Here is a 243,793-nt window from a genome sequence, read left to right as displayed (position 1 = left end):
GAAAGTACTCATTAAATATGAATTAAATCTGCTGGCATGGTGGCTCATGCCTGTAATCCCAGCACTTTGGGAGGCAGAGGTGAGAAGATCACTCGAGGCCAGGAGTTCAAGACCAGCCTGTCCAACATGGTGAAACCCCATCTCTACTAAAAATACAAAAAATTTAGCCGGGTGTGTTGGTGGGCGCCTGTAATCCCAGCTACTCAGGAGGCTGAGGCAGGAGAATCACTTGAACCTGGGAGGCGGAGGTTTCAGTGAGCTGATATGGTGTCACTGTGCTCTACCTTGGGCCACAGAGCCAGACTCCATCTCAAATAATAATAATAATTAAATAAAATAGAATGTTAGAAATCTCAATTTTCTATCTTTTGATAATTTGGTTGTAGTAATTTGCTAAGGCTGCCATAACAAAGTACCACAGACTGGGTGGCTTAGACAACAGAAGTTTATTTTGTTACAGTTCTGGAAGCTGGACGTCCAAGATCAAGGTTGGTTTCTCCTGAGATCTCTCCTTGGTTTGTAGATGGCCACCTTCTCCCTGTGTCTTCGCAAGGTCTTCCCTCTGTGTGTGTCTGTGTCTAGATTTCCTCTTCTTATAAGGACACCAGTCCTATTGGATTAGGGATCATCCTAATGGACTCATTTTAACTTGGTCACTTCTTTAAAGACCCTATCTCCAAAGACAGTCACATTCTGAGGTACTGCAGGTTAGGACTTCAATATTTGAATTTTGTGGTAGGGGGACCCAATTCAGATCATAAGGGCCTTACGGAGGAGAGCTGAGGCACTCCAACCGGCAGCAGCACCAACGGCCAGACGTGTGCATTCAGTCATCATGCCCCTTCTAGCCCAGCCAATGCTATTATATGAACCAAGGTAAGTTCAGCAGAACTGTCCAGCCAATCCATAGAATTGTAAGAAGTAATAAATCACTCCTGTTTTAAGCCACTAGATTTTGAGGGATGTTTTGTTATGCAGCAATAGAGAACTGAAACAACACATCTCACATAAATAATAAACTAGGCCCAGGACCACTGCACTACTACAGTTAGTGATAGGCTACATGTTAAATGGATTGTTTAGTCAGCTATTTCATTACCTTTGAAAGGGAAATGAGTACTAATTTATTAATTTTAAATGAATAGATATTATTGCTACTGGTAACATTTATACAGCACTTGGCCAGTTGTTTGAAGTAGTCTCTTAATAATTTATAAGGTTTTAAGGTTTTTTAAATCAAAGAAATGTTGCATCATACACTCTTGGGGCTAAAAGGAACAAGAGGTCATTTAATCTGTCTCCCTACTTTCAAAGAGAATGACTAATTCGGTGCCAGCCACATAAAAATTTTCTAACTCCTCCTCCCCCTCATTATCTCATCCAAAAAGACTTTTACAGTGTCAATCTGTAAATGGAACTGTATTTGGCACTGTACAGGTCTTTAAAGATTTAATGCAACAAAGCAGAGACAAATCACATAAACAAAGTCCAAAGAACTGCATACATAAACCGTTTAAGAAAAATGCTGGCCAGGCAGCAGTGGCTCACACCTGTAATCCCAGCACTGTGGGAGGCTGAGGCGGGTGGATCACGAGGTGAGGAGTTCAAGACCAGCCTGGCCAAGATGGTGAAACCTTGTCTCTACTAAAAATACAAAAATTAGCAGGGTATGGTGGTGCATGCCTGTAATCCCAGCTACTCAGGAGGCTGAGGCAGAAGAATTGCTTGAACTTGGGAGGTGGAGGTTGCCGTGAGCCGAGATCATGCCACTGCACTACAGCCTGGGTGACAGAGCGAGACTCCATCTCAAAAAACAAAAAAAAAAAAAGAAAAAGAAAAATGTTATACATAAAATTGCAACAAAATTTTTTTCTCTCAGTTTATCTACATAAACATTTTCAGCCCAAGTAAATATAAATAGATAAACATAACTATATAAGCATATGCATATATTCAGGAAAATAAAAGATTTGGGGAAACATGATAGCTTTCAAATATGTGAAGGACTTCATGTGGAATGAAGATTAGATTTGTTCTGTGTAGCTACATGGTAGAATTAGAACTGGGGTGAAACAGGTGGAAGTTTCAGGGGAACATTTTTCAGTTTATCTTTAGGAAGAATGTTTTAATAATTAGAACCCTTTGAAAGAAATGGATACCCTCACTGGAATTACTGCAGAGAGGATTCCAGGAGATTAGCCTAGATGACCTCTAAGTTTCTTTCCAACTCTGACACTTGAGTCATGTGTCATAACAAAACATATCTGAGGGATATAGAGAAAGGTAAGTGAATTTTACAACAAAAGAATTGTTACCAACTGTGGTTGTTTAAGGCCTGTACTGAGTAGAGTCCAAGGAAACTGTTAGGTCTGTATTGATAAGTCTGAGGTTCTCTTATCAAGGAGGCAGGATCTGAATAGAATACTGAAGGGGACAGGAGAATCCTGTAAGGGAGTCACCCGAGACTTTTACTAGGGAGAATATAATTACTGCAAAAGTCATAGCTAAAAGGGATACATCTCAGAAATAGGCTAATTGGATAAAGCATGTATGCCTGCCATAGGAGGGGTGGAGGTTGGAGGAACAGGAGACGGAAGAACATTAGGCAATTATAATCCAGGTTATCCTGGAAAATAACTTCGAAACACTAGGTGAAATGTCTATTTTATTTGAAACAGAGACTCCCTCTGTCACCCAGGCTGGGGGGTGCAGTGTTGCAGTCTCCTCTCACTGCAACTTCTGCCTCCTGGGCTCAAGCAATTCTCCTGCCTCAGGCTCCGGAGTAGCTGGGATTATAGACGTGTGCCTCCAAGCTCAGCTAGTTTTTGCACCATGTTGGCCTGGCTGGTCTCAAACTCCTGACCTCAAGTGATCCGCCCACCTTGGTCTTCCAAAGTGCTGGGATTACAGACATGAGCCACTGTGCCCGACCTGTTAGGTGAAAATTTTAGACTTAGACTTTGTACATAATGAAGGAGAGGAAGAATGTGGTCAAAGCTACGAGAGAAGTAGTTTCTGTTGAGTGAGTTGCTTGGTGCTAAAGGTGAGGAATCTCTAGGAAGAAAGGGCTAGTAGCAGGAGAAACCAGCACAGCGATGACTTGAGCCTAAGCTAACACTGTGTCTTACATAATGCTGTTTATACAGATGAAGAGGTAGATATGAGAGACACTGTAAAACCGTAAAAAGTATGGCAATAGCCTAGAAACACAGACCGGTGAAGTCAGGGATTAGTGAGGCATTACAGCTCCTTCCTTCTGGAAAGAGTGGTATTGCTCCTGTAATAAGGATGATGAGGATGAAGAATATCTGTGTCTTCAGCACGCCTTGTTGCTGTTGGTGATGTGTCTGATCTTTTATGCTGGCCTCTGGCCATTGCTCACATAAGGCTGTCCCTGTGCTATGTGCACCATCCCTGCTACTTTCTTTCCCTGATTTTGGCCCCTGCCTGGAGCTCTCAGCTCTCTCAATTCAGTCTAAAACAGAATATTTGGGATTATTTTAGATGTTGAGTTGTCGTGGCAGTAACCGCTGCTTATGGTAATGAACCTTAGGTAATTCTCAGGCAAGTCACTTTGGCTTGCTTATACTGAGGTGAAATAGTTTCCTGTACCTAATTAACCAAGTCTCTCTAGTCTATTTCCCTACTCTCCCTATTCTGAAAGTTCTCTTCACTTTAAAAATGAAAGAGTAGAGCTGGGCACCATGGCTCACACCTATAATCCTAGCACTTTGGGAGGCTGAGGTGGGTGGATTGCCTGAGCTCAGGAGTTCGAGAACAGCCTGAGCAACAACAGTGAAACCCTGTCTCTACTAAAATACAAAAAAGTAGCCAGGCGTGGCGGCGTGTGCCTGTAGTCCCAGCTACTCGGGAGGCTGAGGCAGGAGAATTGCTTGAACCTGGGAGGCAGAGGTTGCAGTGAGCAGAGATGGCGCCACTGTACTCCAGCCTGAGACTCTGTTTCCAAAAAAAAAGAAAGAGTAGAAAACGCTGGCAAGATAATGGATGTAAACTAAGTCTCCACTTACATAGTTGCTTTAGTCTATATAGGATCTTAAGAATCAACGGTAGAGGAAATCTTCATATGTAAAACAAAGGTATTATGTAATACTTCACGTATACTTTGAAGGTGTTACCCAGGTAGGTATGACGAATAAAGGGATTATATGATTCTACAAGTTTTTATTGGTTGGCTGGTGTTTTTGTTTTTAGTTATATACAGGGTGGCAGGTAGAGGGGGCTCACCTGAATAAATACTTTATAATTTGTCCCATGATCTAAGTATATATACATATATATATATAATTTGAAAAAGTTAGGCTTGTAAAACCTAAAATCATTATGTTTTTTGTATTAATAGTATATGCATATATGACACTAGTTATATGCCAAATGTTGTTTTAAGTACTGTATATATCTATAGACTAATTTAATTTTCACAATATTCCTATAAGGTAGATACTGTTTGTTATCATCATCAGTTTACAGATAATGTACTGAGACACAAAAAGGTTATGTGCTTTGCCCAGATCAAATAGTTCATAAGTATCAGGGCCGAGTGATGAACCCAAGCAGTCTGGCTTCAGAGTCCCTGCCCTTAGCCACTGCACTCTACTACAGGCTGAGCATCCCTTATCAGAAATGTTCAGACCACAAGTGTTTTAGATTTACGAATATTTACCTACACATAATGAGATATCTTGGGGATGCGACCCAAGTCTAAACACAAAATTCATTTATGTTTCATATATACCTTTATAGACATAGCTTGAATGTAATTTAATACAATATTTAAAAAATTTTGTGCATGAAACAAAGTTAAGTACTTATGTGTGAAATGTTCCACCTATGGTGTCATATTGGTGCTCAAAAAATTTTGAATTTTGCAGCATTTTGGATTTTGGATTTTCAGATTTGAGATGGTGAACCCATATATTCACCTATTTTTATATAGTATGCATGAATTAGCAGAGAAACCAAACCATTACCCCCAAATTAAAATTTTCTCCCATGATGAAAATCAAACAGTGAACCAAATTCTGGCTCTGTGACATCTTTATCCCTTGTGAATGAATTTTTTTCAGTAGTTGCAAACACTGGGAATTAGAAGAAAAAAAAGGTATTTTAAACACAGGGAAATTTTAATCCAAATGGAAAATTCATATTTTATCCAGTGTTTACACATAGTGTTTCCGGAAGTTCCCATTTTGGAGGTAATTTCAGTTATTTCTGGCCACACCCTGGATGGCAATGGAATAATTTCATAGTGCTTTTATAACAGGCAATATCTACGTCAGTGGATGGTTCATCTAAGTTCAACCTGGTTCAGGAAAGATAGGCAAAGGAGAGCTTCATCCACCTCCTCTCCCAACCCTACCTTTCCAGTGGTTGTTTTGTTCCTTCTTTGCAGTGGCTCCCGTCCTGTCTAATTTAAGCAAAATTTCAGTTTTTTTTTTTTTTTTACCTCCATTAACTTATACTTTTCATAAAGCAAATTGGGAAGCCAAAAGAATAACAGGAGAATGATGGAGCTTTTTGAGAATTAAAAAATTTGAATTAACATTAAGATGCAAGTAAGCACCGTGGGAGAGGGGCATGGCGAGTCAATTGTATATAGTATACGTGTGTGTATAAAACACTTCTTTCCTGCCTCATTCACCCTCTTTAGACCGCATAAGCTAACATGAGTAAGTTCTGACTCAGAAACAGGGTCAAAGATGTATATTTTTTCTCCTTTGTCATCAAAAGAAGACCTGACCACGTGCACAGTGTATAAAGGATGCCAGTGGGAAGATTAACTTTACTGTCAGGCATTGTAAGGGAAACAGAAACTCACATGTGGTGAGATAGGAGTTCAAGAGGAATTCATGGTAATATAATATGAGGAATGGGGCTACAATTGCGTCCCCAATGAGACTATAGAAGGCACACAATCCAGGCGAGTGCGATTTAACATCATGAAATAATCTCCAAAAATTAAAATCAAATAAGGTAGCATTTTACTCTCTTCTTGTAAATTTTATACCATTTTAATTTTTACTGGAGGCCTGCTGCTGACAAGGGTATTTAAAGGGATCCCCCTGGGCATTTCAGAGATCCTCAACTGGATGGCAAGGACCAAATAAATGCCTTGTGCTTTTCTGCCCCACCTGTGCCTGCACCTGAGGGGCGCACGCGGGGGCACTCAGCCCTCGACTCACTGATTTGACAGGTGGAAGTGGGATGGGGAAGGCCGGAGACCGACCAACCCCAAAAGCAGTAGCGTGTGGAGCCGAACGTGGGAGGGGGTCGGCTGAGGCGGATTGAGGGGTGGGATGCCGAGGTGCGGCGACAGGACTCGGAGGACGAAAGACTGCAGCAGCGGTGGTCGCCAACTGAGGTGGGCACTGGGGGACCCACCCTGCGAGGAGGCGGGGGCGGGGGCGCGGCGCGGCAAGGCGGGGCGGCAGCCGGGAAGCCCTCCTTCCCAGCGGCGGAGGTGACTGGCGGGCGGGGGGCGGGAGACGCTCTGTCCCACGCTTTCCCAGCGCTCGGTGGTTTAAAGATGGCGGCGGCGGCAGCGGCGGCGTTTGGGGCGCGGAGCCGCGGGAGGAGGAGGGAAAAGCAGAATCTGTGAGTCGCCTGGAGGCAGTGCGGCGGCTGCCGTGAGGAGTCCGAGTGCGGAGCCGCCGGCGCCCCAGCCTCTCAGGTCCAGGGTCTGGGCTGGGAGGGAGAGGCCGGAGCAGCGCCAGGAGCCCGAGGCCGGAGTCGAGGAGGAATGTGACCAGGGGTCGGCGGGGGCGCGGGAGTACGCGAGAGCAGGGATGGGGCAGCAGGTGGGCCGCGTCGGGGAGGCTCCGGGGCTCCAGCAGCCTCAGCCCCGCGGGATCCGGGGCAGCAGTGCAGCCAGGCCCTCCGGCCGCAGGCGGGACCCGGCGGGGCGCACCACAGAGACCGGCTTCAATATCTTCACCCAGCATGGTGAGTGTGTCTGGGAGCCGGCGTGAGGGCGTGCGGGAGGCCGGGGGTGGGGTCGGGGCGGGGTGGGTGACGGACGGGCTGCCCGGGGGGTCGGGGGTGGAGGGTGCCTGAGAGTGGGGGCGGAATCTGCTGCCATCTGGTTCAGTCCTGGGAGGCGAGTCACACCCCTCCCCCCTCGCGTCTCCAGCTTGGGTGGCAGATCCCGGGGGCGGAGAAGGAAAGAGAAGTGGGCTTGGGGACCCTGCATGGTCTGTCCTCTACTCTGGGACGGGACTATGCGGCTGGAGAAAGAGAGTGAATGGCAGCTTCAGGAGAGGGAAGGATGAAGGGCAGTATGAGCTCAGTCCCAGAGGTGGGAGCATAAACCCGTCGTTAGTGAAGGGGAAATGGGTTGTGTCCTAAGGGACTGGGAAATAGGAACCGAATTTCAGGAGATTGTGGCGTAGAAGGTAATGTATTTACGTCAGGTGATGAGCAGTGTCACGATAGTGAACTGTGGAGTGCCCAGAAATGCCTTTCTGTAGGAAAGATGAAGGTAGCATCTCATCACTTTTGACATGCTTTTGTGGTTTGTTTTGTTTTGTATTTCGTTTTTACTAGAAGTGAAAGGCTTTGCCAAAGCCTCTGTACTATGCTTCAGAGTAGGACACACAATTCTGAGATTGCTGGCAAGGGTTAGAGGTTGGTGGGCATGGTTAGGACTTCAGTCAGTATTTTTCCCCTTCATAGTGTGTGTGTGTTCGCGTGCCCATATACATACATACATGTATGTGTGCTCCCTGTAGTCTGAAACCTATTATTTTGATCTCATTGTCAATGTATTTTTAGAATAGTTGTCTCCAAACTGTTGTTTTTTTTTTTTCTTTGAGACAGAGTCTCGCTTTAGTGCCCATTATGGAGTGCAATGGCGGGACCTCGGCTCACTGCAGTCTCCGCCTCCCGGATTCAAGTGATTCTCCTGCCTCCCGAGTAGCTGGGACTGCAGGTGCGCACCACCACGCCTGGCTAATTTTTGTATTTTTGGTAGAGACGGGGTTTTGTCATGTTGGCCAGGCTGGTCTCGAACTCCTGACCTCAGGTGATCCGCCTGCCTTGGCCTCCCAAAGTGCTGGGATTACGGGTGTGAGCCACCTTTCCTGGCCGCAACTCTTTTTTTTTTTTTTTTTTTTTTTGAGACAGAGTCTCATTCTGTCACCCAGGCTGGAGTGCAGTGGCACGATCTTGGCCCACTGCAACCTCCGCCTCCCAGGTTCAAGCGATTCTCCTGCCTCAGCCTCCTGAGTAGCTGGGATTACAGGCCCCCGCCACCATGCCTGGCTAATGTTTTGTATTTTTAGTAGAGATGGGGTTTCACTATGTTGGCTAGGCTGGTGTGGAACGCCTGACTCATGATCCACCCGCCTCAGTCTCCCAAAGTGCTGGGATTACAGGCATGAGCCACTGTGCCTGGCCACATGTCTCCTATTAAAGATGTGCTTGAGTGTCTCTTTCAGGTATATGAACACTTTGTGAAGGTGATATATGAGCTAATCTTTATTAAAATGACTTCCTAAAACATAGGATGGAAGAATGGATTAGTAGTTTACAGGGAAGAAATCATCCAAGTAAGCTTCACTTTGTGGGAAGTGTTACTATGCATTAAACTTGGCCTAGTAGGCAGTGATGATCCTCCTCCTCTACTATCTTATTCGGTATATAAGATTTTCCAAGAAAGAGGAAGTAGTGAAGAATGGAATAGGAAGACATTTTGAGGATTTGGATCCATGGAGAGGGAGAACAGGTTGGGCAGAAGAAACAACTTGAGCAAGAACATGGGAATAGATATAATTTGATGATAGGATAGTGAGGAGACATCTGTCAGGAATGAAGCATCATTATGAGTTGGAAGAAAAAGATCATAGAGCAAAAATTGGAAGAGTTCTGGTTCTGGCTCCACCTGGCTGGGTGATTTTAGTCACCATCTTTGGGTTTCTTTATCTGTAAAGTGAGGAGGTTGGACTGGATGATCTCTAAGATACTTTCTGATTTTAAGATTTTATGATTCTAATTAAGAAGCAGTAGAAAGAAAATTTTGATAGGCTGGATGGGACTGGGTTATGGAAAATCTGGCAGAGAAGTTTATATTCGTTTACCTGATTGGCTAGTCTTCACCTGAAAGACTGGCCTTGAGTGGTGGCAGTGGAAATAGGAGGAGTAATTTCAAGGGGCCTTTCATTCATTCAACAAACAAGGGGTTTTTTTGAGCACCTATTACATACTAGGTTGTGGGAATGTTGCTGTGAACATAACAGAGTCCCTGCCCTTTGGAACTTAAAGGACTTTATGATTTGATAGAGGATGAAAGAAGAGAGATCACTTTGGAGTATTTGTTAAGGGCATGAACTCTGGACCCATTTTTCCTGGATTTGAAACCTTGCTTGGCTGCTTATGAGCTTTGTGACCTGGGACAAGTTATTTAACTTTTTTGTGCCTTGGACTCTTCATTTGTAAAGTGGTGATAATAATAGTATCTAGTATTAAATGAATAGTGGCTGGGCACGTAGTATGAGCTAAATGTGTGTTAGCTGCTGCCATTACTAATACTACTGTTATTATTAAAAATAGGGATAATTCAGCTGGGTGCGATGGCTCATGCCTGTAATCCCAGCACTGTGGGAGGCCGATGTGGGTGGATCACGAGGTCGGGAGTTTGAGACCAGCCTGAGCAACATGGTGAAACCTTGTCTGTACTAAAAATACAAAAATTAGTTGGGCATGGTGACACGTGCCTGTAGTACTAGCCACTCAGGAGGCTGAGACAGGAGAATCACTTGAACCCGGGAGGCAGAGGTTGCAGTGAGCCAAGATCGTGCCACTGCACTCCAGCCTGGGCGACACAGCAAGACTCTGTCTCAAAAAAAAAAAAAAAAAAAAAATAGGGATAATTCAAAGATGACACCAGGATTCAGAACCTGGCTAACTGGAATGATGATGATTCTATTGACAAGTTTGGAAGTTAGAAGCTGATTGAAAAAATGGGAATAGGGCAAGTTTATTGCCAAAGACTAGTATGAAAAGAAAGGAATTAGCAAATAATATAGGAAACAAAGATGAAGTGAGTACTGTTTTTTAGACAGATGAGTTTTAAAACTTTTTTTCTGTAGATCATAGTTTCTTAACCTTGCCGGCATTGTTATTTTGGGTTGGCTAATTCTGTGTTGTGGGGGGCCGTCTTGTGCATTGTAGGATGTTTAGCAGCATCCCTGGACTCTACCCACTAGATGCCAGTAGCACCCTCTTTTTGCCCCTTACTTGTCACAAGTAAAAATGCCTACAGACATTGTTCAATCTCTTGGGGGGAGTGGAATTGCCCCTAGTTGAGGACAGCACTTAGAAATGTGATAGATTCTGAACTGAATGAATGAATGAACTAGATTCATAAGCTTCTCAGTGGATGTATCATTTGACATTAACATGGTAAATCTAGATGCTCGAATCTAGTGTACAAATTACTGTCTTGAGTTTGCAGTATTAAGGTATTTGCACATAATTTCATATATGAACGTTAGGTCTGTTAGACTCCTGAGGTTTTTTTTGTAGGTTTTAATGTAAGCCAAATAATACATTTAGTTAATCAGTAAAAAGGTACATGCATTATGGAAATGGTTTGTCAGAGTCCAGGACTTTTCTTTCTTTAGCTAAAATGGTCATTTTTCATTGTTAATAATATGTGGGTAAGCTGTGGTGATAATTGGCCTTGCCAAAAGTGATTTTTGTGAATATACTTTAGAAGGAACAAAATAGGGCCGTTTTTGGTATGAAAGGAGTGAGTGCTGTGTGACTTTTCTGAGCTCTGCTAATTTTTTTTTTTTGTAAACACTTACTTTTATTTATGTTTTATTTTAGAGAAAAGTCTTGCTCTGCCACCCAGGCTGGAGTGCTGTGCTGCGATCATAGATCACTGCAGCCTTAAACTCCTGGACTCAAGTAATCCTCCTGCCTCAGCCTCCCGAGGAGCTGAGACTACAGGCACATGCTACCACACCTGGGTAATTTTTTGTATTTTTTTTTTTTTTTTTGTAGAGACGGAGGTCTCACTATGTTGCTCAGCTGTTCTCAAACTCCTAGGCTCAAGTGATACTCTGCCTCAGCCTCCCAAAATACTGGGATTATAGGTGTGAGCCACCGCGAGAGGCAAGCTCTGCCATTAAACCTTTTTGGTGAGCTGATGTTTTGTGACTAATAATCTAGGGTTGAATACTTACTTGTCTGTATCACATATATCTTTTAACAGTTGAATGATTTTACTTCAGCTTCCGTCTCTCATTTTCTAAAAATTCTATTAAAATTTAACATTAGGCTGGGCACAGTGGCTGACACCTGTAATCCCAGCACTTTGGGAGGCTGATGTGGGTGGATCACCTGAGGTCAGGAGTTCGAGATCAGCCTGGCCAACATGGTGAAACCCCACCTCTACTAAAAAAATACAAAAATTAGCCAGGTGTGGTAGCGGGCACCTGTAATCCCAGCTACTTGGGAGGCTGAGGCAGGAGAACCCCCTGAACCCAGGAGGCAGGGTTTGCAGTGAGCCGAGATCGTGCCACTGCACTCCAGCCTGGGCGACAGAGCAAGACTCCCTCTCTAATAAACAAACAAACAAAAAACCTTAAATTATGAAGTTTGGAATAACAAAAATTTTTCCTTAAACTCATTATTTTAAGTGATCTGATTTATCTATTTATTTATTTTATTTTGGATCTGTGTTTTTTTTGTTTTTTTTTGTTTTTTTTTGTAGTGAGGTAGGGTCTCACTCTGTTGCCCAAGCTGGAGTGCATTGGCGAGATAATGGCTCACTGCAGCCTGGGACCTCCCAGGCTCAAGTGATCCTGTCACCTCTCAGCCTCCTGAATACCTGGGACTGTAGGTGTGTGCCACCATGCCTTTCTCTCTCTGTCTCTTTTTTTTTTTTTGGTAGAGAGAGTTTTGCCATGTTGCCCATGCTGGTTTTGAACTCCTGGGCTCAAGTGATCTGCCTGCCTTGCACTCCCAAAGTTCTGGGATTACAGGTGTGAGCCACCACACCCGGCCAGTAGTTCATGTGGAATGAAGGCTGTCAGCACCCCAGGTTGAAAATGATACTATGGAAAGGACAGAAAGGCTGTTGCAAGGGAATTTTAATTATGGTGACTTAATATAAGAACTAAACTTCATTTTTTATTTTTATTTATTTTTATTTTTTTCTTGAGCACCAATCCTGAAGACTAAACTTTTAAAAATAAGTCAGCTGTTAGATTTTTATTAACCTCCAAATCTGTGTAAGTTATAGATGTGTAGTGGGGGTCCGTATTTTTAGCAAAGTAGTAAGTTGTAATACAGATTCTGTTATCGTAGCCCAGTTGGCAGTAAAATTCCAAGTAAAGTGATGAAGTCTGAAGTTTCTCCGTAAGGGTCTTCAGCCTGCTTTATTCAATAGTTTATTTATTTACTTAGGTGGGTTTTTGTTTTTTTTTTTTTTTTTTTTGAGACAGGATCTTGCTCTGTTGCCCAGGCTGGAGTGCTGTGGTGTGATGATAGCTCACTGTAGCCTCAAACTCCTGGCTGAAGCCATTCCTGACTCAGCCTTCTGGGAAGTTGGGACTATAGGTGTGTGCCACCATGCCTGGCTAACTTTTAAATTTTTCTGTAGAGACGGGATTTTGCTGTACTGCCCAGGCTGGTCTTGAATTCCTAGGCTCAAATGATTCTCCCACCTTGGCCTCCCAAAGTGCTGGGATTACAGGCATGAGGCCCTGCATCTGGGGCCTCATTTCTTTTTTTTTTTTTTTTGAGAGGGAGCCTTGCTGTGTCTTCCAGCCTGGAGTGCAGTGGCGCGATCTTGGCTCACTGCAACCTCCACCTCCTGGATTCAAGCAATTCTCCTGCCTCAGCCTCCGGAGTAGCTGGGATTACAGGCAGCTACCACCACGCCCGGCTAATTTTTGTGTTTTATTAGAGATGGGGTTTCACCATGTTGGTCAGGCTTGTCTTGAACTCCTGGCCTCGAATGATCCACCCCCCTCAGCCTCTCAAAGTGTTGGGATTACAGGTGTAAGCCACTGTGCCTGGCCTTTTTTTTTGTTGTTATTGTTGTTTTAAAGGTATTTAATTCCTCTGAATATCATCTTTAAAGGACCTGACTTGATTTTTGTCAAAATAAATCATAAGATGTAACCAGTCTGTGGGTTCTTCATGAGTTTCAGGCCAGGCGCGGTGGCTCACACTGGTAATCCCAGTACTTTGGGAGGCTGAGGCGGGCGGATGACAAGGTCAGGAGATCAAGACCATTCTGGCCAACATGGTGAAACCCTGTCTCTACTAAAAATACAAAAATTAGCTGAACGTGGTGGCGTGCACCTGTAATCCCACCTATTCAGGAGGCTGAGAGGCAGGAGAATCACTTGAACCTGGGAGGCAGAGGTTGCAGTGAGCCGAGATCGTGTTACTGCACTCCACCCTGGGCAATGAGCAAAAATCCCGTCTCAAAAAAAAAGTTAGACAGGCATGGTGGCGGGCACCTGTAATCCCAGCTACTCGGGAGGCTGAGGCTGGAGAATCACTTGAACCCGGGGGGCAGAGGTTGCAGTGAGCTGAGATGACACCACTGCACTCCAGCCTGGGGGACAGGGCGAGACTCCATATCAAAAAAAAAAAAAGAGTTAAGTGTAAGGCAGTAAGTACACTGACCTCCCCATGAATTTTTCACGGCACAAACTTTAACACTTTCTGCAGAGTATCCTGTTCGTCTAGGCTTTTCATAGGATGTGAAGTTAATGGCATGTGATGTTACTTAGCGTAATCTGCTAAAAAGTGATCGTCTGCTTGGAAGAAAAGCTGTGGGCTGCAATCACACATCCAAATTGACAGACATCTGAATGGATTCTATATAAAAAGAAAAGATTTGTGTCTTCTGGAATATGAATGTCCACTTTTAATAAATTCAAACAGATCCTGACATAAACATCATGGATTTTACGTGACCCATGATTTCATGGATTCTTGGCACCAAATCTCTGGGCATTGTATAACCCAACCCACTGCAGTAGGGAGGAAACAGCTTGAAAGGACACTCCTGGTAGGAAATATGGGTTTTTTTTTTGGCGGGTAAAATCCTCTATGGGAATAATTATCAATTAGAGGATAACCTGTGAAAAACTTCTCTGAGTGGTTTAAGTTTAAAAGATTTTACACTGAATTGCCAGTATTGATGAAAACATAAGTGTCTGTCTTCATGATGTAGTTGACAATGGGGCAAAACTCAGTTACCCACCTGAATGCCATAATAGGTTGTTTTTGTGGTTTGTTTGAGACGGAGTCTTGCTCTGTCACCCAGGCTGGAGTGCAGTGGTGCGATCGCAGCTCACTGCAACCTGTCTCCTGGGTTCAAGCGATTCTCCGGCCTCCGCCACCCAAGTAGCTGGGATTACAGGCACATGTCATCACGCCTGGCTAATTTTTGTGTTTTCAGTACAGATGGATTTTCACCTTATTGGCCCGGCTGGTCTCAAACTCCTGGCCTCAAGTAATTCACCCTTCTTGACCTCCCAACGTGCTGGGACTACAGATGTGAGCCACTGTGCCCAGCCAGTCTTTAAGGTCAGGTTTTTGTATGTGTCTAAAAACTCTTGTTGGATTACGTCACCATAAAGAAGATGTTAATCCGCTGAGGACAGTGCTAACAGTTTGTCTTCTCTTTTAGCCTGTTGGCCTAATAAGAAAAATGTAAGAACCTCATATCCCCATCGAGACTTTTTTCACCCCAAGGAACTCTAATGGCCTGTCTGACTTTCACATCTGAGGGGTGGGAGGTCACTAGGATAACCAGAATTGGATTTTGATGAGAGCACTTTGAATGCTCTCAAAGTGTGAAGTAAAAGCCTCATCTGTGAAGTAAAAGGCTCATACTTGTAAAAGTACGTCCAGTCTACACATTCTGTCACATTGTAGTGGGGAAGACTGAGAGGTACCACATCAGGAGGAGAGTCAGGAGCGACAGTGGCAGGAGACCCCATGTGAGAGATCTCAGTGGGAAGGGCAGTCTGGAGAGCCAGGGCCATCCATAGCAGCTCGGAAGCTTGTGAACTGCAAGTTCTTCTTGACTGATTTCTTCTGAGTGAAAAGACCTTCAGTTTCACCAGTTGAACATTCAGCAGTATGTAGTTGTCAAAACTAATGCTACTAAAAACCAGACTTTCAGATTGGCTTAAACTTCTGCCATATACGGCTTATAAAACATACACCTGTAGAATTTCAGAAGAGATATAAAGCACAAGCTGAAGTTTGTTTTCTGCATTCCATGCTTTAGTCAAAACACTCAAGATTTGCTGTGAACTACTCCATAAATAGAAAAAAAGACATGGTTTGGTAATTTCTTCCTTGGTAGTAGATTTTCCTGACAAAGCAACCACCTCCTAAACAAGGCACTCTCCTGTGTAGCACACACCCAGCTCGCAAGTGGCAGGCAGCTGGTGCTCAACCTGCTTTAAACAGAAAACAAAAACCAAACCAGAAAAACCAGCATCCCCCCACCATTGTATGTTTTTATTCTTCTTTGCTTCAGTCTCTTTCAAAATAGGGAATGATGATAATATTTGTGTAGTTTTTAGAGCTTTTGAAGACCTTTATGTCTTTCATCTCTTTTGACCTTTACAAATACTCTGAAATAGGTGAAGCAAGTATTAATCTTCCCATTTTGTAGATGAAGAGGAGTTTAGAAAATTAAGTGACTTCTTGAGGTCACATAGCTGTTAAATGATAGAGCTGGGACTGATAGTTTTGTCTCCAAGTCTTGCCATAGTGTAGAGATTTAGAGAATGTGGGTTTTAAAATCAGTTATAATTGGATATAAATCCTGCTTTGTGTCTGACATTGGTACATGGTTTATCCCTCACAACAGGTTGTTGCAATAATTAAATGATAAAATTGTACGAGACTCTTAAGGAAGTGCCAGGTACTGTGGTGCTCAATAGATATCAGTTTTATTGTCATTATTTACCTCAAGATGATTGTGAAGATTATATGAGTTGTATGTGAAAATGTTTTGTAAACCTAAGCACTGCCATTGTTACTGCGATGGCATGCCAAAGCGTAGAATTGCCTTAGCATTTATATTTATTACTTTATTTTCTCTTCTTATTAAGTTACTCTTATTAGAGGATTTTCAGAAAGCAGTAAAAGGTAAGGGAATTTTGGGGATCTGAAATCACAGGAGAATCTGAAATCACTTTAGGTCTACCTTCCTTGTAAGGTAAGTCATACCTTCTCTAGACCATTTATTTGTCTTTGTCTTAGGGATTGGGTGTCAGTATATGTAGTGCATGGTTCTTACAGACATCTTTTTCTTCCATCAAATAACTTAAGCCAGAAACACTGGCAAATGCAAATTTAAAGTTGATAGAGACTTCATTCTAAGTTGGCCCATTTGTTTGCTGGTTAATAGTTAATGACTTTTTAAAATGACTTTGTTGTAACCTTCTTTATCTGACATCCTTTAAGACCTTTTTTTTTTCTTCTCTGTTTTCTTCTTTTGTTCTCTTCTTTTTTTCTTTTACCTCTGGATGTAAAGTTTCTTCTTAAAAGCTTGTTTAGGACAGGCATGGTAGCTCACGCCTGTAATCCCAGCATTTTGGGAGGCCGAAGCAGGTGAATTGCTTTAAGCTCAGGAGTTCAAGACCAGCCTGGGCAACATGGCGAAACCTTGTCTCTACAAAAAATACAAAACCTAGCCAGGTATGCTAGTGTACACCTGTAGTTCCAGCTACTGGGGAGGCTAAGGTGAGAGGATCACTTGAGGCCAGGAGGTTGAGGCTGCAGTGAACCATAATCATGTCACTGCACTCCAGCCTGGGTGACAGAATGAGAACCTGTCTCAAAAAGAAAAAAACTTGTTTAGTACGATTATCTTCTTGAAGTTGTGAGTCAAATGGGCTTTTTCTTAATATGGCACTGCATATATAGAGACTTCAAAATACTTCAGAACCTTTTCAATGTTAACAAATGTCTTCTGGACTAGGTAAATATGTAGCTACTTCAAATCATATAGAACAGTTCTGAAACTTGAGTGTGGAGAGCTTGTAAAAGCAGATTGCTGGGTCCCACCTCCAGGTTTTCTGATTTAGGGCTGAGGAGGAGCTCAATAATATGCATTTCTGGCAAATTTTCAGGTGTTATAGGTGCTGCTGGCTGGGGACCATGCTTTGAGAATCCCCTGGTCATGTGAGATTAAGAAGAGTACTTGGCCTGGCATGGTGGCTCACACCTGTAATCCCAGCACTTTGGGAGGCCAAGGCGGGCGGATCACAATGTCAGGAGATCAAGACCATCTTGGGCAACATGGTGAAACCCCATCTCTACTAAAAATACAAAAATTAACCGGGTGTGGCAGCATGTGCCTGTAGTCCCAGCTACTTGGGTGGTTGAGGCAGGAGAATTGCTTGAACCAGAGAGGCAGAGGCTGCAGTGGGCTGCAATCACACATACCACTACATACACTATGAGATCATACCACTACACTCCAGCCTGGGCAACAGAGCAAGACTCTGTCTTGAAAGAAAAAAAAGAAGAGTACTTGATCAGAGGTGATTCAATGACTGTCAGAAAACAGGATGTAATGTACTCTCTTCAAAACTAGTTCAGAAATTCATTTGTTCCTAGCCTGTTAGTGTCCACATGCAAGTCACCACAGTCTTACACCATTTTTTTGGTGGTTTATCTCTATAAGTTCATATATTAGAGGTCTCTTGAGAGACACATTTTTGAAAGAATCTGGAGTTACCAGGGAAAGGGGAAGTAGGAAACAGTTCTGCTGATTCATTCTTGAGCAGATTGGGCTTCAGTTCCTGGAAGAATTAGGTAATGAAATAATTGGCATTTATTGAGGGCTGTGTGCCAGTCATGTTCTAAGTACTCAATATCTGTTTTTTCTTTTAAAACTCGTAAAACCCTAGTTGCTCAAATTAAAAAATATTAGAGACCAAAGAAGATGGGATGTCTATTTGTGATTCTATAGTTTTGGTATATGATGGTACCTAGTTATCTTTTAGAATATGTGTGTTTGTAGTTATACATATGTATGTATACATACACAAAGATTTTTAGGCATTTTTTACCCCATCTGTCTTGACCAGTGATGAGGTTTTCAGACTGGTAGGCCAGGGTTAGATTGTATGTGGCTATGGATTGAGTCTTAGATATATATGATGGTCTAATGAAGGAGAGGTAGGCACTCACCGTACCATTTGGAATCTCGTGGTAATGTTGAACTACTGTCTTAATCTTTAGGCCTAGTGTTACTAATATTTTATTTTATTTTATTTTTGAGACGGAGTCTTGCTCTGTTGCCGAGGCTGGAGTGCAATGGCGTGATCGAGGCTCACTGCAACCTCCACCCCCCGGGTTCAAGCGATTCTCCTGCCTGAGCCTCCTGAGTAGCTGGGACCACAGGCGTGCGCCATCACACCTGGCTAATTTTTGTATTTTTAGTAGAGATAGGGTTTCACCATGTTGGCCAGGCTAGTCTCGAACTCCTGATCTCAGATGACTCATCCACCTTGGCATCCCAAAGTGCTGGGATTACAGATTACAAGTGTGAGCCACCGCACCCAGCTGAGCCACACGCCGAGCGGCCTTTTTTTTTTTTTTGAGACGGAGTCTGGCTCTGTCACCCAGGCTGGAGTGCAATGGTGCTATCTTGGCTCACTGCAATCTCGGCCTCTTGGGTTCAGCCTCGATCTCCTGAGTTCAAGCGATTTTCCTTCCTCAGCCTCCCACAGAGGTGGAATTACAGGTGCGTGCCACCATGCCTGGCTAATTTTTGTATTTTTAGTAGGGACAGGGTTTCACCCCATTGACCAGGCTGGTCTTGAGCTCCTGACCTCAAGTGAGCCACCCGCCTTGGCCTCCCAAAGTGTTGGCATTACAGGCGTGAGCCACCGCACCTGGCCTCCAATGATCTCATATTAGAATCTATGTAACTGGCCAGGCGAGGTGGCTCATGCCTGTAATCCCCAGCACTCTGGGATGCCGAGGCAGGTGGATCATGAGGTCAGGCCTTCAAGACCAGCCTGACCAATGTGGTGAAACCCCGTCTCTACTAAAAATACAAAAATTAGCTGGGTGTGGTGGCGCACGCCTGTAGTTGCAGCTAATCAGGAGGCTGAGGCAGAAGAATTGCTTGAACCTGGGAGGTGGAGGTTGCAGGCCCAGATCACGCCACTGCACTCCAGCCAAAAAAAGAAGAATCTATGTAACCACATAATATATTTAGCTTATTATTGCAATATGCAACTTATAAAGACCTTTTCCCCCAAGTAATATGGCAGGAGAATTTAAAAAAAATTTTAGCTTAACGCTCCAGAGCATTTTCTGTTTTTTTATTCATTTATTCTATACTAATTGCCTATGTTGATGGCTCTGAGAGAATTTTTAGATACAATTTAGACAGAACTGCTATCTAAAAGATTGTTGCTGATCAAATAGATGTTGATGAACATCCTTACGAAACAACTAAAAAGAGATTTGTGTGTCTGTGTTTGTGAGGATTTTTTGTGCAAAAACTCTTGGTTACCAATCATTGCCTTTTTGGATTGAGTGCATAATTTCAGTATGTAAATTTGTTGTCATTATACTAATTAAAACATTCTGTAAGTATTTTCATATGAAATTCACTCAAATAAATGCATGGATAAATACACATTAAATATATTACTATCCAAAGTTTAAACTTAGTTGCTTAAAAATATAAAAACAACACTGAGCCTTTTTCCCACTTTGCTTGTTGCTGTAAATGTGCTGATTCTGCTGTGATAGAACTGCCGGCTTCTCCATAGTGAACTCTGCCAGCATTGGCTTTTGATCCAGCAGAACACTAAAGCTGGGCAGGCCCAGGCCATTTGTATTCTCGGGTTTGCTTTCTAGGGAGAAGTGTTCAGAAACCTTTCACTTCATGCGGATAAGGTCAAAGAAGATGTTCTGGAGCTTAGTATAATATGTAATACGTACACATGCAATTTTGTTAACATGTTTCTCTCTGTGTGCTAATTCCAGCAAATTAAAATAACAATACTGAGTTAGGACTGAAGATTACCACTTAGCATTTTGTTTCTAGGTAATTACTAAGAAAACATTTAAAAAAAAACCTGACAATACTAAGAAGTACAATCTGTATCACTCATCTGTTCCTTATAGGAAAGAAAGGTTGATACACAAAAGTTTTTGTTACAGTAGCCTTCTTTTACTTATTTTGAAATTGGCATTTTTCTTTTCTTCTTCTTTTTTTTTTTTTTTTTTTTTTGACACAGAGTCTCACTCTGTTGCCTAGGCTGGAGTGCAGTGGCACAATCTCAGCTCACTACAACCTCTGCCTCTGAGTAGCTGGGATTATAGGCGTGCGCCACCACGCCCGGCTGATTTTTGTATTTTTAGTAAAGAAAGGGTTATGCCATATTGTCCAGGCTGGTTTCAGACTCCAGGCCTCAAGTGATCCACCTGCCTTCGCCTCCTAAAGTTCTGGGATTACAGGCATGAGCCACAGCGCCTGGCCATGCATTTTTCAATTACATAAAAATATACAAAGGTATCTCAAGGTTAAAAAAACAATAATTCAGAAGCATATAGACTAGACATGAAAGTACCCTTTGACATTCTTGGCCCAATACATATTCTCTTTTTAGAAGAAACTACTGTTTGTGGTTTGATAGGTGTTTTCCACACCCAGCCATTTCAGAACTTTCTATATATTTACATATATATGAGTATATATATTAATACTTCTCTTGCTGTTTCATAAATGGCATTATACTGTATGAATTTTCTCCCCAGTTTTTTTCTTTTTTTCTCGTAGACCGAGTCTTGTTCTGTCGCCCAGGCTGGAGTGCAGTGGTACGATCTCTGCTCGTTGCAACGTCCACCTCCTGGGTTCAAGCGATTCTCCTGCCTCAGCCTCCCGAGTAGCTGGGACTATAGACACGTGCCACCACACCTGGCTAATTTTTGTAATTTTAGTAGAGAAGGGATTTCACCATGTTAGCCAGGCTGGTCTCAAACACCTGATCTCAGGCAATCTGCCCACCGCGGTCTCCCCAAGTGCTGGGATTACGGGCATGAGCCACCATGCCGGACCCCCAGTTTTTGTGTGTGTGTTTGTCTGGAAGATCTTTCTATTCCAGTGTTTGTAGATTACTCATCCTTTTTGACAGCTTTATAGTGTCCCATCCTCTAGCCATATATTTAACCACTCTCTTACTGATGAATACTTGTTTATAAGATTATTTAAATCTTCTCCATCTTTCCTGTGTTTTTTCTTTATATTTGTAATTTGAATGCATCCGAAGGGTATATATATTTGAGCCTGGAACCAACTTAATGTTTTTCCATCGTATTAATTTATGCATAGGCCATCAGTTCTCCACTGATTTGAAAAGCCATATTTATCATATAATATATTCTCATATATATATAGGTTGTTTTAAAACTCTATTGTTCCATTGATCTTTGTCTCCTCCTGCACATTGTTAATATACTATTTTAATTATTGTAAGCTTGTATAGTGTATATGTATATCTGATTAGTTCCCCAATCATGTTGTTGTTCTTAAAATTTTATTTAGATGTTGCATCTTTTTTTTTTTTTTTTTTTGAGATGGAGTCTCGCTCTATCACCCAGGCTGGAGTGCAGTGGCGCCATGTCAGCTCACTGCAAGCTCCGCCTCCCAGGTTCATGCCATTCTCCTGCCTCAGCCTCCCAAGTAGCTGGGACTACAGGTGCCTGCCATGCCTGGCTAATTTTTTTGTATTTTCAGTAGAGATGGGGTTCACCGTGTTAGCCAGGATGGTGTCGATCTACTTACCTCGTGATCCACCCGCCTCGGCCTCCCAAAGTGCTGGGATTATAGGCGTGAGCCACCACACCTGGCTTAGATGTTGCATCGTATATCTTCCAAAGATCTTTAGGATTATGTTGTTAAGATTTAGGAGATTTTGATGGTCATTATGTCAAATTATAGGTTAATTTTTCATTATTGTGTTCTTATGGCCAAGAACATGACATCCCTTTGCCAGTCCAGGCAAATATTTTTTTGCCCCTCAGTAAAAGATTTTTCATTTTCTTCATCTTGTTTTTGGACATTACTTGGTAGGTTTATTAGTGGACATTTTATGATTTTTGTTTTAAGTGTAATCTTTCCTAATTGCTTATTGCTAACATATAGGAAGCCTTGATTTTGTATGTCCATCTTGAGTCTAGGTTTGGTTGCCTTACTTGTATTGCATCTAATAACTTTGTACTGACATTTTTATTTTCTTGAAACTGATATTTCTAGAGAGTTTTGTTTTGTTTTGTTTAAGAGATAGAGTCTTACTCTGTCACCCAGGCTGGAGTACAGTAGCATGATCATAGCTCCCTGCAGCCTCCTGGGCTCAAGCAATCCTCCTGCCTACAGCATGCCAAGGTACTGGGATTACAGGTGTGAGCCACCATGCCTGAACTCTTTTTAGTTATTTTTACCACAATAATACATGCAGGCAGTTTTAGAAGTCAAAGAAATATGACAAGGTTTAAAATGGAAAAAAAAATTAGCAGCACCTGTCCATTTCCTCCCTATGTTGGTACTGTCCAGGATGGCAGCTAGTAGCCACTGTGGCTCTTTGAGCACTTGAAATGTCCTTTGTCCTAACTGAGAAGTATTGGCCAGAAGTGGTGACTCATGCCTGTAATCCTAGCAGTTTGGAAGGCTGAGGTGGGAGGATCACCTGAGCCCAGGAGTTTGAGACCAGCCTGGGCAATATAGTGAGACCCTTTCTGTATTTAAAAATAAATAAATACAAATAAGCTAATTGAGAAGTACTGTAATAAAATACACATTGTGTTTCAAAAACTCAGTATGGAAAAAATGAATATAAAGTACTGCATTAATTTTTTTTTATTGATTACATGTTTTAAATAATATTTTAGATAACAGACTAATATATATTAAAATTAATTTTTTGAATTTAAATTTTTGATGTAGTTATTAGAAAAGGTAAAATGGCATTTGCAGCTTGCATTATATTTCTTTTTTTTTTTTGAGACGGAGTTTCACCTTGTTGCCCAGGCTGGATTGCGATAGTGTGATCTTGGCTCACCACAACCTCTGCCTCCCGGATTCAAGCGATTCTCCTGCCTCAGCCTCCCGAGTAGCTGGGATTACAGGCATGCACCACCACGCCTGGCTAATTTTGTATTTTTGGTAGAGACGGGGTTTCTCCATGTTGGTCAGGCTGGTCTTGAGCTCCGGACCTCAGGTGATCCTCTTGCCTCGGCCTCCCAAAGTGCTTGGATTACAGGCATGAGCCACCATGCCCTGCCCAACTTGCATTATATTTCTAATGAACAGTGCTGCTTTAGATGGTAAGCCCTGTGAGAACAGGAACTTGGTCTTGTTCACCCCTGTAGTCCCTGTACCTTTAATGGTGCCAGTCACTCAGTAGTATTTAAATGAATTGATATATTCAGCAAGTAGGATGATATGGTTTGGCTCTGTGTCCCCACCCAAATCTCACCTTGAATTGTAATAATCCCCACGTGTCAAGGGTGGGACCAGGTGGAGATAATTAAATCATGGAGGCAGTTTCTCCCATGCTGTTCTCCTGATGGTGAGTTCTCACCAGGTCTGATAGTTTTATAAGGGGCTTTCCTACTTCACTTGGCTATTGTCTCTCCTGCTGCCCTGTGAAGAGGTGCTGTCTGCCATGATTTTAAGTTTCTTGAGGCCTCCCCAGCCATGTAGAACTGGGAGTCAATTAAACCTCTTTCCTTTATAAATTATCCAGTCTCTGGTATTTCTTCATAGCAGCGTGAGAATGGACAAATACATAGGGAGAGAGTATTTTCTTCATTGTACACTCAGAGATATTGTACCTGGCATGTTACAATGCAGATTTTATTCCACGGAGGTGTTTGAACCAATCTGAATTTTCTTTGCAGTTATTGATTGGTAAACAGTTATTTTAATTTTAATTTTTTTTTTGAGAGGGAGTCTTGCTCTGTCACGCAGGCTGTGGTGCCATCTTGGCTCACTGCAACCTCCATCACCCAGGTTCACAGTGTTGAACCGGCTGGTCTCGAACTTCTGACCTCAATTGATCCACTCGCCTCGGCCTTCCAAAGTGCTAGGATTACAGGTGTGAGCCACCATACCTGGCCTAAATTTGGTTTTATTCTCCAGTATATATTTTTCCTTTGATTACTGTATTTTTAGTTTAATTGCACTTATAAACATTTTATTTTTATTTTTATTTTTTGAGACAGGATCTCACTCTGTTGCTAAGGCTGGGGTGCAGTGGTACAGGCTTACTGCAGCCTTGTTCTCCTAGGCTCAAGTGGTTCTCCCACTTCAGCCCCCTGAATAGCTGAGACTATAGGCACATACCACCCCACCTGGTTAAATTAAAAAAATATTTTTTTAGGGATTGCATCTCCTTTGTTGCCCAGGTATGTCTCAAACTCCTGGGCTCAAAGCAATTCTCCCACCTCAGCCTCCCAAAGTGCTGGGATAACAGATGTGAGCCACCAGGTCCAGCCTAATTGCACTTTTAAGTCTTAGACTGGAAACTTCTTGAAGTCCCATCTTTATCACTATATGTCTTGTTTTCTGTTTTATTTTGTTCTTTCATTAACCCTGCTATTTGGAAAAATTCTAATGCTTTTATAAGTTCTTTGGTCTAATTGTTTCAAGTCTTCTGTTTTCTGAAATTATTAACTATCTTTAAAGAGAAAAGTCATCTTGGCTATATGCTGTGGTTGTCAAGGTGGCGTCAGCTCTGAGCAAATATTTTTCCAAGCTTCCAAGCTTGAATATTCTTAAGTCTGAGGTCATGCTCATCTGTTTATATTTAAATATCTGGCAGTATATGGAATACTTTTATTTTTGTTTATTTATTTATTTTTTTTTGAGACAGTCTTGCTCTGTTGCCCAGGCTGGAGTGCAGTGGTATGATCTCGGCTTACTGCAGCCTCCACCTCCCAGGTTCGAGCAATTCTCCTGCCTTAGCCTCCCGAGTAGCTGGGATTACAGGTGCCCGCCACTACGCCTGGCTCATTTTTTTTGTATTTTGTTGTAGAGGTGGGGTTTCACTGCATTAGCCAGGATGGTCTCGATCTCCTGACCTCGTGATCCGCCTACCTTGGCCTCCCAAAGTGCTGGGATTACAGGCATGTGCCACCACACCTGGAGAAATATTTTTATCCTTTAAAACTTTTCCTCTTAAAGGTTTTTTTTTTTTTTTTTTCGGTGAGATAAAGTCTTGCTCTGTCACTGCTAGAGTGCAGGTGACACGATCTGAGCTCACTGCAACCTCCACCTCCCGTGTTCAAGCGATTCTCCTGCCTCAGCCTACCATGTAGCTAGGTTTATAGGTGTGTACCACCACGCCCAGCTAATTTTTGTATTTTTGGTAGAGACAGGCTTCACCATATTGGCCAGGCTGGTCTCGAACTCCTGACCTCAGGTGATCTGTCCACCTCAGCCTCTCAAAGTGCTGGGATTATAGGTGTGAGCCACCATGCCTGGCCGGTGTTGCTTTTTAAAATCATTTTGTTTCTCATTTCAAGTATTTGCTTTTAACATATTTCTGTCCTGGTACAGTGGCTCATGCCACTTTAGGAGGCTAAGGGGGAAGATCGCTTGAGGCAGGAGTTTGAGACCATCCTGGGCAACATAGCAAGACCCCTGTCTTTAAAGATAAAATTAAAAGTTAGCTGTGTGCCTGTAGTCCTAGCTACTAGGGAGGCCGAGGTGGGAGGATTGCTTGACCCCAAGAGTTTGAGGTTACAGTGAGGTATGATTGTGCCACTGCACTCCAGTCTGGGTGGCAGAGTGAGACCCTGTCTCTAAAAACAAAAATAAAAAAAATGTTTCTTATTACTTGAAATCTTTGGCTGCAGTTTAAGAGCTGGCCATTTTGGGTCATTTCTCTGAATCTCTGAATTTCTCTGAATCTCCTGCTGGTTTGGTTTTCTTTTTCCTGAGAGTGAGTATTTGTATGAGGGTGTTGGTTGTTTTTAAGATAAAATTTTTGATTTTGGTAGCTAGAGAGACATAGGTATGAAAATTTAGAACTAGAAGAGACTGTAGAAGTCATATATTCTAATACACTTGAATTACAGATGGGTCAATGATACTTGGGTAGTTGAAACAAGTTGATTATGGACCCATAGCTTAACAGTAAATGTATGAGGAGAAAAAGTAGTATCTTTTCCTCATCCATTGCTAGGTTCATGGCTGAGACCACTACGGCAAAGGACAGATTAATGAGAAGAACATACAGGTTTATTTAAGTTTTATGTGACATGGAGCCTTCAGAAATGAAGACCCAAATAAACAGGGAAACTTGTGTATTTTTATGGTTAGGTTTGATGGAGAGTGGACAGTGTGTAGAAGTCTGATCGGACAAAGGGAGAATGATCTAATGATAATAACCTAGGGGGAACTTAGCAAGGCTTGTTTGGTCAGATTGTTCTCAATGTCCCTGTGTCTTCAGAGAGAAGGACATTCCTTTCCTCTGAGTAAAGGGAGGGTACCTCTGGAATTGAGGGTCTTATAACCTGCTTCAGAGAAGATCAGGTAATTGTTGTATGGTCTGCTTCAGCGGAGAGGGGCTGGAGAAGGTCAGAGAGACCTCTTCGCTTCTGCTGGTTCCTCAAATGCCAAGGTGCTGTATTTTGGACTAGTGTGCCCTAAACCCAGTCTTAGAGCACAGAACGACTAGAATCTAACCCATTTTTCTAGATTTAGTTTCTAGTTATTTTTTGTTAGTGTCTATTTTTCGCTTTTGGTAGTATTATTACATTGTTTATTGAGCATTTATGTGCCAACATTTCTGTAAACTTTATCTCATTTAATTCTTAGCTGATAAATGATGAAAACAGTTTTTAGAACGAGGCATGTATAACTCCAGAAGTTACACTCTTAACCATTGTGCTTTAGTGGTAGAATGGTTTAGGGACTGGGTGCTTGTGTGTCAGACACTATCCTGCTATTTCATTTAATTCTCAGAACTGCTCTAAGAGCTGAACATACTCTCTGGCTTTACAGACAAGGACATTTGGCTAAGAGAGATTGTCTTCTGCCTTCAGGCCACACAGCTAGTAGGTTGCAGAGCTTGATTATAAGTTTTGTGGTTTCCCAATTCTCTGCTGCATCTAAGGGGAGATATCCCACATTGATATTCCAGTCCAAAGCCTTCATGATAATATGATAAGAGAAATCAAATATATACATGCAGCCATAAAAAAGAACAAAATAATGGCCTTTGCAGCAACATGGATGCAGCTGGAGGCCATTATCCTAAGTGAATTAATACAGGAACAGAAAACCAAATACCCCATGTTCTCACTACAAGTGGGAGCTGAGCATTGAGTACAAATGGACATAAAGATGGGAATAATAGACACTGGGAACTACTAGAGGGGAAAGAATGGGAGCAGCAAGGGTTGAAAAACCTGTTGGGCACTGTGCTTACTACTTGGGTGACAGGATTATTCGTACCCCAAACCTTAGTGATGCACAATTTACCCATGTGACAAATCTGCACATGTATACCCTGAACTTAAAAGTTGAAAAAATATATATAACATATACAATTCACTTTATTAAGGGTTAATATAACTGATTTATTTTGAGACTAGTCTTCGTGTACTATTTTTGTGCCTTTCTCAGATATTTTGTAGACATGAGTCTGAAGTAAATATTTATAAAGGCAAAGTAGGTAACTGCTATTACTAGAAAAATACTTATTCAAAAAAAAAAAGGATATTTAAGAGATTATTAGAATGATTTTCCTGACCTAGTTTTCTTACACTAATAATTCGTGAAGCATTTAAATTTTCTGATTGTTTTCAGTGACAACATTAGAGATGTAATCATTTATAAGCATGCTGTTAATAGCATGGACTCTGGTGACAGTCCATTTGGGTTTAGATCCTGTGTTAAATTTCTGATTTTGGTAGCTTGACATAGGTATAAAAAAATTTACAACCTGAAGAGACCTTAGAAATAATGTATTCCTGGGCAAGTTATTCATTCTCTATGTGTCTCTTTTCTCACCAGTAAAATAGGTATGCTAATAATACCTACCTCATAGAGTTGTGAGAATTAAGGAATTATTACATGTAAAATTATCAGGGAGTGCATGATGAATCTTAAGTGCTCAAAAAGTGATAGCCATTATTGCTTTTTAAACATTAATTTTTAACATTTTTATTGGTTGACATAGGTTTCAGACAATTGTAAATAAATTTAAAAACAATCTAAAAAATGTTGAGGCTGAGATAATTTTGAGACCTTAATACAGGGTAGTATATTGTGTCAGACTTGTTCTGTGCCTAGGGTTTATTAGCAGATTTCTGTGCTTCTGGACTTATAATGTATAGTTGTTTTTTGCTTTAATACTAACATTCTGATTGGGTATGTCCAGCACTTCACTTAGGTAAATCACAATCTTTCCTCTCTCACAAAGGACGCTTTGAAATGATCCTAAAATAGCTTCTTATTCAGATAGATAGAACAGCTAGTGGTAGAGGCCCTAAAAAGAAGAAGAAGAAGAAGAAAAAAAGGAATGGAGAATCAGAGGAGCTAACTTCAGAAGGTAATGGAAGGGACTGTTGTTATATGGGCATACTGGAGATCACGACACTTCATGGACAGGCATCATTGTACAGCTGTGCCTGATGGAAACTGGAGCTGGCAAGCTATTAGAAATTAAGACTGCATATTCTGTCTCTCTCAGGAACTGCAAGGTTTGGCATTTCTTTTTCGCTCTGTACATCTGTTCAGTTTTCCTTTCTTCCAGCTGGCTTTTTCAGTTTCAGCTTGTATGTGGAGTGTAATGGCTGCTCTGCTCCTTTATCAAGAGAATTCTCAATCTATTATTTCGGCATTTATCCCTGCTGCTAAATGGCTCAGTCTTTTTAAAAAAATTTAAATGATTTGTTTGTTTATTGAAGGGTCAGTACATTTATGTGGTCCAAAATTCAAAAGATGCAGTTTGAAGTCTTCCTTCCACTCCTTTTCCTCAGCCACCCAAATTTTGGCAATCCAAATCACCAGTTCCTTGTGTATACTTTCAGAGATATATTATGCATATGTACCTGTATCCATGTATATTCTCCCTATTCTTTTTTTTTCCCCTAGATCAATGGATGCTATTATATAGCTTATGTTGGAAATTCTTTCATGTCAGTAAATAAAAAACTTGCTTTTATTATTTTTTTTAATGGATGCATGGTGTTTCATTATGTGGATGAATTATATAATTATTTTGTTTTCAATTTTTGCTGTTGTAAACATTGTTCTAGTACAAACCCTGATATGTGTCATTTTAGACATGTGCTAGTATGGCTGTTGAATAGATGCTTTGAATTTGGAATTGCTTATGGAAAGAGGATGGGGATTTCAGAATAACTATGTATTGAATAAGCTTTTATCCACCTTTTTGTATGCTAAATCCTGTGTGCATTTGATTCTATTTCTGCACTTTATGTTCTCTTAATTTGCTTGTCAAATGTGCTGATATCACACTGTTTTAATTGTACTTTTATAATGTACATGTATACATTATAATGTATAATGGTAGTTAAGGGTATAGACTTGAACTAAACTGCCTAGCTTTGAGTCTTGTCTTTACCACTTTCTTAGCTGTGTGACCTTGGGCATGTTATTCAACATCCCTGTAATTCAATGTCCTTATTTGTAAAATAGAGATGATAATGATACCTATCTAATAGAGGGCTGATGCAAGGATTAAATGAGTTAAGCTATATAAAGTGCTTAGAAAAGTGCTTAGCATGTGGTTGGTGCTGTATAAGTATTAGGTCTTTATTTTTTTGCTGTTATCGGCAGGGCTAGTTCCTCTTCATTGCTATTTTTTTCAGAATATTCCTGGCTGTTGTTGTTTACTTATATTCTATTTTAACTTTAGAATCAGTTGGTCTGTGTAATCAGGATAGACTAGGTGGTAAGTTAGTACCCACAATAACAATCCCCCTTACCCGCCCTCCCTCATCTCAATGAATTAACATATCCAAAGTTCGTCACTTGTAATACATGTCCCATATGGATCAGGAGGTGGGTCTTACCCCCTCAGACCCCCCGAAGGAGGTGGGAGGTGGGCTATGCCCATTTTTTGTCACCCAGAGACCCAGGCTGACAAGAGTCTTCAACCATCTTTCTAGAAAGCTGGCAGTTACCATTGCAGAGAGAAACAGTGCTGAGTCAAGTACTGGTGGAAACTTTAAAAGCCAGAAGGGATGTATATCACTTCCTTTTATATCTCACTGGCCAAAGCAAGTCATATGGCCTCATGTAATGCCGGGGGTCATGGAGAAAGTGCAGTTTTGTTATGTGCCTGGGAGGGCAGCTGGAAATATTTGATGAAGAGTTGTAATGGGCCAGGCGCGGTGGTTTATGCCTGTAATCCCAGCACTTCGGGAGGCTAAGGTGGGCAGATCACGAGGTCGAAAGTTTGAGACCAGCCTGACCAACATGGTGAAACCCCTTCTGTACTAAAAATATTAAAAATTAGCTGGGCATGGTGGTACGCACTTGTAATCCCAGCTACTCAGGAGGCTGAGGCAGGAGAATCTCTCGAACCCAGGAGGTGGCGGTTGCAGTGAGCCAAGATTGCGCCACTGCACTCCAGCCTGGGTGACAGAGTGAGACTCAGTCTCAAAAAAAAAAAAAAGAGTTGTAAGGACTTTGCTCTGCTGGTTGCTAAATATTTGGGTCACCTGTTATGTTACATGCAGCACTCAGTCCCTTCCTTAGAGACACTACTCATGTTTCTATCTAGTAACTACATTTATCTGAAACTCTAGAATAAGTGATGTTCAGAGTCTATTAATCAGATTCAGAGGAGGTTTCTCTTGGTCCAGACAACTGTGAATGAGAGAAGTTATCAGTTGGTCTAAAAGAATCATCTTAGTTTTTTTGTTTGTTTGTTTTTTTGTTTTGTTTTGTTTTTTGAGACAGGGTCTTGCTCTGTCACCCAGATTGGAGTGCAGTGGCGCGATCTTGGCTCACTGCACTCTGCCTCTCAGGTTCAAGCGATTCTCAAGCCTTAGCCTCCCGAGTAGCTGGGATTGCAGGCATGCGCCACCACGTCCGGTTAATTTTTGTATTTTTTAGTAGAGGGGGGGTTTTGCCATTTTGGCCAGGCTGGTCTTGAACTCCTGGCCTCAAGTGATCTGCCCGCCTAGGCCTCCCAAAGTGCTAGGATTACAGGTGTGAGCCACCAGACCCAGCTCATCTTAGTATTTTTTTAGGTTCCTTGCTGGGTGGTAGGAGTAGAGATGCAGAGGGAACTTTCACTTTAACTCTACATATATCTGTGTTATTTGAATTTTTTTTTTGCAGTGAGCAGATAGTATGTAAAAGGAAATATTTTGCCGGGGGTGGTGGCTTATGCCTGTAATCCCAGCCCTTTGGGAGGCCGAGGCAGGTGGATCACCTGAGGTCAGGAGTTCGAGACCAGTCTGGCCAACATGACAAAACCCCATCTCTACTAAAAATACAAAAATTAGCTGGGCATGGTAATGCCCACCTGTAATCCCAGCTACTTGGGAGGCTGAGGTAGGAGAATTGCTTGAACCTGGGAGGTGGAGGTTGCAGTGAGCTGAGATCGGGCCCCTGTACTCTAGCCTGGGCGACAGAGCAAGACTCCATCTCTAAATAAATAAATTAAGTAAATAAATATATAAATGGAAATATTTTAAAAGCCTAAAATATTTAATCCTCAAATCAGCTCTTTCTATTAGATAGGTATCATTATCATCTCCATTTTACAAATAAGGACATTGAATTACTGGGATATTAAGTAACGTGTGCAAGGCCACACAGCCAAGGAAGTGGTAAAGACAAGAGTCAAAGCTAGGCAGTTTAGCTAAGGTGTACTCCCTTAACCACCATGCTATGCTGCCTGTTATAAAAATACAGTATTTAAAACAGTGTGATACTGGCACGTAGTTTGACAAAAGAATTCTCTTATCCCAACTCCATACTAAATGAAATAATGTATAGTATGTGGGGCCAGAGCTGGAACATGAGACCTGAGACCTAACTCTAACCTCTTGCCTACCAAGATGTCTTTCTTAATGCATGGGCTTCTGTGAATAGCTTGTAACAATAAAAATAGAGGGGTTTTTTTTTTTCTTATTTGCAATGAACATAGCAATAAAAAAAGACTGTTTACCTTGAGAAGAATGATCTTTGGGATAATAATACTTGAAAGTGAGGGATGATCCAGGAAAGTTACCTGGAGAGGATGACCTCAGTGAGAGGGAAGTCTGTACTGATAGGGAAGGTGATGGTACATACTAACTGGTTTCCAATTTGAAGATCTTTTCTGGAGTACTTAGTTGTATTTTATTTATTTTGATCACTGAGTTTTAAGGAAACAGCTTACAAAGGCAACAGAAGAGAGGAAAACATTTTTTGTGCAAGTATAAAATGTTTATTAAAACACAGATTTTGTTTTGTCTTTAGGAAAAAGAAAATATAAGCCATTTATTTACTACATTCTTTACTTCTCTGATAGGAAATGAAAAAAATAATTTTTTCTTTTTACAAATGCAGTATGTTTTGTTACGGGAAAAAAATAAGCAAAAACTGAAACAAACAAACCCCATATCCACTTTCCTACTGGGAGACAACAATCTAATAAAAGTTCTGGGGTGTGTATCCTTTTAAAGCCTCTTTCATGTGTATCATTTTGTATTGCTAACCAAAACATATACAAGGCAATTTTTTGTTGTCATTTTTCTGAATCTTCTGAACTGGAGATCTTAAATTGAAGGAGAAAGGGTTTTTGGTGGTTGGTTTTTGTTTTTATCTCTTTTTAGAACTTACTTCACATTTATTTCTTTTCACACTATTTAACATCCAGTACTTTTGCCTTACAGTTTTTATTGTTATTTGTTTCCTCTGTTAGATTCAGTTCCTTGAAGGCGTCTGTATTCTTCATTCTGTTGAGCTCATATTAAGTTTACATAAGGACAGGACATATATTAACAGAAGTGATTATAGGGGGAAAAGGCAGTTATTTCAGGGTACAGATCAATCACTAATTCACTTACAATCCAGTGCTACTTAATTTGCTGGTGTAACCAAAAACTAAGGAAGTACACATTTGTATACAGGTATTTAAGCTCCTTTCCTATTTTTAAGCTGAGATAAAGTATTCTTGTGATGTTTTTTCTGTGACCCGTTGAATAGAACATACTCAGTCTAAGGTACTGTTAACTATTGAAAACAAAAATGTGTAGGAGGACAGCAAGGTTAATTCCTTTTAAAATGTCGTGAGTTAATTTCTTTTAAGAAGAGGGAAGCGTGGGTTTCCTGTCTAGTTTTTAGGTGGTGATTTTTAAAAGAATGGCACTTCCATAGTGTTAGCAGCTAATCTGCAGATGTGCATATTAATTGGTAATAAGCAGAAGTAAGAGCCACGTTTTTCTTTTCTTTGCTAAAAAAGTATTAATAGTTACCGATTCTGTTACAGTATAGAAGACCAATAATGATATATATGTTAAATTGTATCAAATGATATTTATCCCAGTGTGCTAAGATTAATTTTTTTTTTTACCATCTTTAAATCTTAAAAGAATTTTTCTCATAGGTATTCTACTTAAGTATAGACAAATAATTTGACCATCCCATAGTGTATCCACCGTATTTGTGGCTTGTAAAAGTTTTAAAAGTTGGGCGTAAGTAGCTGATAAATTACAAAAAAGATACAAATTTCAGTAAGGTAATTTTAATTAAAATGACAGGAAATGGGGGTGCATTTTGAATAGAAAAACACAGAACTCCAAAAACAAGACAAAAAACCATGTTATTTCCAAAGAGAACATCTCAGTTGTGCAGAAAGAATTAACATAGCAGGCCTGATTGAGACTGATAATCCTTAGCGAGGTCTGCTTCCAAAGTTGACCCTTGGCTGGCATCTAGGAACTTGGATTTGGGGAGGTTTCCTACCATTTCCAGAACCAAAAAGAGTGGCCCGTTGTGCCTAAGCTGTTTGTATAAACAATGTGGTTTACACAGAACACCTTTCTGTCTGGGAGTCTGGAATTTTGCTGTGTAGTAGGCAGAGGGTGTTTATGTGATCAACCCCTAAGCAGAACCTTGGAGACAGCATTTTACACATGTTGTTATAACTCATTGCTGGAGGAAGTAAGTGTGTCTTGTGTGACTCCACTGGGAGAAGACTTTTGGGCACTTGGGCCTGGTTTTCTCTGGACATTGCCTCATGCACCTTTTTCCTTTGCTGATTTTGCTTTATATCCCTTTGCTATGATAAAGCACAGCCATGAGTACAACTATGTGCTGAGTTTTCTGAGTCCTAGTGAATCATCCAATCTGAGGGTGTTCTTGAAGACTCCCCACACAATAGTGGATCAGATAAGTTTATAATTGGAATCTACCATGTGCATGCAAAATCTCTACAAGGAAGCTCTCAATGGGTAGGTATCATTTTTTGGGTTTAAGTTGTGCCCAAATAGGGTAGGAGATAGAATATGTGAAACTAAAATTAAGTTTGGGATCTGAAGGAGAGAAAAAAAGGCTCTTAATTTGTGACTGACAAACTTCTGTTTAACTTCTGTTTAACTTTTATCTTTGTGAAACTATATCTTGGTGTCTAGCTATCTGATAAGGTTCTGTACTGTATAGAAATATATTATTCAGGAAGGAGAACTGAAAGTGAGACAACGTAAATGTAACTCAAGAAAGCATTGTGGGCCGGGCACTGTGGCCCATGCCTGTAATCACAGTACTTTGGGAGGCTGAGGTAGGTAGATCACCTGAGTTCAAGGTCAGGAGTTCAAGACCAGTCTGGCCAACATGGCAAAACCTCATGTCTACTAAAAATATAAAAATTATCCAGGTGGAGTGGTGTGCGCCTATAATCCTAACTACTTGGGAGGCTGAGGCACAATAATCTCTTGAACCTGGGAGAAGGAGGTTGCAGTGAGCCGAGATTGCCACCACTGCACTCCAGCCTGGGAGACAGAGGGAGACTCCGTCTAAAAAAAAAAAAAAAGAAAAAAAGGCATTGGGGGCCAGGTGCAGTGCACTGCTCATGCTTGTAATCCTAGCACTTTGGGAGGCTGAGGCAGGAGGATCGCTTGAGCCCAGGAGTTTGAGACCAGCTTAGGCAACACAGTGAGACCCTGACTCTACCAAAAATTAAATGTTGGCTGGCATGGAGGTACATGTCTGTAGTCCTAGCTACTCGGGAGGCTGAGGTGAGAGGATTGCTTGAGCCCAGAAGTTCAAGGCTGCAGTGAGCTGTGATCATTGCCACTGCACTCTAGCCTGGGTGACAGAGAGAGACCCTGTGTCCAAAAAAAAAAAAAAAAAAAGAAAGCATTGTGATGTAGAAAGTGCATGGATTTTGGAACTAGATAGGTTTGTGTTAAAATTATGGTATTAACTGTGTGATTGTTTGAACTAATTATTTCTTCATTTATAAAATGAGGATAATGCCTGTTGCATAGAGTGGTTTGAGAATTAAATTAGATAATGTATATAAAACTTCTACCACTACATCTTTCATATAATAACTCAAAATGTTAAGAGTACATTTTCTGTGAAGATGTAGAGAGATTGGAGAAGTTTAAAGGGGGAGAAAAAGAGAGAAGGTAAAGTTTGTGTTTCTCTTCTTCTGTTTGTTGTTTGATGTGAGGTTGCATAGGAAAATTAGTAGGAGAGAAGAAACATTAAGTTAGAGAATGGAATTTTAAATGGATCTCCACAGTCACCCACTGAGACTTTGTACAGTTTAAGAACTAGGAATATCATAAGTACAAAGTCATTAAGAGGATGGGAGAGGCATGGAAACTGTTTCCATACCTTTACAGTGAGGCTGTCATGAATTATTGACACCTGTGTGTTAGTAGGTTTCAGTAACTGATTTAAACACATCCAATCTCTATTCCCTCATCACGAATGCTTCCAGATAATAATGGGATAATTTGCCAGGCACGGTGGCTCATACCTGTAATCCCAGCACTTTGGGAGGCTGAGGCGGAAGGATCACCTGAGGTCAGGATTTCGAGACCAGCCTGGCATGGCGAAACCCCCATCTCTACTTATAATGCAAACATTAGCTGGGCATGGTGGTGCATGCCTGTAATCCCAGCTACTAGGGGGGCTGAGGCAGGAGAATTGCTTGGACCTGGGAGGTGGAGTTTGCAGTGAGCAGAGATTGTGCCACTGCACTCCAGCTTGGGCAACAAAGCAAGACTCCATCTTAAAAAAAAAAAAAAAAAGGATAATTTGGATAATTTTATAGACATGATACCCTATTACCATTCCTAGAGTTCATGTTGAGAAAAGATGGTGGCATCTTGAAACAGATTGTGTGATTCTGGCATATGTGGCCTTTTTTTTTTTTTTTTTGGAGACGGAATCTTGCTCTGTTGCCCAGGCTGGAGTACAGTGGCATGATCTTGGCTCACTGCAGCCTCTTACCCCGGGTTCCAGCGATTCTCTTGCCTCAGCCTCCTGGGTAGCTGGGATTACAGGCGCCTGACACCATGCCTGGCTAATTCTTGTATTTTTAGTTGAGACGGGGGTTTCACCATGTTGACCAGGCTGGTCTCAATCTCCTGACCTCAGGTGATCCGCCCACCTCGACCTCCCAAAGTGCTGGGATTACAGGCGTGAGCCACCGTGCCCGGCCTAGGTGGGTTTTTTAAAAATAACTTTTTAAATCTTGAAATAGTTTCAGGTTTACAGAAAAGTTGCAAGAGTAGCACAAACAAGTCTCATGTACTTTTTGCCTAGATTCCCTAATTGTCAACATTTTGTCTCATTTATTTTATCATATTCTCTCCCTTTTTACCTTTCCTTCCTTTTCCTTTTCTTTTAAACTAGGAGTATGTATCAAAATCACCTGGAAAACTTTTTTTTTGACGCAGGGTTTCACTCTGTCATCCAGGCTGGAGTGCAGTGGCGTGGCATAGCTCGTTGCAGCTTTGACCCCCTCAGGCTCAGGTGACCCTCCCATTTCAGCCTGTCAAGTAGCCGGGACTATAGGCGTATGCCACTGTGCCCAGCTAATTTTTGTATTTTTAGTAGAGACATGGTTTCACCATGTTTCCCAGGCTTGTCTCAAATTGCTGGGCTCAAGTGATCTGCCCACTTCAGCCTCCTAAAGTGCTAGGATTACAGGTGTGAGCCACTGTACCCAGCAGAAAACTTTTTTTTTTTTTTTTTTTTTTTTTGAGACAGTTTCGCTCTCGTCACCCAGGCTGGAATGCAATGGCGTGATCTTGGCTCACTGCAACCTCTACCTCCTGGGTTTAAACAATTCTTCTGTCTCAGCTTCCCAATTAGCTGGGACTACAGGCACACACCACCACGCCTGGCTAATTTTTGCATTTTTAGTAGAGAAGGGGTTTCGCCATATTGATCAAGGTAGTCTCAAACTCCTGACCTCAGGGGATCCACCCTCCCTGGACTCCCAAAGTGCTGGGATTACAAGTGTGAGCCACTTTGCCTGGCCTTTTTTGTTTTTTAAATGTGTGTTTTTTTTAACCAAGCAGGTGTATTCTGGAGGAAAACCAGACACCCTTCCTGCTTAAGAATTAGTTAACTATAATGTATTGGTGAGTTGAGTTTATAGTCTTTTGGTGGGGGTAAAAGGGCCCTCAAAATCATAGCAGGTTTAGTTGTACGGCCTTGAAGAGTATTTGATTTACTCTTTAGCTTTTTCAATATATATATATATTTTTATTATCCCTTGGGTGCCATTGTTGCTATTGAGAAACTGTTGGTATAATTGTCCTTACTGTAGACAATCTGTCATTTCTATCTGGTGGTTAAATTTTTTTTGTCTTTAGTGTCTTGCATTTTCACTGGAAAGTGACTAGGTATAGATTTCTTTTCCTACTAGCAATTCTTTGTGCTTCCAGAAACTATAGCAGTTTTTGGAAAAGTCTCAGCAATTATATCTTCAAATATTGCCTCTTTCTCATTTTTCTTTTCTTTCCCTCTTGAATGGTATTTAGATATGTTGGACATTCTATTCTGTCCTCATGTTGCATAACTTCTGTTTGATATATTCAATTTTTGTATCACCATGCTACATTTTGTGTATTCACAGTCCTCTTTAGCTGATCTAATCTGATATTCATCCATTGAACTAATTTCAATTATTGTGTCTTTTATTTCTGCAGGTTCTGTTTGATTCTCTGTAAAATCTGATCTTATTAAAAAATGGTGGTAAAATACATATAACATAAAATGTACCGTTTTAACCATTTGAAATTTTTTTTTTTTTTTTTGACTGAGTTTTGCTCTTGCTACCCAGGCTGGATTGCAGTGGTGCGATCTTGGCTCACTACAACCTCTACCTCCTGGGTTCAAGCGATTCTCCTGCCTCAGCCTCCCGAGTAGCTGGGATTATAGGCACCTGCTACCACACCCGGCTAATTTTTGTATTTCTATTAGAGATAGGGTTTCGTCATATTGGCCAGGCTGGTCTCAAACTCCTGGCCTCAAGTGATCCGCCCACCTCGGCTTCCTGAAGTGCTGGGATTACAAGTGTGAGCCATTGCTCTTTTCATATTGTTGTGTAACCATACATGACCACCGTCCATCTCCAGAACTCTTTTCTTCTTCCGCACTGAAGCTCTGCATCTGTTAAACTATAATTCACCGTTTGCCCTTTTCCTCCAGCCCTTGGCAACCACATTTTACTTTCTGCCTTTATGAGTCTGATTACTCTAGGTTCCTCATATAAATGGAATCATATAGTATTTGCCCTTTTGTCACTGGCTCATTTCATTTAACTTAATGTCTTCAAGGTACATCCGTGTTGTAATGTGTGTGAGAATTTCTTTTTTTTTTTTTTAAGGCTGAATGATATTTAATGGTGTGTACCTAGCCCATTTTCTTTATCCACTCATCTCTTTGTGGACTACTTTGGTTGCTTCCACCTTTTGGCTGTTGTGACTGATGCTGCAGTAAACATGGACATGCAAGTATCTCTGAGTTCCTGCTTTCAATTCTTTTGAATATATATACAGAAGTGGAATTGTTGGATCATACAGTAATTCTATGTTTAATTTTTCTGAGGAATCACTATACTGTCTTCCATAGTGGCTTTACCATTTTATATTCCCACCAATAATGCACAAGGGTTCCAGTTTCTCCATACCCTCACCAACATTTGTTATTTTCTTTGTTTTATAATGCCATATTCTTCTTACTATCATTGCCTTCTTTTTTTCTTTAGGCATATTAAACACAACATATTTGTTGCTGAGTAACCAGTTATCCCCAAATTTAGCAGCTTAAAACAAACAACATTTATTCTGAGTGTTAGAAATCTGAGAGTGTCTTAGCTGGGTGTTTCTAGCTCAGGGTTTCTCACAAGGTTCCAGTCATACTGCTAGCTGGAGCCCTTGTATTCTTCAGTGGATTTTAATTATTTGCAGAAATATGAAGTGTTTTGTGTGTTGAGTTTTAATTTGTGTGTAAATAGAATGTTGATACCTTAAAAATGGTTTTTTTATTCCATGTTAGCAGAAATTATATATGTAAAAAAAAAAATCATTTTCAAGCCTCCTGGCTTGAAACCCCTGGCTCTTTAGAAAGCACTCTGCTTAATGTTCGTGATTTGATTGTTGACATTTAGTTCAGTGAAGTAGTTTAATTTCCATAAAAACTTCCTTTGCCTTAAGTTATGTCATTAGGAAACTATTAAGGATGATTGGTTTTTCAATTACTAAATTCATGCTCATGTAACAAGATTCTTGAAAGAGGTTATTATATTTGAAACACTGGAAATGGTATTTGCCAAAAAAAATGTGTTTCTACCTTGCAGGACCTTCATTGTAGTCAAAATTATGAAATTTATAAAAACTAATGTTAACTCTGTTTTGACTATAGGAAAAAAGTTATTTAGGTGAGATTATAAAAAAGTGAATTTATTATGACAGAGTTTGATTTAGTAAGACAAGAAACTGTTCCTCACCAGTCCACTAGGGGATACTCCAGTACTTAGGAAGAAAATCCAGTTTCTGCTGTAACTTAAAAATTAGGCCAGGATCCAGACCATCCTGGCTAACAAGATGAAACCCCGTCTTTACTAAAAATCATACAAAAAATTAGCCAGGCCACGTGGTGGTGGGCATCTGTAGTCCCAGCTACTCGGGAGGCTGAGGCAGGAGAATGGCGTGAACCTGGGAGGTGGAGCTTGCAGTGAGTTGAGATTGCGCCACTGCACTCCAGTCTGGGCTACTGAGTGAGACTCCATCTAAAAACAAAAAACAAAAAACAACAACAAAAACAGGTCAGGCATGGTGGCTCACACCTGTAATCCCAGCACTTTGGGAGGCCAAGGCGGGCGGATCACTTGAGGTCAGGAGTTCGAGAGTAGCTTGGTGAACATGGTGAAACCCCGTCTCTACTAAAAATACAAAAAATTAGCCGGGCGTGGTGGCAGGCACCTGTAATCCCAGCTATTTGGGAGCCTGAGGCAGGATAATTGCTTGAACCCAGGAGATGGAGGTTGCCAGTGAGTCAAGATCGCGCCGTTACACTCCAGCCTGGGTGACAGAACGAGACTCTGTCTCAAAAAAGAAACAAATAAACAAAAAAATTAAATCTCACTTGCTTACCTGGAAAAAAAAAAAAAGCAGACATTTAGGGCTGGTTTGAGTTACTGATTTGACGATAATATTCACCTTTAGAAAGAGCCTACTACATTTTTTAAGTTTAGAAATTTTGTATGATTTCATTGGCCACTTTTTCTGGTAGTGTTGCCTCAAATTGACTTCTTTGAGTACTTTAGAAAAACTGATTATTATATTTTTTTCTTGATACATGAAAATTATGGTTCCCTTTTTTTTTTTTTTTTGCAAGATGTGCCCTTTTTTGGAAATTCAGAAAGGCTGATATTTGGTGCGAGTTTGTTATAATTTTCTCCATCATACCATGTATGCTGTTTAAATGTTTATCTAAGAAAAGTATGAAATATGATATGACCTTTAATATAGACAACAACACAGAAGATAATTCCTTCAGTTACCAAAAATATTTTAAGAGTTTAATGTTATCTTGATTTCTTTCTAGTAATTTAAGTAGTACTTCAAATAGACATAATGCAGTGTGACTTAACGCTTTAAAGAAAAATATGTAAAAAATTCTGTACTTGAAATAGCAAAATTTTAAGAAAATAATTCAGGCTCTTGTATTTATTAGGAAGAAGTTATCAGACTTAATGTTTCAGAACATACTTTGATTAACCAAAATTTATTGATTTACTTTTCCTAACCTAGTTTTAAAATTTTTTCTATGTGATATGATTGTACAATTTTTCTGCATGCCATGTGTTTCATTCTTTTATGTCTAGCACATAAGTAATTAAAGGTTAAGTGAATTGTCAGATTTAACTCAACCTGCTTGAGTTAATGTACTTGATTTTTCTGGTGCTTACAAGTACAACAAATGGGTGAAGTTGTGTGCTGTTATGACAACATGACTTGGAAAATGGAAATTCAGGCAGTGTGGGACAAGAACAGGGATATTTTATTTGTCCAGTGAAAATAAAAGTGGTCTAGGATTTATTGAGAGTTTGTTATAATTCGAGCTTGAGTGATAATTTTATAGGATGTTATGGAGATAACAGTGTTGGTGGAACGGTTGCATTTGACATTCTTTTTTTTTTTTTTTTTTTTTGGAAACGGAGGCTTGCTCTGTTGCCCAGACTGGAGTACAGTGGCACTATATCTCGGCTCACTGCATCCTCCGCCTCCCGGGTTCACCCCATTCTCCTGCCTCAGCCTCCTGAGGAGTTGGGACTACAGGCGTCTGCTACCACGCCTGGCTAATTTTTAAAATATTTTTAGTAGAGACGGGGTTTCACCATGTTAGCCAGGATTGTCTTGATGTCCTGACCTTGTGATCCATGCGCCTCGGCCTCCCAGAGTGCTGGGATTACAGGTGTGAGCCACCGCGCCTGGCCACATTTGACATTCTCTTATCATATTTTTTGGTTTGTCTCTGTCTCCCTAATGAAATGAAATAGGAAACAGCTAGAGAGTGGTGGGATATTAGTAGTTGTGCATTTGGATAGATTGACTAGCATGCTCAAGATGCCAGCTGTATCTACCTTTGGGAGAGTGAGAGCCAAGGTATTCCTGTGGATTGTTTTTCATAGCTAAATCTATAACTACTGAGTATAGGGATTGTTTTTCATAACTAAATCTATAACTACTGAGTATAGAGTCTCTGCTATATACAGTGACTAACCAAGGAGTGAAATATGATTGGTTCAAATATTTTGTTTTATTTTGACTATAGGGGAATGGTAAAATGTCACAAAGTATACTTTATACTTTATACTTTGTTTGCAATTAAATGTATTTTTCTTTTTTTCTTTTTTTCTTTTTTTTTTTTTTGAGACGGAGTCTCGCTCTGTCGCCCAGGCTGGAGTGCAGTGGCCGGACCTCAGCTCACTGCAAGCTCCGCCTCCCGGGTTCACACCATTCTCCTGCCTCAGCCTCCCGAGTAGCTGGGACTACAGGCGCCCGCCACCTCGCCTGGCTAGTTTTTTGTATTTTTTAGTAGAGATGGGGTTTCACCGGGTTAGCCAGGATGGGTATTTTTCTTAAAGAGAATATAAAAGCAAAAGAAAAACCATTTGTAATGCTTTTGCTTAGGTCCAACCTTAATTTGTATATGACAGTTTCCAGTTGATTGTCAGATTTTCTGTCTCATTTCAGTTGAGTTAGTAATTGCTCCATCTGTCATTTAATAGGACACAGACTGTTTCTTAGTAATTTTTTGAAAACTCTGTAGTGATTTTTAAAAATCTTAACAGAGTGTTGATTATTTAAATGATAGCAGAATATGTGTATGTAATAGTGATTTCAGAGGCTGGGCACGGTGGCTCGTGTCTGTAATCCCAGCACTTTGGGAGGCCGAGGTGGGTGGATATCACCTGAGATCAGGAGTTCGAGACCAGCCTGGACAACATGGTGAAACCCTGTCTCTACTAAAAATACAAAAAATTAGCCAGGCGTGGTGGCACATGCCTGTAATCCCACCTACTTGGCAGGATGAGGCAGGAGAATTGCTTGAACCCAGGAGACAGAGGTTGCAGTGAGCCTAGATTGCGCCTTTGCATTCCAGCCTGGGCGTTAAGAGCGAAACTCCATCTCAAACGAACAAAAAACGGATTTCATACAGAAAGGTTAAGGTTCTCATACTATCATAGAACATCTAATAATTTGGCCGGGCGCGGTGGCTCAAGCCTGTAATCCCAGCACTTTGGGAGGCCGAGACGGGCGGATCACGAGGTCGGGAGATCGAGACCATCCTGGCTAACACGGTGAAACCCCGTCTCTACTAAAAAAATACAAAAAACTAGCCGGGCGAGGTGGTGGGCGCCTGTAGTCCCAGCTACTCGGGAGGCTGAGGCAGGAGAATGGCGTGAACCCGGGAGGCGGAGCTTGCAGTGAGCTGAGATCCGGCCACTGCACTCCAGCCTGGGCGACAGAGCGAGACTCCGTCTCAAAAAAAAAAAAAAAAAAAAGAACATCTAATAATTTAATGCAGAAGAGTTGGAAAAGTATCCAGCCTTATTTGATTTTGAAAGTTAAGTGCAATCGTCTATTACCTTATAGCTGGCAGAAATCAGTGCTTATTCTTTCTAACTTTGGGTTTATAATCCTCATCCTTTGTGATATAGTAAGAATTATAAAGTACTGGGAAGACCATTAGTCTATTATTGGTCCATGAAGGATTTCATTACTGTCATCATTCTGGGTTTTCTTTTCTGAAAGTGACCTTCTTCCTGTGGCCTTGGCAGTTGAGAGGACCACTGTTTTCAAGAGAACTGGGAGTGGCTTCCTATCTAAATAGGGACTAGCTGTGGTTAGAAGGGGAAGTGAGAAGTGGCTGGATTGCTGCTTCTACTTTTTCCTACTCAACCCTTCTTCCGCCCAACTCTATTACCAGGCCTAGGACCTTAAATTCTGGATATAATGGACCATATCCTGGAATATTTTGTTATGGGAACTTTGGTGACAGAGTTTCTTATAACAGTGAAACTTTATGTGATATTGTGAAATATATATTTGGTCTTTATTCTGTTTCCTGGCCAAAAAAAAAAAACCTCCTAAAATTCTAGGACTCTCCCTAGTGATTAGAGCGTCTTTTGTATGCTAATGAGATGACTGGAGGCTGGGGACCCCTGGATAGCTTCAGGATGGGGACTGGTCATCTGAAAGACTGAGGAGAGGCTGATAGAAGGTCGGGACTTCAGCACTCCTCACCCCCCCATCCCACCCCCACCCCCACATCTCTGTGGAGGGGAGAGAGGCTGAAAGTTAACCTCATCAACAATGGCCAGTGATTTAATCAACTATGCCTATGTAATGAAGCCTTCACAAAACCTGAAAGTACTGGGTTCAGAGAGCTTTGGAAGAGCTGAACACATGGAAGTTACTGAAGGACTGCGCTCAGCCACTCTTCTCCCACACCTTGCTCTGTGTCTTTTTATTTGGCTGTTCATCTGTATCCTTTGTAATATCCTTTATAATAAATCAGTAAACGTATGTAAAGTGTTTCCCTGAGTTCTGTGAGCCACTCTTGCAAATTAATCTAACCAAGGAAGGGGTTGTGGAAACGCCAGTTTATTGCCAATCAATCAGAAATGGCATCTGAAGTCTAGGACAGTCATGTGGGCCTGAGCCCTGGACTTGTGGAATCTGACACTATCTCTAGGTAGATAGAATTAGAATTGAGTTAAATTGTAAGACACCCAGCTTGTGCGCTGCTTGCTTGGTGTGTGGAGGAAATAACCCCACACATCTGGTGTCAAATATTGTGCTGAGTGGTGAGAGTAGGCAAAAACACTTGGGGATTTTGTTTTTCCTATCCTCAGACTCCACTTACTGTTTGGTGGCTGTGTCACCCTTTATGAATGAACAGATGAATGTAGGTAAGGACTTCCTACTGACAAGGCGATTGCTAATTAAGATGTAATATGATACAAAAGTAGGGAACATTTAAGAAAGTAACATTTAACTTCTTGTGCTTTGAGAAATTCCCGGAGAGTCTTATTAAAATACCCTAGAACAGGGCTGGGCGTGGTGGCTCACGCCTGTAATCCCAGCACTTTGGGAGGCCAAGGTGGGCGGATCACCTGAAGTCAGGAGTTTGAGACCAGCTTGGCCAACATGGTGAAAACCCATCTCTATTAAAAATACAAAATTAGCTGGCTGTGGTGGTGCATACCTGTATTCCCAGCTACTCGGGAGGCTGAGACAGGAGAATCACTTGAACCTGGGAGACGAAGTTTGCAGTGAGCCCAGATCACACCATTGCACTCCAGCCTGGGCAACAAGAGTGAAACTCTGTGTCAAAACAACAACAACAACAACAACAAAAAGCACCAGAAAACAACATGAAGATTGTCATGTTTTGGCCATTAGTGTTCCATATCCTGAGAATGCAGAATTAAATTGGAAAGTTAACGTAATTCAGTCATTGTTATAACCTGTTAAATTAACATGTTGCATTTTGTTTAATTTTGAAAAATTAACTCATTAATATAGTTCAAGATTTAAGGGGTATACATTTAATCTCCCTGTATTTCTCTCCCTTTAGCCTCTTCTTTAGAGGCAATCAATATTCTCAGCTTAAATATGCTTCTAACATTTATTATTTAAAGGACTTCTTTGGTGGGTATGAAAAAGTAAAGTTGATAACATGGATTCTAGAGTCAGACATTTTAAATTTTCATCTGCTCAACAGTTATTGAGCACCTACGAGGTAGTTTTTTGGCACTGGAAATAACAGCACTGAACAAATCACAGCCTTCATGGAAATTACATTATAGTGGGTGGAAACAGGTGCTAACTAAATATTGATTTACTATATAATGAGATGATGAGTGGTAGGGAGGAAGATAGTACTGGGTAAAGGGAGAGAGAGTGATATAGAAGTGCTGTTTTATTTTTTATTTTATTTTATTTTTTTGAGAAAGAGTCTTCCTCTGTTGTCCAGGCTGGAGTGTGGTGGTGTGATCTCGGCTTACTGCAACCTCCACCTCCCGGGTTCAAACAATTCTCCTGCCTCAGCCCCCTGAATAGCTGGGATTACAGGCGTGTGCCACCACGCCCCACTATTTTTTTTTTTTGCATTTTTAGTAGAGATGGGGTTTTGCCATATTGGCCAGGCTGTTCTCCAACTCCTGCCCTTTGGTGATCCACCCATCTTGGCTTCCCACAGTGCTAGGATTACAGGCCTGTGTCACCATGCCCAGTGAATGTGCTGTTTTAGATTAGATGGCTGGGGAAAGCCTCTGATGGGGTAACATTGAGCAGATAATTACTGTCTGAAAGAGTCAAACTTGTGACTTTTGAGATAAAAACGTTTCAGGAAGAGGACCATCGAGGACAAAAGTCTGGAGACTGTATTTACAGTAGAGATGTATATCCTTCCAGAATGGCGGAAGAGGCTAGACTGGCTGGAGAGGAAAGCTGAAGGAGAAAGGTAGGGGATAATATATAAGAGAAAAAAGAAAGTAAAAGAATTGTGTGGGAGTAGTGTTGGGGATTGCTGATGACTGGTTATGTAGGGTTTGTATACCATAATAAGGAAGGAGGATTTTATTCTGAGTGGGATGGGAATCTTTTGGAGAGTTTAGATTTATAGGGTTCAGTCTAGCTGCTTTGTGGAGAGTAAACTCTGGGGGGCAAGGGTGAAAGCAGAGAGATTAGTTATGACTCTGAAATAGCCATAGAGTATACTAGCCAACACTATACTAGATACAGTGAGCTTTATCAAATTTAGTTAGTATTATTTTTCCCCTAGATTTGATTTTTACCTCTTGAGGAATGGAGGTAAGAAGTAAAAATGAATTCATAATGAACATTTATATTTGTAAATGATAACTTTAGGAATTATAGTTAAAACTCCGGAGGGATTCAAATTTGTACAGATCCCGTATTTCAAGAAATATGGTAAAATTCCCCAAAGAAACTCCAATACCTTTTATAGTTATATTATAGCATACAATAATTTTTTTTCTTAGGCCTTCCAAAAAAGGGCTGTGTTGCACAGTTTTGACAAATTAAATATTGGGTGCTATTTTTTCCTCTCCATTTTGACTAGATGACATTTTGAATTTGAAACTTCCTTGGTTTTTCCAATGTATATCAAAGTGCTAGAAAGTATTTAAAAGGCAAAATCCTTAGACTTTAAGCAACCTAGTTGCTAGTGATGAAAATAAATGGAATATAAAAATGTCAACTTGGAAAATTTAAACTGACAGAATAATATGTTTGAATTTGCTGGCAAACCTGCTACATCTGGTATTGCAGAAAGGAGGTGGAACATGGGAAATCTGAAATTTGAGGATCTCAGAACTCCTAATACCTACTGGGTGAATGAAGTCCCTTGAGTCAGAAATGAAATCAGATGTAAGAGAGACAGAGAGACCAGACATGGTAAAGATGTAGAAAATGGAAAACCAAAGTGGACACTGCAAAGTATGCTAAAATATAAATGGTAATGGGGCCAGGCATGGTGGCTCACGATGGTAATCCCAGCACTTTGTGGGGGCAGGCAGATCACTTGCAGTCAGGAGTTCGAGACCAGCCTGGCCAACATGGCATAGCCCAGTCTCTACTAAAAATACAAAAATTAGCCAGGCATGGTGGCATGCACCTGTGGTGCCAGCTGCTTGGGAGGCTGAGGCCCAATAATTGCTTGAACCTGGCAGGCGGAGGTTGCAGTGAGCCTAGGTTGCGCCACTGCACTCCAGTCTGGGTGACAGAATGAGACTCTGTAAATAAATAAATAAATAGTATTGGAAGCAGAAGAGAAATGGGAAATGAAAGTTAAAGGGAAAGCCCGCCATATTGACAATACTTTAAATAAATATTTGCTGGATCCAGTCAGGTTTAAGAAAGAAGTTGAGGCCAGGCGTGGTGGCTCACCCCTTTAATCCCAACACTTTGGGAGGCTGAGGCGGGTGGATCATCTGAGGTCAGGAATTTGAGACCAGCCTGAGCAACATGGTGAAACCCCGTCTCTACTAAAAATACAAAAAAAAATTAGCTAGGCATGGTGGTGGGCACCTGTAATCCCAGCTACTTGGGAGGCTGAGGCAGGAGAGTCGCTTGAACTCAGGAAGCGGAGATTTCAGTGAGCCAAGATCATGCCATTGCACTCCCACCTGGGCAACAAGAGTGAAACTCCGTCTCAAAAAAACAAAAAAACAAAAAAGAAGTTGAAATGGCTGGTAAACCCATGCACACATGCTCAAAAAGAATTGTGAAATAAGTTCCAAGGCTTGTATATATTATTCATTAAGTAGTTGTAGCCCAGAAGAGGGCATTGCTGATTTTTTTATTTTATTTTTTTTAAGACAGAGTCTCCCTCTGTCACCCAGGCTGGAGTGCAGTGGTGCGATCTCGCCTCACTGTAACTTCTGCCTCCCAGGTTCAAGCAATTCTCCTGCCTCAGCCTCCTGAGTAGCTGGGATTATAGACATGCCCCACCGTACCCAGCTAATTTTTTTGTATTTTTAGTAGAGACAGGGTTTCATCATGTTGTCCGGGCTGGTCTCAAACTCCTGGCCTTAAGTGATCTCCCCACCTGGGGCTCCCAAAGTACTGGGATTACAGGTGTGAGCTACTGCACCTGGCCCATTGCTAATTTTCTCTACTCTCAATTTCTATTAATTTGGTTTGCTTGTCTAGGCTTCCTAAAATAGGACTTATAAAAGTAGCTATTAAGTATTTCAAGTTAATGGTTTAGAAGGTAATTTTTTAAATTAAAAAAATAGTATTACAGAAGTAACTTTATCCAGGGAAAGCATTGTATATTCTTATTATTAAATTCTCATTATATCTCTTCATGAGTTTTTATTATTGCTAATAAAATAATGTATGTACAGCTACCTCTTTTAGTTAAAAACAATATAATGCTACCTTTAACTCAAACTTATGTACTTTTAATTTCTATTTAAAATAAGAAAATGTAATATGACATACCTCACTTTGGGTCATGGAATCATAAGATGTTTGAGCTGAAAAGTTTTTTCCATTGTGAACACATTTAGTTTTATAGCAAAGCAACTTATACAAAGCAACTTGTACACTTTTAACTTTTAAAACTGAGCATCATCTTTCCAGTGAAACAAGAAGAAAAATTTTTAAAATAAACAGGATGAAAATTACAATAGAGAATGTCAATTCCAAATAAGATACTACAGGTTTTGCTGATTCTTCCATTGAGTGGCAGGGCTCAAGTCATCATTAGGAGAGAATTTATTTTAAAAGTATTACCTTAAACTGCAAGGATGTGTGTCAGACATCTCAATTTAACATGCCAAAAGAGAAGCCATGTTGTCAAAATGCCCGCTTAACCCACCCAACCATCTCAAATCCACCCTTTGCTGACCTTCTCTAACCCCAGTTTTTAGAGTTTTCTTTCCCCTTTTTAAATAAGAGAAAGTAGACAGATGCATATTGGTAAATGCTAACTGTCCATATTCACATAGAGACACAGTGTACTCTCTGAGTCCAGTATACAGAAAAAGGAGGAAAGGAACTAGAATTCTGTGCACTACCACACAGGGGCCTAGCACCCTCCAGGTTCCAGAAGAGTGAAGGGAGCAGGTTTTTCTTTTTTCCAACAGAGCTCGGTGGTGGTGATTCCATACAGTTTTTGTTCAGACAGGAAGGGATAAAAATGAATTTGGAACAGAAAGGGGTAGAGACTCTTATCCCATAATATTCTGCTCAAAGTATTTACCCCCCAAATAAGTTGAGAACCATGGTGTAGAGAAAAGAGACCTCAAGAGCAGGGCAAGTGAGCCCCAAGAGGGGCAAAAAAATAAAGACTGCAACTTGCTCCCAGGGACTGGAGAAAATTTTAAAAAGGAAGGTTGAATCCATCAATGTTCTATTAGTCATCTTCTCCTTCATCCTACTATCATTCCTCCCCTTCATCATCATCATCATCTTCTTCCTCATCCCCTTCCTCAGTATCTTCTAATCCTCCTCCTCCTCCTCCTCCTTCTCCTCCTCTTCCTCTTCTCCTTCTCCTCTCCTCCTCCTCGTTCATCGTCCATATCGGGAACCAAGTAGTACTGTAGTGGGATGGGACAAATGTCATCTTTGATTACCTTTCCTAACTCATCAGCACCCACATCAGAATGGTCAGTAAACCAGGTGAAGAAGCTCTCTGGTGCCTCATGCTGCCTCTTCCTGCTGGCTTTATTCTGTGTTTGACTTGAATGTTTCATCACATCCTTTCCAGATTCCATTTGATTTCAGTGGACTTTGAAGATGGAATACCACTTCTCATTCAGAAGAAATTATTTCAGAAGAAATAAAGAGAACTTTATTTTCAAAGGAAGGATTTTCATCAAACTAAAAGTCTATTCTGTAACCTGACTTAGTATCTTCAAATTCTGTCACTTCAGCTTTGGTCAGATAATGCAGTCCCTCTTCGTCCTTCTCCCTAAGCAGCGCAGACACTTGAGGATGGTTGACAAACGTTATAACCCCAAAACTTGGAATTTTGGCGATAAATTCTCACCTCTTCTGAAAAAAATGGTTGACAGAGTTTATTTTCCGTTCTGCTTTCAAAATCTCCTCCCTCAGTTCATTAAGCCTGTTTATTTCATTTTGTACTTCATCAGTATGTTCAGTTGCTTCCTGCTGTTCTTTTTCTCTTCTTTGGCAAGTCTAGAGAGGCTGATGATGTCTCTTCCAGTCTCAGAACAGGAGATGGTCTTGGTTTCTTCTTTTGAGGCGGGAGTGGAGACTGGCATTTAGGGGCCATGCTGCTAGGAAAGTTCGAGAATCAGACCACAAGTCTCCTTGCTCGTCAGGAGGAAGCTCAGAAAACTCTGAAATAATTTTAGAGTGATCTTTTCCCCTGCTCCCTAATTTTACAGATGAAGAAATGGAAACACAGTAAAATTCCCATATCTAGTTATGGCAGAGAAAAGACCAGAACTTTGGTCTTCTGGCTTCTGGTTTAGTGCTCTACGTTTTAACTTACGTTTGTATTATACTTTTTTTTTTTTTTTTTTTTTTTTGAGACGGAGTCTTGCTCTGTCGTCCGGGCTGGAGTGCAGTGGCCGGATCTCAGCTCACTGCAAGCTCCGCCTCCCAGGTTTACGCCGTTCTCCTGCCTCAGCCTCCCGTGTAGCTGGGACTACAGGCGCCCGCCACCTCGCCCAGCTAGTTTTTTGTATTTTTTAGTAGAGACGGGGTTTCACCGTGTTAGCCAGGACGGTCTCGATCTCCTGACCTCGTGATCCGCCTGTCTCGGCCTCCCAAAGTGCTGGGATTACAGGCTTGAGCCACCGCGCCCGGCCTACTTTTTTTTTTTTTTTTTATCATTTCAGTTTTACATGAACAAAGACAGGAATTATCTTTTTTTGTTAGATTGTTGCTTTGTGATTAATTGACCTGAGGTGAGTGCTTTATGCATACATAGAAAGATGCACTCTTCTTGTTGAGAAGGTTAACAGCCTTGTGACTGTCTTCCTTTAAGTGAAAATCAACCTGTACTTTCTAGGGATACATATTTATTTAAACTTTCTAATGTTTTTGTGGTTGTTATAAATTTAAGTGGTACAAGTACAGTTTTGTTACGTCGTGGTGAAGTCTGGGCTTTTAGTGGGACCATCACCTGAATAATATAAGTCATACACATTAAGTAATTTCTCATCCCTCACCTCCCGCCCCACCCTCTGAGTCTCCAGTGTCCTATTCTACACGTTATGTCCATGTGTACACATTATTTAGCTTCCACTTGTGAGAACATGCAGTTCTCTATTTGGGAGGCTGAGTAGGAGATCATTTGAGCCCAGGAGATCGAGGCTGCAGTTAGTCGTGATCTTGCCACTGCACTCTGGCCTGGGTGACAGAGTGAGACACTGTCTCAAAAAAAAAAAAAAAAAAAACTTAGTTATTTGTTAAATCAAGAGCCCCAGTGATTCTTACCAGCAATACTATGACAGTCCACTTCCAGTTTTCTGTACCTCAAAAAAAAAAAAAAAAAACTGATATCCTAAAATATTCCTAATATCCTAATATATTCCATAAATCAGATATCCTACAAAGCCAAACTGGTGTTCTTGTTAAAATTAATAAGTCTATAAGCTGTTAACCAAAAAAGTTTCCACTAACACTGCATACTTAACTCTCCTAAATAAATTTAAATATGCAAAATGTTAAATCAAAATAATAAAACAATAAACACAACCATAAAGCAGGCAATTAAGATTAAAAGGTTTATGAATGTCTATCAAAGGATAAACGGATAAAGAAAATGTAATATCTGTATACAGTGGAATACTATTCAGCTATAAAAATGAATGAAATCACGTCTGTTTTGGCAACATGGGTGGAACTGGAAGCCATTATCTTAAGTGAAACAGCTCAGAAACAGAAAGTCAAATACCCTGGAAGATCCTCTCTGATTACTTTAATTTTCTAAGCCAGGTCATTGGCTTAGTAAGAAAGGAAGCTATTAGGAGTTTGAAAAGAGAGGAGAGCATATAATTGTCTAGAAAAGTGGGAAAGCGAATGGACTAGAGAAATATAGTATGATCACCAGGCAGTGTTAAGGGCTCATTTGAGGCTAAAGGTTCTGAGTTAAAAGTGAGGCCAGTCAGCTTGGTTTTGTGCTTTTTTTCTCCAGCCACCTTCACTTTAGGAGTAGGAGAATAGTTGAATTTACCTGGCTTGTGGTTCTGCAAAGTGAGTATGTCCAAGTGATAGAGGAGCAAGTGATTGTAATGATGGACCATGGAACTTAAGCTGGTAAGGAGAGGAGAGGACTTCACAGGATGAGGAACAGTGAAAAGATGGTTTGAAGATAGGCCAGGTGCGGTGGCTTACGCCTGTAATCACAGGACTTTGGGAGGCTGAGGCAGGCGGATCACAAGGTCAGGAGATCAAGACCATCCTGGTCAACATAGTGAAACCTCATCTCTACTAAAAATACAAAAGAATAAAAAAATAAAAAATAAAAATTAGCCGGGCATGGTGGCACATGCCTATAGTCCCAGCTACTTGGGAGGTTGAGGCAGGAGAATTGCTTGAACCCGGGAGGCAGAAGTTGCAGTGAGCCGAGATCACGCCGTTGCATTCCAACCCGGGCGACAGAGTGAGACTCTGTCTCAAAAATAAAAATAAAATAAAAATTAAGAAAAGATAGTTCAAAGATAGTGGTCAGTAGATGGGAGATCTGGTGGGGTCGCAAGATTATATTAATTTATGTATTAGAAAGGATGAGCTGGAAATATAAAACGGTATTCAAAAAGAGTTGCATGAAATTGAGATTATTGAGTGGGTGCATTAGAGTGTGCTGATTTAGGGTTACATTTGAGTGTGCTGATTTAGGGTTACATTTAGCTCTTTGCTTTTCACAGCAACACCATGATATAGATGGTGTAAGCATCATTAATCTTGTTTCATAGATGAGAAAACTGAAGCTCAGAGAGGTTGGGCAGTTTTCCCAAGGTCACAAAGCTGCTGATAGGTTAGCTATTTAGGACTCAGACCCCATTACTCTGATTCTCAGTGCTCACTCCTCTACCATACTGTATCAGTTTTCTGAAAGTTAGTAACTTATTTCCCTATCTTTACACCTAGATTGCAATCTCAAGTCAAAACTTTTGACAAATATACATTTCCAAAATTATTTTCCTCTTCAGAAATCTTCAGACTCTTAATCTTAGGGCAGTGTTGGAGGGGTTTACTGCCACTATTTTTACCTAGCTGATCTTATTGAAAACACACATGTATTAGAGGCTTAAATATGACAGTTTTGTTTAGACTGCCTTTCATAATGGGGCTTAAGATGGGTGGAGGATGGAACAAAGAGGAATGTACTGTTCTTTCAGCAGCATGCCTGGACAGACAGCTGTACTGTTAGAATGTGTCCAAATCCACGTGCATTCTTTTTGGTGGCAGTTTGCACCATTGCAAGTCTCAAGGATAGTTGGTTATTGGATGTTGTCCATTTGGGACATGATTCTCTTCTCTCCCCCAATGAAATAATTATCACACTTTTTGCATTTTTGCACATTTAGCTTTGTGGTAGGGGGCGGACTTGGAAGAATTCTTTAAATGTGAAGGAAGAATGGGGGAATTATTATTAAATATACTCTGAACTGATCTTTATCATTTAAATGACAGAATAGAAAAATGTTTCACCTAAATTTCAGACAGTTTTTTTCTTTTAAAAAATTATTTTAAATTGTGATAAAATACACACAACATAAAATTTACTTTGTTATCAGATGTTTTAATATCCTCTAGTATTATTTTGTTGGTATAATATTCTGTTTAAAGTATGAATAGTTCCCTGGTGGTGACCCTTATGCACCTTGACCACAGGAACTCTCTTTCTTCTCTGTTACTTTTCTGTTTCCTACCTACTACTGGTACTGGACCTTTTTATTCCACTAGTGAAGTCTGATGATAGAACATGGGGGTAGAGAGGTGGTAGGCCTTAGCAGCAGAGTCTCATGCAGTATCTGTGAAACATGGGGCATATCAGCTCCTTCCTCTCCTCTGGAGCCTTCATGGCAGCTCCTCAGAGGGAATGTATAAGAAAGCCTGAGTCAGGGAGTATACAACTCTGATCTTCTTGCTTCCTTGCTTACTAGCTTTTATTGATTTCTTACCATCTTTAGAGTGAGGTCCAAACTCCTTAACAGAGCATCCAAGGCTTTCATAATTTGATGCATTCCCAATCTCATACATGCTCCTGAGGCTGTAGCCATGCTAAAGTACAGGTGGGCCTGTAAATATGGCCTGTCTCTGGCATACAGTAGTTGGTCCAGAAGTATTTCCTTTTTTTTTTTTTTTTTTTTTTTTTTTTTGAGACAGGGTCTCGCTCTGTCACCCAGGCTGGAGTGCAGTACCCAGGCTGGAGTGCATGGCTCACTGCAGCCTCAACCTCCACCTCCGTAGGCTCAAGTGATCCTCCCACCTCAGCCTCCCAGGTAGCTGGGACTACAGGCGTGTGCCACCACACCTGGCTAATTTTTATTTTTATTTTTGTATCTTTAGGAGAGACAAGGTTTCACCATGTTGTGCAGGCTGGTCTTGAACCCCTGACCTCAAGCCATCCTCCTGCTTTGGCCTCCCAAAGTCCTGGGATTACAAGCATAAGCCACTATGCCCAGCCAAGAAATATTTCTTGAATGAATGAATATAGTATTAATACATATCACAGTTGTACTATTTTATATGCTAACCTGCTTTTATTCAATGGCTAGTTCTTGAGTTTCCTTTAAGACTCAGGCCAAGAATCCTCTTTCAAGAGGCCTTCTCTGCTTTTGTCTATACTAGTAGACACTCTTGCTATATGATACTAGAAACATTCAGGCCGTATCTCTGTATTATAATAGCTGATTTACTTTTTTGTTTTTCCCATATTAGTACATGAGGTTCTTGAGGGCCAGGGACCATGTCTTACTTATCTTAGTAACCCCTGATTCTGGGCCTGTTCTTCCTAGGTACTTTCTATTACAAAAAAATAGATAAGATAGCTGTTGCTCTTGGTTCCTAATATTTACATTATATAATGTTATATATTGAATATCCCTGGCTTTTAAATTTTATTTTCTTGCCTTTTCAAGGTCCAAATTGCTTAGACACTTGACTTGTGAAATAGTCAGTATTCCAATGAGTATAAATCATGATGGTCATAATTAGTATAATGTGATTGCCTATTATGGGATTGGGACGTTGGGTAGGAAGCTTAGAATTGCAGAGTTAATCCTCATGTGGAGGAATTATCTGAGCACTTTAAATAATTGGACAACATTATATAAGCCTTACCCTTCTAGGTCTGAGTTTTGCACATTTTAAACTGGTGACTCATTAAATTGTATTCCTACTTAGGATGTAACTATGGTTAATGTAGTCGTGTTTCCTAATTTCCACTGTTTTATCAATGCTCCTTTTCTTTTATACTCTGACGTCAAAAGTTATGTAATCTGGGTATTCCTCAGATTTAGTGATTTAGTCAGTGGGTATTAACATTATTTGTTCCTATAAGGCGGCTTTATTTTAGATATTCTTCTCTTTCTTGAGACAACATCTTGCTCTGTCACCCAGGCTGGAGTGCAGTGGCGTGATCGTGGCTCCTCAGCTCACTGCAACCTCCACCTCCCGGTTCAAGCAATTCTTCTACTTCAGCCTCCTGAGTAGCTGGGATTACAGGCACGTGCCGCCCCCGCCCCACCCCACCCACCACACCCAGCTAATGTTTGTATTTTTAGTAGAGACGGAGTTTTACCATGTTGGCCAGGCTTGTCTCGAAACTCCTGGCCTCAAGTGATCCACCTGCCTTGGCCTCCCAAAGTGCTGGGATTACAGGCAGGAGCCACCATGCCCGCCCTGTGTTCTTACTTTTTAAAGTCCAGATCTTTGTTTTGCCTTAAGTTTTTATTCTCTGTGTTCCTAATTTTAGTTATAAGGTCATTTAGTTGAAACAGTGAACAAGGACACTATAAGCTTACTAAAAATGCCTTGGATTTTTGGAGCATGAATGTGCGTACTCTAAAGATTTCTTACACAAACAATTTTTTTTTTTTTTGAGGCACAATCTTTCTCTGTCACCCAGTCTGAAATGCAGTGGCGGGATCTCGGCTCACTGCAACCTCCACCTCCCAGGTTGAAGCAAGGAATCCTCTTACCTTAGCCTCTCAAGTAGCTGAGACTGCAGGTGCATGCTACCACACCCAGCTAATTGTTGTATTTTTAGTACAGACAGGGTTTCACCGTGTTGGCCAGGCTGGTCTGGAACTCCTTATCTCAAGTGATCTACACGCCTCAGCCTCCCAAAGTGCTGGGATTACAGGCATGAGCTGCTGCATCTGGCCAGTACAAGCTTTAATATAGTTGTTACTTTCAGTAGAATTTTGGCATGTTGGAATTTGAACCTTTTATTACCAAAATTTGTGTATTCCATTTTATGTAATTATATCCCTGCAGAAATATTAGTGTAGGCATATTTACATAGCACCTTAAATACATAGCAGAATGTTTTACACATACAATGAGTAGGGAGACCAGAGTCTTGGATCCCATATTGTGGGTATTCTATTAGAAGTCTATCATGCCCAAATGGACCATAATTCATTAAGGAAAAGAAGTTTTAATAGCAGTTTTTCCCTTGATTACTGATGACTGAGGTATGAGAAAGTTCTTATTCTCCAACCAGAAAGCTACTTTTATACTGGTTTCATAACCTCTTAATACGTAGTCTCTCTAACTTTGCAGAAAAGGACTGTCCACTTTTTATTCTTAAGTATTTTAAAAGTTGATTTTGGCGCCTGTGGTTTCCCAGATAGTCCCTAAAATGCTAGATTTACAAAAGAGGTAACTGTTTTACCACCCCCAATTAAATGAATTAATTGCAGTTAAATCCCAGGTTCCTTAATCTACTGTTTCTTGAAGTTTTGTTGGATAAGGAAGGAAATAGTAGTAACAACTGACTGCCCTTCTGAATTCTGCTCTTAGTCCCAGGGCAAGATGCTCCCAGAAACAGTCTCCCTGAGGATGACTGTAGTTGAAGGGGGATGGTATGCCACGACTATTCTTGGAACTTGTCTTGGCTGTTTCTGTGCCTCTTTGGCAGAGGCCAGAAGGGCTGGGTTGAATCTCGGGGCATCTTTGGAATAATCAGGATGCTTAGTGTAGAAGCCTGGCTTGCAACTAGGGTTCAGTGGTCTGATAGTGTTTGTTGGCTTGTTTTTTGTTTATTTCTCATATTGTTTTTAATCCCTGTTCTCCTTGTCAGAAATAGGAACCTACAACTCACTTGCTCATCTCTCCTAGGCTAGGGTGTTAAATCTTCCTCTTCTATTGATTCATTCACTCTCTTAAGTATTAGACATCAAAAGCAAAGTTTTATTTCTTAAAAAGTATACCTGTTTATAGTTATCTTAGGATAAGAAAATGTAACGACTCTCATCTGTGCATGTTGGCTCACGCCTGTAATCCCAGCACTTTGGGAGGCCGAGGTGGGCGGATCACCTGAGGTCAGGAGTTCGAGACCAGCCAGACCAACATGGTGAAACCCCATCTCTACTAAAAATACAAAAATTAGCCAGGCATGGTGGCAAGCACCTGTAGTCCCAGCTACTTGGGAGGCTGAGGCAGGAGAATTGCTTGAACCTGGGAGGCGGAGGTTGCAGTGAGCCAAGATCACACCACTGTACTCCAGCCTGGGTGACAGAATGAGAATCTGTCTGAAGGAAAAGAAAAAAAAGAATATGTAACAGCAGTAAAAACAAATAGTGACTGCTGCTAATAAAAGCCTTATTATTTTTGTTTTCTTGAATAGCACTTGAATATGCCAGATATTTGCCTTCAGCTCCCAAGGTGAGATAATCTTAAATAGAACTTTATAACAACCTTTCATACATATATTTTAAAAGGAGTGATTGATTTTGATCAATTTCTTAGAAACTTTTTAAAAAAAATTTTTGTGGGTACATAATCGGTGTATATATTTATAGGGTATAGAGGATATTTTGATACAGGAATACAGTGTGTAATAGGGTATCCTATTAAACATTGGGAAAGTAGGGTATCTATCACCTCAGGCATTTATTCTTTGTGTCGCAAACAATCCAGTTATACTCTTTTAGTTATTTCAAAATATATGATTAAATTATTAACTAGAGTCACCCTGTTGTGCTATCAAATACTAGATCTTATTCTATTTTTCTGTACCCATTAACCATCCCCCCTGCCCCCCAACTAATGAACTTGTGACTGTAGAGACTGTGGCAAGAATGTGTCTACTTGGCCAGGTGTGGTGGCTCACACCTGTAATCCCAGCGCTTTGGGGGGCCAAGGCAGGCGGGTCACTTGAGGTCAGGAGTTGAGAGACTAGCCTGGCCAACATGGTGAAACCCTGTCTCTACTAAAAATACAAAAATTAGCTGGGCGTGTTGGCTCACACCTGTAATCCCAGTTACTTGGGAGGCTGAGGCAGGAGAATCGCTTGAGCCCAGGAGATAGAGGTTGTAGTGAGTCGAGATTGTGCCACTGCACTCCAGCCTTGGTGACAAAGTGAGACTCTGTCTCAAAAAAAAAAAAAAAAAAAAAGAATGTGTCTACTTGTCTAGCATGCAGTCTCCTTTGTTAATTTGCTTCATCATTCCCTTTCATCAGCCTTTAGACTCACCGCCTAGGGCATGAGCTCACATTCTCATTTATTAGACTTACAAGACAGTGGCATGCCAGACAGTAGTAAAACCTCCCTAGGATATCTGTCTGCTAAGAGACTAAAATTAAGAGCTAGATATTTTCTCCCTTAAGGACATCCATTTAAGGAGAGTGGTTCCCCCACTATCCTACCCCGAAAGTAGCTCATTTATTTCATTTAGGTAACTCAGACTTGTCTGTTGTAATATTCTAATTAAGCCTTCAGATGTTAACTAAGCTTTTATTATTGTGAAACATTCTTGGCAGTGGAAGTCTGGTCTCTGCTAGTTCCAAGTGACTGGTGGTGGCTTTTCTGTCCTGGGCAGGGCAGGGAACAGAGGACCCATTCAAGGGGACCAGGGAAAAGGGTAAAGTTGCTGGCTGAACAGCTATCAGCCTGGTCTAACATCTTGCCTCTCTTTATTTTCTCTCTCTGTCATTGACATCTTAGTGCTCTTGTGGCTATGTTTGGTACCTTACCTAGTTCTGCTAAAAACATAACTAACTCATATCTTTTCTCCTGTTTTTGAAATAAAAAGTGCTCTAAGAAATTTCAGCTGGACATGGTGGCTCATGCTTGTAATCCTAGTACTTTTGGGAGGGTGAAGCAAAAGGATTGCTTGAGGCCAGGAGTTCAGGATCAGCCTGGGCAACATAGCAAGACCTAGTCTGTATTTTAAAATATATTTTTTTAAAAATGAAAAACTCCATGGGGGAAAGGTACTAAAAGGTCAGGGGATAGGCACCCTTTTATATTTCTCTACTTTGTCCTTTTTGCTTAGAACCAATAGATTTTTTTTTTTTTTTTTTGAGACAGAGTCTCTACTCCGTCGCCCAGGCTGGAGTACAGTGGCACGATCTGGCCTCACTACAACCTCCACTTCCCAAGTTCAAGTGATTCTCCTGCCTCAACCTTCTGAGTACCTGGGATTACAGGTGTGCGCCACCACTTTGAGGTCTCAAACTCCTGACCTCAAGTGATCCACCCGCCTCAACCTCCCAAAGGGCTGGGATTATAGGCATAAGCCACTGTGCTCAGCCCCAATAGAAAATTTGAGGAGTATAAAAAAGTTGTAGAAGGTTTTAAGACTGTGCCAGGGCTGAAGTAATATGAAGTAATAGTCATTCATATGTATATACATATATATATACATATGTGTATACATGTGTGTATACACACACATATATATATTTCAAAGTATTAGGCTCCCACGTAGCTGGGATTACAGGCATGTGCCACCATGCCTGGCTAATTTTTTGTATTTTTAGTAGAGACGGGGTTTTTCCATGTTGGTCAGGCTAGTCTCGAACTCTGGATCTCAGGTGATCTGCCTGCCTCGGCCTCCCAAAGTGCTGGGATTACAGGCGTGAGCCACCGCGCCCCAGCCTTACCAATGTATTTGAAACCATTTTCTTTTCTTTTCTTTCTTTTTTCTTTTCTTTTTTTTCTTTTCTTTTTTTTTCTTTTTTTTTTTTGCTCTTTTGCCCAGGCTGGAGTGCAGTGACATGATCTCGGCTCATTGCAGCCTCTCACTCCTGGGTTCAAGTGATTCTCCTGACTCAGTCTCCTGAGTAGCTGGGACTACACGGGCCAGGATGGTCTCGATTTCCTGACCTCATGATCCTCCCACCTCGGCCTCCCGAAGTGCTGGGATTACAGGCGTGAGCCACTGCACCTGGCCAGAAGCCATTTTCTTTTTCTTGCAAGTGACAATATCATACTTCAGGGTTTTCTTGAGAGGGTAGGTGGCATTGTAATTATTCCTTTAAAAAATTTTTATGTTTTGTTTTCATATAGTCACATCCAGTCAGTGTTCAAATCTCATTCTTTTTTAGCTTTTTAAATTAATATCCAGGTAAGATCTATACATCACAATGATACATTTAATAATTGTTATAATACTTAATAATATGTCCAATGGAATTGATCCATTATCTTAATTCTCTTTTGGTCTGTAGATTCTCTGCCTAAAATAATTAGCTTGGTATTGTTTGGAGCAAAGTAAATTGTTACTCTAAAAAGCTATCAAAAGCCTTTCTGGCTGGGCATGTTGGCTCACGCCTGTAATCCCAGCACTTTGGGAGGCCAAGGTGGGCGGATCATGAGGTCAGGAGATCTAGACCATCGTGGCCAACACAGTGAAACCCCCTCTCTACCAAAAATACGAAAGTTAGCTGGGTGTGGTGGCGCATGCCTGTAATCCCAGCTACTGGAGAGGCTGAGGCAGGAGAATTGCTTGAGCCAGAGAGACGGAGGTTGCAGTTAGTGCACTCCAACCTGGTGACAGTGGAGTCTCAAAAAAATAAATAAATAAAATAAAATCACAGCCTTTCTAACTTTAATGTTTGTGACTAAGTTATTCTAATTGTATGAGCTATTTCCTAAAACATACTTTCAAAATACTTCTTGATAGTTTTGGAAGAATGTATGTGGAATGAAGACTTTTCTGTTAACTTACGGTTTTTGTTTTTGTTTTTGTTTTGAGGCCGAGTTTCACTCTTGTCGCCCCGGCTGGAGTGTAATGCCACGATCTCCGCTCACTACAACCTCTGCCTCCCAGGTTCCAGCGATTCTCCTGCCTCAGCCTCCCGAGTAGCTAGGACTACAGGCACCCGCCACCAAGCGCAGCTAATTTTTGTATTTTTAGTAAAGACAGTGTTTCGCCATGTTGGCCAGGCTAGTCTCGAACTCCTGGCCTCAAGTGATCCATCCGCCTCGGCCTCTCAAAGTGCTGGGATTACAAGCGTGAGCCACTGTGCCTGGCCGAACTTATGATTTTTAATAGTTTATACATATTCAGATAGGGCTTACTGAATCCATATTTTACAGTGCAAAGTACCACATAATATTCTGGGTGGACATTTGTCTAACCCTGTTAATTTAGTATCTTCAGAAGAGATTTGCCACTTTTAGACCATATGTATTTATAAGAGGGATAGAATAGGCTTTCTTGCATAATTTGAGGAATACCAGCAGTGTCTCTTTGCCTACTTGTTAATGCCTAAAATTCTCTTTTTTGGGGAAGTTGCTTTTATTTTTAACTCTGTATCCTATTAAGATATAAATATTTCTATGGTCAGGGAGATTAACAACCATTTTTTGTGCATTAACATCTTAGTACAAGTTATTTATCAGATTATCTTTAAATTCTAAAGCTCTAGAGTACAGACCTTGCCCTGGATGAATGAACACCCTCAACCTTTAGCTCCTATGTAGGTAAAATAAATTGAATTCATTCTCTTTCTCCTGTTACCACTCAGCAATCAAAGATAAAGTCACTTCAGTCTTTAGATTGAAAAAGATTTAGGACAATGTGCATACACATATACATTTGCGTATGTGTATATACAGAGAGTGGTAGAGGTATCATGAAGGGTTAATAGATAGTAGGACAAATTCAGCAAGAGATCAGTAAAGGAGGGTGCCTGCCAATCAAGGCCTACTTTATAATCTTCCCTAGGGCAAGACCTAATTAAGGAATTTCCTTTTCTTGAAGTGTAGCATATTACCAACTTTTAATTCTAGTCTTTGGTGTTTGAAAATGCTGATAATCTGTTATTTAAGATTTTTAAAGTAAATGTATTTGCTTTGTACTTTACGTGGAATTATTTTGGGCTCTAGCTCTGTGACTACCTTCAGTAAGGACAAATGTATTTATTTGTGGTATATATTGGGATTTTTTTCCCCTTTTGTTCTTGGGGAAATATTCTAATGAAGAAGAAACATCTTTGACCAGTGGTTAAATGGTGGTTAGGTTTGAGTTTTTTTCTCCCATCAATGATTTTATTCTTTTTCAAAAATGAAGAAATAAATTAGGCAAGAGTTTCCTGGATACATGAAAACATGGACATGAAAAGTCAGGCTAGTTGTGGTGGCTCATGTCTGTAATCCCAGCAGTGGAAGGCCAAGGCGGGAGATTGCTTAAGGCAAAGGGTTTGGACAACAGAGTGAGACCCCATCTCTACAAAAAAAACAAAATAATTAGCTGGGCATGGTGGCAAGTGCCTATAGTCCCAACTACTTGGGAGGCTGGGTTGGGAGGATTGCTCAAGCCTCGGAGTTTGAGGCTGCAGTAAGCCATGATCGTGCCACTGTACTCCAACCTGAGCTGTGATGGTGCTACTGCACTGAAGCCTGGGTGACAGTGAGACCCTGTCTCTTTAAAAGAAAGTCATTCTTTGAGGTTTCACAGAGTTCCTCACAGAATTTTATTTATATTTCTTTATACCTACATGTAGCATAATTACATACTATATTTCATAGCAGTGTAAAATCAACTTCTTCTAGCAAAATCTCTAATGCAGATATTAAGCTCCTTGAGAGTTGTCTCTGTATCTTTTGGTTTTGTATTCCGATTAGTATCTAGCTAACAGTAACATCCTGCTATAAGTGGGGTATAAAATGTGGCATATTGTTATTAATAGGTTAGGGAAATCATCAGTGTGATTTTGCACAGACGGCCAGTAGTTATAGAGACAATCACCAGTTGTATCAGAACTTCAGCCTCCTGGTTAGAATAGTTGCTCAGAGTTTTTTCAGTGAATGAGGATTTCTGTTTTTATTAATTATGCTAATACAAATTATTTAAGTTCCCACTTTTCACTTAATTGTTATTCTCATATACAACTATGTTGGGGATTATTATTTTTTTTTTTAAGAAAGGTATTATTGCCAGACAAGGTGGCTCACGCCTGTGATCCCAACACTTTGCTCAGGAGTTTGAGAGTAGCCTGGCCAACATGGTGAAACCCTGTCTCTACTGAAAATACAAAAATTAGGCCAGGTGCGGTGGCTCATGCCTGTAATCCCAGCATTTTGGGAGGCTGATGCGGGCAGATCGCCTGAGGTCAGGAGTTTGAGACCAGACTGGCCAACATGGTGAAACCCTCTCCTACTAAAAATACAAAAATTAGCTGGGCGTGGTGGTGGGCGCCTGTAATCCCAGCTACTCAGGAGGCTGAAGCAGGAGAATTGCTTGAACCCTGGAGATGGAGGTTGCAGTGACCTGAGATTGTGCCACTGCACTCCAGCGTGGGTGACAGAGTGAGACTCCATCTCTAAATAAGTAAATAAATACAAATACAAAAATTAGCCGGGCATGGTGATACGGGCCTGTAATCCGAGCTACTCGGGAGGCTGAGGCGGGAGAATCGCTTTAACACGGGAGGTGGAGGTTACAGTGAGCCTAGATTGTGCCACTGCACTCCAGCCTGGGTGACAGAGTAAGACTGTGACTAAAAAAAAAAAAGCATTCTTTAATGTTTGGTCACAATGACTAAACTAATCTTTCTTTGTTACCAGACTGCCATGGTTTGATTATGTCCCCCAAAGCTTGCGTGTTGGAAACTTAATTGCTATTGAAAAAGTAGTGGGAGGTGGGATCTTTAAGAGGTTATTAGGTCATGAGGGTGGAGCCCTCATGAATGGATTAATCTCGTTATGGGGGAGTGGGTTAGTTATTTTGGGAGTTGGCTCCAAATAAAAGTGTGAGTACTGTTGAGTATGCTTTCTTACCATAAGATGCCTCCTGCCATGGGTTGACCTTCACCAGATGTTGGTGCTATGCCCTTGGACTCCTAGTCTCTAGAACTGTGAGCCAAATAAGCGTGGGTTTTTTTTTTTTTTTTTTTGGTTATTTTTTGAGACAGAATCTCTCTGTCACCCAGGCTGGTGTGCAGTGTGGTGATGATAGCTCACTGCAGCCTTAAAATCCTGGACTCAATCTCCTCCCACCTCAGCCTCCTGAGTAGATGGGACTATAGGCACAGGTTACTGTGCCCAGCCAAATTTTTAATGTTTTGTAGAGATGAGATCTCACTTTTTTGTTGTTCAGGCTGGTCTTAAACTCCTGGCCTCAACTCAGCCTCCCAAAGTATTGGGATTACAAGCATGAGCCATTGTGTCAGCCCTATATTCTTTAAAAATTACCCAATCTGTGGCATGATGTTATTGCAGCGAAAATGGATAAAGACATAGGCTTTTCTGTAGAGTTGGATAGAGTTAAAATGTTGTTCTTAAATAATTCAACAAGAACTACCTCAGCTTATTTCCTGTATTTGACTTTCCCCACTTATGTTTCTCATACCTGTTTAATGTCTCCTAGTCTTAACTGTTACTGTTTCCCATAGTGGTGGTAAGCCTGGTGAAAGACTAGTAAAACCCCATTTTTGGGCAAAAGGGTTTACTCCTGTTTGTGTTACACTGACATTTCATTTCTATTTTATGATTTTCATTTCTAAATCTCAACTCTCTGAAAGAATTAGGCAAGCAGAAAATGGGAGAAAATTCTAAATCTGGGGTCTTTTTAATACTCTCCAATATTACTAACCATTTCTGTCTAAAGATGCAGGTAGTATCCAGATGAAATTAGACTATATCATTCTCTGTGAATATTGTGGAGAAATGCAAGTCTTGACTGCAAGGCACTGTGAGTTGCTTATCGAATATTTTTGGCATTATTGATATTACTAAATGAACTAGAATTTCATTGAAAATTTAAAGCCTTAGAAATTGGACTACGAAGTCACGCTAGTTAGTGTCATATAGTGGTGTTCTTCATACTTTTTTGTTCACATACTTCCTAAAAGAGCTTCTGAAAGCTATGTATGTGGGAAGAGGATGTGACTCTAAAGAGATAGCACGAGGGACATGTATCTACTCTGTGTCCTGTATAAGCAGGTGGTGAGTCCATAAATCTGTACACGTATTAAAATTCATAGAACAGTACACAAAAAGAAAGAAAATAGCTATCTTCTCTGTTGCACGTGCTTTGCAAGAGCATCTAAGAGCTTTGGGTGACATCTAAAACCTTTTTCACTACAACTTTTAAAAAGTGCTAATTCTATCATTTTTTGTGTGTTATAAATACAGTCAGTCCTTCACATGTCCAGGTTCTGCATCTTGGTTGGATTCAACCAAGCACAGATTGAGAATATTTGAGGGAAAAAAACAATAAAAAGTAAACAGGAAAAAAATAACAAATACAGTATAACAACTATTTATGTAGAATCTACATTGTATTAGATATTATCAGTAATCTAGAGATGATTAAAAGTATACCAGAAGATGTGCATAGGTTGTGTGCAAATACCATGCTATTTTATATAAAGAACTTAAAGATCTGTGGATTTTGGTATCTGCTAGGGGTCCCTGTGGAAACTGTGGTACAGTTGTAATGACATTTTAAAATGAAACTACTTCAGCATTATTTTAACTGTATCCAGGAACCTGATATTGCAGGAATTTGTTACTTACCATTATCCATTTAAAAATATACATGAACAAGCTCTTCTTTAACAGCTGAAAGTTGTAACTTATCCCTGTTTTCATTTGGATTTGTATTTCTCTTTTAATTTTGTTGTCGTTGTTGTTGTTGTTTGTTTGTTTGTTTTTGAGATGGAGTCTTGCTCTGTCACCCATGCTGGAGTGCAGTGGCACAATCTCGGCTCAATGCAACCTCTGCCTCCCGGGTTAAAGTTTCTCCTGCGTCAGTCTCCCGAGTAGCTGGAATTACAGGTGCCTGCCACCACACCCCTCAGAGTTTTGTATTTTTTGGTAGAGACTGAGTTTCGCCATGTTGGCCAGTCTGATCTCGAACTCCTGGCCTCAAGTGATCTGCCCATCTCGGTGCCCGGCCTGTATTTATTTCTGTTTTTAAAAAAATGTTTAATTGTTACATATTTTTACATTTCTTGGGTATATGTGATTATTACATGCATAGAATGAGTAATGATTAAATCAGAGTATTTGGGGTGTCCCTCACCTTAGGTATTTATCATTTCTATATGTTGGGAACATTTCATATCCTCTCTTTTAGCTACCTAGAAATGTGAAATATGTTGTTGGTAACTGTAGTCACTCCACTCTGTTATTGAACATTAGAACTTTTAACCTTCTTACAGTAAGTTTATACCCATTAACTAATCTGTCTTCATTCCCACCTCCCACTCTTTACAGCCATCTACAATTTTATATTCTCGCTCCGTGAGATCAACCCTCACATAAAAGTGAGAACATGTGGTATTTGTCTTTTTGTGCCTGGCTTATTTCACTTAACATAATGACCCTCAGTTCCATCCATGTTGCTGCAGATGACATGATTTCATTCTTTTTTTATGACCAAATAGATTTCCCTTGTACATATGTGGTATGTACACCATATTTTCTCTATCCATTCGTTGATTTATAGACACTTAGGTTAATTCCATATCTTTCCTGTTATGTATAATGCTGAAACAAACATGTGAATGCAGGTAGTCTTTTGATATACGAATTTCTTTTCCTTTGGATTAATACCTAGTAGTGGGATTGCAGGAACGTATGGTAGTTCTGTTTTTAATTTTTCGAGAAATCTCCAACTGTTTTTCGTAGTAGCTATACTAATTTACATTCCCGCCAACAGCATATGAGAGTTCCCTTTTCTCTACATTCTTACCAGCATCTGTTATTTTTTGTCTTTCTAATAGCAGCCATTCCAAGTGGGGTAATGTAATATTTCATTGTGGTTTTGATTTGCGTTTTCCTGATGGTTAGTGATATAGGACATTTTTTCTTTTTCTCTTTCTTCTTTTTTTTTTTGAGATGAAGTCTCATTCTGTCACCCAGGCTGGAGTGCAGTGGCTCGATTTTGGCTCACTGCAACCTCCACCTTCCAGGTTTAAGCGATTCTTCTGCCTCAGCCTCCAGAGTAGCTGGGATTACAGGCAGGCACCACGATGCCCGGCTCATTTTTGTATTTAGTAGAGACGGATTTCACCAAGTTAGTCAGGCTGGTCTCGAACTCCTGACCTCGTGATCCACCTGCTTTGGCCTCCCAAAGTGCTGGAATTACAGACGTGAGCCATCGCGCCCTGCCAAGAGCATTTTTTCGTATACCTGTTAGCTATTTGAGAAATGTCTATCCATGTCCTTTTTCACTTTTTTAATGAGTTTTTTGTTTTGTTTTGTTTTTGTTTTTAAGTATTGAGTTGAATTCTTTGTATATTTTGGGTATTAGTTCCTTGTAAGATGAATAGTTTGCAAATATTTTCTCCCATTCAACAGGTTGTCGCTTAACTCTGTTGATTGTTCCCTTTGCTGTGCAGAAGCTTTTTGGCTTAATGTAGCTCCATTTGTCTATTTTTGTTTTTGCTGTCTGTGTTTTTGAGGTCTTAGCTATAAAATCTTTGCCTAGATCAATGTCCTGAAGCATTTTTCCTATGTTTTCTTCTAGTAGTTTTCTAGTGTCAGGTCTTACGTTTAAAAGTCTTGAATCTGGGCCAGGTGTGCTGGCTCACGCCTGTAACCCCAGCACTTAGGGAGGCCGAGGTGGGCAGATCACCTGAGGTCAGGAGTTCAAGACTAATCTGGCCAACATGGTAAAACCCCGGCTCTACTATAAATACAAAAAATTAGCTGGGCATGGTAGCACGTGCCTGTAATCCCAGCTACTTGGGAGGCGGAGGCAGGAGAATCGCTTGAACCCAGGAGGCAGAGGTTGCAGTGAGTCGAGGTCACACCACTACACTCCAGCCTGTGCAACAAGAGCGAAACTCAGTCTGGGGGAAAAAAAAAAGTCTTGTATCCGGCTGGGATTATATACTGAGGTAGAAAATCATGATTTAGCTATTATCTCAATGATCTAGTGTGTATTGTGTGTGTTTTTGTATTTCCCTGGCATAACTGTCCCCTCCCCCATGATCCAGAAAAGTAAAAGTATGTATTTATCCAGAAGAAGCACTCTTGTAAATTGCTACTGTTATGTTAATGGCTTCTCATTGCCAACAAAATAAATCTGAACTTCGTAGTGTGACATTCAAGGCTGTCTGAGATCTGGTCCTTGCTTACCTCTCCTACTTTCATATTCTTAGCATATCATTTCATGTACACATACCCTCAGCACAAAAAACAAATGGAAAATCTGGGGCTGTACTAGTTTTTTCTTTAATTTCCAAAACGTATTATGGAGTTTTGTTGTCGTCAGTCACCCTTTACCTGGAATGCCTTCTTCCTCATTCACTTTACCTGCTTCAAATGGTTGATATAAAAATGACTTGCTGGTGCCTTTAAACTGGAGATGGTACATGGAGACACAGATCTTATCCTTCCAGTTTGCTGGTATATACCTGGTTCTTGTTACAGTAGTTGGCACACGGTGGATGTTCACTAAATATTTGAATAATTAATATATTGATAAATTATTATTGATAGTTACGCATTTATAACTTTTACATGCTGTGTCGTAATGTCTACACCTCATCTCATCATGTAGCTATTTTATCATCTCACATCATCACTGGAAGAAGGGTGAGTACAGTGCAAGATACATTCGAGACATAGATCACATTCACCTAACTTCTACAATATAAATGGTAATTATTATATTTATTCTATTTTATTGTTAATCTCTTGCCTTACCTAATTTATGAATTAAACTTTATCATAGGCTTATTTATGTAGGAAAAAAGCATAGTATATATAGGGTTTGGTCCTATCCAACGTTTCAGGAATCCACTGGGGATCTTGGAATGTATCTCATGAGAGCAGGGGGAGACTACTCTACACAGATACATTCGTATATATTTCATGCCCAGAAACTATAGTGTATGAGTAAGCAGTTGTTGCATGCTTCCATAGTCTCAGGGAAACAGCTGACTGCTTGGGTTACAAAGGATTGTATTGTAGATCTTTAGGAATGATCTAGTTTTATTTGCAAGTCCCTCCTCAGGAATGTCAGCTCTGAACTTGAAGTCACTGTACCAGGTGCTAGCAACATTGACTTTGGGAATTCCATTAGGGAAAGAGGATTGGCACATTCCTTTCATCCCTTAGATATTTCATTATCTTTTGCCTAAATAACATAGGCAATGGTGTTTTTCTGAAGATGTGAAGATCTTGGAATGCCGAATTCCACGTATTTTATGTGTTTAGGAAGGACCTTTCACCTAAACTTTTGTTACAATTCTGAACAGAAGGTAATTATATCTAAAATAAGTGTGGAAATTTAAAATTCAAGGGAAGCTGCAAAATTCTCATATGTAGTTATTATTGCAATTTAGTGTCCTGTGATAATGACATTCATGACATGACTTTATTATTTACATATAACTGGCATGAAAATGTGCTTCAACACATTTTCTGCTTTTTTTCTCTTAATGTAAAAAATAATCACACAGTAAAATGGATTTTGTTGGTTTATTGTATGGTTCTATGAATTTTAACACATGTAAAATTTGTATAACCCCACAAATAGCGGAACAGTTTCGTCACCCCAAAAGACTGTCTCACGCATTCCCTCTGTAGTCACATATTACCCCCCATTTAATCCTTGGCAGCCACCGATGTGTTCTCCATCACTGGAGTTTTGTCTTTCAGCAGTGTCATATAGCTCGAATCATATAGTATGAGACCTTTTGAGATTGGCTTCTGTGGGAGACTCAGCATAATGCCTTTGAGATTCATCCAACTTGTGTCTATCAATACTTCATTCCTTTGTATTGTTGAGTGGTATTCCATAGTATGGATGTACCACACTTTGTTTATCCCTTCATTCATTGAAGGGCATTTAAGTTGTTTCCAGTTTGGGATAATTTTCTTTTCTTTTTTTGTTTTTTGAGACAGAGTCTCACTTTGTCATCCAGACTGGAGTGCAGTGGCGCAATCACAGCTCACTGCAACCTCTGCCTCCTGGGTTCAAGCGATTCTCCTGCCTCAGCCTCTCAAGTCACTGGGATTACAGGTGCCTGCCACAATGCCCAGCTAATTTTTGTATTTTTAGTAGAGACAGGGTTTCACCATGTTGGCCAGGCTGGTCTCGAACTCCTGACCCCAAGTGATCCACCCGCCTCAGCCTCCCAGAGTGTTGGAGTTAACAGATGTTAGCCACTGCGCCTGGCCCAGTTTGAGACAATTTTCAATAGAGCTGCCATAAACATTTGTGTTCAGGTTTTTGTGTGAACTTAAGTTTCCATTTCTCCAGTGTAAATACTCAAAAATGGGTTTGCCAGGTCATATGGTAAGTGTTTGACTTTATAACAAACTGCCCAACTGCTTTCCAGGGTGGCTACACCATTTTGTATTCCCCTCAGCAACATATAAGAGTTCCAGTTGGTCTGCTTGCTTGTCAGCACTTGATGTCAGTATTTTCTGTCTTAGCCATTCCAATAGGCATATAGTGGTGTCTCATTGTAGTTTTAATTTGTATTTTCTTAATGGCTGTTGAACATCTTTTCATGTGCTTATTTGCTATTTGTATAAGCTTTTTGTTGAAATGTCTGTTCAAGTTCTCTTCTGGTTTTTTAATGGGTTGTTTTCTTAGAGCCTCAACTCATTTTTGCTTGGGCTTTGCACCAACAGTAATGTTTCTTGTTACCATTGCTTTTCTTATTTTCTTTCCTTTCCACCCCATCCCATAGGACTCTCTTTGATATTTTTTTCTTATTAAAAAGACAATATTGCAGGACTTCAGAGACAGACTGTTGGCTAGGTTTTAAATGCAGGTTCTGCTATAATTCACCTTGTGATCTCAGACAAGTTAATTACTTGATAGGATTATTATAAGAATTAGATAAACTTAAATGATGTATATGAAGCGCTTGACATATAGCTGTATTTAAACCTTTCTTTTTTCTCTCAGTTCTTATCTCAAGAGTCCATTCCCTATAATACTAGTTTTCTGAGATGCTTAGTGAAAAGAATATCTGTGAGAAAAGAAATCTGAGATATGTTACATGCTCTAGCTATCTTTTGGGTTTTTTTTTTAGACAGAGTCTCTCTCTGTTGCTCAGGCTGGAATGCAGTGGCATGATCTCGGCTCACTGCAACCTCTCCCTCCTGGGTTCAAGCAATTCTCCTGCCTCAGCCTCCCAGGTAGCTGCGATTACAGACATACATCACCATGCCCGGCTAATTTTTTTGTATTTTTAGTAGAGAAGGGATTTCACCATATTGGTCTGGCTGGTCTTGAGCTCCTGACCTCAGGTGATCTGCCTGCCTTGGCCTCCCAAAGTGCTAGGATTACAGGTGTGAGCCACCACGCCCTGCCTCTAGCTATCTTTTGGATGGTTTCTAGGAATGTGAATGTATTAATGGCTTTTATAAGTTAGCCATTTCTTTATTGTTGGACTTGTTACATTCAGCATTTTCCAATTAGTTATTTGACTGTGGAACACTTGTGACATCTATTTAGCCTACTTTTATGGAACACACTTTGGAAATACTGACTCATTCAGCATGTGTGTTAGTCTATTTTGTGTTGTTATAACAGAATACCTGAGACTGGGTAATTTATAATGAACAGAAGTTCATTTCTCAGAGTTCTGGAGGCTGGGAGGTCCAAGATCAAGGGGCTGGCATCTGTCTTGCTGCATCATGGCAGGAGACATCACCTGGTGGAAGGGCAAAGAGAGGGAGAAAGAGAGCACGAGGGGTAGAACTCTCAGCCTCAAGCTATTTTATACTGCCATTAATCCATTTATGAGGGTAGAACCCTCATGTCCTAAACACCTCCCATTAGGCCCCATCTCCCAACCCTGTTGCATTGAGGATGAAGTTTCTAACATATAAGCTTTGGGGAACATATTCAAACCACAGCAGCATGTTACCTCAGTATGGCACCTGATAAGTACTCGTTATTTCTTTATTGAGAGAGGGTCTCGCTCTGTCATACAGGCTGGAGTACATTAGCACAGTCTCAGCTAACTGCAGCCTTGACCTCCCAGGCTCAAGAAGTCCTCCTGCCTCAGCCTCTGAAGTAGTTTGGACCACAGGCACGCACCACCACGCCTAGCTAATTTTGTTCATTTTTTGTAGAGGTGAGGTCTCACTATGTTTCCCAGGCTGGTCATAAACTCCGGAGATTTTCCCCCCTTGGTCTCCCAAAGTGCCAGGATTACAGGTGTGAGCCACCACACCTGGCCAGGTACTCAGTATTTATCAAACATATTAATGCATGATATCATTTAGTTTTTAAATCTGTTTTTCCTTTTTTTTTTTTTTCTTTTCTTTTGAGGCAGGGTCTCACTGTTATCCAGGCTAGTCTTGAACTCCTGAGCTCAAGTGATCCTCCTGCCTGAGCCTCCCAAGGAGCTGAAATTACAGATGTGCACCATTGTGCCAGGCTTAAATCTTGTAAATAAACTTTCAAAAATACTGTAATTCATACCTTGAGATGGGTATGTAGCTTATCAAGCCTTTTGCTTTTTTTAAAGAAAAAAATGTTCTCTGTTAATGACCCTTTATCCCTATTTGTATAGGAAGTTCTAGGCATTTTGGTCCCTAGACTGCTAGCATCAGTATCACCTCTGAATGATATTAGAAATGCAGGCTGGAGGCCGGCGCGGTGGCTCAAGCCTGTAATCCCAGCACTTTGGGAGGCCGAGGCGGGCGGATCACAAGGTCAGGAGATCGAGACCACAGTGAAACCCCGTCTCTACTAAAAATACAAAAAATTAGCCGGGCGCGGTGGCGGGTTCCTGTAGTCCTAGCTACTCAGGAGGCTGAGGCAGGAGAATGGCGTGAACCCAGGAGGCGGAGCTTGCAGTGAGCCGAGATCACGCCACTGCACTCCAGCCTGGGCAACAGCGTGAGACTCCGTCTCAAAAAAAAAAAAAAGAAATGCAGGCTGGGCATGGTGGCTCACACCTGTAATCCCAGCACTTTGGGAGGCCGAGGTGGGAGTATTGCTTGAGGCCAGGTGTTTGAGACCAGCCTTTGCAACAGAGACCCTGTCTCTACAAAAAAATGAAAAAACTAGCCAGGTGTGGTGGCTTGTGCTTATAGTGATATCTCATTGTGGTTTTAATTTGTATTTTCTTTCTTTTTTTTTTTAAGACGGAGTCTCGCTCTGCCGCCCAGGCTGGAATGCAGTGGCCGGATCTCAGCTCACTGCAAGCTCTGCCTCCTGGGTTTACGCCATTCTCCTGCCTCAGCCTCCCAAGTAGCTGGGACTACAGGCGGCCGCCAGGTCGCCCGGCTAGTTTTTTGTATTTTTTAGTAGGGACGGGGTTTCACCGTGTTAGCCAGGATGGTCTCGATCTCCTGACCTCGTGATCCGCCCGTCTCGGCCTCCCAAAGTGCTGGGATTACAGGCTTGAGCCACCGCCCCGGCTGTATTTTCTTAATGGCTGTTGAGCATCTTTTTATGACCCCCCACCTCCCCCCTACCTCACCACACAGAATTATTTGGCTCCAAATGTCAATAGTGTTGTGATTGAAAAACTCTGGATTAAATGATTACATTTGGAAAATTGTAAATCATCGTATATGGTACATAATGTTTGTTTTATTATTAAGAATATAACTAAGATATTTTTAAAAGACTCATATCTCAGTATGTCAAACATGAATTTTTATCATAAAATATAGCATATAAGGAAGATGAAGGAAATTGGAGCAAATCTGTACAATCTTGGACAAGTTATTTACCTGATAGGATTATTATGAGAATTAGATAATTTAGATATGTATTAATTATATACATACTAATCTAATAATTATATACTTATATTTGTTCCAAAAGTTTGGAATTCCAACTTAAGTGGCATTTTGATATATAGGAATGATGTAGAAGTATATACTTTAAAAAAAGGTTTTATTTTTTATTTTAAAATGTATTTTATTTTTAGAGATGGGGGTCTCACTGTGTTGCCCAGGCTGGTCTTGAACTCCTGGCCTCGGGTGATCCTCCTACCTCAGCCTCCCAAATAATTGGGATTGCAGATGTAAGCCACCACCCCTGGCTGAAGTAGATACTTAATATTTATGAGTATTAATAGTTGTATGAATATTATGTAAGTTATATATAAGTATGGTATATAAGATATATATATAAAAATACAAGTTATATATGTTTTTGTTTTGGTTTTTGAGGTGGAGTCTCACTCTGTCACCCAGGCTGGAGTGCAGTGGTGCCATCTTGGCTCACTGTAACCTCCGCCTCCCGGGTTCAAGCAATTCTCCTGCCTCAGCCTCCCCTGTAGCTGGGTCTACAGGTGCATGCCATCACACCCTGCTAATTTTTGTATTTTTAGTAGAGACGGGGTTTCACCATGTTGGCCAGGCCAGTCTCGAACTCCTGACCTCGGTTCATACGCCTGCCTTGGCCTCCCAAAGTGCTAGGATTACAGGCATGAGGCCCCACACCCAGCCTATATGTGTTATATAGGTTATATATACAAGTTATACATGTAAGTATGCAAGTATTTTTATAAGACATTATTTTGTATTAATATAAGCAGTTTCAGAAAAGCGTGTACTTCATTACATCATTTAAACCCATATTATTTGAGAGATTAACAAAATTCTGTATTAATCTATATTGGTCAAGTATAAATCAGTGTAGCAGCCCATGGCTATTAATCAGAATTTTAGGAAGTCTTCAAGGTAATGATAGTTTCAAAAACAACCAAAAATGACACATTTTGAAGTGACAGGCTACCATATTTTCTAGCTCTTTCTTAAACAGATGTATCTCTTAAATTCATGGTCAGAAAATCAACAAATCAGCAGAACCAGAAATCCCATCATAAACAGCTGTTGCTGATAGTTTATGGAATGATGTCAGTATATTTGAGCCAGTATGCTGACTAGGAGTACTTACTCCTTCACCAGCAAGCTGTGATAATCTTCATGTGTTCTGTGACTATTTTACTATGTGTTACATTGCTTGTGGAGCAGTAGTGTAGACCCTCTTTATGAATTGGAAAACTGATTGACCTTAGACCACAGGTTCTAAGGATTACAGATTAAAGAGATTAACTGTACTTAGAGCATGTATTTTATTCACATTAAATTGAATCTAGGTTACATCCAAGTATCCAGTGCAGTCTTATAGTTAGAAAAGGCAGAAACTTCATTGTTAAGGTCTGAAGATAAGGTCTGGTATATACTCCTACCTAATCTTTTCATCTTCATCAATAAAATAAACCAACATTTATAGAGCCCTTGTTTTTATTTTGTTTTATGATCTTTAGTTGTAATTATGCCTTTAATTGTTATGTCATTTCTGTTAGAGTTAGTATTGTTATACTGTTCACTTTTAGATGAGGAAACTGAAGAAATGATCTTAACTTGATCACAGATGTAGTAAGTGGTAGAATTAGGATTCAGACCCAGGGAATCTGGCTCTAGCATCTGTGTTCTTAACTACCATGCTCTACTGCTGATTTATACTCATATAACAGCTGCCATGCAGCTATTATAATTAAATGAATTTCATATTGCCTCACACTTTACATGTGTTAGGTACTCAATAAATGGGAGATGATATTATTATATTCTCATTAAGCACAACTGGAAAGAGTTTTACAAGGCATGACTCTTAACCATCTCTTTAAAAACTAGAAATTACATATTCAAATCAGGACTGTATGCTTTAAATTTTTCCCCACATAATAAGAGTAGGGGCTATATTGAGATAATGATTTTTTTCTGTTAATATGCCATACTATATATCGATTTCCATATGTTGAACTAACCTTGCACTCTAGGGACAAATCATAGTTGGTATAGCAAATAATCTTATTAACCTGCTAGATTTGGTTTGCTAGTATTAAATAATTTATTGAGGACTTTTGCATCTGTATTCATAAGGAATATTGTTCTTTTTGTGTGTGTGTGTGCTACCCTTGTCTGGCTTTATCTTTTCTTAAATTCATTCTTCACTATCCACTCCCTCATCATGGAAAAGGCTGTTAGTCACTCATTTCTAGCCTTAGGTTGGAGGCCGTTTCACTGCATTAAGTGCAGAGAGACAATCAGGTGGTTGTGGGGGTCCCTTAAACTTTCTGGTTTTGATAGTCCAAGACAATTGATCTGTGAAACAGGAGGCAGAATTCCAAATCCTATTCCAGAATTGTATTTCTACACCTTACCACATGGTCTGTTCATCTGCAAAATGGGATAATATAACCTTTTTAGCAGAGTTAACATGAGGATTCATGGTAATATATGTAAAGCACCTGGTTTATATAACCAAGTTTTCAACACCTGTTATGTGTTATTTCTCTCCCATTCTGTATCTTCTAAATTGCTCTTGGATATGGTGGTGCTCAAAAGTCCAGAATTTAATTTTTCCTGTTGTGGAGTTAGTATCTCATTGCTTTTCTCTACCTTTTGCCTGTTCTTTCCTGTCCCCAATCCTAGTCCTCACAATCTGGCTAAGCGTTCAGGAAGAAATCTGATGTCTGATTTATATCCTTTCCTAGACTCTCCTGTAATCTCCTTTTATTTGTGAACACCATATTCCGCCCTTCTGCCATCAAGATAGAATCAGTGGAAATCTAGCAAAACTGAAAAAGAAAATTGAAATGAGCCATAGTTTTGAGATGGTTTAAATACACAAAGTCATTCCTCTTTTAGCCTGGGCCCAGCTATCCTGGTGAAGAAATGCTAGTAGCTCCTACGCTTAAAGAGTCTGTAATTTGGGCCAGGTGCAGTGCCTCATGCCTGTTATCCCAGCACTTTGGGAGACTGATGCAGGAAGATCGCTTGAGGCCAGGAGTTTGAGGCTGCAGTGAGCCTTGATTGCACCATTGCACTCCAGCCTGGACAACAGAGGCAGACTCTGTCTAAAAAAAAAAAAAAAAGATTGTCTTTTGGATAACTTTAAAGGGTCTTTCCTTCCTACCTGATCAATGGACTAGTGCACTGGAAAGACGTTACAGGTTAAGTATCCCTTATTTGAAATGCTTGGGACCAAAAATGTTTCGAATTTTGGATGTGTTTCAGATTTTGGAATATTTGCATGCCAGTTCAGTATCCCTATTTTTTTTTTTTTTTTTTTTTTGGAGACAGAGTCTTCCTCTGTCACCCAGCCTGGAGTGCAGTGACATGATGTTGGCTTACTGCAACCTCTGCCTCCTGGGTTCAAGTGATTTTTCCTGCCTCAGCCTCCCGAGTAGCTGAGATTACAGGCACACGCCATCATGCCCAGCTAAGTTTTTGTATTTTTAGTAGAGACTAGGGTTTCACCATGTTGGCCAGGCTGGTCTCAAACTCTTGACCTCACGTGATCTGCTTGCCTCAGCCTCCCGAAGTTCTGGGATTATAGGCGTGACCGTGCCCAGACAGTATCCCTAATTTGAATATCGAAAATCCTAAATGCTACAGTGAACATTTTCCTTGAGTGTCATGTTCACAGAAAGATTTTGGAGCATTTTAGGTTTTTGGATTAAGAATACTCAACCTGTATAGGTAGTGGTGGTGGAGTTAAAGCAGAGTTTTTGCTGCCTCATGATTTTTACCTCTTCATAAATTAAGCCAGTGATAACAGTGAATTTTATTATGCGTCATTCACTGTTTGATACTGACAGAGCCTATTTATTTATTTATTTAGAGACAGAATCTCACTCTGTTGCCCAAGCTGGAGTGCAGTGGTGCCATCTCGGCTCACTGCAGCCTCTGTTTCCCTGGTTCACGCAGTTCTCCTGTGTCAACTTTCCAAGTGACTTGGACTACAGGTGCCGCCACCATGCCCAGCTAATTTTTTTGTGTTTTTAATAGAGACAGGGTTTCGTCATTTTGACTAGGATGGTCTTTGAACTCCTAGCCTCAAGTGATCCATCCTCCTTGGCTCCCAAAGTGCTGGGATTACAGGTGTGAGCCACCGTGCCTGGCCTAGTAGAGTTTTATTAACTAAAATATGTAATGAAAATTTTCCAGTGCTTTTGTAACTTTTGTGATAGTCTTGCTTGAAGCTGGAGAAAAATGGTGTTCAGCAGTGAAAGCACAGGGACCGAATCCTGAGCATGCTTTTATAGATTATTTGAGCAACAACAAAACTATATTAGTGTGTCCTAAACCAAAATTTTGTAATTTGAAGTCTGGTTTTTTCCTTCTTACTTCTAACACTCATTCTGTATGGACGATCAGAATTCTATTGCTTTGGGTAGCCAGTAGCTGCTGAAATAAGAGTAGTGAATAGGTGCTTTGTTTCTCTTGGTTAAGGCAATTTGAATTCAGCCAGCAGGAGATGGCTTGCAGCCATTACCCAAATATATATAGGGAGTGTATATACATATAGACATACCTCTTCTTAAATATTGGAGAACTAGCTCTGCAGGTCTGAAACAAGAAGAACCTGTTTTGTGTTTGTTTTTGTTTTTGTTTTTAACATCATATGAAAAGCTTGTTACATTAGTACATTATCTACAGTGCGGCAACAGGTGTGTTGAAAGAATAAGGTTAGGGAAACTTTATAAGAAATATTTCCTAATGAATACCCACACATACATTGTCTTTTTTGGTGAGATGTTTGTGAGGTGAGCCATATATTGGGGAAGATATTTGTTCAGCTCATCCTTTTTTTGAGGAGAAACCAAAGGGAAGGACACTGTCTATTCAATTTTTGGTCCAAATAAGGTACTTCCAAGAAGGAAATTGTCCAGTCATACTAGAGAGAAAGTTAACATTTTTTTTGCATGGATTCTAAGTTCTGGCATGAGCTGTATAAATTTTTTTTTTTTTTTTTTTTTAATTGAGGTGGAGTCTCGCTCTGTCTCCCAGACTGGAGTGCAGTCAGTGGCCCGATCTTGGCTTATTGCAACCTCCTCCACCTGGGTTCAAGTGATTCTCATGCCTCAGCCTCCCGAGTAGCTGGGACTAAAGGCGCATGCCACCACGCCTGGCTAATTTTTTTGTATTTTTAATAGAGACAGGGTTTCGCCACATTGGCCAGGCTGGTCTCAAACTCCTGATCTCAGGTAATCTGCCTGCCTCGGCCTCCCAAAGTGCTGGGATTACAGGTGTGAGCCACCGCGCCCGGCCGAGCTGTATAAATTTTAAAAGCTGTTTTCTGAGTCATTGTGTATCCACTTTGGAAAAATTTGTGATTACTTTGTTGCTGGGAGTAAATGGCAGACATTTCCAGTTTCCTTTGATGAAATGGATTGTTTCGTAAGCACATGCACATCATTCCGATTAGTCTCTAAGGTTTAACTCTTAAATGTCATCACATGTATAGGCAGATGAATCAAGATCAGCCCACTTTGGGGCCTGGCTGTTTTCAAAGTCTTCACCAGAAGATAAGAAAAGGAGTTTTTCAGTTCTTTTTTGTACCACTCTCTATTGCACTAGAGAGGCAGCCTGGTATAGTGAAAAGAGCGTGGGCTTTGGAATTAGAAAAGACCTAGGGTTTCGAATCCTGGTTTCACCAACTAGCTCTGGGACTTAAACAAGTTAATTGACATTTCCAAGTATTTGTAAGTTATGATAATAATGCCTGTCTTTCAGGACAAGACTGTAGGTAATGATGTTATAAATTACGGTATATCAAAAGTACTTGGGGCTGCTATGTGCAAGGTACAGTGATTAAATACAGAGGAAAATCCGTGATTATACTGTCAAATGCTAACAGCTGTTTAAAGATGAGTCTTTCCCAAATTTGAATACTGTAATAATTTTCTGAGAACAACTATACCTTTAATAAGGCAAATAATAATCTAATAAATAATGAGAAGTGATGCTATTAAGGAGATGATATTAAGAGGTTCTTTTGGCCAGAACACAAGAATTCCTATGTTCTACCCTAGGTCAGTCCTTCAGCCAGTATTCTGTTTCAAGAATGAAATCTGCACATGGTACTAAGCAAGGCAGAATTACACTTTCTGTCATCATCATCAGCAGTAGGTTTGGCCTCAAGCCCCAGTGAAGAAACATAATTGGTTAGGACCGAATTGGAGATCTTACCTTTCTAGTTGCATGAAAGGGCCATACTTCTAATAAGAGGCAGGAGGAAAACACAGTAGACACAATATGTGGCTCAGTCAGTTTCCGAATATAATAAATTATAGCAAGTCCTCTATTTCCTTGAGGATAGAGTCGAAAGACAAGATCCTGATTGTTCCTTGTGAGAAGAATGAAGAGCTGGGTGAGGAGAGAGGAGATGTGGAACATCTCTTTCATAGAGACCAACACATAATTAAGTGTAACATTTAAAAACTAAAAACTCATTGGAATAAATTTCTGAAGTATTTAAACTTCGAAAACTTTGCTATTTGACTTGGGGAACTTGTGGGGATTATTTATACTTTTGGGCAGTTGCTTTTTGGCCATAATGTGATAGATGAATGTTGTAGCAGTTCAGGCAAGGAAATAATGAGCTGAATTAAGATAGTGGTACAAAATGAAGAGGAACGGATGGATTTGAGAGACATTTAAGAGGTATGATTCATAGGATATACTTATAGAGCGAATTAGGGAAGAAAGAGGACTCTAGAATGATCTTGATGTTTCTGGGTTGGATGCCTGGATATGCCATTAGCAACAAAACACACACATGTACATGTGCGTAAAACAGAAGAGAAACAAACCAGGAGTAGGATCAAAATGGATTTTTGTTGCCTTTAGGATATCCAAAAGTACCTACTTATCCATAGGCTATAGGAATCAAGCAATCTGTTAATCAGGAAAGTGTTCTGGGCTGGTGATATTTGGGAGCTATGGTAGGTTGAAAAGTATCCCCTCAAAAGATCCATGTCCTAATCCGTGGAACCTATGAATGTTACCTCTCATGGCAAAAATAAAGTTGGGGGTGGGGGAAATTTGTGGTCTTTACATGTGATAGGGAGCTTATCCTGGATTATTGAGTTGAACCCTAAATGCTGCCATCACGTATGACAGAGGGAGATTTCACACATGCATAGGAGAAGGCAATGTGAACCTGGAACAGCGAGAGATTTGAAGATCCTGGCCTTGACGATTGGAGGGATTACAAGCCAAAGAATATTGGCAGCCACTAGAAGCTGGAAGGGGCAAGAAATGGATTCTCCTTGGAGTCTCCCACTGACACCTTTATTTTGTCCCAGTGTTGCTCATTTCAGACTTCTGGCCTCCCAAACTATGAGAGAATGCATTTCTGTCGGGTTAAGCCATCTAGTATATGGTTATAGCAGCTGCAGAAAACTAATACAGGAACCAGTAGCCTAGAGTTTATAATTAAAAGAATTGGGTGTGAATGACTTCACCTAGGGAGGATGCATGAAATGAACAGGAAAGAGTAATGAGGTTAGAAATTTCTGTTATCCGGCACCATCCAGAAATGTATTCTTCTGGATTAGAAAGTATTTCAGAAGTTGAGTATAAAATCTTATAATTATTGCCACTCTTCTCATTGATAAAAATGTTTTTGAATGCTAATAACTTCTTTTGTTTTCTGTAAAATGTTGAGCGATGTTTAGTACTTCTGAATTTGTATCCTTAATGGAAATACCTCACTTACATTCTAGTCTTGTTCTTGCAACTCTTTCTTTGATATCTGGGTGTTACTTTATATTCATTTTGCTCCAAACCAGAGATTTAATATTTGTTTCCTTTCCTATATTCTTTATTTCCAGATAATTATCAAATCCCTTCTCCAAAAGATTTTTTGAATCTGTCTGTTCTCCATTCTGTGGCCAGGCCCTTATCATCACACTTTAGTTTTCTGCAGCAGATTTTTAGTTATTCTCTGCAACTTCAGGTGGTTTCTGAGAAGTCTTATAGATCAGTATTGTTTAAATAGCACATTGTGCTACTACTACTCACAAACCTAGAATGATTCCTTGTTGCTTACTGTGATAAGTCTGAATTCTTTGGTCTGAATGTCAAGAAAATGTCATTTGGCCCACATATATTTCACCTTATTTACTTACACACACACACGCACGTACGCACACAAACACATGCAGTCATCTCTAATCAGGCCAAATTCATCGTGCAAAAAACTCAGTGAGCTGGATTAAGGAATGTACCACCTGAGCTCCTCTTCAGGGAGCTGGTTTCTGAAGGTTCACAGGAAATGTAACAAGATGAAGAAATGATTTACTAAAAATACTCTCAGAGAAAGTATGTAGCTTTGGGAAATATTTTCATAAGCAGTTTGGGCTAGTGTGTGAGACCACCAAAGGACATGCCAAACTGACACTTGAGATCAGTAATTCTGATTAACTGCAGGGCTTTTAGCTGAGTCAAGACTCCAAGTTAGGGACAAAGGTGAATTCTTCAGAACCGGAGCAGAGGTATAATGTAAACTTGAGGCTTCTCCCTGAGTAAATGTTGAACACACATTGGTATTGGTTTGAAGAAGTATTAATTATTAGCCTACCCAGGTTTCCACATCTTGATCTGGCCTTGAATTTGGACTACCTTTCCCCACTATGTCTTTGTTTATATTGTTTTTTTCTGCTTAGAAAAATGTGCTCTTCCTTTATCTGTAATAGAAGACTTAGAATCCAGCAGGTTGATGTCTATGGTTATATAATCAGAAAAGGCTCCTACTCTAGCAGGAGGAAATGCATCCTGTTTGAACCTTAAAGTGTATGGTTTGGATAGGTATAGAGCATGCATTTTCAACGGGGGTGATAACAACTTAGATATTTACAATGGTTTGTGATACTCCAAAGCTCAATGCTACGCTAAAAAATTTTTATCGTGTCAGCATTTAATTTCTCTTGTTAGGGAGAAATTGAATTAAAATCAATGAATTATATTTACTTAAATTTAATTTTATTCCATGGAGTAATGGTTATGAAAAAAAAAAAGTTGAGAAACATTGATGTAGAAAAAGAGAAAAATGCTGTTATAGCTTTCACTTTTTGTGGCAAGAAGTCTCACGTACTGAAGTTTTAAAATGAGTTAATCCTTTTTTTGTCAATTATTAGCAAAGCACTTTGCTGACTTCATTGGAAGCATTCATTCTGTACCTATAGAAACTTGAGAAAAAAATACATAAAAACAGGGTGTATAAATTATAGTAAATATAGTATAGAGGATGTCCCATATTAGTATAACAATTGCTATTTTAGGCAATGGGTGCTTTGAGCTTAGGCAAAGGAGGAGATTACTTGATCTAAAATGACCAGAGGTCAGGTTCAAGGAGAATCTAGGAACTGAAACTATACCTTGAAAGAAATACAGGATTTGAATACACAGAGGGGGAGAATAAGCATAGTTGTGATTAAAACACCATCTTGATTTTTTGTGAATGTGAGTGTATGAGAGGTAGGGAACTATCCTCTTTAACTATAGTCATACCTTGGAGATATTGCAAGTTTGGTTTCACACCACTGCAGTGAAGTGAGTAGCACCATAAAATGAGTCAAACAATTTTTTTTTGTTTGTTTCCCAGTGCATATAAAAGTCGTGTTTGTGCTATACTGTGGTCTACCAAGTATGTAATTAGCATTATGTCTATTAAAAAAGGACATGCCTTAATTGAAAAATACTTTATTGCTAAAAAATGCTGATGATCATCTAAGACTTTAGCAAGTTGTTTTTTTGGTGGAAGGCCTGGCCCCAACATTGATGGCTGCTGAGATTGGGGTGGTGGTTGCTGAAAGTTGGGAAGTTGGGGTGGCTGTGGCAATTTCTTAAAATAAGACAACAATGAAGTTTACCAAATCCATTGACATTTTCTTTCATGAACGATTTCTCTGTAGAATGCAGTGCTTTTTGATAGCATTTTACCTACAGTAGAACTTCTTTGAAAATTAGAGTCAATCCTCTCAAATCCTGCTGCTGTGAACTAAGTTCATGTAATAGTCTAAATTCTTTGTCATAATTCAACAGTATTCCCAGCATCTTCACCAGGAGTAGATTCCATCTCACGAAACCACTTTCTCTGCCCACTCACAAGAAGCCACTCCTCATCCGTTCAGGTTTTGTCATGAGATTGCAACAATTGAGTCACATCTTCAGACTCCACTTGTAATTCTAGTTCTCTTGTCTTTTCTACCACATCTGCAATGACTTTCTCCCCTGGAGTCTTGAACTCCTCAAAGTTACGCATGAGGATTGGAATCAACTTATTCCAAACTCCCCTTAATGTTGCTATTTTGACCTCTTCCCATGAATGATGAATGCTCTTAATGGCATCTAGAATGGTAGATCCTTTCTAAAAGATTCTCAATTTATTTTAACAGATCCATCAGAGAACTCATTATGGCAGCTATTACTGTACAAAATGTTTTGTTTCATTTTTGAAATGGGGTCTTGCTTTGCTGCCCAGGCTGGAGTGCAGTGTACCATGGCTCACTGCAGTTTTGACCTCCTGGACTCAAGTGATCCTCCCACCTCAGCCTCCCTAATAGTTGGGACTACAGGTGTGCACCACCATGCCTGGATAATTTAAAAAAAAAAAAAAATTTTTTTTTTTTTTGGTGTAGATGGGGTCTCATTATGTTGCCCAAGCTGGTCTTGAACTCCTGGCCTAAAGCAGCCCTCCCACCCCAGCCTCCCAAAGTACTGGGATTGCAGGCATGAGACACCATGCCTGGCCCAAAATGTATTTCCTAAGTAATAAGACTTGAAAGTTGAAATTACTCCTTGATTTATGGACTGCAGAATGGATGTCATGTTCACAGGCATGAAAACAACGTTTCATTAATTGTACCGGGTGACCAAGTGCATTATCAATGAGCAGTAATATTTGGAAAGGAATCTTTTTTATTCTAAGCTGTAGGTCTCAACAGTGGGCTTAAAATATTCACTAAACCATGCTGTACATGGATGTGCTCTTATCCAGGCTTCGTTGTTCCATTTATAGAGCGTAAGTGGAGTAGATTTAGTGTAACTCTTAAAGGTCCTAAGATTTTCAAAATGGTAAATGAGCACTGACTTCAGTTTAAAGTCACCAGCAACATTCACCGCTAACCAGAGAATCAACCTGTCCTTTGAAGCTAGACATTCTCCTCTCTAGCTATGAAAGTCCTAGATGTCATCTTATTCCAATTGAAGGATGTTTCATCTACACTGAAAATCTGTAGTTTAGTGTGGCCACATTCATCAGTGATCTTAGCTGGATTTTCTTATTTGCTGCAGCTTCTAAATCAGCACTTGCTGCTTCACCTTGTACTTTTGTGTTAAGGAGATGGCTTCTTTTCCTCAAATCTCATGAAACAACCTCTGCTAGCTTCAAACTTTTCTTCTGCAGCTTCCTTACCTCTCAGCCTTCACAGAATTGAAGAGAGTTGGGGCCTTGCTTTGGATTAGGCTTTGGTTTAAGGCAATATTGTGGCTGGTTTGCAAACCACTCAGATTCTCCATTATCAGCAATAAGGCTGTTGTTTCACTTTCTTAACGTGTTTGGGTTTACTAGAGTAGCACTTTTAATTTTCTTCAGGAACTTTTCCTTTGCATTCACAACTTGGCTAACTTGTACGAGAGACATCGTTTTTTAGCCTATCTCAACTTTTGACATTCTTGCCCACTGAACTTATTCCTTTCTACTTTTTGGTTTAAAGTTAGAGACATGCAACTCTTCCTTTCACTGGAACACTTAGAGGCCATTATAAATTGGTCTAATTTCTTTTCTTTTTTACTTTTTTTTTTTTTCCCAAGACGGAGTCTTGCTCTGTTGCCTAGGTTGGAGCGCGGTGCAGTGATCTCAGCTCACTGCAACCTCTGCCTCCCAGATTCAAGCAATTCTACTGCCTCAGCCTCCTGAGTAGCTGGGATTACAGGTATGTGCCACCACGCCCAGCTCATTTTTGTATTTTCAGTAGAAATGGGGTTTCACCATGTTGGCCAGGCTGGTCTCGAACTCCTGACCTTGTGATCTGTCCACCTCAGCCTCCCAAAGTGCTGAGATTACAGGTGTGAGCCACTGCGCCCAGTTTTGGCCTAATTTTAATATTGTTGTGTCTCAGGGAGTAGGGAGGCTTGAGGAGAGGGAGTGAGACAGGGAAACAGCTGATCAGTGGAGTGGTCATGATTAATTTTACTGTCTCATATGGTGCAGTTTGTGGCACCCCAAAACAATGACAGTAGTCAAAGGTCACTGATCACAGATCACCATAATAAATATGATAACAATGAAAAAATTTGAAATATTGTGAGAATTACCACAAGGTGACACAGAAACATGAAGTGAGCACTTGATGGAAAAATGGTGCTGGCCAGGTGCGGTGGTTCACACCTGTAATACCAGCACTTTGGGAGGCCGAAGTGGGCAGATCGCTTTGAGCTAGGAGTTCGAGACCAGCCTGGTCTCGAATGTGGTGATGCCACTTCTCTACAAAAAAATACAAAAATTAGCCGGGGGTGGTGGCCCACGCATGTGGTCCCAGCTACTCAGGAGGCTAAGGCTGGAGGATTGCTTGAACCTGAGAGGTGGAGGTTGCAGTGAGCTGAGATCACACCACTGCACTCCAGCCTGGGCAATAGAGTGAGACTTTGTCTCAAAAAAAAAAAAAAAAAAAAAAAAAGAAAAAAGAAAAGAAAAATGGTGCTGATAGACTTGCTCAATGCAGGGTTGCCACAAACCTTCAATTTGTGAAAAAAACAGCATCTGCAAAGCACAGTAAAGCAAAGAATAATAAAACAACATGTACTTATACTATTATTGACTAACCTAAAGAGAGTTAGTCTTGCAAAAGTTGAGGCCCCTCTATTGCTTTTTTAAAAAAAGTTTATAGATTTGGAGGGTACAAGTGCAGTTCTTCCATGGGCATATTGTCTAGTGGTGAAGTCTGGGCTTCTAGTATAACCATCACCTGAATAGCATACATGACATGGGACCCAATAGGTAGTATTCCACCTTTTACAGTCTCCAAAATATATTATCCCATTCTGTAGGTCCATGTGTACCCATTGTTTAGCTCCCACTTACAATGAGAACATAGGGGTTTTGGCTTTCTGTTTTTGAGTCATTTCACTTAGGGTGATGACCTCTAGTTCCAACCGTGTTGCTGCAAAATACGTGATTTTATTCTTCTTTATGGCTAAGTAGTATTCTGTGGTATATCTGTACCATATTTTAAAAAATCCAGTCATCTATTGATGGGCACTTAGGTTAATTCCATGATTTTACTATTGTGAATAGTGCTGCAATAAATACATGGAGTGCAAGTGTCTTTTTGATAGAATGATTTCTTTTCCTTTGGGTAGATATCCAGTAGTGGGATTGCTGGAAATATAGTTCTACTTGTAGTTCTTTGAGAAATCTCTATATTTTCCATAGAGGTTGTGCTAACTTACATTTCCACCAGCAGTAAATAAGTGTTCCCTTTCCTCTGCATCCTTGCCAACATCTGTTGGTTTTTTGTTTTTGTTTTTTTTAAATAATGGCCATTTTGACTGGTGCAAAATTATATCTTACTGTGGTTTTAATTTGCATTTCTTTGATTAGTGATTTGACCATTTATTCGTATGTTTGTAAGCCACTTATATGTCGTCTTTTGGAAAATGTCTGTTCATGATCTTTGCCTACTTTTTTTACTTTTTTTTTTTTTTTTTTTTTTAAAGACAGGATCTGGCTCTGTCATGTGGGCTGGAGTGCAGTGGCGTGATCTTGGCTCATTACAGCCTCAACCTCCCAGGCTCAGGCCATCTCTGGGCTGATAAGAGTCTATAGTTGTCACCAGTAAAGGAGAATTTGTATCCTGTCTTTAGGTAGAAAAGCAAGAGGATATGGGGAGATTTTCCCCTATTCATTACTTTAGGCTCAAAAATAATTTTTATGTCAGAGACATATTTTGGGGTGATATATCTTTTTCCTTTCCTTTTTCCTCATGGCAGAAGGCAAAGGAGAAGCAGGCACCTTCCTCACAGGGTGGCAGGATTTAGTGAGTACAAGCAGAGGAAATGCCAGATGTTTATAAAAATCATCACATCTTGTGAGACTCACTATCACGAGAACAGCATGGGGGAAAATGCCCCCATGATCCGATTACCTCCGCCTGGTCCCGCCCTTGACACGTAGGGATTTATGGGGATTACAATTCAACATGAGATTTTGGGTAGGGACACAGCCAAACCATATCACTTGGGTCTCAAACCCAAGATATCTCATTATATATATGCAAATATTCCAAAATCTGAAAAAATTTAAAACCTGAAACACTTCAGGTCTCAAGCGTTTTGGATAAGGTATACTCAACCTGTACTACTGCTGCTTCTGAGTGAATTACATGGCCATCTACCCAGTTACAGTAAAGCCTAAAACCTGGCAGCCTTTGTTTATTTTCTCCTCCTCTCTTATGTTATATCCAAGTAATCTTTAAGCCCTATTGATTCCCTCTTCAAACCATATCGTTAAGTACTTCCACTTTTCTTTGTCTCCACTGCCACCATCCTGTTCTTAGCTGACATGATCCCATTGCTGAACTTCTGCATAGTTTTCTGCTTCTCATTTGGTTCTCAATGTAAGTCATTTTTTTTTTTTTTTTCATGTAATAATGGTCTTTTAAAAAATGGAAATCAGCAGCCTGGCCAACATGGCAAAACCCCGTCTCTACTAAAAATACAAAACTTAGCCAGGCATGGTGGTGCACACCTTGTAATCCCAGCTACTCAGGAGGCTGAGGCAGGATAATCACTTGAACCTGGGAGGTAGACGTGCAGTGAGCCAAGATCATGCCACTGTACTCCAGCCTGGGAGACAGAGCAAGACCCTGTCTGAAAAAAAAAAAAAAGATCAGACCATGTGGCCACCCTGCTTAAAACTGGTCACTGGATTTCCATTGTACTTGGAATAGAATCCTAAATCCTTAAGCACTTGATTTGGCCAGCCCCTGTCTACCTTACTTTGTTTCATGCTCATCTTCTGACTTCCTTAACAGTAGCCACACTTCTTATTTCCTGTACATACCAGGTTCTTTTCCTACCTCAGGGTTTTTGCATTGCACTTGCTGCATTCTCTACTCAGAATGCCCCTGCTCGTCCTCATCTTTGCTTAGATTCTTCTTTTGCTTCTGGCCTTAGTTTGTCATGTTCATTAAAGTAATGCACTTTCCTACCTCAACCTATTAGAGATTTGAAAAAACTCTTAATTCTTTTTTGAAAAGTACTTATTTTTAAGTAAAAATACGTTGTTAACGTAATGGGTTTATTGTTATTTTAGAATTAATATATATTCAAATTTCTCAGTAAAAATTTCAGGTTTAATTTCAAATGTGGTAAATACTGATAGCTATAACAAACAAAAGGCCTTTGGAAACCTTAATAATTTTAATTTTTAATTATGACAAAGTATCACAGAATTTACTATTTTAACTATTCCTAGATGTACAGTCCAGTAGGATTAAATATATTCATAATGTTACATAGCTACCCATTTGCAGAACTAGACTTCCAGAACTAGAAAAATTCTAAATATTTCATGTAAGTAGAATTATATAATATTTGCCTTGATATGTCTTGCTTATTTCACTTAGCATCATATTTTCAAGGCCCATGTACATTGTAACATATATCAAAATTTCATTCTTTTTATGGCTAAGTAATATTTCATTATATGTATAGGCCACCTTTTGTTTATCCATTTATCTCCTCTTTATTCCAAATTATGATATAAGTAATTGAAAATGTAACTACTAATTATTGGTAATTTAAATAGAAGATTTATTGATTAAATAGTAAATCATATAGTATAGAGTCTACATATGGATGTTGAAGGTCCTTTCCCATACATTTTTTTCTATAATCTGGAGAATGAGATATTCAATGTGGTATTTGAAATTCTTAGTCATAATTGTGGTTACCTTTAGTCATCTAACTCTTTATTTGTCCCTTGATGTTGAAAGTACTGGCTTTATAAAGGATAATTTTATTGAAAACATAAGCTTTGTTATTTTAAATAGTTAATAATTACCTACATTAAAGTTATTCTTTCTCTAATAAGGTTAAGTTACCATTTTATTTTTCAATTTTCTCTAAGGCTGTTTCAGTCCTGTCATCCTATTATCTTACCCTGTTACTTTTATTGACCTAGAACGGGCTGGTGCATATTAGGTGTTTAATAAATATTTATTGAGTGAATGAGTTCTCAGTTACACAATTAAACACTCTTTTTTTTTTGAGACAGAGTCTCACACTGTCGCCCAGGCTGGAGTGCAGTGGCGCGATCTCGACTCACTGCAAGCTCCACCTCCTGGGTTCACGCCATTCTCCTGCCTCAGCCTCCCAAGTAGCTGGGACTACAGGTGCCCACCACCATACCCGGCTGATTTTTTGTATTTTTAGTAGAGACAGGGTTTCACCGTGTTAGCCAGGATAGTTCATGATCCACATGCCTCCGCCTCCCAAAGTGCCGGGAGTACAGACGTGAGCCGCGGTGCCCGGCCTACACTCTTTAATGTTATTTATGTAGATCATACATTAAAGTCATCTATTATTTGTAGGTTTTGCTAGTTTAATTCTCTAGTACAAAGTACTATCATTTTTAGGTTTTTAAATTTTATTTAGCTTTGTTCCTGTTTATTAACAAAGATTGGACTTTTTACTTTAAAAACTTTTAACACTCAGGCTGGGCATGGTGGCTCACGCCTGTAATCCCAGCATTTTGGGGGGCCGAGGCAGGTGGATCACGAGGTCAGGAGTTTGAGACCAGCCTAGCCAACATAGTGAAACCCCGTCTCTTCTAAAAATACAAAAAACTGGGCGTGGTGGCGGGCACCTGTAATCCCAGCTACCTGGGAGGCTGAGGCAGGAGAATTACTTGAACCCGGGAGGTGGAGATTGCAGTGAGCCGAGATCACGCCACTGCACTCTAGCCTGGGCGACAGAGCGAGACTCTGTCTCAAAAAAAAAAAATAAATAAAAATAAATAAATAAACTTTTAACACTCAAAAGTTTTCAACACTGTATTGCTATGTTTTTAACCTTTATTACACTGTAGAGCCAAATTATTAGCAAAAGCAGTTATTTCTTGGCTTCTGTGCTCGTGAATCAGATCACAGCTATTTCTTTGACTTTGGCTTTGTGGTTTCTTGAACTATTTAAGTGATGTAAAGATGAGTCTTGTTAGGCGTTTCCTTTCTTTTAAAAGTGTATTTCGTGTTTTATTGTAAACAGGTTTTCTCCAAGGAAACTTTTCTCTATAATCTCACCTCATCATCTCCCTATAAAATAGAGATATATTAATTTCTACATTATTTTATTATTAGGCTGTTTGTTGTACATATGTATGTTGGTTTTTATTTTACTTCTATTTTAAAAGTATTCCCAGAGATTTTGAAGTAACTCCATTCTGACTCATTCTTTTGTGGATTACTGGAAATGTTCCTTTAGGTCACTCTCCACCCACTTTGGGAATTGTGAATGCTCTACCATTTTATTGGTTCCCTCTGGCCACTGAGTACATGAGTAAATGTCACATGCATGTGGTATTGCTTGTCAGAGAATGGAATTCTAAGACTTCCTCTTTACACAGAACAGTTTAACTTTTGTGCTTCTGGGCGGAGGTATGGTCCTTGGGACAGTTCTCCTTCCACCTAATAGTTATGGCAGAGATCAGGACACTTCACTTTGCTGCCTGTGCACTGAGGCCTCAGAGTCTACTCTACCCGACATGACAGGTATGGTTCAGAGTTGATAGTTTCGGGGAGGCTTGATAACCACATTAATCAAGTGTGAATGAAGATTTCAAAAAAATTCATCTTACCTACTACTGTTTTTTGTCTTCATTCTTGGTCAGTGAAAGTTTGTGTGGTTTCTTGGGGGAATATCTCATAGTAGGATCTCAATAAATACTTACTGAATGGAAGAATGTATGGATAATATGTAATATTTTGTAATAGTAAGATACAGATGGGAAGAACTTAAGCTATATTGAAAACTGTTGAATAATTTACCTTACATAATTTTTAAAAGAAGTTATTAAAACTTATTAGCTTCTTAGAGAATATACAGTCAGATAAAATAGAATTCTGACAAGATAAATGTTTATAAAATACTTGAAAATGCCTAAACTGAAAATTTTTAATATTAATTTCTCCAATTACTACCTGACAAATTTCTAATTAAACTGATAAAAGTTATTGAATGACTAATTGGTGAAAAGTGTTTTTAATACAATTAAACATTAAGCTTAGGAATTTTCTCAGTTTGAGTTTTATTATTTTGGGTTTTAACTTTTTTAATCATGATAATTTACTTTGTACAAGTGGCTATTCTGTTTTGCTTTATTTTTGTTGTAGCCTGCAAATGTAGCAATAGAAAAAAAAATGCCTTTTCTTAATTGTGATAATATATTTCTGTTACCTAGGTTCTTTACATGAGTGAAAATCAGTCTTCTCTTATCCCATCTTAAGTCTCTGATCTACCTCTATAGCAGTGAATAATGGAAGATTAGTTAACTTGATATCTAAGTTACCTAATTTATAGTAGTCATTTCATTTTGTTCAAAAATAAACCATTCCCAGCCCACACACTTGCATTTGGGTGTGTACAGTACATCTGAATCATCCAGGCATGTCTGTCTTAATCAATGAGGAAAGTGACATAGACTATAGCTACTGGGTAACACTGTGACACTTACTTGCTCTTCCCACAGGCTTTTGTTTTCTTTTGTTTTTGCCTTTATCCCTTGTTCCCCCTCATTTAGTTCCTTTACTCTTTATGATTCAAAATGTGTTCCTTCTTAGCTTCAGAAAAATGTTAGGATGTTTTTCTCTTTGGAAAAGTTTTCCTTTTGTTTGGTGCTAATGGGTAGAATGGTGTTTAAGTGGATATCCTGTGCAGACAGATTGTGCAGGAAATTGACCCTAAGTTTGAGAACAAAAGAGGAGTGGGAAGAAGGAAGAAGGGAAGGAAATAAGATCTTTTGACTCAACCCAAAAGACTGTAAAACCAGAGATGGGAAGAAGGGAAATGGGGAATAAAAAGGATTATTTTCTAAGTTGTGGTTCTTTTAGTACTTTGGCCTCAAAAATTACTTTTATCCTACAGTTATTACTTTGCATATTTCAGAAATATAATATTGTTTGGCCTGTATATGTCTTTTAAATTTACATAAAATTGTGCTGTAGGTCTCATTCTGTTTTCTCCTTTTGTCAGATAACACAACTTTCAGGAAGCTGACTTGTCTTTAAGAGTCCTCTTTTGGATTCAGAGTTCCCCCTTATTATAAACATGTCCTTGAGTATTGACAGTCTGTCACTCGACTGTCATCAGTGCAGAATTCCTATTAATCTAATTTTTTTTTTTTAAAGCAGGGTTTTGTTCCGTTGCCCAGATCAGAGTGCAATGGTGTGTTCTTGGCTCACTGCAGCCTCAACCTCCCAGGCTCAGGCAATCCTACCTCAGCCTCCTGGGTAGCTGGGACTACAGTTGTGTGCCAGTATGCCCAGCCAATATTTAATGGTTTTTTTTTTTTTTCCTTTTTTTGAGACTGAGTCTTGCTTTGTCACCCAAGTTGGACTGCAGCAGTCTGATCTCAGCTCGCTGCAGCCTCCGCCTCCCGGGTTCAAGCAATTCTCCTGCCTCAGCCTCCCGAGTAGTTGGCATTACAGGCTCCTGTCACCACGCCCAGTCAGGGTTTTGCCATGTTGGCCAGGCTGGTCTCGAACTCCTGACCTCAGGTGATCCACCTCGGCCTCCCAAAGTGCTGGGATTACAGGTGCGAGTCACCATACCCGGCCCAATTTTTAAATTTTTTATAGTGATGAAGTCTCATGATGTTGCCCAGGCTGGTCTTGAACTCAAGCGATCCTCCCACCTTGGCTTCTCAAAGTGCTGAGTTTATAGGCATGAGCTACTGTGCCTGGCCTGTGTTCATCCAGTTTAAATGTTTATCTAATTTTAAGTCTGAAACCTTGCCTGACTCTAGAGTTTTGTTTTATATTCTGTCCTTTCAGAGCGTCCTCTGTGAGTGAGTATGTTTACATAGTTCATTCATTCAGCAAATCTTTTTTGAGAGCCTGTTATATGTAGGCACTGTTCTGGAGTCACTGTTCAGTGAACAAAACAGACAAAAATCCTAGTCCTCATAAAACTTACATTTTAGCAGGGAGACTTAGATACATGAATATAATAATAAATAAGTAAATTACATGATATGTTTGGTGGTAGTAAGAGGTATGGAGGTAAAATAAATCAGGAAAGGAGTCAGTGGGGGATGTGAGAGTGTTATCAAGAATAGATGTACTTTAAAACAGAATAATCAGAGAATGTCATAACAAGAAGGTAACATTTGGTGAAATGTCATGGGGAAGAGTGTTTTAGGCAGAAGGAGAAGCCAGTGCAAAGGTCCTGAGGCAGAAGTGTGCCTGCTTTGTTCAAGCAGTAGCATTGATGTCAGTGGCCAGAATGAGGTGGAAGAATAGTAGCAGGAGATGCTGGGCAAGACCAGTTGTGAAGGACTTTGCAGGGCCTTTAAGGATTTTAGCTTTTACTATAAAATGGGGAGCCTTTGAATAGTCTTGAACGGAGGAGTAGCAATCTGACTTATGCTCTGACAGATGGCTGGTATGTTGAGAATAAACAGTAGGGAACAAGCATGGAAGCATGGAAATCAGGAGTCTAGTGAAATAATCTCCTCAGTGGTTCCAACCTTTTTGGCACCAGGGACCAGTTTCATGGAAGTCAGTTTTTTCACAGACCGGGGTGGGGAGCAGTGGTTTCACATGAAACTGTTCCACCTCAGATCATCAGGCATTAGATTATCCTAAGGAGCATTCAACCTAGATGCCTTGCATGAGCAGTTCACAGTAGGTTTCGGCTCCTGTGAGAATCAAATGCCTCCACTAATCTGCCGGGAGGTGCAGCTCAGGAGGTAATGCTTGCTGGCCCACTGCTCACTTGCTGCTGCGTGGCCCTGTTACCTGTCTGTGGCCCAGGGGTTAGGGACCTCTTATCTAGATGATGGTGGTCATGAAGTGGTACTGAATGAGAAGTGGTTAGATTCTGGGTATATTTTTGAAGGCAGTGCCAATAGAATTTCTGAATGGATTGGATGTCGTATGTGAGAGCAAGAAAGGAGACATAAAGGATTCCATGGTTTTTGGCCTCAGCATTTGAAAAGATGGAATTGCCATTAACTGAAATGAGGAATTCTGTAAGAGAAACAAATTTTGAGGGAAGCATGGATGATAGTTTTGCATATTGAGTCCCAGTGGTGTTATTAGTGATTTCTCATCTTTATACTCTGAAGCCCAGCACAGTGCCTTGCATGTGGTAGTCACTCAAATTGCTAGGGGCTTCTTTTTCCCCAGTAAACATTTAAAATAGTTAAACAGGCCGGCCGTGGTGGCTGGTGCTTGTAATCCCAGTACTTTGGGAGGCTGAGACAGGTGGATCGCTTGAGCTCAGGAGTTTGAGACCAGCCTGGACATGGCGAGACCTTGTCTCAATAATAATAATAATAAAACAATATCTGACAGCCATTGGAAAACTCTCCTAAACTGGCAACATTTTGGAGCTTGTAAAGCCCCCTGGGTCATTCTCCGGGGCTGTATTCAAAGCAACTGAATTATCAGCATGACTAATATCCAGGCAGGGGGCAGGTTTCATAGTGAGATTTAATGCTGTGTGCTTAAAACACCCCAGCTGTTTTCCGAAATACAAGAAATCTTAAGTTGCACTGTGGATTCCCTGAGTGTCCATCCTGAGAGCTTGGGCTGTTCCAGATGCAGCAGGCGCTGACATGGGAGGAACTGGTACCACCTGACACCAGAGGGGTTCATGGAGGCGTCAGTTTAATTAATCATTCTTCTTAAACTTGCTGTTGATGTAAGGCACCTGGTCCAGAATTGGCCTCCAGTCACTGACCCACACCAGCCCCACAGTGCCCATGGCGCCCCTTATGTCCACTGTGGGAATCCAGTTCTTGGCCAGCTCCTGGTTGTGTGAGCCCAGGAAGCTGCTCAATATTGCATTACCGTCCTCACCCTCCGGGTGATCAAATTACTGTTTTGTAAACTTTAATATACTGAGTTTCACAAAGTAAGGTATAACTATATGACATTTGCTGGTTTTGTCCTGATAGAGGTTAAGAGTTGGCTTCTGCTTATTACTATTTCTAACTTGGTCATTGATAGTACCAAAGTTCTTTTTACTGTTGAGTTTTTATCTTATAATTTCAAACAAGGGGAACTTTTCCTGTACTACAAAGAATTAAATATACTTAAACTGTTTGATAATCATTAAACAGAGTATTTATAAAACATTGTAATGTGTTACCAGTGTCACTGGCAAAAAAAATATATATATATATATTATAATATATATATAAGTGTGGATTATGGAGTGTTCAGTAATAGATGCTAATAAATATGGATATTTTCTGTACTTTCTTGGCATTTTTTTCACTTAATAAAGGATTGGCATTGTATAGCCCAGTGGAAATTCTGCTAGAGTAGATAGTTTTTGCATTGGAATAAAGACCTATATGATACATGCAACCAGTTTGAAGAATGTTTTTTGCAATATGGATTTTTGTTGATTTGATCATCCCAAATTGGCTATAGTGAATACAGCTGTTCCCGTTCACTATAATTCTGTATTTAAATTAGGAACAACATAACTACTTTAACTCTTCATGATGTCAGAACATTTCTTTAAGTTTATCATAGTGTTCTTAATGTAAAACAAAATTGAATTAACTGGAATTTTAAATATATATTCTTTTAGAGAGGGGAATATGAAACTCTGAAACTGTTTGGAGAATTACAGAGCCAAACTACAACAGGAATTTCTGTGTGTATATCATGTAGAAGTTATGAAGCCTTTTTTTTTTTTTTTTTTTAAGACAGGGTTTTACTCTGTTACCCAGGCTGGAGTACGGTGGCAATCTCAGCTCACTGTAACCTCCACCTCCCGGGCTCAAGCAGTTCTCCTGCCTCACCCTTCTAGGTAGCTGGAATTATAGGCACGTGCCACCAGACCTGGCTAATTTTTCTATTTTTAGTAGAGATGGGGTTTTTCACCATGTTGGTCAGGCTGGTCTCAAACTCCTGACCTCAGGTGATCCACCCTCCCTCCCCGGTCTCCCAAAGTGCTGGGATTACAGGCCTGAGCCACCGCGCCTGGCCAAAGCCAATTTTAAAGCATTGTTTAATGTGATTTTAAGATTAAGATACATCTTGTTTCCTGTCACTTATATGTTTGTGTAATTTGGGCATTTGTTTAGCTAACAGTTATTAAACACATATTATGTAACTCTTGGTAGGAAAAGAATACCATTCCAGATACAAGGAGCATGTTATGGTGTTTGGGGAACAAACATACGTAGAATGTATTATTAATACAGAGATAAAGGTAGAGTATTAAGGCAGCAACTGTGATGCTTTTGACATCACAGAGAGAAGGTGCAGTATCCCCCATTATCCACAGTTTTGCCTTATGCAGTTTCAGTTACTGGCACTCCACCCCAGTCTGAAAGTATTAAGATATTTTGAGGGAAAAAGAGAGATACCACATTCACATATATTTTATTACAATATATTATAATTGTTCTGTTTTATTATTGTTGATCTCTTACTGAGCCTAATTTATAAATTAAATTGTATCATGGTTATGTATGTATAGGAAAAACGTAGTATATAGTGAGTTTGGTACTATCCTGATTTTAATCATCCACTGTGGGTCTTGAAACATATTCCTCATGGATAAGGGGAACTACTATAAATTGGAGCTGAGTATTACAAGTAGAAATCAACCAGTCAAAAGAAAAGTGGGGTGACCAGTTAGTCTGGACTGTGTGAACCAAAGCCAGAAGGTGAGAAGCAACATGGTGTATATTAAAGTTTACAATCTGAGGTATGGAGTGGGGAGAGGCAAAGCCGGAGGAGTAGGTGGAGATCTGATCATGAAAGGCCTTTGAAGGCCATGAAAAGGAGACTTTAGCTTGATGTTAAACTATTGAAGAGGCTTAAGAAAAGTGATGTGGTCAATTTTTTTCTTAAATAGATCACTTTGCCAGCTGTGTGGAGGATGGATTTGAGGGAGACAAGACTGGAGGCAGTAGTCCAGGTGAGAGATGTTGAGATGTTGTGGATTTGAACTAAGGCATTGGCAGTAGAGATGGAGAACAGGGAATGGATCTGAAAATAAATGGAACCACAAATTCAAGTTTTTTCCTTTCATATATGATAAAACCGTTTTTATATTAAAAATAAGTTGGCCTGGCTGGGTGTTGGCTCACGCCTGTAATCCCAGCACTTTGGGAGGCCAAGGCGGGAGGATCACAAGGTCAGGTTCAAGACCAGCCTGGCTAACATGGTGAAATCTCATCTCTACTAAAAATACAATACTTAGCTGGACTTGGTGGCATGCACCTGTAATCCCAGCTACTCGGGAGGCTGAGGCAATAGAATTGCTTGAACCTGGGAGACAAAGGTTGCAGTGAGCAGAGATTGCACCAGTGCATTCCAGGCTGGGCAACAAAACAGGACTCCATCGCAGTGGGGGAGTGGGGGGTTGGGAGGTGGGCATGGGTGGGGAATAAGTCGGCTGGGTGCAGTGGCTCACACCTGTAATCCCAGCACTTTGGGAAGCCGAGGCGGGTGAATCACCTGAGATCAGGAGTTCGAGATCAGCCTGGCCAACGTGGTAAAACCCTGTCTCTACTAAAAATACAAGAAAATTAGTTGGGTGTGGTGGCGGGTGCCTGTAATCCCAGCTACTTGGGAGGCTGAGGCAGGAGAATCACCTGAACTCGGGAGGCGGGGGTTTCAGTGAGCCGAGATAATGCCATTGCACTCCAGCCTGGGCAACAAAAGTGAAACTCCATCTCAGAAATAATAATAATAATAGGAGGAAGAGAGACATAAAAATGTTGTTATATGACATAGACATTTGGATAGTTTGCCTTTGTAGACAGGCACTAAAAATAGTCTGATCAAGAAAATCGATACTGGAAAAACTGTGTTTTTTGTGTAATCGATCTGGGCCGTGAGAAACAGGTGATCTTTAAGATGGTATAGGGATCACCTGTGCTATGTACTATAAATAAATTTAGAAACTGTAAAGTCTTGAGAAAAAAACAGGTCATAAAAGGCTTGGACCACATTGAGTAGAAACTCAATAAATGCCCGATGATAGTAATATTTTCTAGGCTGTTCAATTAAGTTATTGATACTTACAAAAAAATCACTGCTCAGGAAAACAAAATAGTGTTTAAAAATGTCATTCAGGCTGGGTGCTGTCATGTTTCTTTTGTTTTTTTTTTTTTAAAACAAAAGAAGATTATTTTTCGCCATGTTGGCCAAAACAAGATTATTTTTCTAAAAGCACTTTTTAAATAATTTTTTCTATACTTAGAGGGCCTGGATTTATACAATATTACCTAATTCTGAAAAATAATCCCTGTTGTCTTTTCTACAGTTTGTTTTTTGTGGAGAGAGAAAGGGAATAAGGGTAGTTTGGGTGGACTTGTAAGAAACTTATAATCATTTCTTCCTTAAAACTACAACCACCACTATAACAAAATATCCTATATGTTTTATAAAGTTAGTAACCATTTCTCTTTGAGATTCTTTTTTCCATTTTGAGAAAACTGCGTTTCCTATTAGTTTATGTCTGATTTTGGTGAGTGCCTATAAATCACGGCTGAACTCTCATTTTGTGGTCTTTTCTCTGACTACCTTGTTACATTTTTAACAAGTAAATTGCTTCCTCATGCTTAGGAGAGACAGTGCCTATTTGCTCATTCTTCATAACACTTTATACTGTGCAGTTCTTTCCTACTCTGGAGCCAGCAGCTGAAATACTATGTATATACTGAATTCAAACAAATGTTTTGCTGTTGAACTCACCATGAATTCTCTTCCCTTCTTATGTCTTTCAGAAGCTTTGCATCGTCCCTATGGTTGTGATGTTGAACCCCAGGCACTAAATGAAGCTATCAGGTGGAGCTCCAAGGAGAACTTGCTCGGAGCCACCGAGAGTGACCCTAATCTCTTTGTTGCACTTTATGATTTTGTAGCAAGTGGTGATAACACACTCAGCATCACTAAAGGTGAGGTTTCTATGTAACATGCTTTCACTTTTCAGTTTTCATTATTGATTAAGAGATAAAGGGGCCTGGCCAGGCTCGATGGCTCACACCTATAATTCCAGCACTTTGGGAGACCGAGGCGGGCGGATCACCTGAGATCAGGAGTTTGACACCAGCCTAGTCAACATTGTGAAACCCTGTCTCTAATAAAAATATTAAAAAAATTAGTTGGGCATGGTAGCACATGCCTGTAGTCCCAGCTACTCGGGAGGCTGAGGCATGAGAATTGCTTGAACTTGGGAGTCAGAGGTTGCAGTGAGCTGAGATCACACCACTGCACTCCAGCCTGGGTGACAGAGTGAGACTCCATCTCAAAAAAAAAAATCCTGAAATACATTTTTCCCCCCCCCAGCAGTGGTTTTCATACATTCAAAAGGCAAGAATAAGCTTAGGCAGAGTAGCAAATCAGTTCAGGTACACAAGGATAATGTCCCCATAATCCTATTTCTTTATCATAAAAGTTACTTTTTTTGCCCTTGCCCTCGCTTGCTCTCTCTCTCTCTTCTCTCTCTCTCTCACACACACACACAAAATCAATAATGGTTGATTTTATTTGGTCATGTTCTTAATCCTATTTCTTTATCATAAAAGTTACTTTTTTTGCCCTCGCTCGCTCTCTCTCTCTCTCTCTCTCTCTCTCTCTCTCTCTCTCACACACACACACACACACACACACACACGCAAAATCAATAATGGTTGATTTTATTTTATTTGGTCATGTTCTTAATGTTCCATTTTATAAGAATTTACCACGGAAATAAACTACCACTCTCTTGAATTACTATAATGGAAATCAAATAAACCTTTCCTACCATTCCTTTCACTGATCTATATAAACACAAACAATAGACATTTATGTTGTCTAGGCCAGTGCTACTCAGAAATGGTCCACAAGGTAAGATGCTTATGCCAGAATGTGAAACACTAGACTACTATCTTCATGCAGAAAGCCTTGCTCCAAAGGGTTAAAACTGAACTAAATAATAAATAGCGTGCTTAGTGATGTAGTTGATTTACATTTGGTTGCAGTTCTTAATCTCACTGTGGACTAGTAATGAATGAACAGTCCTCACATATAGACAGTCAAGTTCACAGACAACATTCTGAGTAGCAGTGAGGTCTGGCAACATGGCTCATCTTAGCCACAGTTCAATTAGAATAGGTGTGGCCAGGCACGGTGGCTCACGCCTGTAATCTAGCACTTTGGGAAGCCGAGGCTTTCGGAATCTCTGAGCTCAGGAATTCGAGACCAGCCTGGGCAACACGGTGAAACCCCGTCTCTACTAAAATACAAAAGACATTAGCCATGTGTGGCGGCATGTGCCTGTAGTCCCAGCTACTTGGGAGGCTGAGGCAGGAGAATTGAACCCAGGAGGCCGAGGTTGCATTGAGCTGAGATGGTGCCACTGCACTCCAGCCTGGGCGACAGAACGAGATGCCGTCTCTTAAAAAAATAAAAACAAAAGAATAGGTGTATAGTGAGTCTAGCCTTCGTGGTAGTTGCATTTGTTGGCCAACTGTATATAGAACAGAATTAAAAGTAAAAGTAAAAGTGCATTATCTCCTAGTGTCAGTTTTACTTACTGCTTTTGGATAGTTTTGGGGACAGGATGATATATGTTATGTATGTAGGGGTTGTGTTTATGCAGTCGTAGGAAAATTTTATGTAAAGTTTGAGGATAGAACAAAATATATCAAAGAATTTTTTTTTTTTTCTTTGAGATGGAGTCTCACTCCGTTGCCCAGACTGGAGTGCAGTGGTGCTATCTCGGCTCACTGCAAGCTCTGCCTCCCGGGTTCAAGCGATTCTGCTGCCTCAGCCTCTTGAGTAGCTGGGATTACAGGTGTGCACCACCACACCCGGTTAATTTTTGTATTTTTAGTAGACAGGGTTTCTCCCATGTTGGTCAGGATGGCCTCGAACTCCTGACCTGTAATCCGCCTGCTTCAGCTTCCCAAAGTGCTGGGATTACAGGTGTGAGCCACCACACCCAGCCAGAAAGTTAATATTGTGTGGTAGTCTCTTTGGGCTACAGTATACTTGATTTTACCTTTACTGATTCTTCACTGGAGAAATTTGTGAAGTGATGACTCGGAAATTCTTTCATAGGTACGTTTTCCTGTTGTTTTTTCAAGATAGCCCAGTCATCAAGGAAACATTGATAAAGAAAGACTGTTGAGGCCGGGCGCGGTGGCTCACGCCTGTAATCCCAGCACTTTGGGAGGCCGAGGCGGGCGGATCACAAGGTCAGGAGATCGAGACCACGGTGAAACCCCGTCTCTACTAAAAATACAAAAAATTAGCTGGGCGCGGTGGCAGGCGCCTGTAGTCCCAGCTACTCGGGAGGCTGAGGCAGGAGAATGGCGTAAACCCAGGAGGCGGAGCTTGCAGTGAGCCGAGATCGCGCCACTGCACTCCAGCCTGGGCGACAGAGCGAGACTCCGTCTCAAAAAACAAAAAACAAAAAACAAACAAAAAAAAAAAGAATGTTGATTCTTCAGTTATCAGTTATGACTGGCCTTTATCTTATGACCAACAGTGGTTTCTTTTAAAATCCACAGAATGCCAAATTTTTATATCTGGTTCTCACTAATTTAAAATGATGTCATGCTAAAGCTGTTTTATTATTTTAAAAGACAAGAAAATATATTTTAAAAATAAAGCAACACTTTAGTTTTTGATTGAAAATGATATTTTGCTTGAATTTTTTTTTTTTTTTTTTTTTAATTCTACCAGCCAAACACGGTGGCTCATGCCTGTAATCTCAGCACTTTGGGAGGTTGAGGCTGGAGGATTGCTTGAGCCCAGGAGTTCAAAACCAGCCTAGTCAATGTAGTGAGACCCCTGTCTTTACAAAATTTTAAAAATTAGCCAGGTGCAGTGGCATGCATCTGTAGACCCAGGTACTTGGGGGGCTGAGGTCTTAGGATCACTTGAGCCTGAGAAATTGAGGTTACAGTGATCTGTGTTTGCACTGCTGCACTGCTACGTGGCGACAGAGGGAGACCTGTTTCAAGACAAACAAAAAAGTTCTCCCTAGGATTGCTCTGTCAGTTTGGCCAATGTTTGAATCCGTACTAGTCATCCCCCTGTCATTTTCCATGGTAGTCAAAACTTCCAGGGTAGAAAAATTTTCCTGATAACTGAAAAAAAAAGAGAACAACAAACAAAAAATCCTGGGGTCTTTGACTGTATCTTCATTATGATAGCCTGTCATTACCAATTCTTTTTAAGGAAGCAACAATATTTTAAAAATGTATATAGATATATATACAAAGTAGTTACAGGCTTTATTTTTAGTTCATGTGGACTAATAGAGAAAAGCTACAGAGCAACAGGTTTTCTTCAGTTTTTCCAGCAGGATTTTTTTTTTCTTCCTGTAAATATGATTGGCGAGTATTTATCTGTGCACTTACGCATATCCACTGCTACACCAGACTCCTATCTGTATATATGTATATTTTATGTACCCATAGGTGTATATATGTATGTATACTCGTGTTTTTTCCTCATTATCTCATATCCACTTGTCTAAGGTGAGATGGTGTCTAATAGAAAGTTATTCTATGGAAACATTTCTGAAGGCCACTGAAAAAGGACAGATGGTTATAAGGATAATTATTTTGAGTTTTCCTAAAAACTTTTCCCTGATACTTCTGGCTGTGTGCTTCTTTTTTTTTTTTTTTTTGGGCAGCCACTCTCGGTCGCCCAGGTTGGAGTACAGTGGTGCAATCTTGGCTCACTGCAACCTTAGCTTCCTGGGTTCAAGCGATTCTCCTGCCTCAGCCTCCCAAGTAGCTGGGATTATAGGCATGCGCCACCACGCCTGGCTAATTTTTTGTATTTTTGGTAGAGACAGAGTTTCGCCATGTCGGCCAGGCTAGTCTCGAACTCCTGACCTTAGGTGATCCGCCTCTCTCGACCTCCCAAAGTGCTGGGATTACAGGCGTGAGACACCATGCTCAGCCATGGCCATGTACTTTTGATTGACTTCGCTGCTTTCTACTTTCTGACACTGAAGAAGTAGATGTGAACGCTATAGGAAGGGTTGCATCTCTTAGAGATAAGAACCTGAGGTACTATAAGGATTCTTTAGATTAACATTTATTTATCACTAGTGATATTTCTTTCACTGTCTCTGTTTTGCCAAAGAAACCTAATTTGTGCTGCAAGTATCGGGGCAAGTTATATGTTGAAGTCTGAGCTTGATGTTCCCAATTTTGATGAAAAAATTAAGAACGTTGAAGTTGACGGCAAAGATACACTGAGTGACTCGGGTTTTGGTTTCCAACTTTAAGAGTGAGCTTGCCATTCCACGCACTGATTTTAGTGTGGAATGGAAAGGAGTGATTCATTCTTTGTGGGAACTAGGAAGGAAATAAGAAAACTATAGCTATTTTTAAACTTGTATTCTGGAAGGGGTTGTGTTTTGGGAGTCCTAACTGCCCATTCCCTCACCCCACTGAACAGTTTTCTCGCTGAAAACTCTGTGGTCTGTGTTTTTTTGTTTGTTTGTTCATTTTTTGTTTTTGTTTTTGTTTTACATCAGTGGTTTTGTTGCCTTGGTGCCAAGTGAAATTTAGAAGTCACTTTGTATCTCACATGTCTTATCCCTAATCCTTGATGGTTGTTAACATTGAATCATATATAAGATACATTCCTTGATAAACTGTTTTCAGGGAAAGTGAATTTTCTTCTTTTGAAGAGTGAGCACTGTATCCTTTTCCAGCCATTTTAATAACCTGTCTGCCATACATAGAGTTTCCTAAGGGTATTTTTTAAGTTGTATATAGACTTTTAAAACCCTGTAGTAAATGCCAGAAAACCATTTCCGACCATGCTTGTGTGGTTAAGCTAAAAGTTAAAGAGAGCAATCAGGATATAATGAACAGCCAAGTTTGTTTTCATTATTTAAAAACAAATTTGGCATAAAAGTTCAAGATTCTTTTTTTTTTTTAATGAGTTTAAAGTTTGACAATACACTGCTTCAGTTGAAATAAAGTCTTAACATCGTTTCTTTCATCCTGTGATGACCTTATGGCTAGGTGAAAAGCTACGAGTTCTTGGTTACAACCAGAATGGTGAGTGGAGTGAAGTTCGCTCTAAGAATGGGCAGGGCTGGGTGCCAAGCAACTACATCACCCCAGTGAACAGCCTGGAAAAACACTCCTGGTACCATGGACCTGTGTCACGCAGTGCAGCTGAGTATCTGCTCAGCAGTCTCATCAATGGCAGCTTCCTGGTGCGAGAAAGTGAGAGTAGCCCTGGGCAGCTGTCCATCTCGCTCAGGTACGAGGGACGTGTGTATCACTACAGGATTAACACCACTGCAGATGGCAAGGTAAGACTCGCTGGTCAGCACCTTTAAGCATGGACTGGCTGCTTTGTGAAATAATATTCAACGTGACTGAAGTGAAGTAATAGGTTTTATGTCTGACATGAAATAAAATATTCACTAGCTTTGTGAGTTTGGGCTTTTTGGCATGTTAGAGCTTGTTCTCTTGAAAAGAATATGGTAATAGAAATTTAAAAAACAGTATTATATTAATATTTTAAAGATAAGCTAGATTTGAAGGTGAAGAATGAAGGAAACTGCTGTATAAGTTAGCTGTTCTAATAATCAGTACACAAATACACACCCAGTGCACTGGTATAGAATTTATCAGTTAACATTGTATCATTGAAAATTAGAATATGGGAGGCCGAGACGGGCGGATCACGAGGTCAGCAGATCGAGACCATCCTGGCTAACACGGTGAAACCCCGCCTCTACTAAAAAATACAAAAAACTAGCCGGGTGAGGTGGCGGGCGCCTGTAGTCCCAGCTACTCGGGAGGCTGAGGCAGGAGAATGGCGTGAACCTGGGAGGCGCAGCTTGCAGTGAGCTGAGATCCGGCCACTGCACTCCAGCCTGGGCGACAGAGCGAGATTCCGTCTCAACAAAAAAAAAAAAAAAAAAAAAAAAGAAAATTAGAATAATATCTACCAGAAAGTTCACAGAGTAAGAGACTTTTGAGCCTGGTGTCGATCACTAATGTATATTAACTGAAACAGATCATTCAGTCATTGAACAGTTTGTATATTGGGAACACCAGCCATGTTAATTAGGTAGAATGGGTTTGTTACAGTGTGTTTATACATTATAAACTACAGAACATGAGCTTATGTCTGTTGTTTTTTTGTTGTGCAGTAAATTTAGGTTGAATTATTTCTTGTGTTCTCCTCTATGTGATAGGCGTGCTGTGGGGGAAGCACAGGCTTTGGAGCAAGCAGTTCTGATTGTGACCTTACATAAGTCTCAGTTTCCCTGTCTGTAATTAGCTCCCACTTTATTGGGTTGTTGTAAGGATTAAATGAAGTAATTTCTGTAAGACATAATGACTGATACAAAGTAGGAAGTAAGTAAATTTTTAGTTTTCTTTCACTTTTGCACCACCATATAGACATAGTATGTTTCCTCTTGGCCAAACAGAACAGAATCAGATGTGTAGTAATGTAAGAGTGACTCAGCAGTTCTAGTTATTTACCTAATAGAAATGAGTGCATATGTATGCCAGAAGACATGTATAGGAATGTTCATAGCAGCATTGCTTCTGATAGCCAAAACCTAGAAACACCCACAGATCTAACAGCAGTAGAATGGGTTAATAAATTGTGGTATATTCATAAAATGCAATTTCATTCAACAACAGAAATGAACACAGTACTGCTACACACAACACCATCAGGTAAAACTGTGGCCCTCCAGCCATCTGCTTTTTCTTGTAAATAACATTTTATTGGAATATAGCCACTCTCATTTGTTCATGTATTGTCTATGGTTTCTATTACTAGGCAGCGCTGAGTAGTTCTGACAGACACACTATGGCCACAGCCTAAAATATTTATTATCTGGCCCTTATGAAGAGTTTGCTGGCCCCTACTGTAGATGAATATCAGCTGACTCAACTTCAGCAAAGTTGAAGGATTAGTATTAGCTGGGGGATGAGAATGTGGGGAGTGGGAAGGACTCCTAATAGGTATGAGATGATGAGAATGTTCTAGAGTTAGTGGTGATGGTTGGACAACTTTGAGAATATGCTAAAACCACTAAATTGTATACCTTAAAATGATGAATATTATGGTATGTGAAATATAATGCAAGTTTAAAAAATTTTAAAGTTTAAATTTTAAAATTTTTAAGTTGGGTGGAAGAAAATAGACGTAATACATACTGTGTGATTCTGTTTGTATATAGTTCAGAAGCAGAGGCCAGGCACAGTGGCTCACACCTGTAATCCCAGCACTTTGGGAAGTTGAGACGGGCCTCATCACTGGAGGTCAGGAGGTCAGGAGACCAGCCTGGTCAACATGATGAAACCCCGTCTCTACTACAAATACAAAAATTAGCCTGACATGGTGGCGCACGCCTGTAATCCCAGTTACTCAGTTACTCAGGAGGCTGAGGCAGGAGAACTGGTTGAACCCGGGAGGCGGAGGTTGCAGTGAGCCAGGATCGTGCCACTGCACTCCAGCCTGGGCAACAGAGCGAGACTCTGTCTCAAAAAGAAAAAAAGGAAGCAGAAGCTAATCTAAGGTGTTAGAAGTCAGCATAGTGGCTATCTTTGCAAGGGTAAATAGCTGGAGAGCATAAGGGAGGCTTCTGGGGTGCTGGTCATGTTATAATTCTTGGTGTGGGTGACGTTTACATGGGTGAGTTTACTTTGTAAAAATTATAAATTTTCCATTTATGAATTTTATGAATACTTTTATGTATACACTAAAACAAAAGCTTCTTTCTTTGTTTGTTTGTTTTTGTTTTGAGACAGAGTCTCGCTCTGTTGCCCAGGCTGGAGTGCAGTGGCGCGATCTTGGCTCACTGCAAGCTCTGCCTCCCGCGTTCACGCCATTCTCCTGCCTCAGCCTCCTGAGTAGCTGGGACTACAGGCACCCACCACCATGCCTAGCTAATTTTTTGTATTTTTAGTAGAGATGGCGTTTCACCGTGTTAACCAGGATGGTCTCGATCTCCTGACCTCGTGATCTGCCTGCCTTGGCCTCCCAAAGTGTTGGGATTACAGGCGTGAGCCACCGTGCCCGGCCAAAAGTGTCTTTAAGAAAAAATAAATAACAGGTTAGGCGTGATGGCTCATGCCTGTAATCCCAACACTTGGGGAGGCCAAGGTGGGTGGATCACTTGAACCCAGGAGTTCAAGACCAGCCTGAGGAACATAGTGAAACCTCGTCTCTACAAAAAATTTTAAAAATGAACTGGCCATGGTGGTATATGTCTGTGGTCCTAGCTACCCGGGAAGCTGAGGCAGGAGGATCACCTGAACCTGGGAGGTCAAGGCTGCAGTGAGTCATGATTATGTCACTGCCCCCCAGGCTGGGCAATTCAGTGAGATCCTTATTTCTCAAAAATAAAAATTAAAGCTCCCTTGGGAGAGAAGGCCAGAGAATTCTCTCTTACTTTATATTTCTTATTGCTTAGCAAATTAACTATGTTGTAAGCAATTCTGTGAAATCCAATGTGGCTTTTTTTGTTTTTTAAGACGGAGTCTTGCTCTGTCACCCAGGCTAGAATGCAGTGACATGATCTCAGCTCACTGCAACCTCTGCCTCCCAGGTTCAAGCAATCCTTCCACCTTAGCCTCCCAAGTAGCTGGGACTACAGGTGCACACCACCACGCCTAGCTAATTTTTGTATTTTTAGTAGAGAGGGGGTTTCACCATAATGGCCAGGCTGGTCTCAACTCTTGACCTCAAGTGACCCGCCAGCCTCAGCCTCCCAAAGTGCTGGCCACTGGTAAATTGTGGCTCTTTCTTTAATGGCCTAGACACTCAAATGTACATCGTAATTAAAATTATGAAATATTTGAATACTCTTACCAAAAACATCTAAATCAGTGGTTTTCAAGTTATGTTCTTTACAAGAGGAAGGTGATATTTTGTAAATTTTTACAAAAGACCAAGTCCTTGCTTGCTTACTTTGATCAGGGCATCTCTTCTTTACCTATCTTCTGTAGTTGAGTCCACAGTCTTGTGGCTTAAAAATATTTGAAGACTGGCCGGGCACGGGTGGCTCACACCTGTAATCCCAGCAATTTGGGAGACTGGGGCAGACAGATCACTTGAGGTTAGGAGTCCCTGACCAGCCTGGCTAACATGGTGAAACCCCGTCTTTACTAAAAATACAAAGAAAAAAATTAGCCAGGCGTGGTGGCGCATGCCTGTAATCCCCGGTACTTGGGAGGTTGAGGCAGAAGAATTACTTGAACCCGGGAGGTAGAGGTTGCAGTGAGCTGAGGTTGTGACACTGCACTCCAGCCTGGGCAACAGAGTGAGACTCTGTCTCAAAAAAAAAAAAACCATATATATATATATGAAAATACATATATATATGAAAAAATATATATATTTGAAGACCAATGAGCTTGATGATCCAGAGAGAGATCTTGGAAGGTTTTCCCCAAGACTAATTTAGGAAGAATAGGAAAGGCAGATTAAGTAAGATTAAACTGAAGTTCTATGTTTACCCTTGCAGTCATCATTTAACTTTTAAATTTACCTCAATTAAGATAAACTTTTGCTGGGTATAGTGACCCAGTCTGTAATCTCAGCACCTTGGCAGGCCCAGGCAGAAGGATTGCTTGAGGCTGGCGTTTGAGACCTCCCTGGGCAGTATAGTGAGACCTTGTCTGCAGAAAAAAAAAAATTTTTTTTTAAAGATAGCCTCCTATCTTCAGGCCAGTGAAATATGGGCTTTAAAAAAACAATTCTTAATCTCTTTTCAAGTTGTTTAGCTTTTCTGCTTTTCTTACCAGGTATATGTGACTGCTGAGAGCCGCTTCAGCACCTTGGCAGAGCTTGTACACCATCACTCCACAGTGGCTGATGGGCTGGTGACAACATTACACTACCCAGCACCCAAGTGTAATAAGCCTACGGTCTATGGTGTGTCCCCCATCCACGACAAATGGGAAATGGAACGAACGGATATTACCATGAAGCACAAACTTGGGGGCGGTCAGTATGGAGAGGTTTACGTTGGCGTCTGGAAGAAATACAGCCTTACAGTTGCTGTGAAAACATTGAAGGTGGGTTGCTGAGAATTACAGTTTTCAGGCATCTTTTTCTTTTGTGCTCAATCACTTGGAAATATGAGCATGCTCTTCTTTAACTTTGGAACACTTTCCACCCACTGGTGCCAAGCACATCAGCAAATTGTGATGATTAACCCTAGTGCCATTGCTGACAATGCAGAGGTAGATTATTCACTGCAATGCAATGAAACCCACATGTGGGAAAGGTCTGTCTCTGGAGGCTGTTGATGTAGATCTTAGTGGGAGGTTAGAAGCAAATTAAAAGTTATAAAAGCAAAATAAGCTCTTTTGCTTCCTGAGATCGACCCCTGCTGGACAGAATTCTTTGTGCCTTGTCTGAGAATCATGGGCCTCTTTCTTGTTCTGTCCTTCCTCTCCCTTGTTGTTGTTCCTCCTGTCTCTTCGCAGTTAGAGCACTTCTTAACATTCACAGAAATCTTTTTCCTGGTACTACTATATGTCTCCTTTAAACCTCCCAGTATCAAATTATAAGGTTTTCACTCACTTGATTGTCCCAGACCCTCAGTAACTGTCTCTAGTATATCACTCATAAGGGCTATTCTTCAGCTAATAAGTAGTAGTCAGTTCTGTTTCTTAAGCATATTCTGAGTGTAAAGCAATATATAAGGCCTTGCTCTCTAAGAAGATTATGATCTAATCAAGAAGATAAGTATGTAAGCAGCTAAGTGCTAGGTCTCCTCATTCAAAGCCTGAGATATCTGAAGAAATAAATTGTGAGAGAACTGAAGTATCCAATACAGGGCTCCTGTGTTTCAGTTGATTATAGGACATGATTGCTGAATTTTGCTTCTCCTGCTAATTTTTACTCCAGGACATTTTTCTTTCTAAGTTGGACTTCTTAAAATAATAATCATTTCGGCTGGGTGTGGTGGCTTATGCCTGTAGTCCCAGCAATTTGGGAAGCCCAGGCGGGCCGATCACCTGAGGTCAGGAGACCATCCTGGCCAACATGGCAAAACCCCGTCTCTACTAAAAATACAGAAAGTAGCCAGGCATGGTGGTGCATGCCTGTAATCCCAGCTACTTGGGAGGCTGAGCCAGGAGAATCGCTTGAACCCAGGAGGCAGAGGTTGCAGTGAGATCGTACCACTTCATCCCAACCTGGGTAACAGAGTGAGACCCTGTCTCAAAAAAATAAATTGAAATAAAAATTATTTCTTGTAATATGCTAAAATATTCAAAAGATACTTCTTTTTACTGTTAAAGCTGAAGCTTTAGGATTGTGAGATGAATCAAATGATTTTAAGTTGGGGGTTTGTCCCTCTCGTTTTCTTCTTTCTTACCTTTCCCTTTTTCCAGGAAGATACCATGGAGGTAGAAGAGTTCCTAAAAGAAGCCGCAGTAATGAAGGAAATCAAGCATCCTAATCTGGTACAACTTTTAGGTGAGGAACCTTGCCTGAACCATAGATATCCTCCAAAAATGCTTGTCCTGTAACCCCTTCTTATCTCCAAATGCCCTCTTTTTTTTTTTTTTTTTTTTTAGAGACAGGGTCTCACTCTGTTGTCCAGGCTGCTGTTGAAGTGATTTTCCCATGTGGGCCTTTCAGTATGTTGGAATTACAGGCATGAGCCACCATGCCCAGCCTTCCCCCGCTCCCCCAGCCCCAAAGCTTTCTTTTCAGTCACCATGGTGGAAGCTGCAGGTTTAAATCCACTTCCATAAGTACTTATTTTAATCAGTAGGTTCCATGTTTTAAAATGGCCCAAGAAGCAGTGGCCTGATTGATTTTAGTATATAAAACTGCTCAGTTTGTACTAATTGCCCCAGATTCAAAGTTCAGAAGTGTTCAAAATGGTACTGAACCAAAAACTCATGAAATGTTTTTGCAAAATAAAGAGACATTGAAGGACTGTTGAAGCAAATTAAAAACTGTGACCACACCCATCAGTTTACCTTTACAAGCAGGAAATGCTGTACTATGTTAGATTGGCTTTTCACTGTTCAGGTCACAAAGAACTCTTTTACTAAGCTCTTTTACTTTTTAAAAATAGGGCCAGATTTTTTTTTTTTTTTTTTGGATGGGGGGTGTTTTTTGTTGTGGTTTTTTTTTTTTTTGATAGTCTTGCTCTGTCACCCTGGCTGGAGTGCAGTGGCATGATCCTGGCTCACTGCAACCTCTGCCTCCCAGGTTCAAGCTATTCTCGTGCCTCAACGTGCATCACCACACCCAGCTAATTTTTGTAGTAGAGACAGGATTTTGCTATGTTGGCCAGTCAAGTCTTGAACTGCTGGTCTCAAGCGATCTGTCTGCCTCAGCCTCCCAAAGTGCTAGGATTACAGGCGTGAACCACTGCACCCGACCTCTTGTTGGTTTTTTATAAGGAATCTGCCATATATCAGTGAATTCCTTGACTATGGAAACGATGAAAATCATTTTACAAAGCAGTATTACAGGTGGGGCTCACATAGTCTTCAGCATGTGCACAATTGCTATTACTTTTGAGTAAGTATTGTTAGCCTGCAGTTGAGGAGGAGAATCAAAAGTGTACAAAAGTCTGGACATGTTGGTTTTCTTGGCCCCTTATAGAATTAATACAAGCACGCTGCTTTTGCTCAAACAGACAAATACTCAGAGGCATATGAATTCCCAGAGAACAATATAGTGGAAGCAAGGACTCCCATATAAACCAGCTTCTTAATTTTTGCTTATTAATTTCAGAGAATGTGGTGGTAAAAAGGGAAAAGATTACTGCCGAACTAGACCTGAAAAATTGTCAAATTATTCTTGACGAAAGTGGTTTGAAGTGTTTGAATGTACATTAACAAAAACAAGCACTATTCTTCAATTTTTAGGTGTCTGTACTTTGGAGCCACCATTTTACATTGTGACTGAATACATGCCATATGGGAATTTGCTGGATTACCTCCGAGAATGCAACCGAGAAGAGGTGACTGCAGTTGTGCTTCTCTACATGGCCACTCAGATTTCTTCTGCAATGGAGTACTTAGAGAAGAAGAATTTCATCCATAGGTGTGTAAAACTTACCTCTGACTAACCATGAAGCCATCCTGCTTGACATGCAGATAAAAGGAAGAATGTGAGAACCTTCCCAGAAAATTTCGGATGATTCAAGAAAGTAATTTCGTATTTCACAGGGCCCATTATAATGTCACTTCTAACTTGTAAACAAACGTACTGTACTCTGATTAAAGTATTAATAAGGGGCCTTTGCTGTTCTCAAAACTGAGAACTCTCTTTGGAAAAAAAAAAAATTACAATAGTGATGGGGTCTTGCTATGTTGACCAGGCTAGTCTCAAACTACCAGCCTCAAGTGATCTTCCCATCTTAGCCTTCCGAAGTGCTGGGATTATAGGTGTGGGCCACCATGCCTGGCCAGAGAGCTCTCTTTATTTTGCCCAGCACTGTATCCAAGATCCTTTTTCACCATCTAGTGGCTTTTTTTTTTTTCCCCTTCTTGAGACAGTCTGGCTCCATCGCCCAGGCTGGAATGCAGTGATGCAATCTTAGCTTGCTGCACTCTCTGCCTCCTGGGCTCAAGCCATCCTCCCACCTCAGCCTCCTGAGTGGCTGGGACTATAGGAATGTGCCACCATGCCCGGCTAAGTGTTTTTGTTTTGTTTTGTTTTGTTTTTTTGTTTTTTTGTTTTTTTTGTAGACAGGGTTTCCCCATGTTGCCCGGGCTGGTCCTGCACTCTTGAGCTCAGGAGATACACCCACCTTGGCCTCCCAAAGTGCTAGGATTACAAGCATGAGCCACCACACCTGGCCTAGTGGCTGAGTTTTTAAAATAGTTTTCTGCCTTAGTAAATAACTTAAAGTCTTGTAGAAAAGCATCTATTGCTCACCTATCCCAGTGTACTTATAAATAGGGACCCATTTTATAAAGCCTGCTTTATTCTGCTTCTTGATGAGTGCTCTACAGTGATATATCATTAGTGGGCTTTCTAAGATGTTAGTGATTGTCGGAAAATACTACCATATTTGTCAGCACTTACTTAACTCTGCCTGTAACACAAAGAACCAAGAATAGAGTGTTCACGACCATTTTCCTCACCGTCTGAATGGAATCACATTAGGGTTCTCTTTCCCACAGAGATCTTGCAGCTCGTAACTGCCTAGTGGGAGAAAACCATGTGGTAAAAGTGGCTGACTTTGGCTTAAGTAGATTGATGACTGGAGACACTTATACTGCTCATGCTGGAGCCAAATTTCCTATTAAGTGGACAGCACCAGAGAGTCTTGCCTACAATACCTTCTCAATTAAATCTGACGTCTGGGGTAAGGTTGAAAGGGACTTTTTTTGGTGTCATTTTATTTTTTTTTTAAATGTCTTGATTCTTTAGAGCTTCTCTTACGATGTTCAGTGTCCTCTACCTTTACCTGCCATTCTTCTTCAGTTATTCAGCAAGTATTTGTTAAATACCTCCTAGCTGCCAGGACTGTGCTAAGAACTTTGCATAAACAGAAGTATAGGCCTGGTGTGGTGGCTCACGTTTGTAATTACAGCACTTTGGGCCGAGATGGGCAGATCACTTGAGGTCAACAGTTCGAGACCAGCCTGGCCAACATGGTGAACTCCCATCTCTACTAACTACAAAAATTAGCCAGGCGTGGTGGCACATACCAGTAATCCCAGCTATTCAGGAGGCTGAAGGCTGAGGCAGGGGAATTGCTTGAACCAGGGAGGCAGAGGTTGCAGTGAGACAAGATGGCGCCACTGCACTCCAGCCTGGGCAATAGAGCGAGACTCTGTCTCAAAAAAAAAAAAAAAAAAGTGTAAAGAACAAAGTTTAGGGCCAGGCACAGTGGCTTATGCCTGTCATCCCAGCAGTTTGGGAGGCCGAGGCAGGTGGATCACCTGAGGTCGGGAGTTCAAGACCAGCCAGACCAACATGGAAAAACTCCGTCTCTACTAAACATACAAAATTAGCTGGGTGTGGTGGTGCATGCCTGTAATCCCAGCTACTCAGGAGGCTGAGGCAGGAGAATCACTTGAACCCAGAAGGTGGAGGTTGTGGTGAGCCGAGATCACACCATTGTACTCCAGCCTGGGCAACAAGAACAAATCTCCGTCTCAAACAAAAAAGAGGGAGAGAAAGTAAGTTAGTTTTAAAAAAGAAGTCCCTGCCTTCAGAGAGCTCACAGTCTAGATCTCATATTACATTGGAGTGCTAATAATCCTCTCTGTAAAGCATCTTATTTCCACATTAGGTTTGTTTTGTTTTGTTTGTTTGTTTGTTTGTTTGTTTTTGAGACGGAGCCTTGCTCTGTTGTCCAGGCTAGAGTGCAGTGGCACAATCTTAGCTCACTGCAACCTCCATCTCTCGGGTTGAAGTGATTCTCCTGCCTTAGCCTCCAGAGTTGCTGGGACTACAGGCATGCATCACCATGCCCAGCTCATTTTTGTCATTATAGTAGAGATGAGGTTTTGCCATGTTGGCCAGGCTGGTCTCGAACTCCTGACCTCAAATGATCCACCTGCCTTGGCCTCCCGAAGTGTTGGGATTACAAGCATGAGCCGTTGTGCCCAGCCTCACATTAGGTTTTGTCACTCATTTGCAGAGTACTGTGACACAGAGCTTTGTTTTTTTTTCAAGGGAAGGGTGATGAGGTTTCTATTGGGGGAACCCGCCACCAGTATTTCACCGTAGATTCTTTCTATTTTCCGTAAGTGTTGGCCGGCTGAGAAATAAAGAGAAAGTGTACGAAGAGAGGAATTTTACAGCCGGGCTTCCAGGGGTGACATCACATATCGGTAGGACGGTGATTCCCATCTGAGCTGCAAAACCAGCAGGTTTTATTAAGGATTTCAAAAGGGGAGGGAGTGAGAGAACAGGGAGTAGGTCACAAGATCACATGCTTCAAAGTGCAAAAAGGAGAACAAAGATCACATGCTTCTGAGGAAACAGGACAAGGGCAAATCAGAAACTCCTGATAAGGGTCCAACAAAGATCACAAGGCAAAGGGCAAAAGCAAAGATCACAAAGCAAAGGGCAAAGTAGAATTACTGATAAGGGTCTATGTTCAGCGGTGCACGTATTGTCTTTATAAACATCTTAACAGAAAACAGGGTTCGAGAGCAGGGAACTGGTCTGACCTCAAATTTACCAGAGTGGGTTTTTTCCCACTGTAGTAAGCCTGAGGGTACTGCAGGAGACCAGGGCGTATTTCAGTCCTTATCTCAACCGCATAAGACAGAGTGGCCGTTTATAGACTTCCCCGCAGGAATTCATTCCTTTCCCAGAATATTAATCCTTGCTAGGAAAAGAGTTTAGCAATATCTTCCCTGCTTGCATGTCCATTTATAGGCTCTCTGCAAGAAGAAAAATATGACTGTGTTCTGCCCGACCCCGCAGGCAGTCAGACCTTATAGTTGTCTTCCCTTGTTCCCTAAAATCGCTGTTACTCTGTTTTTTTGCAAGGTGCACTGATTTCATATTGTTCAAACACACATGTTTTACGATCGGTTTGTACAGTTAACACAATAGTGGTCCTGAGGTGACGTACATCCTCAGCTTACGAAGATAACAGGATTAAGAGATTATTAAAGACAGGCATAAGAAATTATAAAAGCATTAATTTTGGGAACTGATAAATGTCCATATTAAAATGAAATCTTCACAATTTATGTTCCTCTGCCGCGGCTCCAGCCGGTCCCTCCATTTGGGGTCCCTGACTTCCTGCAACAGGTTTCATCTAGAATTTGTCTTAACTGATCTGGTTTCTACTGCTCTGAGAAGTAATATGACTTGGCTTCATAGACTGAAAAATCTGGAAATTTGGATTGTGGACCAATAGAAATAGTCATAGGATTCTAAGTCACTTTTAACTAGAAATCTCAAACTCATATAACTGTGACAAAAATCAAATTTTTTTCTGCTCTGAATTTTATCTGATTTTAAATGAATCTGTTTTTATTTTACTCCTCTTATATTAGCTGACTTTAAAACTATTATACTTATTAGATACAATGGTTCTCCCTTATCCTCAGGAGAATACATTCTAAGACCCCCCTTGGAAGCCTGAAGCCAAGGATAGTGTCAAGCCCTGGGTATATAATCTTTATTTGATCTGATAACCGAGAGGTCTTCTCAGTGACTAAGGGGTGGGTAGCATCTATGTTGTGGATATGTTGAGTAAAAGGATGATTTGCGTGTGAGGTGGGAAGAAGAAGCATGGCTTGAGATTTCATCATGCAACTCAGGGCAGCATGCAATTTAAAACTTTAGAATTTATTTCTGGAATTTCCTATTTAATATTTTTGGCCCTTGGATGACTGTGAGTAGCTGAAACTATGGGAAGTGAAACCATGGCATAAGGGGTGACTACTGTATATCAAAAACTTTTCTAAGAATAGTTGAATTATGCCTCAGACTTCTTAAATGGTCATAGTTTATTTTCCCTCATTATAGTAAAGGAAAGCTAAATAAAAATTGGGAAATTTAAATAAAACTGTCTTGAGATTATCTGTAGCATTCCTGTTGCAAATATTTTAGAAGGACAAGCCGTGCTGTAAGAATTGATGAGTATATTATATATTAATGTTGTTGTAGTATGTGTGAACGTTGCCTAAAATTTGAAAGAGAATCACCTGATTATCTAAAATAAAAAATAAATCGGAGAAGAAACACTAAGTGCTTATTTTAATTCCTTATGCAGCTTTTGGGGTACTGTTGTGGGAAATTGCTACCTATGGAATGTCACCGTATCCAGGTATTGACCTGTCTCAGGTCTATGACCTACTAGAAAAAGGATATCGAATGGAACAGCCTGAGGGATGCCCCCCTAAGGTTTATGAACTTATGAGAGCATGTGAGTATTTTTGCATGTTTTAATTTTGAAGGCATAAGCTAGCAGTTCAGAATAGTTAACAAAATTAGAAATATTTCTCCTCTCAGTGTTGTTAGATTGAATCCAGCCTCATGACATTTAAAGAATTTATCATTGATCAGGCAGTTGTCATATCATATACCATTGAATCTTACTGGAATCCTAAGCATAGTTGTTATGGCCTAAATATTGACCCAGTTTCTCAGAGACATTTGCATATTTAATAAGATAAGAAATTGAGTTTAGAGATTAAGGTGGGGAGGACTGTTTTCAACTAGATAAAAATGGTTGCTAAAGACTATGAAGAATGCATAAAAATAACCTCTGTGGTGGATAAACAGAAGCATCTGATTGCTTGCAGATGAAAAGGTAGGAAAGTGAGTAGTGAATTAAATTGCAAGGTTTGTTTGTTTGCTTGTTTGTTTTTGTTGGTGTTATTTTTGAAACAGTCTTGCTTTGTTGCCCAGACTGGGGTGCAGTGACACAATTTTGGCTCACTGAAACCTCTACCTCCTGGGTTCAAGTGATTCTCGTGCCTCAGCCCCTGAGTAGCTGGAACCACAGGCACACACACCATGCCCACCTAATTTTACTTTTTTTTTTTTGAGACGGAGTCTCGCTATGTTGCCCATGCTGGAGTGCAGTGGTGCAGTCTCTGCAACCTCCGACCCCCTGGTTCAAGCGATTCTCCTGCCTCAGCCTCCCAAGTAGCTGGGATTACAGGCGCCTACCACCATGCCTGGCTAATTTTTGTATTTTGGGTAGAGATGGGGTTTTACCATGTTGGCCAGGCTGGTCTCGAACTCCTGACCTCAAGTGATGCACCTGCCTTAGCCTCCCAAAGTGCTGGGATTATAGGTGTGAGCCACCACGCCCGGCCTAATTTTTGTATTTTTAGTAGAGTCAAGGTTTCACCATGTTGACCAGGGTGGTCTCAAACTCTTGGTCTCAACTAATCTGTCCACCTTAGTCTTCCAAAATGCTGGGATTACAGGTGTGGGCCACCGGGCCTGGACCCAATTGCAGTTGTGTTTAAACATAAGTCTGTGTTCTTTCCTCATTGAACATTGACGTTCTCTGTTGCACTTTGTCAAAAATGAACTCTGAGCTCCTCCTTTTTGATATCCTTTTATATTTCTGAATATATACAGTTGATTATTTGTATGGTTAGGCTGAGTTTGAAGACAGGTTTTACTTCTGTTATTTTCAAGTGGAAGAAAACTTGCCATTTTCTAAACCATCTCCCTGTTTCTCCTCATCCTTTTAGTAGAGGGAATAGGAGCTGAGGCTAAATTGAAGCCCCAGCCTTAGAAAGTGGGTTCATGGCCAGGTGTGGTGGCTCACACCTATAATTCTAGCAGTTTGGGAGGCCGAAGTGAGCAGATTGCTTGAGCTCAGGAGTTCAAAAGCAACCTGAGCAATGTGGCAAAATCCTGTCTATATAAAAAAATACAGTAGTTTGAGATTGCTGTGCGCGCTCACTTTGGCTGGGCGCAGTGGCTCATGCCTGTAATCCCAGCACTTTGGGAGGCTGAGGTGAGTGGATCGCCTGAGGTCAGGAGTTTGAGACCAGCATGGCCAACATGGCGAAACCCCCGTCTCTACTAAAAATATAAAAATTAACCGGACGTGGTGGCATGTGCCTGTAGCCCCAGCTACTCTGGAGGCTGAGGCTGGAGAATCACTTGAACCCAGGAGGCGGAGGTTGCAGTGAGCTGAGATTACGCCACTGCACTCCAGCCTGGGTGACAGAGTGAGACTCCGTCTAAAAAAAAAAAAAAAAAATATTATCCAGGTGTGGTGTTGCACACCCATAGTCCCAGCTACTTGGGGAGCTGAGGCAGGAGGATTGTTTGAACCCAGGAGGTCAAGGCTGCAGTGAGCCGAGATCGTGCCACTGCACTCCAGCTGGGTGACAAAGCAAGACCCTGTCTCAAAGAAAAAGGAAAAAGGAATTTAGAAAGTGGGTTCATTATACCTCTGAGTCTAGAGCTATGTTGCTATCATTGTGAACATGCTGTAACTCTAATAAGTATACATCATGATGCATAGAACTCGTTATTAGATATACCACTGGATATTGAACTTCTGCAAGGAGTTTTTAATATTTTCTTCTTCTGTTACACAGGCTGGAAGTGGAGCCCTGCCGATAGGCCCTCTTTTGCTGAAACACACCAAGCTTTTGAAACCATGTTCCATGACTCCAGCATTTCTGAAGGTGAGAATCTGTTGGATTTACTGTTGGTGACTAGTTCTGGGTAGTGGTGGTGGTGGCGATAATGGTAATTACATTTAAAAAATGATCAACTTTTGTAGTTTTGGACTCTGTTTCATGGTATTGAATTAATTTTTGACCTTTATTATTGCTGTGTTGCTATTTTGCTATTTTCAGTGCATCTTTGTGTCTCAAAAAATTGAAATTATATTTTAATTAGAAATTTTTTCAGCCTCCCTATCAGTAACCTTAGTAAGTGTGGTAGCTCTTTAAGCATCAATACTTAGAATGTAGGGAAGAAAAAAGGAAAAAATAAGTATAAACTACATCTACAAAGCAGAACCAAGTTGTAAAAACAATAACCAGACATTCCATTTCTGGAAATAGATCTTAAGGAAATAATTAAGAATATAAACAAAGATTTAACTACAAGGACATTGCATCAAAGTATAGTTTATAATAGTGAGAAATTATGAACAACTGAAATATCTACTGGACTGTAAATTATTACATCCATATAGCTGAATATTTAAAAAGATATTCATATATATGTGTGTGTGTGTGTATGTATATATGCACACATTTTTTTTTTTGAGACAGAGTCTCACTCTATCGCCTAGGCTGGAGTGCAGTGGTGTGATGTCGGCTCACTGCAGTCTTCGTCTCTCAGGTTCAAGCAATTCTCATGCTTCAGCCTCCCGAGTAGCTGGGATGGCAGGCGCCTGCTAGCACACCTGGCTAATTTTTGTATTTTCAGTAGAGATGGGGTTTTGCCATGTCGGCTAGGCTGATCTCGAACTCCTGACCTTAAGTGATCCACCCTCCTCTGCCTCCCAAAGTGCTGGGATTACAGGTGTGAGCCACAGCTCCCAGCCTTCTTGGATATATTGACATGGAAAGGAGTTAAAGGTTAACTTAGTAAACGAGGATATCCAGATGTCCAATAACCGTGCTCAACATTACTCATCATAGAGAAATACAAAATAAAACCACAATGAGATACCAATCCACGGCCTACCAGAAAGGCTTAAATTAAAATCAGACTGGCCTGGCACAGTGCTTCACGCCTGTAATCCCAGCACTTTGGGAGGCCTAGGTGGATGGATCACTTGAGGTCAGCAGTTGGAGACTAGCCTGGCCAACATGGTGAAACCCTGTCTGTACTAAAAATACAAAAACAAAAACTAGCCAAGCATGGTGGGTGCCTGTAATCCCAGCTACTTGGGAGGCTGAGGCAGGAGAGTCACTTGAACCCGGAAGATGGAGGTTGCAGTGAGCTGAGATCGCACTGCTGCACTCTAGCCGGGGCGACAGAACAAGACTCCCTGTCAAAAAAAAAGACTGGGCACTGTGGCTCACACCTGTAATCCCAGCACTTTGGGAGGCTGAGGCAAGCAGATCACAAGTTCAGGAGTTCAAGACCAGCCTGGCCAACATGGTGAAACCCCATCTCTACTAAAAATACAAAGAATAACTGGGTGTGGTGGCTTGCTTCTGTAATCCCAGCTATTCAGGAGGCTGAGGCAGGAGAATCATTTGAACCTGGGAGGCAGAAGTTGCAATGAGCCGAGATCACGCCATTGCACTCCAGCCTGGGCAGCAGGGTGAGACTCCATCTCCCAAAAAAAAAAAAAAAAAATCAAGCCAAAAATAATAACATCAAATTTTAGCAAGCATGCAGAGTGACCACAGCTTTCATGTGAAATAGTATTGCCATTGGGGGACAGGTTGGCAGGGCCTAATAAACCTGAATGCACATATACCCTGTGATCCACCAGTTCTCCTACATTGTGCCGATCAGACGTGCATAACATTGTGAACCAAAAGACACATAGCAGGATGATGCTAGCAACGTATTCATAGTAACTCCAAACTGGAAACAACCTAAACATCCATCAGGAGGAGAACGGGCGGATTGTGGTATATTCACACATTGGCATGTTACACAGCAATGAGAACCCCTGCCACATATAGCAGCATGGACAAATCTACAGAGACGGTACTGGGCGAAGGAAGCCAGACAAAAGAGTACATACTTTATGATTCCGTGTATGTATTTTAGTACTCTACTTGCCAGTTCTTTCTCAGTTGTGTGCCTTTTCTGAAAAGAACTCCCTTTTTCTGTTATGAAATTGTACTTTTTATTGGTCCCCTTATCTTCCTCACAGAGGTAGCTGAGGAGCTTGGGAGAGCCGCCTCCTCGTCATCTGTTGTTCCGTACCTGCCCCGGCTACCTATACTTCCTTCCAAGACTCGGACACTGAAGAAACAGGTGGAGAACAAGGAGAACATTGAAGGGGCACAGGATGCCACAGAAAATTCTGCTTCCAGTTTAGCACCAGGTATGGGTCTTTCGGCAGGTAGAATCAAAATAGAAACTGCTTTGTTGAAAGAAGCATGGAGTATGAGGCTTTTATGTTCACTTTCATGCCCGTCTTCCTGGAGGGAAGCATGGCGTCTCTTTTACCCACCCACAAAGCCCTTGGCTCCGCATTGCCAGTGTTGGTCGTCCTGATCTTTCCATCCAACATACAACTGTGGCTCCAGTTTCATCTCCTTAACCCTGGGTTCCCAAGTAGGTATCATCTTTACAGTTCCATCAAAAACTTCGCTGAACCTGATAGAGGAGAAGAGGTTGTGCGGTGGTTTTTAAAGAAAGGATGAGTGTTGAGGTAATAACCGGCGGGTTATCTCCTCCCTGGCTTTTTTTTTTCTTTTATTTTGAGATGGAGTCTCACTCTGTCGCCCAGGCTGGAGTGCAGTGGCCGGATCTTGGCTCATTGCAAGCTCCGCCTCCTGGGTTCACGCCATTCTCCTGCCTCAAACTCCCGAGTAGCTGGGACTACAAGCGCCCGCCACCACGCCCGGCTAATTTTTTGTATTTTTAGTAGAGATGGGGTTTCACCGTGTTAGCCAGGATGGTCTTGATCTCTTGACCTCCTGATCCTCCTGCCTTGGCCTCCCAAAGTGCTAGGATTACAGGCGTGAGCCGCCGTGCCCGGCCCCCTGTCTCCCCTGATTTTTAAAACTCATATCACGTTTGGAACACCAGTCACCGTGAAATGATAATGTATTTATTATTTATCTCTGAGTCCTGCCAACACCTGACACTTGATAAATGCTGACAAAACTCTTATAATGCTGCCTCGGTAATTCAAATGTGATAGATTCACTTCTTGTCTTTTAAGTTACTGATCGGCCATTTCTCGTCAGGGTTCGTCAGAGGTGCACAGGCCTCCAGTGGATCCCCAGCACTGCCTCGAAAGCAAAGAGACAAGTCACCCAGCAGCCTCTTGGAAGATGCCAAAGAGACATGCTTCACCAGGGATAGGAAGGGGGGCTTCTTCAGCTCCTTCATGAAAAAGAGAAATGCTCCCACACCCCCCAAACGCAGCAGCTCCTTCCGAGAAATGGAGAATCAGCCCCATAAGAAATACGAACTCACGGGTAACTTCTCATCTGTTGCTTCTCTACAGCATGCTGATGGGTTCTCTTTCACTCCTGCCCAGCAAGAGGCGAATCTGGTGCCACCCAAGTGCTATGGGGGGAGCTTTGCACAGAGGAACCTCTGTAATGACGACGGTGGTGGGGGTGGGGGCAGTGGCACTGCTGGGGGTGGGTGGTCTGGCATCACAGGCTTCTTTACACCACGCTTAATCAAAAAGACACTGGGCTTACGAGCAGGTAAACCCACAGCCAGTGATGACACTTCCAAGCCTTTTCCAAGGTCAAACTCTACATCTTCCATGTCCTCAGGGCTTCCAGAGCAGGATAGGATGGCAATGACCCTTCCCAGGAACTGCCAGAGGTCCAAACTCCAGCTGGAAAGGACAGTGTCCACCTCTTCTCAGCCAGAAGAGAATGTGGACAGGGCCAATGACATGCTTCCAAAAAAATCAGAGGAAGGTGCTGCTCCAAGCAGGGAGAGACCAAAAGCCAAGTTATTGCCCAGAGGAGCCACAGCTCTTCCTCTCAGAACGCCCTCTGGGGATCTAGCCATTACAGAGAAGGACCCTCCAGGGGTGGGAGTGGCTGGAGTGGCAGCTGCCCCCAAGGGCAAAGAGAAGAATGGTGGGGCACGACTTGGGATGGCTGGAGTTCTAGAGGATGGAGAGCAGCCAGGCTGGCCTTCTCCAGCCAAGGCTGCCCCCGTCCTCCCAACCACTCACAACCACAAAGTGCCAGTCCTTATCTCACCCACTCTGAAACACACTCCAGCTGACGTGCAGCTCATTGGCACAGACTCTCAGGGGAATAAATTCAAGCTCTTATCTGAGCATCAGGTCACATCCTCTGGAGACAAGGACCGACCCCGACGGGTAAAACCAAAGTGTGCCCCACCCCCACCACCAGTGATGAGACTACTGCAGCATCCGTCCATCTGCTCAGACCCTACAGAAGAGCCGACTGCCCCGACTGCAGGACAGTCCACGTCAGAAACACAGGAAGGAGGAAAGAAGGCAGCTCTGGGTGCAGTGCCCGTCGGTGGGAAAGCTGGGAGGCCAGTGATGCCTCCACCTCAAGTGCCTCTGCCCACATCGTCCATCTCGCCAGCCAAAATGGCCAACGGCACAGCAGGTACTAAAGTGGCTCTGAGAAAAACCAAACAGGCCGCTGAGAAAATCTCAGCAGACAAAATCAGCAAAGAGGCCCTGCTGGAATGTGCTGACCTACTGTCCAGTGCAATCACGGAACCTGTGCCCAACAGCCAGCTGGTAGACACTGGACACCAGCTGCTCGACTACTGCTCAGGCTATGTGGACTGCATCCCTCAGACTCGCAACAAATTTGCCTTCCGAGAGGCTGTGAGCAAACTGGAGCTAAGCCTGCAGGAGCTACAGGTGTCCTCAGCAGCTGCTGGTGTGCCCGGGGCAAACCCTGTCCTTAATAACTTACTGTCATGTGTACAGGAAATCAGTGATGTGGTGCAGAGGTAGCCACTGTTAGCCTGGTGGGAAAATGCACACATTTCTGAGGGGAGAGGGAAAGGGACTTGTTTTCCTGTGTTCTTGTTTTCAGAAAATGAAAGACTCATACTTGAGTGTGTTTATGTGAAGTACCTCAGATCCCTGAGTTCTCACGTTTACAGTTTCATCTCAAAAATAAGAAGCAAACCACATAAGTATAGGAGAGGTAAATTAAGTGGGGGCGAGGCAGTCGTGGACAGGGTTGGAAACTGCACTGGAAAATAGGGAACATGTGTATGTCATAAGGAAGGCAATGCAGCCCATCCCTACCTGGGATGCTGGGAGGTGCTAGGCAGGGCTGCTCTCAGCAAGACCGCAGCAGCTGCACCCAGACCTGGGGCTCTGGTAGGTACCAATGGTGATTATGCTCCAATTTACCTAATGAATTTGGTGGGACAGAAGAAAGGAAAGCTGGGAATATACCCAGATAAATTTTTGTTCAGGACTGTTGGAAGCAGATGTTAGCCTTGCTTGCTTCCACAAGGCCATTGCTGCTGTAATAAGAACTGCAAATCAGAGCACTACAACACAAAACTGGGAAATGTGGCCCTACCTGAATGCCTCTGTCCTGTTTTCCGCTGGTGTATTAGTGCAGGAAGTAAAGAATGCTGGAAAGTTGAAGCAGGGGATTGAAAACCTTCTGAAATCTTACACAGATTAGCAGAAGTCACTTCTCCCAGTCTGGTATATTATTTCATAATGGACCAGGATCGGCTTCCTGCTTGTTGGTGGCTATCTGTAAACCATAAGTACAGGGGTCTCCCTAGTGGTTCTTCTCTGTCTTTTGCTGGGCAGGCTGTCTTCCTTTATTCCTGGTAGCATTCAGAGCATTAACCAGTGTTGATTTTGAAAATAGTAGTCCCTGCAGATTCTCACAAGGGAATGAATCCTGTTGGGATACAGTTCCCCTGCATACTGACACACTGGCCAAGGACTTGAGCAGCTGCGTATTTTTCTTTATTAACTAAAATACCAGGGAGATGGTCTTTTCTTGAAACCCGGTGGCCTGTGACTGAGAGGAAAAGCTGGCTTGGTCCTAATGGCTGTTTCTCTACCTTTCCCCTCCCTTATCACCTTGAGCCCAATCTAGGTAGAGAATAGGGAGAGGCATTCTCCTCTGTGTGGATTTGAAGTGAATCACCCCCATGTTATTCTCACGTGCTTTTCTTCTCTCACATATTCCTCCCTACCCCCCACCCAATCATTGTGCTTATTTGTACAGATCTTATTGGGAATATTCTTTATTTATTTTGTCATTTCACTTCTATTTTAAGAATGCATAATTGAAGAGTAGTCATTTTCAGGGAGCACCAGTTAGACCCTGGGAACCTAATGACTTAATCCTTAAATATGTTTTGCCCTTGAAAAATAGGCCTTTTCCTTCCCTACTTAGTTATAATTGTGGAAGCTAATTAGGATGGCATGGAAGTGAATCTAATGAGTTAGGTATTATTAATGTTCTTGGTATTGGGTCTAATTCCAATTACTGCTTCATTCTCTTTTTAGAGCTTTATGAATACTTCCCCCATCCTCCCCAAGGAGAGCTCAATACACACGTATTTTTATTTTGTTCTCTCAAAGGAATATTAGCTTAGGAAGATAGGAATTCAACATTGAGCAGTGAGTTTTCTTCCTGGCTCTGTCACTGATACAGTGTCAAACCACAGCCCCATCTCTTAATCTGTTCAATTAAGGTAATAGTGCATGTTCTCAAGGGTGTTGCAAATAAGTGTACAGCTGTCCCTTTGAGAGCCTCTCTGGAAAGCTCTTTCAGTGCAGTGTTGTCATGCTGAATGGTTTTTCATTCTCTTATTTGCTGAGTAGAAAATATTAATGAAATTAAGAATTGCTGCGATTATGTTAATTGGGCTGGAATACTAAGGGGGAAACTATGTTTTGAATTGAGTTTGGCATTTTTGACCAAGAACAAAGTTGAGTTTTCACTGGAAAGAAAGGAAACCTTGATTCTTACCATTGCTGCTCCAAAGGAGGCCCAGGTTAAGAAGATTAGAGGAGACAAGCGGTGCTGGGCATTCCTGGCAGGTGTTGGGTGATCCCCGCAGTACGTCGCCTGCAGCTGCAGCACAGGCAGCTAGTGATCAGGTTCATCTCCTCGTAGAGGTTGGAAGAGAACTCAGATGTGAAAACCAGCCGTCCTTTTCCCACCTTCTTTCCTGCCATTCTCGCTCATCATACTTGTCCATAAACTTGAAGAACTCGTTTTAGCAGTTAGCCTTTTAAGGTCGAGGATGGGAAAGCTAAAACTTCAGAATATTATTATGCTGCTTTTTAGGTTTATCCCTGTTGTTGTGGGATGCAAGTTAAGGGATTATAATTGTTTTTCAGGGTTTTTTTGTTCTTTGTTTTTTAAGCAAGGGCTCTATTTTCCCTTGAGAGTTCTGGAAATAAGCCTTGGAGAAACACTACTGAGTGTATGTAGGCTCCCTGGTTTTCTCGCCCAACAACAATCTGAAGGGTAGGGGTGGGGGCTGTGTCTTACTCAGGGGCAGCACCTAGCTCTGTCTTGCCTACAGTGGGTGCACAATACATAAATGGAATTGATTTTTGTCAACACTGTCGAGTGGCATTGACTGTTGGAGCACACCCCATCCACATGATGCTTGAACTATGTAACTTCAGGGGTTGAGGGCTCAAGGTTCAGGTTAAAGAGGCACTGTCAACTTACTGTACAAGCATAATTTAGGTTTTTCCTTTTTCTACTTGAAAAGGACCAGCTTAAACACAAACCCTTATGTAAATTAAAAGGTTTGAATCCAAAGCAGAGAAAACTGCTTCTAGAAACTAAAAGTGTAGTTTAATTTTAGCTATTCTAAAAGCAGTGAGAAAAGGCCCACGTACAAGGCATTGACAATTTTCTAACGTGGTTATGCTGTGTATCTGGATGCACAGATTGTGTATTGGGCTGCCACTGCTTGATTCCTTTCATGTACAGATAATATTATTTCAGTTTAGATTTCCTACTTTAAAATGCCGTGATTTGTGTTGAATACATCTTGATTGTGCTTTACCTAAAGTATTTTCTTAAAAGGCTTTGTGTAAAATTTAAATGTATATATTTTCCTGTAGACTTCCATCATGATTTTCAGAGATTAGCCTTAAAAAATTTGGCCCTAAGAAACTCATTCAGTGTTTTTCTAGATGACCTCTGTACGTAGAGGTCGTTACAATGGAGACCCTTTACCAGCAGCATTTTAGGATTTAAATTAGATGGAGAGTTTCTTAGGATTCAACTGAAAGTTGGCCAGTAAAATATTTCCCAGGTAATAAAGCATGCTGACTTTGCTAAGGCACTGCCCATTTTTGTTTAACTAAAGTCATGGAGATTTTGAGTTTAAAGGATGCAGTATAGATAGTGGTTTAGTGTTTAGGCTCTAATGCCGGTCTAAAAGGCAAGTCATTTAACCTTGGGAGCCTCAGTTTCCTCATTGTAAAACAGGGATAATAATAGTAACTACCTCAGGGTTGTTGTAAGGATTAAATGAGATGATATTTGTAAGATACTTAGCTCAAGTGCCTGGCACACAATGAGCACACTCTATAAATGTTAAACTGCTACTACTATTATTAACACCCAGTCTAGGGATGCACAGCAGGATCCCCTAGGGGGAAAAAAAAACCAAACTGACGGAATAGCCCCACTCCACAGAATTCCCAGTGGACTGGGGTCTCGGCCAGTGTATTCTCCAGTGATCTCACCAGGTGTTTCAAACACCCACTGCTATCTGAAAACTATTAGTACCCCAACCCTTTTCTTTATAGATTAAGAAACTAGCAGAAGATGGTTCAGTAACTTGCCCATTGTCTCAACACTTAATTAGTGGCAGAGCCAGGACTAGAATTCGAGTCTCTTGACTTTATGGTTGTGGGGTCTTTCCACCATACCTGCTGCCATGTGAGACACTGCAAAAAAGTGGCTCAGAATGACAATCAGCCTGTGTGGTGTTGCACACTTTGTAAAGCACATGCTCCTGACACTCTGACCTTAAGGGATTTGAATGTGGAGTAATGGGGACACGAGCAAAGCAAGCACTCAGTAGAATTCAGTCATTTAAACAATCATATGGGGTCATTCTTTTGGACAGACCTCAGCAACACAGCAATGTGCACTTTGTAGTAAAGAAAACCAACTTGAGTTGTTAAAAAACCTAGTTAGTCCTACATTCCTTTTTCTTAAAAAAAACTTTATTGTTCACATTGTTTTAATAACTATGAGATAATGTATATGAGAGCACTTTGAGAAAATATCAACTGTAATATAACTATAAGGTGGTAGTATTGTCTGTTTAAAAGATAAGACAGTTGATTCAATGTGGATGGACCCTGTGGGGGACCTGAAAATGCAGATATGTAAGAATCACCTCTGTCCTGTATCACAGTTAGAAATATGAAACTGCTTAACGAATATGAGCAGGTGTAGCAAGTGTTTTGCTAAAGTTGTAGTTCAGAGCTGAATTACTTCAGGGAACTAGGGACCAACTTTTTGGTTTAATTCCGATCTTTAAAAAGTAAGAATGTGTACTCACTCCAGAACACAGAAGCTCTTCCAGGGACCTTGACTCAAGAAGGATGAGGCCCTCTTCTCCATTTGTCCACTATATGCTTGGCCATTTATCCTAAATGTGGTGGGAGCAGACTTGTTATCTGTTATGTTGACAGTGTCTTTTTTAACCTATGTCCTGCATAGTTTTGTTAGGTTTACAGGGGGAAGTGGATGGCCATAAAACCAGTGCACTCTGGGAATTACTTTTCTAGGATTTCCTACCAGTTATAAATGACATTGACATTTGTCATCTATCTTTTTTTTTCTTTTTCTAAAAAGAGTAGCTGAATTTAATTCACCTATTATAAAATACTTGAAAGGAAATTGCATTGGTGGCCACTTTTGAATGATAGTTACATTTCATGATGACCCCTCCTGCTCCCTTCCATTTTGCTACTGATGTCATTGTTATTATCAGGCTGTGCCCCTACCAGGAGTTCATATTGGGTTGACGGGGTTATCTATATTTTTGTTCTTGATTTTTGAGTTTCATCGTCTTGCATTAAATTGTTCCCCCTGGATTTGGGGTTCATCTCTGTGCCCTAAGGATCTGCTGTGACCAATCCTCTTTTTGTAGGTGGGTCTCTGGCTTAAGTATTGATAGGCTTCAGCGGTTTGTATCTCTGTCTTAGCTTATATCAAGCCAGTAGTAGCTCACTTCCTTTGTAAATGCCTACTTCAGTCTGGAATCCGTAGGAGTATGTGAGAACTTCTGAAACGTCTCCCACTCTTTAACAGTCAGGATATCTATATCATTTGGATAGAGTTCCGGTTTTTCAACTACTAGACTTTTGCAAGGCTTGCTTCCCGCCCCGCCCCCGCCCCAGCAAGCCAGTAGTAATCGTTATTGTTACTTGCTCTGTTCAGCACAACTGTGGTTCACTTGAACTTCACTGTCATTCCCTGTGCTCCTCTCTTACTGGGAAGTGTGGGTAGGATTCAGGGCTGTGGGCGGGCCGCGCCTGCTCCAGAGCACTCACCCGCAGACTCCTAGTCCAGCCTGTCTTTTGGGAAGTTTATTGCAGTGTCCACAAGGATGAATTTCTGCTTTTCATGCCACCTCTGTGAGGTATGTATTCTATCTTGAGTATGTACAAGATGATACCTTTTGGCCGGGCTTGGTGGCTCATGCCTATAATCCCAGCACTTTGGGAGACCAAGATGGTCAGATCACTTGAGGTCAGGAGTTTGAGACCAGCCTGGCCAACATGGCGAAACCCCATCTCTACTAAAAATGTAAAAATTAGCCAGGTATGGTAGTACACGCCTGTAATCCCAGTTACTCCCGAGGCTGACGCAGAAGAATTGCTTGAACCCAGGAGGCGGAGGTTGCAGTGAGCTGAGATTGCGCCGCTGCACTCCAGCCTAAGTGACAGAGTGAGACACATCAAGAAAAAACAAAAACAAGATGATACCTTCATTTCTGACTCAATATCCTAGATCCAAAGGACAGGAAATTAGGGAAGACTTCACCCTGTGGGATCAGGATAAAAAGATCCCATACTCCTCCCCAGGTAAGGAGGCCTTGTGGCAGATCATAATTGAAAGCTGACTTGGAATGGCAGAAACTGCTGAGAGGCCACCCTTGGAGATTTGTGCCTTCAAAGATAGATTTCATGAGTCTTACAGAGGAAAAACTTGTCAGCTGGGTTGATTTTGCATGATTATTGAACGAGAACTGGTAGACACGAGCTTCTCAGGTGGCAGTGGCCAGAGCCTCCATCTGTGAGAATCCCCCACTTGAAGTGGTTTCCTGAGAGTGCTCACTCAGCAATGGCTGCGTTTCTCAAGCCCACCTGCGAGGCCTCACTGGACCCTTCCCTCCAAGTGCACTTACTTCTTCATCCCCATGTACATCTCTAACTTTGAAATTGTTTACCTCTCCTAGAAAAATCTTACCTTTTACCCTGAGCAGAGTAGCAAAGCCCTGTTCACTCAGAGGGAGCAGCTGGCATGTTGAAGGGGAAAGGCCAGGCACAGCACTGTCCTCAGACCACCCCATATCTGGAGCAGAATTGTGATACATGTCATCTGTGTCTGTTCTGGAAGAATCTCTGTTCATCATTGTACTCGCATCAGCAGATTTTCAGGGTCCTCCTTGTCATTCCAGGCTACTGAGCTGAACCCTTAGAAGCTGGGGTCTCCGAGCATGCTAAGTAACCTTTTAGGACACGCTGGAGGCAAACTGTGGAATGCTAGCAGGCTTTATGAAAGGAAATATAGGGAGTTTGTGTAGTCGGAACTTGCTTAGATTTGCTTCTGAATCTCAGAGCGGGAGTTTTAAATCATGTAATTAGGCACCATCAACTTTAGCTGGAGAATGGGACTTAAATGTTCACATGTATGTATACTTAATTTTCAGCAATTATAGCACAACAAAAAATATGCAAATTTATTGTTTTAGAAGGTATTGCAGGACTAGGAACGCTTTAGGGTCATCAACAGTAAACCTCAGATACTGTTCTGCATGATTCAGAAGTACCATACCAGGTATTGTGAGTGGCAAGAAGGCCAGGAGACAGAGATGCTTCTGGTAGATGAAGGCCAGAGAAACCAGCTCTCCTCCATTTGACAGCAATTTTTCACTGTGGCCGCTTGGACTCCATTATGTTTTGAGAGGAATTTATTGAGATCTTGAGAAATCACCATGATGAGGATGATTGTCAATTAGTATTCAGAAACTAGAAAGGAACAATGAGATACTCATTGTATGGTTCTTTAGGGCATATGTTTGAAAACCCTTTCATCTCAGATCTGTATAGCTGGTCTGCGTTTGTGTCCGTAAGTGCACGTGCACTGCCGTCGTGCCCATTAAGAACGGGGGAGTAAGTAAAAGAGGAATCACTCAGATCTTTCCTTGGGTGAACAGCGGTGGTGTGGTTGGTGTGTTGACTGTGAACAGGCTGACTTAGCTGTTGATGCATACTCAGAACCCCCATCTCCTCCCAGACTCTGCACTTTTCCTTCTGCAGTCTGATTCTCTAATGACTGTCACTGGACAAACCCCAGTTTTATGCTTGCTTAGTAAAAATAAGTTTAAACATTTCATGGTGGTTGACAGAGCTTTGTCCCAAAACATGCGGATTCAGATTCTTTAAAACTCGTTGAACATTTATACCAAAGGTCCCGCCCTGCAGGTGTGTATGTGGTGCACAGAGAGTGGGGTTTGGAGCATCGGGCACTGTGTGCATTGCTGAGGGGACATAGTGAGACAACGTGGGATTTTAACTAAAAACACATCAGTCGTGGGCCACGCTACCAGTGTTGTCAGGTATTTGTTCTTCATTGTTGTTGTAATATATTTTCCGTTGTTTTTCTAATTTAATTCTCTCCCTCTGTTGTCTGACTGTGAACTGCTAACAGTGTTAAACTTGATGTAAATAAATGAGGCCCTTGAAAGGGACTGCTCTCTCTGTCTTCTCACAAGGTTTGCCAAGTTGTGTTTTGTTTTAAATAAAGGTTGCAATATTTTATTGGCAAAGTAGGCTGGAGATTGGAGTGTTTATCCCATGATTTCAGTTGACAGGGAATCTAAGCAGCGTTTCTTTCTCTCTACGTAATACGGATGTCTATAAAGTAAAGAAGCTGCTTTTAGCAAGCAGCCCTCTGGCACATTCTTTAGAATGTCCTCTGTGGGGGTGAATACTCATCCGTTGATGGATTACATTTTTGGAAGTGAACAAAAGGCATCATCTGGAGTCCAGGCTGCTGTGCATAAGGTGGGTAATGTGTTTGTATGTGTGTCTTCAACATGAAGCGACTGTCAAGTGAAATTTAATTCTCTCAAAATCCATTCTGAGGACAACTCCAAGTAAGTTCTAAGTGTTTTGAGTCAATGTAGCATTTATAGAGTGGGTGTAGAACCCCACAGGATAACATTCCATTCTGGTTGATGTGGTCTTCAGTTTTTTATGAATGAGTTACTGCTTTTAGAAGTAACCTTAACTAGGTATGGGTAGAATATACACAAGTTGTGCATACATGAGGCCCAATTAAACTGGCTAGTAAGCAGCAGTTTATACACCTCCTCACATTCCACCTTCAGTCCTTTTCTCCCACTCATTTTTGGTTGTCTAGAAAGTCTTGTTTTTAGAATCTTCCAAGAATCTCTCAATGTGATTTAACTTACAATTTTTTTTTTTTTTTTTTTGAGATGGAGTTTCCTTTCGTTGCCCAGGCTGGAGTGCAGTGGCATGATCTCGGCTCACTGCAACCTCTGCCTCCCGGGTTCAAGCAGTTCTGCTGCCTCAGCCTCCCAAGTAGCTGGGACTACAGGTGTGTGCTACCATGCCCAGCTAATTTTTGTAGTTTTAGTAGAGACAGGCTTTCACCATATTGGCCAGGCTGATCTCGAACTCCTGACCTCAAGTGATCCACCCACCTCGGCCTTCCACAGTGCTGGGATGAGTTTGCCCACTGCCTAGACAGAGCCAGTTTATCAAGACAGAAGAATTGCGATGGTGAAAGAATAATTCACGCAGAGCTGGCTGTGCCAGAGACCGGAGTTTTATTATTACCCAAATCAGTCTCTCAGAAAATGGGGGGGTCAGAGTTTTTAAGGATAATTTGGTGAGTAAAATCATGGAGAATCGAAGCTGTTCTCTTCTGCTGAGTCAGTTCCTAGGTGGGGGCCACAGAACTGGTTGGCAGGTCCAGGTGGGGCCATCTGGTTGTTAGAAATGAAAAACCTGGAAAGACATCAAAAAGGCCAATCTTAGGTTCACAATAGTGACATTAACCTTCAAGAGTAATTGGGGAAGTTGCAAATCTTATGACCTCCAGAATAATGGCTGGTAAGAATTCCAGTTCCTCTCATCTTGGCTTAGTGGCCTTTCATTTGTTTTACAAGAACGGTTTAGCCTTTTTGGGAAGGGCTATTTAAACAAACTATACACAAAAATCCTTCCCAAAGCTAGTTTGGCCTATGCCCAGGAATGAACAAGGACAATTTAGAGGTTAGCAACAAGATGGGGTCAGTTAGGTCTGATATGTCACTCATAGTTTTCTCAGTTTATGATTTTTGCAAAAGCGGTTTCATAGGCACTTTATAAAAATGAACTCATGTCATCCAGCGACCCTATGAGGTAGGTATGGTTATGCTGGAGTGGACACGGAGGCTAAACTGCTTTCCCGTGGCCTCACAGTGGTAAGTGGTGAAACCATGGCTCCAGCCCTGGCAGTCTGGCTCCAGAGAATGTGTTTGGAACCACTATATTCTGCTGCTTGTCCTGGTTCCCCAGGTGGGAGGTTCAGATCCTCTGTTTATGACGCCAAACACAGCTGGCCAGTGCTGGAACGGATGCCACCTGTTCTGTCTCTGAGACTTACCCTTTAACAAGTGTGTTCAGTGCGTTTAGAGCCTGGTGTGCAGTAGCATCGGGTGGCTTGCATCTTCTGGGATGCTCGAGACGGAAAACCTGTAAGTAGCTAACACTGGCTCCATCCGATTGTATAGTTAGGCTGAGTCCACTTTTATCCCTTGAGTGGTATGAAACTAAAACCCTTTTATTTCATTGATTTGAATATTTGAGTACCTAATGTGGCTCAGGGTAGGTACTTTCTAACCTTGAGGCAGTTGGGTAAATGAGCACAATAAACTGTTCAATGTGGAAGAGACAGAAGTGTTTCATTTGATAAGAACTAAAGGAGAGAGGGTTGAGGAAGGCTTTTTGTTTTTTGAGATGTAGTTTCACTTGTCACCCAGGCTGGAGTGCAATGGTGCGATCTCAGACCATTGCACCCACCACCTCCTGGGCTCAAGTGATTCTCCTGCCTCAGCCTCCCGAGTAGCTGCGACTATAGGCTCATGCCACCACACCTGGTTAATTTTTTTTAATAGAGACGGGGTTTCACCAGCTTTGCCAGGCTGGTCTTGAACTCCTGATGTCAGGTAATCTGTGAGGAAGGCTTAAATTAAGAAAGGACACGAGATGATAAAAGAAAGAAAAGGCTAGGCACAGTGGCTCATGCCTGTAAGCCCAATACTTTGGGAGGCTGAGGCAGGAAGATAGCTCAGGAGTTCCAGACCAGCCTGGGCAACATAGTGAGCCCCTGACTGTGTGTGTGTGTGTGTGTGTGTGTGTAATATGTAAAAAACAGGGAAGAAGGAAGGGGAAAGGCACATAATGAACACTGTTTAGGCACAATGCTACATGTCTACACGGTGCCATTTAATCCTCAAAAATGACTGCTTTTCTTTTTACAGCTGAGAGTACAGGAGTGAACATTTTCACATGTAAGAGCAATGTGCTGTGGAAGCCTCTTCAGTAGGAGGTTGGCATGACTTGGTTCCACCGATGCGGTCCCAAAGCAAACTGACTAGATGGGCAGACCAGCCACATACCCTGCTAGCTCCATGTGTGCCAGCATCCACCCTGTCTCTGCCAGGCCTTACCAGGATTATCAGGTTTGAAATTTTGCTAGATCTCAGAAACAGTAAGAAAGTAGGCCAAGGATTTTAGAAAAATCAAAAATTTTAATCTTTACATTAACACGTCAAGACCCCCAATTGTCTTTGAAAAGATTCCCCCCTCCCCCACCAAAATCTGTAGACCATAAGTCTTGGCCTACACTGACCTGATTTGTAAAACACCTTCCTCTGTGTACTTTTCCCTTCAGCCTCAGGCTCTTGGCTGATTGCTCACAACAGAAGCAGCCCGGCTTTCCTCTGGGAGTCCCAATTTGAAAGCCCACCAGCCCGTAAACCTAGAGTGTACTCGCCACTCCTGGGTCACAGAACTTCGTTCTCCCCAGCTCTCTAACCCAAGGACTCTACAGCCTTTGAGGCCCAACACCCAAGCTCTTCCTTGCAGAAGAGCTGAGATGCTAAGGAGACCATCTGGAGTGTCATAATAAGCCTTTGGGATTTGCTGAGCTCCCACACGCCTGTCTTCAACCACCTGGCCCACTTTCTTCAACCACATTCCACTTTGGAATGCGTGTCTTTAAGGCACCAAGTGATCTTAAGAATGGGGTCTGTTTTTGAATCCAGCAATCCAAGTTCCTATCTCGGTGGGACCCCCAAAAAAAAAAAAAAAAAAAAAAGAAAAGGAAAAAAAAGAAAAAGGATTGGCTCAGCTTCTAATGTAAGGCCTGCCTTTTACACACCAGTTGTGTGTTAGTGACTGCTGGATGCCAGTCCACAGCCCCTCACACAGCTCACAGTCCCAAACAGGGTGCTCCTACAGGTCCCAGGGTCCCGTTATTGGAAGAAAGGGAGCTCCAGGAAGTCTTCCTCTAGCCTTCATGACAGGAAGTAGTTAATCCTCTGGGAAATAGACTTGCAGCCCTGGGAAGAAAAGAGTTGTTCCTCCTTGGGGACATACACCATCATCTGGGCAATTTCATCCAGTGTCTCTTCTGTATACAGGAGCTCCTGGCTCAGGAAGGCATCCCGTGCACACAGCCTCACGTGACGGTACTCCAGTGGCAGGAAGGGGATGAAGGAGTCAATCAGGTTTTCCTTCACAAGACGGCTGTGGCCAAAGCCATTGTCTGAAATCAAGACCAAAGTTACATGGAGTCTGACCTAGGACTGAACTTAGCTGGAATTTAGAGGGGGGTGGGGGGTTGCTGTTTGTTTCTTTTAAACAGGGGCTTGCTTAACCAGGCTGGAGTACAGTGGTGCGATCTGGGCTCCTTGCAGCCTCCACCTCCTGGGTTCAAGGGATCCTCCCATCTCAGCCTGTGAGTAACTGGGACCACAGGCGCACACCACACCTGGCTGTTTTTTGTATTTTTTGGAGAGAGGGTTTCACCATGTTGGCCATGCTGGTCTAGATCTCCTGGACTCAAGTTAGCCGCCCGCCTCAGCCTTCCAAAGTGCTGGGACTACAGGTGTGAGCCACCGCACCTGGCCCCAACTGGAGTTTTAAGGTGCCCCCAAACTGAAGGGCGGGGTGAGGTGGGCTCTCTTCTCTCAACTCTAGGAGTGCTGTCTGCAGTGTGTGTCAAGAACTCTACAGCTGTGTCTCCTTTAGGTAAAGTCTTGAAGTGAGACTCAGAGTCTCAGGCTTCAGAGACCACTGCGCCTGTTGTTGGGGCCCGTGCAAACTCCTCTTCCAAGTATTTCCAGAAAAGGAGCTCAGGCACGTTTCTTGTGCCTACCCAAGGTTGACAATGTGAGATGATTATGGGCTGCCCTCTGTGTTCCCAAGTACCCTATCTACCTCATAAACACACATTCCAACAAACAAATTAATTATCACCAGCTGTGGCTCTCACCAGAGGCATACTGAGTCACTTACTTACCTGTGGTCTCCACAATCTCTGCCTGGAGGTGGGGCTCCAGGTGTTCCATCGTAATTTCTTCCCGGGACCATCCAGCCTTGAGCAACTTTAGGACCACCTCATTGATTATATCGCCCCTGAGATTACTGAAAGAGACAAGAGCTTGTTAACCCATTTCTTTATATTTAGCTTCCATATGTGTTATCTCACCGCTGAAACCAATGCATTGATGCCTGGAAGAATAGAGGCTGAGGGGCGTGGACCTCTGTCTTCCAGGAGACCTTGTCACAACCTCACAACCTAAAGGTCTGCACAGAAGACACTGTCCAGCTTTGCCACCCATTCTCTCTTGTTCCCTTTTGACGCACACTTACTGAGACTGTGCTAAGTGCAGGGAGCATGAAGATGGTAAGATGTGGTTCTTTACTTCTGTGTGGTCTGAGGGGCATCCGTGTATTCGGTTCCAGGACAGTGTGGCAAGCGCTAATGGAGGAGTGAGTGAGTTCTAAGGAGAAGGCTTCAGAGGGAGGACGAGGCTTCTGAGCAAATAAAGAACAATTAGTGACCATCAGACACTTGACAAGGAAGGGATGTGTCCAGGCCTGGGTGCGCCAGAGGAGCATAGGCATGAAAGGTTGGCCAAGGCTAGGGTGAGAAGGCCTTTGTCTGTCATGTACATGGACTTGAGCTTATGGACCATGGAGAAGGGATGGAAAGGAGGATTTAAGAATTAGTTATGGAGGCACAATTGAAAAACCCTGTAACTGATAGATGTGAGAAGTGAAAGGAGGTCATGAAACAACAAGTGTTAGCCTCAAGCTGCTTGCTGTCCCCCTTAACAGAGGTGGAACATGGAAGGGTAGAGATGAAAGCCTGGTTTATGAGTGTTTTTTGCTTGCCTGTGATCTCTCTCAGGTTGTGCTATCACTGGGCAACTAGAATTACGGGTGTGAAGCACAGAAAGCAATTTGGGTTAGAGACAGGAGGGAGAAAGGGGATAGGGAGAGAAGAGCAACCGTAGAGCAACCAGCAGGGAAGCTGGGACAGAGGTGGTGGAGACGTGGACCTCCTCCGTCCTCCCCAGCCCAGGAGTACTTCTCCCCCACCTCACTGAGCTGTCCTCCCTCCCTGGGCTGCAGCCTCTGCCAGCTCCACCAGCTCCTGAAACCGAGGCCTTGCCCAGCTCCACATCAGTGCACTCGCACTTCCCTGTGCTTTCTCTCTCTTTGGAGACGGAGTCTCATTGTGTCACCCAGATTGGAGTACAGTGGTGTGATTTTGGTTCACTGCAGCCTCAACCTCCCCAGGCTCAGCTAATCCTCTCACCTCAGCCTCCTAAGTAGCTGAGACTGCAGGTACATGCCACTCTACCCAGATTTGTTTTTTTTTTTTTCTTGAGACGGAGTTTCACTCTTGTTGCCCAGGCTGGAGTGCAGTGGCATGATCTCAGCTCACAGCAGCCTCTGCCTCCTGGATTCAAGAGATTCTCCTGCCTCAGCCTCCCAAGTAGCTGGGATTACAAGCACGTGCCACAATGCCCAGCTAATTTTTGTATTTTTAGTAGAGACAGGGTTTCACCATATTGGCCAGGCTGGTCTTGAACTCCTGCCCTCAGCTGATCTGCTCGCCTCAGCCTCCCAAAGTGCTGGGATGACAGGTGTGCCTGGCGCTATTTAAAAAAATTTTTTTTTGTAGAGACAAGGTCTCACTATGTTCCTCAGGCTGGTCTCGAACTCCTAGGCTCAAGTGATCCTCCTACCTCAGCCCCCCTTGCGTTTTCCTCAGGTCCAGTAGAATGAGGTAGGGTAAAGGACAGGGAAGGCAGGTGGCAGGTTAAGGAGTGGGGAACCAGTATCTCCATCTCTTTCCCTCCTTACCCGGCTCTGAAAGCCCCCATGACACCCACCAGTATATTAACTCACATCTTTGCTCATTTAGCCTGTGACCACACCCTGTTGTTCCATGGGGGCTCCTGGGAAGTGAGGGGAGCTGTGTGGTTCTCTCCCTCCCTGCCTCCGCCATTGGGTAGACGCTAAAGCTGGGCAGGCATCCTTCCCTGCCATGCAGGTAAGCCTGGACTGCCAAGTTGTCCAACTGGGTGCCTCATCGTAGGGGGAGGTGCCAATGTGTTTTTCACAACCAGAATTTACCAGGGGTTGAGAGCTCCCAGCTGGAGGAGCCCGGCAGGAACAAGGGCCATCTGCAGTGCTTGCTCAAGGTCAGTTGCTCAGCCAGGCCTCCCCCGAGAAGCAGCTCACAACCCTCTTCCACTTGCCGACACTGCCGCTGCTGCAGGAAGGCCTTCCAGGCACATACCTGTGCACACAGGAGCAGCCACCATTGCGTAAGCTGAGGTAAGAGTCTGCTGCCAGGGTGTTGGCCCATCCTGCATTCCCCACAGGAGGCAGGTAGCACTGTTTACCTTGGCAGAGGCTGAAGGCAGGATCTGGGATGCTGTGAAACCCCACAGTGATACTCCCTCACCCCAGCCCAGGGGCACGGACTCCAGGGCCTTCTCCATCCTGTAAGGTGCTGATGCGGGTAAAGAGAGGTCCCATCACATGGGGCAGGAAGCTGGGCCTATTTATTTCTGTAACCCCAGTGCTTTGCACATATCAGGCACACGGCCTTTAGTAAATAAAGGGACATCTCTGCACATGTGTCTGCACCATCTCCACCCTTCTCAAGCTCTCCTGTTTTGTCTCACAGCCAAAGTCCCTTTTCTTCCACCACTTTACAGGCTTTAATCTCACCCACCGACCCATAACCTGGGGCCCCTCTCTATGCGCCACCCCTCCCGTCTTCAGGATCGCCACTCCAGCACCAGCGTTCTACCTTCAGACAGACTGTCTTCCCGGAGCACCTCCATTCCCTTCCACAGCCACCTGCGTCACTGGGAAGTCTGGAGGAGCCAGAAGGCACCTCTCTCAACCAGCCCTCTCCCCTGCCTCCAGCCCCTGCCAGGGCTGATCTCACCAGCCTTATCCCTAAGACCCCAAAGGAAGGGGACTTAAGGCCTCACCAGAGAGAACTGGTGGTTACTGATAACAAACCCCATGCTAACTGCTCTGTCTTTCCTAAAGAACAGACATAGACTCGATCATCTCTTTGAGCCTTAGTGTCCTCATTTATAAAGTAAGGACTGGACCAATCTAAGCTGTCCTCTCGTTAGTCAACAGGCAGCCAACAGACACGGGGCTGGGGCGCAAGGCCCACGACTCCACGAATAATTTCTATTTGTGTAGTTCTATAATTTTTCAAAGTCCTTTCCTTTTCCTGACAACAGCACAAAGGAAACAGGCTTTAACTACCCTAGTCACTTTGCAGCTCCCATGAGAACAGGGCAGCAGCTCCGATCGCAGAGTTCCACGTTCCTGTCCTGCCGTGTGAGCCCATTCTTGCAGCCTTCTATATTTGGCAGAAGTGGGCGAAGTAATGTTACTTTTCTGATGCCCAGCCACCGGCCCCGATTCCCTGGCCCGGATGAAGGACAGGCTCTGAGCACCACACTCAACTCCCTGCTTCAGCTCCCACCTCCTCTCTCCTGCCACCAGGGGGAGGCCAGCAAAACCACTGGCGACTCACTTCAAATGGCAGGTTTAGGATTTATTTCAGAATTAAACTGCTGCTCTTCCTACAGTGTGACTTGGTCACTCTAGCAGTTTGAATCAGCTGTGCTTTTCTCTCATGCCCTAGAATCCTTATTACAAGGGATGATTAATTGAAGCTCATTATAGAGATCAAGTCCAGAAACTCCAATATCAACACAGTGTCTCCTCCCAGCCATCGCCGGACTACCTGAGAACCTCAGAGGTTGAGAGGCTGCCACCCTGGACAGCCTGGGGACAGACTATGTCAGCCCAGCCCTCGGCTGGAGGGGGACCTCTGGCTCGTAAAGGCTGGGCACAGGCCCACACCAGAGCCACTAGAACCCAAGGCCACATCTTTTTAATCTGTCCTTTACATCCTTGTCAGTTACACATCCTCCTCCCTGGAGCTCAAAGGCTCCTGGGAGACCTCCCCACCCTGCTGTGGCATGGAGGAGTCTGGCAGACGGCTTTCCCGCAGGCCCCGCCCCATGCCGCCCACAATCACGTGGCCTCGGACAGTCCACCGAGGCTGGGTCACGGGGAGAAAGGCCAGGCGGCTGGTGAGGGGCTGGAGGGTGCTGCCGTCGGGTCGACGGCCAAAATACTACAAAGGCTAACATTTGCCTAGAGACTGCAAGGTCACCGGGTCGCATTAGGCAATCATGGCCCAGGTGAGGTTTTCCAAGCTGAGAAGTGGGTGGGAGAGTCTGTGTGGCTGGCACCACCTGAAGCCAGGAGACCCCTGACGGGGAAAGGGAGGAGGAAGACACTCAGTGCAAGAGAGATCCCTGTGGAAGCGAAAGGGAGGCCCGAGGCTGGGTCACCACGCTTCGCTCCGTGCCGTGGGAAGGACTGGCTTCCACATCGGTGGTTCAGAGGGTCCCCTGACTCCCCAACCCAGGGCTCAAGGGGAGAAACCACAGAGCACCCAGGTGACTCCTCTGTTTGGGCTCATATGCATGTTGCAGCCTCCACCTGACTCCCTATAACAGGAGGAGAGGTGAGCCCAGCTGCCTCCGAAGGTGGGAAATAAACAGTACAGAACGTGGGGATAAAAACTAATTAGAAGAATGTACTGTCCTCACCTCCTGGTTCTGGGCACTCAAATCATGCAAGAGAGCTCTCTCTTAAAAGCCACCCTGGGCGCCCCGCTCCCCTCCCACTTCGCAATGCATTCTAAGTCTCCACAGCTTCACCTACAGACCAGGAGGGCTGCCTGCCACCACACAGAAATCCCAAGTCAGCAATGGTTTAAACCTGTTTCACTTTTTTTTTTTTTTTTAGAGACAGAGTCTCTCTTGTTGCCCAGGTTAGAGTGCAATGGCATGGTCTCAGCTCACTGCAACCTCTGCCTCCCAGGTTCAGGTGATTCTCCTGCCTTAGCCTCCCTAGTAGCTGGGATTCCAGGCGCCTGCCACTACACCCAGCTAATTTTTGTATTTTTAGTGGAAACAGGCTGGTCTCGAACTCCTGACCTCAGGTGATCCACCCGCCTCAGCCTCCCAAAGTGCTGGGATTATAGGCGTGAGCCACCGCACCTGGCCCGTTTCAGTTCTTCTTGTGAATCCACACTGAAACAAGATGTGCCCTCCACAGCTCACCCCTTCACCCCTCCACACTCCCCAAGCTAGGATGAAAATCAGCATCTCCCCACCAACTTCCCCATCCTCACAAAGTGCACCCTGCAGCTTGGGAAAACCCCCCAGCAAGCAAGTGCTGGCCTGGGGAAGGCGAGGCCGGAGTGGAGTTGGGAAGAAAGCACTTGGTTTGACTCCTACCGAGGCTCGAGCTATTGTGAAGCCTTCGAATTGGGTCAACAAGGACCCAAACTCAACTTGTAACAGACGCAGGACTCCCCCAGTTGGAGCCTCTGCAAAAAGATGAGGTTGGACAAGTTATTTCTAAGTTGTCTTCCCGCAAAGACATGTCAACAAAAGTACAGGACCCACAGTGCCGTGATTCAGTGACTGGGTCCTGCGTGGCAGTGTCACAACTGAACTACAGGTACTCAGAGGAAGCATGGGTTTCTCTCAACCCGTATGCCCTGGATTTTAAGCCAGTGATGACTTCTCATGATTGGAGCAGAAATAGACCTTCCAAGGCTGGAGGAAGAAATGGCCATGTTGGACTTGATGGGAGACTATGCCGTTCTCTAACCAGGCTTGCCTTGGGAATTTGTTTCAAAAAATCTGTCACCCAGATTGGAGTGCAGTGGCCCGATCTCAGCTCACTGCAACCCCCACCTCCTGGGTTCAAGCGATTCTCCCACCTCAGCCTCCCGAATATCTAGGACCACACGTCACCACGCCCAGCTAATTTTTGTACTTTTTGTAGAGATAGGGTTTCGCTGTGTTGCCCAGGCTGGTCTTGAACTCCTGGACTCAAGGGACCCGGCCACCTTGGCCTCCCAAAGTGCTGGGATTACAGGTGTGAGCCATCACAGCTGGCTGCTGCTTTCTGTACCAGAGTTTGTGCTGTTTTTTCTTGAGGAAAAGGTTCTGAACCTGGGGGCGTGTGGAAGCCTCCACTGCCAGCTAGTATCTTCCCCTCCCCCAGCCCTCCTGACTACTGTTCCCCAGAACCCACCTGAGAAACAGAAAGATAGTCCATGTAAACTCGGCCCTGTGGCCCTCAGGGGCCCGGCGTTCTAAGTGTGGCTCAAGCACCTCCAGCAGCCCTGGGTGTAGCTTCTCAGCCTCATCGAAGATGAACAGGGTCTGGTGGCAGAGCTGCTGCGTCTCCCGGATCTGGCCCATCAGCTGCTCCTGCATGGGATATAGGGAGCAGCTGGGGAACTGGCGACTCCTTCCGCCTCTGGCCTTGAGGGCGTGGTTTCCCCTGGGCATGTGCAATGGACTCCTTGGGGCTGGGTTTCACCCCCTCGAACCTATCAAATCCAAGCTCTGGGGGAAGGCCTACGACATTTGCATCTGACCAGCTCTCAGGTGATTCTCAAGCACCCTGAGGGTTGAAAGCTAAACAAGGTGAAGCCAGCCTGGGGACTAGGAAAGAGCCTAGAAAGGAGTGGGGAGAAGCCCTTCTGCCCTTGAGAAGGGGCCCCTGCTCCAGCCCTGCTTTCTCCTCTCCAGGACTAGGTCCCATCCCCGAGCTAATAATGTCCACACTGCCTGCAAAATTTCATTACTTCTACAACAAAAAAATCCAGGCGCCACTTCCCTGTTTAAGCTCGGGGTCTATTCCCAGGGGGTGGGTAGGAGTTGGGCTTTAACACAGGGGTGATGGGCAAGAAGAGGCTCATGTGCCTAGAGGCAGTCACAGTCCCCTGCCCTGAACTCCCGGGTGCACAGCGCCCACGGGCACCCTGGCTGGGCCGAGATCTCAGGGGGGAAGTCTGCTGAAGGACTCACTGGGCCCAACCAACATCCGACTTCGCTCCTGCAAGGGGCTGCGGAGGGTTCTTTGTCCCAGGCAAGATAGTAAACCCTCAAGTGAAAAGATGGTTCTTTGCAATGTTCATCAAAATGGGCAGGGAATATATTATTCAGGCCCAGCTCCCACCCCAGAGCCCACACTCCTGTCTACTGGGTGCACCTGTGTGGGGGAAAGTGTGAGGTGTAGGGCTGTGCACATGCCAGTTTTCAGAGCGGGGAAGCTGGGGCTGCAGCAGTTTTGCCACAGTCTAAGCCAAATAGTTCTTCCTGGAGAGGCCAGCTCAGCCTGCCCCTGCCCTCCAAAGCCATATGGAAACTGCCAGGAGACGTGGGCAGTCCCTGTCCTCAGACACTGACATAATCTTCCCAGGTGAACACATTCCAGATATCAGAACAGAAAGCCAAAGACAGGTGCAGTCATTTCTGTCCGGCTCTTCTGGTATGTTTTCAATACTACATGGCTGAATTAGTAGAAGAAACCCAAACGGCAGAACAGCCAAGGAAATTTCTGTCCATCCACTTGCTGTTATATAATAAGCCGACACGGGAAGACGTGGAAAATCATATAAGATAGGATAGGCCTGTTTTTTTTTTTTTGAGACGGAGTCTCACTCTGTCGTGCAGTGGTGCGATCTCGGCTCACTGCAAGCTCCAACCCCTGGGTTCACGCCATTCTCCTGCCTCAGCCTCCCCAGCAGCTGGGACTACAGGCGCCCGCCACCACGCCCGGCTAATTTTTTGTATTTTTAGTAGAGACGGGGTTTCACCGTCTTAGCCAGGATGGTCTCGATCTTCTGACCTTGTGATCTGCCCACCTCAGCCTCCCAAAGTGTTGGGATTACAGGCGTGAGCCACTGCGCCCGGCCAATAGGCCTGCTTTTTAAAAAGGCAGGATATGCCACTCTCTGTCCAATGTAGTTACAATGACAGCCTGGGGAAACGTTCCGCACCAAAGGCAGCACATAAAATGCTAACTCTCCTTAGTTGACAAGGGTGTGCCCATGTGGACAGTCCGATAGTTTTTGCTTTTCTCTGTTCTACACTGCCTGTGACATTTCAATACTTCTACAACAAAAATCAACATGCAGCGTCCCTGCTTAAGTGCAGCGTCCAGCCTCTCGAGTGTGACTATTCGGGGGACAGAGCAGTGGGGGGGTTTGGAACACCAGTCCCCACCAGATGCTCAGGGCCTCCGTGAGGAGTGGACCGAGTGAGTGGCTCTGTCACAGGTTCTGCCACCTGTCCCCACCTCCCCAGGCTTCTCCAGAGCCCACTTCCTTGCAAGGAAGGGCTGGCAGAAGGGTCTTCCTCCCAGCACAGAGGCCTCACCCCAGCCCTGGTCGGCCTCACCTTGTACAGGTCCACATATTTGCGGTGAGGAAAGTGGAACGTGGCGATGAACATCCTGACACAGTCACTCATCAGCCCATCCCGATACAGGTTCTCCACCAGCATCCGTGCCACGAAGTTCTTGCCTGTGCCAGACCAGCCGTGGAACGACAGAGCAAGGGCCTTGTCTGGCTGGGGCGTCTCTAAGTAGCCCCTCACTGTTCTTAGGACCAGCTGCCGGACCAAATGCTGGCCATGCAGCCGCACGTTCAGGTCCCACTCTAAGCCTAAGGACGAGAAAGAGGCAGTCACAGCAAAAGGCACACAGAGGCGCATCCACCACAGCAGCCAGCAGCCCGGAAACCAAGCAACTCTGAATCTCTCTTGGTTGGGATCAGTTACTCCTCCTGTTTGGCATAATAAGCAGACAGAAGGCAGACTTTGTAGCAGAAGGGATGCAAGGACTACTTTCTTTCCTTTTTCTTTTTTGAGAGGAAGTATTGCTCTGTCACCCAGGCTAGAGTGCAGTGGTGCAATCTCGGCTCCGCCTCCCTGGTTCAAGCGATTCTCCTGCCTCAGTCTCCTGAATGGCTGGGATTACAGGTGCCCGCCACCATGCCCGGCTAACTTTTGTATTTTTAGTAGAGATGGGGTTCACCGTGTTGGCTAGGCTGGTCTGGAACTCCTGACCTCGTGATCCGCCCGCCTCGTCCTCCCGAAGTGCTGGGATTACAGGTGTGAACCACCATGCCTGGCCTCAAGGACTACTTTTTGAAGAGTTTGGGAAATAAAGATGGGACTTAGGGAGACAGAGGAATCACCCTTCCTGAAGATCCTGCACATACCCAGAGCAGTTGGCACAGACCTGTCTAGGGAGGAATCCTGTCCCCCATGTCCTGAGGCTGCTCCCATCCCTTGGTTTCAGGGCTCCCTGTTTCATGCAGAAGCTTGATTTTATTCATTCTCATTCAATTCAGCCGACACTTGTTGAGAGCAGCTCCAGTGTGCAAAGCCCTCTGCTAGGCCTAACTTCCTCTCAGACCTGAGGTTGTAGGATTTGGAGATGGGGCTACCAGGAGCCACAGTGGAGGCAGGGAGGGTGTGCTGCCAGCTGTGGGTGAGCACTCCAAATCCAGGATCAATTGGTTGAACACCTCAAGCCAGCCCAGAGCGTGTATTCTGGAGCCTTGGGAGGTCAAGGTCTATGATAAAACGTTGAGGGTATCACACATTGCTCCAAAAGTAGTAGTGACATAGAAGAAAATTAACATTTGCTGTTTTCTCTGTATTCAGAACTGGGCTAAGTGTTTTACATTTAGTCTTCACAATTCTGCAAGGCAGGCATTATTATTCCCATTTAAAGCTGAAGAAACTGGCTGGGCGAGGTGGCTCACGCCTGTAATCCCAGCACTTTGGGAGGCCGAGGTGGGTGGATCACCTGAGGTCAGGAGTTCGAGATCAGCCTGGTCAATGTGGCAAAACCCCATCTCTACTAAAAATACAAAAATGAGCCAAGCATGGTGGCGTGCGCCTATAATCCCAGCTACTTGGGAGGCTGAGGGAAGAGAATCGCTTGAACCTGGGAGGCGGAGGTTGCAGTGAGCCGAGATCACGCCACCGCACTCCAGCCTGGGTGACAGAGACTGACTTGGTCTCAAAATAAATAAATAAATAAAATAAAATACAGCTGAGGAAATGGACACTTGGGAAGGACTCTGCCAGCAAGGAAGAGGCAAGACTAGGAATCCAGTGGAGGAGTCTCTGATTCCCCGGCCGCAACAATTTGGATATCCAGGCCTTTGTCGAACAGGCATGTTGAGGGCAGAACGTAGTTGAGGGCAGAAAGTAACTCGCTAATTGCCACCTAGGGTCTTATCCAAGTCAGCAGTGATCCAAATTCAGACTTCCTGACCTGTATGTACTCCTATCTTCTGTCCTGAGCCAGACTGTGTCCCTAAAAACACTGTGTTATTGGCATTTTGGCCAATTAAGTGACCTAAATATCTAAGGTGGGCCTCATTTATGGAGACTGAAGGAGCTGGGATCAGAACTCTGGGTAAGAAATTGCTCCTGGGGAAAAGAGAGGAAGCTTTTGCAAATGTCTGAATAGGTTTCAGAACATGGGGCCAAAGATGACCTTGTGAGAGTGAAAATGCAAATCAACTGCAATATGCAAATCAAGTCACCCAAACTAATTAGAAAATACTGGTTGCCGGGTGCAGTGGCTCACACCTGTAATCCCAGCACTTTGGGAGGCCGAGGTGGGCAGATCACAAGGTCAGGAGTTCAAGACCAGCCTGGCCAACATGGTGAAACCACGTCTCTACTAAAACTACAGAAATTAGCCGGACGTGGTGGTGGGCACCTGTAATCCCAGCTACTCGGGAGGCTGAGGCAGGAAAATTGCTTGAACCCGGGAGGCAGAGGGTGCAGTAAGCTGAGATCGCACCACTGCACTCCAGTGTGGATGCAAAGCAAGACTCTGTCTCAAAAAAAAAAAAAAAAAAAAAAGAAAGGGACACTTGTAATCATAACCCAGAATTTCTGATCAGTTCTCTCACTGGATAGTTCCAGCCCCTCTGAGAGGTCCCTGTTTCTGTTTAGAGTGAAACAAGGTGCTCTGGGCCTGACTCTCCTAGAGATCAAAGGAGATGTTGGATTATGAGTTAATCCCTTTGAAACTCTTAGCACAGTGCCTGGTATGTATAACAGATATTAGGTATTCTCTTCTCCTTGGAAACGCTCTCAGGGATGCGGGAGGACATGGTGGGGGTAGCTGACAAATGAGCAGAGGAAAACCTGTTTAGACAGGGGACACACGGTGGTAATGAGGGCCTGTTCCCTCCTCCCAGCTTAGCTGAGTGTGATGTGTTCATGGCATTCCCATGGATCCTCAAGATGCACGAAACAGCTCAGTTTGCCTGGGCTATTAAGCTAGAGGCCAAAAAGGGGCTTCCCTGACTCTCAAGCATTTGGTACTCCTTCAAAACCTCAGACTGTGGCAGAAGTTCCTGCTTGTGGGGAGGTTGGACAGGATGACGAAAGGTCCCTTGCATCTAACCATTTCCCCTGGACTGCGTCCCCTCCCCACAGATCCCTAGTCCCTTGAAGCCATGCGAGGTCCAACCTGTAAAGTTGTTGGAGATTCTGCAATCCCCACCGGGGCAGCAGTCTTGGAAGCTGCAGTACCACGTGGTCAGGAGATCCAAGTACCGCTGGCCCAACAGGGAAAGGCGCCAGCCTGGAAAAGGAAGAGCTGTGAGACCGAGAGGAGACCATCCGGAGCTCGACAGTGATGCGGCAACGTTGCCACACAATTTGTCAGGGACAGAGCGACACCCAGAACTCAGATTCCAACTGCCAGCCCCAGCTCAGCCCACTGTCGGTCCTCAAGCCCTGCGTCCAAAAGCAGCAAGGGAGACGGCAGTCACCAGGCATGTCCACAGCGGACGCTGTCAAGAGCAGCACCTTCGAATAACGCCAGGGTGGGCTGGGAGACGGCACAGGCGGTGCAAGCGAGTCTGGAAAGCGCGGGGATGAGGGGCGGCAGGGGACGGGCAGCCAGGCCGCAGGGGGCGGCACCGGGGATGCGAGTGGGGCCGGAGCGGTGATGGGGCTCCCTGCTCCGCGGAGGCTGCCCCCGCCTACAGCCGGTACCGGCGGCTGAGCGGAGCAGAACTGCGGGCCCTGACGTCGCCCGGGGCAGGAGCGAGGCGACCACAGCCGCGCCCGGATCGCACTCTGCTCCGCAGCGAACGGCGGGCCGCGGGGACGGGGTCTTACCCAGGGGCCTCGCGGCTGCCTCCTCGTCCTCGTCACAGTCGTCCGGCCACACCTGGCAGCTGAAGAGCGTCCAGTACCGCTTGGAGAGGGCGCCGGCCGCCCTGAGCTGCTCCTGCAGGCGCTGGAAGCCCGGCCAGGCCCAGGCCGAGCCCGGCTCGTCGGTTCCCTCCCACGGCCTGGAGGTGCCGCGGGGCTCAGGCGCGCCCGGGAGCAGCAGCAGCAGCAGCAACAACAGGAGAAAGAGCCAAAGCTGGCGCCACGAGCCGCGAAGCATGGCCGGCCCCAAGCTGCGGGACCCTCTGGCTGCCGGCCTAGCCAGGCTCCCTTAAGCCGGGGGCTGTCGGGCGGGGACCGCACTTCCGAGGCGGGAGTGAACCCGGGATTGGTGTTGCTCTGGCGACCGGCGGGCCGGGCTGAGTGCGCACTGGCAGCCTCCGTACACGTGACCCAGGCGGGAACCCGAAACCCTGGCGGGGGTCCTGAGAGGCAGTCCGGAGACTGACTTCAGGCAAGGTGCAACTAACTGGCTTCCTGGAAGCAGTTTATTCTGGGTCGTGATTGTGGTTGCAAAGGTGAAATCAGGCTTTGAAATGGCCACTGTCAATCACTCGGCTAGGACTTTCGGACGGACCTGGTGGCCCATCAGAGGCCTACCGAATAAGGACACTCCTGCTCTGCCTCGCGTTTGCAGATCAACTTCTCGCCAACCTGTTAGAGGAAGCCGGGACACCGTCTCAGCCAGGAGCATTAGGCAGGCCAGGAGAGTCAGCTGAGTGAAGAGGCCCTGGAAAGAAGGGCGCAGCTGGGTGCCTGTCTGGCCGAGGTTGCCCTGGCTCCTCCGCAGAGGGAAATGAAACCGCAGCAAAACACCAGCAGGTTTCCACAGTTTGGGAGTCCACGAAAAGCAAGAGGAAGCTGATTGACGGGCCCCAGTCTGGAAGTGTTTGGATTTTGGAAACCCCCCGAGTCACGGGTAAATCATAAGGCGTCATGTCAATGTAATTATATCTCATAAAAAGGTGAAGTACTGTGTGCACTTTCTTGACTAGGTTTGCAACTTTCAAGTGCTGGGACTGAGTAGCCCATCCGACACCACTGGCAAAAGACTACAGGCCTCTTTCCCTCAGCGCGCTCTTCTCCATAGCGAGCAGCTTGGAACAAGGCTGTTAGATTTCAGAAGAGCTTAATGCATTGTTTAAAATCACCTGGCTTACTTCAGCCAATGGCCAAAAAGCCATCTTGTCTTAGGAGAAAACTGCTGTCTAGAGAGATCAGAGGACTTGGCTAATGTCGTCATGTTTAGTGGCTTTGAGGGTGGGCCCTCCAGACAGCAAGGTGAATCTGAGCACCCTGTGTCACAAATGTCACAGGCAACTTGACTCATCTCTTCACCCCCGTCTCTTAGATTACACCCAGTGCCAGGTCTGCTCCATTCTCAGCAGCACACCAAATTTGCGCCTTTCATTCAAACAGCTACAGAAACTAGACAAGCACCTTTGCTGGACACAAGGTTGAGATGAAAAGTAAAATGTTCGTAGTGTCTCAGCCATTCGCTGTGATGTCAAAAACTTTTCAGAGAAGCAGCCATGGCACCAGCCCAGCACTGTGTACATTAAGCTTGTGGAGTCCACCAGAGACAATTAACAGCACATACACCACAGTGCTTACTGGAAAACCAAACAAATTAGGCCGGGTGCGGTGGCTTAGGCTTGTAATCCTAGTACTTTAGAAGGCCGAGGAGGGCGGATCACCCGAAATCAGGAGCTCGAGACCAGCCTGGCCAACATGGCGAAACCCAGTCTCTACTAAAAATACAAAAATTAGCGGAGTGTGATGGCGCGCATCTGTAATCCCCGCTACTCAGGAGGCTGAGGCAGGAGAATGGCTTGAATCCAGGGTGCGGAGGTTGCAGTGAGCCAAGATCGTGCCACTGCACTCCAGCCTGGGTGACAGCACAAGACTCCATCTCAAAAAAAAAAAAAAAAATTAACTCACTCAACAAATGTCGCTTCAGTCTGAATGGCAGTCTATCATAGTGATTACCATTTTCTATTTGTGCAACCCTGTGTGTTACTGAACGGTCCCATGCCTGTTTCCTCACCTATAAAAAGGGATAATAAAATAGTCCCCTCATAGGGCTGCTGTGAAGATTAAATGAGCTCATTCAATGAGCACATCATCAACACTCAATATGTGGCCACTTTTATTTTTGTATCTACCCAGCCCTGGAGGAGGCTCTGGGTGGTCTACACAGGAGGTGAGGATGGCTTTAGTTAATACTGGTGAAGTTTACAAGTGAATTTATGGTGAAAAAATTAATAGTAACAATTGTTTATTAAAACAATCCAAGTTTTAAGATTTTGTGGAAACAATTATCTTTGCTTGGAACTTTCGTGTAGGGCTACCTCCTCATTTCTGAGATGTTCTGACTTGGATTTAGCATCCCATGGTAAATAAAGTAGGTTAGCTGGGAAGTTCTTCGACAACCGACTTGATTTCAAGACATTTTTATTATTTATTTATTTAGAGACGGAGTCCTGCTCTGTCACCCAGGCTGGAGTGCAGTGGTGCAATCTTGGCTCACTGCAAGCTCTGTCTCCCTGGTGCAAGCGATTCTTCTGCCTCAGCCTCCTGAGTAGCTGGGATTACAGGCGTTCAGCACCACGCCCCGCTAATTTTCTTTTTTTTCCTGTATTTTTAGTAGAGACGGGGTTTTGCCATGTTGGCCAGGCTGGTGTTGAACTCCTGGCCTCAAGTGATCTGCCCGCCTCAGCCTCCCAAAGTGTTGGGATTACAGGCGTGAGCCACCACGCCCGGCTGACATTTTTCGCTATAAAAAAAAAAAAAAAAAAAAAAGAAGTAAACAGTTTTTCACCAGTCAGTCCCGTGTAGAAACAATAAATCTAAACACCAGTTTCCAGACAAGTCTCTTGAGTATTTCAATAAATACTCCTTTTGGTCTCAGGGCTTGAAGGCTGTGCTCATTTTAAAGGTCTGGGAGCAGTATCGTGGATGATGGGGACATCTAGAGACTGTTGGGAAAACTACAGACAGCTATGATTCTTTAGCAAGCATTACGGTGCTACTCAAGAGTGGTTCCAGAACCCCAGCACTGGCATCACCCAGGAGAGCTTGACAGAAATGCAGAATCTCAGGCCTCAGACATACTGAATCAAAACCTGCACTTTTAAAGTCTTTCTGTGCAGGGAGCCGTGGCTCATGCCTGTAATCCCAGCACTTTGGGAGGCTGAGGCAGGAGGGTCGCTTGAAGCCAGAGTTTGAGACCAGCCTGGGCAATAAGGCTAGATCCCTTGTCTCTCTACCAAAAATAAAAATAAAAAATAAGCTGCATGTGGTGGTGCGCGCCTGTAATCCTAGCTACTTGAGAGGCTGAGGGAGGAGGATTGCTTGAGCTCAGGAGTTTGAGACTGCCGATGAGCTATGATTGTGCCATTGTACTCCAGCCTGCAACGGAACAAGACTGTCAATCCAAAAAAAAAAAAAAAAAAAAGCCTAAGGCCAAATTGGCACACAACACCTTTATTGATATCATCTGAGTATGACCTAGCCTTACAATAGACATCTTCCCAACCCCGCCGAAGGCAGTCAGAACCATCTGCCTTGGAAACACTCTGGGTCAAAAGCAAGTCTCGGCCGGGCACGGTGACTCATGCCTGTAATCCCAGCACTTTGGGAGGCTGAGGCACTTGAGGTCAAGCACTTGAGACCAATCAGCCTGACCAATATGGAGAAACCCCGTCTCTACTAAAAATATAAAAATTAGCCAGGCGTGGTGGCACGTGACTGTCGTCCCAGCTACTTGGGAGGCCGAGGCAGGAGAATTGCTTGAACCTGGGAAGCGGAGGTTGCAGTGAGCTAAGACCGCGCCATTGCACTCCAGCCTGGGTGTTGGAGCGAGATTCGGTCTCAAAAACAACAAAACAAAAGCAAGTCTCCATATTTAAATAACCCTGCATGAGAAACAAACATTACAGGAATGTTTCCCAGCTCATCTATGTTCCTTTAACATCTATACAGCACTACAGGTGGACTGAGAATGTCCTTAAGAGACAGGGCACACACACATTTCCTAAAACAATGAGAAACCCCTGAAGCAGTATTTCTGGTGACCCAGGTACTGAAAGTACAGGCCCAGAAGGCCCTGTATTCACTAAGCAAATAGTTCTGCATTTCCGGAGTCAGGGGTTCTATACACACCTCTTGTCAAGCCTGGCCTGGATCAATCTCCACTTTTTCAATGTAGGTCCTGCCTAATCCAACCCCTCGCAATCCCCACCTCCATGATCCTCTCCTGTTTCTTATTCTCACTGCAATTAATTTATATAATTCCTGAGGGACTTGGTGCGTGGCAAGCAGTTTTTTTTTCTGCCAGGTCTAGACTGCAGGCTCTTTGAGGGAAAAAGACAGTCACTATCACGTCAGTAGTATACCACAGCTCACCGCACAATGGCCCAAAGATCTACTGACAACAGACCAAACATCTCACAAACTGTGATTTAATACCATTATTCCTTGGGGCTTATACCTTACAAAACCCTACCCATGGAAATCCAGTGGTTATGACCATTCCTATTTTACAAAATGAAGGCTGCTAAAAATCAGTCTCATAAGCAAACATACTAGGTAAAATTACCCAGTAACAGAGCCCTACACTCCCTACTCCCAGCTACCTTTTTCAAGCTCTAATACCAGTTGTTCTGATATGCTTGAGAAGCAAATGAATCCTGAACTCTAGCCTGGAAAAGAATTTGTATGTGGTGAGTCAGTGAGATACACAGACCAGGCTCTACTAGCCTCCCACATGTATTCACACACAAATGACAAAAACTATCACAAATATGCTGCAAATAAAACTTTTTTTTTTTTTGAGAAAGAGTTTCCCTCGTCGCCCAGGCTGAAGTGCAATGGCACGATCTTGGCTCACTGCAACCTCCGCTTCCCGGGTTCAAGCGATTCTCCTGCCTCAGCCTCTGAGTAGCTGGGATTATGGGCGCTTGCCATCACGCCCAGCTTTTTTTGTTGTTGTTGTTGAGACTGAGATTCGGTCTCAAAAACAACAAAACAAAAGCAAGTCTCCATATTTAAATAACCCTGCATGAGAAACAAACATTACAGGAATGTTTCTCAGCTCATCTGTTTCGCTCTTGTTGCCCAGGCTGGAGTGCAATCATGCAATCTCAGCTCACCGCAACCTCCACTTCCCGGGTTCAAGCAAGTCTCCTGCCTCGGCCTCCCGAGTAGCTGTGATTACAGGCATGCGCCACCATGCCCAGCTAATTCTGTATTTTTAGTAGAGAAGGGGTTTCACCATGTTGGCTGGGCTGGTCTCAAACTCCTGACCTCAGGTGACCCACAGGCCTCAGCCTCCAAAAGTGCTGGGATTAAAGACGTGAGCCACGGCGCCTGGCCCAATAAAAATCTTAAGAGCTTTGTTCAGTTATCTGGTTGAGGTTTATGATGCTGGATTCCATCTGAAAAGTTAAAAATCTAGGTGTCCTAAGAAGTACTATTAGGGCAACTGGCCTTCTCTTCCTACCTTTTTTGTAGTATGCTGACAAGTGCTTCAGGATTCATAATCCTTTACCTCTAAGGAAGCTGCAAAAATGGAATTAACTATTAAATATATAAAAAGCACCTAAGAATGATCCCATGAAAAATTTTGGTACAGTTACAATCTAGTATGAACCGTTTGAAGACTGGTGAGGAAATCTGCAGGTCTAATCCACCAGGTACTATGAAACAATCCCTGTGGAAGTTTAAGTGGTCACAAAAGATGTAATCTTCTTCTGTCCCCTAACAAAACAGGAAGGAAACTGAAATAGGAACCACTGGAAATATCCTGAAGGGAGAAAGAGGAGGAAAAGATCAGACATCATATTTATTAAAATCTTTATTTATTTTCTTTTTTCAGAATTGAAACCCATAGAACACATTAGAAATTTAGATGCATATCTGTCTTGTTTGGTATCTTACCAAGTACAATCTCTGTGCAACAGCTCTGAGAGGAAATCCTTGGCAGATCAAAAGACAGGGTAGTGGCTCCCACACTTTCCATTTAAGCAAATAAATTAGCTTCCGAGTAAGTTGTTGCCAGTTTCACCCAACATTTTGTGTTTATGAGAAACACCTTAGTTCCTAAAAACCTGTGGTAGTCCAGTACCCAGTCCCTCCTACCTTGTCACCACCCAGACTTGAGGAATTGAAGGGAAAAAAACTGGCCTTCCCCTGTAGAATGAGTTTCCCAAAGACAGGTTTGCCTGGCTCACTAGTAGGCCTGGCCTGTGCTGGCACACTAGAGCTGCTCAGTAGGTATTTGCTGATGAATAGTCTTTATGTTAATTAGGGTCCACTCTCAGAGACTGAGAACCTTTCACTAGCTGCAAGTCCTTCAGCAATTTAAGTCAGTGTTCCCCTTTGTTAAAATAAATATGTTTTTCTTGCTAGAATACATATACGACTATATACATTACATATACCTTTACTCATGTTTCCTGAAGCTCAAACTCACAGGATGAGGCATATAAGATAGCTTACTGACGATGCTGTTTTATCATCATTGAGGTGTGGCCATTTACTGGTCAAAGAATACACGGGTGAAGAAGAAGAAAGGCTGAAGAAATATGGCGGATGGAAAGGGAAGGAAAGGCAAAAGCATTTTCTTTTTTTAGAAAAAAAAGATGGATTTCTTTGGAAGACAATGCTGGCTTTGGATGACATTGAAAAATTGCCATGTATAGGATTCATCTTTCCCAAAATAATATGCAATTAATGTACCTGAATTCTTCCATTTCCTTCTTAAATTTCATTTGACATATTAATCCTGAGTGCAAACAGGGGGCAATGCCTTATTAATACATTCTTGAATAATACTCTGAGCAAATCAGATCCTATGAATTTGTTTTACACAGAAAATTATTTACACCTCCCCCAAACCCACAATGCAGCCTCATACTAAAGAAAGTTTTATAACAAAACCTTTACACTCAAATTTATCCATTCAAACTTTAGAATAAACATTTTGTAACAAGTGGGAAGAGGGCAGGAAATGGCCATGAGTTCGGATTTTCCTAGTTTTGTAGTATTAAAATGTCTCCACATCTACCTTTGGATGTTTGGTAGGCATACCTTACAGCTGATCCAAACCCTGCAACGACTTGATTGTAACAGCCTTAGATTCTAATAGAGAAAGTAGGACAGTGTGACAACACTTAAAAAAAAAATCCACCTCCTTTTTTTTCTTCTTTTTTTTAAGACAGAGACAATTCTTCTGCCTCAGCCTCCCGAGTAGCTGGGACTACAGGCGTATGCCACCATGCCCTGCTAATTTTTGCATTTTCAGTAGAGACAGGGTCTCACCATGTTGGTCAGGCTGGTCTCGAACTCCTGGCCTCAGGTGATCTGCCCAACTCGGCCTCCCAAAGTGCTGGAATGACAGGCATGAGTCACTGCACCCGGCCCCGACCTATTCTTTCAAACAGTGTTTGAAATTTTAGCGCTTTCTGAATTTTAGAGCTGTAAGTTTATGGTTGGTTTTCTCCAAGATTTGCCTAAACATACTTTTCCAGCTTACTGAAATCCTGACTTAGAACAAAAATTTATATTCTCAGTGCCATGTCACACCACTCTATTAGCTCAATTCTAACTTTATGGATTAGAGTTCTAAATTTTATGGATGAAAATTCTAAATTTATGATCAGAATGCCTTTTAAGATCACGAGTCTGAAAACAGATGCGAATAAAATGAAATGATATATTTTCTGCAAATGCTTTCAAGAAAGGATTGAGACATTTTCTTTCCTGCCTGCTTTTTTCCTTAGCAGAATCTCTGCCTTCAGTGTTATGAAGTTCCTAGTTTCAGACTTCTTATTCATTTCAGTGTGGCATACTAAAGGCATCATGTATTTGAAAGACCACAAATCCGTAACAGTTCAACTAACCTTTACAGGGAGAGCAGAGCTGATATCTTTCTATTGTCTCCTCCCAGCTGGCTCCTGGAAGCTTGTGGGTGAGCACTAACCAAGGTATTCTCATACTGAGCTATGAATTTCCCTGGACACACAACAGTGAGTAGCCTTAAAACTGAAATCAATGCCTCCTTTGGTTAACACGAATTCTGTGTTTTGTGCTAGTCTCTGTCTTCTTAAATTCAATACACCCTTTTTATAACCCAGCCCATTGTTCTCTTCATCTCAAAATGTATATAAAATGTACAAAAGTTTCCTAATTTCATGCTATTTAAAAATAGTTACAGGTTACTCAGTTATCTTTCAATGCAAGAAAACTGGGCATAAATTCTAAAGCTGTTTTTGAGAGTGGGTGCCTAAAACTAGTTTCCAATGGCTGGCATTAAATGTATTCAACCACACTGTTTAAATATTCGCCTCTGCTTGACAGGAATGAAAAGCTGGAACGCACCTTGACAAGATGCAGGAGCAAAGCACATAGCTCTGAGTCCACAGGTGAGCGGGCACATCAGCCCTGTCTTCCTTTGCCCCTGTGTTCTACTGCAACTACTTACACGTCGACATCACTTTGCCAGAACACAAAATGAAAACTGTGCTTTACAACCTGAAATTTGAGAGTGCTAAGAGGAGAAAGAAGCATAATATAACATCATGGGTTCAGAACTCCAGACAAGACTGAATGATGGAATTAGCATTTGACATAAATCAAAATCTTAAGGCTCTTCCTTTTAACCTCCTCAATTTCAAGGCTCAGAAGGCTTAAAATCTTGGCTGGGTATGGTGGCTCATGCCTGTAATCCCAGTACTTTGGGAGGCCGAGGCAGGTGGATCACCTGAGGCCCGGAGTTTGAGATCAGCCTGGCCAACAAGGTGAAACCCTGTCTCTACTAAAAATATAAAAATCAGCTGGGCGTGGTGGTGGGCACCTGTAATCCCAGCTACTCTGGAGGCTGAAGCAAGAGAATCGCTTGAACCCAGGAGGCGGAGGTTGCAGTGAGCCGAGATCATGCAACTGCACTCTAGCCTGGGCAACAGAGTGTGTCTTGGTCTCAAAAAAAAAAAAAAAAAAGAAGAAGAAGGCGGCGGCTTAAAATCTTTGTTTCCAGTCTTCCGTGGCCCCAAATCACAAGATAAGTCCAGTCCAGCCACCAGTAAGGTATACACTCTCACCTGTAGGAGTGTCCCTTTCTTAGGAGAAAGGGGCAAAAAGGTTGCTGATCTCTTGGGAACAGCAGCTTCAGTGACAAAATACCCTAAAGGCAGAGGTGGAAATTCATTTCAGAAGAGAAATGAGGATGACAGAGACCACAGGCTACCTGTTATTCAAGGTATTATTTCAGTTTGCTTTGTTAATTTGGGAAGGACTGCTTTCGGCAAAAGGGGAAAAAATTAGTCTCCTTAGAGAATCATGCTTAGATTGTAATAGCATTTTCTCCAGACAACTTTTTGGTTAATTGGGATACAACTATGAGAATGCAGAATTTACTTAGGTGCAAAGTCATGTTTGCTTTTTACACACCTTAAGATCCTAAATACAAGGGAACCTGTTTTTCAATTTCAATCATCTGCCCGATTCTGGTTCCACCAGTGGGTCTCTCTCTCTTCTTCCCTCCTCTAAGATCATCAAAACAATACTACCCAATGGCTTAAAAGCCCAAACACCTTTCTGTTTTTGTCCTTCCCTCCAATTCTGTCTGAAACATGTATCTCCTCCAACAGAGTGTGCTATTTTGGCTTGATGGAATGCAAGGTTTTATTTGCTGCCACTCTGTAGGACAGTAAGCATTCTGATTTAACTAGTTCTGGTTAAAAAAAAAAAAAAAAAGACACAAGAGATTGCAAAGTGTTTCCACAAAATCCACAGGCGGGAGAAAGGACTGCAAGGTTCAATTCAAAACACACGCTCCAGAGCCAACCCCAGTATTCGTCTATCCAAATGTCACACCTGTTTGTCCTTTGGCATGGGAATTAAGACTGACCAACTGTGATGCCCAGTGCTAAAATGGGCAATTGCCGAGGAGGTCAGAAGGCGATTCAGCAGGAATGTCTCTATGCTCTGAAACTTGTGGTCTTTGCTTTAGTTTCCACTACAGAAAACACCAAAGACATCCAAGGCCACCCTGTCCCCTGTCACCAGAACTTGCTGCTGGTCACTTCCAATCCATCTCATACCATTTGGAATTGATTGTGCTGTTTCTCTATCTTTGTAAAAAGAAGTTTCACTTATTTTGTGTCGAGAATTACAAGTGTGAGAGAGGCATCCTGTCTTCCACCAGTACTGTGTCCACCCCAAACTGGTCGGTACACTGCTTCACAGTGGCCAGGACACTCAGGAGCCGCTGATCCACGGCGTCCAGATGAGGATCAGAGAGCACTGGGGAGATGGGGTCATGGGCCATGGCAGATTTTAAGGCAGACTTTAGCACACCATTCTTTAGGTAGTTCAGTCTGTTCCAGGTAGAAACCCGAATGCTGGAAGAAAAAGTTATAGAACAAGTTACTTAAAACCTCTCATTATCAAACGGAATTTGAAAGCCTGCTAGGCAGACAAAAGTAAAAAAAAATTAGGTAAAATACTTTAAATCATTTTTGTTTTAGAATTACCACTACATAATGAGTAAGCAACATTACATGTTTTGATATTGTTTCTGTGTAACTAATCAGAGATATGTACAGAGATTTACACACATGTTCACCACAGTGCTGTTTGTAACAGGAAAAATGTTAAACAATCTGAACGTCTAATGATTGGGAAATAGTTAAATTATGGTTCATCCATTGAAAGGAATACCATGCAGCCGTTAAAAACAATTTTGAAAATTTAGTGGAATGGGAAATGCCTATGGTATGATGCTGGGTGGGGGGAAAAGGTTGGAGGAAAACCCTGTTTCACTTCAAATCTGTAGGAAAACAAAATACACACACACGGATTGGAATGAAGTACACTACAATGTTAACAAGAGGATGTATCCTTAGACGTTAATGGGTACTATAAGCTTCCTTCTTCTTGTGTTTCTGAAGTCTAAAACAATTTCTCCTACGAAAAAATTATTTTAAGGATACCTATCTGCCTTAATTATTTCACCAACTGCTACCGTTTGAATGTCTGTCCCCTCCAAAATACATGTTGAAATTGCCATTGTAACAGTATCAAGGTGGAGTCTTTAAGAGGTCATTAGGCCATGAGTGCTCTGCCCTCATGGGTGGAACTAATGTTGCTATGAAAAGGCAAGTTCAAGGCCCGGAGAGGTGGCTCATGCCTGTAATCCCAACACTATGGGAGGCCGAGGTGGGCCCTGAGATTGGGAGTTCGAGACCAGCCTGGCCAACATGGTAAAACCCCATCTCTACTAAAAATGCAAAAATTAGCTGGGCATGGTGGCACGTGCCTTTAATCCCAGCTACTTGGGAGGCTGAGGCACGAGAATCATTTGAACCTGGGAGGTAGAGGTTGCAGTGAGCTGAGATTGCGCCACTGCACTCCAGCCTGGGCAACAGAGTGAGACTCCATCTCAAAAAAAAAAAAAAAAAAAGGCGAGTTCAGCCCCTTGTTGCCCTCTCTCTTTGCCCTTTTGCCTTCTGCCATGTGACATGACAACACAGCAAGAAGTCCCTTGTCAGATGCTGGCACCTTGATATTTAACGTTCCAGCCTCCAGAACTGTGAACCAATAAATTTCTGTTCATTATAAATTACCCAGTCTGGCCAGGTGTGGTGGCTCATGCCTGTAATCCCAGCACTCTGGGAGGCCCAAGGGGGCAGATCACTTGAGGTCAGGAGTTCGAGACCAGCCTGGGCCACATGGTGAAACCCCATCTCTACTACAAATACAAAAATTACCCAGGCATGGTGGTGAACACCTGTAATCCCAGCTACTTGGGAGGCTGAGACAAGAGAATCACTTGAACCTGGGAGGTGGAGGTTGCAGTGAGCCGAGATCGCGCCACCGCACTCCAGCCTGGGCGACAGAGCAAGACTCCCTCTCAAAATAAGATAAAATAAAATAAAACAAGTTACCCAGTCTGTGGTATCCTGTTATAGCAGCACAAAACAAACAAGACACCAACTATAGAGTATCTTTTATTTATCTGAGAAGAAAAGTTCTTAGCTCTCTGTGGGCAAAGTAGGAATTACTAGGTACGCAGAAATGTTTGATTCTGTAAAAGGCAGCCTGTTGTGCAACAATTTAAAAGCTAAGGAAGACTGTTGCATAAAGCATGCATGGAAGGGACAAACAGGCACAGACGGAGTACAGTTATTTTTTATTCTGAAATATATTACAAATGCCCAGAGCATCAGAGCTTCCTCTGTGACTAAGTTATCACGTTATTTCCTCTCAGCTCCAAATTCACTCTTCAAAATATGCTCTGCTGGCCAGGCACAGTGGCTCACGCCTGTAATCCCAACACTTTGGGAGGCCATGAGGTCAGGAGTTCCAGACCAGCCCCACCAACATGGTGAAACCCCATCTCTACTAAAAACACAAAAAATTAGCTGGGCGTGGTGGCGGGCACCTGTAATCCCAGCTACTCAGGAGGCTGAGGCAGGAGAATCACCCGAACCCAGGAGACGGAGATTGCAGTGAGCCGAGATCATGCCACTGTACTCCAGCCCGGGCGACAGAGCGAGACTCCATCTCAAAAAACCAAACAAAACCAAAATGTGCTCTGCTACAACGGATGGGATTCATTTAAGCATCTTTCCCCTAAAGCTTTCTCACTAGAGGGCGCTAAGGGCACACTGCAAGGGGAAGGGGCTCTCCAAATGCTTCTGTGGGTCGATAGTGGTGTTGGGGAGGCACAGAGGTCATCCAGTGAAGCCCTGTCTAGCCACATTCCCAGAAAGTGTGGGTCCTTGGTGACCCCAAGCCTTAGCCTGGCCTGGGGATAACTCTCCTGAGGCCCTCTCAACATGGAAACCAGAGATTTGAAGGTCATCTGCTCACCCTGGCCCCAATTCCCTCTGAAGGCCCACATGTGTGCCTCACCTGCAGCACGGAAGGTTCCTACTGGATTCTCTCTCTCCCTCTGCATGTCATGACACCAGCTATGGCTTGAATGTACACCCAGCCTGCACTCTGGAGAATTGCTTCTGGCTTGTTCAGCACCTGCAAACTAGCAAACTTCTCTGCTATCTGGTGGGTTGAGCTAAACCTTCTCCACTGAAGTCCAAACTCCAGTCATTGGGAGGGGATCCCCTTCCAAGTTTGTCCTTCCTTGGGTACTCTCCCTCAGCCCTAGTTTTCTTTTACAGTCACTCCTGTTATTGGAATTTAATAATTCTTTATATTGGGTTGGGCTCAGTGGCTCACGCCTGTAATGCCAGCACTTTGGGAGGCCAAGGCGGGCAGAGCACAAGGTCAGGAGTTCTAGACCAGCCTGGCCAACATGGTGAAACCCCGTCTCTAATAAAAATACAAAAATTAGCCAGGTGTGGTGACAGGCACCTGTAATCCCAGCTACTTGGGAGGCTGACTCAGGAGAATAGCTTGAACACGGGAGGTGGAGGTTGCAGTGAGCCGAGATCGCTCCACTGTACTCCAGCCTGGGTGACACAGCAAGACTCCGTCTCAAAAAAAAAAAAAAAAAAAAACAAGTATTTATATTAAACACCTCTGTTTAACACACTGTGTCTTTTTTATCTCCTGATTGAACCAGACTGATAAAACTACCACAAAAACATCTTCAAAGACAAACGCACAATTCTTGATTGTATATATCACTAGTTCCCATCATTAATAAAGACAATTAAGGACTGCCTGGGTAAACTGTTACTTTCTACAGAATTTTGTTGTTATTTAAAAAAAGAAAGAAGAGAAAGAGACTAGTTGCTAGGGCAGTCTTATGTGATATGATGTTGCTGGGAGCTGACCAGTATTAAGTGGTGCTTTTGAACTTGCTTTTCTATGAAGCTAAGCAAGGTGAATCCCAGCTGATTCTTCATGTGCATGCTCTAAAATTACACCAGGATGGTCGGGCGCGGTGGTTCACACCTGTAATCCTAGCACTTTGGAAGGCTGAGGCAGGTGGATCACTTGAGGTCAGTAGTTCCAGATCAGCCTGGCCAACATAGTGAAACCCATCTCTACTGCAAATACAAAAATTAGCTGGGTTTGGTGGCAGGTGCCTGTAGTCCCAGCTACTCGGGAGGCTGAGGCACAAGAATTGCTTGAACCCGAGAGGCAGAGGTTGCCATAAGCTGAGATTGCGCCGCGGCACTCCCACCTGGGTGACAGACGCAGACGCTGTCTCAAATTTAAAAAATAATAATAATAAAAAAATAAAATAATTTCAGGAATGATGAAAAGAAGCTTCTTAGACTTTAGCTCATTTTCTTGACTCGTTTTTCAATTTCTCTGTTCCCGGTTTTTTTAAAAAACCAATTACTATTTATTTTCTATTTTTGTGAGACAGAGTCTCACTCAGTCATCCAGACTGGAGTGCAATGGCGCAATCTCGGCTCACTGCAACCTCCGCCTCCCAGGTTCAAGCAATTCTCCTGTCTCAGCCTCCTAAGTAGCTGGAATACTGGTGCCTGCCACCATGCCCGGCTCATTTTTGTATTTTTATTAGAGATGGGGTTTCGTCATGTTGGCCAGGCTGGTCTCGAACTCCTGACCTCAGGTGATCCACTCACCTCGGCCTCCCAAATTCCTGGAATTACAGGAGTGAGTCACTGTGCCTGGCCAAAATCAATTATTATTTATGGAAAAAGTTACTTTTGGTTTAATTTCAAACTGAAATATGCGAACCCCAGGTGGTATGTGATGGGTGAGTGAGAGGACTTGAAACCACAAGGTAACCAGGTGTAGTAACCAGGGATGCAGATTTTACTCAGTTTGTTTTTTGTTGTTTTTTTTTTTGGCGGTGGGGTGGGTGATTATATTCTGCTATTAAACCAAACATAGACATGTATTACTGAATACATACACTCTTCTATTCATACAAAATTTGAGATGAATTCTGAGCTGTGGGTTATCTGCCTTCACTTTTCCCTGATATCCCATTTCAGGATCTCCAGAGGTTCATATCCCATTTCAGGATCTCCAGAGGTTCTAGGTTGGAGAAGTATGAAAAGCACGGCTCAGGCATCAGAAAGTCTGAGGGCCAAGAAAATGTTTGTACTGTTACCTGAGCCTGGAAAGGAAGGCAATGCAGGCACATGTATTTGCTATGCACAACTTACATGCAACACTGATAGAGAGGGGCAAGAATGCTTCTTTCATCCAGCGAGGGGTTCCCAAAGCTGAAAATTAAATTAAAACTTAGTGAATTCGGTGGAAGTACCATTCTTAGCATCAAAGCAATAGCAAATTCTATATGAAACTCAACTGTGATCCTAGATAATTTCACGCTCCAGCAGCTCAAATCACTTAAATTGAAAACAAGCGGGGCATGACCAATTAGACACAGGATCCCTAACAGCCTGTACTAAAATATCTGACAACAAATATACTCATTTACAAGGGACCTTTTCCTGCCAAGATATTAGAAGGTACTGGAGCATAATTATGGTAAACACAGTGTGGAGTTCACAGACCAAAGGGAGAACTTGAAGACCCCTAAGCCTGCAAAGGTTTTAAGGACCAGAGAGAGAAATAAAGGCCATTTATATTAGATTCCCACAAACAAGCAGATGACCACTACTTGTAAAAAGAAGTCACACTTGTTCTACTCCCAAATTACCAATATCCTATTCCCTACAAGTAAGTATATGTACCGATTCAAATTGGAAAAACTGTTCACAGAGGCTGAGGAAACTGATTCACAGCGGATGCAAAAATTACCTTAGCAGCAATTCAGAGTTAGAAAAGGAGAACTGATTCTAGAAAACTGTCAACCTTTCCCTCTTTCCAGAGGTTCACCTTAATAGCTGGAGTCTGGTAGTTCTTAGTACAGTGTAGGTCCTCCAGTAATTCAAGGCAAAGGCAACTGCTATTGTCTGAATGTTTGTGTCCCCCTCAAATTCATAATCCCTGGTGTAACAGTCCAACAGTATTAAGAGGTAGGGCCTTTGGGAGATGATTAAGCCATGAGGGAAGAGCCCACATCAACGGGTTTAGTGCCCTTATAAATGAGGTCAGAGGGAGCATGTTCACCTCTTCTGCCATATGAGGACACATAGAAGGCACCATCTGAGGAACAGGCCTTCACCAGACACTGAATCTGCTGGCACCTTCATCTTAAGAGTTCTCAGCCTCTGAAACTAAGCAATACATTTCCAATGCTTATGAATTACCCAGTCCAAGGGATTTTGTATAGCAGCCTGAATGGACAAAGCAACTATTTTGATATATACCAAATAACAAATATCATGTGTATCACAGGATGAGTGCTATGTGCTTTGCTGTAATGGGGTAGAGGGAGAGGCAGTGTTTGCTGGTCTTTCATTTTCTGTGGTCGTCACCATCTTTCGCGAAGCACAAGGCGCCTGGTGTTCAGTATAAGATGGTGGCATCATTAGCAAATGCTGCCCAAGCACTCTGCTGAGGAGCCATGTCTTAGCTTATTTCCAACAACCAATGTTAACAGTAGTGACCTAGGGCCTGGAAAATTCTGTACTCCAAGGAAGCATTCTATTTAGTAAGTATTTATTAAATGCAACTAAAAGGGTGGCACTACGCCTGTAATCCCAGCACTTTGAGAAGCCGAGGCGAGTGGAGCACTTGAGGTCAGGAGTTCAAGACCAGCCTAGCCAACATGGTGAAACCCCGTCTCTACTAAAAATACAAAATTAGCAGGTGCCTGTAGTCCCAGCTACTCAGGAGACTGAGGCTGGAGAATCGCTTGAACCCAGGAGGCAGAGGTTGCAGTGAGCTGAGATTGTGCCACTGCACTCCAGCCTGGGCAACAGAGCAAGATTCCACCTCAAAAAAAATTTTTTAAAAAAGTGTGGCACTAAAGTGGCCACCATGGAGAATGCAGAATATGAAATGGAAATACAATGTGCTCTCCAAATAGCTCAGGCCTAAAAAAATAAGGACATTCTATTTATTCAAAATGAATAAACTTTTCTTATTCAAGATAAAAGTAACTTGTCGTTATATATAAAATCCACACTAGGCAACAGCTCTTCTTCCCATGATAGCAAAAGTATGGGCCTAGACTAACATAAAAATAGCAAAACATCCTATCAAATAAATTAATTTTTTAATTGCAGGAACCTTTGGATAGAATAAATTTAATAACAAATTACACTCCATTACATCTGTATCTCTCAAGTTTCTAAACACCAAATATCATAGCCAAGAAAGAATGATGTAGGTAGTAACAAATGAATGACCCTGGTTTCCAGTTGTCTGAGAAGAGGCTCATAGAGTCTTAGACTCCTTGGAAAGAATTGCTTTTCCATTTTTTGAAGTACTGAGATCCCTGAGAGTAGAGAGAACGACAGGTACCAATAGCAAAGACTCCAAGTGGAAAAAGAAGGACGCCACCTATCAACTGTATTCTGGATGTTCTCCAGGATGCTCTGGAAAATGCCCTTCTTTCATACACAGAAACCCCTCCCTGACAAGGACAGTCCTGCTGGTCTCACCTTTTGGCATTATCAAGAAGGATGAGCATACTAGCGCCTTCATCATCTTGAAAGCTCTCATAGTGATGGCGGTCAGCATTGCCAATCAGGTAATCAAAGACAGCTGTGTCAATGATGTCCAAGAGGCGCGGGCCAGAGTCATAAGGGGATGTTTTCTTCACAGCATCACAGTAGCTCTCGTCATACTCCCACCTGGAGACAAGCAGCATCACCAGCACTGAGTGTCAACACTGTACCTGGCACTGTTACATACAAAGAGAAGACAGAGTTCCTACCTACTGGGTTTGCCCCTGACTCCACAGTTCTTTTTACTCTTGGACAGAAGTGCTGGTTCCTTTACAGAATTGGCACCTGGCTAGGCAAAGGGGAGAATTAAGTAATGGCTCATAGGAGCATTTACCTGGCCAATTTGCCTTCTCGGTAAGTCCTGCCCCATGGGTGACGGTGTTTCTGCAGAGGCCACACATCTGGAAGCCAAAGTGTGACAGATCCCTCCATTGTGTCTCCATCAGCACAAGCTGGTTCTGTTTCTCGGCAGTAATAGCACTTCCCATAAAAACAAGTATTGTTTCCTACAGGACAGAAAGGAGCCAAATACACTTAAGGAAATAATGAAGACTCCAAATTCTCTCCCAAATAATGCAGAACAGAGTAGCTAAGTAAATAGGCATGGTGAAAACAAAGACCCTGAGTTTACTATATTTCAAACATTTATTTTCCTGGATAGGTAATAAAAAAAGCACACAGTATAAAAAAAATTCAAAAAGTACAAAAGGATATACACCCAAAAGCAAGTTGCCCTTGCCTCCTGTATCCTTTCTACCCAGTCTCTCTCTCTGGCATCAACTACCATCACCAGGATCCTTCAAATTCACTTTGTTTGTTTTGTTTTTGTTCTTGTTTTGAGACGGGGTCTGGCTTTGTCATCCAAGCTGGAGTGCAGTGGCGTGATCTCAGCTCATTGCAACCTCTGCCTCTGGGGCTCAAGACATCCTTCCATCTCAGCCTCCTGAGTAGCTGGAACTATAGGTGTATGCCTCCATGCCCAGCTAATTTTTTATTTTTCTGGTAGAGATGGGGTTTTGCCATGTTGGCCAGGCTGGGCTCAAATTCCTGGACTCAAGTGATCTGCCCACCTCAGCCTCTCAAAATGCTGGGATTATAGGCATGAGCCACCATGTCCGGCCTCTAAACTCACTAATTTTCCTTTTTTTTTTTTTTTTTTTTTGAGACTGAGTCTTGCTCTGTCACCCAGGCTGGAGTGCAGTGGCACAATCTTGACTCACTGCAACCTCCGCCTCCCAGGTTCAAGCAAGTCTCCCATCTCAGCCTCCTGAGTAGCTGGTATTACAGGCACATGCCACCACGCTTGGCTAATTTTTGTATTTTCAGTAGAGACATGGTTTCACCAATTGGCCAGGCTGGTCTCGAACTCCTGACCTCAGGTGATCCACCCACCTTGGCCTCCCAAAGTGCTGGGATTACAGGTGTGAGCTACCGCGCCTGGCCTGAACTCAACTTTAATTAAAGGAAAGTAACGTCCTCCTCTTCTTCATTAGGACTGAGATCTTGGCCAGAGTGCCCAGGGGAAGGCAAAAAGGTCAGGTACTAGGCCAAGTGTGGCCAAGAGTTTGGTTACATAGAGGGGGAGGTATAGAGGAAGGGGGGAAGTTGAGCAAATAAGTAGACAGACTGAGTGTAACAGTAACCAGGCTTCTCACCAGTGGAGAAGAGAGTTAAACATACAGAAAGAGAGAAAGCCAGGATAAATCCTGCAGTGGTGAATTAGAATTGGAAATACTAGTTTGAATTGATGGGTTTTTTGTTTGTTTGTTTTTTGTTTTGTTTTTTTTGAGATGGAGTCTCTCTCTCTTGCCCAGGCTGGAGTGCAGTGGCGTGATCTCGGCTCACTGAAACCTCTGCCTCCTGGGTTCAAGCAATTCTCCAGCCTCAGCCTCCCGAGTAGCTGGGACTACAGTCGCATGCCACCACGCCAGCTAATTTTTGTATTTTTATTAGAGATGGGGTTTCACCATATTGGACAGGCTGGTCTCGGAACTCCTGACCTCATGATCCACCCGCCTCAGCCTCCCAGAGTGCTGGGATTACAGGCATGAGCCACTGTGCCAGGCCTGAATTGATGGGTTTAATACACAGATACAGAAAAAGATACGCCTGTATCCTTTTAATGTGAAGAAATAGCTGACTTCAGGCCTGGGTTAGAGAAAGTACAAGATGAGCCTGGACCACAGCATTATGCTAGTTGCAAGAAAGTGCTTGGAGAATGATGGGACCATTCTAAAATGACACAGGAACTAGTTTGTAGAGGTTCCCACTGGCCAAATGTGGAACAGTTTAAGCATCTGAATAATTATAAATGGTAATAAATTGTAGCTCATAGTGAGTTCATGGTGATATAAATAAACACATGAATGTGTGGAGGCGGGGGAGTTCTACCCTTCAACGGAATGACAACTAATAGGTCTAGAAGCAATGATAGAATGAAAAAAATCATTTGAAGGCCAGGAACTGTGGCTTACATCTGTAATCTCAGCACTTTGGGAGGCCGAGGGAGAAGGATCACTTGAGACCAGCCTGGACAACACAATGAAACCGTCTCTATAAAAATAAAAGTAAAAACATTAGCCAGGCATGGTGGCGCACGCCTGTAGTCAAAGCCACTCAGGAGGCTGAGGTAGAAGGATTGCTTGAGAGCAGGAGGTTGAGGCTGCAGTGGGCCATGATCGTGCCACTGTACTCCAGCCTGGGTGACAGAGACTCTGTCTCAAAAAAAATAAAAATACAAAAATTATCATTTGGTGATACTGCTGAGAGAGAGCATTAAAAAAAAAATCACCATTTGGCAACTATCATAATAAGTGAACTCCTGATCACTTGAGGTCAGGAATTTGAGACCAGCCTGGCCAACATGGTGAAACCCCGTCTCTACTAAAAATACAAAATTAGCCGGGAGTAGTGGTATGCACCTGTAATTCCAACTACTCGGAAGGCTGAGGCAGGAGAATTGCTGGAACCTGAGAGGCAAAGGTTGCAGTGAGCTGAGATTGTGCCACTGCACTCCAGCCTGAGTGACAGAGCATCTCGGGGGAAAAAAAAAAAAAAATTTGAGAGAGAGTATTTACATCTCATGTCACAGAAGACTATCCGCCCTACGGATGAACTCCTATACAGCGATAAGACCAATGACACAGCAGAAAATGAGCAAAGGATATGCAAAGACAGTTAATAGAAAATACAAATAGCTCTCAAACAAAAAGATGCTACATATGAAATACACAAAATCAAAAGTTTAATAACATATTGTTGGTGAAGCTAGGAGAAAGAGTCACTCTCATATATTTCTATGGGAATATAAACTGGTTAAACATCTATATAGGATAATGTGGCCACACCTATCGCCCTTTGACGTAGCACTCCCATTTCTAGAAATGCTTGCTCATGTGTGAAATAATACGTATGGGGGTTCCCCAACCATTTTGGCACCAGGGACTGGTTTTGTGGAAGACAATTTTCCACAGACAGGGGTTGGGGGCTGGGTGGCAATGGTTTCAGGATGAAACTGCTCCATGTCAGATCATCAGGTATTAGATTCTCATAAGGAACGCGCAGCCTAGATCCTTCACATGCGCAGTTCACAATAGGGCTTGTGCTCCTATGAGAATATAATGCCGCCACTGATCTGACAAGGAGCTGGTGCTGAGGCGGTAATGCTTGCTCACCCCTCACCTCATGCTGTGCGGCCCAGTTCCTACCATGACACAGACTGGTACTATTCCGCAGCCCAGGGGTTGGGGACCCCTGACATATATACAAGGTAATTCTGGGCAACACTGGTTGTAAAAACAAAATACCGGAACAACATATAAGTCCAATAAAATTCTGGTTATATGAATTATGGTAAACCCAAATAATGGAACACTTTGTAGTGTAAAACAACAAGCTCATTGTACATGATACAGATTTCTAGGATGTATTCAGTAAAAAGAGTAAGATGCAAAAGTATGCAAAGTGGGCCATATGTTGTATAAAATGGTAGAGATAGATAAAAATATATATTCATACACAAAAAGACATAAGGAAATTACTAATTAGAGGTTGCCACTCAGAGAAAGGGGAAGGAACTGGACGGACAAGAAAATTTTTCATTGAATTTCACAGAATTTTTTTTTTTTTTTTTTGAGATACAATCTTGCTCTGTCTCCCAGGGTAGAGTGCAGTGGCATGATCTTGGCTCACTGCAACCTCTGCTTCCCGAGTTCAAGTGATTTTCCTGCATCAGCCTCCCAAGTAGCTGGGATTACAGACGAGCACCACCACACCTGGCTAATTTCTGTATTTTCAGTAGAGACGAAGTTTCACTATGTTGGCCAGGCTGGTCTCAAACTCCTGGCCTCATGTGATCCTCCTGCCTCAGCCTCCCAAAGTGCTGGAGTTAAAGGCGTGAGCCACCACACCCGGCCTGAATTTCCCTGAATTTTGAATTGTGTGAATCCATTACTGATTCAAAAAAAATTCAAAGCCCTAAAACAAACAAAATATTGCCTGGTATAGGAAACCTGTTTCCTACAGGATAAAATACAAACTCTTGAGTTTGGTAAATAAGAATCTTCATAACTGGAAGGGAGAATGTGGAGTCTGAGGTCAGGTTCCTGGGGTTAACATTTAGACTAGTTTAATCATGAGATTGCAAGACTCTGGGCATGTAATTTAGTCTCTCTAAGCAACTTCTGTAAAATGGAGACAACAATACTACCTCCTCCACCACTAGGTTGTGAAGAGTAAATGAGGCAATCCATGGCGGCAATGCTTAGCACAGTGCCTGACATATTGTCAGACACCAATTGATGCCAGCTACTTATTTTTAATAACATGGTTCAATCTACCTTTCCAGAGTTCAATATCCCCATTTCAGTGCCATGAACTGAGGCTTTGAATCTCTATTTCCTGGATTGCCAAACTTTTAAAAACTGGTCTTCTGACCACCTCAGTCTCCATGCTCTCCTTGGGTGAACTACCAACTGTGACAATAAAATATGTGGCTTCAGCCAAGCCTTTTCTCCTAAACTGTAGGCTTTAGCTCCTAAATGATTAGTCTACACTTACTCCTGGATGTTCCTGTCAAGGAAACAAAATATCCAAAATTAAATTCATTATCTTTCTCTGCTCCACCTCCCTAAATATGCTCCTCTCCCTACATTCCTAAAATAGTTAACAGCTCCACTAATCACTTGTCATCCAATCCAGAAACCTAGGAGTCATTCTTAATTTTTTATTCTCTCTCAATTGCTCTCCCAGCCCAAATGTTCACCAAATTCTTTCCATTCCAATTCTTGAATAGCTCTTAAATCTTTCTATTCCCTGTCCCTGCTTTAGTTCTCTTATTACATATGATTTCACAGCACTTCCAGAGTGCTCTCAGCTCTTCATTCTCCCCTTCCCAATGCACCCTTGACAATGCTGCCACAATTTGCTCTTGAAATTCATATCTGATTTTTCCATATTCGAACTCTTTTAATGGCTTTCTAGTGCCTAAAGAGAAAGTCTCAACTCCTAAGCATGGTACACAGGCCCTCCAGTGACACTGTCCTGACCAGCTGTCTTCCTCACTGGCCAGCCCCACATATCCTTTCCTTCAGCTAAACAGCACAGTCTCCTGAGCTTGTTGCTTTTCTCTCATTGCTCCTCACCTCTGTCCATGCTCTGTCCTCTTCCTGGAACAGGGTCAACTCATAGGGCCTGTAAGCTCGATGGGAAAAAAATTACATCTTTATTTTCACTAACTTCTACTAAAAATTAGCATCTCCTTCTATTATGATGGCAGGGAGCAAACCGTCATGGGACTTTGTCTCTACAAGAAATCACAGATTTTTCATATCATACTAGCATTGTTGCAGATAATCTCAAAATACTGTTTATAATCATAGTTTGAAATCACAATAGTGACTAATCTCTGATAGAGCTTATTTAATGTGTTAAACAACAAAGCACATATTACTGTATCTAAACTTGCTTTTTAAAATTTTTGATACTGAAATTATACTTCAATATTATTGGTTTCATTTATAAATCTATGTATTTTAATTTATGTATGTATTTAAAACCTTTATTTTTAGAAAGGATCCATAAGCTTCTCCAGACTGCCAAAGGTATCTATAGCACAAAAAATGTTAAATACAAACCCAAAATATTCTTTCCCACTGTATCTACCTAAGGGACTGCTATTTTCCCTTTAAGACTTGGTTAAAATATCACCTTCACTAATTAACTGTCATCCTGGCCATAACTTCTAGGCCATCTCCCTATTCCCACTCCCACTCCCACCACCACAGTCCACAGACTCTTTGTACATGTCTGGCTCCCCCATTAGACAAAGATCCTTGAAGATAGGAAGGTCATTCAGTTTTGCATATTCAGCACTTAGCTCAGCGCCTGTCAAACAGAAGTGAAATAAAGTTGTACTGAATAAATAAAGACTATAAACTAATGAAAGATTTTAGAGTCTTAAAATCTGAGTTTGGATCCTGGCTAACAATTAGTAGTTTTGTGACTTTGGGAAAGTCATTAGCCACTTCTAAGCCTCCACTCTTAGGTATAAAATGTGGGCAACACCTCACCTACTTATTGCATGCTATCATCAAAAGGATCAGATAAAGTAACAGTGTGAACATACTTGTGTAGGTTGCTGGGGCTACATAGATTTTAGTTATTCTTGTATTATATACCAACTTACTTAATATTATTATATCAACTTACTTAATAATACATTTTAAAAATTGCAACAAGAGAATGAAATGACAAGTTATACATTTGAAGAAAATATTTTCTTTCTTTTTTTTTTTTTTTTTTTGAGACAGAGTCTCACTCTGTCACCCAGGCTGGAGTTACAGTGGCATGATCTCAGCTCACTGCAACCTCTGCGTCCTGGGTTCAAGCAATTCTCCTGCCTCAGCCTCCCGAGTAGCTGGGATTACAGGTGTGTGTCACCATGCCCAGCTAATTTTTGTGTTTTTAGTAGAGACAGGGTTTCACCATATTGGCCAGGCTGGTCTCGAACTCCTGACCTCAAGTGATCTGCCCACCTCGGCCTCCCAAAGTGCTGGGATTACAGGCATGAGCCACCATGTCCAGCTGGAGAAAGTATTTTCAAAAGACATATCTGACAAAGGACTGTTAGCCATACTATAGGAAGAACGCCTAAAACTTGACAGTAAGAAAACGACCAACCTAACTTAAATATGAGCCAAAGACCTTAACAGACACCTCAACAAAGATATACAGATGACAGATAAACATATGAAAAGATGCTCTACATTATATGTCATCAGGGAGATGCAAACTAAAACAATGAGATACACCTATTAGAATAGTCAAAATCCAAAATATGACATCAAATGCTGCCAAGGATGAGGAGCAACAGGAACTCTCACTCTCTGCTGGTGGGAATGCAAAATGGTACAGCCACTTTGGAAGACAGTTTGGCAGTTTCTTACAAAACTAAATGTACTCTTTTTTTTTTTTTTTTTTTTTTTTTTGAGACGGAGTCTTTGCTCTGTAGCCCGGACTGGAGTGCAGTGGCCGGATCTCAGCTCACTGCAAGCTCCGCCTCCCAGGTTTGCGCCATTCTTCTGCCTCAGCCTCCGGAGTAGCTGGGACTACAGGCGCCCACCACCTCGCCCGGCTAGTTTTTTGTATTTTTAGTAGAGACGGGGTTTCACCGTGTTAGCCAGGATGGTCTCGATCTCCTGACCTCGTGATCCGCCCGTCTCGGCCTCCCAAAGTGCTGGGATTACAGGCTTGAGCCACCGCGCCCGGCCTAATGTACTCTTAATATAATCCAGAAATCACACTCCTTGGTATTTACCCAAAAGAGCTAAAAACTTATGTCAATACAGAAAGCTATACACAGATGTTTATGGCAGCTTTACTCACAATTACCCAAACATGGAAGCAACCAAGATGCCATTCAATAGGTAAATGGATAAACTGTGGTATATCAGACAATGGAACATTAGTCAGCAATAACAAGAAATGAGAAATCAAACCATGAAAAGACATGGAGGAACCTTAAATGTATATTATTAAGTGAAAGAAACCACTCTGAAAAAGCTATATACTGTGATTCAACTATGTAACATTCTCGAAAAGGCAAAATTATGCAGACAGTAAAAAGATCAGTAGTTGCAAGCGGATTGGAGAGAGGGGTGGAGAATGATAAGTAGAACACAGAGGATTTTTAGACCAGTGAAAATACTCTGTGTGATACTATAATGATGTATACATGTCATTAAACATTTGTCCAAACCCACAGAATGTGCAACACCAAGAGTGAACCCGAATGTAAACTATGGACTCTGGGTGATTATGATGTGTCAACGTGGGCTCATCAATTTTAACAACTGTACCACTGTGATGTGGGATGTTGATAATGGGGGAAACTATGCGTGTGAGGGGCAGGGGTTATTTGGGAAATCTCTGCACCTTCCTCTCAGGTTTGCTGTGAACCTAAAGCTGCTCTAAAAACAATAAAGTCTTAAAAACACAACAATAACAACAAGGTGATGCTGAGGTCAGATGATTATTAAAAACTTCACCTCCAGTCAAATCCCTCTACCCGCCCTATTACTTTCCAGTCTTTATGCCCTTGTTCTCATTAATATTCCCATTATTTTGCCAATGCCCTTTCCTCTTTGCTGCCTTGGTAACTCATACTGGTTCTTCAATACTCAGTTCAAGTGTTAATAACCTCCTCTACAAACCCTCTGCTTTTCCCTTCCCCACACTTCATACAATGTATGAGTTAACCATACGTGAGCCTTTGAAGAGCAGGTACCCTGACTTATTCTTCTTGGACTCTTTCCCTCAATCCCAGCACCCACCAGGAATTCATGTTTGCTAAGCATAAAATTGAACAACCAAAGGTAATTAGAAAATATCTGATACAATATCTAACACTGTATGCTTTCGGTTATCTATAAGAAAAGTACAGCCCAAGCCTTATAAGTTGAAATTCTGAATGATGAATCTGTCATAAGTCCTTTAAATATTCAGTTTTTCCTCATTTTAAATGTAAATCCACTCACTCTAGCAAAAAGCAAGGTGAAGTTCATCTTGCAATGTCTGTTTCAACAGTCACACCCTAATGCAGAGCACTGTATCACTGAAAAAGAGTCAAGGTGAAGAGGTGGAAACAAGAAACCACAGCCCTTTTGGATTCTTCCCATTCTCATCTTGCTCACAAGAACAGGAGTGAGAATTTTAGCTCAGATCTCTTACCTCAGAGTTAAGATAATGGAAAACAGAGGCCAGGGGCAACATAGCCAGTTCCAGGCACGACGAGTTATAGGTTAACCCTTGAAGAAGTAGTAGGCCTATTGACCTTCCAGGTCCAAATACAACCTTACAAAAGAATTTCTGAGCCTCCCAAAGAGTTGCCTTAAGATTTCCTCAATTCTAAGGAGATGGAGACAGTTTCCAAGAAAACATATATATACACATATGTAAAAACAACTGAGCCAATGATATACAAACAATAACCAATTTAGGCCAAATTCTGAGTTTGAGACTTAATAGCTCTAAGAGAAAGCAGAAGGAAATAATCACCTGCTTTCACTATCACTAAATTACCTCACTTCCTATGTCACAGACAACACAAGAGTACACAGGAAAGTTTCAATTTCCTGCCATCTCCTTTAGACTCATTTTCCCAAATAACGTGAGAGCTGGTTGTCTGATTTGCTTTTGTATTCCCTTAAGTTCTTTAATTCCTAAAAGTCAGAAACCAGCTTGCTCAACAATGCCCCATTTTAACTTATTAATCACTCCCCTATATAAATGTCCTCTACAATCTTCTTACCTACAGTTAGGAAGGTGCTCAACAGCTGCTCCGTGGCAACAGGTTTAATCTCTGTCCGAAGATTAACAAATCTGCCAACCACCAAGGGGGCTCGGCGGAAACCCAGAATCCTGGTTTGGAAGATTGAAAAATAGAAGAGAAAAATCTTAGGGGATGTTTTTTAAATAACAGTCTTAAAAATTATAGTTCATCACGTCAAATGTGTAAAGGGTTTTAGCTAGTAGGTAAATCTAATTTTTTAGAGGCACATATTTTTAGGAATTTAATGTCAAGGTGTGTGTAATTTAATATACACTTCAGTAAAAAGAATAAGACAAATCTGATAAAATGTGAACAACTGTTAAATCTACAGAGTGGGTATATGGGCTCATTATACTATTCTTTCTACTTTTGTAGGTTAGAAATTTTTTCATAATAAAAATTAAAAATATATTTTAGGAAAGCATTAGAAAAAAAATGGAACCCAAACTCACATATGGGTTCAAATCTTTAAATAAAACAGCACATTGATTAAAAAAAAAAAAAAAAGCAGACTGATCTAAAAGGATAAACCCACAGAGCAAATTAAATAAATAATTTGAAGATACCTCTAATAATCTAAAAGGTTGAAAACAATAATTTATTTTAAAAAATGAAATTTCCTGGCTAAAAAAATACACTAACTGACCAAAAGTTGGAGAGGCAGAATTTGGAACACACAGAAAATTTATAATGAAGAAAATAAAAATCACCTATAATTCCACAACCCCAAAATAATTACAGGTACTGACATTTTGGCATATCAGCATGTTTTCCCTTTAAGTGTGGGTATATAAACACACACTCACACTTATGTATACACATACAATTGAGATTACATCGTAAGCAGTTTTATATCTTGCTTTTTACTCATCATTGTATCATGAACCTTTTCCCAGTCATTTGAAAGCCTTTACAAATGGGTATTGTTTAGGGCTTCTGATTCTGTCCTAAACCCAGTCTTAGAAAAACCACAAAGGCAAGTCAACAGATTTGTCAAAATAACATAGAAATCCAGAGATCCCCCCTGAGGTAAGGAAAGGTGGTTAAATCTGACTGTAATGAAGAAATAGCAACCCAAAGCAAAAAAGTATCAGGATCCACAAATGAAAAAGGTTGGGAAGCGTTTTTTTTGTGTGTGTGTTTGTTTGGTTGGTTGGCTGGTTAGTTGGTTTTTGAGTCTCACTCTGTTGCCCAGGCCGGAGTGCAGTGGCATGATCATAGCTCCCTGCAGCCTGGAACTCCTGGGCTCAAGTGATCCTCTCACCTTAGCCTCCCTGTTAGCCAGGACTACAAACACATGCCTAGATTGGGAAGTATTTTTTTCTCCCCATTGAAAATTGCCAAGCCCAAGAACAACAGCCAGTTTAGCATTGAAGGGCAATGTTACTGTAGCACTTGAGGCTGGCTACAGTGACACTTAACAAAAGTGACAGGAGGATTGGCAAGAGAACATCTTTCAGACTTTGAGGTAGGGAAGGACTTTTAAATACAAGACTCCCAAAGCACAAGTCACAAACTGAAACATTATAGTTAGTTAACATCAAAAGTACACAAGTACTCTAAGTTAACAAATAGGTGTCCTGCTGTGAAAAGACAAACTTTGCCAGTAATGGGGAAATACAAAATAACAATGAAATATCACTTTACATATATATCAACAAAACTTACTGTGTTGGGTAATACAAAACACTGGTACAGAAATGAGGAATTTTATGCCTGTTGGTGTCCAACAAACAGGATGGAGGGGTTGGGGATGAAGAAAAGAGGCAAACAGATAAGGTGTTGGAAAGCCTGATTCTAGTGTGCCATTAAGTGAGGAGTAGGATTTATCCAACTGTACACCACTAGGTCTTAAAAGGGGCAGCAAAAATTCATGGTATTGTACACATGTATCTAAAGCTTTTCCATATCAATAGATGTTTAGGTTACAACCAGTTTTTCACTACTGAAAATGCTACAGCTAAGACTGTTGTATATATATCTTTGAGTTTTGTATTCTTTCTCTAGGGTACTTCCTAGAAATGTCTTAGATATGTGTATAAAAAAGCAGTTATTTGTTCAAACAATATAAACATTCCTTAATGTTGATACATTTATCCTTAATTTTGATATACAATGCTAGGGTTCTTAACAAAAAGACTGAAACAATTAACAATGCCATAAGCAGCATATGAATCTCAATGTATTCCTCCCAATAAAGTATTATCTTTTTTTTAAGCTTTGCCATTTTCAACAGGTAAAAACAGTATCTCAACTGAATTTTAAAAAATTTCTGGTGAGGATGTACTTCCCCCTGCCCCCACATATTTATTAGCAATTGATAGTGTTTGTGCTCTTAACCCATTTTCTAACAGAGTTTTAACATACATATATAGATTTGTATAAATACATATTAAGGCTATTAATACTCAGATTATATTAGATTCAAGTGTTTTCTCCGTTTGTTGTTTGCTTTTAAATTTTGTTTGCTGTTTCTTATGTTCATTATTTTATTTAGTCAAGACTATTGAATTTGTGATTTTTATGTTACTGCTTTTATGTTTACAAAATCCTAATTCAGAAAAAGACAAACATTTCATCTTTTTTTTTTTTTCTGGTTTCCTTATAAATTCATTTTTAGGCTAAGCGTGGTGACTCATACCTGTAATCCCAGCACTTTGGGAGGCTGAGGTGGGCGGATCACCTCAGGTCAGGAGGTCCAGACCAGCCTGACCAACATGGTGAAACCCCGTGTCTACTAAAAATACAAAAAATTAGCTGGGTGTGGTGGCATGTACCTGTAGTCCCAGCTACTCCGTAGGCTGAGAAAGGAGAATCGCTTGAACCCGGGAGGTGGAGGTTGCAGTAAGCCAAGATCAGGCTATTGCACTCCAATCTGGAGGACAGAGTGAGACTCTGTCTCAAAAAATTTATTTATTTATTATTTTATTTTATTTTATTGAGACAGCGTCCCACTCTGTTGCTCAGGCTGGAGTGCAATGGTGTAATCACATCTCACTGCAGCCTTGATCTCCCAGGCTCAGGCAATCCTTCCTCCTCAGCCTCCCCACTAGTTGAAACTACAGGCACACACCACCACACTCAGCTAATTTTTGTATTTTTTTTTAGTAGAAACGGGGCTTTACCATGTTGACCAAGCTGGTCTGGAACTCCTGGGCTCAAGTGATTCACCCACCTCAGCCTCCTAAAGTGTTGGGATTACAAGCATGAGCCACTGCATCAGTCATAAATTAATTTTTTAAAACAAATATTGTGAGCAATTTCTTTTAAAGTTGGCCAATATGGCCTGATGAAAGAGCTGGTCAGCAGAGTAACTGGGATACCAGACAGTTCAGCTGCAAGGTTCCTGACTAGTAACCTGCTGGGAAAAAAAAAAAAAAAATAGAGTTTTCCTAATTAACTTACAAACTTATAATTCACATCTATTTTCTTTCTTTCTTTTTTTTTTTTAAAGACAGAGTCTCACTCTGTCACCCACGCTGGAGTGCAGTGGCACGATCTTGGCTCACTGCAACCTCTGCCTCCCAGGTTCAAGCGATTCTCCTGCCGCAGCCTCCCAAGTAGCTGGGACTACAGGTGCCTGTCACCACGCCCAGCTAATTCTGTGTATTTTAGTAGAGACAGGGTTTCACCATGTTGCCCAGGCTGGTCTCGAACTCCTGAGCTCATGCAATCTGCCCACCTTGGCCTCCCAAAGTGCTGGGATTACAGGTGTGAGCCACTGCGCCCGGCTCTTTCCTTTTGTAATTATTCTGGTTTTTGAAGCTGTGCATAGTTTGTATAAAGAACAATAAAACTCATAATATATTTCATGCTATATGTTTCCAGCACATGGGGATAAGTCAGCATTACTTACTTAAAACAAATACATAACAAAACAACAGGACGGCTAGGCCCAATTAATGACTAGTTCAATTCAGATATTTAAGTTCAAAGTTTATTTACCAAGAATATCTTCACTGATGATAATAACAGAGCAGGCCAGAAATGAAATGACCTAAAGAAGCACGGAATTAAAATACTTTAGTATTCCCAGTGCCAACCAAATTATGAGACTCATACAAGTGTAATGGAACTAGTCAATTAGCTATCTAAAAGGGGTAACAAGTTACTTATTAGTGTTGCATCCTTTTGAAGGAGTCCATGAGTCCTCTTCAAGATATTTGAAAGTAAACAAAATGAACATAACCTGCTGTGACCATACGTACCTGTCCAAGTGAAAGGCTGCTACCTCTGCATTGTGTCTATCATAACCGGCATATGGTTCCCCTTCCACCACATAGTCTCGGCTATACCTGCAAAGTGAATGGGAAGCACAGATGTATACATGGATTACACCAGTAACAGGTGACAGCACAAGTGGTAGAATACGAGCTTTAGCAAGCCTGATTCTGCTATAGTCACCTTCTCTGTCAACCCTGAGAACAACTGTGGATTAGCATGAATTGCCGGTAGATGGAGTGAAGATGAGGTAGAGAAGGAAACTAGAATTCTCTATCTACGTCAGCAATCATTCTAAGAACAAAACACGGAAGATGTCATTTTGCCCCACTAAAGGGCTTTTGATGTAGTTTAAGTACAGATACAAGGTAGTTTTCTAGAAGACAAGGACTGTCTTTGTACCACCAGCACACTGTTATTAAGCACATAGTTGGTGCTTAATAAATGTCTACTAAAACGTTTATTAGACTGACCTGAAGAAATGAAGAAAAACGTGTAATTAAAACTTTTGCTGGCCAGGCACGGTGGCTCACACCTGTAATCCCAGCACTTTGGCAGGCCAAGGTGGGTGGATCACTTGAGGTCGGTAGTTCAAGACCAGCCTGGCCAACATGGTGAAACCCTGTCTCTACTAAAAAATACCAAAATTACCCGGGTGTGGTGGTGAATGCCTGTAATCCCAGCTGCTCAGGAGGCTGAGTCAGGAGAATCGCTTGAACCTGGGAGGCAGAGGTTGCAGTGAGCCGAGACTGTGCCACTGCACTCCAGCATGGGCAACGGAGTGAGGCTCTGTCTCAAAAAACAAAAAACTTTTGCTTACCAGAATGGCTGTGGCAAAGCTTATAAGAGAAATTTAAATTTGGGGGAAAATGGTCTGATATAACTCAATCTTTATTAATGGGAAGGTAATGGTGCTTTTGAAAAAAGTTGTTTGAATAACCATTCTTGTTCTTTTTTTTAAGTTTATGATGTACAAGGAGTCCTGGACTGGCAGTGGGAAGTGGGTATGGCTGCCATTACTTGACTGGGTAAGCTTGAGCAAAACTTTTCTCTTCTCTGGGTCTCAGATTCCTTATTTACAATATTAGGGGCTGGACTAAGAAGTAATTTCTAAGGTCTCTTTCCTCTTAAACTGCATTCTGATGATTTTCTATCATATGCATGACATAAGCAAAGGATAATGAAGACTGGCATATTTCTTTCTACTAATCATTTTAAAAGATAGAATTTAAATGTGTTAATTGGGAAGAAAAAAAGCACTTAATTCACCTATGTTCTCTACTGGTCTCCTGCATTTCCCGAATCTAAAGGAGACCTTTTAGACTTTACAATGGACCTATGAAATAGAAATCAATTGAGACTGATACGGAGAAGAAAAGTTCCACTAAGGATAGTTGGCTCTCCCATGCTAAAACAGCAATAGGGAAGTGGAAAACAGTATAAAAGGCAGTGAACCTCAACTTAAATGACCTTAGAATATACAGTGAAATCATCTCCACAAAACATATCTTCAAGGTAAAATGATGAAGCATTTGTTAGAAGACAGCCACGTTGATCACCATCTGGTTGCGCACCAGTTTCTTCTTAGCATGGTCAATATACCCAAATGTATTTGTTTGTTTGTTCCTAGTGCAAAGGATTACTTAGGAATAATTTTTTAAAAGGTTTATATTAGCTACCTCTAAATTAAAAGTCAAATTTGAAATACCACTGCAGCAAAAAGCTGACACTATTCAGGTACTGTTCTCTCTACTACAGCTGTAGGCTATCCTTGAATACTTTATTTTTAGTACTCCAGGGCAGCCACAGGAAGGTATGTGGTGAAGTGCAGTACGTTCCTTTCAGTGAAACATTAGAGAGCTTTCCAATCCATCTAAAGGCTGCTCGGAGTAAAATGCAAAAGCTTAGAGAAATACAGGAATTTCGGGAGTGGGCAGGAGAGGAAAAGACGGCGGGAAGAGAAAAGGAGTAAGAATCAAAAGAACTACATTGAAGTCAGGCCTGAATCCTTAGCACATGTTTTGGTTATGTGAAATACGGAACTCTGGATGTCATTTTTCTCACCTGTAAAATGGACAGTTGAACTAGCTGATCTCCAAGGTCCCTTTTAGTACTTCCTAAGATTACTCATTCACTTCTACGTAGCCGCTCCTAGGCCCCTGCCTTCTTGTTCTTTTTCCAACATAACTGCCGTTTTTACCTGTGAAAATCAATTACTTCTAGAATGGAAATAGCTACATTAAAAAAAAAAAATTACCCTTACTTACAATGTAAGGCAAAATGTGTAAATAAAAGTGTCACTGTATTCCTATATATATCATCTACCTATACTGTACGCAACTTGTATCCCTGAGAGTAGGACATGGATAACCAGGCTCCAGAAATGTTAAAACCACAAGTGGCTATTAGAGAAAGGACTTAGATTCTCCTCTTACCAGAGAGTGATCCATCTTAAGCCACTGACAGAGCAGCAAAATTCATACAGTAACTGCCAATAAATCATTCCTATCCTTCTGCTGAAGGACGTCAGAGTCTGACCAAGGACATTAATCTGCACTTACACCAGGACAAGATAGCCTCTGAAGCCCTAGGGGTCAGAACAGCATTTTGCTGGGTGTTTAGGGACTAGAGTCAATTTCTGCAAGCACTTAAACTTACACCCACTTTCCCCAGCCTGCGATAGTTGCTGATATAAAGCAGCACAAGTCAGTATGTACACCGACTAAGAAAGTTAACACCTATGGCAGGGGCCGAAAAAAACCTTGCTGAGTTGGAGAGGAGAGTGCCCTGGAGCTGGGAGTGGACACAGGCTGTTTAGGAGATGATGGGGGAGCACAGGGCCAGAGTTTGACAGAAACAAAGAGCAAAGGTAGGATAATGCTGAGCAGAGAGAGGGAGACCAGACAGTCAGGGGCTTGACCTTAGGCTGTGGAGGCTGGGTTTTGTCTGGTGGGCAATGGGAAGTCCCTGGATGGTTTAAAGCTGGGGAACAAAGTGATAATATGAATCTTCTGGGGAAGAACGGAAGTGGTTTCCAGGATGGTCTGGAGGAGGGAGGTAATGAGAAGGCTGCAGTGGTAGTAAGAGATATAAGATGAAGCAAGAAGTGACTAAGGTTATGCATTTATCTGTTGCTACCTCCCCTACTCATCAGTCTGGCCTCTCCTCCCTCCACTTACATCTTGTCCGAACATTTCAAGCCTATCCTGCAAAGTACCTGGTTTAACACTGCACACTCTTGGGAATATCTGTCTTCTAACACACTTCCTGCTGTCCCATCTCCCCTTCAATTCCCTAGTGTACAAGTGGTGGGTGTGACGAGGATCTCTTTTTTTTTTTTTTTTTTTTTTTGAGACAAGAGTTTCGCTCTTGTTGCCCACGCTGGAGTGCAAATGGCACGATCTCAGCTCACTACAACTTCTGCCTCCTGGGTTCAAACGAATCTTCTGCCTCAGCCTCCAGAGTAGCTGGCATTACAGGCACGCGCCTGGCGAATTTTTTGTATTTTTAGTAGAAATGGGGTTTCAGCATGTTAGCCAGGCTGGTCTCGAACTCCTGACCTCAGGGGATCCACCCACCTCGGTCTCCCAAAGTGCTGGGATTACAGGTGTGAGCCCCTGCATCCAGCTGGATCTCCTCTTATTTAAACACAAAATGCTCACAACTCATCTCTTTATTTTATTTTATATTTTTGAGATGGAGTTTTGCTCCTGTTGCCCAGGCTGCAGTGCAATGGCGCAATCTCGGCTCACTGCAACCTCTGCCTCCCAGGTTCAAGTCATTCTCCTGCCTCAGCCTCCTGAGTAGCTAGGATTACAGGCACACACCAAACGACCGGCTAACTTTTTGTATTTTTAGTAGAGATGGGGTTTCGCCATGTTGGCCAGGCTGGTCTCAAACTCCTGACCTCAAGTGATCCGCCCACCTCAGCCTCCCAAAGTGCTGGGATTACAGGTGTGAGCCAGTGTGCCTGACCATCTCTTTATATGCAAATTTTTTTTTATCTTTAGTTTGCCTTTTTCCATCACTCCGTTTATGCTGCTAATCTCTCAGGCCAAGAAGTCAAAGACTATACTTCAAAGCTAAATGTGATTTTTGATGATGGGTGCTCCACGTCATCACTTATGGGAAACAAACAAACTTAAGTGAATTCCATGTGTGTGGCAGAATACAAGCTGCTTACAACTCTAACAAATCTGGGTTCAAACTTCCGTACCACTGATTAATGTGAAATGACCTTGTCAAGTTAGTTACACTCTCTAAACCTCAGTTTCTTATTCTGAAAAAAGAACTGAAACTGTACACAAAGGTTAAACCTTCCTATAAGGGTTTAAAGGATTAACAGATACAAAAGTACTTAGTGTAATCCCTGGCAAATAGTGTGCGTTAAACAGAAATTAGATCCCAGGCCCACATAACCACTTTTTTTTTGAGACAGGGTCTCACTCTGTCACCCAGGCTGGAGGGCAGTGGCATGAGCACGGCTTGTTGCGGCCTCAAACTCTTGTACTCAAGCAATCTTCCTGCCCTCCCACCTCGGCCTTCCAAGTAGCTGAGACTACAGGTGCACACCACCACACCTGGCTAATTTTTTATTTTTTATAGAGATAGAGTCTCATTACGTTGCCCAGGAGTGATCCACCCACCTTAGCCTCCCAAAGTGCTGGGATTACAGGCATGAGCCACCAAGCCCAGTCCCAATCAAATTTTTATTCTCTGAAAGTCTACCACATTTTTTAACTTTCCTAATTTCCACATCACTGACATATATTTCTCAGTTCCAGACCAATAGTGATCCCTTCGATTTCTGGGCTCCCTATACATTCATGCTCTGACTGCCTTTTATTTACTAATAGTTGGGTAAGAAAGGGAGTTGAACTTTGTACATCTTTTCCGTACATTTATTCTGCCACTCCAGAAAGAAATCTAAAGTCATGTTATAATTTTTTCAAAAGTTCTACTGAGGAATTAAAATAATGTTTAGTACACAAAAGATTTCAGACATTACAAACTTTGGGAATATTCATTGGTAACTAACTCCTGGCAAAAGAATACAAATCACCATCATGATGTTAACCTAATTCAGATTCATACACTCAGAAAACGTTTTTAGAAAATTAACTATACCCTCCAAGCTGTCTTGTGTAGAGAAATAAATAAATAAATAAATAAAAATAATTATGTCACAGAATTGTCACACAAATTATCTCTGTAGATCCCTAGGAAGTCCAAAGGGATCATGAACAACATACATATTTAGTTACTAAGGTAACTAAAATGGCCCAATTCTTTACTTAAAACAGGTGAAAGAAACAATGAGAGATGTATAGAATAGCTGTGGTCTGAAACACTGACACCAAACCCTGGTGAGGATGTGGAGCAACAGGAACTCTCATGCATTGCTGGTAGAAACACAAAATGGTATAGCTACTTTGGAAGATAGTTTAGCAGTTTTTTACAAAATGAAACGTACTCTTACCATGTGGTCCAGCAATTATGCTTCTGGTATCTATCCAAATGAGTTGAAAATTTATGTTCACACAAAAACCTGCACATGGATGTTTATAGCAGCTTAATTCACAATTGCCCCAAACTTGGAAGCAACCAAGATGTCGTTCAGTAAGTGAATGGATAATTAAGCTGTGGTACATCTAGACAATGGAATATTATTCAGTGATAAAAACAAATGAACTATCATGCCACAAAAAGATATGTAAAAATCTTAAATGCACTTTACTAAGTGAAAGAAGCCAATGTGAAAGGGCTTACATACTGTGATTGCAACTATATGACATTCAGGAAAAGGCAAAACTACGGAGACAGTAAAAAGACCAGTGAGTTACCAGGTGTTCCGGGGCAGAGAGGGAAAAATGAGTAGGTAGGACACAGGAAAACTATTCTGTATGATACTATAAACACAGATTCATGTTAAGTGCTAGAAAAGACTTTAGAGATCTAGTCTACCCCTCTTATTTTACTGAAGAGACTTCCAAGAGAAGATGATAAAATAAATCTTATATAAATCCCAAGTTAAATCAATCAACCAACTAGCACATGCAGTTTCCCAGATGAAAACTTACCGCTTAGGTTTGAAAACAACTTTCTGTCCTCCTTCAAGTATCAGTAAGGCTTTCAGCTGTGTCCCTTTATAACCCACATCAGCTTTAATGATTTTCTTGGTGGCCATGGCATGCATGATTGCCCCCAGCTCTGGTGTCTCTTCAGGGTACACTTCCCGGGGAACCACCCACTGGGCTGCAATCTCCCAGGGAGACTGCAAGGTATGGTCCAGCTTGGGCGCCAGCTCCACCCGCAAGCCAGTCATCATTCGGTGAAAGGCCCTCTGGTCCTCCCGGTTGGCAGCTGATGTATCTAAGTTGTCAATCAGGAAAACTTTGGTGAAGATAAAAATGACAAGGAGAATTGCTAACAGCACGACTCGCTGCTTTAGCTTCATGTTGACCTCTTTTCCTTCTCCCCTGACCCACTCTTGCTCACTTATTAAGGAGAGCTGGTGGTGATGGTTAGCAAGAAGATACCATGATTATACACATTGGTCCATTTCTTCACTGATGCACCTTCCACAGTTCCTGCAAGCCCAAATACAAAGCAAAATTTGATCAAAAATTCTGTCCTTCCACCACTGAATCTTTTGCAACCCTCTAATACATGACTCACCCTTTTAGGCTTGCTAACCTTGAGCTCAAGAAGGTTCAATAATTTAAAATTAACTAGTCTGGAGAGGGACCTAAAGATGGCAGCAGCGGCCCATCTGGAGCAGCTGCTGCAAAGAAGCCAGCTGCAGTGGGAGAGGCATGGCCAGGGCTGCACACTCCATGGAGCTGGCAGGAGCTGGGAACAGGCGGGAGCCCTGCCCTCTTCCAAGTTGTTGGAGCAGGGGCCCCACGCTCCTGGGTGCAGCTGCAGCCCCCAGCCACAGCTACACCCACAGGCTCAGAAATGCCACTCCTGCTGCCTGGCCTCTCCCCACTCCCAGCACCCACTCTGGGGTGGAGCAAAATTGTGGCTGAGCCCAGGTGATGCTGTGACCTGGCCAGGTGTACATGTGGTTGGGGCAGTGCTGATACACCAGGCCCCTGCTGTCTCAGCCCACTCTGGACTTTGGGGACCAATGAGCATGGGAGGGAGGCCAAGGGAGGAATGAGGCCGGTTCAGTGTAGGCCTGCAGGCATCCCTTGCTATGAACAGCCTGGGCACTGTGGATGACATGAACGGTGGCAGGAGGCAGGCTCCTGGGCGGAAAGGGGTGGGTTTCCGGTGAAGCCCCATCTTCAAGCCAGGGACGGCCTGAGGCATGGGGGCTAGGCTGTCAGTTCTGGTTAAGAGTCCACAGACCAGAGTGAGAACTTATGGTGCTTTTTCTGGGCCCACCCATGGCCACCCATGGCCAATCAGCACACACTGCCTCTCTTCTGAGCTCATAAAAACCCTGGACTCAGCCAGACTCAAACAGATGTTGGGACAACCTGCATGCAAAAGGGATCTACCCACTGTGGGTCTCCTCTCCACTGAGAGCTAGACACTCATCAGAACGACATGGCTGCAGAAAGAACTACCCACTTTGGGTCTCCAGAGAGCTGTTCTATTGCTCAATGAAGCTCCTCTCCAGTATGCTCACCCCCCAGTTGTCTGCATACTTCATTCTTTCTGGGCATGGGACAAGAACTCAGGACCTACCAAATGGCGGGACTGAAAGAGCTGTAACGCAAACAGGGCTGAAACACCCCCCCTGCTCACCATGTGGTAGGCAATCAGAAAGAGAGAAGAGCTGGGGCCCTTTGGGGAGCTCAGACCTAGGGTCTCCCCAAGCCAGGGCTGTGACGCCCTCTTTGGAGTTCTGAAGTTCCTGGTGTCTCCAAGTTTCTGGATGCCCCCATGTTCCCCTTGTCCGGACGTGGGCACCCGCAGCAGAAGCTGCATGTGATACTCTGGTCCAGCTGCAGCCTCACACAGAACCGGCAGCTGTGCTTATGCCTGGAAATGCCTACCCCACCACAGCAGCCAGAGTGCCTGGCTGTGTGCAGTGGCCAGACACCGTGCTAGCTTGTCCACACACCCTTCGCTGCTCTGCACCTGGCTTGCCCTTGGCAGGTATGGGATCCAGGCTGGTAGTACAAGCTGAGCACAGCCTGCAAGACTGAGTGGGCAGAATGAGCCCAGTGGGCACGAGCACTATTCAGGCAGAAGGTGCCGCGGCCATGGCCACAGAGGTTTCTCACTGGCAAAATGACACCCCAAGGATCCCATGACACTAATAAGCAAGCACTACATATACTGAAAATTTTAAAGCAAATATTTCTATTTTAATTGGAATGCAAGCCATCTAGGAGCCATGAGGTTGGCTACACGTGCCTAATAACCAAAACAATGAGAAAAAAAAACACAACAAAAACAAAAGAGCAAGCTATACATAATTGTTTAACTCTCATTTTTTTTAACTTTCAAAATCCATCAAGGATTTTTGCATATCCCAAACCACCAGTATTTGGTAACTTTCCAATTCTCATTCTGGTAAGACAACAATTCCTAAAAATGCCAGAGGGTGCAGAGGAGAGTAATAGCTGTCTCTGAGTCCAAGTACTCAGCGATCCTGGATGTGTCATATCTGTTGCTCATGTATTTAAATACAACCCCAGACACATATTTCTACTTAGTCCTTCACCAATTATTTTTCAAAATTAAAATACCTGCAAACCATTGATAATCAAAACTGTGTACTTTAAGTAAAGGGAAAAAATATTCCCATACCATCTAGCTATTAGCAGAATATAACCAGAAAACTAATAAAACCTGGTACTATGGCAACACTACTACATCTGGAATGGTCAGGCACATAACAAGGATATTCATGTCACAGACATAAAGAAGTGCTCCTTTTAGCATGGGGCTGACCACACTCTGGGCAATTCTTAAGTTAAAAGACTCCAAATACAAGATTTTTGCAACGGTGTCAAGAACATACAATTCTGTCTCATTTGCATCCTGAGAGGTTGCTTTCTCCTCCATAAGGCCATTTAAAAACATGCACAGGCTTGCTCTGCTCTGTGCCTACAGACAGCACAGCACTGAGGTAAGACAAAGATGACAAGAAGATAACAGGATGTTGCTTCACTCTCCAATTCATTTAACAACTCAAACCATTAATCCAAAAAATAAAACCAATACAAAAAAATAGAGCAAATGATTCAGGCTGAGACACTCCCCCTTAAACATGATACTGCTCCCCTAATAACAGCTGGAAACATAATCAAAAGCAGCCCATCAGAGCAACAATGTATTCTAAAGGCAACACCTTGCAGTGAGCCAGCTGAATGAAGTTTATTCTCAGTGATTAACCACTCCTTTTCTGTTCATTTCATGAAGGAAGCAGAAAGTGAGAGTTAATTTCAAATTCCAATTATCCCCCGCCACCTGTTTTGTTTCATCATCATCTCCCAGGGTAGGCAACACTATTAGCTGAAACAAAGGCAATTCAAGTGCATCTAAAATGTAATTGTGATGGTATCAAGTTTGGTGTGGAACTCAGTAAAACAGTTCCCTGTGATTACTGATAACAGCAGTGCAAGCAGAGAAGATTTCAGAGATTTTTGCTAGTTCTAATGCAACCTAAACCACACAACTTTTTCAAGTACTTGTTCAACGGTACACTTCTCGGGTTGCAGAGATAAAAGGCAATATGGAAATCTAGTTGTATTGACAATCATTTCCTCAGCACCTCCAGATGCAACTAGCTACAAATGCAATACAATTCTGGCACAAAGGGGTCCGCTTAATAGGCTTTTACTTTCTATAGAACATCCTTCAGGACTAAAGTCTGGTTAACCCGTAAATTTTTTTTTTCTTTTTTTTTGAGATGGAGTTTGGCTTTTGTTGCCCAGGCTGGAATGCAATAGTGCAATCTTGGCTCATCACAACCTCTGCCTCCCGGGTTCAAGTGATTCTCCTGCCTCAGCCTCCCAAGTAGCTGGGATTACAGGCATGCGCCACCACGCCTGGCTAATTTTGTATTTTTAGTAGAGACAGGGTTTCTCCATGTTGATCAGGCTGGTCTTGAACTCCCGATCTCAGGTGATCTGCCCGCCTCGGCCTCCCAAAGTGCTGGGATTACAGGCATGAACCACTGCGCCCGGCCAACCCATAAACTTTTAATGGTATTGCTCATTCATTTAGAATGAAGAAAATCCTCCCCCTCATGCTATATAAATATATCCAAACATTTTGCACAAACGTTAGAGCTGTGGTTTTTTTGTTTTGTTTTTAATCATCGATGCAATAAGAAGTTCTAACAGCTCCAAAATTCAGATAAGGAAAACAGTCCAATTCCACAATCCAATTTTGTCCTTTTAAGTTTTGAAATTTATTTCAAAACTTCTCCTTTTGAAGAGGCCTCAGAAGAACACATTCATCAATTCAGGGCCACAAACAATTCACTCAATCAGGTTAGAAATTTACATTAAGGGAACTGGCTGGGGGCAGTGCCTCATGCCTGTAATCCCAACACTTTGGGAGGCCAAGGCAGGGGGATCACCTAAGGTCAGGAGTTCAAGACCAGTCTGGACAACACAAAAATTAGCTGGGCGTGGTGGTGAGCACCTGTAATCCCAGCTACTCAAGAGGCTGAGGCAGGAGACAATCGCTTGAACCCGGGAGGCAGAGGTTGCAGTGAGCTGAGACCGTGCCACTGCACTCCTGCCTGGGTGACAGAGCAACGCTCTGTCTCACAAAATACATAAATAAATAAACAAATAAATAAATAAATAAAAAGACAGAAAGAAATCAAGCAAGCAAGCAAGCAAGAGATTTATATTAAGGGAACTGAAGGGTTCAATTGTATTATTTCACTACTTCTGCAGAGTCTAAGTGAGGGCAGCTTAAAAAAAAAAGTGACTAAACAAGTTTTCATGTTTGTGATTATAGTCACCACATCCTGGTAGAATGAGTAACAGTGCAATTTGTCATTGTTCTTTATAACCATCTTTCATTTCCACAGCCACCAACTTCAGTGCTCATCACCTTCCTTTGGACCACAGAAAGAACTGATGCCTGAGCCTCCAGGTTCTCCAATCCAGCCTAAATAATGCAGCCAAAATCATTTTTCAAATCACTCAACGACCTCTGATTCTAGATTCCTTGGCAAGGCATTAAAGCTGTATCCTAAATAGCTTCCAATCTAGACATCAATCCCATTGTTCCTCTTCTCAGCTTTAGCCATAAGGGATCAACTGAACATGCCGTGGTCCTCCTCTTGATGTGTAGGTGCCCTTTGGTTCTGTCATTCCTTACACTGTAGTCCCTCAAAATTCCTCTTTCTCTTACCCTTTCTTCCAATCTCCTCCTCATAAAGTCTAAGCCTCCTTTTAAGGCTTATCTCCAAGGCCATCTCTAAGACAATTTTTGGTCCCTCCTCACACTCTTAAAGTCACTTCTCCCTCCTTTCGGCCAGTACTTAACTACATTTGGCCTTGTATAATAGCTTATTGTATATAGTTCTTAATTCTCCTTTCAGAATCTTAGCTCCTTAGAATGATCCCCTTCACTCCTTTATATGTGAGAGAGGAGAAAGTATCCAAGACAGGGTTTTCACGACATATAATCTTTCCTTTTTAATTTGGGACAAGGAGCATACTATATTCTGCAAACTGGACTTTTCCAAAGATTCCGCATTTCAGACACTAAGGAAATAAAAGCAAATTCACTGTGTATATTCAAACTATTCACAAAAACCTCACTAACATTCCCAGAAGAATGTGCCTGCTCTATATCACACCCTCAGCTCCTCCGATAAATGCTTCAAACAGTGCAACAATGTCCAGTTATATTACGGTCATTTATTTTAATGTTTCTGTTATGCAGAACAGAAACTACCTCAAAGAACAAATAAACTCAAGGTAATAACATAACTTTAAAAGTGTTAAATATAAAAAAGGCAGTACAAATGGCATAACTGTAAATAGTTTTCACATGAAAAGCTGGCATAAACTCCCAACCTGGAGTTCTGGAAAGCAGACCTTTATAAGGAATTTTCCTACTGAACCCTGGTTTCAGCCTTAGCGCCATCAGCTACATGAGGCTTGCTACGGAGGCTAATTTACTTATTTACTTTCTTTTTTTTATTTTGAAACAGAGTCTCGCTCTATCGCCCAGGCTAGAGTGCAGTGGTGCTATCTCGGCTCACTGCAACCTCCACCTCCTGGGTTCAAGCAATTGTCCTGCCTCAGCCTCCCAAGTAGCTGGGATTACAGGTGTGAGCCACCACACCTGGCTAAGTTTCGTATTTTTAGTAGAGACGGCGTTTTGCCATGTTGGGCAGGCTGGTCTTGAACTCCTGACCTCAAGTGATCTGCCCACCTCGGCCCCCCAAAGTGCTGGGATTATAGGTGTGAGCCACCACACCCAGCTGGCTAATTCACTTTCATTCTACACACACACACACACACACACACTCATCTCATTTGATAAATATTGTATAAGGGCAAACTTAAGACTATTAATAAAGTTGTTTTCTGAGAAGAGATATAGATTCCACAGAAAAAAAGTGAGGTCTTAATGTAAAGTCTTCTTTCAAGAATCTCCTCTCCGGTCCATGCCTCCAAGATGACAAAGAAAAGAAGGAACAAAGATCATGTCAAAAACGGCCACAGCCATGTGCAACCTATTTGCTGCATGAACTGTGCCTGATGTGTGCCCAAGGACAAGGCCATTAAGAAATTCATCATTCAAAATACAGTGGAGGCCACAGCAGTCAGGGACATTTCTGAAGAAGCGTCTTTGATGCCTGTATGCTTCCCAAGCTGTTTGTGAAGCTACTTTACTGTTTGAGTTGTGCAATTCACAGCAAAGTAATCAGGAATCAATCTCCTGAAGCCCACAAGGACCGAACACCTCTACCTGGATTTAGACCTGTGGGTTCTGCCCCACAACCCCCACCAAAGCCTGTGTAAGGAGCCGAGTCCTTAAAGACTGAAGACAGACCATTCTCTGGAGAAAAATAAAATGGAAATTGTACTTAAAAAAAATCTGGCTGATGGTGGAGGAACATTTACAGAAAAGCATGTTGGTGTGGGGGTCTACAGATCATGTGATAAATCTCAATGTATGTGGCTGCTGAGGAACATGAGAACACCTGGCCTTAACACTTACTACCTTACTAGAGAGTCCTACAAGCCACCAATGAGATTCCAAGCCTTATTAGAAGTATCCCCTTGAATTGCCCTTTGATTAAGTGACAAGCTCACAATACTACCTCTGAGGTCATAGAGAAGAAATAAATACCAACCTCTGCTCATAGCAACTAAAAGTGAAAGCTATGGTAAAAGTAAACGTAAGTTTCACTTTTTGGCCGGGCGCGGTGGCTCAAGCCTGTAATCCCAGCACTTTGGGAGGCCGAGGCGGGCGGATCACAAGGTCAGGAGATCGAGACCACAGTGAAACCCCGTCTCTACTAAAAATACAAAAAATTAGCCGGGCGCGGTGGCGGGCGCCTGTAGTCCCAGCTACTCAGGAGGCTGAGCCAGGAGAATGGCGGGAACCCGGGAGGCGGAGCTTGCAGTGAGCCGAGATCGCGCCACTGCACTCCAGCCTGGGCAACAGCGTGAGACTCCGTCTCAAAAAAAAAAAAAAAAAAAAAAAAAGTTTCACTTTTTGTGTTTCTAATTTAACGATCAAATGAGGTTCTTATGATTTAAGCAGAATGTAACATGCCTTGTAAACATAAAGCACCACAAGGGAAATGTTCGATAAGAATGTTTCAAGCAGAAGACTAATAACAAAGGAGATCTGAGGCAAAGGGGTGGGATTTCCTAACTGGTATAGAATTATATTTATGCACACAATCTCTTTGCCCTTGATCCTGAGTAGGAACCACAAGGATCTTTTTACAAAATTCTTTGGTAATTGTGGGTTTCAGTAAAACTCTGAAGGTTTGGTGAGTATAGGAGGTAAGACTTGAATTTAAGTTTTTTGTTGACTGTCTAGAAAGACAGACACTAACAATTTCTCCTATCAAGAGGTGGAGTCAGGGCCAAACACGCTGGTTTACACCTGTAATTCTAGCACTTTGGGAGGCTGAGGCAGAAGGATTGCTTGAGCCCAGGAATTCAAGACCAGCCTGGGTAACACAGCAAGACGCTGTCTCTATTATTTAAAAAAAAAAAAAAAAAGAGAGAGAGAGACAGAGAGAGAGGTGGAGTCTGTTTTTCCTCCCTGTGCATCTGGGCTGGCTTTGTAACTTGCTCTGACAACAGAATGTTGTGGAAGTGACTGCGTGCCAGTTCTGGGCCTTGGCCTTAAGAGATCTGGCAGCTTCTACTTTCACGGGATCTAGCTACCATGTAAAGAAGCTCAAGCTAAGACTACCAAATGACAAGTGATCTATATGGAGAGAGAGGTCCAGCCAACCCTTGGCTATCCTGGGCACCCCAGCTGAAGTGCCAGACATGAAGATGACACTTGCAAGGACATTCCAGTCCCAGTTGTGGTCTGGCAGAATATAGTCACTGTTGTGACCCCAGCCTATATGATGTGAGCAGGAACATGTGAGACCAGATGACCTATAAAATTATAAGAAATAATAGGCCAGGCACGATGGCTCACACCTGTACTCCCAGTACTCTGGGTGGGAGGCCAAGGTGAGCAGATCACCTGAGGTCAGGAGTTTGAGACCAGCCTGGCCAACATGGTGAAACCCCATCTCCACTAAAATACAAAAAATGAGCCAGGCATGGTGGCTCACGCCTGTAGCCCCAGCTACTCGAGAGGCTGAGGCAGGAGAATCGCTTGAACCCAGGAGGCGGAGGTTGCAGTGAGTCAACATCATGCCATTGCACTCCAGCCTGGTGACAGAGCAAGAGTCTGTCAAAGAGAGGAAAGGGGAGGAGAGGAGAGGGCAGGGGAGGGCAGGGGAGGGCAGGGCAGGGGAGGGGAGGGGAAGGGAGGGGAGGGGAGGAGAACGAACAAATCATTGTCTTAAGCCACTATTATTTTGAGGTAGTCCGTAAAACCCAACATTCTCACATCTCTTCTGCCCCCATCAACTCCTTTTGGGGATACTAAAAATACCAGGGGAGAAGACATAGGGAAATAAATTATGTGACTAAAAACAATTATCTCAGGGAGGGGGTAATCACTAAATTAACCATTAAGTACAAATAAAAATTGATTTGATATATTGTTAGGTCATATTTGTAAATGATTATTAACGGCTTCTGAGGAGCGATATACTTGTTATAAAAGTCATATGTCATTTATATTTTTCTGTCTTCATTGTGTATATTTAGAAAGATACATAATTAACAAAGTCTCTTAAAGGTACCACAAGAAGAAATATATTCTCAACTGGATCATTTACTAAAATCCACTTGCATACTTCAGAGCCCTACTTAGACTTAAAGCACAGAGCAATCAAGGCTAACCTGACACATTCACACATCGACACAAGTCTGGTTTATAAAGCCTAACTTCTATACTTCGGCCAAAGCATAAATAGCAAAAATCACATCTTTAAGTGCAAAAAAGGTTAGACACACACACACTTTTACCGTGGACTGTCTGGTATACTGTCCTTTTGATTTTTAACTAGCAGTGACAGTAGGGTACTGTGCATATTATTATTAGCTGTTACGAATTTACATCCCCTGTTCCCTAGAAATAAATGTAGTCTCTCCTGACGGTTAGTGGCAGTGATAAGTAAAATTAACAGCATTCAAAAATCTTTTAGTATTGTGTGACAGTCAAGATGTCCAGAAAGTCAAAACCTCCAATATAAAACAGCATTAAGTGTTTATTATCTCAGTAAATGCTGAGTACCCTGGGAAAACCAGCCCACTCCTGCTTTGCTGCCTGCCACAACAGCACGCTATTCTTCCTTTCATCTTCACATGAGGGTCTTCAACTAAAAATAAAAACTAATACCAAGTAATAGCATTAATCAGTTTCTACAGATATGTTTTCTTCCTTTCTCTGCTAATTCTCCATTCAAGAAATAGCTTCTTAATTCACCTTTTTATTTTAAATATAAGCTTTCTGTAGCAGAGGGGTTAAAAGCATGTCCTCTGGATTCAGAATGCTGGATGCTTCCTTTACCACCTAATGCGGGTCTTGGGAAAGAGATTTAACTTCTGACCTCTCTGGGTCTCAGTTTCTGCATATAAAAAAAATGAAACAAGAATACTATTACCTAACTCACAGGGTTGTTAAAAATGAATGAGCCAGCTACTCGGGAGGCTGAGGTTGCAGTGAGCCAAGATCATGCCACTGCACTCCAGCCTGGGCGACAGAGCAAGATCCTGTCTCAAAAAAAAAAAAAAAAAAAAGATTGAGATCTCTACATGTATTGTGCTAAGATTAGTGCCTGGATGACCCACAGCAATCACTTGTTAGTCATTATCACCATACCAAAACACAAAGATGACCTCCTGAGAGGAGAAAAATGACAAAGAAAACCCTCACTGGAATCAATACACCATAATGTTGTCTTCTTGGTTACATAGTGAGGGGCCAAATCCACATATTGCATTACTAAGAGTTTAGTAGTAATTAGTAGTCTTGTATTTCTGAACCAAATCCTTGCCTAAATTTGAGAAGTAGATAAGACTATGCAAATAGATATCTTCAGAGTGAGTGTCATGCAAAGCAGAAGACTGGGAGGCTGTCACTAATTTGGCCAACCTGTTTCTCTTCTCTACAAAGTTCAATTCTACCACATTCAATGTAACTGAAACAGATGGGAAGCATGAACTTTTCCCATTTCACAAAAAAAGGCTAAAATAGAATGCCTTTCACAACTGTTTTCAGTTTGGAAAATTAGTTCTGTGTTTTAAAGATGACAGCTTTTCATGTGCTAAAGCCCTTAAGATAAGCCTTAAGAGTAATTTAAGAGTACAGGTATACAAAATCTAATTCTCACATAATCCAAATTGGTCCAAGTGTCAGGTTTTCCTTACTGTTTTCACTTCCATTTAAACATTTATTTACATCTGTAAACTCAGAATCCCTTATGTGAAATTCTCTAACAAGTTCCCTCTGAAGGAAGGAAACTAAGACCATCACCAGGCATTAATGAAGCATTAAGGTAGTCTTTCTTGCTAGATGTGAAAGTGCAAATGAAATAGGCAGTAACTGAATAATTTCAATAAGTAAACTGAAAAAAAATAAATCCCTGCAACCTGTCCCATTTAAATCTTGATTTAGGGCAACGCTCTTCCGTGAAAAATGAAAAGAAAAAAACTTTAGCTCATACTGCTGGCAAGTTCTGTTCTAAAAAACCCACACACACAGTAATCTTGACACTACGTGGAAATGAGTAACAATTTGCATTTTCCTTTAAATAAACCAGGTATAATGAAACTTCCCAAGTTCCAGGTATTTCACAGCTCAACTGTCAGTATAGAACCACCATTTAAGGCTAGATCATAGAAGGTAATTCCTGCATAGTGCTGAAATACAGAATTACAAATAAAACAACATTTTCCTTCAGCTTTTCATATGCTTTCCATCTTTAGTGTTCAATTCATTACAGTTCTTGGAAAACCACATAAACTTTATACAACAATAGACCTCGCATTTTTAGCCTTATATTCTATGGTATGTCAAGCTGACAGCCCACACAGATCACTTTCAGAAACAGTAGAACCTCAAACAGATCTGTGCTGAAATTACAGCTAGGTGGCTCCAGGCAAGATCCCTCTGTTATAATATGAACACACATACACACACACATTTTTTTTTTTTTGGCACATCTGTCTCTTTTAATATACTGTGAGTTTTTTGAGGATGGGATAGATTTTATTCATGTTTTGTACTTCCAAGTAACTTAGCACAGTGCAGGGCCTGTAAGAGGTATCTGATAAGTGTTTGTGGAATAAAAGGAGAGAAGGGCAAGGGAGAAAGACCTTTAGGGTTATAAGAATTTCTTCTAAACTGGCAACTCTCTGGTTTAAAGACTGCCTCTTTCAGAGACATGGGGAAATAAGTCCTACAATGAATTCAGGTATACAGTATATAAAAGATGCAGAAATATCGAATATGTATACCAATTATATGCACTCAATTTAAAGTTGCCACCTTCTGTATATCCTGCTTCCACCTTTCAAGAACACCGCTATTGCCAACCTGGTTCCTATTATTGGCTGGGATTGAGAGTAAGGACAATTTGGAAATGCTAAAAGGAAGAAAGGAGGTTGTCTAACACACTGCCCAAGGATGATACAAGACAGGGCTGAAATCAGATCTTCAAGTATTATTGGCAGTGCTTTCCAAAACAAGAATCCACACGAGTAAGTACTTTCATATTATTTTGGTTTTTTTCTACAGAAAGAACTACAGGAACATAAATGCACCTATACAGAGCACAAGTTCACAATCTACACCAACGATAAGAAACAAACAAAAAAGGTCTCTGGGCAACAAAAACAGTGGTTACAAAGTTCATACCCTAATACTCGGAGAAGAGCAGGTAGAACATAACTAAGCCTATTTAGCTGCTTTACGTTCAATGTCAGGAAGCTCCTACTCCACAGATAAGAAGCTGCAAATTTATTTTAATTTTTTATTTTAATTTTTCATTTTTTTATTATTATACTTTAAGTTCTAAGGTACATGTGCATAACGTGCAGGTTTGTTACATATGTATACTTGTGCCATGTTGCTGTGCTGCACCCATCAACTCGTCAGCACCCATCAACTCATCAGCACCCATCAACTCATCATTTACATCAGGTATAACTCCCAATGCAATCCCTCCCCCCTCCCCCCTCCCCTCTCCCCATGATAGGCCCCAGTGTGTGATGTTCCCCTTCCCGAGTCCAAGTGATCTCATTGTTCAGTTCCCACCTATGAGTGAGAACATGCGGTGTTTGGTTTTCTGTTCTTGTGATAGTTTGCTAGAAGCTGCAAATTTAAAAGAGGGCAGCAGGGATACTAACAGTAGCAAAAGAGCAGCTTTCCACCACCGAAAGAAGACACAGACTGACAACTGAATCCTACTCAAGTAGATTCAATAATTCAAAAACCAGAGAGGACAACCTACATTTTAAAATAATCTCAGAGCCTCACTCAACTACTGCCATTCTGCTAGTAACAATAACCAAAGCATATAATACATTGTAAAAATTTTTCCACAAAAGGTATAACTAAAAAAAATTTTGGCATATAATACCTTATTTCCCAACAACATTAGGTAAATGAGGCATTGCTATGTATATAAAGCGGAAAGTTAACATTTGAGAGCATGGAATGATAGACTTCACTGCCTCCCTCTGTACTTGGTTCTGTCCTCTTTACACATTCATAATTTCATATTCCTTGACCTGCCTTTATAACATGCCCAAGTTAGCACCCTCTTCTCTAAAGGGGTTATCTTGCCAGAAAGTACAGACCTTAAACATTTACCAAAGTTCAAGGTCTCTTTTCTGCATCAGCTTACATTTTTCTTATCTCGTACTGGGATGACAGATGCACCCCCCAGATTATTTACATCGGAGATAGGCATTTCTTCTCTTGTTTTTGATAAGAAAGACCAAATCAGAAGTGAGATCTTTGCATTATGTTCTCTTCTAGGCAGCTTGAGCAGTCATGTTGACATTATAAGTTAGTCAGAAGCTCGTTTCAATAGCAAAGTAAGCTTCTGTTCTGCAGCGCAGGCCTATGTTAATAAATTCATTAGTACTTGGGGTTACAGCGACAGCTGAAGGAAAACAGGAAGATATATGTAGGTGTAGAAGAAGGAACTGCTGGAGAAGTACTCTAAGAAGGGAAAACTCCCCTCTTCCACCTTCAAAATAAGGGACAAGGGCAGTCAGGTCAATGCTATTGGCATGCCCATTACCAAGAGCTCTAAGTTCTATTAATGCAAAAACACTGGCTATCAATCCAACTGCCCAATTAGCCTAGCCAGAACAGACTGCAGGAGCAAGGTTGTGAAACTGCACCTGACTGGAACCTGCACAGGCTACTCCCAGGCTGCAGGTGGCTTAGAACACCATATAATCACAGAAGCAAATAACACACCTCTACAGCATGTTTTGAACAGTAATCTGAAACACATTTTCTAGGCTTTTTTTCTTTTGACAAAAAGAGGAACTAAACAATTTAGTATGTACATTAGAATATTTCCCCTTCCCTCATACTGTTGTCCATTTATTCATTCAACTGACAAATATTTATTGTACACCTTCTACATATAGGCACTGTCAGGTGCAGAGAGAAAAATACACAGATACACAGATTACTGTAACAATTACAACCAACTGCAGGGCCTCATTGTAACTGTGCTCCCCATCCCAATCCACAAAACCACCCGGCACTTAGTCCCAGAAGGACCTGACATTCAGATTCGGAAGACAGTCTCCTTTTTTTTTTTTTTTTGGTTGTTTTTTGGTTCACACCTGTAATCCCAGCACTTTGGGAGGCCGAGGCAGGCGGATCATGGTCAAGAGATCGAGACCATCCTGGCCAATACAGCGAAACCCTGCCTCTACTAAAAATACAAAAATTAGCTGTGCATGGTGGTGCACACCTGTAGTCCCAGCTACTCAGGAGGCTGAGGCAGAAGAATCGCTTGAACCCAGGAGGCAGAGGTTGCAGTGAGCCAAGATTGCATCACTGCACTCCAGCCTGGTGACAGAGCGAGACACCGTCTCAAAAAACCAAAAAAACAAAGGAGACTGTCTTCTGAATCTGAATGTCAGGCCCTTCTGGGACTAAGTGCCGGGTGGTTTTGTGGATTGGGATGGGGAGCACAGTTACAATGAGGCCCTGCAGTTGGTTGTAATTGTTACAGTAATCTGTGTATCTGTGTATTTTTCTCTCTGCACCTGACAGTGCCTGTATGTAGAAGGTGTACAATAAATATTTGTCAGTTGAATGAATAAACGGACAACAGTATGAGGGAAGGGGAAATATTCTAATGTACATACTAAATTGTTTAGTTCCTTTGTCAAAAAAAAAAAAAAGCCTAGAAAATGTGTTTCAGATTACTGTTCAAAACATGCTGTAGAGGTGTGTTATTTGCTTCTGTGATTATATGGTGTTCTAAGCCACCTGCAGCCTGGGAGTAGCCTGTGTAGGTTCCAGTCAGGTGCAGCTTCACAACCTTGCTCCTGCAGTCTGTTCTGGCTAGGCTAATTGGGCAGTTGGATTGATAGCCAGTGTTTTTGCATTAATAGAAGTATCTGGCTTTAGGGTTTTACACCAATGAAATGACAGACACACAAAGTGTAGGAAGCTGAAGTCTGCCCTGAAAGTAAAGGAACAGAAAATTTCATTTAGGAATTTAAAATTCAGAAGAGATAAGAAGCAGAAACTTTAAGGCTGTGTGAAAGGGCTGGAATCTACAAATGGAAATCGAGAAATGAACTAAAAGTCAAGAAATTATCAATTTAACATAAAATAATTCCATGATATAAAAGATCATAAAAATAAAGATGATAGAAACAGTGATTTCTTTTTCTCTAATCTTAAGAACCAAAAAGAAAAGCAGGGCATGTGTTTTCTAGCTTCCATTAATTCACCAAAACATAGCTATTGTTCTGCTAGTTCTAGAGAAACGAATAGCGCGTACCAATGTCACATTTTCACCAGCCAGAAAAGAAATGCTGTGAACTCCAAGACGTCTTGATCATCTTTAACCTGTATCCATATTTATCACTGCACTTTATCATCAGTGGGGCTGAGAGTCTGAATTATTACACTTGTGTGTGCCTTTTTAATTCTCCTTTGATAAGCAATTTCAAATGGGAAAGGGACTCCTGCTGACTGATTCCATTGTACGGTTCTAGAGGCCAAAGTCCAACATCTTTGCAAACTTTAGAAAAGTTATTAATAGAAAACATTGATTTTAAATCTCCCTGAGATTGGCTATGAGTCTGGGCAAATAATTTAGCATCTTCACCATTTGTACCTCAGTTTCGCAAAGACAGTCGTGATAACAAATCCTATTTGAGGAACTGCTCTAAGCTTAGCTCAAAGATCCTGCATAAACTCAAATGTTTGTAATACATAAGCACACTGAGATCCCTAACCAGATTTTTAGAAATCAACGCCAGTGAAATTTATGCAAGAATTTACAATGCAAGAAGGATAGGCGTGGCTAATAAACGGCAATCTTAACTTGTACCAGATTATAGATTTATAAAGTCCTACAATTTAAAGGCTAAAGGCTAAAAAAAACCCACATTCCTACTTCACTTCCAAGTGAGAAATCAAAGCTCCAGAGGGAAGCTGGCTGGGTGGGGAAGATGCTGATATCTGGCACTAGACCCAAGTCGCAATACCAAGCAACTCTCATTTTCCCAAATTAGAAACTCCTTATCCATCCCAATGATGGTATGGCCTTTAAAAGGACTAATAATTCCATAAAGACTAACCAAGCCCTGTTACCCCTACTTTCCCTCCAATTCATCCTTCTACCCCTTGTCTTCCTATCCGGAGACTGGCAGGTTAACAGAAGTCAGATTAGAATGAATCTCTTATCAGAACCCACAATCAAGGACGCAGCTCGACAACTATTCACATTCATCATTAAGGGCAACGTATCGGTCCGCTCTTAATCGCGGGGCCGTCACACCCGGAAATGAAATCTCAAGCGCAGCCCACTGAGGGCTAACATAGCATTCCCTAAGTTGTGCCCTTCTGCGAGCGCCCGGCGCACGACCCCAAGAGACCGCGGGCCCCGGGTACGGTTGCCCCGCCTCCCGCCTCCGGCCTGCAGGTCACTCGCGCTTCCCGGCCACGAGGCGGGCCCAGCAAAGACCCCGTGAGGGCGCGTTCCCTGGGCTGTCGCAACGGGCGCTCCGGGAAACACAAGAGAGACACCGGGGCCAATCGCCTCTGGGGACCGCGGAAGGGGACGAGAGACGGTCACTAGAAGGACCCCTGGCAGCCTGAGGCGGCCCCAGGTGGGGCCCGCGCCTCAGGTGGGCCAGGGAGGTGGCGGCCGAGGCCGCGTCCCTTCAGCCGCGACCGCAGGCAGCGACGCGCGGCCCGAGCTGGTCTCCCAGGAAGCCTCGGGCCCTCGCCCGGGACCCGCCCGCGGCCACTTGGGGACGGCTCAGGGCACCGGTGCCCGGCCCCTCAGGGAGGCGCCCCGCCCCCAGGCGGCCCCAGCCCAGCGCGCGCCACGCACCGCGCCCCGCCCGCGTGCCGGTCCGCATTTTCCCGCCCGCCGCGCCGGGGGCGGGGGTCGCGCGCCCTCCCCCGCCCCCAAGCCACTCACCTGTCGGGCCCTAGGCTCGCTCCATGGCCGCCCGCGCGGTGCGGTGCGGCGCGGGCCCGGCCGCCCCCGCCGCCTCCGGGGAGGGGCAGCCCCACGCCGCGCTCACCGCCCCCAGCCGCCGCCGCCACTGCGGCTCCCGCCCACCCCCGGCCCGGCCATTCCCAGGCCACCTCTCCCCGCGCAGAGCGGCAGTCCCACACCCACCCCCCCGCCTCCGCGGCCCCCGACTGTTGGTACCGTCCTAGCGTAATGCCTGCCCCGCGGCCAATCCCAGCGCTCGCTCGGCGCGGCCCCGCCCCTGCCCCAGTAGGCGGCCCCTACCGGACCCGCGCCGGACGGCCCCCCTTAACCTCTTCCGTACCAGGCCCGTCCGCTTAACTCCCTCGGCGCCGGCGCCGGTGCCGGTCTCTACACCTCTCGGCCGCGCCGCCCCGCCCGCTTACATAAACTGGCCTCTCGCTTCTCACTTCCTTCGCTCTTTCTTTTTTCTTTTCCTTTATTTGTCCTCCATCCCCCTCACCCCATCTTCGCTTTTTCTTTCCTGCTTTTCTTGGGTAGGTAGGCAGCCAGGCAGCAGGACTGGAGAGTTGCGGTCCCCTAGGTCAGCTTCTGTTTGTGAGAAGCATTTTCCTTCCTCCTGTTGCTTTTTTAATTTGCCTTGACTTCTGCTCGGAGCTTCTGCCTATCTAAATGTATCCCCCGCCTCTTTTGCCCAGAAAAAGGCTAGCCTTCCCACTGAGTGCAAATGGCTCTTCCTTCGGACCAGAGCAGAGCGTCCTGCTACATACTTTCAGGAGTATCTCACAAAATTATGATTCATTTACTGTAATATTAGTTGTTTTACATCTGTCTTTTGCTAAGGACCGTAAGCCCCATGAGGACAGGTCAGTCGCCCCTGGGTCGCCAATGCCCGACCGCAGTGCACCCAGTGGGCGCGGATAAATGGTGTGAATGAAAGATTCTCCCTTCCATTTGTTTGCTTTCCGCTGACTTTATACAGAGCGCCACTGTGTCCATCCATTTATTCACCATGTACTAAAGCGCAAACTTAGTGTGACTGACCCGGAAATATAATGCAGATTACTCCATGGAATAAGATGCGTGAGGGGGAAAGACTGAGCTGACACCTTTTTCTTCAGGCCACATAGTTCATTTAATCAGTAAGGTGTACTGAACAGAATTCTTTCTTACTGGCTGTATGATATCGGATGTGCCAGTTAACTTTGCTGAGCATCAGTTTCCTTAACTGGAAAATGGGAGTTAATAACTTCACAGGGTTATTGTGAGGATTAAGTTAGGAAATGTGAGGGGAAAGTACTCTAAGATTGTTGTGTAGGATTAGCTGTTATTCATCTGTGTATTTACTGAGCATTTACTATCAGGAGATCCTAGAGAAATAATTGGGCTTGACACCCGCTCCAGACAATGTAGTTAGGGAGGCAGTATCCATCTCTGCAGGGGGCGTACAGTCAAATGCAGAAGGCTTTGTATCAGCCTTTTGCTGCGTGTAGTTGAAAAGGTTTGGAGGTTTAGAGGTCGTTTTCTGGCCAGGGAATATATAATTCTTGGGAAAATGAGCTGGGTGATAATGAGAATCTACCTTATTTCTCTGCACAGGAAGATCGGTCTGCCTGCAGTTGGCTAATATCCCTGAACCTTGCTCACTACATCAGGAGATCATAAAGCAAAAGGGTAAATCAACAGTTCCTTTAAGACACTTTACTCAAAAGGATTCTCCTTTCTTGCCTGTAACTCTGACAAGGACAGTGAGGGTGAACGCTCCAACTGTCACTGTTCAGGAAAAGGCCAGCTTATCCTGCAGCCTCAGCTCCCTGGGCGGATGATCCCTTCTGTCTTTAAGGATTTTCAGGTGGGGCAGGGGGCAGTCATTGCCTCTCCAAGCATCCCACTTCAGTGCTTAATTTCGCATCCATCTATCCATCCCACCTACTGCAGGACAGATACACTTCCTCCTTTTCTGTCCTCGGAGAAGGAGAGCCATGGGTTCAGGGCCTCTCTGTGAAAGGCTTTCAGACGACAAAATTGTTCTGCCCCCAAGTTTTCCCTTCTCCGTGCTGCATTACCCAGACCCTTCTCGAGTATATGCATAGCACCAGCACCGTACCTGACACTCCACAATGTCAGTTTCTGCCCTCTCCCCCTGTACTGGGTTATTTTCCAACCAATCAACAGTCAATATATTCTAAGTATTATGAGGGATGCAATCACTTAAGAAGGGCATTTACATGACTAGCACACAGGAAGCAGCTGCAAGGAATAGGGACACTTAATGCAGCACAGACTCTGTGATCACTGAAAGAATCACAGTCCAGGAAAACAGTGTGGGCTGGTATTGAGGTGAGCAAAAAAAAAAAAAAAAATATGGGTAGGAGAAGAGAGGAATAATATGAACCAAAGTTAGGCAGTGCTCTGTGAACTTACAGCTGCCATCTTCAGCAGATAGGCATGACAGGAGAATTGTTCATTTGTTTGTTTATTCATTCATTCGCTGATGCATACATTCATTCATTTAATGGATGTCTACCAAATGCCAGGCACTGAGTTACCAGACCATGCAAAGATGAAGAAAGCCTGGTTCCCATTCTTGAGAAGCTGGCAGGAACCCCAATTAAGGAGGTCTGAGCACTTTGTCAAAACTCCTGTGTTGCTCCTTTTACCATTCATACGATGTATGGTTCTACATGTCTTTATCTAATCTCCTCTTCATCTTTCTTCCTTGTTCCCAAACTGCAAGGATTTTTAAAGACATACACTATTTCATTTTTATTCCCACTTGTAGAGTGCCTCATACAAAGTACCTTCTCCACATTGATGTGTTGAAGCTTATTGAGTTAAATACCAGAGCAGGAATTTGGCTGTCCCCCTCCAGCCAAGGGTGGTAGGCATCCTTAGCAGAAGGAAGGATAGTAGCCCCAATGTGGAACCCCAATCTTGGAATTAGCCTCAGTGTGGAACCCACCAGAAGCTTGTCTGTGGCCTGCAGAATTCAATAGGAACACCTGTGCTTGGCATTTACTGCCATAGTCACCTTTTCAGGCCCATTTTCTGCTAATTCCTTATCCTCCACCCTAAGGGGCTCACTTGCTCGCCTTTCCCTGCCCTTATGGTTGTGATCACATTGATTCTTCCTCCAGGAAATCCACCTCACTCCCACCAGTAAAAATGTTATAGAGCTTTCAGTGCTTCTTGTTCATGAAGCCTTTCATAGCCTTCCCAACTGCACATGCTTTCCTTGGCTTCTGAGACCCAGCACTTTATTTGTAACTGTCTTGCGGTGGGGTGTATTGAAGTCTTTGGGGATCTGTCTGACCCCATTCCCTGGGTTGTATTGACATCTGCGTCTTCTGTAACACTAACACGGCACATGGCCCGTGGTAGCCATGCAATGCTTGAAAGGAAAGTTTGAGAACAGGTACTGCAGAGCAGGGAATTGAGCCCCAGAGACTTGTTTCTTGGTCCCTTCATCATTGTAAGCATTTTCCTTAAACTGTTTCAGAATTTCCAAGTCTCTGCCAATGTGTCAAGCCCTAGGACTCCAATAACAGTCCAGCAATCCCAAGTTAGAAGGAGGATATTGTCTCAAGGTGCTTTTGCATACACGAAGGCAAAATACACACGCATGCATGCACACACAGTTTCTTTTAACCTAGGTAATACAGCCATCATGATGGATCCCTCTGAAACTAATTACGTTAATTCTACATCAAGCAAGTTGAGAGGAGCCCTAGGAAAGCTCACGCTGTTCCAAGGTGCCAGGAGCCTGGGGTGTGACAGGGAAGGCTAGTGAGTAAAGGAGCACATGTATCTCTTTGTTTCCTTCCAGGAGCATGTGCCCTGCCTCAGCTGCTTCCCAGGCAGGTTTGTTCTCTGCATTGGGCTGTCTGTGGACAGCTGCTTCTGCATTTCTTTCCCAATGGGGCAAACTCCTTTCTTTCATTTTGCCACCAGCTCTGCAGAGCTACTCCCAGCCCACCTCTTGCTTATAGCAACGGACTGCCCACTTACCCCATCACGTGGCACCCCTGTCAATGCCATCTGAGCAAACAACTCACATCCCAGGGACAGCATCATGAGCCACATACATACACAGGCACACCCAGCTTCTCTGCTGAGACATTCGGGCTGCGGATTCTGAAAGTGGTGGGAATCTTTCGGTTATTTTTTCACTCTAGCAATATTATTTTTAAGAAAAGCTTTATTGAGATATACATACCACAAAACTCACTTGCTTAAAATATACTCAATGTCTTTTAGTATATTTACAGAGTTGAGCAACCGTTAACATAATCTAATTTTAGCACATTTTCATCACTCCCAAAAGTAATACGGGTTGTTTTCTCTTTTATTCTGAAAACATATTTACCTAATTTTGTTCTTTAAATCTGCACAATAAAAGCAAAAAGAAAAATACATTAATGGATATGTTAGATTTCTAGAGTTAGTAAGAAATGCAGAGAAGTTGTGGCTCTCAAAGCTGTGTTTCACTTAACTGTCATGTATGGCTATAGAAATTTGTTTAACTACCCCAAAATGTACACTTTTTTGTGGTATATACGCTTCAGTAAATGTCCAGGGCCACATCTTTGACATTTTCCAGTTTGTTGTGAATTTCTCTAATGCCACATATGACTCTTCAAGGGATTGGGTGGAGACAATACTGCAAATTCCGCATTGCTAATTCCCACAAGGCAATACTTTTGTAATATGCCTAGGATGGTACCACAGGCATATTGGTATCTAATACACATTGTTTTGTTGTTGTGATGGAAGCTCTTTAATGTTTATTGACTCAATTCAATGCACGAAGTAATTGCAGCCACATGGAAGTTCTGGGTTCCTCAGACTTCTCTTTGAGACCCTGCTTGGAAAGCCAGGAAGCTTCTACCATCCATGGATAATGTGGTAAGGAGTTCAGCAGAAGGCTCTTATCCATGGATAATGCGGTAAGGAGTTCAGCAGAAGGCTGTCTGAGCCTCTCTCATGGCTGGCTGAGGGATGTGCTAGAAGACAGTTCTCAGCCTGGCTGCAGAGGAGCTTTTTTTTTTTTTTTTTCTGACAAAGTCTCCCTCTGTCGCCCAGGCCGGAGTGCAGAGGCGCAATCTCAGCTCACTGCAACCTCTGCCTCCTGAGTTCAAGAGATTCTCCTGCCTCAGCCTCCTGAGTAGCTAGGACTACAGGCGCGTGCCACCATGCCTGGCTAATTTTTGTATTTTTAGTAGAGATGGGGTTTTGCCACATTGGCCAGGCTGTCCTCAAACTCCTGACTTCAAGTGATCCTCCTGCCTTGGCCTCCCAAAGTGCTGGGATTACAGGCTTGAGCCACTGTGCCCAGCCCAGAGGAGCTTTTTAAATAGCTCTATGCCTGTCCCCATCTGCAAAGATTTGAATTTAATAGTCTTGTGGTGAGATCCTAGCAAGAATATTTTTTAAAACCTCCAGTTTATTCTAAGTTGCAACCAAGGCTGAGAACCACTGTCCTACTAGTGACTAAGCCAGGGCCATGTTAATAGGTTGAATCATGTGAAATTGTCATCTTTATAGGGCAAAGTTGAACATGGACAATTTTATATAGTTCAATCTAATATACAGGCAATTGGGTTTTATTCTCAAGGCAAGATAGCTTGGTCTTTTTGGTAACCTTCTATAGGAAGCCAGCCATTTCTCTCCAAGTGCTTATCCTGCTGTGAGCAAGCATGAGAAAGATGTGACAAGAAAGTCAGTGCTCTGTTGCTCAAGATGCCGCCCCTTGGTGGACCAGACCCCCTACATCTTTCCTTCCAGTGGGGCTTAGACATATAGAAGCCTGTGGCTGTCAGGCATGAAGGGAAATGAGCAAAGCAGGCCAAAGGTGAGGCAACCAGAAGGATTGAGGGAACATGACGTACCAGAGAGCCTGATCCCTCCTTCAAAGGCATTTACATTTCTGTGTGTGTGTGTGTGTGTGTGTGTGTGTGTGTGTACACACACATACACAGAGCAGGCCAAATCATAGACATCTATGGGTTGAAATCTAGTCTTCAGTCCTACAGTTTGTGATCCTCTCCTGGAAGGTAGATGTTTGTGGCACAGGGAGGTGACCCAGAACAGAGGAGGACAAGGTACTCAACACAGTGGGACTATAATCCCAGAGAGAAAGAACCAGTACCTCACTGATGCCTGCTATACCCCTCGGGGCCCATGGGTGAAATGGTGAGGTATGGCATGTAGGTAGGGAGATCCCTCAGGCAAGGGAATACAGGGGACCACTGAAGGGAATGTGCTAGGATTTTCAGAGATGTTAGCAAAGCTTTGGAAGAAATGGTAATACCAGGCTGGTATTTCACCATGGCAATGCACAAGAAAGGCTCTCGGCATGGCACGGTAGCTCACGCCTGTAATCCAAGCACTTATGGAGACCGAGGTGGGCAGATCACCTGAGATCGGGAGTTCGAGACCAGCCTGACCAACATGGAGAAACCCTGTCTCTACTAAAAATACAAAATTAGCTGGGCATGGTGGCGCAAGCCTGTAATCCTAGGTACTTGGGAGGCTGAGGCAGGAGAATCACTTGAACCCAGGAGGCAGAGGTTGAGGTAAGCCAAAATCGCACCATTGCACTCCAGTCTGCACAACAAGAGCAAAACTACATAACTCCATCAATAAAAATAAAGAGAGAAAGAGAGAAAGAGAGAGAAAGGGGGAGGGGGAGAGAGAGAGAGAAAGAAAGAGAGAAAGAAAGAGAAAGAAAAAAGAAAGGAGAAAGAAAGAAAGAAAAAGGGTCTCACTTAATGTGACCACTACTCATCCTACCAAAACGATCAGTTGTCTTAGACTCATCTTTCTCACCCCCACCTCTGATTAGCATGAAGTTCTACTGACTATGGCTGCTAGAGACTTCGCAATCCACCTCCTTCCTTCCAGCCACCCAACCACTGCTCATATTCAGGCACCATTTTCTCCCCATTGGATTATGACAACGGTTAATTTTATGTGTCAACTTGATTGGGCCATGGGATGCCCAGATAAATATCATTTCCAGATATATCTGTTAGGGTGTTTCTGGAAAAGATTAGCATTTGAATTGGTGAACTGAGTCAAGCAGATGGCCCTCCCCAGTGTGGGTGGACTGTATCCAATCTGTTCAGGGTATAAACAGAACAAAAAGGTAGAAGAAGGTTGAATTTGGTCTCTGACTACTTTAGCTGGGATGTGGGTCTTCCCCTGCCCTTGCTACCCCTGCTTCTCAGGCCTTCAGATCTGGACTGGAATCTATACCATTGGCCCTCTGGCTGTCAGGTTATACCACCAGCTTTCCTGGGTCCCCAGCTTTCAGTCAGCAGATTGTGGGACTTCTTAACTTCCATATTCACATGAGCCAATACCTTCTTATAAGTCCCTTTCTAGAGAGATGTGTATATATAGATCCTATTGGTTCTGTTTCTCTAGAGAACCTTGACTGATACAGATTTCATGCTATGGACTGAGTGTTTGTGTCCCTACAAACTCATAACTTAATGGTATATGATGAACAACTTCTATATTATTACATATTTTTACTATAACATTTTCTTAAATCACAACATTTTTCAAAGATCTTTGGGGCCAGGCATGGTGGCTGATGCCTGCAGTCCCAGCACTTTGGGAGGCCGAGGCAGGCGGATCACCTGAGGTCAGGAGTTTGAGGCCAACCTGGCCAACATAGTGAAACTCTGTCTCTACTAAAAATAAAAAAAATTAGCCGGGCGTGATGGCGGGCACCCGTAATCCTAGCTACTCGGGAGGCTGAGGCATGAAAATTGCTTGAACCTGGGAGGCGGAGTTTGCAGTGAGCTGAGATCGCACCATTGCACTCCAGCCTGGGCAACAGAGTGAAACTCCATTTCAAAAAAAAAAGATCTTTGGTATTCCATGCTGAGGTTATACTGAAGTTTGTTTAGCCTGTTCCTTGTAAGTTAGACATTTAGGCTGCTTGCATTGAGAATTTTTTAATAAAGGTCATGGGGCAGACATGCATAACAGAGATGGCGGTGATCTCCCAGGACCCAGGCACATGTGACACAGAGGGAACTTGTCATGGATACAGCACAGTTCCACTCCAAAGGCTCCTGGAGAATCCATAAGCAGCTGGAATTCTCCTCTTTGATGATTCATCCAGATGTCAAGGGCAGAACACCCTCTGGCCTTCTTAGCTAGCTGCCTGCTCATCAGTGGCTTATCCAAGAAAAGGCAAAGTTCATTATCTTTCACACGTCTGCAGTTTTTCATTTTTCTCCTTTCTCCTCTTTCCCCACTTCTTATTTTGGCTCTGATGTATGAACTAAAGCTATTATTGGTTTCCCCTGTATACAAGTAAATGGTGCCCTAATAATTAACCCTGTGTCTTTGAATTATTCTTTGATACTATTATACACAGTCTTTCTGTGCTCATTCTTGTAGCTAAATGGTGTGCTTATTCAGGACCGTGTTCTATGGCACTAACTTCTGGTGGATGCTGTGTGACTGTATTGGCCCATTTGACTCCAGCCCATAATGTGAAGGAAGGCAGTTTTCAGCATCACAGGTTATAAAATGCACCAAAGAATGACATAATGACACAAATAAATATAGAATGCTCAATGAAAAGCTAAGTACTGGAGAAACTTACAAGGAAAATGAAAATAATTCCAGCCCTTCAAGTCTTACCTTCCTCCATACACAAACACAGACTGGCAATTCACAAGTAAATGCAAGGTTTTCAACATCCAACAGTTTGTAGTCATGAAGAAAAAAGTCAAAAGTAAAACACTCCATACAGTGCCTTTCCTTGTCCTTTTTAAAACTCAAAAGAGGCACAAGCAACAACATTCTCCTTCTGAGTTGAAACCAACAGGAGGTGAGGCTGTCCTGGGACAGTGGTCCTTTTATGAACTGGGAGCGAAGACTGGGCTTATTCACAGGACTTGTGGGGCAGTTGGACCATACCCTTTCTGGGCTGCTTGCCAGTGTGTGGTTTGGGCTGGGCCTTGATGGGACTGCTGACCTCCAGAGGGCAACATGAGGTGTGCTTTTGAACCAGCCTTCCTTCGGGGAAGCTTTAATGTCAAGTATGAGATGTGGCTCTTGATAGATTTTCAATCCTCATTTCCTGAGCTGCTGCTGTGTGCTGGGCATGGGGACAATAAGGACACCTTGCTGGCCTGTGCAGGATCCCAGTCCAGTGGGGAGATTGACACATAGGCCCAGAATCACAGTAAAATCTTTTCATGCCATCATTTGTATAACAGACATCTACTGGTCAGCTCTTTATACCAGCTCCACGATTCCAAAAGAGGAAGGGTTTCGTAGAGGCTGTCTGGTTGGAAAGGGGTAGCTAGGGCACTAGATGGAAGCAGTTGTTTTTTCATAGATTATACACTGCAGGCTATAAATATAGCAAAATTTTCCAAAGGTGTTTTTATTCATATACATATGATTAAAAAAATGTTTCTCAGTTTCCATGTCATTACATATATTGCCACACTCTAAAATGGGTTTTTCTTATTTGATTATTACTTGGGGTGGTAGGGGAGGCACTAATAGACATAATAGATAGTAAGAGGCAGTACATTCTCCCTAAACCACTCCTCAGGCTGCATTAAGTACAGAGGATGCCATCTAACACTGCCTCGAAGCAAGCAGGGGCTTGCCATGCAGGAGGGGAGTCAGCAAGCAAATGCAAAATGCAGTACAACTTAGCAAGTGTTGCTCATTCATCTGCTTAATGGCTCATTATTTTAGTGTTTATTGAGTGCCTACTGCAGCCAGCTACAGTGCTGGGCCCTGAGGGTGCTCATTCTCGGAACTCACAGGGCAGTGAGATCCTAGGAGAAGGGTTGCATGATAAAACACAGGTGGTCCCATTAAATTTGAATTTCAAGAACAATTTTTTGGTATAAGTTTGTCCTATGCAATGTTTTTATTTGCTAAGTCTCACAACCCTACCAAGGCGAGACCATATAGAATGCAGAATGCTCACGGCCGGGCTCGGTGCCTCACGCCTGTAATCCCAGCACTTTGGGAGGCTGAGGTGGGTGGATCACCTGAGTTCAGGAGTTTGAGACCATCCTGGCCCACATAGTGAAACACTGTCTCCACTAAAAATACAAAAATTAGCCTGGTGTAGTGGCGCACACCTGTAATCCCAGCTACTTGGAAAGCTGAGGCAGGAGGATCACTTGAACCTGGGAGGCAGAGGTTGCAGCGAGCCGAGATCACGCCACTGCACTCCAGTTTAAAAAAATTAACCTGGCGTGGTGGCATGCACCTGTAGTCCCAGCTGCTTGGGAGGCTGAAGTGGGAGAATTGATTGAACCTGGGAGGTGGAGGTTGCAGTAAGCCGAGATCACACTACCGCGCTCTAGCGTGGGTGACAGAGCAAGACCCTGTCTCAAAAACAAAACAAACAAACAAAAAAGAATGCAGAGTGCTCAGTACACAGAGGGTGAGGAGGAATTCCTCAGGTATCTGCTTACGTGGCATGCCCTCAGCAAGGCTGCCATGAGCATCTTATCATTCTGTAGTCCTTTACCTTAATCATTCTGAAATTATATAGGATGATAAGCAAGGATTATCAGCCTTGCCCGGGTGAATGTACTCCCCAAGAGCAGGGTCCTTATCTGTCCTAATTCCCAGCACATAGGTGGGGCATAACTACTTGTGGAATGAATGAATATTCCTGGGGCAGATGGATGGCATGGTGGTCAGGAAAGGCTTCACAGAGAGGTGGATTGGAGTAGGGCCTAAAGAAAATGAGGGGTTTACTAGGTGGACAGAGGGGAGGGAGGGACACTCCAGGCAGAGGGATCAGTGTAAGCAGAGACATGGAGGAATGGAAGAGCCAGTGGCAGGATTTTTTTTTTTTTTTTTTTTAGAGACAGTGTCTTGCTCTGTCACCCAGGCTGGAGTGCAATGATGTAATCTCAGCTCACTGCAACTTCCACCTCCCAGGTTTGAGTAATTCTGCTGCCTCAGCCTCCTGAGTAGCTGAGACTACAGGCATGTGCCACCATGCCCAGGTAATTTTTGTATTTTTGGTAGAGAGGGGGTTTCACCATGTTGGCCAGGATGGTCTTAAACTCCTGACCTCAGGTGATCCACCTGCCTTGGCCTTCCAAAGTGCTGGGATTACAGGCATGAGCCACCGTGCCCGGCCCCAAGTGACCAGGTTTTATAGGAGTGCTGGGGATGTGTCTGGGAAGCAGTAGGGATCAGGGAAAGCGGCAAGGGCCTGACCAGGTTCTTGTGAGCCTGCCTAGGTGAGGGAACCAAGTGGGTTTTAGGAGGAGGGGAATTGAAGAGGTGTGGGGTCAGAGCAGAGAGGGCAGCCCAGAAGCTATCCGCCTAGCAATGGTCTGGGCAAGAGGGGCTGAAGGTCTGAAGCAGGCGGGGATGGTGAGAGTGAGGAGATCATTTGTGGGTATTTAGGAGAAAGAATCAGTAGGACTTGGGTGTAGAAAGTTCTACAAGCCAAGGTAACAGATACTGCCACATTTGGGGGAGAAAGGATGACATTCCAGGAGGGCAGGGGCAAAGCCCTGGGAGAGAGAAAGGAGTTCTGAGCTCAGCAAGCAGCATGTGCATACAGGCTGAGGCGCAATGGGCATGACCCTGTGGGGGCATGGCGGGTACTGTATGATCCAGGGTGACCCTGAAGGCCCTGTTCCGTAATTCCCTCTATGTGGATTCATAGCAGCTCATGGCCCTGGCCCCACCAGCTGGGAGGAGCTGTGGGTTATGGGTAAGAAGGATCTAGTGGGTGATAAGTTATCTTGTGTGCCCCCAGAGGGACTCTTCACTGGCTTGATGTCAGCAAATTCTTCCTTGGGGAGTTGTGGCAGCTCCAGCTATTTCCGAGTGGTAAGCTCCAAAGATTAAAAGGCGAACACACAAGAATGGACAGTGAGCTAATGGCATTTCATAGGACGGTGGTCATTCCAAAGCCACGTGAACAGTAGGATAAGTAATTAAGCTCATGAATGTCTGCCCTCAACTAGGTCTTATCCTAGTTCTCAAAGGCCTCTGCCATCTTCTCTTCCTGCTTGCGCTTGGAGGAAGGATGGCCAGAGCCCATGACAGGGAGCAGAGTTTTGTTCTGGGTTGTGTGTGGTTGATGGCTTTCTTTTCTTTCTTCTTTTTTTTTTTTTTTTTTTGCTTTTATTTGAAAATGACGGGGTTTTTTTGGTTTTTGGTTTTGGGTTTGTGTGTGTGAGACAGAGTCTCACCCTGTCACCCAGGCTGGAGTGTAGTGAAACGATCTTGGCTCGCTGCAGCCTCCACCTCCCCGGTTCAAGCAATTCTCCTGCCTCAGCCTCCCAAGTAGCTGGGACTGCAGGCACCCACCACCATGCCTGGCTAATTTTTGAATTTTTAGTAGAGATGGGGTTTTGGAGTTTCACAATGTTGGCCAGGTTGTTCTCGAACTCCTGACCTCAGGTGATCCGCCTGCCTGGGCCTCCCAAAGTGCTGGGATTATGGGCTTCAGCCACCATGTCCAGCCAAATTTTACCTGAAAAATGTTTTATTTGCATAAAGTAAAATTAACTTTTTGATATACACTGCATGCATTTTTCACAGGTATAGATTTTTGTAACCATCACCTCAGGCAAGATACAGAACAATTCTAACACCCTAAAGATTTCTCTCATGCTGCCTCTTTGTATTCAGACCTTCCCCCATTCCTAAACTCTGGCAACTACTGATCTGCATTCTGTTCTTATATGTTTTTGTCTTTTTCAGAATGTCATAAAAATGGAATCATATAGTATGTAACCTTTTGAGACTGGGTTTTCACTCAGCATAATGCATTTGAGATTCAGGCATGTTGTTGCATATATCAGTAGTCCATTCTTATTTATTTATTTATTTATTTTTTGAGACGGAGTCTCGCTCTGTCGCCTAGGCTGGAGTGCAGTGGTGCGATCTTGGCTCACTGCAAGCTCTGCCTCCCTGGTTCATGCCATTCTCCCACCTCAGCCTCCCAAGTAGCTGGGACTACAGGTGCCTGCCACCACGCCCGGCTAATTTTTTTGTGTTTTTAGTAGAGAAGGGGTTTCACCGTGTTAGCCAGGATGGTCTCGATCTCCTGACCTTGTGATCTGCCCGCCTTGGCCTCCCAAAGTGCTGGGATTACAGGTGTGAGCCACTGCGCCCGGCCCCACGTCCATTCTTTTTCTTTGCTAAGTGATATTTTATTGTATAGATGTAACAGTTGTTTCAAAGACATTTGGGTTGTGGCCAGTTTTTGACAAGTATGAGCAATGCTGGCATAAATATTTATATACAGGCTTTCATGTCAAATAAGTTTTTCTTTCTCTAGGATAAATACCTAAAAGTGGATTGTTGGGTCAAATGGTAGGTGAAGGTTTAACTTTTTAAGAAAATGCCTGTTTTCTAGAAAGGCTATGCCATTTTTCATATGAGAGGGCAGAATTTTGCCAATCTTCCTTTCATTTATTCCTTCTCTTTCTTTCCTTCTTTCCTTTCTTCCTTTGGTTCTTCTTTCTTTCTTTTAAACTTACATTTTTATTGAAGTGTAACTCACATGCCCTCTTAAATGCACTATCTTAAGTGTGTGACTAAGATATTTTTACATGTATATACATCAATGTAACCACCACCCAGGTACAGAACATTTCCAGCACCTCGTCCTAGTTCATACTTCACAATCTTGCAAAGGATTGCCGTCCTGACTTCAACCACCATAGATTGGTGTTGCCTATTTAGAACTTCAGGTAAACGGGATCATACATTTGAGATCATGCATTTGAGATTCAGACATGTTGTTGCATATATCAGTAGTCCATTCTTATTTATTTATAAAAAATAAATAATATATGTATATTTATTAAATATATATTAAATATTAAATATTTATATTAATATAAATTAAATATTACTATTAGATATATTAAATAGACTATTTATAAATAAATACTATAAATAAATATGCTCTTGTGACTGGCCTCTCTTAACTCTACATTATGGGAAATTCATCCAGGCTGATGTGTGCTGCAACATCTCATTCTTTTCTTTATTGCTGAGTTGTGTTGCATTGTATGAATATGCCTCAATATATTTATTCACTCTCCTGGGATGGACATTTGGGTTGAGTCCAATTTTTGGCTATTAGGAATAAAGCTGCTGTGAACATTCTTTTCTGGATGTTTCAACATGTTTTTGGTGGACACAGCTCTCATTTCTGTTGGGTGTATTCCCAGGAGTGAAACTGCTGGGTATGTTTGGATACCGCCGAGCAGTTTACCAAGTGATTGGCCAATTTACAGTCCCAGCAGGCAATGGATTAGATATACAGTTGCACTGCATCCCAACACTTGGTATTGTGAGTCCTTTTCATTTGGGCTATTCTGGTGGAAGTCTAATGGTTTCTCATTGCGGTTTTAATTTTTATTTTCATATGTCAGATAACTAATGCTGTTGAACATCTTTGTATATGTTTCTTGGCCAGTTGAATGTCCTCTTTGGTGAGGTGCCTGTTTAAACCTGTAGCCTGTTTTTATTTATTTATTTTTTTGAGATGGAGTCTCACCCTGTTGCCCAGGCTGGAGTACAAAGGCGTGATCTCGGCTTGCTGCAACCTCCACCTCCTGGGTTCAAACGATTCTCCTGCCTCAGCCTTCCAAGTAGCTGGGATTACAGGCGCGCACCACCATAACCAGCTAATTTTTGTATTTTTAGTAGAGGCAGGGTTTCACCATGTTGGCCGGGCTGGTCTTGAACCCCTGACCCCGTGATCCACCTGCCTTGGCCTCCGAAAGTGCTGGGATTACAGGAATGAGCCACCACGCCTGGCCTAAACCTGTAGTCTATTTTTTGATTGAGTTATCTGTGTTGACCTTTCTTTTTTTTTTCCTCCCACTTCAGCTTCTGAGTAGCTGGGACCACAGGCATGTGCCACCATGCCCAGCTAATTTTTTGAATTTTTGGTAGAGATGGGGTTTCATCATGTTGCCCAGGCTGGTCTCAAACTTCTGAGCTCAAGTGATCCTCCTGCCTTAGCCTTCCAAAGTGCTGAGATTACAAGTGTGAGTCACTGCACCTGACTAGTATTGACCTTTCTTTGTAGAAGAATGGAGGCCATATGAAGCATCTAACTTATCTGATGATCATCTCAGAAAGAAAATTAGCATTGGCCCAGCGGCAAAAATTGCTTTTGGGGATGTGAGTGAGGGCAAGGGATGGGAGAGCAGTCCTCTCAGAAACCTTGCTTACAGGCCTAGAGTCCTGCAGTGTGGCCAAGGCAGTTCTGGGTAGTTGGCCCACCCACCTCAAAGGCCCTGACACCCCTTTTTCCATTCCTGGCCTTTTTCACAAGTCTCTTTGGTAAATATTGGGAGACTGGGCGTCCTGGGAAGCAAACCTCACCTCCTCTTGCCCCTGGGCCTGTGACCATATCTGTCTTTTTAAGTTACATCTCTATCCCTTGTCTTTTGGGATGTAGCCTAATTATTTTTTAAAAAATTTACTGGAGGAATATATTTACACAACAGTTTAAAAGTCATAAGCTTATAGATTAATAAATTATCACAAAGTGAACACACCCATGTAACAGCCATCCAAGCCAAGAAATGTTAACATTACCAGCATCCCGGAAATTCGGACCTAACCCTCCCAATCTATCTTCTTTGGCTTTCTCGAAGGTGACCTCTATCCTGGCTTTTAAAAGCAACATAGATGACTTTTGCCTGTTTTTGAACTTTGTATAAATGGCTATGTAAAGGATTCATGCCGCTGTGTTTTTCTCCTATCTGGCTTTTTTACTGAACATGATGCTTAGGAAAGCTGTGCACAGAGTAGCATGTGGTTGTAGACGATGTATCCTTCTTTTTTTTTTTGAGACAGAGTCTTGCTCTGTCACCCAGGCTGGAGTGCAGTGATGCCATCTCGGCTTACTGCAACCTCTGTCTCCCAGGTCCAAGTGATTCTCCTGCTTCAGCCTCCCCCAGTAGCTGGGATTACAGGCATGGGCCACCATGCCCAGCTAATTTTTTTTGTATTTTTAGTAGAGATGGGGTTTCGCCATGTCGGCCAGGCTGGTCTCGAACTCCTGACCTCAAATGATCCGCCCACCTCAGCCTCCCAAAGTGCTGGGATTACAGCTGTGAGCCGCTGCGCGCAGTCCATTTATCCTTCTTGCTTAGAGTACTCCCTTGTGTAAATACACCACAGTGTTATTATCCATCCCACTCTTGCTGGACATGTGGGTTGTTTTCAGTTTTGGTTGTGACCAAAAGTGTTATGATGAACCTTCTTATACATGTCTTTTAATGCACATGTGCACAAACTTTACTTATATACCTGGGCGTGGAATTGCTGGCTGATAAGGTATATGTGTGTCCGGTGTAGTGAATACTGTCAAAGATTTGTCCAGAGTAGCTGTACCACCTTACACTCTCAGCAGCAGCACATGACAGTTCCTGGTGCTCCTCGAGCTATCGTCAGTTTTCAAATTTTAGCTGTTCTGGTGGGAATCGTTGCTTTTAACCATTCCAGTTGTGACAACTAGTGGAAGGAGGGGCCAGAACTCCCACCCAGTTCCACAGACAAGGTTTCCCGAAGGTGAGGGTGGGTATATTTCAAGAGCCAGCCCCTTGGTCCACTTCTCCTTGATCTTCTCCCTGCCATTCAGAAGTCGTGAGATGTTCAACTTCACTTAGGTTAAATACAATTTAGTAATTCCACTTGCCAATCAGCAGGGACCTTGAAATTCCAATTTAATTTATAAATTAAGCACAAGTACAAGCAATATGGCTAAATAGGTTGGAGTCAGAGGTTGGCAGGCTCTCTTAAGCCTTTTAAAGTGAGAGACAATATATAATTCATATTTAAATGGGCCCAACACAGTGACTGGGACATAATAGATGCTCCGTGTTAGTTTTCATTAGTAAAAATCGCATCTTAGATTATCCTGGAAGGAAAATGATAGTTGCTTGAAATAACTGTAGCCCTGCTCTTACAAATGTCACTAATGGCTGTCCCCAGGACATGCCATTCAGACACTCATCTCCGGGCCCTCCTCCCTTTCTAGCTTCAGGAACAAGGATCAACAAAGGCTATGGAGAAGGAGATGTTGCTGCCTGTGGATTCTGGTTGGAAGGCTCAGAGGGCGTGTGTGTGGTCGTGTATGTGCATCTGTGTCTCTGTCCACACTCACATATATACACACACCCTATTTAGGGTGGGGCAAATCAGACCATCTGCTCCCCTTCACTCCCCCAAAAGCTTTTCCTTCACCATTTCAGCATTGCGCATTATCTCTTGAGATAGTTTTCCTTTTCTGTCCCTGTGTAGCAGTGTAGCAGCGGGCAAAGTGTATTTTTAGTAGAGGTAGGGTGTCACCATGTTACAATTCCAGTGCTGCCAAAGCATAGCTATGTGAACCCGGCCAAGTTGTTAAATCTCTCTTAGCCTCTGTTTCCTCCTCTGCAAAACGGTCTAATGCTAGTGGTCATTACACTGTTCTGAGGACTAACAGAGTAGGGCATGTGATTAAAGTCAGCCACTGTTGTGGTGCTTATTGTTAGAGCGGCTGCCCTGCTTCCGGCTTTGCCTGTTGAGAGTTGCTGTTTAGAGAGGGGAGTGTTGGAGTGAAGCATCCTCTCTTAGAGGTGGACACTCTGTGCATCCTGTTTCAGAAATTCTGCACGTGTTCATTTGTTTAGCAAGAACATAGCATTCCTTTTTGGCTGGGCGCAGTGGCTCACACCTGTAATCCCAACACTTTGGGAGGCTGAGGTGGGTGAATCATTTGGGGTCAGGAGTTTGAGACCAGCAAGGTCAACATAGTGAAACTGTCTCTACTAAAAATATAAAAAGGCCTATAATCCCAGCTAGTTGGGAGGCTGAGGTGGGAGAATCTCTTGATCCCGGGAGGTAGAGGTTGCAGTGAGCCAAGATTGTACCGCTGCACTCCAGCCTGGGTGACAGAGTGAGACTCTATCTCAAAAAAAAAAAAAAAAAAAAAAAAAAAATGTGTGTATATATATATTTATCATTCTCCCCATTGGAATATAAGCTGTATGAGGTTAGGGATTTTGCCTATCTTACTTACTGCTATATTCCCAATGCCTAGAACAGTGCTAGATACATATTGAGGGTTCAATAAATGTTTGTGGAATGAATGGCTATTGCTTGAAAGGCACCAGTCTGTTACTGCTCATAGAGTTGAAGTCAATAACCCTGGATGGGAGTGGAAGGAACATGGCTGGGAGCTAGATGAGCAAGTAAGGTCCAGGGAGCAAAAGGGGACAAGAGATCTCTGGATGCAGCAGTCTCTGGAAGACAGGATGGGGTAGCTGGCAAAGAAGACCTCATAGGCACATCTGCTAGGTCCCAGGCAGATGAAATCTCCAACGTGTAGTTCACACCTAGTGATCAATCCTCCTTCAAGCCCCAGGGTCTTTCCTCACTGCTAAAAACAGCCTGACCCAAACAACAGGAGCCTCTCTTGGCTCTGCTTATTTCGCTGAAGTCTGCTTTGCCCACCTAAAATCAAGCCCTAACCAACCAGAGTCTAGATGCAATTAAACTTCCTCTTAATGGAAAGATGGGGAGGGTCTCTTTCTCCAAGGTCTGGATTTAGCAGAGAGAAGAAAATGTACAAAATCCCATTAATGACCAAGACTTCATGGAGGGCACCAGATGTGAGCTGTGGTTGACTTCCCACAGAAAACAATGAAGTGAAAATTTCCCTCATTACTGAAGCTTCAATTTCCCTGAAGTTTGGGAGAATAAGGGAGTTATTAAATATTAACACAGTAGCCTGGATAGTAATGATAACATGGATATGAGTGAGCTCAATTATTTGTTCTAGCTTGGAGGCAAAGCAAAAATCAACGCCATTCCAAGTGCATTCATCTCTTTCATTGATTTTTTAAACATTGACTCGGCACCTCCTTTGCATTAGACACTGTGCTAGGGACCTGGCATAGAGAAATGAGTAAGACTGAACACAAGGTCATCAGTAGGTGAGTTTTACCAGTCTGGGTCAGGGATGTGCCATCAAAGAACGCCATCACAGTTTTTTTTTTTTTTTTGAGACGGAATCTCGTTCTGTCGCCCAGGTTGGTGTGCAGTGGCACGATCTTGGCTCACTGCAACCTCAGCCTCCCAGGTTCAAGTGATTCTCATTCCTCAGCCTCCTGAGTAGCTGGGATTACAGGCGTGTGCCATCTTGCCCAGCTAATTTTTGTATTTTTAGTAGAGATGGGGTTTCGCCATCTTGGCCAGGCTGGCCTTGAATTCCTGACCTCAGGTGATCTGCCTGCCTCGGCCTCCCAAAATGCTAGGATTACAGGCGTGAGCCATCATACCCAGCCTACATCACCTTTCTTATTGTCAGCCTCAGAAATTTTGATCTTGCCATGATGCGGCTGTATTCCCTTCACGCAGTGGCTGTCCTGACTCTGAAACCCACTTTGATTTTCTGATTCTGTTTAGAGCTCCAACCTCTGGTCCTGCTTCTTATTTCTTTCTTTATTTTTTTGAGACAGAGTCTTGTTCTCTTGTCCAGGCTGGGATGCAGTGGCGCAATCTTGGCACACTGCAACCTCCGCCTCCCGGGGCTCAAGCAATTCTCCTGTCTCAGCCTCCTAAGTAACTGGGATTACAGGTGCCCGCTACCACGCCCAGCTAATTTTTGTATTTTTATTAGAGATGGAGTTTCACCATGTTGGCCAGGCTGGTCTTGAACTCCTGACCGCAGGTGATCCACCTGCTTCAGCCTCCCAAAGTGCTGGGATTACAGGTGTGAGCCACCGCGCCCGGTCCTGCTTCTGAGGATAACGAGAACTGAAAGCTTGTTAGGGGAACCAGGTGAGCCCCTCTTTTGGTTTTCTCAAGCTTCTCTCTCACTTACATGAAAGAAGCTTCTCTGGTGAACAACCTTGCTAAGTGAACACACTGTGTCTCCTTTGAGGTTGCTCTTCCCACTCTATTTCTCGTGCCTGTGAATGTTCATCCCTGTTTATCCCATTGTTCAGGCCAGAAAACCCAGGCGGTATTCCTTTCTCCCTGCCACCTGCTGCTGGTGGTCACCCAGAGATCTCAGAATGTTAAAGCAGTACTGGGTCTGAGCAGATGTGTGTGGGCAGTGGAGCAGAGAAGGGCTCATTCTCAACTCCTGAGGTCCCTGGGGTTGCCTCAGACTGTCACTAGACTGACACCCCGGGTCCTACAAAGTCAGCTCTTTAGCCTCCAGCCCTGAGTTACCCCTTTAGTCCCATTGGGGTGGGGCCTAGATATCTCACCATCCCGCCCACTTCCCTGTTCTCTCCCCTTTCTTTTGAGGTATCCCTGCACAAAACAAGCAACACCCTTCCCCACCCTCCCAAAACCCACTTCTGCCTCATTCATGTGGCCAGTATACACAGGCTTCCATTCATATAATCTCATGCAAGTAACTACTTTGGAGAAGTAGTCTCCAGCGTTGCAGGCAAAGCTGAAGCTTAGACAATGAACTGATATTTGGTGATCGAATGAATGACTCTCTATTTTCAACACCTTTGGATCACATACCCATTCACCCTTCTCCCCTATACACGGCAGAGTTCCAGTGTCTAAATCTGCTTTCTTCTTAACGATTTAAATGGATTCTCTCATGTGACACTGAATCTTTCTTGGGACACAGTGACCTTTACAGAGGATTCCGGGAGCAAATGCAGCACAGCTCTACATAAGGCGAAACAATATGCGTTGTTTTTTTTTTGACATGTATTTTCAGTGATTTGCTTCTTTTCTGCTAACTAATGTAACCTGGCAGGATTTTCATTCAATCATTCAACAAAAATATGTTGAGAATTTACTCTGTGCCAATCACTGTGCTAGGGGCTGGTGTACAAAAATGAACAAAACACAGTTCAATCTCAGCCCTTGAAAAACTCTACACTGACGAGGCAGCGCGATAAGTGCTGTAGGGCGGGGGCGGACAGGGACAGTCGCCTAAGGAGGTACATGGGAGAGGCACTTATCTCAGGCTTTATTTTTTTAAGCTTTTTATTCTGGCTAGGTATGGTGGCTAACTCCTGTAATCCCAGTACTTTGGGAGGCCAAGGTGGGAGGACTGCCTGAGCCCAGGAACTCAAGGCAACTTGGGCAACATAGCAAGAGCCTATCTCTATTAAAAACTTTTTTTAAAAAGTTTTTTATTTTGAAAACTTCCAAACAAATACAAATATTGAGAGGACAGTACAATGAGCTCTCATGTGTTCATCACCCAGCTTCAATGACAATCAAAATGATTGATATTTTGCCATTTTTGTTTCATGTACCTGCTGCCATATATTTTCTTGAGTATTTTAAGACAAATCCCAGCTATCTTATCATTTTATCCATTTCTATTTCCTTTTTTTTTGAGAGGGTCTCACTCTGTCACCCAGTCGGGAATACAGTGGCGCAATCACAGCTCACTGCAGCCTTGATCGCCCCAGCTCTGGTGATCCTCTCACCTCAGCCCCCTGAGTAGCTGGGACTACAGGCATGCACCACTACACCCAGCTACTTTTTGTATTTTTTGTAGAGGCAGGGTCTCACTATGTTGCCCAAGCTGGTCTCAAACTCCTGGGCTCAAGCGATCCTTGGCCTCCCAAGGTGCTGGGATTACAGGTGTGAACTACTGTGCCTGGCCCGTTTCACCCATTTCTTTCTCTTTTTTTTTTTTTTTTTTGAGACAGAGTCTCACCCTGTTGCCCAGGCTGGAGTACGGTGGTGTCATCTTGGCTCACTGCAACTTCCGCCTCTCAGGTTTAAGCGATTCTTGTGCCTTAGCCTCCCAAGTAGCTGGGATTACAGGTGTGCACCACCACGCCTGGCTAATTTTTGTATTTTTAGTAGAGATGGGGTTTTTGCCATGTTGCCCAGGCTGGATTCAAACTCCTGACCTCAGGTGATCTGCCTGCCTTGGTCTCCCAAAGTGCTGAGATTATAGGTGTGAACCACTGTGCCTGGTCCCATTTCGCCCATTTCTATTTGCATCTCTAACAGATGAGACATCCCCTAATCAGTCTCAAAGGGGTCAGGAGTACTTCATGGAGGCAGAAGCACCTAAACTGAGGCCTGGAGAGGAAGTAGGCTTGTCAACCAGGTGAAAGATACAGGAGGGGGGCTTAGGGAAGAAGGGGAAAAGTTTCAGATCAAAGGAAGTTTGGCTGTGGTCAAAGGTGAGGGGAACGTGGTGTGTTTAGCACCTCGTTACTCACCTATGGTCTGTGGACCTGGAAGATTCATACCACCTGGGAGCTTCTTACAGCTTCAGAACCTGCAGCCCCAAACCAGGTTGGTGAAATGGAATCTGTATTTTATCAAAAGCCCCTGGTGATTAGTTTACCAATCAAGGTCCTCCAGATCTGAGAGGCTGGCTGTTTAGGGAACTGCCTATAATCTCAGCATTTGGGGAGGCCAAGGCATGGAACCAAGGCTGAAGTTCCATGTCACAGGAGGGAAGAATGGCAAGTGATGTGGTGAGAGCAAGGGGTGAGGTTAGGAGGCCTGCGACGCCAAGACACACATACCATTTTTATCCTGAGACCAGAGAAGAGTTGCTCAGTTTTGAGCAGTGGGTGATGGGATCCAATTTGCCTTGAGGCCATGGCTCTGCTACAGCAGGGGGAGTGGATTGAGCTGGGGGAGATGGGAACAAGTTAGGCTTTAGTTCCCTTAGAAGCTGCAGGTTGCACTTTGGAGCCCAGCGGCCATGGTGTATTTTTATCATGTTCAAACTCCAGCTTGGCTTTTCACACACTGAGTGGCTGTGACTTAAGACACAGCTATTTAACTTTTCTGAGCCTCTCCTTCCTCATTTGTCCTAGGCATGGCACCTTCTTTTCATGAGTCCTCAATCACAGCGTCAACAAAAAAAATGAATGTCCAGAACAGAATCTGATTTTGATGTGTTAGGAATTCAGATGGAATCAGAAATGCTACAACTGACTGACTCTATACCGACTCCTCTTCCTAGCCCAGATGGCAGAACTCAGGCCCCTTTCCTTCCACACAGCTGTGTGGTCAGAGAAAGAGCCCAGAATTGGGGCTTAGGAGTCCGGCTTCTAGAAAATTCAGCTCAGTGCTCCACCTAACCTGAAATCTCCGCGGAAAAGCAGCTCCACTCTCCAGCCCTCCAAGTCCGTTCCATACCTGCCTGCCTGCCTCTGCTTGGGCTGTCTCCTGCACCTGAAGTGCACGTGTGCATGCGCGTGTTTACTCCACATTATGTTTGGGACACTGTGCTCAGTGTTTTGGTTGAGTGAGAAACACTCCTTCTCACCCCGTCAAAATCCATCCTGCCCTTTGAGCTCATCTCCTACACGGGTTACCCATCTGAGCTCAAATGGCCTATTAAGTCATAGCCTAGTAATTGCACAGAGTTGAGAGCAACTGGTGGGGACATTTCGCCAGGGGAGAACGAGTCAGCAGGCCATGATGGGGCCAGGTCCTCTCCCCAGGGTCTTGTGAGGTGAGCAGGGACAGAGAAAGGTCAAAGGACCGTGCTGGGGCCTTTCCTCTCTCCCTGTGCTGCACCGCCAAATATGGCCACACGGGGTCAGCATCCTTTCATGCTTGAGTTGGTAAAAGTGGGGCAGGACAGCCCTGCTCCACCCCACCGCTCTCTCTGCGGGGTCTTTCTGCAGAGTTGGAGCTAATTGTACAAAAACTTCCCCGAGGCTGGGAGCAATGTAATCTTTTAGGCCAGAATGACCCAAGGTCAGGGTGAAGAAGAGCAGGAGATTGTTTTCACAGTCATGTGGTTTCACTGAGAGGGGCCCCCAGAGCCCTGCTTGGATGCCCGGCACAGGCAGGCTCAGAGCTCTCTGGCTCATTAGTAAGCACTCATTCGGGCAGACGGCTGGGGAGGCGGGAAGACCAGGCACAGCAGGGAAGACGTCTGAATTACGCACGCTTAAGTCTCTCAGGAACATTCAGGGGTCCCAATCCGCAGCAGACTATTCCTGCTGGTCCCGTTTTTTGTTTTTGTTTTTGTTTTGGAGATGGGGTATTGCTCTGTCACCCAGGCTGGGGTGCAGTGGGATGATCGCAGCTCACTGCAGCCTCGGCTTCCCGGCCTCAAGCTGCTCTCAGCCTCCCGAGTAGCTGGGACTGTAGGCATGTGCCACCATGCCTGGGTTTTTAAAAACTATTTTTTGAGATAGGGTCTCGCTCCGTCGCCCAAGCTGAAGTGCAGTGGCACCATCTTGGCTCACTGCAACCTCCACCTCCCGGGTTGAATCAAGCAATTCTCCTGCCTCAGCCTCCTGGGTATCTGGGATTATAGCTGTGCGCCACCACGCCCTGCTCATTTTTGTATTTTTAGTAGATATGGAGATACAGGGTTTCACCATGTTGGCCAGGCTGGTCACAAACTCCTGATCTCAAGCGATCCTCCCACCTCGGCCTCCCAAAGTGCTGGGATCACAGGTGTGAGCCACCGCGCCCGGCCCCACGCCTGGCTTTTTAAAAGTTTTTCTAGAGGCAAGGTTTCCCTATGTTGCCCAGGCTGGTCTTGAACTCCTGGGCTCAAGCAATCCTCCTGCCTTGGCCTCCCAAAATGCTGAGATTATAGGCATGAACCACTGGGTCTGCTCACCGGTCCTGTTTTTAAAGTCTACAGCGGACTCAGCCTCAAGTACTGCTGCTGGTGGTTGAGACCTCAGCCCAGGCCACAAGGGCCTGGGGCTCGCCCTTCACAGGAGGGTGGTGGGTACTGACACAATGGCCAACCACCCTGTCGGGCAGGACTTTGCTGGGGGAAAAGTCCCCGGAGGTCTAATCCAGCAAGTGCCTGTCTCACTAGCTCACACACCCTCCTGCTCCCCAGAGGAGCCAAGAGTCCCTCAGCCTTAAGTTGGTGATGGCTCTCAGGCCTGAGGTGAGGGCTGGGTTGGGGACTTTGGGGAAGAGCGGGTTAGGGACCCGGGGGGCTGCTGAGGGCTGAGAATATCTGCTGGTATAAATCTCTGGGCCCCACGCCAGAGTCCAGGCACAGATCCAGTTTTGTGAATCTGAAGCTTATATAATTTGGAGATCTCTTCAAGAAAAATAACATAAAATAAAAAAATACAAAATTGAGTATAAAAGTAAATATTTAGAATGAGAAAACAGATGACATCAAGTTATAAATTTTTAAAGGCTGACAAATACCACAAACATCACAAAATCCAGCAAATTCACATTTTTATTAACTGATACACTTCTATAATATTTTTCCATGTGCTTTTGGCTGCCTACTCTTTGATGACCACTTCAAATGCCAACACTTTTGTAGTGCCATTTTCTATAGGAATAATAGAAAGATAATTTAGTGTTTTTTCCAGCACAGTTGACCAAAAATTTCTGTAATATTGCTATAAGTTTATGCTTAACTCAAGAATTTGATACATTCTATTTTTTCAATCCCAACAAATAAAAAAAAAAGTATGGTGTGTTTATAATTGTATTCGCAGCAGTGTTAAGAATAGTTACAAAAGGTCAGGTGTGGTGGCTCACACCTGTAATCCCAGCGCTTTGGGAAGCCGAGGCGGGCAGATCACCTGAGGTCCGGAGTTCAAGACCAGCCCGACCAACAAAGAAAAACCCTGTATCTACTAAAAATACAAAAAACTATCCAGGCGTGGTGGTGTATGCCTGTAACCCCAACTACTCAGGAGGCTGAGGCAGGAGAATTGCTTGAACCCAGGAGGCAGAGGTTGCACTGAGCTGAGATTGCGCCATTGCACTCCAGCCTGGGCAACAACAGCGAAACTCCGTCTCAGGAAAAAAAATTAAAAGGCCAGGCACAATGGCTCATGCCTGTAATCCCAGCACTTCGGGAGGCCAAGGAGGGCGGATCACGAGATCAAGAGATCAAGACCATCCTGGCCAACATGGTGAAAACCCATCTCTACTAAAAATACAAAAATTAGCTGGGCATGGTGGCATGCGCTTGTAGTCCCAGCTACTCAGGAGGCTGAGGCAGGGTAACTGCTTGAACCCGAGAGGTGGAGGTTGTAGTGAGCTGAGATTCCGTCACTGCACTGGCAACAGAGGGAGACTCCATCTCAAAAAAAAAAAAAAAGAAAAGAAAAAAAATCACGGCAAGGGAGAGTATCCTGGAGGAAGAAAATGTTGACTAGACATCAGTGAGAATCGAACCCTGCCTTTTACATTTACCATAGCTGAAATAATTTTCTACAAACTAGCTTCCAGCTCCATATGTTTTCAACATTCTTTCTGTTCCACTTCCCACCGACTTTCGGTGCCAGGTGTTGAAAGTCACATTTATATTTCGATAGGAACTTTGGTATGAAGTCAACACAGTAGACAACAGAGATGCCCCTAGAAGCCATTCCTTCACTGAGGGACGGGTGCTGCTAGAAACTATACTTGAAAGTAATTGCAAATCACGTAAGTAAACGTACTCTCAACTCAATTTCTCCTTAGATAGAGACTAAAAATGCCCACAGCCACTCCAAATACCACCCGACAAGAAAGGAAGTGTGACCGAGGGATGTCAGGGAGGGCGAAGACTGTAGTCTTAATTTTTTTTTTTTTTTTTTTTTGAGGCGAGTCTTGCTCTGTCGTCCAGGCTTGAGGGCAGTGGCTTGATCTCTGCTCACTGCAACCTCTGCCTTCTGGGTTCAAGCGATTCTCCTGCCTCAGCCTCCCAAGTAGCTGGGATTACAGGTGCTCACCATCTCACACAGCTAATTTTTGTAGTTTTAGTAGAGACAGGGTTTCGCCATGTTGGCCAGGTCTCGAACTCCTGACCTCAGGTGATCTGCCTGCCTCGGCCTCCCAAAGTGCTGGGATTACTTACAGTTGTGAGCCACCACACCTGGCCTGTAATCTTAATTTTTTATTTTTATTTTTTTAGAGATGGGTGGCTCACTAGGTTGTCCAGGCTGATCCTGAACTCATGGCCTCAAGTGAGCCCCCAGGCTCAGCCTCCTGAGTGGCTGTAGTTGGATTGTGGTTAATATACCTCACTTTTCCAAATTTTACAAATTTTAAACAAATGTCTAGGGGCCTCTCCCAGGAACTTGGAAGGGTCCTTGCAAGCGAGGGGTGCTGAGGCTTAAGTTTCATTAGTTTCATGCCAAATCCCCCCCTGCCTGGGACCCATGATTCTTCCCTCCCTTTTCCCCTTCCTCCCTCCTGCAGAAATTGCCTGCTTTCTTTGCTCTCTGCTTCCCAACTCCTGTTGCTTCTGGTGTAGGAGTTTCTTCCCTTTCCAGACAGAAGGCAGAGCAGGTCTCAGTCCGCAGCCTCTCTGGGGCTCTGCCCTTCCTTCCAGTAAACGTACCATCCGTCTAAGCTTTCCGCTGATTTGACGACTAGGACAGCAGAGAGGGAATAGAACGGATTCTTCTAATGTGCCTTTACCTTCTTCTTTCTACTTGGGTGCCACAGAGTGACAAAGTCACACATAGATGTAAGTGACACACTGTTAACTGTGACCCAAGGGCTGACGTGAGTCCTAATATTTCAGAGGAAAACAGATCTGAGATCTCCTGGGAAATAATACAGGGTTACATCGTGCCTGGGCGGCTGTGGGTGTGTGGGGGCCAGGGGACTTCTAACACGCAGCAACCAGGGCCTAACCCACTGCTTTCGCTGCTCCCATGCACGTTCCCATTTATGATATTATTTTATTTAACAAGATTCTTCCTATAGCAATCAGGCAAAGATCATGGCCTAGTGTTCCCATGCATGGATTTCTTCTGGGCGTTTTTTTTTTTTTGGAAATCATATATTTTTTCAAATCCCAAAACCTGAGAAAAGTGAATTTGATAAAACAGGCAAAAGGATGATAATTCTATGAGCACTGAAGTTTAATCAACATAGAGAAATTTCCAATTTGAAGGACTCCATTGACATCAAGTCAAAATTCAGAGCAGGAAAATGCTGACAACTCCAAATTGAAGGTTAAGGTGGATGTTATTGGGAATGGGCACAGGAATGCATAGGAGAGACATGGTCACCATATAATCTCGCTTATGTGTAGCTGTTGCAATATTATGAGTGCATGTTTGTGGCTCTACTTGGTGCTATGAGTTATTGTTGCAAATAAAATAATATTAATAGGTTTATGTACTTTTTATACACAGTTTTAACAAATCCTATGAGTGGAGTTCCAAGAAATAACAAGTTTTGAAAACAAATATAATTTCCTAAATTGGCAATTTCAAAGCATGCTTCTGTGTAGTTCTGTTCACTTTACTAGAAGATTCGAACATTGCATTATTCAGTACAGGCATGCCTTGTTTTATGGCACTTTGCAGAAATATTGCACTGGTTTCAAATTGAAGGTTTGTGGTAACCCTGCATTGAGCAAATCTATTGGTGCCATTTTTCCAAGAGCATGTTGATCACTTTTTGTCTCTGTGTCACATTTTGGTAATTCTTGCAATATTTCAAATTTTTTATTATTATTTTATCTGTTATGGTGATCTGTGAGCAGTGATTTTTGATGTTATCAGTGTGATTTTTTGTTGCTGGTTTTGTTTATTTTTTAGAGACAGCCTTGTTATATTGCCCAGGCTGGCCTTGAACTCCTGGGCTCAAGCAATCCTCCTGCCTCAGCTTCTCAAGTAGCTGGGACTATAGGCACACACCACAGTGCCTGGCTTTGGTATAATTGTTTTGAAGCTCCACAAACTGCATCCATACAAGATGGTGAACTTAATTGATAGACGTTGTATGTGTTCTGACTGCTCCACCCACCAGCCATTCCCCCATCTTTCTCTCTCTGTGCCTCCCTCCTCCCTCCTTGGACCTATTCCCCAAGACACAGCAATACTGAAATTAGGCCAATTAATAACCTTACAATGACCTCTAAGTGTATGAGTGGAAGGAAGAGTCACACATCTCTCACTTTAAATCCAAAGCTAGGAATGATTAAGCATAGTGAGGAAAGCAGGTCAAAAGCTGAGATAGGCTGAAACTTAGGTCTCTTGTGCCACACTGGTAGCCAAGTTGTAAGTGCAAAGGAACGGTTCTTTTTTTTTTTTTTTTTTTTTGAGACGGAGTCTCACTCTGTCGCCCAGGCTGGAGTGCAGTGGCCGGATCTCAGCTCACTGCAAGCTCCGCCTCCCGGGTTTACGTCATTCTCCTGCCTCAGCCTCCCGAGTAGCTGGGATTACAGGCGCCCGCCACCTCGCCCGGCTAGTTTTCTGTATTTTTTAGTAGAGACGGGGTTTCACCGGATTAGCCAGGATGGTCTCGATCTCCTGACCTTGTGATCCGCCCGTCTCGGCCTCCCAAAGTGCTGGGATTACAGGCTTGAGCCACCGCGCCAGGCCTAAAGGAACGGTTCTTAAAAGAAATTAAAAGTGCTATTCCAGTGACCATACAAATGATTAAAAAGCAAAACAGCCCTATTGCCGATATGGAGAAAGTTTGACTGGTCTGCACAGAAGATCAAACCAGCCACAACATTCCCTTAACTCAAAGCCTAATCCAGAGCAAGACTCTAACTCTCTTCAGTTCTATGAAGGCTAAGAGAGGTGAGGAAGCTGCAGAACAGTACTTGGAAGCTAGCAGAGATTGGTTCATGAGGTTTCAAAGGCCATCTCCATCACATAAGAATTCAAGGTGAAGCAGCAGGTGCTGATTTAGAAGTTGCAGCAAGTTATCCAGAAGATCCAGCTAAGATCACTGATGAAGGTGGCTACACTAAACACATTTGCAATGTAGGTTAAATAGCTTCTTTTTAGAAAAAGATGCCATCAGGGACTTTTATAGCTAGATAAGTCAATGCCTGGCTTCAAAGCTTCAAAGGACAGGCTGACTCTCTTCTTTAGGGCTAATGCCCCTGATGACTTAAAGTTGAAGCCAAGGCTCATTTGCCTTTCTAAAAATCCTAGTGCTGGCCCAGCGCTGTGGCTCATACCTGTAATCCCAGTACTTTGGGAGGCCAAGGTGGGCGGATCACGAGGTCAGGGGATTGAGACCATCCTGGCTAACATGGTGAAACCCCGTCTCTACTAAAAATACAAAAAAATTAGCTGGGCATGGTGGCAGGCGTCTGTAGTCCCAGCTACTCGGGAGGCTGAGGCAGGAGAATGGTGTGAACCTTAGAGACAGAGTTTGCAGTGAGCCGAGATCATGCCACTGCACTCCAGCCTGGGCTAGAGAGCCAGACTCCATCTCAAAAAAAAAAAAAAAAAAGAAAGAAAGAAAATCTGAGTGTCCTTAAGAGTTGCTAAATCTACTCTGCTTGTGCTCTATAAATGGAACAGATGGAGCCCATCTGTTTACAGTATGGTGTACTGAATATTTTAAGCCCACTGTTGAGACCTACTGCTCAGAAAAAGATTCCTTTCAAAATATTACTGCCCACTGACAATGCACTTAAGAACTATGATGGAGATGTACAAGGAGTAATGTTGCTTTCACACTCTGCAGTCCATAAATCAAGGATTAATTTCAACTTTCAAGTCTTGCTATTTAAAAAATACATTTTGTAAGGCCATAACTTTTGTAAGGCCATAGTCCCAGATAGTAATTTCTCTGATGGATCTGGACAAAGTAAACTGAAAACCTTCTGGAAAAGATCCACCATTCTAAGATGCTGTTAATAACATTTGCAGGCCAGGCATGGTGGCTCACCCTTGCAATCCCAGCACTTTGGGAGGCTGAGGCAGGAGGATCACTTGAGTCCGGGAGTTTGAGACTGGCCTGGGCAACACGGCAAGACTCTGTCTCTATAAAAAATTTAAAAATTAGCTGGGCATCGTGGTGAGCACCTGTAATCCTAGCTACTCAGGAGGTCGAGGCGGGAAGATTGCTTGAGCCCAGGAGTTTGAGGCTGCAGTGAGCTATGATCATACCACTGCACTCCAGCCTGGGCAACAGAGCGAGACATTGTCTCAAAAAAGAAAAAAGGTGTCAACTTCTAAGAACAAAGATAAGTGATGTCAACAACTGTTTCGAAGACAAAATGGAGTAAGTAGAGGAAGCCTGTGAGACGCAAGGAAGCAGAGGCAGGTGCCATCTCCCTCAGAAGGCAGAGGAGAGGGCAGGAAGGGGTGAAGTCTGTATAAGGTACAGTCAGAGCCCACCTCTCCTCCCCTCACCCCTTGTGGGACATAGGAAGTTCATTCTCTGGAGAAACAGGACAGACAGACAGACCTGGATTCCAGGGAACTAAGCCCAGCAGAGGGAGGAGAAAAGCGTGCACTGAAATCAAGGCAATAGAGTGAAAGTCCCCATCCTGTGTCCTGAGACCCCAGGGACCCTCTTTCACCCAGTTCTGAGCAGCCCAGCTGCTACTTTCCAGTGGGAGATCAGAGGATTCTCTGGAAAAACTGGCCAGCCCAGGAGAAAAGACCTATAGCTACTAAAACTGGATTCTCCCAACAAAATAGGTAGGTCTCGGTCTGGCCACTCTGTAGAGAAGCCCAGCAGCCCTTGTGCCTTGTCCCCATGCTCAGAGCAGCCCCACTCAACCACCTGGATAGCCTGGGGTCACCAGAGGAGGAGAAAGTCACTGGTAAGCAAACAGCAAACTTCCTGTGTTCAGATTTTAGGGAAAATGTTCAGAAATCACTTTATTGATAACAACCACCCGTCTGCTGCAGCAGTAGGAGAATATGTAGAATTATTCTTATGTGAGAGGGGCATGTGCTGAGTTTTGAAAACCATGCTTTTTATGAAAAAAACATCGCTTTGAATAATTAATATTTTATTTTGCTGTCGATTTATGATTATTATAATTATTTAAACAAAATTTCACAAATTTGGTGACTAGTTCAAGAATAGGAGTGTTTAGGCTGGGCCCAGTGGCTCACACCTGTAATTGCAGCACTTTGTGAGGCCAAGGAGGCGGATCACCTGAGGTCAGGAGTTTGAGACCAGCCTGGCCAACATGGCAAAACCCTGTCTCTACTAAAAATACAAAAATTAGCCGGGCATGGTGGCAGGCACCTGTAATGCCAGCTGTTCTGGAGGCTGAGGCAGGAGAATCATTTGAACCCGGGAGGCGGAGGTTGCGGTGAGCTGAGACTGTGCCATTGCACTCCAGCCTGGGCGACAAGAGTGAGACTCCGTCTCAAAAAAACAAAAAAACAAAAAACAAAACAAAACAAACAAACAAAAAACAAAAGGAGTGCTTACAATGTGTTTCTTATATTAAAAACAAATTTTAATTCAAATGAAGTTTCTTACTATGCTTTGGGTGTCAGGCGATCCAAAGAACAGAAAATATAGTGTATAGGAAAATGCAATCTGATTTGGAATTTAAAATTCTACACTAATGAATTTACCCAGCAAAGCACTTTACTGAAAAGAAAACCTCTATTTTCTTCTTAAAGAGGAGCATGTATTTTTATTATCCTTTTTTTTTTTTTTTTTTTTCCGAGACAGGGTCTCACTCTGTTACCCAGGCTGGAGTGCAGTGGTGTGATCATAGCTCACTGCAGCCTTGAACTCCTGAGCTCTAGTGATCCTCCCATGTCTACCTCTTGAATACCTGGGACTACAGGTATGCATCATCATGCCCAGCTAATTTTTTCACTTTTAGAAGACATAGGGTCTTGCTATGTTGCCTAGGCTGGTCTTGAACTGACCTCAAGTGATCCTCCCGCCTCAGCCTCCCGAAGTGCTGGGATTACAAGCGTGAGTGACTGCGCCCACCCAGGGAGGTTTATTTTTGTGTACTTTTTGTTTTGTTTTGTTTGGCTTATGTATTTTTTTTTTATCCGTACCAGACAGCCTCCAACATTCAAGAGAGGGCCCAAAGCAAATGCACAAATAAACATCACTGCAAAGGAGTTCAGGAAACAAAGATAATGTAAGGTACAGAAAAAAACTTTAAAACAGTTGTCATCATCCTCTGAAAGATAAGATCCATAAAATAAAGATGCTTCTTTTTTTTTTTTTTAAATAGGAACACCCAGAGAACAAGTCACTCTTGGAAATGAAAAACATGATAGTCACAATAAATTTAGTGAGAGAGTTGGAATACAAAATTCATGGAACTCTCCAAAGAAGTAAAACAAAAAGAGATGGAAAATAAGAAAGGTGAAATATCATACTGAAGAAGTTTCAGTGGGAAAGACCAGAGAAAACTGAGGAGAGATTATCAATAAACTACTATAAAAAACATTTTCAGCACTGAGGCCATAAATCAATAGTTTGAAGGAGCCACAGAATACCCAACAAGAATGATGAAAACAGACTCTCACCAAGGCACTGAATCTTGAATTGTCAGAGTATCAAGAATAAAGAGATGATCCCAGTAGCCAGGGGTGTAGAGAAAAGAAGTCACATACTGAGATCAGTAATGGGATGAGGTTTCTCACCTGCAGCACTGGCAGGTAGAAGACCTTCAAAGTTACAGGGAATGTCTTCCTCCAATTCAATCCCAGCCAAACTTGGAAATCTCATTATTATTATTATTATTGAGACAGGGTCTCACTATGTTGCTTAGGCTGGTCTCAAACTCCTGGCCTCAAGTGATTCTCCCGCCTCAGCCTCCCAAAGTGCTGGAATTACAGGCGTGAGCTACTGAGCCTGGCCTAAACTTGAAATCTTATAAAGACAGACTAAAGGCATTTTCAGACATGTAAGACTTTAAAACGATTTTCAACCCCCCAACCCTTTTCTCAGGAAACTACTGGAACAGGAGCTCCGCCAAAATGCAGGGGTAAACCAAGAAAGAGAAAGACGGGGAGACAAGCAGCTCAGGAGAGGGATGAAAATCTCCAGAATAAGGTCGAGGGGAAGTTCTGAGATGGCAGCTCTGAGCTCTCAGAGCCAGATAAGAGCAGGAGGCTGTGGCTGGGGGAGGGATATCTCAGAGGAAAAAAGGGGCCCATTACCTGGTCATCTAATTACACGGAGGGGTGAGGGGGCAGTTCTGAGAAAAATGAGTGATGGGTACATAGAAAAGAAAGCAAACAAAAAAGGCAATTATGTGTTGTCTTTCAAAATTATTGATTATATTGTTTGTTCTTATAGATTTAGGGGTACAAGTGTAGTTGTGTTACATGGAAATATTGCCTGATTGTATAGTCTGGGTTTTAGTGTACTCATCACTCAGATAGTGTACGTCGTACTCAATAGGTAATATTTCATCCCTCACCCGCCTCCTCACCCTCCCACTTTTCGGAGTCTCCGGTGTCTATGATTCACTTTGTATGGCTATGTGTACACATTGTTTAGCTCCCACGTATAAGTGAGAACATGTGGTTTTTGACTTTCTGTTTCTGAGTCATTTCACTTAGGATAACAGCCTCCAGGTCCATCCATGTTGCTGCAAAAGACATGGTTTTATTCTTTTTATAGCTGAGTAGTATTCCATGGTGTATCTATATCACATTTTAGGATCCAATCATCTGTTGATGAACACTTAGGTTGATTCCATGATTTTGTTATTAGAAATAGTGCTGCAATAAACATAGTGCAGGTGGCTTTTGGATAAAATGATTTATTTTCCTTTGAGAAAGATATCCAGTAGTGAGACTGGTGGATCAAAGGGTAGTTCCCTTTTTAGTTCTTTGAGAAATCTCCATACTATTTTCCAGAGAGACTGTACTAATTTACATCCTACCAACAGTGTATAAGTGTTCCCTTTTCTCTGCATCTCTTCTTTTTTTTTTTTTTTTTTTGAGACGGAGTCTCGCTTTGTCACCCAGGCTGGAGTGCAGTGGCATGATCTCAGCTTACTGCAAGCTCTGCCTCCCCGGTTCAGGCCATTCTCCTGCCTCAGCCTCCTGTGTAGCTGGGACTACAGGTGCTCGCCACCACACCTGGCTAATTTTTTTGTATTTTTAGTAGAGATGGGGTTTCACCGTGTTAGCCAGGATGGTCTTGATCTCCTGACCTCGTGATCCGGCCGCCTCGGCCTCCCAAAGTGCTGGGATTACAGGCGTGAGCCATCGCGCCCGGCCTTCTATGCATCTTTGCCAACACCTGTTGTTTAACAATGGAAAAAAAAAAAAAAGGCAATTCTGAATATGGGGGTAGGGTAGAGGTGAGGACTCTGTATAGGAAAGAAAATATAATCTGACATCACAAGACTCAGCTAGGAACAGTGTTTACTTAGCAATAATACAAATACTGAATCTTGATTTTTATATATTGCCATACAACTTACTGTGAGATGGAAGAGTGGAAGTGTGTGCATGTGTGTGGGAGACAGGGGAGGTTGGTGTAAGAGATAAATCCCAACTGGGTGTGGTGGCTCACCCCTGTAATTCAGCACTTTGGGAGGCTGAGGCAGGAGGATTACTTGAGCTCAGGAGTTTGAGTCCAGCCTGGGTAACATACGGCTACCAAAAATTTAAAAATTAGCCAGGCATGGTGGCATGTGCCTGTTGTCCCAGCTACTTGGGAGGCTGAGATAGGAGGATTGCTTGAGCCCAGGAAGTCGAGGTTGCAGTGAGCCATGATTGCACCACTGCACTCCAGCCTGGGCAACAGAGCAAGACTCTGTCTCAAAAAAAAAAAAAAAAAAAAAAAAAGGAGAGCGAGAAAAATAAATTAAATCCTTATCTTTTATGGTGGAAGTCAATAAAGTCTGCAATGAAAAATAGATCAGAGCCTTTAAATATGAAGGCAAATTTTGAAAATAGATACATAATCATCATACAAGTTTCTGGGGTACATGTCCTATTTTGATACATGTATACAAGGTGTAATGAACAATCAAGCCAAAGTAATTGGAATATCTACTACCTCAAACATATATCATTTCCTTGTGTTGGGAACATTTTAAATATTTTCTTCTAGTTGTTTTGAAATTTACAACAAATTATTTTTAACTATATTCACCCCAGTGTGCTATTAAACACTAGAACTTAGTTTTTCTATGTAACTGTATGTTTGCACCCATTAGCCAACATCTCTTTATCTCCCCATCCTTCTCAGTCACTAGTATTTATCATTCTACTCTCTACCTCCATGAGATCAGTGTTCTTAGCTCCCACATATGAGTGAGAACATGTGATATTTGCTTTTCCGTTCCTGGCTTATTTCACTTAACAGAATGTCTTCCAGTTCCATCCCTGTTGCTAAAAGTGACAGGATTTCACTTTTTATGGCCGAATAGTATTTCATTGTGTATATAAGCCACATTTTCTTTATCTGTTCATCCACTGATGGACACTTAGGACGGTTTCATATTGTCAGTATTGTGAATAGTGCTGTAATAAACATAGGGGTGCAGGTACCCCTTCAACATACTGATTTTCTTTCCTTTGGATAAATACCCAGTAGCAGGACTGCTGAACGAATCATAAGGTGGTTCTATTTTTAGTTTTTCCAGAAACCTCCGTACTGTGTTCTGTAATGGCTGCACTACTTCGCGTTCCCATTAACAGCGTATGAGTTCCCTTTTCTCTGCATTCTCATCAGCATTTGTTAACTTTTGCCTTTTTGGTAAGAGCCCGTATTAGGCCATTTTACATTGCTATAATGCCAGTAATTTATATTGCTGGCTGGGTAATTTATAAAGAAAAGAGGTTTAATTGGCTCACAGATCTGCAGGCTGTACAGGAAGCATGGCGCTGGCATCTGTTCTTGGTGAGGGCCTCAAGAAGCTTAAAATCATGGTGGAAGGTGAAGAGAACATACCTGTATCAGAAGGTGAGAGCAGGAGCAAGTGAGAGAGGGAGGAGGTAACACACACTTTTAAACAACTAGATCTTGCATGAACTCAGAGCAAGAACTCACTCATCACCAAGGGGACTGAGCCATTCATGAGGCATATTCCCCCATGATCCAAACACCTGCCATCAGGCCCCACTCCAACACTGGTGATCGCATTTCAACGTGAGATTTGGAGGGGACAAATATCCAAACCATATTGTAGCATTCTAACTGGTGTGAGATATCTAATTGTGGTTTGCATTTCCTTGATGATCAGTGATATTAAGTGTGCTTTTGAGGTGGAGTCTCACTCTGTCACCTAGGCAGTGGCGTGATCTCTGCTCCCTGCAACCTCTGCCTCCCAGGTTCAAGCAATCCTCCCACCTCAGTCTCCTGAGTAGCTAGGATTACAGGTGTACACCACCATGTCCAGCTAATTTTTGTATTTTTAGTAGAGATGGGGTCTCACCATGTTGGCCAGGCTGGTCACAAACTCCTGACCTCAGATGATCTGCCCGCCTCGTCCTCCCAAAGTGCTGGGATTACAGGTGTGAGCCACTGCACCTGGTTGATATTGAGCATTTTTTCATATTCAATAGTATTCATCAGTAGTATGATGCCTCCTGCTATTCAATATATATTCTTTGGTCATTTGTATATTTTCTTTTGAGGAATGTGTATAATTCTAGATTCTTTGTCCATTTTTAGTGTTTTTGTTTTTGGTGTTGAGTTCCTGGTATATTCTAGATGTTATCCCTTGTGAAATGAGTAGTTTGCACGTATTTTCCCCCATTCTGTAGGTTGTCTCTTCACTCTCTTGATTGTTTCCTTTGTTGGGGGAAGCTTTTTACTTTAATATAGTCCCATTTGTCTATTTTCTTTGGCTGCACTTTTGAAACCTTAGACATAAAATCTTTGCTTAGACCAATGGGCTGAAGCATATTTTCCTTATGTTTTCTTCTAGCATTTTTATAGTTTTGGGTCTTACTTTTAAGTCTTTAATCCATTTTGAGTTGATTTTTGTATATGGTGAGAATAGGGGCCTAGTTTCATTCTTCTGCATGTGGATATCCAGTTTCTCAGCACCATTTATTGAAGAAGGTGTCCTTTTCCCAATGCATGTTCTTGGTGCCTTTGTCAAAAATTAGTTGTCTTTAAATATGTGGATTTCTGGATTCTCTATTCTGTTCCATTGTTCTATGTGTCTGTTTTTATACCAACACTATGCTGTTCTGGTTACTCTAACTCTATAGCTTTGTCGTGTATTTTGAAGTCAGGTAGTATGATGCCTCCTGCTATTTTTTTTATATATATATCGCTTTAGCTATTTAGGGTCTTTTGTGGTTCCATATGTATTTTAGGATTGTTTTTCTATTCCCGTGAAGAATGTCATTGGTATTTTGATAGGGATTACATTGAACCCATAAATTGCTTTAGTCATTTTGATAACATTAATTTTTCTAA

General features: G+C 42.7%; 3 protein-coding genes, 1 long non-coding RNA gene and 3 pseudogenes across 13 annotated transcripts; 3 read left to right on the top strand and 4 right to left on the bottom strand.

The window, feature by feature from the left end:
* The first annotated feature begins 6,517 nt into the window (after nt 1–6,517).
* ABL2 (ABL proto-oncogene 2, non-receptor tyrosine kinase) lies at nt 6,518–126,388 on the top strand. Of its 8 annotated transcripts, none has more exons than XM_015122831.3 (13): nt 6,518–6,960; nt 98,810–98,872; nt 100,689–100,859; nt 105,945–106,240; nt 110,706–110,978; nt 112,305–112,389; nt 113,802–113,979; nt 115,065–115,249; nt 118,631–118,783; nt 120,930–121,019; nt 123,185–123,358; nt 124,230–124,463; nt 124,773–126,388. In XM_015122831.3, the coding sequence occupies exons 1-13, from the start codon at nt 6,804–6,806 to the stop codon at nt 125,951–125,953; spliced, it is 3,240 nt and encodes a 1,079-aa protein (XP_014978317.2). In that variant the 5' UTR covers nt 6,518–6,803; the 3' UTR covers nt 125,954–126,388. The 8 variants fall into 8 exon arrangements, with proteins under 8 accessions (XP_014978317.2, XP_014978333.2, XP_014978276.2 ...); XM_015122840.3 differs by lacking the exon at nt 6,518–6,960 and adding an exon at nt 92,336–92,478; XM_015122847.3 differs by lacking the exon at nt 98,810–98,872.
* Nucleotides 13,746–15,044, bottom strand: LOC100423256 (UDP-GalNAc:beta-1,3-N-acetylgalactosaminyltransferase 1-like; annotated as a pseudogene).
* LOC144340552 (protein SET-like) lies at nt 48,679–50,821 on the bottom strand (annotated as a pseudogene). Its single transcript, XR_013416798.1, has one exon. The product of XR_013416798.1 is annotated as a protein SET-like (transcript).
* Nucleotides 126,389–137,604: 11,216 nt separating the features above from the next.
* On the bottom strand, nt 137,605–151,202 carry TOR3A (torsin family 3 member A). Its single transcript, NM_001265670.1, is given in 6 exon segments — nt 137,605–138,038; nt 138,795–138,919; nt 144,950–145,128; nt 147,106–147,371; nt 150,212–150,325; nt 150,868–151,202. Coding segments are annotated over 6 exon segments (1,209 nt in total). The 5' UTR covers nt 151,142–151,202; the 3' UTR covers nt 137,605–137,787.
* Nucleotides 140,711–141,873, top strand: LOC114679386 (uncharacterized). The gene is made up of 3 exons (XR_013416800.1): nt 140,711–140,840; nt 140,927–141,127; nt 141,514–141,873. It is a non-coding gene; the product is annotated as an uncharacterized LOC114679386 (long non-coding RNA).
* Nucleotides 151,203–156,765: 5,563 nt separating the features above from the next.
* FAM20B (FAM20B glycosaminoglycan xylosylkinase) lies at nt 156,766–205,844 on the bottom strand. Of its 2 annotated transcripts, none has more exons than XM_015121565.3 (8): nt 204,083–205,615; nt 188,586–189,095; nt 182,493–182,579; nt 178,264–178,373; nt 168,790–168,961; nt 168,390–168,581; nt 166,038–166,097; nt 156,766–161,324 (listed from the first exon to the last, which is right to left on the bottom strand). In XM_015121565.3, the coding sequence occupies exons 2-8, from the start codon at nt 188,960–188,962 to the stop codon at nt 161,093–161,095; spliced, it is 1,230 nt and encodes a 409-aa protein (XP_014977051.1). In that variant the 5' UTR covers nt 188,963–189,095; nt 204,083–205,615; the 3' UTR covers nt 156,766–161,092.
* LOC106994635 (small ribosomal subunit protein eS26 pseudogene) lies at nt 195,121–195,467 on the top strand (annotated as a pseudogene).
* Nucleotides 205,845–243,793: the final 37,949 nt, after the last annotated feature.

Source organism: Macaca mulatta, chromosome 1 (assembly GCF_049350105.2).
Source record: "Macaca mulatta isolate MMU2019108-1 chromosome 1, T2T-MMU8v2.0, whole genome shotgun sequence".
NCBI lineage: Eukaryota > Metazoa > Chordata > Mammalia > Primates > Cercopithecidae > Macaca > Macaca mulatta.
The sequence above is the reverse complement of the archived record's forward strand: the minus strand, read 5'-3'. Positions and strand labels throughout refer to the sequence as shown.

Bases quoted from the DNA above. Each gene is read 5' to 3' on its own strand.
- ABL2 (XM_015122790.3), top strand. From the start codon at position 6,804: ATGGGGCAGCAGGTGGGCCGCGTCGGGGAGGCTCCGGGGCTCCAGCAG. The intron at 6,961-98,809 runs GTGAGTGTGTCT...TTTCTTAAATAG, and splicing joins CAATATCTTCACCCAGCATG to ATCACTTTGCCAGCTGTGTG. The intron at 123,359-124,229 runs GTATGGGTCTTT...ATTTCTCGTCAG, and splicing joins TGCTTCCAGTTTAGCACCAG to GGTTCGTCAGAGGTGCACAG.
- FAM20B (XM_015121565.3), bottom strand. From the start codon at position 188,962: ATGAAGCTAAAGCAGCGAGTCGTGCTGTTAGCAATTCTCCTTGTCATT. The intron at 178,374-182,492 runs GTACGTATGGTC...CTTCCAAACCAG, and splicing joins GCAGCCTTTCACTTGGACAG to GATTCTGGGTTTCCGCCGAG. The intron at 161,325-166,037 runs GTAAGTTGTGCA...TTTTTCTTCCAG, and splicing joins CCTCTCTATCAGTGTTGCAT to CATTCGGGTTTCTACCTGGA.